This window comes from Liolophura sinensis, chromosome 7 (genome assembly GCF_032854445.1).
Source record: "Liolophura sinensis isolate JHLJ2023 chromosome 7, CUHK_Ljap_v2, whole genome shotgun sequence".
NCBI lineage: Eukaryota > Metazoa > Mollusca > Polyplacophora > Chitonida > Chitonidae > Liolophura > Liolophura sinensis.
Window position 1 is genome coordinate 6,876,776 of NC_088301.1, and position 271,358 is coordinate 7,148,133.

At 40.6% G+C, this 271,358-nt stretch overlaps 12 protein-coding genes across 16 annotated transcripts; 6 read left to right on the forward strand and 6 right to left on the reverse strand.

The window, feature by feature from the left end:
* Positions 1-1,869: 1,869 nt before the first annotated feature.
* On the forward strand, positions 1,870-23,400 carry LOC135471104 (choline transporter-like protein 1). The gene is made up of 21 exons (XM_064750164.1): positions 1,870-1,979; positions 4,233-4,326; positions 5,321-5,428; positions 6,185-6,327; positions 6,508-6,729; positions 7,522-7,630; positions 8,678-8,741; positions 11,225-11,333; positions 12,548-12,662; positions 13,140-13,187; positions 13,489-13,560; positions 14,312-14,378; positions 14,935-14,996; positions 16,082-16,188; positions 16,432-16,485; positions 17,106-17,192; positions 18,213-18,328; positions 19,305-19,471; positions 20,743-20,835; positions 21,146-21,238; positions 22,118-23,400. The coding sequence occupies exons 2-21, from the start codon at positions 4,288-4,290 to the stop codon at positions 22,178-22,180; spliced, it is 1,938 nt and encodes a 645-aa protein (XP_064606234.1). The 5' UTR covers positions 1,870-1,979; positions 4,233-4,287; the 3' UTR covers positions 22,181-23,400.
* A 1,021-nt stretch (positions 23,401-24,421) lies between these two features.
* On the forward strand, positions 24,422-39,358 carry LOC135469931 (dnaJ homolog subfamily C member 21-like). The gene is given in 18 exon segments (XM_064748572.1): positions 24,422-24,658; positions 26,493-26,621; positions 29,774-29,830; positions 29,833-29,867; positions 30,212-30,225; positions 30,227-30,332; positions 30,962-31,135; positions 32,460-32,510; positions 33,347-33,426; positions 33,755-33,870; positions 35,403-35,490; positions 35,747-35,908; positions 36,225-36,270; positions 36,706-36,746; positions 36,829-36,915; positions 37,108-37,147; positions 37,988-38,164; positions 39,049-39,358. Coding segments are annotated over 18 exon segments (1,689 nt in total). The 5' UTR covers positions 24,422-24,549; the 3' UTR covers positions 39,226-39,358.
* Positions 39,359-40,000: 642 nt separating this feature from the next.
* Positions 40,001-53,007, reverse strand: LOC135469770 (mitochondrial ribosome-associated GTPase 1-like). Of its 2 annotated transcripts, none has more exons than XM_064748359.1 (10): positions 52,675-53,007; positions 50,586-50,650; positions 48,754-48,948; positions 47,989-48,045; positions 47,268-47,358; positions 45,349-45,410; positions 44,370-44,466; positions 42,732-42,813; positions 41,211-41,326; positions 40,001-40,742 (listed from the first exon to the last, which is right to left on the reverse strand). In XM_064748359.1, the coding sequence occupies exons 2-10, from the start codon at positions 50,646-50,648 to the stop codon at positions 40,621-40,623; spliced, it is 885 nt and encodes a 294-aa protein (XP_064604429.1). In that variant the 5' UTR covers positions 50,649-50,650; positions 52,675-53,007; the 3' UTR covers positions 40,001-40,620. The 2 variants fall into 2 exon arrangements, with proteins under 2 accessions (XP_064604429.1, XP_064604428.1); XM_064748358.1 differs by having other exon boundaries at positions 40,008-40,742; positions 52,682-53,005.
* Positions 53,008-53,081: 74 nt separating this feature from the next.
* Positions 53,082-94,686, forward strand: LOC135469769 (TBC1 domain family member 2B-like). The gene is given in 23 exon segments (XM_064748357.1): positions 53,082-53,834; positions 62,081-62,231; positions 62,909-63,161; positions 64,852-64,897; positions 64,955-65,153; positions 65,664-65,791; positions 66,737-66,868; positions 68,206-68,416; positions 69,065-69,171; positions 70,630-70,715; positions 83,649-83,757; positions 84,977-85,094; positions 86,398-86,549; positions 88,006-88,102; positions 88,695-88,826; positions 89,602-89,682; positions 91,271-91,327; positions 91,958-92,007; positions 92,009-92,063; positions 92,065-92,133; positions 92,955-93,089; positions 93,527-93,604; positions 94,483-94,686. Coding segments are annotated over 23 exon segments (3,204 nt in total). The 5' UTR covers positions 53,082-53,223; the 3' UTR covers positions 94,630-94,686.
* Positions 94,687-102,829: 8,143 nt separating this feature from the next.
* Positions 102,830-135,345, reverse strand: LOC135469866 (TPR repeat-containing protein DDB_G0287407-like). Of its 2 annotated transcripts, none has more exons than XM_064748490.1 (23): positions 135,216-135,345; positions 134,060-134,219; positions 133,330-133,398; positions 132,549-132,658; positions 131,777-131,910; positions 129,728-129,858; positions 129,244-129,339; positions 126,178-126,330; positions 124,472-124,608; positions 124,123-124,234; positions 122,981-123,088; positions 121,920-122,093; positions 121,295-121,482; positions 120,223-120,392; positions 119,064-119,235; positions 116,801-116,927; positions 115,889-116,017; positions 115,096-115,214; positions 114,513-114,645; positions 112,232-112,348; positions 111,061-111,204; positions 109,643-109,723; positions 102,830-109,366 (listed from the first exon to the last, which is right to left on the reverse strand). In XM_064748490.1, exons 2-23 carry the CDS (start codon positions 134,207-134,209, stop codon positions 108,491-108,493), a joined length of 3,630 nt encoding a protein of 1,209 aa, XP_064604560.1. In that variant the 5' UTR covers positions 134,210-134,219; positions 135,216-135,345; the 3' UTR covers positions 102,830-108,490. The 2 variants fall into 2 exon arrangements, with proteins under 2 accessions (XP_064604560.1, XP_064604559.1); XM_064748489.1 differs by having other exon boundaries at positions 109,643-109,726.
* A 1,949-nt stretch (positions 135,346-137,294) lies between these two features.
* On the forward strand, positions 137,295-158,925 carry LOC135469933 (intraflagellar transport protein 74 homolog; the record flags this gene model as incomplete). Its single annotated transcript, XM_064748574.1, has 21 exons — positions 137,295-137,345; positions 138,223-138,274; positions 139,261-139,338; positions 139,603-139,648; positions 140,595-140,693; positions 141,531-141,591; positions 142,672-142,731; positions 143,038-143,099; positions 144,158-144,236; positions 144,734-144,856; positions 145,035-145,068; positions 145,612-145,762; positions 146,406-146,485; positions 147,670-147,723; positions 148,370-148,410; positions 149,744-149,800; positions 150,969-151,089; positions 151,955-152,118; positions 156,185-156,310; positions 156,790-156,850; positions 157,380-158,925. Coding segments are annotated over 21 exons (1,713 nt in total), but the record flags the coding sequence as incomplete, so codon positions are not given.
* A 3,824-nt stretch (positions 158,926-162,749) lies between these two features.
* LOC135469838 (hydroxysteroid dehydrogenase-like protein 2) lies at positions 162,750-171,470 on the forward strand. Its single transcript, XM_064748449.1, is given in 9 exon segments — positions 162,750-163,428; positions 164,576-164,739; positions 166,189-166,402; positions 166,958-167,061; positions 167,625-167,726; positions 168,235-168,435; positions 170,492-170,662; positions 170,935-171,005; positions 171,007-171,470. Coding segments are annotated over 9 exon segments (1,218 nt in total). The 5' UTR covers positions 162,750-163,411; the 3' UTR covers positions 171,181-171,470.
* A 2,255-nt stretch (positions 171,471-173,725) lies between these two features.
* Positions 173,726-184,108, reverse strand: LOC135470166 (transcription factor BTF3 homolog 4-like). Its single transcript, XM_064748950.1, has 7 exons — positions 184,084-184,108; positions 179,001-179,073; positions 176,803-176,916; positions 175,738-175,846; positions 175,252-175,338; positions 174,685-174,750; positions 173,726-174,215 (listed from the first exon to the last, which is right to left on the reverse strand). The coding sequence occupies exons 2-7, from the start codon at positions 179,052-179,054 to the stop codon at positions 174,169-174,171; spliced, it is 477 nt and encodes a 158-aa protein (XP_064605020.1). The 5' UTR covers positions 179,055-179,073; positions 184,084-184,108; the 3' UTR covers positions 173,726-174,168.
* A 269-nt stretch (positions 184,109-184,377) lies between these two features.
* On the forward strand, positions 184,378-198,323 carry LOC135470187 (nuclear autoantigenic sperm protein-like). 2 transcript variants are annotated; one of them, XM_064748989.1, is made up of 17 exons: positions 184,378-184,519; positions 186,837-186,947; positions 187,343-187,461; positions 188,966-189,034; positions 189,385-189,573; positions 190,712-190,848; positions 191,567-191,637; positions 192,726-192,799; positions 193,105-193,195; positions 193,717-193,814; positions 194,269-194,484; positions 194,838-194,926; positions 195,076-195,153; positions 195,462-195,506; positions 195,867-195,917; positions 196,875-196,991; positions 197,712-198,321. In XM_064748989.1, the coding sequence occupies exons 1-17, from the start codon at positions 184,458-184,460 to the stop codon at positions 197,784-197,786; spliced, it is 1,692 nt and encodes a 563-aa protein (XP_064605059.1). In that variant the 5' UTR covers positions 184,378-184,457; the 3' UTR covers positions 197,787-198,321. The 2 variants fall into 2 exon arrangements, with proteins under 2 accessions (XP_064605059.1, XP_064605060.1); XM_064748990.1 differs by lacking the exons at positions 188,966-189,034; positions 189,385-189,573 and having other exon boundaries at positions 197,712-198,323.
* Positions 198,324-200,852: 2,529 nt separating this feature from the next.
* LOC135470572 (mediator of RNA polymerase II transcription subunit 8-like) lies at positions 200,853-211,508 on the reverse strand. 2 transcript variants are annotated; one of them, XM_064749593.1, is made up of 7 exons: positions 211,449-211,508; positions 209,766-209,884; positions 208,664-208,808; positions 207,148-207,288; positions 205,207-205,291; positions 204,194-204,352; positions 200,853-201,982 (listed from the first exon to the last, which is right to left on the reverse strand). In XM_064749593.1, the coding sequence occupies exons 1-7, from the start codon at positions 211,452-211,454 to the stop codon at positions 201,894-201,896; spliced, it is 744 nt and encodes a 247-aa protein (XP_064605663.1). In that variant the 5' UTR covers positions 211,455-211,508; the 3' UTR covers positions 200,853-201,893. The 2 variants fall into 2 exon arrangements, with proteins under 2 accessions (XP_064605663.1, XP_064605662.1); XM_064749592.1 differs by having other exon boundaries at positions 207,109-207,288.
* A 4,930-nt stretch (positions 211,509-216,438) lies between these two features.
* Positions 216,439-232,873, reverse strand: LOC135469938 (uncharacterized). Its single transcript, XM_064748587.1, has 2 exons — positions 231,889-232,873; positions 216,439-216,806 (listed from the first exon to the last, which is right to left on the reverse strand). Exons 1-2 carry the CDS (start codon positions 232,871-232,873, stop codon positions 216,439-216,441), a joined length of 1,353 nt encoding a protein of 450 aa, XP_064604657.1.
* Positions 232,874-238,175: 5,302 nt separating this feature from the next.
* On the reverse strand, positions 238,176-239,571 carry LOC135469943 (uncharacterized protein F54H12.2-like). The gene is made up of 2 exons (XM_064748599.1): positions 239,478-239,571; positions 238,176-239,332 (listed from the first exon to the last, which is right to left on the reverse strand). Exons 1-2 carry the CDS (start codon positions 239,569-239,571, stop codon positions 238,176-238,178), a joined length of 1,251 nt encoding a protein of 416 aa, XP_064604669.1.
* Between the last annotated feature and the right edge of the window lie 31,787 nt (positions 239,572-271,358).

Here is a 271,358-nt window from a genome sequence, read left to right on the forward strand (position 1 = left end):
CAGAATAATTTCTATTGTTCAGAGAATGACAAAACATAAAATGGTTTCAATCAGAAATTTTTTATTCAGACTTAAATTTAGATTATCTGGTGACAGATGACGTTTTAATGGGTTTCTACTTGTGTAAACATGGTGCCCAATTCATTGGCCACGTCGGTTTCGGTTTACAAGAGGCGTCTGTGGTGTCAAAACCTTGGTTGCTTGAAGTTGGAGGTTTTGCATGTCGGTAAATGCTATACATTTACTGGATTAAGAATGCAGATAGTGCTACACCTGTAAGTGACAGGCAGATTCCACAAAGCTATTTTTGACTTTAGTCAAGTTTGAAACATGATTCTAATTAAGAGTTATTTTTGTAGCATTGAAATTTGGACTCCATCATCAATGCTGCCCTAAAAAATTGTATCACAATGTAAACTTCAATTCTAAGAAATTTAGAAAAAAATATACAAAATAATTTATTTTTCCCATAAACCTTATTCCTGGTGAGCGCTAAAATGAACGACAAAAACTGTATTTGTATAATCTGAACAGCGTGTCTAAATTGGCCTAAGGTCTGTTGGGGAGATAAATGCGATTTAGGCCGAGACGTTATGCCGCTGTCTGACATAATGTGATACGGTTGTTGAATATTACACGGCTTGTAAATCAACTAATTTTACATGTTGGTCCCTAAATGATACACACCTATCCCACAACACTGTGTGAAATGGCCCTTCGGCTGCACGTAACTAAATCGTTATAAACGATCTGATGTTTTGTGCAGTTCCGTGTCATCGTATGTCACTTCATGGAGAAAATGGGTAAAGGCTACGTCACAGCTTAGACCGCGCAATCTGATAGTGACGTGTTTGATTGGATAAAATTTTCAAGGTGTCTACCTTGATTCACACCAGTATTGTGCAGTATTGTCATTTTGTTCTACATGTTATTCGGTGAAATCTCATTAAAATAATAAAGCATGATACTTTTTACATAGCTTGAGAATCCTGCTTTCGATTGAAATATGTTTTAGCCAGGTACTGTCTTGTCCTTTAATTAATCAGTGTATATTCTTAGCTATATGCCACTCTGAATCCAAGAGGAAATTCGGGGGCCCCAGCCTTGTATGAAAGGTTGGCGTAAGAAAGACTAACAAACCTCTAATAAAGCTCTTGCGTGCGTGAGTTCGTTGAACGAAATAGGTTAACATACATGTAGTTGAAATCACAAATATCCTTACCTCCAGAGAGTTTTTTCCTCGTGTCAGTTGATTTATTTTAATGTATGATTGGTGTTTTACTCCGTACTCAGGAACATTTCATTTATACGACGGTGGCTTTGTCAGTTGACCATGTGTATTAGTTATGACCTTATTCTATGTAAGAACGATATTTTGTGCGATTTTTAAATTTTAACTGCATTTTGTTTATTTTATCTGGTTTTAAAGTGTCTGATTTATTCTGATCTTGGATGTTATCAATCTCAAGTCGAAAGACAACTAGGCGTTTCCAAGTTTTGAGATGTTTCTCCACGACTGAAATACATGTGTTGCCATTATGGCGTTAAATCTTAATCAAGCATGTATTCATGCCATTCTAATTCGCAGAGAAATATAAGCTTATGTCGAAATGTTCACTATATTTATTAGTGATGAAAATACATTGTCTGCAATATAAAACCTCGCGTCATGGTGTTTCTGGTTAATTGTTCAGGACAATTACAGGTAAATCAATACCTTGTCTGATAAAAGGCCAGCGGCACAGCTAGCCCACCTGGCGTTGTGTTTAATCATGGTGCGTAACGCAATGAGGGTAACCCTGTACGCCATACAGATGTACGTGATTGAACCATGAGACATTATAGTTGGCCACTGCATGGGTCTTCGAACGCCATATTGGTTAGAGGGTTTCTATGTATACAAACGGACCATCACAGTACATAGCCTATGCATCAAACACCTGTGTAGGACGAGACCTCTTTGGTGTCTGGATATAGAGGTAAGCTATTATCGATCATTTCTAAGAGGCTGTTCAGAGGCATAAATTTAGTTTTTTTAAAAAATATTTAAAGAATTAGACCTTCTAAATCGAATGCACATGGAGAATATTGGAATAAGATATCACCCCAACGACGAACTCCTTTCATGCAGCTAAACGTGCAGTTTAACTAATGATGACTTGTGAGAAAGTTGGTCAGTAACTTGCCAAATGTCGATGGTCCACTCCTGGCACTCCGGTTTCTTCCACTTTTAAACAACACTCAAATAAATAAGTAAATAATATCAAATAAATATCTGGATTTTCGCTGTTCGCGTTGCAGCCGAGCTTGGTGACAGCACGGAGGTAGACTATCTATACACGGTCACAGGTTCGAATCCAGCATACCGCACGCTGGGCTGCAGCTGAGGAGGTTTTTTAGGTTACTGGCTATACTAGTGGTTTACTTCGGACACTCCGGTTTCCTCCTACCATAATCCTGACTGCCATTTCTCAAGTATTAGTCGGTTCAAATAAAATATATGACGGATAAAGATTGTATGATCGTATACAGGCACCACAGTATACAAAGAAAGCTAATGGCACGTCCCTATAAGTCAGCTAGTAGCCTAGAGTTGTCCTACGGTATACAAACACAATTAATGATACGTTCCTATTAGTCGGCTTGCGTCATGATCTTGCCTTACAGTATACTGACACAATTAATGACACGTTCCTATTAGTCAGCTTGTAGCCTAGGAATGACACGTTCATAAATCGGCTTGCGTCATGATCTTGCCTTACAGTATACTGACACAATTAATGACACGTTCCTATTAGTCAGCTTGTAGCCTAGGAATGAGACGTTCGTAAGTCGGCTTGCGTCATGATCTTGCCTTACAGTATACTGACACAATTAATGACACGTTCCTATTAGTCAGCTTGTATAGAATAAAGTTGCCCCATACTATACAAACATTATTAATGACAAGTTCCTATAAGTCAGTTTGCAGTCTAGAGTTGCCTTACAGTACACAAACACAACTAATTGGACGTTCCTATAAGTCAGCTTGTCCCACACTATACAAACACAATTAATGACACGTTTCTATAAACCAGCTTGTGTCCAAAAGTTGTCTTACAGTATTCACATTTATACGAGTATGGCACCTTCCTATAAGCCAGCTTGTAACCTAGAGCTATCTCACAATACACATGCCACACGACTTAGAATACAACATTATTGATCTCTCTTCTATGGAAGCCGGATAAGGCTTCATTTTACCACCGTGCTATCGGCGGGCGATGGCACAATGATGTGAACCGATGGCACAATGGCACGAAGCAACGGTACGATGCTAGCATCCGGCTTCCATATTCCCCCTGCATAGGGTATGGCATGTTAGCTCTCGAGAAAGTCGAGCTGCACATATAGTCTGTACCTGCATGAGGCCGTGACATTAGGTGCTTTACTTCCATTTGGATATGTGTGATTACTTTCATTTAAAATGTAGCCTTTATACATATTTCAAGACGTTGTGCCTACTAAATCAAATATTGACGTGGTTAAGACCTTACCGACAAACCTTTCACAATATCGACCTTCTTGAGGAAATCACATACTGGCGAAATGGGGTTCTCCCTTTCTCTACAGAGGAAGCAAAATCTTATGACTTGGATTCCTATATCAGAAATCTGCATATCTGTATTCGCCATATACCATTGTTTACACTAGGCATAGCACAAGAATAAAAATCTCAAAACGAAAATACTCTACACATATGAAACGACGAGTTTAGACACTATCATAGTTTTTACTGCTGTTCAGTAAAGATTCAGTCAGAATGTCAGTAGAGTACAAAAGTTCTACATGTATTAGTCCGTATCGGTACCATTATTGTTTCATATACATTCATTAATACAGATTTAGAAAGAATTTTATTGGTGCATGTCTCGTGTGGTAGCGCGCTGGGCTGCCGCTCTGGGGGGATCTGAGAACAGTTCCTGCTGTGACCCACAACCTAAGCCTCCAAGCATTACACCTGTAATACATTAGAACGTTTGATTAGTCATTTTTACAATCTCCTAAATCAAAAACCATTATGACCGACAACGCACTCAGTGCTTTACCTGTTAGCACAGATCCCTATGTAGAGCCATGTTAGGTCAAAATGACCCCCTATCCTCTACTCGGATTGTACATGTAGGTCTATATACTCTTCCTTTACTGGGTTTAGATTTAACCGTCCATACTTATTGGCTGCCGTGTTTCAGATTTTCTGACCTCTAACTAGCTGCTGGCGGGCTCCCCTTATCCCTGAACAGAGCAATGAGTTGCTGTGGGTATAACACTGTCACTCCCGTGAAGGTGGGTTAAAAAGATCTAAATACCTGATGTACATTTTATTTTACAATAGCGGTGGATTGCTTTTCAGTCGCTAGACACACGAAGAGCGAGTTCAAAACCGCGACCTTGGGCAGTGACTTGGTTCATTCCTCCGCTTTCACTCTTTGCATTGCCTTGTTACCAACAAGCCGCCAATGACGATTTGTGGCCTTTTGCGCAGTCTAAAATTTGTATTCTACCAAACTTGAATAATTGCTGTATATGTCATTGCGTCACACGTATGTAGGAAAGTTCGTTTTTAACTTGCCAAAGGTTTGTAGTTTACCTCGGGCACACCTGTTTCCTACACCCTTAAAACTGAAATCAATCGTATAAGTTAACAATGTTTCAACGTGACGTTAAACCACAATCAGTCAAAATTAATGTGGTAGTTGGCAAGAAACACTGCTTCCCCATATTATATTTATTTTATTATTTTTATGGTATACTTAAGAATATTTCACTTATGCGATATCAGCCAGCGTTATTGTGAGAGGAAAACGGACAGAGCCTGGGGGAAACCCACAATCATCCACAGGTTGCTGACAGATCTTCCTACCTAAGACCGAAGAGGAAGTCCGCACGAATTGAATTCACAACCACAGCATTGGTTAGGAGCTCCTGCGCCAGTGTGCTGCGGAGCCCTCGGCTATGGAGTTCGCACCCATGCAATAATATCATATATGAACATACATGTGTATACAGTATTTACAAGCTGTTAACATCATGTACCCACCCATGTCGCTAGATATACTATATACTAGTAGTAGTGTCAAAACTGGAAGAAGCGTTATAATAGGCATGTTGATTTCTAACATAATGTTTCGAAAATAATGGTTACTAGTATTTAGAGACCAGCTTGAACAGACCGAATTAGCCTGAAAGCACAGTGTAGGAAGCATCATGTGTATATGTGGGGGACTAAAGCTGGTCAGATAATATAACATTTAATCATTGTCTTTGTTTTGTTTCCCAGTCTGATAATTCCAACGAAGAGCACAAAGATTTTGAAGGGCCACTCAAAAACCGCTACTGTCGCGATATTATATTTCTGCTGCTCTTTGTTGCATATCTTGGATTTATGGTAAGTGCCTGGTGGGACCTATAACAGATCGATTTATTTTATTTATTTGATTTGTGTTTCACTTATAAGACGGCGGCCAGCATTATCGTGGAAGGAAACCGAGTAGAGCCCAGGGAAAACCCACGACCATCGGCAGGCTGCTGAAAGACTTTCCCACGTACAGCCGGAAATGAACCCAGCATGAGCTGGGCTTGAACTCACAGCGACCGCATTGGTGGGAAGCTCCTGGGTCATTGTACCGCGCTGGCAGATCAATTTATTATTATGTTCTCGATGAAAGCAGTTATGAGTTCATGAAGGAACAGAAATATTGAAAATATGTATAACCAACAGCCACTTTTGCATTCATGGGCTATTGGCTGTATTGAAAGAAAATAAGAAAAGAAAGAAAAAATGTACATCAGAAACAGCTTTTATATACTGCTTCTGTGAGATGGGTCTTGTTATAGGGGCTGTCAGACAATTTGTCTATACGGTCACACAAGTATTCTGTTACTTACATCGAATGAATGAATATATATGGCTTTACCGTTTCATATATAATATCGCAGCCATATCGTCGCGATACACACATGGAATAGTCCAATGCATTTGTTTAGCCCCAGGCAGTACATGTCAGTGTGACAATTAAGGTCATGGAGTAATATGTACCGTGGATATTTAACCCAGTAATTGAGTGTACTTGTTCAGACACAAATCTCTGTGACTAAAGTCCCTGCCATTTGTGGAAATGAACTGTGCCGTGTTTCTGTTCAGATTTACACCACTGCCGTGGCGCTTCACAAAGGAGACGCCTTCCGGATTGTCTACGGGGTCGACAGCTGGGGAAACACGTGCGACCGACCAAATGCCGTCATAGATGGCGCCAGGTATTCAGGACGAGATATGACTGGTCTGAAGTAAGTGTACCCCAATTCCTCGACCTTCACATACGATTTTGGAGGTAATTGTATCAGTCTACATTATTATTCACTTTAAGACAATTTCAGAAAAAATAATATGAAAATATGACCAAATTTATCAGATATTATTATTTCCTTGATATATTTTTGTCTGTATATACTCTTTACTTGTTTCAGATATTCATTTTACTTCAATCCAGCGATATTCAGTGGAAGTGGCAAGTCAGTCGTGATATGTACTAACGCGTGTCCGGAAGTTAACATCACCAGCGTCGCCGATCTGCAAACGCTCGCCAACCAGGGTACAAAACTCTGCCGATATGACGTGGCCGTCAGTGCTTACCACAACGGACAGTCAGACGGTCTTGGCTCTTGTCCAAAACTACCATTGGAAGAAACGTAAGGTTGTATCAATGGTAGTGGATATTTATGGGAATTCTGAAATTTTGGGAACCATTTGGTACGAGCTACAATACAGATGGCAGGTGTAAGGATCTAGGTTAGACAGATTAAAGATTTCGTGGCTGATTATGCTCGGCCAATGACTGTATTTTGTATAGCATCTTTTCTTTCCTCACCAAACCAAAAGTTTTAAAATCTTTAACACTCCCCATTCATTTAAACTACTGAGAAACAAATATAAAAAACATGATTTTTTGCTTTCCCGACCAAAACCAAACCAAGTGCATTTAAAGTCTTTTTAGCATTCCCAAGTCACTTATCAAAAGCACTTATGACGCTTCGATCACTTCCAAACGAAACAAACTAAACAATGCCAGACCACACCAAAATCATTTAGAATTTTCGTGAAAGGAAACACGATCTGGACCATTGGTACACATAAGTTTTTAAAGATTATGGACGATGATAGACTTACTCATGACGTTTTAAGACAAGCATTTTCTTCTTGTCTGATTTCCTACTGACTATCAGGTTTCTTGCAGATAATGCCAGGTTGTCATGTTCCTTCTAGACAGTGTCTGATGTTTTGCCATGTTTCTTGTACGCATATCTGTTTTTTTTTCTGTTTACTCCCATTTCTTCTAGACACTGCCTGCATTCCTTTTCAGCCTTCGGTCTGATGTTTCCTGTTAACACGAAACATGTTATTTGGTGTGCAAAAGTATTTCACGGCTTAATGGAAATTTAATAATTCATCCGTTTTATGCATATAATGACTTTCTCACTCAGAGGGGAGGTTCTCCGGCGGTGTGTACCCAAGTCAAATGCTGATGCGTTGAACTCTATAAGCCAGTCCCTGACCAGTCTACTCAACACTATTGACACCAACTTCGCTGAGGTAAGCCCATTTCCTTGTCGCCTGTATAAATGGTAGATCTGATACAGTTTACAAATCAAATGAGGATTTTCTGTCTTAATTTGTACACCTCTGAGTTAGTACTGATTAAATTATCAAAGACTTGCCCAAAAAGTATTTTTCCAGTTCCCGGCTGTGTTGTTTGTTACACTCCAACAATGCCAGAATGTATTCTGTTATTATAACACAACATTCTGTCACATTCAACATAATATCCTGTTAATCTAATAGAATCTTTACCTTGAATTAATAGAATATGTGTGTTACATTTAACAGAAAAATCTGCTACAATAGCTGATACATTTTAGCGTCACTCATGCAGGTGTCAACGGACGCAAGGAGCACCGATAGCAATGTGTAGCTCCATGTTTAAATTGCAAGGTGGATTAATGGGCTGTATCTTGGTACAACAAATAGTTTCTAGGTAAACTTCCCCAAAGCTATTTGACTTTCTTTCAGATTTTTAACCGTGTTTGTCTTCGGAACATTTTGAAACCAGATAAATTACATGAAACAATCTCTGACAAACTCCCTTATTACAATTTTAATTGTAATACATTTTCAGGCTTTCACAATTATGTGAAAGTACTTTGGAAAATATGGTCTAATTAGCCCATCTAAGAAATTTACAATTGTGCCATATCTGGGTTTGGAAAAAAGTAATATCCACAATGGAACGTTTTTTTCTTTCACCCCAAACTGCATCTTTGTGAGATCTAAGCATGTAATTATATACTATGTAACTAGACATGTAATACAGAAAATTTGATATCATACACAGACGACCTTATGATATTATGAAATATGACCTGTTAAGCCTACCTAACAGTTTGAACACTTTTTATCTGCACTTTTTCTTTTTCGGAAGGCCTAAGTAAAAACATTCTTAAAAAATTGGTACGGTCTTACATTGTCCTTCTGATGACACTTCTTTTTTTTCCCACCCTTTAATGTGGTGGCGGGTATGGGTTTTTTTGATACACGTAGATTTACTTTGGAAAGTTTTTAAAATTAAATTTGTGTTTTCAGAAATGTGTGAACGACCTGGAAAGAACCTGGAGAGAGATAATCTACTTGTGTTTGATTGCCTTCGGTAAGAGTGCATCTGTATGTAAAGGCAAGCGTGCATCTGTATGTAAAGGCAAATGTGCATCTGTATGTAAGGGTAATTGTGCATCTGTAGGTAAAGGTAAGTGTGCATCTGTATGTAAAAGTAAGTGTGCATCTGTATGTAAAAGTAAGTGTGTATCTGTATGTAAAGGTAAGTGTGCATCTGTATGTTAAGGTAAGTGTGCATCTGTATGTAAAGGTAAGTGTGCATCAGTATGTAAAGGTATGTGTGCATCTGTATGTAAAGGTAAGTGTGCATCTGTATGTAAAGGTAAGCGTGCATCTGTATGTAAAGGTAAGTGTGCATCTGTATGTAAAGGTAAGCGTGCATCTGTATGTAAAGGTAAGTGTTCATCTGTATGTAAAGATAAGTGTGCATCTGTATGTAAAGTTAAGCGTGCACCTGTATGTAAAGGTAAGTGTTCATCTGTATGTAAAGGTAAGTGTGCATCTGTAGGTAAAGGTAAATGTGCATCTGTATGTAAAGGTAAGTGTTCATCTGTATGTAAAGATAAGTGTGCATCTGTATGTTAAGATAAGTGTGCATCTGTATGTAAAGGTAAGTGTGCATCAGTATGTTAAGGTAAGTGTGCATCTGTATGTAAATGTAAGCGTGTATCTGTATGTAAAGGTAAGTGTTCATCTGTATGTAAAGGTAAGTGTGCATCAGTAAGTAAAGGTAAGTGTGCATCAGTAAGTAAAGGTAAGTGTGCATCTGTATGTAAAGGTAAGTGTGCATCTGTATGTAAAGGTAAGTGGGTATCTGTATGTAAAGGTAAATGTGAATCTGTATGTAAAGGTGAGCGTGCATCTGTATGTAAAGGTAAGTGTTCATCTGTATGTAAAGGTAAATGTGCATCTGTATGCTAAGGTAAGTGTATGTACAGAATTCCTCTATAAGATATCTCAGGATACCCTCATTTATCACATAAAATAATGCTTATGTACAGTGTGACCTGTCAGAAATGTTTGGGAACTATTTTGGATGGGGGTCTGCAAAGAGTTGTTCAGTATGAAATTCACAGTAGACAACAATGGAGTAAAATGAGATAAAAAGCTTTATGAGCTTAGAAAGTTCCCGAACGAAAGAGATATAACTTAAACCTCCGGAACACGGCGATACTGGTGCTCGACAAAGTATAATGTCAAGTTGCCTAACATTTTTGAAAAGTCACAAGATAAAACAAGCCAACACTTGGTTTATCTTTAGAGACAAAAATGTTCGATCTCATACCTCCCCTATTTATCGTTTTCTCTTCCTCAATCACTGTAAATAGCATGGCCGATCAAAAATGCTGGCACCTTTCCCGCCATTCAGCCTTACAACAATGATCATCGCTGGCCCATACAGAAGCCTATTTGTGTCACGGTAGAAAAACAATTTGGGAGTAAAAAAGTCGACAATTTCGGGGATTTGAATTCGCGGCTCTTGATTTTAAATCTAGCTTTCTGTCACATGAGCGTGGGCGAATTTTCTTTTTACAACGCTGGATTTAGACTCAAGAGATGCGAGTTCAAATCCCCGATGTTACCAGCATCGTATATCCTCCAACCATTAAATGATGAGACAACATATTTCAGTCGCAAACAATACATGCAAAATGGCTTAGAGTCATCATACTTTATTTTTCAAAGTGATTTCACTGAATTAGATGTGAAATATAATGACCGTATATCGAACAAATAGGTTTTGCGAATCGAGATGGTCTTAAAACATTATGCCATTCACACACGTTACGCTGCGTAGTCTTTACTCTTTGTCTACATGAAAGGGCAGTTGGTGGTATTAATCTAGTACCTCAGATATCATTGTAACATCGTTTAAAACTATTTAGACTACAACTCGTGCTGTTCAAACTTCTGAATCGATAAGTCAAACCTAGATCCGTCATGTTTTATATTTCAACCTCTGGCAACGCAATACGGAAAATATGTCCCACGTTAAAGACCGTGGTTAATAGCTAATATAAGAAGATGCTTTAGTACAAAGACTATCGCCCATATCCCGATATGTCTTGACTTTCGTTGTTTCGTAAATACATGTATCTTTATCAAGCCTGTATATCACGAGAATGCGTCTAGGGTGGAACTATCTATGTCTGAAGGTTCCAACAGACAATGTGATATTCAACATTCTTTGTCATTTGCCTGAGCAAATTATAATAATTCTCAAATGCTCCTCACTTTCTTAAATTAAAAAAAAGTCTTCATTTTTCGTTTTGAAATGCCTTCAAATTTCTTCAAATATATATCGCTATACAAGATATTAAACTGAATCTAATTCGAGTTTATTTTTGGGTTTTTTTTTTGTTTGTTTGTTTGTTTATTTCCTCGCTATTAGTAACTTTGGATTTAAAAAAGCCCGTATTCCTGTACCCAGCTACATGATTTTCTGTTCACTGAGAGGAAAAAACTATGAAAGTAGCAAAAAGATGCCCATAATAACACATCCAAAATTCTCCACAGGCCTGGCCCTGGCTATGTTGATCTTTCTCCGGTTTTTCGCTGGAGTCATCATCTGGATAATGGTTATTGCTTTGGGTCTGGGATGTCTTATTGCCACAATATTTTGTTGGTAAGTATATAGTACAGGAATTTATTTATTTATTTACTTGATAAGTGTTTACGCAGCACTCAAGAATGTTCCTCTTATACGACGGCGGCCAGCGTTATGGGTGGGTGGAAACCGGGCAGAGCCTAGGGGAAACCCACGACCATCCGCAAGTTGCTGGTAGACCTACCAACGTACGCCCGGAGAGTGTACATCATATTTAAGAATATGTCACTGATATGCGACGGCCAGCAAACTTATGAATAAGGGTAACGGATAGAAACGATAGGAAACCACGCTACCCCTAGTCCACAGGAAATTACCCTTCGAGTGGAAACCTCCCCACTCGATTGGAAACCACCTCAGCCGACTGCAAACCACTCCAGTCCTTAACAAACTATCTCAGCCTTGAAAAAAACATCCGAGATATACCTGATGTGACGTAATGTTGCATACAAACCAAAGGGGACTTAGCAGTCCACAAAGGCCAGTAGTGCTCTGTATGAACCCCTGGCATGCATGCTAATACATTTGACAAGTGTTTGTAAAACAGCGTTATTTTACCCTAGGGAAGAGAAGTCCGTATTGCCCCCGGTAAACAGAAACTTGTCAAACAGGTCCACGATAGCCGCCGTCTTTTATTATTGTTAGAAAGTGTAAAGCCCCCTTTACACTTAGACGAATGTTTTGCCGAACCGTTACGAGCTGACGTCATAATGTAATGGTGTTTGCATTCGTGGTCTTTCGTATTGATTCGTGAGCGTTCGTAATGAAGTAGTGTTCCATTTTTCATGTTGGCTACAATTTACAATTACAAGTTTGAAAATTTCGTAACTGAATGTAAGTTCGTAATGATTCGTAAGTATTCGTAAAAGCTTCAGAAATATTTGCAAACCGTTGGTTGCATAAAGGTAACGTCATCATTCAGGGGCCGGTTTCATGAAGCTTACTTACCTACGTTTGCCCTTAAATACCATGACAACGTATGTTATAGAGATATAAAGTGCACTTATCCAAGAGCTACTTATTACAAAGTATGCTTCATGAAAAAGAATTGTGAAGCTTTCATTAGTAACCACATCTGAATAATTCCAAGCTCAACAGGCTATCAGGCATTACTGTATGCAAAAACCAGTCGTCCAGTAGGCTTTCAAACATTATTGTATGGAATAATCAGTTTTTCAGTGGGTTTTTAGACATGACTGCATGCAATAACCAGTCGTTCAATGGGCTTTCAGGTACACCTACGCCGTGCTTAATGCGTCAGTGAATGCCAAAACGTCCCCAACAACCGCGGAACAAGACGAAGTTCGGAACTGGTTGATTGGGGCTATTTGTGCCACAATCATCGCCGTAAGTGTAGTTACTGTATTTATAACCTACTGCGTTTTGTAGAGCTTATTTGCAAATACGCTGTATACCTCTGTAAATAAAACTAATTTAGTCTTAACCATGATGTAACCTACATTGTCACAAGCAAGTATTAAAATGTCAGCTTCTCCGTGGCCTAGCGGTTAGCGTTTTAGTATAGCACAATGACTCACCAGTGCGATCGTTGAGGGTTCAAGATAAGCTCGTCTTGGCTTCCTCTCCGGTCGAACGTGGGAAGGTATGTGAACAATCTGTGGATGGTCGTGGGTTTTCCATGGGCTCTGCCTGGTTTCATCCTGCCATAATGCTGGCTGCCGTCGTGTAAGTGAAATATGTTTGAGTCCATCGTAAAACACCAATGAAATAAATAAATAAATAACCTGCCAGGTAATAAATTGCTCAACTATAGTTATATGGAATAATCCAGGTGAGTGTGATGTCTTGTTTCATCTTTGGCAGGCTATCATACTGTTGGTGTTGCTCGTATTACGGTCCAGAATTGCTCTGGTGAGTACACGTAACATGTGTGTGAAGACAGGTGTTGGCAGTTAGCGGTTAACTATTCGCAGTTCCAGAAGAGGAGCAGTTCTTAATTTTCTCACAAGCATTTTGATTTATCAAATATTTTGACATTTATCAAATATTCCACACACACTCTATAATTCCCGACGCCCAAGGAAACAAAGTTATAAGCTACTATATAAATGACGACTGTATGGGAACAACATTACACTAATTACCCGTATGGAGTTATTGATATTTGCACCTTGTATTTTTCCGTCTTGATTTCTTGACTGATTTGTTCCAGGTTGTTCAGCTTTTTAAGGAAGCCGGAAAGGCGATCGGTAGTGTGCCCTTCATACTGGCGCAGCCCATCTGGGTAAATATTTATTTATTTTTATTTCACTGGTGTTTAACGCCGTACTCATGGATATTTCACTTATACCACGGCGGCCAGTATTATCGTTGGGGGGAATATCTGTGTACGTCAGTCGCTGATAAAACCAAGTACCCAAGCCACAACATTTTGTATTTGAACTACTCGTTTCAATGTTAAACGCAGACATGCTACGTTTCATAACTTTTGGAGATGTATGAAATTTAGAGTAGCAGCACGTGTAAGCCAGTCCATAAAAAGTAATTCCAAGATTGTTGTGAGCGTACGAACAGGATAAATGCGTTTCAACTCTACTTCATATTAGATTAGTTTAATTTTTTGTTTTGTTTTCGTTTTGAGAATTCGAAATGAACGTGTACCATTTTTCTTTCAATCTAAACTGTTCTAGTTTCAGTTTCAAGAGTTTTCAGTTATATAAATCAGTGTAAGTTTCCAGAAGAGTTCTGAAGCTTAATTAACTATCAGTGGGGTTAAACCAATGGGGAACATGGCCCAGCTAAGGCAGGCAGTGCTGTTTTACATGTATTTTGTTATTTTCTGTAAAAACTGTGTCCTCGACGCAAAAAAACGCCCAGAGACTAAGTATGATACGTTTTACACAGGCTGGAACCGACTAGTTTAGGTCGGAGATGTTCCCCAAAGTTGAAAGCAAATTTTTTCTTTCTTTCTTTTTTACTTTCTTTTCATTTTTTCTTATTTTGCAACATCAGTTATTCATTTGTTTCTCTTTCAGACTCTTATCATCTTATCCGGAACAGTAGCTGGCCTAATCTTCGTCTTCATGTACATTGAAACAGCCAGTAAGTTGATTCCGGCATTTTGCAATGCCAGCTAAGTAATGTCTCAAGGTTAAATTGCATATTTGTCCGTGAACCCCTTTATGGCTTTATATTAAGAATAAGAAATAAATCCCAGTGGCGATAGTTTATTTTCCAGTGATGTCAGTCTGTAATTTACCTTACAGCAAATGCCTGAAGAGTCACCCCACAGACTGACAATCGCTGTCAGAACTGGTGTTTGTGACTGTGATCGCCTGAAATGTTTTTTTTTCTTCACTGTTTGAATACCATATGATGTACGGGCCTGTGATTGCTTGAAACTATGGTGCCTTTTGTCACTGTGTGGATACCACATTGTATGGGTACCTGTAATTGCCTGAAATCATCACGTTTTACCACGTTTTAACGTGGCATACTTGCCTTTAATCGATAGAAATCACGTTTTGTCACAGCTTGGAAACCACATTGTATATACTTGAATGTTGTACCTTGGACTCATGGTGTTCATCTACAACAGATGGCTTTTCTCCATGACTTGTACCAGCCATAATTTGTTTTTTTGTCGCTCTGTTCACAGGTACGCCAACGGTTGATGACACAAATGGCCACGTGACTTTCACGCCAAACACTGACATGCAGGTAGATTGTGCATCTTGTATGTCAACGGATATGGCCGTGCTTTCTCTTACTCTAAATCATTGTCCAAAATAAATTTCAAGTCACCATTGCTTATTTCTGGGATACCACCTGCATGGTCCTGAAGCAAAACACCAATACATAGGAAAATATTGAAAAAATAAATGAAACATCGAAATCAAGAAACAAGAGTGGAGACTATGGAAGCCGGATGAGGACATCTCGCCCCTTGCCTCGCGGGTCGCGGGTTGTGGTATAAGAACGGTACCATTCGCGCGCTATTTGCACCATCCTCGTGCCGCGGCCTGCGGGGCGAGATGTCCTCATTCGGCTTCCATAAGAGCCACAATAGATATGAAAATACAAGAATTGCGGCTCAACAGAAATGGGGATGAAAGCATGGTGTGAAAATAAGACCACAAAAGATGAGGAACAATAGAGATACACTGTAAGGACACAAGCGTGATAATATAAATGCGAACTCACAAGCTGTGGGTCAACCTCTGCATCAGGAGAGCACATGAAACCCTAGTAATTCATTCATTCTCACCGGAACACCATGTCGAAGACACGAAGCTCAGTCACGCTATACCAACAGACATCTGATTATACTGATATCGGACTGATCAGTACTTGACCTATTCCTCGTATGCTAAACGCCAAGCGGTGTAGCACTAAGACTATCAGTTTTAAAGCCCAAGACCGCTTCGATGGCGTAATGCTTAGAGCGTCTGCCTCGAAGTACCAAGACCTGGGATCTAACCCGGCCGGTTCTTACCAAACACTTTACAAATGATACTTGTTGCTGCCATGTTGGGCGCTCAGCACTGAAATGGCTAGAGCAAGGGAAGAGGACTGGTTGGCCCGGTGTCAGTATAATGACGGCAGCATTTTGGCGGCATGGTCTCACTTTGCTATACAAGAAGACATAGCACACGTGCACACACCTAATGACTCGCTCGCGAAGTAGACGCACTCTATCCGTGCAATCCAACCGATGCACATTTTGAGACAATTCACGTACTAATGTATCGAAACATTTTACTTTGTGATCTTAATGAAAAGGCCAGGCTTGCTTTTACTCCTAGGTTTACAGGTGGTTTTTCATCTTGGGCATACTGTGGATTACAGAGTTCATCGTCGCCAGTCAAGAGGTCGTCATCGCCAGCTCGGTAGCCATCTGGTTTTTCACTAGGTAAAAATACAGATCATCCAATACTTTCATCATCCCAGGGAAATTATAGTTAAATTATATTAATTATATTAAACTCTTACATATGCCCACCAATGGATAAAATTTTGAAAGCTTATTCTGCGTTGTTGTAGTGGAATTTCAGATAGGTTTGAGCACCCATCTTCTAATATGTTGTTTTGGGCTTTAGCCACAATAGTTTTGTAGAAAGCTGATTCTATAAGCCAGATTACTCTCTTCCTGCAGAGACAAGTCCACTCTGAGGACGCCGATCTTGACGTCAATTTACCGCCTTATCAGGTAAGTGCCTGTATGTTACATTCAATTAAACCTTAGTGTATATTTAACTTTTGATTAGGACTAATTTGAATAATAAATCATTGTTTACGACGCGACGGCGATGTTTCGTTGTTACAGAACCTATAGGCCCCTATATTCCTTTATATGCCTGTCTATCGCTATGTGACCTGTGACGTGGGCGTATTCTTCTGCCTCCTTTGTTCTGGAAACCTTGATGACAAGAAGTTATCCAGCGGCCATCTTTGGTCACGCGAAGGAAAGTTTGCCACTAACTTGCCAATGGTTTCCTCCACGCATAAAACTGATCACCATTAAATATGTGAAAATCCTTTGCATTTTACACAACAATGAAATAAACAAGTAAATTTTTACGGATTGTCGGTATATCGCCATATATAAGAAAAGTCGCAATGCATATTTTATTTCAGCAATATGTATGGTTTTTGTCAAATGAAACCCACTAAACTGGCCGCCATCGTATAATTGAAGAATCCCTGAATATATGTCTCTAAACAGACCGTCTAGCTCTCTGTCAAAGTAGACGCTGTTGCTCCTGAGGCCACGTTATGAAAAAGAAGGAAAAAGTGGTTGAAACGCGTATATACACCATTTCTCTTCAGATATCACCTTGGCTCCGTGGCGATCGGTTCTCTTATCATTGCTCTCGTCAAGTTCGCCCGCTTGATCCTTTCGTACATCGAGGGGAAGTAAGTACAGTAGTAAATAGTGCATAATGATTCTGTACATGGGTAATTTCCTCGGATTGTTATAAAATAGCACACCTTTAATAATTAGAAAGGAAGAAATCTGCGTAGGTCTGGCCTTTGATTATCTCTACAACTGCTCATCCGACGGACTTCACAACTACCCGATTCATTACTAAGAATGCACGGATGCGCAGTATCAGTTATTTTTAAATAACCGTGCGGATCGCGTGCGCATAAGAGGCAATGATGATGTCAAAAACGAACACTGAACTGGTATAAATAATATTTATATTAGACTCAGTTCTTCAAAAGTTAAATCTGGTATATGAACTTTATAACATAAAAATCACATGTTTAGATGAAAGATTGTGAAAGGTTAGTGGTAAATGTAGTCTTCAATATTTTTTTTTTTCGATTTCTCTTTAAAAAGAAAATGACACGTGAAAATACTCTTGTATGGTGGTGATTTGAGACCACCTCTTAGGACATATTGTCTTTGCCTAATAATGTTATAAATAAGGATTTAGCGCAAGTTTAATAAATATTTTTGCGCTAGAATTTTGTCTTTTCAGCTAACAAATGTGTTTAGACTGGACTTTGATCGTGTTAATATTCTTATTTTTTCCATAAACATTATCATAATTCTGCATGAGTTTAGTCATGCATCACATCATTATTTAGAACATGCGTGCATATGCCATATCTACCAAGAAATGGTCCCAAATACCCACCACACAAAAGTATTTTCAAATACCCTTGTTTCCAAAGAGAAAAAAAATCCAACAAATTCTGTAGTCTATGTTTGCAAATAAGTTTTCATGCTCTTTCGTCTGATTCTGACATCATTTTTATGCTGCCTTAAGCCTGCCTTAACATCTAACACATTTTCAACAAATGGCCCCAGATTACAAAATACTTCAATAAATGCTTACGTCTTGTTAACTTTTAAACGTCAAGTATATTTAAGTGAATCCAGAAAAAAACTTTTTAGTTTTTTATTCACTTATATTTCGTGAACAGGATACGTGGCAAAGTGGGGTGTGTTGCAGTATTCTGTCTGAAATGCTTGCGGTGCTGTCTGTGGTGTTTTGAGAAGGCCCTGAAATTTCTGAACAGAAATGCTTACATTGTTATGGGTGAGTAACCCGTCGCTCATGTACTAAGCTATACCCTGGTGCGGACCGTGGTTATAGAGGCGCTTACCCTGCAATCGCCAGGACACGCGAGTGTCGGATTTCTGGGACAGGGAATGTGTTGATTCCTCTGGTGTCAGTGCTCGTGGGACTTTGCTGATAATCAGCTGTCGACGACGCTCGTGGGGCCGGTTGTACCGTCTAACCTTTGTTTAAGGCCACTTGCCTTCCACTAATACAGTATGCATGTATCTGTACGTTGCTTATGGGAAAGTATGTCAGTAACTTGCCAAGGCTCGGTGGCAAGGCACTTTGATTTATATAGTTCACCCCTGAATCTGACGGCCATGATATAAGTTTCCGTTGATAAAACACTCCCCACACTCAAACAATTAGTCTGTTAATTTTAACAGAGTGTGTTGTCAGAGTCATCCTAGAATGTATTGTGTTAAATATAACACACGTATTCTATTAATTCAACATACTGATTCTGTTAGACTAACACGACATTTTGTTGAATATGACGCAGTAAAATATTACAATAACAGAATGCATTCTAGCATCTCAGAATTTTCTGTTAAAATTAACAGATTAATTTTTTGAGTGCAGAAATATCAGCAAATTTCAGTTCTAGTGTTCAAACGATCAGACATGTAACACCGCATGTTTATACCTGGTCTAGTGGTTAAAACGTTTGCCTTTTGATCACTAGTGCATACGAGGTGTGGGTTCAAACTAGGTTTTGAACAGGGGACTTTTTTTAATTCGCTGCGCTCACTGCTTATGATACCTTCATCGTTTGCATTTGGGTACGTCACACGTGAGAAAGCTTGTCAGTAACTTGCCAAAGGTCATTAGTTTACCATGGGCGCTCCAGTTTTCTTCATAATAAAACTGGCCGCCATAGTATAGGCCTAGATGAAACTTTTTGAGTATGATGTCATCAGATAAATAGACAGGTGTATCTTCTTTCATTCAGCTATCCACGGCTACAGCTTTTGTAAATCCGCAAGGCGGGCGTTTAGCATAATAGTCTCCAACGCTTTACGGATGGTGGCCATAAACTGTGTGGGAGACTTCGTCCTGTTCCTGGGGAAGGTGGGCACAGTGGCAGCCGTGGCCTGTGTCGGTATTGAACTGTTCAAGGTAATCGAGCCGAAGATCTCATTGATCTATCTCATTAATATTATAATATATTATACACATATACAGATTTTGTGTTACTGGGTCTACAATGTACCTTTCATTAAACTGGGGTTATGATTAGATTCCTTTCATATTAAAGCCTGTTTATGAAATTTTGTTAAGTTTTTTGTACATGCCTATACAATGAAATTAAACCAGAACAAAATAGCTGTGAACTTCCACAATTTATTCTCTGTACCTCACTCTTGGAGCCCGATTTCAGATCCAAATGTTTCTCCGCCAAACGGACCCATCTATTTCTCTGTTTTAGTGCTGTACAATGTTGAACATTCTTGTGACTATCTGAATGCTACGGAATATCGAGTGTCGACTTTTGATATTTCTGTACCTAGCTGTGGGAATCTATTCGAAGTTGAATGTCGACTTTTGAAATTTCTGCACCTAACTATTGAAATCTAGTGAAAAGTTTAATGTCGACTTTTAATATTTGTGTACCCAGCTATGGGAATCTATTGAAAGTTGAATGTCGACATCTGATATTTCTGTACCTAACTATTGAAATCTAGTGAAAAGTTGAATGTCGACTTTTGATATTTCTGTTCCTACTGAAATGCTACAAGGTTTGTTAAATGTCATCCTATAACAGTTCATAACTCTCCAAAGCGTCTCTGATGTCAATTCTGATATTACGTGTATCTACATTCTTTTCCCTCAACAATATAATGGAGAAACACAACATGCATGACTCTGTTACATGTACATAACAGTAACACATGTGCATGACAGTAACACATGTACATACCAGTAACATACGTACATAACAGTAACACATGTACATAACAGTAACACACATGTACATAATAGTAACACACATGTACATAATAGTAACACACATGTACATAACAGTAACACACATGTACATGACAGTAACACACATGCACATGACACTAACACATGTACATACCAGTAACATATGTACATACCAGTAACATATGTACATAACAGTAACACACATGTACATAACAGTAACACACATGTACATGACACTAACACATGTACATACCAGTAACATATGTACATACCAGTAACATATGTACATAACAGTAACACACATGTACATAACAGTAACACACATGTACATGACACTAACACATGTACATACCAGTAACATATGTACATACCAGTAACATATGTACATGACAGTAACACATGTACATAACAGTAACACATGTGCATAACAGTAACATTTGGCGTTTCCTTTTATTTGGCAGTCACGAACAGACATCAACTATATCTGGTTGCCGATCACCATGTCTTGTATTTTTGCTTATTTCATCGCTGGATGTTTCCTAGATGTTTATGAGGTATGGTACAACAACTACCTTTATAACAAAGCCCTTAAGATTAAGTTTACCCATAGTGCATGCACAATAACTAGTTTCATAACCAAGCCCTTAAGATTAGTTTAGCCTATAGTGCTTATGCACAATAGCTAGGTGGTTTCCTCCGATGGTTTCTATGTTCATTGTGCTATATAACCAGGTATCTTCACAGGTTCGGTACCAGAGGAAATTAACTGAACTATAAAGGACTGAAAATCTTGGACTCAAAATCCATTTCAACATCTGCTTTGGCTATAAGCTATATAAACTTCACTGATTATTTTGCTTACAGATGGCTATCGACACTGTATTTGTGTGTTTTGCTGAAGATTGCGAAATGAACAACGGCGTGACCAGACCCTACTTTATGAGTGTTGGACTTATGGTACGTTTAGTAGTCGACACACCACGTGTGACTGGTTCTCGCAGACATGCAGTTCAGCTCGTGCTCGAGACGCAAATACCCACGTGTCTAAGATGTTAACATCAGAAACTTGCTGTGATTTTTTAAAAAATTTTCCATGATTTTCCATGATTTCCTCACCATAAAGTCTACATTGCCTGTGTAGACTGCCAGATCATTGCCTGTGTAGATTGCCAGATCATTGCTTGTGTAACTGTCAGATCATTGTCTGTATAAACTGCCAGATCATTGCCTATTTAAACTGCCAGATCATTGCTTGTGTAAACTGCCAGATCATTGCTTATGTAGGTGACCAGATCATTGCTTGTGTAGATTGTCAGATCATTGCCTGTGAAGGTTGCTAAATCATTGCCTGTGTAAATTGCCAGAGCATTGCTTGTGCCAGAGCATTGCATTGCTTCCACATCGTTGAGTTTGTAACAGTTATTCACAACAGTTTACCACGCGAAAATTGCTATATACCGGTACCTTTTTTTTATTTATAATAAGACAAAAGTGAAAATTAGCATTTATGTTCGATTATAGGTTCAGAAATAACACAAGTACATACTAAGTCTGACTTCATAATCTTGGCGACTGATCAGTGTTGCAGGACAGCGAGTTGAAGCCTTCGTAGAATGCTGTTACAGAAGTCTGTGTATATTGGCAAATAGACGTTACACTTATTTATTTATTTTTTTTGTTTTTTTTTTTTAGGCCAGCATTATGGTGGACATCGGACGAAATGTGTCACAGTGCCTGTTATTCAATTGTTATATATCTTTTCTCATGGTAACTTATTTGAAATATTTTTTCGTAATGTTTATATACTCTGACAAAACTTCGTGATTTCTTTTTCAGAGATTTGTGGAAAACAGCCGACAAGCGATTGCGATAGCTGAAAGAAGGGAGCACAAGTCCTAATTATGAGTTCATATTCGTATCATGCATGTATACATGTATAAATGTACAGGACAGCTTTTAGATGAAAGAGAGCTACGTATAATTACATGTAAATGTCTATATTTTTTAAAATATGAAATCATTTTTATGCTGTGCTGACGGTTTTGTAATAATAGAAAAATGAGCATGTGTTGACACTATAGTGACATTATGCAACAACTTAACGTAAAGTTTAACGTACAGTAAAAATATAAGTGTTTGTCTCAAATGAAAGGCAATAGAGAATGATGTCCATGCCGAAAGACTTTTTGGTTACATTTTTTCTTACATTCCACAAACACAGTTGTTTTCTAGGAGATGGGCTAATTCTTCAGGCGTATTTTCCAAAGCTTTTCACATTTTTTCCAGCGCCTAGAAAATCCATTAAAACTAACTAGGGTGATCCCGATACATTAACCAGAGATGGTTTCACAGAAAATAGCTACCTCCAGAATAAATACATGGGAATAGTTTTGAAAACAGTTTTGTCGGCGCCGCACTGACTTTGTTACATGTACAAAACCTTTATATATGCATGCGAACAATCATTGCTGTGACTGCATGTACATAACCTGATAGTCTGCCCTATCTGCAAATCTGACTCTTTCACATTCAAACAGAACATCTCAATGCTTGTAATACTTCACATATAGTGGGCTTATAGCACATATTTAGGTCTGATACTGTAAACTTCACCTAACCTTGTGCGGACTCAATTGACTTAGGCTCTGGTTAAAGTTCACATGCAAGCATGCAGTAGGCCTAATATTTCATTTTATGCGATGATAACATTTATTCATCCATGTATACTATTTTACTATCATACATATTCACTATTTTTATAAGTTTCATATTTACATCTGTGTAGTGTGTGAAAATATCTGTGATATGAAAAAGTATGAGATAACAATGAAATCGTTGCGTTAATACTTGTTTTCTTAAAATATATGATCATTATTTTTATATTTTTATACATTTTTGGACAGTTTAATTTTATTAAAGTTGTCAGACATATATGCTTACAAAGGGTAAGATATGTCCCGGCTATGTTTTAGTTTGTGATGTAAAAAAACCAAGCCAAATCTTTTATGAAAATATAATGTTTTTATTATTTTAAAAATCAAACTGTGAGAGATTTTATACTTATGGATGACTGTGATTAATAAAAATTCAATAACATGTTGTTTTTTCTTTCTTCAATAAATGAGTTAACGCCTGTGTTTATCACATATACCCTCGCATATCGTGGGTGTTGAGAGTTGTGTTTTATAATATCTACTCCATACCAACTCAGGAAACAGACTTCATTTCTCGTCGAAATTGGTCCGTAATCGAGAACGGATATACGAACCGGTACACGAGGCTTGGTCAAACATTATACCCGGATTGCATGTGCATAGCTCAAATCATGGTAAAAGCAGAAACCGGTGCAGGAAATCATGTAGTTAGCATTTGTGAACTAAGTGTATGTCATTTAAAAATCGGAGTTGAGTAGAATTTTAGTGTGATTTATACCGGTACTATTTAGGCCCCTACATCCTGTTATATTTGTCACAAATGGACCAGATCAAAGAGCAGGGCTGTAAGGCGAGTGATTCGGTTCCTAAAAATGACTTTAAGTGACTTCAAAAATTGAAATGACATTGGTAATGATGATTAGCTGCTGCAGAGGACTATATTTCGAAGACGATTTCAATTTGCATGAAATGTTTTCTAATAAAATGCTTTATGAGCCAGCACAGGTAATGCTTGATCAAACCTCGTGGTGCTATATAGGTTTAAGGTGTATAGGCCCAACTAGGCCGGTGGCAGACAAAGCTACATATTATAGTAGTGATTAATCAGTGCCGCATACTCAAGAAGTTTTCGGTGCAGGCAAACCGGTACTGTTTGATTCTTACGACCATAGTATTTACAATAGAAAAGTTCTTGAGTATGCCGATGAGGAGCAAATAAATAAATAAATAAATAAAATTATGATGTTTTACTGTGAGGTGTATATGCTATATATAACAAAAATGAACGAACACAGAGCAATCTTTCTTTCAAAATAAAAGATGTTAAATAAATAGCTAGTTCATCAGTATATCTACGCTGTATTGGTGCTGGTAAGAGGCATGGGAAATTACCAGGCTCGAAACTGCGTTGTAAATGGTCAGTATATTATAGCTGGAGTTGTCTCCCCGTTTATCCTTCTTCTCACAAGAGGCGCTGATTATGTCTTTCAGCTGTTTTCCGAATTTCAACATGAGATGCAAAACTTGCCAGAAGTAGTCTTTTCCTTCTTGTTCAGTCAGTGAGACAGGTAGTGGAGGGACAATTACTAATTTTACCCTGATCAGCAGAGAAAAATGGCAACGAAAATGAAATGTCATTATGAAATCTTAGGAGTGCCACGAGATGCGTCAGCCGACGACTTGAAGAAGTCGTATCGAAAACTGGCCCTTCAGTGGCATCCAGGTATAAACAAAATGTTACTATATATGTTCTCTTTGTGATACCAAGTCAGGTCGGCTTTTTGGCCAGGCCTGAAATCTAGATCCAAATCAGCCAATCATACATTCATATTACTTAATATGATTAGAACATGGGACATCATGGAATAAGGCTTGCTGTGTTTGGATATTGTTACTTTTCTGTGTTTGGATATTGTTACTTTTGTGTGTTTAGATATTGATACTTTTCTGTGTTTCGATATTGTTACTTTTTACTTTTCTGTGTTATGTTCACTTCCATTAAAAAGTTTAGTATTCATAATTCTACAGTGATATCATATCTGCTGTAGGGTATTTTAAACTTCTGACATTCATCGTAACGTTGATTTCATCACCACCTCTAAAAAAAAACATGACTTAGGTTTCTAACTCTTATCTCTTCCCACAAAGATTTCTAACTCTCATCTCTTCCCACAAAGATTTCTAACTCTCATCTCTTCCCACAAAGATTTCTAGCTCTCATCTCTTCCCACTCATGGCAATCTAATTCACTTCCTCCGCTCATTTCTACGTAATATATTTTGAGCCTTGTGGTCACATTGGCTGCTAGAACTTTGGCGAATGAACTACTTGTGGGTTTGAAATGAAATTGATTTTTGGCATTGAAATCCTCCCGAAGACTATTATATTTCCATTGCCGTCAGTAAGCACAATTTAATCTCCATAATTCAACTCAGAATGGCGTAAAAACGAACTTGTATTTTAGTGCAGGTAAGTTTGAGGGCACTCAGTGCGGACTCCAGTGAGATCGGTTTCATACAGTGCTGAGTGGAAAATCTGCGACAAATCTTTTGAGAGGCGGAGATGGACTCAGTGTTATGAAAAATGTGAGAGTATTAAGGTAGCACATTGAGTCCAACTACATGCAGACGGATTAAGGTTTATGTAACCACAACTGCTGCGGTGCTTTTGAGCTGGTCTAAAAGACCGGAATAACAGGCTAGACAGGTACAAAGACTGCATTTTAGAGACCATGACATAGAAACTACTCCTTGGCCATCTATCAAGGTAACAGATTTAAGAGCACATTAGGTGACCCTTCACTATACCTGTTCTGTCTTTAGGCTGGCCTAATGGTTGTTGAACTGACTTATGAAGTACTGTCATAAAATGTTCAAAACTGGAAAGTAAACTTCACACCTTTTTGTTTACCCCTGGTCTCTACAACTGGGTCCCGCATTATGCAGAAACACATGTGGGTTTTAATATTTGTTAGGACTCTGTAAGAAATATCCCCACCACATTTCCTCACCTGAAAAGGCCACCATGGTGTTAGCTTCACAATTGAAAATGTGTGTGTGTGTTTTGTTGTTTTTGCCGTTGGTGCATACGGCAATGTAAGCAGAAGTTGATTGTGGAAATGACAACATGGTGGTGAGTGGTCTGTTCATGTGAGCGAGTGAGAGATATTTTATTCCTAGACATATTAGTGAGCTACATCAGCGATGTGGGAAAACTATTAGTAAGGAGTGTGCCTCGTTCGTAGTTCTACATATTACACGGGGAATCCAGCTGTAGTGATGCATGAGCTAAGTGCATAAGGACAAATCAACTTCAAGCATTGAACCATGTGACATTTGCGATGACAGTACATATGTTAGTTCAGTATAAAAAATTGGAGCTGTTATGTAAGCGTAATATTTCAAAAACCTTCCTATCATGTGACAATTTGTCTGTCATTATTTATAGCTTTGATCCTCTGACATAATTTTGCACTGAAATCAACACATTAAAACTGCATGATATGTCTTCAATGATAATATGTCATAGTGATTATTTCCAATTGTTCAACTTTCCAGACAAGAACCCAGATCGTGTGGATGAGGTCACTAAACATTTCCTATTGATACAGCAAGCATATGATGTTCTAAGTGATCCTCAAGAAAGGGCATGGTATGACAAACACAGGGAAGCCATTTTAAGGGGAGGTAACCACATCAGTTTGGACTTCTATTAGATCTCTTACTTTTGCATTACTGTAATTCTTTAACCTTTTTGCATGTTTTCGTGGTGTTTATTTAAGCATATTGTGAAGACATTAGTCTGTGTAGACTGGGAAACGTATACTTTTTGTGAAGCCCTGAAATTGGCTTATCACACCAGTGTAGTTTAGTTTTCAAAATCATATTAAATCTTATAAAATATCTATAAATTGCACTAAAAGTTGCTCTTTCATATGCAGAAAGGTTGGGGAAATAGTATTATTATATGTAGCAGTACATGGTCTGCCCTAAATGACCTAAAATGTCATCCATCAAGTTAGTCAGGGCAGACTAACTTGCTCATTTTCCAGATTCTGAGAGCTCTGTTCATATTACAAAGGTTTTATTGAAAGGTAGGATTATATCCTACTGGGTAAATATGTTTCAGCACTAAAAGCAATATTCTACATTATATTTGCTTCCAGAAATGCAATTTTTGGTCAGAATTTTAGGTCATATAGGGTATTATCTGTTACAAATTTTTCCTTGTGGCAGCCATAAAATTGACTGCCATCCTGTAAGTAAAAATACTGCAGTTTGGTATTTGACAACAATCAAATGAACATTAGTAAAAAAAACTTCTCCAGTATGATGTCAAACAACAATCAGTCAACCAGTCTAGCTGTGTTGTACTGGCAGATCATCAGTCATTCAATAAGTCATTCAGTGTAACTGTCATGTATTGGCAAATCATAAGTCAGTGGCTCACTCAGTGTAACTGTTATATATTGACAGATCACCAATCAATCACTCACCCATTCAGTGTAACTGTTATATATTGACAGATCACCAATCAATCACCCATTCAGTGTAACTGTTATATATTGACAGATCACCAATCAATCACTCACTCAGTGTAACTGTTATATATTGACAGATCACCAATCAATCACTCACCCATTCAGTGTAACTGTTATATATTGACAGATCACCAATCACTCACCCATTCAGTGTAACTGTTATATATTGACAGATCACCAATCAATCACCCATTCAGTGTAACTGTTATATATTGACAGATCACCAATCAATCACTCACTCAGTGTAACTGTTATATATTGACAGATCACCAATCAATCACTCACTCAGTGTAACTGTTACATATTGACAGATCACCAATCAATCAATCACTCACTCAGTGTATTTTTGTATATTGACAGATCACCATTCACTCACCCATTCAGTGTAACTGTTATATATTGAGTGAGTGAGTGCTTGAGTGCTTGGGGTTTAATGTCGTACTCAACAATTTTTCAGTCATATGACGACGAAGGAATCATTAGGGTGCATGTACGTGTAATGTGCCTCCTTGTTGCAGGACGGATTTCCACCGCTCTTTTATTTAGTGCTGCTTCACTGAGACGACTTACCAAAGGCAAGTAAGCCGCCCGCCCGAGCCATTTTACTGATACGGGTCAACCAGTCGTTGCACTATCCCCTTCATGCTGAACGCCAAGCGAGGAAGTTACAACTTCTTCTTTTAAAGTCTTAGGTGTGACTCGATCAAGGATTGATCCTGGATCTACCGAAATGGACGTTATATATTGACAGATCACCAATCAATCAATCACCCATTCAGTGTAAATGTTATATATTGACAGATCACCAATCAATCAATCACCCATTCATTATACCTGTTATATATTGACAGATCACCAATCAATCAATCACCCATTCAGTGTAACTGTTGTATATTGACAGATCACCAATCACTCACTCATTCAGTGTAACTGTTATATATTGACAGATCACCAATCAATCAATCACTCACTCAGTGTAACTGTTGTACATTGACAGATCACCATTCAATCACCCATTCACTGTAACTGTTATATATTGACAGATCACCAATCAATCAATCACCCATTCACTGTAACTGTTATATATTAACAGATCACCAATCAATCAATCACCCATTCATTGTAACTGTTATGTATTGACAGATCACCAATCAATCACTCATTCAGTGTAACTGTTATATATTGACAGATCACCAGTCAATCACCCATTCAGTGTAACTGTTATATATTGACAGATCACCAATCAATCAATCACCCATTCACTGTAACTGTTATATATTGACAGATCACCAATCAATCACCCATTCACTGTAACTGTTATATATTGACAGATCACCAATTAATCAATCACCCACTCAGTGTAACTGTTGTATATTGACAGATCACCATTCAATCACCCATTCAGTGTAACTGTTGTATATTGACAGATCACCATTCAATCAATCACCCATTCACTGTAACTGTTATATATTGACAGATCACCAATCAGTCACTCATTCAGTGTAACTGTTATGTATTGACAGATCACCAATTAATCAATCACTCACTCAGTGTAACTGTTGTATATTGACAGATCACCATTCAATGACCCATTCAGTGTAACTGTTATATATTGACAGATCACCATTCAATCAATTACCCATTCACTGTAACTGTTATATATTGACAGATCACCAATCAGTCACTCATTCAGTGTAACTGTTATATATTGACAGATCACCAATCAGTCACTCATTCAGTGTAACTGTTATATATTGACAGATCACCAATCAATCAATCACCCATTCATTGTACCTGTTATATATTGACAGATCACCAATCAATCAATCACCCATTCAGTGTAACTGTTATATATTGACAGATCACCAATCAATCAATCACTCATTCAGTGTAACTGTTATATATTGACAGATCACCAATCAATCACCCATTCAGTGTAACTGTTATATATTGACATCACCAATCAATCACTCATTCAGTGTAACTGTTATATATTGACAGATCACCAATCAGTCACTCATTCAGTGTAACTGTTATATATTGACAGATCACCAATCAATCAATCACCCATTCATTGTACCTGTTATATATTGACATCACCAATCAATCAATCACCCATTCAGTGTAACTGTTATATATTGACAGATCACCAATCAATCAATCACTCATTCAGTGTAACTGTTATATATTGACAGATCACCAATCAATCACTCATTCAGTGTAACTGTTATATATTGACAGATCACCAATCAATCAATTGAATCAACCTATTCAGTGTAACTGTGTTTTATTGGGCAGGTCATGGCCGAGGAGATCAGTACACTGATGACAGCCTGGATGTGTTCCAGTATTTCAACACTCCTGCTATACAGGTTATGGGGATAATGAACAGGTACTTCACGGGCATTATTCTGTGCAGACTGATCAACGTATATCTTTGTAAAGCCTTGAAATTGATCAAACCAATCAAAGTAAAGAGGTGCATAAACAGCACTGAAAGTTGCTCTTTCAGATGTGACCGAAGAGGCTGATCTGGAGGATGCCTTTAAGTTTAACAGAAATGACAGTAAAATGAAATTAAAGAAATTTGAGTTGTAATACCTGGAAAGAGATTTTTCTTCACAATATAAAGTGTAAAGAAAGTAATCAAATGAGTTGTCTTGAAGTAGCTATTTCCAGTCTTACACCTGGTTTCTGCTCTGTCTGATCACAATGTTATTTCTTACTGTTTGCCAGGGTTTCTACAGTGTGTAGAAAGGTTTTCCAGCAAATAGCTGAGGAAGATTATGTCTTTATGGAGGATAGAGAAGACTTTGAAATGCCACATTTTGGGGATTCAACAAGTTCATATGAAGAGGTATGAATTGGTTAATCATTTCTAGTTACAGTGAAGATTTGATTTCTTTCTAATTTCATTTGGTAGACTACTTCATTCAGACAGAGCCCTCTGGCTCAGATGGTTAAGGTCCTTGCTCATTTCAGCTGTCAGGCCCTTGAGGTTGTTTGTTCAAACTCATCTCTGGTTTTGTTGTGGCTTTAAATGGGGAAGTAGGTCAGGGACCTGCCAAAGGCTAGTGGTTTAATTTGGGTATTCAGGTTTCCCAAACCCACTAGCCTTACTGCCATCATGTTAGTAAAGCAGTCCTTGGGTAGATCATTAAAAAACAGTTAAGTAAATAAATGATTTATTTCATTTATAAACGAAGGTTAACGTAAAGCTGTGTCAGATTCAGTATATGTTAAGAAAGGTAATACTAGCTTGAACGATTTACTAAATAAATAAATATACATTGTAGCAATGGTCCTAATAATTAGTCTTATATGTGGTAGGTATTCTGATTTATCACTTAAACATTGTGGTGCACAGTTTTGAGATCGTAAACAGTATCAGTAAGTATCAGCTTGAAAACTACAGTGGAGGCCTTTAATGAAAGTTCTTGACAGAAGCAGAGGATATGTTAGATTAGCTGATGTCTGTGTTTACAGGTTGTAGGGCCATTCTATGCATACTGGGAGAGTTTTTACACTGCTAAGTCGTATGTGTGGGTGGAGAAGTATGACACACGGGAAGCACCAGAAAGGCGCGTTCGCAGGCTGATGGAGGCAGAAAACAAGAAGTTAAGAGATGCAGCCAGGAAGGAGAGGAGTGAGGAAGTCAGGGTATGCCTAGTCACCATTGTGATACATTACTGTGATGTTTTGTCACTACGGTGTCTTGTCACTACTATATATGTCTTGTCACTACTACATATTGTAAATATTTATGTTGATTATGTGTCACTGCAATCCTGTATGTTTTATCTGTAAATGTATGGTGATTATTATAGCTGCGTAACGTTCATTGCATGCCTCGCTATGTTTGTAAATATACAAACGCTTGGTGTGTTGTTTGTTGTCAGTTCCGGAAGTGCCACTCGCGCTTGGTCTGCATGCTCAAAGTCAAAAAATGATGTATGCACCCCCAAGTAGTTCACATTAAGAACTGTACTGTTTTTGGTAGATGGCTTGGGCGCAGCAGATTGGGAGTACATGTATCAAAAACATTGTAATTGGTTTTAATGGCTAGAAGGTAAGATTGGCCCCATGGGGAACATTCCAAAATTCCTATCATAGCGTAATGTCTCCTCAATGCTCTGACTTGTCGTGTAATGTCTGGTCAATACTCTGTCTCATCCCTGTAATGTCTCGATACTCTGTCTAGTCATGATAATGTCTTGTCCCTACTGTGTCTCTTCACTGCAGTGTCCTCATTACTCTGTCTAGTTATGATAATGTCTTGTCACTGCTGTGTCTCTTCACTGTAATGTCTCAATACTCTGTCTAGTCTTGATAATGTCTTGTCACTACTGTGTCTCATCCCTGTAATGTCTCAGTACTCTGTCTAATCATGATAATGTCTTGTCACTACTGTGTCTCTTTACTGTAATGTCTCAATACTCTGTCTAGTCTTGATAATGTCTTGTCACTACTGTGTCTCATCCCTGTAATGTCTCAGTACTCTGTCTAGTCATGATAATGTCTTGTCACTACTGTGTCTCTTCACTGTAATGTCTCAATACTCTATCTAGTCATGATAATGTCTTGTCACTACTGTGTCTCTTCACTGTAATGTTTCAGTACTCTCTCTTCTGATGGTAATATTTTGTCACTGTATTTTCTCATGACTACTGTTTATTGAGAGACTAAAAGAGTTGGCATTGACCCATTGCTTGGTTTATCATTTCTCAAGATTACACCATGCAGGTAGTTCCTGGCCCAGTAACCTTGTGTTGACAGGGTAACATTTTGATGATTGTAGACAAAATAAACAAAACGTTTGAACAACTTTAGTAGGTTTACTGTAGTGCTTTGCATACACAGATACAACTTGCTAATACATGTACCTATTAACAAAAAGCTAAGGTAAGAGTTGCTGCACAATTCCAGATCTATCCTTTAAAATCTTAAAAGTTTGTTGACAGTATGACTGCAACATGTGTTTCAGGCCTTGGTAGCATTTGTCAGGAAACGTGACAGAAGAGTTCAGGCATACAGGGTAAGTGACCAGGGATCATACATTCACAAGTGTTTATTCTGAGCTCTGTGGATCCACTTTGTTTTATATAGCAGTTTTCTCTTTTGTAAAGCAAAATTCGTTGGGAAGAAGACACTCAGCTCCCAACCACAAAGCATACAAGTTTGATTAATTTCTTATCAGAAAAAATGCCTCAGAGGTAGAATTTTAAAACCTTTGTGTAAATTGCATTTTACCTACCTAACTTTAGGTGAGATGCAGTATGTTCCTAGGGCCATTGTGGTAATTAGTGGTTGAAGGTTTGCACAGTGTATCGTTATTTGAGATCATTAGCCTGAAAATGACATCATTGATAATGTGTTGCAAGACAATGTTGGTAAAAACCAGGGTTCATGCCTGGTTACTATGTCATATGAGTCACAATCTGGTGCACAGCAGTTTAAAGTGTGGTGTGTGAACAGCAAAATTTAATTAGCTTCTGAACATCAAACATGTTTACCATGGATGTAACTTGGTTGTGCAAATCAGATAACAAACAAAAATGGCACCTTCTCATGCTGCCCAGAAGGAACTCATGTAAATAAGCATGACTTAATTTTGGGATATCGCTATTGTCTGACATGCAGGTCTGCAAGTCACACATGGGAAAGCTTGTCAGTCTTGTGAAAGGTTGGTGGTGTTACCTTGGCACTTTTATCGCCAGTGTAGGAATGTAAAAATATGTATACCATTAGATGACAGTCGGATAAATGAGAAAAATTACATATATACAGTGTATATTAATTAAATTTTTAATGATTTGACTAAAACCAATGAATTATGATAAAACTGGGTTTTGTTTATGATTCATTCCACAGAAAAAACTAGAAGAGCGCGCTGTTGAAATAAGTCGTAAAAATGCTGAAAGACGAGAAAGAGCAGTGAAAGAGAGGTTGAAGTAAGTAAAGCTAACAGTTAAGAGGTTTTGTACAATCTGTTCATAGGCTGTTGATATATAAGGCTTTTCATCTTGTCAAAATTTATAGCCCTACAAATGTTGGGGAGATGTCTGTAAGGTATATAGCAAGAGTTGTTTTTGTCGCTGGGTAGCACTGGACAATGTTGTGTGTAAAGGAAGCCTTTAATAATTGTTTTCTTTTTGGACATTGAGCTAATTTAATACATCGCCACATTATGGCTTAACAAATGTGAACCACAATGGTGAAATGAACAGTAAGATGCTCTCCTTGACTGCTGTACTGTGTAATCCACTCTGTTTGACACAGACTGTTTGAAAACTATGAGGAAGCTGATTGGTCGTCAATGTCCGGCCTGGAGGAAGAGATGCAAAGGTTAGAAGCCAATCTGTCAGAGCAGTTTGGTGACAAACAGAATCAGTCAGGTATCAAGCGTCAAGAAATTATTCCATTGACCAGATACAATTTTATTTACCCTTTAACGTTTTCATCCACTGAAAGATACAAACTTCATGAAACTGTGCAAATTATTTCTCTACACCCCTTAGTACTCTCAGAATGTTTCAAAGTGTTGGCTGCAGAGGTGCCTGAGAAGGTTGAAGAATTAGGGTAGTCCCCATTGATTCGATTTGATTGATTTTTTTTTTTTTTTGATTGGTGTTTTACGCCATACTCAAGAATATTTCACTTATACGACGGCGGCCAGCATTATGGTGGGTGGAAACCGGGCAGAGCCCGGCAGAAACCCACGACCATCCGCAGGTTGCTGGCAGACCTTCCCACGTACGGCCGGAGAGGAAGCCAGCATGAGATTCGATTTGAAGCAGATTTTTTGTTGACACACTGTTTTCCATTGGTGGATTGACGCGGACACACTGGATTCATGTCAATGAAACCTTGTCTTGCCCACAATGTTCACATAGACATGCATCATAACCGAATTGAACTTCTCAAACAGTGAACATGTGTGAATTGAAATCAAGAGCATCTAATTTGTGACTGAATCTGGTGATTCTGTAATTGTATTCAGTGCCAGTGGTTGATTGTTTTGTTTTGGTGTGTCAACAAAATAACTGTCTATATTTAGGACCTCGCTGGCCTTTTGGCCAACAACTCTGATTAAGCTTTAACTCAGGAGGTTTGTCATATGACTGACCAGGTTCCTCCGTCAGATGTCATGACTGCTTTGATATGAGTGAGATGTTCTCAATTAAACAGCATTCAAATAAACATATAAAACTACTACGTACCTCAGGTACTACTTCATACCTGACATGTACTTTTCATGGTGTTGTAATTCACAGTGACTAAGTTAAATACTTTGTGTGATTCTGAGGGCTTTGTTGATCTTAAAACAGTGTTCAGTGGTTTGTTTGGAAGGCACATGTAGGATCATATCCTATTGGAAAAACAGGTTTCAGTACCAAAAGAAATACAATTAGGACAATTATTTGACTTAAAAATGGCTTTAAGTCATTTACTATATATTTTTCTAACTATAACTTGCGTGAGCAATTCAGAGTGTAGAGTGTACACGTAGTGGCATGGTCGAGTCAAGGTCACACTCTTCTAGGGTAAGTTCCATTCGTCGATCTTACCTCCACTGGGTGTCAGATTCAGTGACCACCGGAGGACACAGTGTGACGCTCAATATTTTGGAAGTTGCGTGTCTCTCGATGGAGGCAGTGGTGTCACTGATCTTGGCCACAGGGAAGTGAATGAAACAGACCTCTGGACCAGATGGAACATGTTCTTCCTCATTCATTGGAATGATACACCGTGGGACACCAAATCATGTGTGCCATCATCTACTTCTCTACCTCACCACCTCCCTCCCAAAATGAAAAAACAAAAAACACACAGCATTTCTCACTTTCCATCGTAATTTTGACACTTCTTTCTCCACGGTCAATTTGAGAATTAATATGCCTTTTGGGTAATTATTTTCTCTTACCAGGTAGTGATGAACAAGATCTTGAGGAAGAGGAAATATTTGATGATCTGTTTTGTGTGGCATGCAATAAATCCTTTAAAAGTGACAGAGCGTAAGTTGACACTACTTGTGGATTGTTTTCAGATGGTGTTTAAGAACTTAAGGTCATCTTTCACATTTATTGGATGTACATTATTTAATATCCTTTTAAATCTTGTATAACATGGACTGAGTTGTCCACAAATATAAAAGTAGAGAAATTTCTCAACACATTGTTTTTAATAAAGGACATTACACTTTGATAAATATATTACCCATAGTATACAACAGAACAAGAGATTTGATATTTATATGGATTGATCTTTCAGTTTTGCAAATCATGAGCGATCTAAGAAACACAAAGACAATGTGTTACTGTTAAGATCAGAGATGGAGGAGGAGGAAGAGGAGATAACTGCTGATGACAAGATGAGAGATGATGGAGTTGCCATGGAGATGATGGAGGAAGTACTGACAGAAAACAAGCAAAAGTAAGCTCTTTAATTTCTTTATAAAGAAGTCACATGTGTTCCTTGTTAGCTCATTTGGCTGGTGTTCTACTCCAAACACTCCAGAGTCATTAAACATCAACAAGGTACCGTAAATACAAAAAAAAATAAACAAGAAATAAAAGAACATTTCAGGTCTTGGGCCTTGCCAAAACTACATTGCTTATATAAAATGAAATCCTCTGTACAGAAACGTTTCATGTGGTAAATTTTAATAGTGATCATTAGAAATTCCTCTCAGAAAATCATCCAGGCATTCCCTGTAAATGAATTTCATGACCGCAGGTATTCCTTTCAGATTATCAAAGAGACAGAAGAAGAGAAGAAAAGAGAGGGCACAGCAGGTGAGTAATGGAAAAGATGATCTGCTGTCCCTCTGTCGTACAATACATTATAGTTTAAAGCTTGGGTCACATTACAACATGTTCTAGTTTAATCCAATCTTGTTTCAAGCTTAGGTTACACTGTAAGAAATTTTAGTTTAATCCATTCTAGTTTCAAGCTTACATGTATGTCGCACTACAAAATGTTTTTGTTTAATCCAGTCTAGCTTGTTCAAGCTAAGGTCCAAACTGTGACAAGTTTCAGTTAATCCAAGCTAGTTTTAAACTCAAGTCATACAGCAAAATGTTTATTCCAATCTAAGTTCACATAAGTCACACAACAGCAAACCGAAATGAGCCCGTCTTGTTTTTTCAACTTATTAATTCAGACTTTGGAACATTGTTAGAAAATTAATGTGTTTGATGCAGACTTGACATCGGATTGTGTGTTTGCAGCTCTGGGGGACCATCAGCATGTTAAAGACGAAATTGGGATTGTAAGGGATGAGTCTAATAGTGAAACTCACTGAATTTTTGTTTTCATTGACATGACTTTAAAAATGTGATGCTCTTTGCTAGGCTAATGAAGACTGTGATGGGTCAGAGGTTAAGGATGATGAAGGGGAGGACCAATAATTCATCCAGGACACCCACAATAGAAGTTAGGTAAGGGTTTGTCTAGATGATACCCACGTGACAGTGATTGTAGTTTTATGGTAGAAAAGTTAATGTATTTTATAGGTAGAAACTTTAATGGCTTTTTTAGGTAGAAACCTTAATGGCTTTTTGGGTAGAAAAGTTAATGACTTTTTTTGATAGAATAGTTGATGAAATATCTTTGGCATTTCTGTTTGACAGTGATCAACCAGGTGACCAGGTGACTGCTGCCACTGAACAGGTACGATAATTAATCATCACAAGTGATCTTTGTATTAAAGTTTGTTTACCAAGGATTCATACAAATACGATTGCTTACTAAAATGCCTTTTTTTCTTAACTTGACTTTTTGCCATATTTTATTACCAGTAACCTTTTTACAGATATACAGTGTATTCTGTTTCACATGTTGCATTTCTGTCACAGAGCTGTAGCTGCTTGAACTACTCATAACTGTACTTATTTCACGATATAGTCCATCACTAAATAAAAAGGCAAACAAACCATTGCCCCACATATTGGAGCGTAAACTTACAGCCATTTCAAAATTTCCAATATTGAAAATTTCTGTCTTGAAAGTATACATTAGTGAGTTTACTCTGTTGCATAGTCAGGTTATCAGAAAAAACTTCCCACCTATATATGTATACGGTAGTAAGAATGGATGTCTATGAATCCCTGGCTCACATCGTGCACAAAGTAGAGTGGACCTACATGTACATGTATTTCAATTGCTGATGTTGTCCAACAGCCCTGACCAGTAACATTGTCCCCTATTTTAAGTGAAATTTGTGTTTTAATGACCAATCAAATATAAAACTGTCTAATAAAGCTCTGTGTCTTGGGCATTACTTAGTGAAATTAATTTTAGGGTGTATGAAGCTGGTTAAGCCAGATTAAGTCAAGCATCTGGTGAGACATAGTGGTTTCTGTTACATTCTGCTGGATTGCATCCAAGAAATAAAATTGAAACCTGTGGTCTTATAACCAAAATTTATTATTATGTATTTAAGTCTGTATAAATTATATTCTAACCAAGAAAACTGGTATGAGTGATATCAATCCAGATGTTTTTTTGCAGGTTAAACAGAATGGTGGACCAGCATTGGAAGAAGTGTTCTCAGATCAGAGTGAGTGTACCACTGAGCCAGAGCCCACTCCAGAAATAGCTCCTTCATCTGCTGATGAAAACAGCAGTGTGTATCTGGAAAAACAAGGAGGCAAGAAGAGTAACAAGACCAGCGACACAAGTACAGAGGTGAGTGTTGCAAAACTTGAAGGCGGGAGGCGTGACAAGTCCTGGTTCAATATGAACTACCTACCTCAATCATTTTGCATAAGAAAGAGCAATCTTCAGTGCAATTTATGCACATTTATTATTAGATTTTGGAGACAAAACTCCATTGGTTGGACGGGCCAATTTCAGGGCTTTAGAAAAAAAATAACTTTATCAGTCTGTACAAAATAATGCCTTCAGAATAAACTTGAACAAACACCTTGCCAACATGCGAAACGGTCAAAGAGTTGCAGTAGTGACACAGCATAAAGAACCTTCAGCTAGGGTTGTTTGTTCTCACTTACTCTTAGGTCATCCAATGACTGCTCTTTTCTAGAGGGCCCAAACCCAAGCATGCGTTATCATCATCCAAGTACAAAAATGACGCGAAGAGCAGAAATTCTTTTTAAAAGGGACAAACAGCTGGAAATAGGTTTCACTTCGAATCTTTGATGCAGTAAAAGTAGGGGGAGTGCCTACAGTGTAATTTACATGATCTGATTTGAGTAAGATTGCATTGTAACATTGTGTGAAATCATGCTGCGGCACACCTCGTCCATCTAATGACATTGTGTGAAATCATGCTATGGCACACTTTGTACATCTAATCACATTGTGTGAAATCATGCTATGGCACACCTCGTACATCTAATCACGTTGTGTGAAATCATGCTCCGGCACACCTCGTACATCTAATGACATTGTGTGAAATCATGCTACGGCACACCTCGTACATCTAGTCACATTGTGTGAAATCATGCTACAGCACACCTAGTACATCTAATCACGTTGTGTGAAATCATGCTATGGCACACCTCGTACATCTAATCACATTGTTGTCCTGTTGTTTTTTTTTTCTCTTTCAGAATGTCAAGACACCTCAGATCTGCAATGTCTGCCATAAAGAATTCCCTACAAGGAACAAACTGTTCCAGCATGTGAAGGCAGAAGGCCATGCATTACACGTTCCTCCACAGATGGTTAGTTCAGCAGACAAATCTGGCAGCAAGAAGAAAGGGCGGAGGAAAGGCAAACATATATAGTCATGTGACTTATGTGATTACTAAATTAAACAAATTTTAAGTTTTGAAAGTCTGTGTGTCTTGATCACAATTTATTTACTTATCTGATAGGAGTTTTACACCATAACGAAGAATATGTCACTTATACGATGGCGGCCAGCATTATGGTTGGAGGAAAGCCGACAGAGCCAGGGGAAACACAACCATCCGCAGGTCGCTGGCAGACCTTCTCACATACAGCAACTTCACAAAGCAGTACATTGTTATGTCTATAAATAGTACTGCTACAGTGTTTAGAGAGGTTACACTGGAGGGTTTTGGGCAAAAATCCATATTGGTTCATCAAATCAAATTTTCTGTATTCGAAAATCTCCAACATGGCCTTTTTTTTCAATAGAGATCTGTGCTTGGTGACATAGGCTGTAATAGCTATTGTAAACTTTGGAAAACCGGCAAGAATCGCATCACTGCACTGCACTGGATGACCAACTTGATGCGCCCTCCCTTTGTTTAACTACATGTACTTGTGGTAGTTTTCTTGGTGTTCCTGTTGTTTACTCTACCAGTCACTCAAGTGTCCTCAACACATGAGATAGAAAGGCATATTCTATAATACAGCTATAAAACACCAATTAATCAAATCTGTCAAATTAACAAGCATGCAGTTCACAAGATGACACTATTCATGTATTCTGCTGCACTACTGTTTACTTTGAGGCATCATCATGTAGACGACAAAAACAGATATACATATATATATACACACGCAGTCACCACAGCAAACTTTGTATATACATGTACGCAACAATTGTGGAAATGCTGGAAGCACTTGTTAAGGATATTTTGTCGTTTCGTTTAATGGCTAATTGGTGTTATTAACCAATTAACTTCCATCACCTTTGCACCAGTGGTTCACTCAAAAATAAAATTGCATACATTTCAAAGATTTACTGTGCATGTAGTACCTGGAATTCAGATAGAACTAATCTGAAACTGAATCTGTCACTTAAATGCTGATCACAGGTTAATGATAAATTTGCCATGTTTAGTCCTGGTACAAACTCTCTCCAACCACTATTTGGCCAAGATGCCTGCCAGACTATGGCACAATACAGTCTTCGAGTATAAGCAGCAGCTAGCTAGACCTCTGAGTGCACTGCAACCTTTGTCCTCTGGCTACTATGCAACCTTTGTCCTTTAACTTTTAGCCATGATGCAACCTTTATCTTCTGACCTCTGATTACATACATGCAGCAACCTTTATCCTTTAATCCCTAACTGCACTGCAGTCTTTGCCCTCTGACCTCTGGTAATCATGTAACCTTTGTCTTCTGACTACTCTGTAACTGCTGTCTTCTGACCTTTTGACTACACTACCCTTTGTCCCCTCCAGTCACCTACTCATAGTAATGATTTTCATCTGCCCTGTGAACTATCCAAGATGTCGTCATCCAGCATTACCAGTCCAAGTTTTCCCTCTCGAAAGGCTCTCAGCACAATCCCAGCAGCAGCATCAAAATGAGGGCGATACACATAACCTAAAACAACAGGCGAGATGTTCAAGGTGTAACACTTGGGTGAAACGTTTTAGTCACAGTCAGATGCATCAAACCTTTGTTTACTTGTTAATTTCTTTGATTGAAATTTAATGTCGCTTTCAACATCATTTCGGTGACATCACGACAGTGTCTCCTTTGTAATATTCCAAACCAAATGCCAACATATTTATTATAGTGCTGTTTAATGAAGCAACAGGGCCTAGACACGACACGCCACCCAGACACATTATACAGACACCAGGCTGACCAGTACTTGGTCTATTCCTCTTCTCTTCAGTGCACAAGCCAGTACCAAGATTACCAATGTTCAAGTCTTAGTGGCACCAAGGACTGTCACCATTTCTAATGCACAGTGACATACTCAACACTACAAGTGGCTTATTCACAGCGTCCAGTTAAAAGTTTACAGCACAACATATTAACTGTCCGCATGTGGCAAAATCTTACCTGTTTGACTTCCTGGGGATCGTAATTTGACTGCTTTGTTGTTTTTGAGGGCAACATGGGCCAGCAATTTCAAAACGTCGTCTGTCGGATCTTCCAGTCCAAAATACTTCACGTAGCTGCAAAATATAGTGTTTATGAATCTGGTAGAATCTTGTCTGTATGGCATTGTCTGCTTTATACAAGAGATCAGAAAGATGTTTTAAGTGGAACTCATGCCATGGACAGCCAATGAGAGATCACTGATACCACATGTATATGGTGTTGTTACTTCAAACTTACTTTGTTACACTTTTTTGTCACTCTGGATGCCTGGTTCCATTCCATCCATTCTACATACATATACATGCAGATAATATAATACAAATGTATCATTTTGTCAAGTACACAAATACACATTAACCTTACATAAAAAGTGTATGAAAGATAGCAAATTTCTGCTCATACTTCCTTTTGTACTCTTATATGTACCTACATCTCTCAACAAATGTGTCACCCTTCCCATGAACTGTGTCACTCTCCGTGTCAAACTCCAATCCTATTCACACCAAATTCAAGAAGTCTCAACGCACCCAGGAGCTGTGTCACATAAACTTGCCCTATTAGCTGTTACCCCCTGTGTCACACCACACCCATCAACTGTGTCACACCATACCTGTCCCGTTAATTGTGTCACCCCCAACTGTGTCACGTCATGTTCGACAACTGTCATACCACACCAATCAATTGTTATAACACATCCATCCATTGTCACACCCCATCCATCAACTGTGGCTCACTCTTGGAATGTCACACCACAACAATCAACTGTGTCACACTATACCCATCAAGTGTTGCCCCACACTCTTGGAATGTCACACCACAACAATCAACTATGTCACACTATACCCATCAAGTGTTGCCCCACACTCTTTGAATGTCACACCACCACAATCAATTGTGTCACACTAAACCCATCAAGTGTCACTCACACTCTTGGAATGTCACACCACACCCATCAACTGTGTCACACTATATCCATCAAGTGTGGCTCATACTCTTGGAATGTCACACCACAACAATCAACTGTGTCACACTAAACCCATCAAGTCTGGATCACACTCTTGGAATGTCACACCACAACAATCAACTGAGTCACACTATGCCCATCAGTCTGGCTCACACTCTTGGAATGTCACACCACCCCACAATCAATTGTGTCACACTATACCCATCAAGTGTCACTCACACTCTTGGAATGTCACACCACAACAATCAACTGAGTCACACTATGCCCATCAGTCCGGCTCACACTCTTGGAATGTCACCACAACAATCAACTGTGTCACACTATACCCATCAACTGTGGCCCACACTCTTGGAATGTCACACCACATCCATCAACTTTGTCACACCACACACAAGAAATCTGTTATGCCAACTGTCTAGTAAATGTGCCACAAAACACCAACAGTGCCAAAATCACTGATCATCTGTGCTATATGCCTTTTCCACAGGTGGTATTGACCAGACTCGTACACTTACCTATAGTTTCCCTTTTTGTTCAGAGTGTACAACATGTAGTCAGCGATACTGTCCACTCCAACTAGATGGTCCTGTAAAGCAGCTGGAAGAACAAAGCTTCATGCTATATTACCACACTAGAAATAACTTAAATATCACATTAAGAACCACTTTATAAAAACTATACACAAAAAATATTAAAATTATAAAAAGCTCCACCCTGCTCAAAAAAATGGCCCATACCATAATGTTTGTATGCAAATATCAGAGTGATGTGTACATATACTGTGTCTTCTTGAGGAAGGGTGAGCCCATGCCACAAAGGAAGTATCATGGCAAAGATACCAGACATGACACCCCACTCAGTCACATTATACTGACCCCCGGCAAACCAGTCCTATTTCTTTGCTCTAACCACACAGTGCTGAGCGCCATGTGAGGGAACAACAAGTACCATTTTTAAAGTCTTTGGTATGACCCTATCCTGGCTTTGATCCTTGGCCTCCTGACTTCGAGTGAGTGAGTGCTTAAGGTTTAACGTCGTACTCAACAATTTTTCAGTCATATGACGACGAAGGAATCCTTAGGGTATATGTAATGTGCCTCCTTGTTGCAGAACGGTTTTCCACCACTCTTTTATCTAGTCCTGCTTCACTGAGACGACTTACTGAAGACAAGTAAGCCGCCCCGCCTGAGCTATTATACTGATACAGGTCAATCAGTCGTTGCACTATCCCCTTCATGCTAAACACCAAGCAGGAAAGTTACAACTTCCTCTTTTAAAGTCTTGATTGATCCTGGATCTCCAGACTTCGATTTATTTATTTATTTATTTGATTGGTGTTTTACGCCGTACTAAAGAATATTTCACTTATACGACGGCGGCCAGCATTATGGTGGGAGGAAACTGGGCAGAGCCCGGGGGGGGGGGGGGGGGGGGAAACCCACGACCATCCGTAGGTTGTTGGCAGACCTTCCCACGTACGGCCGGAGAGAAAGCCAGCATGAGCTGGACTTGAACTCACAGCGACCGAATTGGTGAGAGACTCCTGGGTCATTACGCTTTGCTAGCGTGCTTACCAACTGAGCCCCGGAGGACCCCACGTAAAATACCATAAAATTTATTAGTATTTCCAAGAATCATATTGACAGGGGGACCACTTTTGTGGCCCAATGGTTAGAGTATCTGCATCAAAGTCGGGGAGGGGCCTCCGGGGCTCAGTTGGTAAGCGCGCTAGCACAGCGTAATGACCCGTCGTATAAGTGAATTATTCTTGAGTATGGCGTAAAACACCAATCAAATAAATAAATAAATTCTGTATTACAGTATATATATATATATATATATATATATATATATATATATATATACACACTATATCTAACAACAATTTTCGTAACATGGGAAGACCTGCCAGCAACCCTGTGGATGGTCATGGGCTTTTTCTGGGCACTGTCCACTTCCCTCCTATCATAATAATGCTGGGTGCCGTCATATAAGTGAAATATGAAATATTCTTGAATACTGAGTAAAACACCAACCAAATAAAAACAATACTGCAATTTTTTCCAATAAAAGTAAAAATTCAAAATAACATCATACTTATTTTTTGTGAAATTTCCATATAGATTTAATACATAAATAGTTTCATCACTTACCACTGAGTGCTAGCTTCATGCCCACCTCCACATTCTGTACATTTGGGGCCAGGATACCAGGTGTATCATACAGGTACATGGCCGGCTCTTCACACACCTGAAGTCATGTCAATACACATCATTAACCATATGAACTAGAGCATGGCTGTTTTACTGGGTGCTAACTTCATGCCCACCTCCACATTCTGTACATTGGGGGCCAGGATACCAGGTGTATCATACAGGTACATTGCCGGATACTCACATACCTGAAGTCATGTCAATACACATCAATAACCATATGAACTAAAGCATGGGTGTTTTATTGAGTGCTAGCTTCATGCCCACCTCCACATTCTGTACATTGGGGGCCAGGATACCAGGTGTATCATACAGGTACATTGCCGGCTCTTCACACACCTGAAGTCATGTCAATACACATCATTAACCATATGAACTAGAGCATGGCTGTTTTACTGGGTGCTAACTTCATGCCCACCTCCACATTCTGTACATTGGGGGCCAGGATACCAGGTGTATCATACAGGTACATTGCCGGATACTCACATACCTGAAGCCATGTCAATACACATCATTAACCATATGAACTAAAGCATGGGTGTTTTATTGAGTGCTAGCTTCATGCCCACCTCCACATTCTGTACATTAGGGGCCAGAATACCAGGTGTATCATACAGGTATATGGCCAGCTCCTCACATACCTGAAGTCATGTCAATACACATCATTAACCATATGAACTAAAGCATGGGTGTTTTATTGAGTGCTAACTTCATGCCCACCTCCACATTCTGTACATTAGGGGACAGAATACCAGGTGTATCATACAGGTATATGGCCAGCTCCTCACATACCTGAAGTCATGTCAATACAGTTATAGGATGTATGTAGAATGCCTCGTGTGTAATTCTGCTTAATTAAATCTGATAATTTACATCACTATTCTGGAAAAATCCGCCCTTTTACTGATGAAATTCTTACCTTTATTCTTTCCAGAACACTCCTGGTTATCCCTGCTATTCCCCCAACTCTGGTTGCTTTTCCTGTCCATAAATACAACGATATCCAGTGTAATTTATCCAGTATATTAACACAGATATTCCATAAGAGTATAATACACATTTATCCAGTATAGTCCATTGAGTAAAACACAGATATTCAGTATATTCCATCCAATATAACACAGAGATCCCAGTGTATTCCATCCATCATAACACAGAGATACCCAGTATATTCCATCCATCATAACACAGAGATATCCAGTATATTCCATCGAATAAAACATACAGATACCCAGTGTATTCCATACAGTATAACAAACAGATATCCACTATATTTCATCCAATAAAACACAGCGATACCCAGTATATTCCATCCATTATAACACAGTGATACCCAATGTTTTCCATCTAGTATAACACACAGATATCCAGTATATTCCATCCTGTGAAACACAGAGATACCCAGTATATTCCATCCATCATAACACAGAGATACCCAGTGTATTCCATCCATCATAACACAGAGATACCCAGTGTATTCCATCCATCATAACACAGAGATACCCAGTGTATTCCATCCATCATAACACAGAGATACCCAGTGTATTCCATCCATCATAACACAGAGATACCCAGTGTATTCCATCCATCATAACACAGAGATAACCAGTATATTCCATCCATCATAACACAGAGATATCCAGTATATTCCATCGAATAAAACACACAGATACCCAGGGTATTCCATACAGTATAACAAACAGATATCCACTATATTTCATCCAATAAAACACAGAGATACCCAGTATATTCCATCCATTATAACACAGTGATACCCAGTGTTTTCCATCTAGTATAACACAGGGATACCCAGTGTATTCTATCCAGTATAACACAGAGATACCCAGTATATTCCATCCAGTATAACACACACATACCAAGTATATTCCATCCAGTATAACACACAGATACCCAGTATATTCCATCCAGTACAACACACACATACCAAGTATATTCCACCCTGTACAACACAGAGATACCCAGTATATTCCATCCAGTAAAACACAGAGATACCCAGTATATTCCATCCAGTATAACAGAGAGATACCCAGTATATTTCATCCAGTATAACACAGATACCCAGTATATTCCATCCAGTATAACACAGATACCCAGTACATTCCATTCAGTATAACACAAAGATACCCAATATATTCCATCCAGTACAATACAAACATACCCAATATATTCCATCCAGTGCTACACAGAGATACCCAGTATATTCCATCCAATAAAACACTAAGATACATAGTACACTCATTCAATAAAAAAGAGATACCCAGTTTATTCCATCCAGTGCAACATACAGATACCCAGCATACTCCATCCAGTATAACACAGGGATACCCAGTGTATTCTATCCAGTATAACACAGAGATACCCAGTATATTCCATCCAGTATAACACACACATACCAAGTATATTCCATCCAGTATAACACACAGATACCCAGTATATTCCATCCAGTACAACACACAGATACCCAGTATATTCCATCCAGTACAACACAAAGATAGCCAGTATATTCCATCCAGTACAACACAGATATACATTGTATATTCCATCCAGTATAACACAAAGATACCAAGTATATTCCATCCAGTATAACACACAGATACCCAGTATATTCCATCCAGTATAACACCCAGTATATGCCAAGTAAAGGTAACCAATATAATCCATTCTCCAAAGAAGAAACTGTGAACACACATTCCTCCAAAAAGTTCAAGACCGGCTTCAAACAAGCCATACACACATGGTTCTCAAAAACATATGCTACCAGCTCCAAAAAACAGGCATGTAGACACGCAGTCCTGATATTGTACATGGGGTACTTACCCTTCTTGAGGTGAGTCCTCCTGAGGGAATTGATCAGTGATGACTTGCCCACATTTGGTATCCCAATAATCAGCAAGTTATACTCCAGTGACTTGGGAAATATAAAACATACCACTGATTCTTCATATAACATATAATAAGTAACTTCATTTGTGGCAAAAAATGTAGAAAGATTTAAGAGAAACCGAAGTCAACTCGCCAGCTGGAGTTGTCATCATAGTGTACATGACTTAAAAACTAAAACAGGGTTTTGTACCATTCAGTTTACAGGCTGAACAAAAAAACTTTAACACTGACACTACCACCAACACTTCCTTAACATGAAGACTGATAAAAACTTTGCATCACATCATAACTACAAACAGCAGAAAGAAGGCTATGTTTTCATTCCCTGAAAATAATCAACATTTTGCGTCCACAATCTGTGCTGTGTTATCAGTGTGTTTCTCTTAATGATTAGCTTCAGCATTTAGATTACTCACTTAAGTGACTCATTTTACCGGATTCTGAGTGTTCAGCTCATAGTGTTAGTTGTTTGGAGGTTAGCTTGGAAGGTGGGATCAGACTGACAAAACAGTACTCTGATCACTGAGAGGAACAACTGAACACCTTTATTTGTCTCTAAAAGGGCAATTCTTGGGACAATTTTCAAGTCCGTTTTCACAGTAATGATGATGTCAATGCTAAGACCAAAGACGGCATCCAGGTATTATAATCTTACCTCTTCTCTGTGGTAACGGGACCTAGAGCCAATTAGGTCCTTTATCTTTGGTATCAGCTGAACAGAAAGCAGAAATCATGTAAATTCAATTAATTTTAGTTATTTTTTCTTATTTTACTAGTTTTATATATTAAATACATTGAAAGTACATATCTTTATCTTTGAAATAAAATCTTTGAAATCAACTGAAAGCGTAAGTCATGCACACGTATACAGATTTATTTCTTTTTCTAATCTGACACGTTTTAAATAATCACATATTTAATACGCATTTTACAAGTTTTTAAAAATGACTAACCTGTACAGAGGATCGGAGCTATTAATAATGCAAAAGTCTGACTACCACCGCAGAGATGACAGCGTGATCTAACTTAGCACAGAGTTTTCTTCTACCTGACTTTTGTCCTGAATAGAGAAAGTACTGGACACTAACACTGATATCATCCCTGTACAACTTCCATGTATCTGAGAAATGGTTGAACATTACAGGGGAAAAGCATGGGTACATGTATATCATTCAATAACAATGTCTGTTTTCTGGGACTGCCTTTCAAGGTACTGTACAATTACTCATCACTACTATTGTATTCTGCTCATACTTCACTTAAAATACCCTCTCTCCAACTGAAATCTGCCATATTTCCTCGTTTTAGACTTTGACTGCTGCTGGATCCCCCCAATTTTGCAATCACTCATCCTTTAGCTTTTTGTCCATTAGCTTACGAGCAGGACAGCTACAGCACTGTACATATATCTTTGCCATACCTTCTTCTTGACAACGGTGTTAGTTTGCTCCTTGCAGTTTGTGTAGACTACTGAGTTAACTCCTTGTTGCTGGAGCAGCTCTTCTACCTTGTCCTGCCGAGTCATATCTGCCAAATCCACCTTGTTTAGTACCAGCAGGTGCGGGCGCAGCATCAGCGCATTACGGAAGTTGGGATTACGTCCAGAAAATGGTATCTGATATCCCAATAAAGGAAAATTATCTGAAGGTTTTTCATACAGCCCACCCCTCACCATAAAGCTGGCCGCCGTCATATAAGTGAAATTTTCTTGGGTAAGGGGGAAAACACCAATCAAATAAATAAATAAATACATAACTGAATCCTGCCCATATTTAGTAGATTTCCCCATTCTCACTGCTTGTGGACCTTGTGACAATGCTGATGTGGCAGCTAATTCCTCAACCTTTTCACATATGAAAGACTAACTTTCAGTGAGCTTTCTGCTCCTTTTTACTTTGCTTTTGGAGACAAAACTACATTGGCTAGGTTGACCAATTTAAAGACTTTACAAAAAGTGTAATTTTATCAATCTGTGCAGAATAATGTTCTAAGAATATACTTGAATAAACACCAAATGTGCAAAAGGTTGAAGAATTACAATAAGTAAAAAATTCTTGAGTATGGGATTCTGAAAAAAATAAATTACTGCAGACTATATAGGAATCATATACTTGCGTTGACTGGTATTTAAACAGAAACAGCAGTGTGTGGAATAAACCACTGGCCACTGGCAAGTAGCTGTCGAGTATTCACTTATGCATGGAATGATCCCAATCACAGCCACGTGTGTATCATACTTATAAAAGGAAAATGTCACAAACTCCATGTAGCAACACTAATACACAACACTCAAACCACTGATTACTACCACCAAGGTCCCAAGCCATCGGAGAGTAGCACTTTGTGGCAAAAATTTGATGGTGCAACTTCCCAATATGTTATATCTTGACAACATGACCTGTCAACATTTCTTAATATTTACAAGAATAGCTCAAATTCTTGCCTTCTAGTAAACATCAGACTGGTACTTGTACTATTTGTAGTGTTAACATGATTCTAAAGTTAAAAACAAATATGTTGCCACCCTCTACACATTATAAAATCTTTACTACTGATTTTGCAAAACAATAACACATGCACAGATGAGGGTGATATTTTGTGAAAGGCAATTATTTCAGCTACATGTGTAGATGTAAGGGTACTGAAGCATGACTTATATAAGACCGGTCAGCCATGAGTTGTCCCACTTTGACCAGCACCAGTTTACCCTAATAATTCAGGACAGATAATATTAGCAGTGCTGAAAGCAGAATATTATATTTATTTTCCAGCTTTGTGGAAAAGTAAAGTTTTGAGTATGTTGTTCATTGGATGGATGAACCAAATGAAAAAAAAAAAAGAAACTAAATATTCCTGCTTCAATTACATGTATATGGGCTAAAAAGAGCAGATCATGTGTCACAAAAGAAAAAGGGTATTCTAAAGTACCCTAAATGACCATAAATTTCGTCCATGATTAACTGGTTCATTTTTCCTGATTCTGAGAGTTATATCTATCTTAGAAAGGTGTTTTGAGGTTTGCTTGGAACATGGGATGATATTCTACTGGAAAATTGTAAATTTCAGCACTAAAAATAATATATTGTGACATTTACTTGCCTCTAAAAATGTGCTTTTGTGGACGGAATTTTGGGTCATTTAGGGTAACAGCAAAATTTTGATTGGATTTACCCTGACTGATTTTTTTTAGGTAAGGAATTCCAGTATAAATATTTACCTGTATATATGTTTATTAACAATACCAAAGGATACCCGAGCATCATGGACTTCAACAACACAGTCCACATTCTTTAACATCATCTCTATCTGTTTCATACCTGCAATAACAAAACACATATCTACTTGTGACGTATGGACAAGCTATAAAGGAATACAGGAACTCAGAATCCAGATGATGATTAGTACTGACTAACATTACTCCAATGATAATCTTCCGAACAATGTTAATCCAGCATGACTTTAGGTGTCAAAAAACAATGATTTGATTTATTTATTTGATTGGTGTTTTATGCCATACTCAAGAATATTTCACTCATACGACGGCGGCCAGCATGATGGTGGGTGGAAACCAAACCCACAACCATCTGCAGGTTGCTGCAAGACCTTCCCACATACGGCCAGACAGGAAGCCAGCATGAGCAAAAACAATGATTCTCATACTCTGTTTAGTTTTTATCTAAACATGAATACTAACAGCTAAGTCAAAATATGGCTAAGTAGACCTAACAGTGCTGGCATGTCATTCTGTTGTAAAAATGAAATATTTAAAGTGCTGTGCACCAGCCTGGAAATGTTGCTCCAACATGGCTAACAAGCTGTTGTTCTGCTAGTTTGTCAATATCATGCAAAAAGATTCTAACTGGAGGAAGGTAGCATACTATTTGGGTGCATCTGCGCTTGGTTACCATTGTGCTTGGTTACCATGTCATCCTCCTAAGTAGATGCTGCATAGAAACCAATCTTGTGGTCTGGGTGTGCGTGTCCCCAGCAATGGATGCATGTAGGCTGCATCCTGTCCTGCTTGACCATACCTTCGCTTCGATGTGATTTTGAAGCTACAATGCAGTCATGCACCCTTGTATTTACTTTTCTTCGAGTAGTTCCAGAATCCTGCCACCTCACACATCAAGCACAAATAGTGTGTCTCCTGTAAAAGTACAGACCTCCTCAAATATGCGTGCTACAATTTTGGCGGCCTCACATATATTCCTTAGCAGTCTCCTGACCTCTAAGATCATCACCCCATGCGAGGTGCGAGGTGGAAGAACTCTGGCACTAGTAAAAGAAAGTAAATATAAGGATGCATGAATGCACTGTAGTGACCTCAAAATCATATTGGAGGATTAAAGATGTCAGGCAGGTCTACTTCCGTGCCAATTTAGGGCTCTTATGTCAGAACTGAGACTTAATTTAAAGGTGGCAATCTTGCTGAATAATCGATTGGTACTAACAAAATTTAGACAAAGAGCAAGATGAGAGTCTCAGCCATCCATGTTAAAGACATTAGATCAGGATCCAGTTTTCACTCTCCATTGAAATCACATAAATCAATTTTAGTTTTTTCCTATATCTCAAAAAGTTACAAAGACAGGCAAAAAATAAAAGCAAATTTGAAATCAGTGGCCTGAAATACACCAGAATACATAAAAGAAAATTTAAATTTTAAAGTAAGTTGTGATGTCACAACTTCAACCAACGGCGAGCTTTCACAGTTTTTACCCGAAGTCAAAGATTCGTTTAACCTTATTGAAGCTAGGATGAGTCTAATTTCAAACCAATCCGTTCAATTGTGCTTGAGATGATGTTTAAACAATTTAGGCCTACTACAAAATCAAATATTGACGCCAAACCAGATGGCACGGAAAACAGGAGTAGCAGGACTGGGCCCAGTTTCACAATGCACCCTTAACATTGCATTCACTGAACTACAACACCAACCAGTGCTGTAGGCATTAAGTTGTCCTTGTAGTTATGAGCTTGTAACGTTAAGAGAGCTTCGTGAAACTGGGACCTGATAACTTCAGGTATAGGGAAATTTTACTGCAAAGTTTCAAGTCAATCGGACTACCTGTGTGGACCCTAAATTATGAGTTCCTATGCATGGTATAAAACAATGTGCTGGTAGGAGTTGAGAAACAAGGAATTAAGTGTGATCTGCCTCATACAGTGTCACTTTAAAATCCCTTGGTGTAACAAAGGCTAGGCTGTACCGCCGCCTCTAGCTTGCCATTATTCTAATATGTCCATTTCCAAAACGTCTTCCGAAAAGTGACAAGTTGTTACAAACTTACACTACATTTGATTTAGCCTACTTAGCAAGAAATTGAACTATAATTATTACTTCTTGCCTTTGTTCATATGGCCAGGGAACCACTTTGTTACATCTTTGGTACCAAATGTGAATTTTTCTCTGAAAACGGACGACCTCGAAATGACGTGTTTGGCCATGATCTAAAAGGTTTTCAGCGTCCAGTTGACATTTCACTTGTGTTGTTGTAACTTGCAGCGAGTTCGGTGAGGCTTTAAAGTAACCCATCAAACCGACGAAATGTAATGGCCTGGCTACAAACTTCTTTAACATTCACATATTTGAAATAGTTTTGTCACGTGAGTGTCACTCATTTCATTTACACGGGCATTTTGATTTTTCGACGAGTGATGACAAGTCAACGTGTCTATGTCATGGAAGGCGCCATGTTGTTGTTGCCCGGATGTGGAGGTCGCGGAAGTTCACGTTTGTTGTCAACAGGGGGGCGGGAGAGGAAACTTGAGTTCGGAACTTTCGTTTTCCTGATGTAGATACTGAAATGTCACGGATGCGCGGGTTCCTTGTTAAGGCTAAATTGCTGAGGATTTCACCAACTTGTGAAAGGCTGGTATAGTCACAAAGATGTCATTCAATCAAAAGCCTAGAAATGTACATGGTGATCAGGGAAAGAGTGAAGAGAATGTACCTTCCGCCTCACTCAATGCGGAGTGGAAAGTTCCGACTGAAGGCGGAGCTTCTACTAACACAGTAAACCATAAACATGACAGGGGTTTACAAAAACACACCGGCCTCACTGTAGCAGACTCACAGTCGGAGGTGAATCAGACTGAGCCACAGCTCTTAAGTTATTCTCCCTTTACAAGCGAAGTAACAAAACAAAGTAACAGTGACGTTCAGGATGCAGAGCAAAGCATAGACTTGGACCAGGACAAAGTTGTGCTTAGAAAAAATACAATGCCTGTCCAAGATCATCTGGATGGAAATGAATGTACAAAAAGTGTCACGGTAACAGACAAATCTGAAAAGCTCTGCGGCTGGTTAAACAAGCTGGGGAATCGTGCAATTGTGAAGACATTTAAGACGCGGTGGTTTGTGTATGGGGATAGCACCTGCAGACTGTACTACTACCGCACACCTCAGGACCTCCTTCCTTTGGGGGAAATCAACATCCATAATGCATCATTTTCCTTTGATGTCACAGACGCAGAAAGGCCAGGTCTTTTTGAAATCAGGTATAATATCTTAGGCTGTATACATATGTCTAACTCTATGCATCTTTTATAAAGCACCATGTTCATTATAACTTTACTGAGTGGCTGTATACTCAGATGCTGTGTATATATGATCAATACTGGACTGTTTCCAAGGCTGCTGAGAAGATGTCCCATATAATGCTACGTACACTAGGCACAAATTAATGCATATAAATAAATAAATATACACAACCACTGAATATAAAATGTGTTTGAGTTACACCCACATCAGCTGCTGGCATGGCTGGATAGATAAGTCATTGTTTCAGCTTATATTCCCAGCTGCTGGGTATATATAGTGGCTGCCTAAAATTAATTCCTAGTTATGAAATGCCTATCCCAGTTTTTTGGCTGTTTAATTATATACATCTTTGTTTTTAGGAGCTATAGTTGATCCTGGATCTCCCTTAATCTGGTCTTTGGTTGTTAAAAAGAGATTCTCTGTAGATTCAGTCCATCTATCTGTCTTGTGAACCTGCAACATTGTGTGTTGGCCCATCTGTTGTTCCATCTGTCCACCTAGCTGTCTGCCATCACCCTTGTGTGTAGGCCCTTCTACTATTCCATCTGTCCACCTAGCTGTCTGCCATCACCCTTTTGTGTAGGCCCATCTGTTGTTCCATCTGTCCACCTAGCTGTCTGCCATCACCCTTGTGTGTAGGCCCTTCTGCTATTCCATCTGTCCACCTAGCTGTCTGCCATCACCCTTGTGTGTAGGCCCATCTGTTGTTCCATCTGTCCACCTAGCTGTCTGCCATCACCCTTGTGTGTAGGCCTGTTACGACCCAAACTGTCTGTATTATAAAGAGATGGCTTGTTCGAAATACACGACAGTTTAGCCGCACAAAAAAAGTAACCAAAACCAGCAGATTTTATTTTACAACAATTTATTAGCTTAACAAGAACAGATAATAAGACTTATACAAATACTAAAGTACTTAAGTTTAACAAGAAAGGATAGCAGTATCTATACAAATACTAAAGTACTTATGGTGTCAAGTCCAAACAGACGCATATATTCCACAATATATATACCACACAGGCATAAATGCTCAGAGGCAAATTCACAAGAGGGAAAATCCACAGTATAACTGAGTGTATGACGAAATATACACAAAATTCCACAGACAGGGTCCGTGTACTAATGAGCACTGTGTATACAAGAGCACAAATTAAACATACAAGTTCAGACTGAACAAGTGCTCGGTGGAGATAGGATATAACAAAGCCAGAGGCTATAGAGACACCACAATTCAGCACAAAAGGCCTACTAAAGTAATACACAGCGAAAGCATCCAAACTCTCAATAATTCTCCTTTCTTCGATCTCTGTTCTCCCCCGTCTTATATAGCCTGGTGGAATTGTCCAGAATAGGAAAATTCCTGAACACTTGATGTAAACAAACAGGGACCGAACTGAGCGCATTCTGGAATATTCTAAGGTAGAGGCAGACAGCACTCCCTGAACTTAGCATATGTAAACAGTGGCAAGCTATATTTAGAAACTGATGGCAGTCGTGCACATAACAAGGCCCTTCTGCTATTCCATCTGTCCACCTAGCTGTCTACCATCACCCTTGTGTGTAGGCCCTTCTGCTATTCCATCTGTCCACCTAGCTGTCTACCATCACCCTTGTGTGTAGGCCCTTCTGCTATTCCATCTGTCCACCTAGCTGTCTGCCATCACCCTTTTGTGTAGGCCCATCTGTTGTTCCATCTGTCCACCTAGCTGTCTACCATCACCCTTGTGTGTAGGCCCTTCTGCTATTCCATCTGTCCATCTAGCTGTCTGCCATCACCCTTTTGTATAGGCCCATCTGTTGTTCCATCTGTCCACCTAGCTGTCTGCCATCACCCTTGTGTGTAGGCCCTTCTACTATTCCATCTGTCCACCTAGCTGTCTGCCATCACCCTTGTGTGTAGGCCCATCTGTTGTTCCATCTGTCCACCTAGCTGTCTGCCATCACCCTTGTGTGTAGGCCCATCTGTTGTTCCATCTGTCCACCTAGCTGTCTACCATCACCCTTGTGTGTAGGTCCATCTGTTGTTCCATCTGTCCACCTAGCTGTCTACCATCGCCCTTGTGTGTAGGCCCATCTGTTGTTCCATCTGTCCCCCTAGCTGTCTACCATCACCCTTGTCTGTAGGCTCATCTGTTGTTACATCTGTCCACCTAACTGTCTACCATCACCCTTTGTGTGTAGGCCCATCTGTTGTTCTATCTGTCCACCTAGCTGTCTACCATCACCTGTGTGTGTAGGCCCATCTGTTGTTCCATCAGTCCACCTAGCTGTCTACCATCACCCTTGTGTGTAGGCCCATCTGTTGTTCCATCTGTCCCCCTAGCTTTCTACCATCACCCTTGTCTGTAGGCCCATCTGTTGTTCCATCTGTCCACCTAGCTCTCTATCATCACCCTTGTGTGTAGGCCCACCTGCTGTTCCATCCGTCCACCTAGCTGTCTACCATCACCCTGTGCTGTGCCATCTATCTGTCTGCCATCTACCCTCACCATCTGTCTCTTTGCCAGTGTGTTTTTCCATATGTACATGTACTCGGCTGTCCATCTTTCTGTTTACTCTCATTGTTGTGTGTATGCCATCTTGCTGTGCCATCTGTTATCTACCTTATTTCCTGTACACGACACATCGTGACACGGATTATTCCACACGCATGTACAGATATGCAGTGCTTGGGACACAGGGTTGAGAGTCTATATTATAACAGTGTTTAATTTTGTCACTGGATGTGTAATCATTATTACGGCTTAACTTTGAAAACACATGATATTAAATGTGGGCTTAATGATTCAACATGACCAACCCATAGTGTATTTAGAGGAATCTTTTTTATTGATGACAAGATCAAAAGATATCATGTATATCATACTGACCTTGGTATCTCATACACATGACAGAAAACATTAAAGTACTTTAACGATGAAGCAGTGTGTAGCATTTGAATCGTATGTGTGAGTTTTGTGTATGTGTCAAGCATTTTTCAGCCAGCTTTACATGAATATTTAAAAAACAAGAAATAATGCACATATATCTACAGGTCATAATCAGTACAAATGAAACTTATCTATATAGGTACATGTTGGTCATCTAGAGAAATTCATCATCGTGATTTGTATTTATCAATATTAGGAATCAATGCAGGTAATGAAAATAACTTTTTGTGGCCTGATTGACAAATTTCAAAAGCTTGTTTAAATAGGTTGTTGAAGTTCTGTACAAGAAAAGTTGGTGAGATTTGATACCGGACAGTGTCCTTGTCAAGCTGCCTACTTTATGAATAGCAGCTGTAACAACAGCTACAATTCATTGCTGTCATCTGTAATAAGATCCATCATAATTGCCACCATTGTGTTAAGAGCAGTGGACGATGAGACGATCACCTCATTAAGGTGATCCGATTTTTTAAGGGTGGGATTTAGACCTTGCGCGGCCTCTAGCTAATGAAAAAAGTACACTAAAAACTGGCAGCCCCCAGCTGATAGCACAAGATACGTCTAAAAGCCCATCGCATAAAAAAATACCTGCATTTGGATTCTGAATAATAAAATGAAAGGGTGTGCATTTTTGACTGAGTTTGTCGAGTTGTAGTAAATGTACACTTACACAACATGTATACAGTAAATATAACCAAAAATTTTCCCAAAAAGTGCATATTTAAATGGAAACAAATGTCATAAAATGTTACTTTCTGGCTGAAAATTTTTCAGTAGGATATTATCCTACCTTCCAGACAAACTTCAAAACATCTTACTGAGATCAAGAGAACTCTCAGAATTAGGAAAAATGAATTAAATGTTTAGTCATTTATTAAAGTAAACAGTGCATTTCATGTAACACAATTCTTTGAATATTTGTATACATGCATGTGTTGATGAAAACAAACACAACCTTATGTGTCATCCACTTTGATACAGTACATGACTACAGAGCCCTCATAGTACTGAGTCATTTTCAAAGTGGGGGGGAGGGCAGCATATCTTTGGCCCCCCAACGTTTCAGGTTCCGGAAAGTATATGTACTTGTAACATAAACAGGCCCCTTCGCCAAATAAAACATCACGCTATTGCAAGTATATTTTCTCGGTAAACTAAACATGGTAAACTGCAATTTTCTCAGAGTACACTACTATTAATATATGGCCTACATGTTTTTTCCATTCTTGGGCCCACATATTTATATATGTTTATGAGTTAGCTCTCTTAGATGAGACTCATCAGTCCATTGAAACGGAGCCGCCTGACAAACTTCGTTGAGTTCAGCTTTAATATAAATCCAACCACCTGGACATTTTTCATCGAGTTTGACATATAGTTCCTTTTGTTGTTTTCCTTTCTTTTTATGAGAGTTAATTAGTGTGGGCGGTTTTGAAGTACAAATGTTCATGCCACATGTACTGAAATACTGGTCTTGTTTTAGTAACAGTTTTTCTGCCACGTCGGTTTTGTATTTTCTGCATCCATGCAACCATGGCTGCAGTTGTAAGGTTGTGAATTTTGATTATTTCTCAAAGATTTTGCTTTTCCAGATCACATGATATAGTGTCACTAAGTTATATATACCTGTTTTTCCAAACTGATAATGTGCCAAAATTAAATAGGTTTATGTTGATTTGCTTGTTTCAACTTTCAGTACACATATAGAAGTAGCATATATTAATATATACAATTCTCCCATGGAAGGGCAAATCATCTACAGTGTAATTTGACAAAAAGTAGACTCATTAGTCTCCAAACACAAAGTTTTTTTTCCAAATTTAGTGACTGTGTTTCAGTGCGATGACATTTCAGTTTTATTCAGCCCAAAAAGCAGAATTATTAATATATTGGTACAAAATATGCACTCATCGGTGTTGAGTTATTGGTTTCATTATGGTTTATCGTCATTCCAAGATCATTTCACTTAGGACGTAAAAGTAACAGTTGTAACCACCGACTTGGGCGCGTTGCTGACAATTCCCCTAAATCAGATGCACGCCTTTTTTTCTGAGCCAATGGCTTGATCAAAAAGTGTATGTGTACATGTGAATGACATTGATTTCAATTGAAAGCAAGCCGACAATAGGCCAGCAAGGCTTCTACCAAGGCCTAGTAAAAACATGGATGTGTCTTTCCACCGATTCTCCTCCATACGAGTTAAATGCTTGTATTAGTCAATCTACACCAGCCTTTCTCCGACATGCATAAATTTAATGTTGAATTCTGGATAAATTGTTACAGTGTTCTTTGCTGACCCGTGGTTCTCCCTGCAAAAGTGTCAACAATTGAGCTAAACATCTATTTCAATTTTTTCAGGCAGTCTTAAACAGTCAATAACATCTCAGTTGGCATATCTAAGATACGGCAAATCGTCTCTAAGGTGATATAGCTCCTTCAGAGCTTCCGGGGCCTTGGTGGCCCCTGGACCCTCGCCTTTTTTGCTGGGACTCTTGGCCCCCCAACTTTGAAATTGCAGAATTCTTATCATTTGTACATGTATACTTGTAGCCTTTAGTGGTATTCCTCAATTGCTCTTTGTTCATTTTCATACATTTCAAAAAAAGGCATGATCACATTTCACACAAAAATACCTGTTTGTGTTATTAATTGTTTTTGACAACATTCAGATGATACACGTATACATGTACCGTTACAACTGATTAGTGTGAAATTGTGAGAAAATAGGTTAAATTGTGAAATCATCAACTGTTAAAACTGTGTCATGTATGGAGGAAAATTACGTTAGTAACATGTCAGTACATTTTTTATTTCAGTTACGACTTAAGTTTGTAATATAAATACTGCAGTATAGTTTTAATGTGGACTGTAGGTGACAAGACACAATGTGAAGACTTCCTGCTTCCCGTTGATATTTTGGAATTGAAGAGTTCAAGCAGAACTTACCGGCGATCATTTCCTCATTTTTACCTTTGTTATGGTGTAGTCGTTGTACTTACATTTTCCCGCACTTCTGGGTACCATGCAGTATTTTAACTGGTAATTTTATCACTTTTCTGGAATTTTGTTATTTCCATTTCCACTGATATTTGCCTTAATGCAGAGTGCTACAGCAACTCCAACGATTGACTTGAAAATTCTCGAAAATGGATTGTTAACTGAAATATTTAGTGATCTAATACCTTCTTTCATTTGTTGGAGCTGCCACAGTTCTGTATAGTTCCTTAATTACTTGGATAGCTTCCTTGAAGCTGAGATTATAGAACAGTCCCAGCTTAAAGGAAAAGAAAACATAAAATGAAGAACTGGTAAGCAAAAAAGACAAAATCTCTATCTGACATTGGCTTCGCTTGGCCTTTGCTACTGTAGATAAATAAGCTCATAGGGTTCTATACTGTTGTTGAATTTTAGTCTTGTTTATAGAATATTAGCATGTTTTTTTTTTAAGTATGTTCAGCTGGGAGATCCATTTTATTAGAAACATTGTACAGTAGCCCTGCATATGTAATCATATAAAGGGCTGCTGTTGCATCAAGTGTAGATTTCATTAGTATACATGCAGAAAACATGTGAACACGTTAATACTGAGATGGGTCAATCAGTATAATCCGCTCCCCTTGCTCTTAACGTCATTCATGTCTTGAGGACGAAGAGTTTCTAGATCGAAAAAGGCTTTATCGACCGTTTACACCTAAAGTGTGTTTTAAGTCTGTGTACATACATATGCATGCTTCATTGAGTAGCGCTAATGTGTACTTACGCTTTATTGTATATCAACATCCTGAAGCATTTCAGTTGGGCTGGTTATAGTACTGACATAAATGACTTCAACTGACTTCTGAGAAATGGTGTAGAACAGGATGTTAAGATATCACTTTCCATGCAATAATTGCTTAAAATATTGTCTGTCGTTTTATTCAAATAAATTATATGCATGATCTGTTTGTTGTAGCCTCAGATGCAGTTCATAAGTATAGGCATGCCTGTGTTTGCATGTTTAACAGTATCTGTAATGGGGCTCTTAGATCTAGTTTCCATGCAGTGAATATATGGCTTCAAGTATTGTTTGATATTGATACAACTTTGTGTGGAGATTCATTTTGTCGCCCCTTGGATCGACTTAAAAAAAAGAACAACTTAATTTCTTTTGCCCAGTTAGTGTGTAATATAAGTTCTCGGTTGTAATTCATCATTTATTAACTACTTGTGTCGTTTCAAAGTTCAGTCTTGCCACTAATTTTGTTGAAAAGTTACAATGCTGTCACATAGACCATGTAAGGATATTTTTGACATGCCTGTGTGATCCAAGTGGTTATTCATTTAGAGTGAGAAATGCGACAGTGAACTGCAGAGGCAATTAAGCCGCAAAATTGTCTAGTTTACATATAAATTGTCTTATATGTATATAATTTCATGTATGACAACAGTAAATTTTAACTCAGGGATAAGAAAGCCTGTATTGGAAGGAAGGAGACATGGTTGTCTCAAGTCTTATTACAATACCATATGGTAGACAATGATAATCATCATCATCGGCATCATAACGAGGTATCCGGGGCTTTCAGGGCCTGGTGGTTAGCATGCTAGTGCAACGCAATCATGCAGGACTCTCTCACCAATGTGCTCAGTTCAAGTCTAGCTCGTGCTGGCCTCTTCTCCCGTAGCACTAATGGGAAGGTCTTCCAGAAACCTGATGATCGTGGTTTTCCTTCGGACTCTGCCTGGTGTCCTCTCACCATAATGCTGGCCACTGTCATTTAAGTGAAACACCAGTCAAACGAACAAATAAATAAATAAATCCTCATTATCACTCACTTTTCCTTTCATAGACTTATTAAGAAATTATAAGAGGTTATTTGGTACATGTATGGTACAGACTTTATGGTATGTATTTTCAGAATAATCTCTATGTTATTAAAACATCCATACAGAAATTTCAACCATTGAAGTTGTCATCCATACAAAACTCAACCTCAGTCACAGTGTTCAAAATTAAGACTTTCATTGTTTTGCACATGTAAACTGAAGACGTTGTTTGCATCCATATGTTTAAACTCATTGTCGGTGTCCTAGTCATACTGAGAACTAAGGAATTCCAAATTTCAAGCTTGAATTTGTGGGGTTGAGAAAACTTTTTCACTCATACTTCTGAGTCTTTGTCAAAGTCCCAGTTTTTGACAAATTTTTGAATTTCAGGTATTCATTAACTTTATGAATTCGTAAATATATCTAAATGTACTATTGTATATATGTTTATAATGTTCTGTCCTCAGGTCAGATGGCCGTAGTTTCATTTTGGATGCCCGGAATCAGCAGACAATGATGTATTGGCTGAAGGAACTACAGAATAAGCGAAGACAGTACAGTGACAAACGAACATCTTTGTCCAAGTCACGAGTTAGTCTGCTTTCAGCCAATCAAAAGGTATGCTTAACTACTTTTTGTACCTGGTCACCATTTCATTTAAGTCACAATTCAGTGCTTGTGACGTGTTGTAACAATCTAATCCAAATTATGAGAAAATGTGAAATTGGACCTGGTATTTATTTTTCTCTCTGTATTAGTTATTACGTTGGAAATCTATTATACATTTATGAGGAGTTGTATTCCTTCATAATATATAAATTATTACTAAATTGCTTGTGATCTGGCCTATCTGGTGTGCCAGTAATTGGTCATCTGATTACATTTGCATACTCATTTGCAGTACATGTAGTTTGATAGACTAATGAAGTCAGCCATTAGGGGCTTTCCGCTTACAACTTAGTCACACTGTTTATGAGGCAAGGTGTTCTTAAAATTAACTGCATATAAATCAATACTTAAGTGCTCACATAACATATAGTTTTTCTAGACTTCGTTGGAGCCGAATGAACAATACGGTTACAGATGTAAGCAAGCTGTAGTACCATGTGACTGAAAATGTTACACAGTAATCTCCCTTGAATCATTAGAATGAAAACAAGAATACATGTTTGGCCTTTATGCGATGTTTGATGACTCTTACTGCCTAGAAAGGAAAGACATTTACAATATTTTGTTATTAATAACACTATATTTCAACAAGTAACTTTTATGTTTTCAATTAAACCTTTTTGCAGTCATTAGAACAAGGCCTCTTAGCAAGACAGAAAAGCCTTAGCAATGGAACCAGCACAGAAGGCAACTTAGATAACAGTTTAGAAGTGACAGCCCATGTGACTTCTCCAGACTTTCTGATCGGTGAGACCTCAGCATCAATGCCCCCCAGCAACACAGCGGTAACCAGTCTCTCACTGACAAACTTCAGAACAGAAATAAGAAATTACTTCGCTGGCCTGAGATCGCCCAATAAGGATTTTTATGCAGTTTATGGTATGTAGGAATCTGGTTGTCAGTGTCAAGTTGTCCTGGATATTATGGTTGTCAGTGTCAAGTTGTCCTGGAGTTTATGGTTGTCGGTGTCAATTTGTCCTGGATTTTATGGTTGTCAGTGCCAATTTGTCCTGGATTTTATGGTTGCCTGTGTCAATTTGTCCTGGATTTTATGGTTGTCAGTGCCAATTTGTCCTGGATTTTATGGTTGTCGGTGTCAATTTGTCCTGGATTTTATGGTTGTCAGTGCCAATTTTTCTTGGATTTTATGGTTGTCTCGTCTGTATTGAAATCTTTAAGAGGCATCTTGCCTCTTTTAGTTGATTTTGAAAGTGATGACCAAGCATAAAAATGCTCAGTGTGTATCTGTCGGTTCATCTGTCACACCTGTCCTTGTGAGCCAGATATCTTGAGCTCAGTAACAACCAGCAACCTGCTGATGGTTGTGGGTTTGCCCCTGAGCCAGGTTTTCTCCCACAATATTTCTCGCTGCCGTTGTATAAGTGAAATATTCTTGAGTACAGCATAAATCAACCAGTCGAGTTCATAGTTACACAGTGGCTTGAGGTCAGTGAGGGTACAGTTAGGATTGATTTTCATCACTTAACATAACCCATTGTTACTGCGGAGAGAAAATTTAAATTTCTTGCTTGCCTCGATCACCTTCCTCTTTAAGAGCTCCATAAACACATGTTCAGAATGGCAATTGTCTCATAATAATATAATGGGGAACTATCAGCTGCTAATCTTGATAGTACCTTATCAGTACAAGAGGGAACTTTTTTTGTCCATTACAGAACAGTTTCCCAGACTTTTTTTTTTCAGGCTTTATTGTATTGAATTAAAACTTGGAACATGACTTCATCATGACTATAACATTAGTTACAGTAATGAACAGGTTTTGGACGGTTTTGTTAACTTTTAACAGAATCATGGCCATCTTTCTCCTGTAGATTATTTTGACATATAACTACACGTATTAGTTTACTAGCTCAAACTGCTCGAGACGTGTTGCAGAAGTAATACTTCTGAAATGCTTGTTAGATCAGAAGACGGGTGCAGTCCAACCTACATGGTCAATTTACAGTTTTCCAGGTGGTTTGTTTGGTCTCAGTCATGTAGCCATAGGTTGGAAGGTCTGCCAGCAACCTGCGGATGATCCTGGGTTCTCCGTGCTCTGCCCAGTTTCCTTCCACCATAATGCTGCCTGCCACCATCGTAGAAGTGAAATATTCTTGAGTATGACGTAAAACACCAATCAGTCACTCAGTCATGTAGGGTTCCCACTGGGCTGTATGCAGCCTTTCCCACCATAATTCTGGTCATCATCATGATTTTATAAGTGAAACATTTTTGAATACATTGTAAAACATCAGTCAAATAAAAAAATAACCATATAAATAATCATTGAAAGCATGCAAACCTGTTCATGGTGTAAAAAAGTTTACCTCCAAAAGGGCATGTTTGGAAGCAAATAGAAGTAATAAGATGTTACTTTTTTTTCACTGAAACTTGCATTTTTCTTGTAGGATTTTATCCCGCCTACCAAATAAACCACTGAATGCCTTTCTAAGAACAACAAAACTCTCAGTCATAAAAAATGTGCCGCTTTATAGACATGGGCAAAATTTTAGTTCACTTTATACCGTAATTGATTTTCTTGACAAAAAGTTTGGTGTATTTGCTGCAGGCAAATCTGAGGATGACGAGTGGTCCATCATAAGCACTCCAGACAGGTATACACCAACTGCTACTAAAACATCACCAGTCACCCCACAGAGCACTCCAGGCAGGCATACACCAACTGCTACTAAAACATCACCAGTCACCCCACAGAGCACTACTCCAGCCGGAGCCACAAGACCTACAGGATTCGACAAAAAATTCTCATTTTCAAATTTCAAAAAGATGTTAAAGAAAGGAAACGGTGAAGAAATGGACATTTCCCCGCCCTGGGGGAATTCTTTAGAGGCTTGTCAACAGTGTTCCAAGGTATATGTAATGAGTAAATGATGTATACTGTAGATGTGCAGTTACCTGTGGGTTTAGTTGATCAGACCCTGATAGCATGGACCAGTCGCAGACTTATTCACATTTAGTTCAGGAATAACATCCCAAAGTTAAGACTTGAGTCTTAAGACAGCTGTGTGATCCTGTGGCCAGATGTGTGAACCTTGCTGCTGTATTATGAATACACTAGATAGGAAGAGGGTGTATTTTGGGAGATTTGTGGGATACCTGCCAAGGTGTAGTGGTTTCCACTGGGCGTAGTTACTGTTTCCTGCTCTGATAAACACCACTATCTTCAGAGGCTCTTTGATTAGCGATTATTATTAACATCCCAGAAACCCCACAACCATCGTATAAGGCGAATATTACGGAGCTTAAAGTAAAAAAAAAAAAACAAATAAATTAATAAATTGATGTGGCGGTTGTTATGTCTTATCACTCTGAATGAATGCAGGCGTTAGGTTTTGTCATATATTGTTGTTGTGGCTTCAGTTGAAGACTTACCTGTGTTCCCTGAAGGAGGAACTCTCGTCTGTAGAAGAGGAACTTCAGGCAAACCGTGAAGTCACCAAGCTGCTACAGAAGGAAATTGACAAATTACAACATGAAGTCTGCTCACGGTGGGTTGTCTTATACATATAATGTATTTCACCTGAAGTTTGGTGATGTAAAAAATGCTCTTTCAGAAGCACATAAAGGCCTTAAAATGACAATTTTGATGCCAACACTTAAGTGTTTCTTATAAAAATAATTTTGGAGTGGCACTGCAATGTGGGTGAATCAATCAGAATCAAGCAAAATGTGTCACTTGAAAAATGATAGACTTAAGGTGAAATGCAGCATTTCTGCCAACCTTTCTACTTATGTTTAGTCACCAAAGTAATCATTATTCAAGATTTTAATCATATCTACAGGTAACAGTTTCCAGTTAAACATTTATTGAGGTGTATCTGCATGATTTTTGGATACTTTGGAATTTGGATCATTTGCATGAATAAGAATATTCACCTCCCACCCATGTTTATGTTCAGTCATTTCTTTTTGGTCAAAATCAGATTGCCGATCCAAAATGCACTGCATTTCAGTTTATGAGAAAATATCGCAGAATGTCTGCCCTCTGTAGGATAATGTATCAAGCTTTTTAATGCAGTGAGCAGTTGGAATGTGCTTAAACACTGCTTAAGTCACATATAACCGTGTTATATGTGGTTCCTGAAACTACTTGAATTTTGTTGAAAGGTTTCCAAGATCTTTAAAGCCCTTCATAAATAGTGTGTTTTGGGATAAGCTATTGAAAGTACTTGATTTTTCAGTGTCAGGTACTATGATCTTGCACTACGTTCAAAACATATTCATAAATAAGCTACCAAAAAGGTTTTTCCGATTACCAACATGAAGGCTTGTTCTTGAAAAGAATGGTCCTTGAAAATGGTGAAAAACATAGCTTATTACATTCGAAAGTCTATAAAAACCAGTTTTTCCATTATGCTTGAACACTAATATTGCGTTACAATACTCTTATTTAATTTATTTAAGTTTACTTATTGACATTTGGCCTTTGGCAGAGATGAAGTCAATTCACTAAATGGAGAATCCCCTGAAGCCCTTCTCAAGCGGAGAGATGACAAGATTGTGGACCTGGAGTATCTGCTAGCTAAAACACAAGAGGAAAAGGAGATGATCAGACAGCAAATCAGGTGAGTTGTTGCCTGTGTAGGTGTCACTTTGATCGCAGTTTGACATCCCCATATCTCGTCAGCTGGTAGGCCTAGTTTGCAAGTATGGATTCACGGTGTGCTGAAAGTCTGCTACAGCTTTATATAGCCTTCAGTTTAAAAACGGATAGTTGACATGACACTCCACGTGCGTAAAGGTACTGGGTAGTCATGCTTAATCTGCGTGAGTTTTCTCAAAAATTTCTATTTATCACAAAATAACGATAATAAAACAATCAACCTGTTGCAAAGTGCATGTGCTAAAATTATTATGATTACAACTGAGGAAAACATGAACTGTTGGTGGTAGGGGCATAGACTAACTAATCAGTGAAGCGTGAGCTTGTTTGTTACATTCATGAACTGTAATTTGACATCTCCCTGATCTTCTCCTGCAGCACTAAGTCAACAACCACATCCAACGCATTGAATCCTGGGATACACTTTCCGAGCCTCGGCAAAACTTGAGGTCATTTACTGTAAATGTACCCTAATTACTCAACCTTTTCGCATATGAAAGAGCAACTTCTAGTGCACTTTATGCACATTTATAGTTATAGTTTGAAGACAAAACTACATTGGTTGGATTGGCCTATCTCAGAACTTCACAAAAGATATAATTGATCGGTGCACACAGACTAATGCCTTCAGAATATGCTTGAATAAACACCATGCAAACATGCGCCAAGGCTGAAGAATTAGAGGACCTAAATTCCTCGACCTTTTCGCATATGAAAAAGCAAATTTTAGTGCAATTTATGCACATTTACAATTAGATTTTTGGGACAAAACCACACTGGTTGGATTGTCCAATTTCTGGGCTTCACAAAAAGAATAATTTATCAGTCTACACAGAATAATGCCTTCAGAATAAGCTTGAATAAACACCTTGCAAACATGCAAAAAAAGTTAAGGAATTATAATGTTTGAGCCCATGTAAAGTCACGTGTGTCAAAATAAAAATGCAGGAAATTGCCAAGATGTGTGTGGCTGCCAAAAGCTGCAAAGCTTTAACATTAGTCACCTCTGTTTGTTTGTCCCCCAGCAAAAAAATCTTGGCTATGTACAATCAAAACTACTTTGCATGAGTTTTGTTGATACCAGACTTTCACTATAATATTTGTATGTTCCTTTGAATTTGTCATTTTGGCAGATATTGTATGTGCATCATCACGTGAAAATGTTAGTAACATGACATACTTAACACAACCATATGATAGACTTTTTTTACTCTTCATAAGTTTATGTTTAATATTGTATGTAAGTCATGTATTTATCTTCTGTTTTAAAGTGTTTTGTTTACTATTGGGGAATTGTAGAGTTCAAGGGGATACAATTGACACTCTCAAAGATCAGGTGAACATGTACCAAGAAATGCTGACAGCCAAAGATGATGTCATCATGAGCCTGACCAATCAGGTGTTTGACCTTGAAAAAGGTCAGGGGTCAAATTCCAACCAATCCTGTCTCCCCACATCGCCACCTATGTTGAGAGTTTTCACAGATGCGACAGAGGTTGAAAGGTTAAAGGTAAACCTGAGTTCTCTTTGTTTTCATGAATATAACAAAGGATATACTGTATTACTGATCGACTCAGTTCACAATTAAAAATCCTTTGCGGGCATATTCCCCAAAGGTGTGGTCTTGGCAGCCTATTGGAATTTGATCATAATGGTTCCAGGTTTGAAATCAACGCCTGCTCAGGTTGGCCAAGGCTAGAGGTCTGGCAGTCTGTCAGGTACCTTAAGGCCTAGGGCTAATGGTTTTCTCAGTGCTTTAACAGGCTTTCACCCCACCCACAATCCTGAGCAACCTCTTCTTCGGTACATTTTTAAAATCCACTCCATAAACAAGTTCATAAAGAGGGTACAGTGTAACTAAAGTTATCATCACAGAATACACAGATTTTGTTTTTGTGATATAAAACTGATATAGTTTATTTCATAAAGTTCATTTTTCTTTCATAACTGAAATAGTTCATCTCATGAATTATCATCAATATTTTCATGGACCCTTATCTAACAAACAAATGAATTAATGTGTTACTAAACTTCAAACTAACAAACAAATCATTATATATGTTAACCCGAACCCGAACCCAAAAAAACAAATCAACATTTTCATGAAAATACACTTCATTTTGTCTTGAAATGGGTTTTTTTTATCTCTGATTTACAGGACTCCTGTCAAGCATACCAGATGCAGAATAAGTTCCTGTCAAAGGAAATCCTGGAACTCACTCAGCTGAGGCAGAATGATGAGCGTAGGGAAAACCTGTTGCAGATGTATGTTCACATTTATGCTCCATTCCTCTGGAACATTTGTTTTTATTTATTTATTTAATTGGTGTTTTTCGCCGTACTCAAGAATATTTCACTTATATGACAGCGGTCAGCATTGTAGTGGTAGGAAACCAGGGAGAGCCCAGGGGAAACCCACGACCATTTGCAGGCTGCTGGAAGACCTTCCCACTTATGGCTAGAGTGGAAGCCAGCATGAGCTGGAATTGAACTCACAGTGACTGCATTGGTTAGAGGCTCCTGGTTCTTTGCACCACACTGACGTGCTACCTCCCTCCCCCCCCCCCCAGCGACGGAGGCCCCCCATTTGTTTTTAGATGTTTCTTCTTTAAAAACTTTTTATAGTAATCTGTAATAATTGTTGAGACAGTTGATTAAAACATGACTCACAACACTCATGGCAGCTTGGTACATCTCTTGTTGGAGTTTTTTATTTGCCATGACTTTAAAAAATTTTTCTTGTGTCAAAAGAGACAAAATCCAGTGCCAATCAAGTTGCTTTCATCATGTTCATGGAAGGCAGTTCTTGATTGTCTCTTATGTAAACTCTTATGAAATAATTTTTTTTTTGATTCCCTGCAAGAAATTGTTACATGATTGCAAAACCATGCAACAGCCAAAGGGTTTGTTAATTAGTACCTGACTGGAGTTGCAGGGGACTGTCTATGTACACCTCGTTTGTCAGGATTCAGTTGTACGGACCATGATGACTTACAGATTTTAGTTTGGGCAGTTTTGTCTATTTTCAATAAAATTATGTCTCCAGACTTAAAATTTGGTGCATGGCTTCTCTTAAACAAGTTATAGACAAAAGTTCAAGTTCTGGGTTATTTCACCTAATTTAACACAACTATGGCTGGTTTTGTTATGTTCTGGATTTTGGCATATAATAATAGCTACACATATTATTCTGGCAACTCAAAGTGGAAGATAACATGTATTTGTTTTTTTTTTCAATACTTCCAGTCTTCCATTGTTAAGTGTATCCTGCTTCGTTCATTGTAAACAAGGAATTTCATTTCTTGGTGATAAGCTTGTATTTAGATACACCAAGTGACATATAGCTTTACCAAGAGGAAGGCAATGATGAGCTTTCTCTCTCTACAAAAGGGCCTCTGGCAAGAGCAGATTGTTCAATTTGACAGAGCTACCTTAAAATAAAAGTTTCATTAAAATTGTTTAAAAATTTGCATCAAAAGTGGCAGAAAGCACCAAACACATAGCCTTTTCTGTATGTATATATATATATATATATATGTTAACTTTGAACTGATTAATGCTTTGTGTAATTTTTTTATTTTATTTTATTATTTTTTTTAATAACCTGTGTGACTGCCAATTGGTTGTGTGAGTGAATGGAGGGCCTCAGGGAAGATCAATACTGTCATATTGACTGAGTTTGTTACCCTCTGAAAATACCTCATTACTTCATTTCGTTAACAGGCAGTATGCAAACCTGGAGGCGACATTCTATCAGACTCGAAGCAAGTACTTGTTCCTGCTGAATGAGTTGAAAACACCTGTCAGAGGTAAGGGGGATAACTCAGGCGTGTCAGGTGCCAGGGCAGCCAATTGTTTGACACTCGTTGTCGTCTATTACACTGTATTTCTTTAGCACATGTGCATACAGGATATTATATATATACTTAGGCACCTCTGGGCTTAATTTTACAAAGATGTCATGCACGTATGATAATCGCACGCATAGGAGAATGGTACAATAAATGTGACGTACAAAATATCGCATGACAAATGTACGATAAGAAAATGGTGTGCGCCTCTGTGTGAAACTTGGCCCAGGCGTGCAACACTGTGTTTAAGAAACAGATAGATTGATAAAGTTACACCGATTGAATCAGTCTGCAGTTGAACAAAAGTTTAGTTGTGGAAACTGACCTAAGTGATCGCACAGGATATGGGTGTTGTAGATAGAAGAAGTTGAGGAAGTGGGTACTTGATACCCATTTTTATCTCGCTTGTACAAAGTTTAGATGGAGCTTATGTCATACCCGGAGCGTCGGTGTTGGTATCAGCATCCAATAACAGGTAATGCAATGTTAAATACAATGTTAGGGGTGGTATCTTAAAAAGTACTGCATGTATCAAGATCAGGTTTCGCACAGATATAGAGCACTGTAATTTACAAAATTCATGACTTAGTGTTCTATGTATTAGAATCAGCTCTAACGTACACAGAGGTGAAAATGTAGGTCAGACACTTGACAAATAAAAAAATATAAAAAAATATTACAATGTTTAAAGACAGGATTGGTAACAGCACACCCATCTTGACTGTATGATCCGCGTGTGATGTGAACATCTTACTCCGATATTACCCCCTTCGTATGCAGATGGTCAGACCCACATCCGTGCCAGATATTTCGTTACGATTGAGCAGTACTGAACAGCTGTGGTAGCTGTGGCAGTTGCCCCTGACAAAGATGGTAGCTGTTTTTGTTTCAGCTGTCATGGCTGTAGCTTTAATTGTGAGGAAGTTTGTCAAGGACCTGCCAAAGGTCAGTGGTTTACTCCAAGCACTTCGGTTTCCTCTTCCTGTAAACCTGATCATTATATAACTGAAAACTTCATCCATCCTAGTGGAGGCTATTTTCATGAAGCTAATAAATACAAGCAGAACCACCAAGTAAATTAGTAGCTGTTTATGACAGATTTGAAGCTTACATTTAGTGATATAGTGGTAAAAGCGAAGGCTTTGGTCTCAAAGGACGTAGGTTCAAATCCCAACGTTTTCGCTCCATCACATGTGTCTTTATTCCTTGCATATGTCTAACCCCAAAACATAGAATTCAGGTATGATTTACCAGCATTGCTCGTTTACTGCGATGTTTAGGCAGGTTTTGTTGTATTTACAGATAAATACATGAATATTCATGAATAATATTTAGTTTGGAAGAAATTTAATTTTTTACTTAGTAAAAGATGTCTTTTACATTGAATTCATTGTTTAAGTAAATCAGCTGAAAACAGCTTATGATTGATGTAAGAAGTAGGCTGTCCTTAAAGAGTAGACTGTCCTTAAAGAGTAGACTGTCCTTAAAGGTTATTCATGTCGGGACAGACATGTGCATCTGTCACATGACCTAAGTTCATTCCCAGTAATACTATGCACATCCTTTATCAACGTACTTAGATCAATATGTGTAGGTGTGGAGTGTATTGATTGGAAGTCCCAGATGGTCAATGTGTGAATGGAGGATCTTATAGACCACTTAGACGCACATTCAGTTTTCAAAAGACATACAGGAGTTCAAAATGTAACAAGTGTCATACTAAGCTGAGTTGACCTTATTTGTGTCAAAGTGTTGACTGTTAAACTGAAATTTGGGTCTCGCTGAATCTGATCATTATTGTATTTGATTGGTGTGTAACATAATCTTTAAGAGTATTTCACTCATGTGATCATGGTCAGTTTAGAAAGCCAGTGTATTAAAGCCACTTTGGCCTTGCCCCCCACCCCCCACCCCCAATTAGCCTCTTAATGAGGCCAAATCTTCAGTGTGACTTAGAGTGGAATTGTATGATACGAAACATGTGGTACATGTTTATAGGTTACTGGTTTAGATGCGGCTTGTCAGCGATAAGAAATGACAACCTACTGTATTTGACCTACATTTGTGTCCCAAAAAGTGCATTTTTTAAAAAGAACTCTCGAAAGTGTAAAATAAAAATTTGAAGGTCATAAAATACTACTTTGGTGCTGAAGCATTTTTTCATTAGGATGTCATCTTGCCTTCAAAACAAATGCCAAAGACCATTTCTGAGGTCAATAGAATTCCCAGTAAAATGAGAATCTTTAATTCATGGATGAAATTTTAGGTCAAGATATTATTCCATGAAACTTTATTAAAATGTCTTAAAAAGCTGATGTTAGCCCTGTTTGATTCTTCCTTAATACAAGATTCACTTTGTTTAACAACCCTCATCCCCCAACCCACACTTTATAATTATATTCATGCATGTATTTTGTAGGTGGTTTTAGTTAGTTCTGGCCTTTTGCAGGGTGATTTATAAAGCAGTTTTGTTTAAGGACAGATCATGTGTTTTGTAGGTGCTTTTAGTCGGTTCTGGCCTTTTGCAGAGTGATTTATAAAGCAGTTTTGTTTAAGGACAGATCATGTGTTTTGTAGGTGCTTTTAGTTAGTTCTGGCCTTTTGCAGGGTGATTTATAAAGCAGTTTTGTTTGGTGGCAGAACATGTAATTTGTAGGTGCTTTTAGTTGGTTCTGGCCTTTTGCAGAGTGATTTATAAAGCAGTTTTGTTTAAGGACAGATCATGTGTTTTGTAGGTGCTTTTAGTCGGTTCTGGCCTTTTGCAGAGTGATTTATAAAGCAGTTTTGTTTAAGGACAGATCATGTGTTTTGTAGGTGCTTTTAGTCAGTTCTGGCCTTTTGCAGAGTGATTTATAAAGCAGTTTTGTTTGGTGGCAGAACATGTAATTTGTAGGTGCTTTTAGTTGGTTCTGGCCTTTTGCAGAGTGATTTATAAAGCAGTTTTGTTTAAGGACAGATCATGTGTTTTGTAGGTGCTTTTAGTCGGTTCTGGCCTTTTGCAGAGTGATTTATAAAGCAGTTTTGTTTAAGGACAGATCATGTGTTTTGTAGGTGCTTTTAGTCGGTTCTGGCCTTTTGCAGAGTGATTTATAAAGCAGTTTTGTTTAAGGACAGATCATGTGTTTTGTAGGTGCTTTTAGTCGGTTCTGGCCTTTTGCAGGGTGATTTATAAAGCAGTTTTGTTTGGTGGCAGAACATGTAATTTGTAGGTGCTTTTAGTTGGTTCTGGCCTTTTGCAGAGTGATTTATAAAGCAGTTTTGTTTGGGGACAGGACATGTATTTCCTTGTGAATTACCCTGCTTTAACTCAATGCAATAAACATTTAATAATGTTGCTAATAGCGTCCAAATCTAGACGATGAAAGGCAGGCATTCCTGAGGGCACTTTTGACGGCTGAATAGACTGCCTTGAGTCATTTTTGGTGTGCTTTGAGGTTAAAATGAGATCAGTGTATCAGGCTGGATTATTGAATCTAGATCACGTTTTCTGTATTGCAGCTGAGTAACTATGGAATGAGTTAGACTCATTGTGTTTGGAGTCCAGCTCTTGATACATCTAGTTTGGCTGCAACTTTAAATCAGAGGTATTGTCCAATGTCAGTTGTCAAGGACAGTGGTTTGGCCAAAATCCTGACCTCCATCATAAGTGTATATGTGAAACATTCTAGAGTGTAACAGTTCATCGATCAGCACCAATCAGATTAGAGGACTTTCTTGGAAAACTCATCACCTGATCTTGAGTTTATTTTGAGACGGATCTCTTTTGATCTCGTAAATATTTTCTGCCAATCAGATTAAAGGACTTTCTTAGAAAGCTGATCACCTGATGTTGAGTTTGAGACTTATCTCAGTTGATCTGGTAAATAATTCCTGGGGGTGGGGGGTGGGGGGGAGATTGGTAAGGTTGCTTGTGAAAACACAGACTTGGATAGAGCTGAGGCCGTATTTAGTTAATTTTGTGTTTCCTAACAGAATATGGGAGCATTTAACATGCAAACGTTGTGTTGTTTTCGTACTCTTGTCATGCTTGTAGTGAATTGTAGTTTTGCATGTACTAACTAGAGGTAGCCGCTGAGCACGCACTGCCTGGGGTCAAGATAAAATAGAAAATGAAATTCAACATACACAATAATAGTTGTTACAATTGGTCCTATTTTTCTGTTTATTATTTATACATCCATGAAATCCCAGTATTTCCTTCACTGATAAAAATGATATCTTCACTAGTTAGATATCACATTTGTTATTACATTTTGCTATTACACTGCTGGAGACCTTGACCCATGGACCATGCCTCATGGACCATATCACAAGACCGAGCAATATATAGTTCGCTAAAAAAAGAGGTAGAAATTCTTCATGTGCTTAATTTACATAAATACCTATATTTCATTAGCATTAAGCACCTTTGTAGAATGTATAATTACTTACAGACAGCGTTTAAAACACTAAACAGGTTTTGTGAGCTCGGACATGAAAATGTCAGGATATAAATAATAAATAGAATATTGCACAGTGAAGGTTGAATACCATAACTATTGTTCTCGTGAAAGGTAAAAATGATAACCCACTCAGACAATATTTATGGTATTCAACCTTCACTGTGCAATATCCTCTATTTCATGAATTTAAAAGGTCGTGTGGTAGAAAAACACCCATGTGAACCTCTGAAGAAGGTGATTAACAAGAAACACAAAATCAGTTGATCACAGCCTTATGCCCTTGTTCCTTAAATGCTATAGCTGATATAAAACTATCCGTATGCATCTAGATGTGTTTATTACATGGTGGATGTTAACAGAAAGGTATACATTTTATAGCACATGATTAGAACATATGGTATAGATTTCTTAAATGATAAAAGGATTCTCTTCCTTCAGTCATTCCTATGTATATGTCTACTAATGTAATATTACTGTGTTGCCATGGTTTCGTAGAAGGATTTACCTGTTGGCAACACTATCGATTCAAAATTGAAATATTTACTTTAGCTTTCATGCAAGAAGTGTTCAAGCTACTGTATATTTTAAAAAAATTGCTCTGTGAGAAGGCATTAATGTGAATATTCAGTATGTTACAAGTTGAACTGGATATGCAGGGACCAATAATCAGATGTATTATCAGTATCATATGTCAAGAACATGCAACTTTGCCATATGTGTCACGGGATATTTTACATGGTATGGTATTGGCATTTTTAACTCTCAGTCGGTCGAGGATGGCTGAGCTCTACCAAGCTATGGTTTAGTGAATTGATCTACAGACTATAATAAGCTAGTCCAGGGAGAGAGCTGAACAGCTGGTCAGGCCCTGACCTGGGAGCAGTGCTGTGACGTACATGGTGATATTTGTCAACAGTTAAAAGGCCCTCTGTTAGAACATATGTCACAGTTGTGAGTAGCATAAAGCCCTAGGTTACAGCCATGTTTGTCTGGAAATTTGATGTGGTTTAAAGTCCAGGATAGCCAGAAAGTTCCTCTGATGTCGATTGGAATTTTGTGATGTATTAATTGGCAGATTTATATTGGGCTGCATGATTGTTTAAGGTGGCCAAAATGTTTGCTAAACTTGCTGAGGGAACAGTGACTGAAAACTTTGACTTGCTGACAAAATTTGTGAGTCTTCAGATCACTGAATTTCAACTTGAATTTCATAGAGAGTTTTTGAATGATGAAGAAATAACGAGTGGACGGACTGCACCCAGCTTGAAGTCCAGCTGGAGTGGACTCTTGACCAAGCTCAAAACCTCAGGATTTTTGAATTCATCAGCAAAAGCTGAAAAGTTTACGCTTAACAAAAATTGCAGTTTAAAAACAGGTAGGTTTTTTTTAAATTGAAATCTTGTTACAGATCAGTTATTTTCTTCTGATATAGCTGGCCATATCTGTTTGTCATTTTAATTGCATAACCATAAATGTACATATACATGTGGGTCTAGTGTAACATAGAAACTTTATTGTGTTGTTTTGTGGGCATGTGAAAACATTTTAGAAGTATATACATATGTTTCTGTTTTCAACATTTTAAATATATACCGATTAAAATTACCCTCTCTCTGCATTTTCCCTGTAAATTGTTCGGTTTTCATTGTCTATTTCTGCTAAGCTCTCTAATTGACTTTACTCAGTGTTCATTATTAATGTACCCCACCCAGTAGAGGTTTATATGTCTTTGCTGATGTCTGCCTGTCTGTCTGTCTGTCTGTCTGTCTGTCAACAGCTAGTTTTGCATAGATTTGGATGAACCTTTGTGTACACCGTGGCCCTCGATCAAGTATTATCCATTGTATTTTGGGTGGGGGTCTGGGACAGGTATTTTTTACATAATTTTTCACTGTTGAGAGATAGGACATAAATCCAGAGTGTAGTCTGTAAATTTATTTGATGTGATTTGCAGGATTTTCATTTTGAGTGCCTTTTTGGAATTTCTGGAATTGTGCATATATGTATACACTTGCTTCGTATGTTCTAATATTTACTTCTGCAGTATTGTAAAATATATATTGAATATATTGAAATTATTATACATTATTGAAAACACCCCAGAGGAGGATTATGAAACTGACAGGCTACATTGAGTAAGCAAACCTTTAGGTCAAGTTTAAATAAAGCCTCAGATTCATACATTTAGCATATTTAATTCAATTCTATGATTCTCATTGGTTATGGCTTTCTGTGCAGTGACCACTCTAAAATTTTTGTGTGCAGGTCATATTACCTGAAATTAAGGATGAATTGTGCATTTAGTCAGATCTCAGCATAAGTTTTGCATATTTTCTGAATTCTGATTGGTCACAGCTTTCTATGTAATGAGTGCTTCAAATACTGTGTGATTTTGATGAAATGTTTTGTTCTTTTTCATTTTTGTGTGCTACATCGGATAGTTGCTTCAAATATTGTCCGAGTTTGTTAAACTTTAAGGAACCTTGGATTAAGATTGAAATCCAACCAGCTATTTTTAGTGCATATTTAACAGTTTTCTTCTTTCTGATTGGTTGCTTTTTTTTCATGATATAACTTCTCAACGTAATTTGTCTGAATTTGAAAACCACCCTAATTCTTCTACCTTGTCAACCAAAACTGCGACCAATATTTTGAAATGTTTTGAGAAAACTAATTTGCACAGTTTTATGAAGCTTTAGACACAAACAAATCATTTTTAACATCATTTTCATAATAATTTTATGCATTAATTCCAATAAAAAAGTGCTTTATATATTTGAAATGTTTAAGATTTACAGTAGCTGGATTCGTGCATATTTTTGAGCATTTTTTTTTATTTTCAGCAATCATTGGTTTTTGTACAATATTGGCCTCAAATATTGTTAGAATTTGATGAAATTTTGTGCGCATGCAGTTTTATTTTGTTGCCCCTCATATCAAGATCAGTGTATTTTTTGGTCTGAACATCTAAATATATCTGAATGATATGATTTATGATTATCGTGAGCACGGTCAAGGTGAGTGATACTCAGAATCTTTGATTCTAACTCATCTCGTTAGTACCGTTTATACTTTTGTATTGTGCTGACATATCCATCCATATCCACCCGTTCTCCAGATGGTTCAAGTAGCATTTGGTTTGGAATTTAGGTTTAGATTTAATTGGGAGTACTTTATCACCAGATTGAGAAGTTGTCCAATCTTCAGGACATAGTAAGAGCCAAAACTGATACAGTATTGATTTTCAGCATTTCTCCAAAAAAAAAAATTTTATGGCATGTGTTGAATAGGTTAACCCTCCTCAATCCATGGGGTAAAGTTAACACCGGGTTAGAGCCAATTTAACCCAGGGTTAACAGATTTAACCCAGGGTCAGTGCCTAACACCCCTTTGAACAACCAGGCCTTGGGTGAAAGTTAACCCAGGGTTAGCGGATTTAACTAAGGGTCAGTGGCTAACACCCCTTTGAACAACCAGGCCTTGGGTGAAAGTTAACCCAGGGCTAGCAGATCTAACCCAGGGTCAGTGGCTAACACCCCTTTGAACAACCAGGCCTTGGGTGAAGGTTAACCCAGGGTTAGCGGATTTAACCCAGGGTCAGTGGCTAACGCCCCTTTGAACAACCAGGCCTTGGGTGAAAGTTAACCCAGGGTTAGCGGATTTAACCCAGGGTCAGTGGCTAACACCCCTTTGAACAACCAGGCCTTGGGTGAAAGTTAACCCAGGGCTAGCAGATCTGACCCAGGGTCAGTGGCTAACACCCCTTTGAACAACCAGGCCTTGGGTGAAAGTTAACCCAGGGCTAGCAGATTTAACTAAGGGTCAGTGGCTAACGCCCCTTTGAACAACCAGGCCTTGGGTGAAAGTTAACCCAGGGCTAGCGGATCTAACCCAGGGTCAGTGGCTAACACCCCTTAGAACAACCAGGCCTTGGGTGAAGGTTAACCCAGGGTTAGCGGATTTAACCCAGGGTCAGTGGCTAACGCCCCTTTGAACAACCAGGCCTTGGGTGAAAGTTAACCCAGGGCTAGCGGATCTAACCCAGGGTCAGTGGCTAACACCCCTTAGAACAACCAGGCCTTGGGTGAAAGTTAACCCAGGGCTAGCAGATCTAACCCAGGGTCAGTGGCTAACACCCCTTTGAACAACCAGGCCTTGGGTGAAGGTTAACCCAGGGTTAGCGGATTTAACCCAGGGTCAGTGGCTAACACCCCTTTGAACAACCAGGCCTTGGGTGAAAGTTAACCCAGGGCTAGGAGATTTAACTAAGGGTCAGTGCCTAACGCCCCTTTGAACAACCAGGCCTTGGGTGAAAGTTAACCCAGGGCTAGCGGATCTAACCCAGGGTCAGTGGCTAACACCCCTTAGAACAACCACGCCTTGGGTGAAGGTTAACCCAGGGTTAGCGGATTTAACCCAGGGTCAGTGGCTAACACCCCTTTGAACAACCAGGCCTTGGGTGAAAGTTAACCCAGGGTTAGCGGATCTAACCCAGGGTCAGTGGCTAACACCCCTTAGAACAACCAGGCCTTGGGTGAAGGTTAACCCAGGGTTAGCGGATTTAACCCAGGGTCAGTGGCTAACGCCCCTTTGAACAACCAGGCCTTGGGTGAAAGTTAACCCAGGGCTAGCGGATCTAACCCAGGGTCAGTGGCTAACACCCCTTAGAACAACCAGGCCTTGGGTGAAGGTTAACCCAGGGTTAGCGGATTTAACCCAGGGTCAGTGGCTAACGCCCCTTTGAACAACCAGGCCTTGGGTGAAAGTTAACCCAGGGCTAGTGGATCTAACCCAGGGTCAGTGGCTAACACCCCTTAGAACAACCAGGCCTTGGGCGAGAGTTAACCCAGGGTTAACATATTTAACCCAGGGTCAGTGGCTAACACCCCTTAGAACAACCAGGCCTTGGGTGAAAGTTAACCCAGGGTTAGTGGATCTAACCAAGGGTCAGTGGCTAACACCCCTTTGAACAACCAGGCCTTGGGTGAAGGTTAACCCAGGGTTAGCGGATTTAACCCAGGGTCAGTGGCTAACGCCCCTTTGAACAACCAGGCCTTGGGTGAAAGTTAACCCAGGGCTAGCGGATCTAACCCAGGGTCAGTGGCTAACACCCCTTAGAACAACCAGGCCTTGGGTGAAGGTTAACCCAGGGTTAGCGGATTTAACCCAGGGTCAGTGGCTAACGCCCCTTTGAACAACCAGGCCTTGGGTGAAAGTTAACCCAGGGCTAGTGGATCTAACCCAGGGTCAGTGGCTAACACCCCTTAGAACAACCAGGCCTTGGGCGAGAGTTAACCCAGGGTTAACATATTTAACCCAGGGTCAGTGGCTAACACCCCTTTGAACAACCAGGCCTTGGGTGAAAGTTAACCCAGGGTTAGTGGATCTAACCAAGGGTCAGTGGCTAACACCCCTTTGAACAACCAGGCCTTGGGTGAAGGTTAACCCAGGGTTAGCGGATTTAACCCAGGGTCAGTGGCTAACGCCCCTTTGAACAACCAGGCCTTGGGTGAAAGTTAACCCAGGGCTAGCGGATCTAACCCAGGGTCAGTGGCTAACACCCCTTAGAACAACCACGCCTTGGGTGAAGGTTAACCCAGGGTTAGCGGATTTAACCCAGGGTCAGTGGCTAACGCCCCTTTGAACAACCAGGCCTTGGGTGAAAGTTAACCCAGGGCTAGTGGATCTAACCCAGGGTCAGTGGCTAACACCCCTTAGAACAACCAGGCCTTGGGCGAGAGTTAACCCAGGGTTAACATATTTAACCCAGGGTCAGTGGCTAACACCCCTTTGAACAACCAGGCCTTGGGTGAAAGTTAACCCAGGGTTAGTGGATCTAACCAAGGGTCAGTGGCTAACACCCCTTAGAACAACCAGGCCTTGGGCGAGAGTTAACCCAGGGTTAACATATTTAACCCAGGGTCAGTGGCTAACACCCCTTTGAACAACCAGGCCTTGGGTGAAAGTTAACCCAGGGTTAGTGGATCTAACCAAGGGTCAGTGGCTAACGCCCCTTTGAACAACCAGGCCTTGGGTGAAAGTTAACCCAGGGCTAGTGGATCTAACCCAGGGTCAGTGGCTAACACCCCTTTGAACAACCAGGCCTTGGGTGAAAGTTAACCCAGGGTTAGTGGATCTAACCAAGGGTCAGTGGCTAACACCCCTTTGAACAACCAGGCCTTGGGTGAAAGTTAACCCAGGGTTAGCGGATTTAACCCAGGGTCAGTGGCTAACACCCCTTTGAACAACCAGGCCTTGGGTGAAAGTTAACCCAGGGTTAGTGGATCTAACCCAGGGTCAGTGGCTAACACCCCTTTGAACAACCAGGCCTTGGGTGAAAGTTAACCCAGGGTTAGTGGATCTAACCCAGGGTCAGTGGCTAACACCCCTTTGAACAACCAGGCCTTGGGTGAAAGTTAACCCAGGGTTAGCGGATTTAACCCAGGGTCAGTGGCTAACACCCCTTTGAACAACCAGGCCTTGGGTGAAAGTTAACCCAGGGCTAGCAGATCTAACCCAGGGTCAGTGGCTAACACCCCTTTGAACAACCAGGCCTTGGGTGAAAGTTAACCCAGGGTTAGTGGATCTAACCCAGGGTCAGTGGCTAACACCCCTTTGAACAACCAGGCCTTGGGTGAAAGTTAACCCAGGGCTAGCGGATTTAACCCAGGGTCAGTGGCTAACACCCCTTTGAACAACCAGGCCTTGGGTGAAAGTTAACCCAGGGTTAGCGGATTTAACTAAGGGCCATTGGCTAATGCCAGTTAGAACAACCAGGCCTTGGGTGAAAGTTACCCCAGGGCTAGTGGATTTAACCCAGGGCCAGTGACTAACACCCCTTAGAACAACCAGGCCTTGGGTAAAAGTTAACCCAGGGTTAGCGGATTTAACCCAGGGTCAGTGGCTAACACCCTTTTGAACAACCAGACCCAGAAGTTGAGGGAATAGCATGCCAACTGAGTGTCTGTAAATAGGCATGGCTTGTGAAATTATTTTCTTTCTTTTTTGTGTGTCATTGGTTTATTTAGATCACACAAAGCATTTACCATCCTGTAACAAAACCTGTATGCAGATTCCAATCTGTTATCTACATGACCTAACTTCCACCAATATTGAGTGTAATATAAAAAATAATATAATTATTTGTTGACATGCAGAGTATACCTGAGTATAATATGTATCTACTATATCAGCTAGTACTATGAGCTTAGCCAACTTTGGATAATCTACTTTATGCTACATGTATTTGCTTTAACTAAACCAGACGTATTATTACACCACTTCGGGAGCGGTAGATTCAGGGTCAATCCTGGTTCGAGTCACACCTACAACCTTAAAAGAGGTTGGCAATCACAGTGAAGTGGATAGTGCAACTACTGGTTGACCCGTATCAGTATAATGGCAGGGGCAGGGCGGATTACTTGCCTTCGGTAAGGTGTCTCAGTGAAGCAGCACTAGATAAAAGACAGTGGAAATCCGTCCTGCAACAAGGAGGCACATTACATGCACTCTAAACTCTCCTGCGTCATCATGTGAATGAAAAATTGTTAAGTACGACATTAAACCCAAACAGTCACTCATACTTTTACGTGTAGCTGTATATTATAAAGTTCAATGCTCTGTTTGTCTATAGGTTGGTTGTCTGACTTTTTGACATTGGCCATTTAGTGAGAGTGCCAGATGACATTGTAACTACTGTAATTCTTCAATAATAGTTTGCATGGTGTTTGATCTGTGAAAAATCTGAGGAAGTATTTGGAAATTGTGATTGTTTTTTTTACTCATTTTTACATGTATATATTTTTATGACATTTTTATCTTTTTGTGATACAGTTGCAGCTTGAAAACTGAGGACATTCTAAAAAACCAGTTTTTACTCAAGTGAAAGCTTGAAAGGTGGTTTACCGTAATTCCTCATCCTATTGGCATATGAAAGATCAAATTTCAGCGTAATTTATGCACAATTAAGTTGATTTTGGAGACAAAAATACATTGGTTGGATTGGCCAATTTCAGGGCTTCACAAAAAGTTTAATTTCATCAGTCTACACAGAATAAAGCCTTCAGAGTATGCTTGAATAAAGACTTTGAAAACATGTGAATAGGTTGAAGAATTACAATAAACACTTTCTTGTACACCACATATGCATGAAAATTGGAACAATGAACAGGTGCCATGTTAGGACACATGTATCAAAAGTTAATAGGATCAAAACTGTGTATTACATCAAGGTTTGACTGTCGGAGATGATTTGTGGAAGTGGTCTCTGATTATGCATGAGAATCGAGATAATGAAGGTGTTTGACATTTGCCCAAGGCATATTAAATTTCTTCAGGGCCAGTGATTGAATTTAGCTTCATGCCAATGGACATGTGGGATGGTTTTCGTGGGATGAGTGATCAAAAAGGTTAATTTCGACCCTTGTTAACTTTAGCTCTTCTGTTTCAGGAGGAGAAGAAGGTCGATCTCAGGATGTAATTAATCAGCTGTTATCTGATGCACTGGACTCAGAAGACGATTCTGTTAAACCAGAGGACTTTCTCTCCTCACAAAACAGGTGGGTAAAAGCTATCTCCCCTTAAAAGGTTCTGTCAATTTCACATGACGAAAACTTTACGGAAGGGCATGCATTTTGGCAAAAACTTAATTCTTGATTTAGGACGTGCGGCAGTTTAACCATGTGCATATATAAAGAAGGTATAATGTTGAGGCAAGATGTTGCTTATTAATTTCTTTAAATAGATTTGAATTGAACATTTATCAAATGCAACTCGGTAGCACAATGATGTCAAGAATGCTCATCAGAATGGAGAATGGTGGGTGGAGGAACTTTTTGGCACTTGGCCAATGTTGTTGTGCGTTTGATTCCAACTCTCGCTGTTCTGGCTGCAACTTTAGGTTGGGAGAATTGTGAGGTATACCTGGTAAAGGCCTGTAGTTAGTGACAACACTAACTATTTATGAATAAATAAATAAACTAACAGAAATGTGTAAAACTGACATGTATTTATTTATTTATGTATTTGATTGGTGCTTTACGCAGTACTCAAGAATATTTCACATATACGACGGCGGCCAGCAGAGCCCGGGGGAAACCCACAACCGTCCGTAGGTTGCTGAGAGAACTGACATGTATCGTACATAGAAGGCACTATGACACTATATAATTGTAGAAAAATTAATATTGGCACAAAAATTAAATTTTTGTGTTCTTAGTTACAGATATGGATTTTCAACCCCTTTGTACTGTATACGCACGTTAGGAGCATCTGCCCCTAATCTGTGGCACTGACAGTCACCTAGTTTGTCAGTTGCCTCACCCCTTCCTGAGCTGAAAGCTCCAGTCACAAAACACAGGTTCAAAATCAACTGTAGAAAGATGTTTGTCATGAATAGTTTTATCCCATGATTTCCTATACTGCCACACCATTTTTAACCGCTGATTTACGGGCAGAATAGTTTTTTTTCAACATTGGTAGAGGGTATAAGAAGAAAAATAATACTTGGAAATCACATAATGTGTAGAGAAGCATCTTGGTAATTTTTACTGATGAACACATATTTACATGATTGTAAAACCTTGAAAAACAGAAAAACATCATAATCAGACAAAATAATCAGGTAGGTTTTCAGTTTTATGTTTATTCCATTTTGGGATTTTTTTTTGCATCCGGTCACTTGTAAAACACCTTAAAATTGTTACCGCGTAATGGAATTTATACTCTTTATAAGACTTGTTTGTACGAAGTGACAAATGAAAATTCTTCTCCTTACAGTACGATAGAATATGATCGGTATGGATTCCTGAGGCAACATGATGCTGATGAAGATGTACTGGTTACCAGGGCAACAGAGTTACAACGACGCTCCAGGGAGTTAGAAATCCAGATCAAAGTGAGTTGATGAGATAGCAGAGGGATGTACAGTGTGAAATATATATACAAGAATTGTGCATGGTGGAAGTTCTGAAAGTTCTGTGTTCACGTTAAGTTAATTTTCTAGCTATTGAAACGGGACCACGTTTGGTACTTTTTGTCCTCGCATAATAATGTTATATAAGGATATGATGCATGTCTGATACATTTATTTCAGTTTATATTTGTTGTTTATATCCAACCATATACTTTTGATCTGAATTATGGTAATATTTATTAATATATTAAAAATATAAATATGATCAAAATCCAGGTTGAACACATTTTTTAGGTGGAAAGACCAAATTCTTGTGTAAATTTATTTATTAAATGTGTGTTAAATTCCCATACATAACATTATTACACAAAGACTATATATACCAAAAGATGGTCCCAAATACCCACCATACAAACATTATTTTCAAGTTTCTTTTTGAAGAAAAATTGAAAAAAAATATTGAAGACCATATTTATGACTAACTTTTCACACCCTTTCATCTGAACTTGAAAGTGCAATTTTTATGTTTTTTCCGCCTTTAACAGTAGCTTTACAAAGGTCAGTGGATTTACAAAGGTCAGTGGATTTACAAAGGTCAGTGGATTACTCCTGACAGTAAGGTTCCTCCAGCCATAAAACCGGCTGCCGTCTTATGAAGAGAAAAATTCTTGAGTAGAACTTTAAACAACAATAAATAAATGAATAAATTCAGACATAATATAAGTCTGTTAAAGTGAAATAGGTCTGTTCCCTATTTTTAGGACGGACCCAGGAGCCTCTCACCAATGCGGTTGCTGTGAGTTCAAGTCCAGCTCATGCTGGCTTCCTCTCCGGCCGTAAGTGGGAAGGTCTGCCAGCAACCTGGGGATGGTCGTGGGTTTCCGCCGGGTCCTGCCCGGTTTCCTCCCACCATAATGCTGGCCGCCGTTGTATAAGTGAAATATTCTGGTGTATGGTGTAAAACACCAATTAAATAAAATAAATAAATAAATATTTTTAGGACGGGGCCTCCGAGGCTCACTTGGTTAGCGTACTAGCGCAGCGTAATGACCTAGGAGCCTCTCACCAATGCGGTCGCTGTGAGCTCAAGTCTAGCTCATGCTGGCTTCCTCTCTGGCCGCAAGCGGGAAGGTCTGACAGCAACTATGAATGGTGTTGGGTTTTCCCCTGGCTGTGCTCGGTTTCCTCCCACCATAATGCTGGCCGCCATCGAATAAGTGAAATATTCTTGAGTACAGTGTAAAACACCAGTCAAATAAATAAATAAATAAATAAATATTTGTAGGAAGTTGACCAGTCTGCAGGTGTATCTCATCAGGTTAAATGGGAGAACTTTATGGTGAGTCTAGGGGAGAGACCTTTGCAGAGAAGCCCAGAGCTGAAGGCACTAGTGAGAGGGGGAATCCCCCACCAGTACAGAGAGCCAATATGGAAAGGGTAAGTGGGCATTAATTAGTACCTCATCAATCTCTAATCCCTTTTGACAGTGCCTGGAATGACTGTGAAATTTTAAGGAAATTCCTTTCTCCTCTGCAGATTAACAAAATACATTAAATATACACTAAATATGAGAAGGGACTTAGAGATAGTATTTTAGCAGATATACATATAACTCTTGAGCTTGTTTTTGGCGCGACTTATTGACCTGTCAAAAACGTGTTATTGGATGTATATGTAGCCTCGTAGAAGGTGCAATGCACACACTTTTTAAGAATGCAAGCAACTCAGTTTTCATATACATGCAATGCTGCATTACAAATTTCAGTTTAATACCTGTCAGGGTGGTCATCTGAATGTTGTTTGGTTGCTTCTATTCTGCTGTCATATTAGGAATTTTGTTCTTTTTTCCTTCAGTACTATCTGATGTTGTATCAAGGACTTCATTTGGTTTTCTCCACTCTACTGCCATGTCAGGGACTTGGTTTGGTTTCCTCCACTCTACAGGCATGTCAGGGATTTGGTTTGGTTTCCTCAACTCTGCTGGCATGTCAGGGATTTGGTTTGGTTTCCTTCACTCTACTGTCATGTCAGGGACTTGGTTTGGTTCCTCCACTCTACTGTCGTGTCAGGGACTTGGTTTAGTTTCCTCCACTCTACGCTGTGTCAGGATTTGGTTTGGTTTCTTCCACTCTACTGCCGTGTCAGGGACTTGGTTTGGTTTCCTTCACTCTACTGCAGTGTCAGGGATTTGGTTTGGTTTCCTCCACTCTACAGCATGTCAGGGATTTGGTTTGGTTTCCTCCACTCTGCTGGCATGTCATGGATTTGGTTTGGTTTCCTTCACTCTACTGGCATGTCAGGGACTTGGTTTGGTTTCCTCCACTCTACTGTCGTGTCAGGGACTTGGTTTGGTTTCCTCCCCTGTACTGCCGTGTCAGGGATTTGGTTTGGTTTCTTCCACTCTACTGCCGTGTCAGGGACTTGGTTTGGTTTCCTTCACTCTACTGCCGTGTCAGGGATTTGGTTTGGTTTCTTCCACTCTACTGCCGTGTCAGGGACTTGGTTTGGTTTCCTTCACTCTACTGTCATGTCAGGGATTTGGTTTGGTTTCCTCCTCTCTACTGCCGTGTCAGGGATTTGGTTTGGTTTCCTTCACTCTGCTGTCATGTCAGAGATTTGGTTTGGTTTCCTTCACTCCATTGTCGTGTCAGGGATTTGGTTTGGTTTCCTTCACTCTACTGCCGTGTCAGGGATTTGGTTTGGTTTCCTCCACTCTACTGCCGTGTCAGGGATTTAGTTTGGTTTCCTCCACTCTACTGTCATGTCAGGGATTCGGTTTGGTTTCTCCACTCTGCTGTTGTAAAATATCGATCAGGTAAATGAATTATGGAAATTTACATGTACTCCTGTATTATTATATGTCTTTATGTGTTCGGGTTTTTTTTCTTTCTAGGTGTATAAATTTACATATCCAGTCCAAGCCAAGCAACCACTATCAAAACCTAGTCAAAAGTTCTGAGAAGAACAAACACAATCCTGCTGCTAAACAGGTACTGGTCGCTTTAGACAAAAGATATGACTTCAACAGGCCACTTGTTGTCCTCAACAAAATATATGACTTAAACAGGTACATGTACTGATCATCTTAAACAAAAGGTATGACTTAGAAATGACAACCTACAGTATTTGACCTATAAGTTTGTCCCAAAAGGTGCATTTTTAAAAGTCATAAAAGTGTGGAAAAAATTTAAAGGTCATAAATTATTACTTTTGATTATTTCTCTATGCTTCACACATCTCTCAGAATGTTCAAAATATTGGCAAAGAGGAGGTTGAAAAGGTTGAAGAGTAAGGGTTAACAGGTGCTGGTCATCTTAGACAAAAGATAGACTATCTAGAATAGGACTTACGGATAATTTTTTGATAATTGTATAAATGAATGTGCTCAAGTTACATGTAAAGTCACATGGCTGAATAAATTAAAAGTCACCTAAAATCTGTTCATAAGAAAGTTCATAAGAAAGATTACTTCAGGTACCTTAGTTTTTAATTAAATAACATTTTGAGTGTAGCGTTAAAAGGCAATAAAGGAATCCAGCAATAGATTGGTTTGTGATGATTAAATCGTTGCTGTTTTGCTAGGTTGAGCTTGATCTACTGCGGACACTCCCCACCAACAAGTATTATGAGGCCATGGACAGTGAAGGGATCACCAAGTTACGCAGAGTGCTGTTAGCCTACAGCTGGCATAACCCTGACATAGGCTACTGTCAGGTAATGTAAACACTTTTGCGGTTAAATTGTGCAGAAAAATGGTAGAAATACTTGTACCCTAACTTTTCTAACATTTGGGACAGATATTGGAAGTGTTGAATGCAGAATATTACATTTCTTTACCAGCCTTTTGGAAAAGTAAAGATAGAGTATGTTGTTCATTAAAAAAGAAACTCAGTATTCCTGCTAATTCCTGCTGGCACACTATTAAACCGCTAGGCCAAGGAGGCTCGCTGTACATGTATTACACAGAGCCAGCGTTGGCCAATGGCTAAAGGATACAGGAAAATTAACTCTAAAACAATGATTATGGTCTTAAGGGAAATGAAGAAACTTTTTGGGGTATTTTTGGGCATAGTAGTATTTTGTATCTCGTAATTACCACCTCTGTTTTATGCATACTCTCCATCCATGGTCAGAAATTTTTGGAAATGTCAACAATGAATTCGGCATAGCAGGACCAGCCTTTGCTCCCCTCAGAGTTGATTGGACAGCTATGACCTTTGTTTCTTCTTAATTTTCGGGCTTACCACTGGGGCATTATGAAAATTTTAAAGCCATTTTTATGGCCCAAGAAGAAAGCTGAGAAGCTTTTCTGTCACCCTGTATGTTATGCACATCATAAACCTTTTTTTTAATATGTTATGTTGCATATTTCTTTCCTTTCGTTATTCCTTTCCTTTTAGTTGTTATGTTGATAATAAGGCTCTCAGAATTAAACTGAACACTGATTGAACGAATTGTCTGATTATAAAACGTGTTATTTCTTGTGCAGGGTTTAAATCGATTGGCTGCCATTGCCCTGTTATTTTTGAGTGAAGAAGATGCTTTCTGGTGTCTGGTGGCCATCGTGGAGGTGATCATGCCACAGAGTATTACACACGGACGCTGATGGCAGCACAGGCTGATCAGGTAGGACAGTAGTTCTGGTGTCTGGTGACCATTGTGGAGGTGATCATGTCACAGGAGTATTACACTCGGACACTGGTGGCAGCACAGGCTGATCAGGTAGGACAGGAGTTCTGGTGTCTGGTGGCCATTGTGGAGGTGATCATGGCACAGGAGTATAACATACAGACACTGGTGGCCCATTATGGAGGTGATCATGCCACAGGAGTATTACACACGGACACTGATGGCAGCACAGGCTGATCAGGTAGGACAGTAGTTTTGGTGTCTGGTGGCCATTGTGGAGTTGATTATGCCACAGGAGTATAACATACAGACACTGATGGAAGCACAGGCTGATCAGGTAGGACAGTAGTTTTGGTGTCTGGTGGCCATTGTGGAGGTGATTATGCCACAGGAGTATAACATACAGACACTGATGGAAGCATAGGCTGATCAGGTAGGACAATAGTTCTGGTGTCTGGTGACCATTGTGGAGGTCATCATGCCACAGGAGTATTTCACAGAGACACTGATGGCAGCACAGGCTGATCAGGTAGGACAGTAGTTTTGGTGTCTGGTGGCCATTGTGGAGGTGATTATGCCACAGGAGTATTACACTCGGACACTGATGGCAGCATAGGCAGATCAGGTTGGACAATAGTTCTGGTGTCTGGTCACCATTGTGGAGGTGATCATGCCACAGGAGTATTTCACATGGACACTGATGGCAGCACAGGCTGATCAGGTAGGGCAGTAGTTCTGGTGTCTGGTGGCCATTGTGGAGGTGATAATGCCACAGGAGTATTACACACGGACACTGATGGCAGCACAGGCTGATCAGGTAGGACAGTAGTTCTGGTGTCTGGTGTGCATTGTGGAGGTGATCATGCCACAGGAGTATTACACACGGACACTGATGGCAGCACAGGCTGATCAGGTAGGACAGGAGTTCTGGTGTCTGGTGACCATTGTGGAGGTGATCATGGCACAGGAGTATAACATACAGACACTGATGGAAGTACAGGCTGATCAGGTAGGGCAGTAGTTCTGGTGTCTGGTGTGCATTGTGGAGGTGATAATGCCACAGGAGTATTACACACGGACACTAATGGCAGCACAGGCTGATCAGGTAGGACAGTAGTTCTGGTGTCTGGTGTGAATTGTGGAGGTGATAATGCCACAGGAGTATTACACACAGACACTGATGGCAGCACAGGCTGATCAGGTAGGACAGGAGTTCTGGTGTCTGGTGGCCATTGTAGAGGTGATCATGGCACAGGAGTATAACATACAGACACTGATGGAAGTACAGGCTGATCAGGTTAGGACAGTAGTTTTGGTGTCTGGTGGCCATTGTGGAGGTGATTATGCCACAGGAGTATTACACACGGACACTGATGGCAGCACAGGCTGATCAGGTAGGACAGGAGTTCTGGTGTCTGGTGACCATTGTGGAGGTAATCATGGCACAGGAGTATAACATACAGACACTGATGGAAGCACAGGCTGATCAGGTAGGACAGTAGTTCTGGTGTCTGGTGGCCATTGTGGAGGTGATCATGCCACAGGAGTATTACACACGGACACTGATGGCAGCACAGGCTGATCAGGTAGGACAGGAGTTCTGGTGTCTGGTGACCATTGTGGAGGTGATCATGGCACAGGAGTATAACATACAGACACTGATGCAGCACAGGCTGATCAGGTAGGACAGTAGTTCTGGTGTCTGGTGGCCATTGTGGAGGTGATCATGCCACAGGAGTATTACACACGGACACTGATGGCAGCACAGGCTGATCAGGTAGGACAGTAGTTCTGGTGTATACGTTCATGTATATATGGAACTGTCATTTAACAAAATAATTATGACTGCATGTAACTGTAACTGTAAATGACATAAAATTTTACCCCCAAGGGCACTTTCAGAGGAGAACAAAGGTCAAAATAAGTTGGATAATGAAACTTACATTTTTGGAGTAAGATAACATATTACCTTCCAAGTAGACCTCAAAAAATCTTTCTAATATCAATTAAACTATCAGAATAAAGCAAAATGAGTGACTTTAACACAGACAAGTTTTTTTTCAGTCAATTTGCTGGAATTCCTGGCTGTTTTACAATCCCCATTTTCAGTATACAGTAAAAAAAAATTTTAAAATGACTTTTGCACAGAAATCTTGGGTTGAGATTGACTTTAGTGATACACTTTGTCAAACAATCCGTGATTTTGTTGGTTTCAGAGGGTTTTGAAGGATCTTCTGCAGGATAAGCTGCCACGTCTCACGCTCACCTGGACAATATGATGTTGACCTGTCGCTTTTCACATTTAACTGGTTCCTCACCATTTTTTGTGGACAACATTCCCCCAGAGGTGTTCTTGAGAGTCTGGGATGTCTTTCTGTATGAAGGGAGTAAGGTATGTCACAGATTTAACCCTAGTCAACATTTAAAAAGTGATTAAAATTTAAATTTAAAATTAAAATTTTGGATTTAAATCTTATGAACTTTTGAAATTGAGGGATTGCAGTGATATTTATAAGATGTCAAAATACTATCAAAAACCTCAAAAGCCATACATACATCTACATAAACTAGCAATGTTGTGTGCTAAAGTTTTAAATTCAACTGTTGACGGTTACTTTGAGGAATCTGTCACATTGATGTGAATGTTGTTGTCAGAATAAATATATACATGGTGCAAGGTTAGGCCATCACCACTGTCATGGTAATGTGACTATAGTGTCACAGTTCTCACCACAACCTGCATTTGCATTTATTTACATGCTCTTTCAATTTTGCCATGGCCATTTTTAACTATGACAACAATCATTCTGGAATGTATAAGTACATGTAGCCGTCAAAATCTGCATTTGCATCTCTTCTGCTGCTCTTTAGGTTTGCCCGGCGTTTTTCATGCAACTTTTACAGCAGTCAGATAAAATAAGGAAATTTAATGTCACAAATCTGCATATGCAACCTTTTCCCATATCAAAGAGCAACTTTGAGGGCAATTTATACATGTTTTTAATTTGATGTTGGATTTTTGGTTTAATTAGACAATTGCATGGCTTTACAAAAAGTACAATTTTATCAGTCAACATAGAATAATGCCTTCAGAATTTGCTTAAGTAAACATCTTTGTTAACATGTGAAAAGGTTGAAGAATTACAGGTATGACAACAACCATTCTAGAATGAATAAATGAAAAGTTGCAATCTGCACTTGCATTTCTTACAGGTACTTTTTCGGTTTGCCCTGGCCATTTTTAAGTACAAAGAGGAGGAGATATTAGAACTGAATTCATCAATTAACATCAACAAGTACCTGCGTGTGATTGGAGGGAAGATGACTGATGTTCGCAAACTGGCTGAGGTGAGTGTTTCTGTATCATTCCTGGTGAATATGGGTAGATGAAGGGGAGACAAATCCTACACTGGATCTCATGCCTGTCTGCACCTGAGACATGCTGGAACACAACATGAAACTGAAATATTGTAGATGGTAGCAATGTCAATTTGAAAATAAAAGTTTATTACATATTCTGGGATAATGATCAAATGCCGATCAAAATTTCTTTATCTAAATTAAAAATACATAATTGCACTAAAATGTCATTTTGAAAGCCTATGTAGATAGTAACTGTTCAAGAGTTAATGTTAGCCCCAAAGCCTGTGTACCTATACCAAGCCATAGGATAGTATGTATGTGCATGTGTGCGTGGATGATTATGTAAACTTAACTAATCCCGCTAATCCCACTCAGATAAATCATTTCAGTGTCATGATACAAATCTTTGTTGTTATTTGTAGATTGCATTCCACGAGTTGAACCCTTTCCCACGCCGGGTTGTCACAGCACGGAGACACTTACAGATGATACAGGTCAAGGTAAGACAAATACAACTTACGTTTTTAAATATACTTTTACAATATTGAACAAAATTTATGGATGCTTGATTTATCAAAATCGACAGAATTAAACTGATGGAGTTATGTGAGCTGTTTCTTTCATAAAAACTTTGTAATGTAAAAAATTTGTTAATTCCTGATGACCAAAAAGCTGAATTCACAAAAAGTAAAACGGATTGCAACACTGCTTTCCTAAGAAAAATGGCCTTGAACAGGGTTCCACAGGTTGGCCATGAACAGGGTTCCACAGGTTGGCCATGAACAGGGTTCCACAGGTTGTTCTGGGTATGGTAGCTGTGTCACATGTATGATCTATTCTCATTGAGATTGGCTCATTTGTTTTGTAGATATAATGTATATAACTGTAGGTAACTAGCCAAATATGAACTCCGATCAAGGGGTGAAAGTAGGTTAAAGGTTATTTATGCCAACTACACATGCTAGGCACCCATCAGAGAATCCATATATGTACATATTTCATTGCATTTGGTTTAGTATTTTTGGAGATATAATGCTAGCAGTCCCAGTATGAATTCTGTCCACAAGGTTAAAGGTCAGTATTCATGTTTAATAAGATTCGTGGACAATTGAAAATGAGATGTAAAATGAGATTAGCTAATTTTTTTATGATCCATAATGACCTCAAAATGTTGCGGTAATTTGCTGGGATGTGTAAAGACAATAAGTATAAACCTACAGCCAAAGTTTACTGCCAGGTAAAAAAACTGGCCTGTCATATGTGTAAATGACGCAAATAAAAATGCTGGGCGAATTGTAATTTGTAGTAAATATTTTGCATTCTCCTTGACAGAATTCTACTTGATATCTTCATCTGCCTTCTGTTGTTTGTTTTGTAGGCACAGCTGCGGGAGCTTGATGCATTACGGCAGGACTTCCGCAGTCACAGCATTCCAGCAGATAGAGTGGAGTACTACAGCGATGATGAGGCAGAGGGGGAAGAGGAGAGTAAACAGGTGCCCCCTGTGTCTGTCACAGTGGCATAAAGCTGACAACAAACTTCAATTCCACACCATGGATGTGACAGAGGGGGAGGAGGAGAGTAAACAGGTGCCCCCTGTGTCTGACATGGTGGCTTAAAGGTGACAACAAACAGGAATGTTACACCGTGGATGTGACAGAGGGGGAGGAGGAGAGTAAACAGGTGCTCCCAGTGTCTGTTATGGTGACATAAAGCTGACAACAAACTGGAATTCCACACCATGGATGTGACAGAGGGGGAAGAGGAGAGTAAACAGGTGCTCCCAGTGTCTGTTATGGTGACATAAAGCTGACAACAAACTGGAATTCCACACCATGGTTGTGACAGAGGGGAAGAAGGTGATTAAACAGGTGCTCCCAGTGTCTGTTATGGTGACATAAAGCTGACAACAAACTGGAATTCCACACCATGGATGTGACAGAGGGGGAGGAGGAGAGTAAACAGGTGCTCCCAGTGTCTGTTATGGTGACATAAAGCTGACAACAAACTGGAATTCCACACCATGGATGTGACAGAGGGGGAAGAGGAGAGTAAACAGGTGCTCCCAGTGTCTGTTATGGTGACATAAAGCTGACAACAAACTGGAATTCCACACCATGGCTGTGACAGAGGGGAAGGAGGTGATTAAACAGGTGCTCCCAGTGTCTGTTATGGTGACATAAAGCTGACAACAAACTGGAATTCCACACCATGGATGTGACAGAGGGGGAGGAGGAAAGTAAACAGGTGCTCCCAGTGTCTGTTATGGTGACATAAAGCTGACAACAAACTGGAATTCCACACCATGGTTGTGACAGAGGGGGAGGAAGAGAGTAAACAGGTGCTCCCAGTGTCTGTTATGGTGACATAAAGCTGACAACATACTGGAATTCCACACCATGGATGTGACAGAGGGGGAGGAGGAGAGTAAACAGGTGCTCCCAGTGTATGTTATGGTGACATAAAGCTGACAACAAACTGGAATTCCACACCATGGATGTGACAGAGGGGGGAGGAGAAGAGTAAAAAGGTGCTCCCAGTGTCTGTTATGGTGACATAAAGCTGACAACAAACTGGAATTCCACACCATGGATATGCCAGAGGGGGAGGAGGAAAGTAAACAGGTGCTACCAGTGTCTGTTATGGTGACATAAAGCTGACAACAAACTGGAATTCCACACCATGGACGTGCCAGAGGGGGAGGAGGAAAGTAAACAGGTGCTCCCAGTGTCTGTTATGGTGACATAAAGCTGACAACAAACTGGAATTCCACACCATGGATGTGCCAGAGGGGGAGGAGGAAAGTAAACAGGTGCTACCAGTGTCTGTTATGGTGACATAAAGCTGACAACAAACTGGAATTCCACACCATGGACGTGCCAGAGGGGGAGGAGGAAAGTAAACAGGTGCTCCCAGTGTCTGTTATGGTGACATAAAGCTGACAACAAACTGGAATTCCACACCATGGATGTGCCAGGGGAGAACAAAGTGAATCCGGTCAAATTTATATCACGAGCAAAAGAATGGAACTTTGTTGTGGGTGTCAGTTTTGTTGTGGGCGTCTATCATGTTGAATATATTGAACAAAAAGTGGTTCATATTTTAATAGGCACTTGCAGCACAATTTTACAGCATTGTTATTTTAGTACCATAATTTTCAAGACTATTAATATGTCACTTTTTGAAGCTGAAACCCTCCAAACATATCCTAAAGAAAAAATCAGTAGAACTCTCTCAGAGTAATGAAAAATTAGCAACTTTCACGTAGTCATAGACAGAAAAATGTGGAGCACACTCTTTGTTCTCATGATCTGAGGTTTTGGGGGTTGGGGAGACAAGGTGGTTATTTTAATGTTGTGAGAACACAAGAGGGGAATTGTACCAGTCTTTATCTTCACAGTGTTATTCATTGTTGACCACATTGTGCCTTCTAGTTTCTGGTTGTTTGCTGACTGACAAAAAAATATCGTCTGTCCAAAATTCTTGTTGGAATGCTGTAAATGCAAACAGTGATTTTTCTTATAAGTAATGCATTTACAAACTAATCATAAATTTACAAATTAAACATTCCTACAAAAGATGAGATTTGTTTTTATACAAGGACATGATGAACCAAAAAGGCAAAGAAAATATCATTTACATGTACATATTCATTGTGTATAATGAACATGTGAAAATATGCTTAGTACTGACAGTGCTGTGAAATTGCATCACAGCAGTTCTTGTGAAGTTTTGACCTGCACATGTGCATCAAATTGAAATTTCAGTTTGAAGATTATGTTTGGGATGTTTTTGTATCCATATTTAGGATGTTGGGAGTAAAGATGTATTCCTGGATGTTGCTAATATTAAACTTAAAATACAGGTTAAAATATTTGACATTCTTTGTAATGTTAAAATCCTTTAAGTCCATGTCCACTCTGAGAATTTCCATTCCTCTCTTGTCAGTGTGCTGAGTTTTCGTTTTTGTATCATAATCCGTTAATATGACTGTGGTTAATTTTACTGACATTTTAAAGCCAGTGGGAGTACATTAGGGATATATATTGGAGGCGTTAACATTGGATGTGACTGTCTGAGAGCTAATGAAGAGTAAAACCATGTTCATTGGCATATATTTATAGAGTATAGGCAGTTCACATTAGTACTATGTGCTTATCCAGCTGCCCATAATAAACTTCTATTTACTACTGAAGGGATTCAAGACTGTTTTCAGGAAATGGAGAGATAGAAAATGAAATTTGGGTACTCTGTTCAAACAAAATGGCCTTTAGCAAAAGCCTGTTTGGACACCCTCGCTCACATTTCTGTCACACCCATGCACAAATAATACATGTATGAATGGAAAATCAAAAGTATACAATTAATAGACGGTATTTTTGGAGTACATTGTAGACATATTTTTGTGGAGAATAGGGAATGTACATGCACGACCACTTTGGCATACAGGAGGACAAGAAGTGTACTTGTGGAGAATGCTCTTTGGTAATTTGACATGTATCTGTGGAGAATGCTCTTTGGTAATTTGACATCTGTCTGTGGAAAATGCTAATGGTAATTTGACGTGTATCTGTGGAGAATGCTAATGGTAATTTGACATGTATCTGTGGAGAATGCTCTTTGGTAATTTGACATGTATCTGTGGAGAATGCTAATGGTAATTTAACGTGTCAGTGGAGAATGCTAATGGTAATTTGACATGTGTCTGTGGAGAATGCTCTTTGGTAATTTGACATGTATCTGTGGAGAATGCTAATGGTAATTTGACATGTATCTGTGGAGAATGCTAATGGTAATTTGACATGTATCTGTGGAGAATGCTCTTTGGTAATTTGACATGTATCTGTGGAGAATGCTCTTTGGTAATTTGACATGTATCTGTGGAGAATGCTAATGGTAATTTGACATGTATCTGTGGAGAATGCTCTTTGGTAATTTGACATGTGTCTGTGGAGAATGCTCTTTGGTAATTTGACATGTATCTGTGGAGAATGCTCTTTGGTAATTTGACATGTATCTGTGGAGAATGCTAATGGTAATTTGACATGTATCTGTGGAGAATGCTCTTTGGTAATTTGACATGTATCTGTGGAGAATGCTCTTTGGTAATTTGACATGTATCTGTGGAGAATGCTCTTTGGTAATTTGACATGTATCTGTGGAGAATGCTAATGGTAATTTGACATGTATCTGTGGAGAATGCTCTTTGGTAATTTGACATGTATCTGTGGAGAATGCTCTTTGGTAATTTGACATGTATCTGTGGAGAATGCTCTTTGGTAATTTGACATGTATCTTTGGAGAATGCTAATGGTAATTTGACATGTATCTGTGGAGAATGCTCTTTGGTAATTTGACATGTATCTGTGGAGAATGCTCTTTGGTAATTTGACATGTATCTGTGGAGAATGCTCTTTGGTAATTTGACATGCATCTGTGGAGAATGCTAATGGTAATTTGACATGTATCTGTGGAGAATGCTAATGGTAATTTGACATGTATCTGTGGAGAATGCTAATGGTAATTTGACATGTATCTGTGGAGAATGCTCTTTGGTAATTTGACATGTGTCTGTGGAGAGGGAGAATGGTAATTTGACATGTATCTGTGGAGAATGCTTTTTGGTAATTTGACATGTATCTGTGGAGAATGCTCTTTGGTAATTTGACATGTATCTGTGGAGAATGCTCTTTGGTAATTTGACATGTATCTGTGCAGAATGCTCTTTGGTAATTTGACATGTATCTGTGGAGAATGCTCTTTGGTAATTTGACATGTATCTGTGGAGAATGCTCTTTGGTAATTTGACATGTATCTGTGGAGAATGCTCTTTGGTAATTTGACATGTATCTGTGGAGAATGCTAATGGTAATTTAACGTGTCAGTGGAGAATGCTAATGGTAATTTGACATGTGTCTGTGGAGAGGGAGAATGGTAATGTGACTTGTGTCTGTGGAGAGGGAGAATGGTAATGTGACTTGTGTCTATCAAGAATCAGAAGTGTACATACGCATTGGGACATGATGTGGAGAATTAGAAGAGTACTTATGCACTGGAATTTATCTGTTGAGGATGAGAAGTGTATACATTGGCAGTGCATTCTAGACCTATCTTTGGAGAATAGAAATGTATGTACATGTATGTCTCTGGAGAAAAGGACATCTACATAGATATGTATCTCAAGAAAATGAGAAGTGTATGTAGATGTGTATCTCAGGAGAATGAGAAGTGGACAGCGACATGTGTTTCTGGAGGATGAGGAGTGTACATAGATAATAGATATGTATCTGTGGAGAATGAGAAGTGTACATAGATATGTGTCCATGGAGAATGAGAAGTGGACATTGGTATGCAGCGGTGGAGAATGAGAAGTGTACATAGATATGTGTCCATGGAGAATGAGAAGTGGATATTGATATGTGTCTGTGGAGAATGAGAAGTGGACATTGGTAAGTATCGATGGAGAATGAGAAGTGGACATTGATATGTATCTGTGGAGAATGAGAAGTAGACATTGGTATGTAGCGGTGGAGAATGAGAAGTGGACATTGGTATGCAGCGGTGGAGAATGAGAAGTAGACATTGGTATGTAGCGGTGGAGAATGAGAAGTGTACATAGATATGTATCCATGGAGAATGAGAAGTGTACGTAGATATGTATCCATGGAGAATGAGAAGTGGACATTGGTATGTAGCGGTGGAGAATGAGAAGTGTACATTGGTATGTAGCGGTGGAGAATGAGAAGTGTACATTGGTATGTAGCGGTGGAGAATGAGAAGTAGACATTGGTATGTAGCGGTGGAGAATGAGAAGTGTACATAGATATGTACGTCTGGAGAATGAAAAGAACACATTGACATGTATCTGGTGAGAATGAGATGTGTACATAGGTATGCATCTGGAGAATGAGATGTGTACATAGGTATGTATCTGTGGAGAATGAGAAGTGTACATAGATATGTATCTGTGGAGAATGAGAAATGTACAGTGGTACGCATCTGTGGAGAAAGAAATCCACATTGGTATGTATCTTTGGAGAATGAGAAGTGTGCATTGACGTATCTCTGGAAAATGAGAAGTGTGCATTGACATGTATCTCTGGAGAATGAGAAGTGTACATTGACCTGTATCTCTGGAGAATGAGAAGTGCACATTGACATGTATCTCTGGAGAATGAGAAGTGCACATTGACCTGTATCTCTGGAGAATGAGAAGTGTACATTGACCTGCATCTCTGGAGAATGAGAAGTGCACATTGACATGTATCTCTGGAAAATCAGAAGTGTACATTGACCTGTATCTCTGGAGAATGAGAAGTGCACATTGACCTGTATCTCTGGAGAATGAGAAGTGCACATTGACCTGTATCTCTGGAGAATGAGAAGTGCACATTGACATGTATCTCTGGAGAATGAGAAGTGCACATTGACATGTATCTCTGGAAAATCAGAAGCGTACATTGGCACATTATAATGTATCCGTGAAGACTGAAAAGTGTACATTGGTACTGTATGTATCATTGGAAAATAAGAAGAGTAGACCTGTGTATATCTGTGGAGAGATGTAACTGTACTTTGCAGAGTCACAGATAAAATAATAGATATGGATTGCATGACATGTACTTCTATTATACTATTATTAATTCCATGTTTTGCAGAATCAAGAGTAGAGTTTGTACAGATTTCTAGTGAAACACTGTTTACTGAAATGATTAAAGGTTGGTTGATTAACTTTATGTATGAATTTCATGTTTTGCAATATTTACATGAGCAAGACTAAGATTTGTTGATTTTGCAATTTTTTGTGGAATATGTGATCAAGTAGTGATGAACTTTGTGTTTTTTTGCATGTGTTTTAATACATTACAAGAAGTTTGTTCATGACATTTCACACTTACCGTAACTGTAACGGTATATGGATTTATACATTATCCGTGTTCACATACAATACTGTAAAAAATACTGCAGGTTTACATTGATATGAGGTTGGTGCTCACTTTGTTGTGTGTGTCTGAGTACAATACATAGGTATATAGATAGACACAGAACAAATATAGTTATATTAATACAGCATTTTAGCAGATGTGTTCCTAAAAATGTGATAAGAGACTTCTAATGCATGCAGTTACATGACATTTTCACAGTCTGGTGATAAAACTTTTCTTTCCATAACATGGTCAGAACTATTTTGTGATGCTCTTTTTACACATCCATAGAAATATTCTTGGGAACGGCGGAGAACAACAGTCAAATAAATAAAGAAATTTTACACATTCTCAACTCTTGTTCAAGTTAAAGAATAAAAGTGGATGTATTCTTTTTGAATGTACGTAGATTTCAGTGGTCTTGATTAATGTGCTAATTTAACTGCTAATACTCTTCAACTTTTTATATATGTGTATATGAAAAAGCTAGTTAAAATTGCATTTTACTATAATTTTTTTGTAATGTGTTGAAATATAAGGATACAAATTTTTGATTTTGTTGAATATAAAAAGTTACATTCCCAATGCCAGCATGAGTCATTTGTTGTTCTGGAAATGAGATTTTCTCATAATATTCTCATGTATAAAAACACTATGAAAAAAAATTTAGAAAGTATTTTTATAGACAATATAATATTACAATACATAAGTGAATCGAATCGTCCTGTTTGAAGTTATATTTTTCTTTATACACTTGACTCTAGTTTGTTTTGATTACAAAATTTCTCTTTTTCAATGTAAATGTTGTGAAGAATCATGATGGTGTATTCCTGTAGCTATGACGGCAAACTCAAAAAGCCCCCCCCGAGACCTGATTACATCACCGATTCTTTGTCATAAGATGTTGTCCGCAAAAGGCATGTTCATATGATACTGCTACATGTGTGTTAAGGGTTGTTTTTGATTTGTCTGTATACAATCTGGCACACAACAGTTAACATGTGGCATATTAAAGTTAAGCAGCTCCTCAAAACTGCAGTCCTACTTATACAAACCTGATCATGAAAATGGCACTTTCACACCCAGGTTTTTACCCAGAATGCACTGACGCAAATAAAGTGAAGAATGGCTGCATGTGTCATAAATCATATAAACACATCTTTTCTCAAATTCAGGCAAAATTATAAATGTAAAGATGCTTTCCTCCAGAAAATGTCACATTTATATCATGGATATGTATGAATGATCACTGTAAACAAAGCAAACACGTACTGATCTGGTGCATCAACTCAAATCAGAAAGTAATCTTATAAACATTTGGTTTTTAAATTGAAAGACATGTTTGTTTCTTGTTTTTGTGTGCTTATGATTTAATTGTTCAATAACTTAATAGCTTCTGGCATTGAATGCCATGTTACGTGTAAGATATGCTCGAGTGATCCTGAAATAGTTTTGAAAACACCACTACAAAGATGAGACAAGTAACAATCAATTTGATCACGTACATCCTGTTAGCCAGCTATCTCCATTAAAGATTCTTTCCAGTAACTCACTTTGACTTGATTGTTACGCCGAACTCAAGCTTATACGATGACGGCCAGCATGGTGGGAGGAAATTGTGGTGGCAGAGCGTGAGGGGAGACCTCCGACAATCTGCAAGTTGCTGGCACATTGTACATGTATGATTGGAGAGGATGCCAGCATGACCTGGGCTTGAACTCACACTGATCACGTTAGTGAAAGGCCCTGGGGTCACTGTCATGTGCTCGCACATTAAGCATGTGGGCCACAGAGGCTGAATTTCTCTAGTCAATAATTTGACATCATCACATACAGAAGTCTAAGCCCAGGTAAGCTAATATGATTTAAGGAGTCAATTTGCTTGAGTAAGAAGGAAACACAGTACAAAAAGTACTCCTTGTTAAGCAACTTCACATAATAAACTGCAGGATAGAAAACTACATGTCAATATTTGTCAATCAAAATGCTATAAAGTGCCTTGCACTAAGAACAGAATTCAGAAAACAATACTAATTTCTCAAATGTGTGTATTTCATACTTCTCAAGACCTTCAATTGCCACTTTCTCTGACTACTATATATATTAATATATTTAAGAACGGTGAATTCAATATTTATTCATTCACTCAAATAAACATACTGGTATCTGACTTCCTGACTATCTTATTCACCAGGCTCGCTTGGGAGACATAAAATAGTTATTCATTTTACACAGCGCTTGGATTTCTGGATCATTCACGTTTTTTACCCTCGTGTACAGAAGAGTTCATGAAGCTGAGAGGTAGGCAGCACGCACCACGCACGCATCATGTACAGTGTTGAGATAGAACACACCAAAGCTAGATGGGCCTTACATTTCTACACATACAGCGTGCAATAATTACATACAAGTTATCAATATATGTCATTATATCTTAGTAGAAGCAGCAAAATGACATCCATGTAATAATAATTATAGTTCCCCCTACACCCCCAGCCCCACCCTCACCGTACTAAACTGACAAAGCATATATGATCTGTAGGCCTACATATATACATAACGGTATAGAGAGATCTATATTTTGACAGTTGTGTTTACTTATAGAAGTCTCTAGTTGGAACTAATAGGAGTTATATCATGCAGCCATCCATTTACAATGTACATAGATATACATTAGCATACTTGAATAGATCAATAAGTTTCTTTTAATATAAACTTCAAATCCAAAGGCATATTGTTAAAAACAGGCCATATCACAGGGTGTGTTTACTGTTAACTGGTACAGTTAACCAATGTTTCATGTCCAGTAACAGTAGATACTAGTATATGGATCTATTATTTCACTGATGTTCAGGCTTAATTAAATCACATTTTGTGCATTATCAAGCTGTGTCTGGAACATTACTGTTCTGTTCAAATACATTAATTTTTTTTCTATTCTGAGGCATTTTCATTGGCCTGTAAGTATACTTACTGTAATTCTTCAACCTTTTCACAGTGTTTATTCAAGCATATTCTGAAGGCTTTATTCTGTGTTGACTGGAAAATACTTGTTGTGAAGTTCAGAGAATGGCTAATCCATCCACTGTAGTTTTGTCTCCAAATCAAATTAAAAATATGCATAAATTGCACTGAAAGTTGCTCTTTCATACACAAGAAGGTTGAGGTTTTGGCATACTAAGAAAATTTAGCTTTCATATATCTTTGTGCCTTGTGTAGCAATTGTTAAACAATAAGTTTCAATAGGATGTGCCCTGTTCTCAGAGAGATGTTTAGAGGATTTCTGTGTTTGATGTTGTAATCCAACATGGACATCAAACTGCATGTCCCAAACGAATTTGTGTTAGCTTCAGTTTAGTCTTTAAATGGCATATTTGGGCAAATTCTGGATTTTTGATCCAATGTAGCCAATTTTATTGGTCTAATGGTACAATTTTACCTAGATACTATTATACATGTATCATAATTTCAGATTCCCGGCTACAGCAGTCATAATGGATTCTAGGAATACAGAATAATAATGAGAAACAACAAGGTTTCCAGCATAGCTGCTTGAACCTTATTTCGTAACTTATAGTATACATGTATTTGCAGTTACAACTAGGATTATATTAACTGTATGAATTATCTTCTTATATGGACTTAGGGATCAAAATATTGCAAAAATAGTGATATTCTGTTGGTAGCTTTGTCTTAAGACGAACACTGCCATGATAAAATATGGGCAAATTACCCTACTGTGTTGAAAAGCAGTCATGTCATTTTAAACGGCCACATCATTCTGATACAGGTCAAAACTGCACATTTAGATATGTCCTGGACATGTTAGAGTTATCTTTCAAGCCAATAAAAGACTCTCTAAAACACCAGATCATGAATTGTGTAGACAAACAAAAAATAAAGCTCTAGACAGAAGTCGTGGGCATTATGCATGTATGTTTTTTAAAAAATACACAATTATACAAACTAGGGCCCCATCAAAAGGCTGGCAAATCTAGTTTTTTTCCATCTGCATCTAGTGACATAATGAAACAATATCATCACCATTATTATCAATGAAAGGGAAAAAAAAAGTACATTAGACTAAGCACTTATAAGCACTGATGGAAGTTTATGTAAATTAGATCAAGAAAACTTAATACTGAAAGTCCACTGATTCATGATCACGTGCTGGTTGGAAAGCCAGTCATTAAGCCTGCAAAATCATGCCGTGTCACCTTCTGCAAGCCCCTCCCTCAATCCCCATGTCCCAAGGTATGAAGTTGGCTTATTCATAGATGCCATTACAAATAGACCCATACATAAAGTGTAATACGTAAGTGTGTAGTTCAGCCAATAATAAATAAATATCTCCCAGAAGAAAATGGACGTACAGTGTAGGCTATACATGTACAGCTATGATGGATTACAAGATCTACACGTACACTGGTAATATATACATAATGTATGCATACACAAATACTGGCTATGTACATGCATTAACTACCCATCATTTAATACATAGTTTTTGAATAGTGGCTATGTACACAGATACACGAGTCACAAAATCGTCATCAGCTACAATAAAGGGCCTCTGGTCATCCAACGAGCTCCTAAAAACAGAAAATAACTTATTCTTTGAAAGCTCTTCACCAATGGTGTTTCTCACCAAAACTTTGGTTGTCAGAAATGACTGAATGCCCATTGCTATTCATTTGTTTATTAATCTGATTGGTGTTTTATGCTGTACTCAAAAATATTTCACCTATATGACGGCAGCCAGCATTATGGTGGGAGGAAACTGAGCAGAGCCCTTAAACTCAAACTCACAGCGGCCGCATTGGTGATAGGCTCCTGGGTCATTACACTGCCCTTGCGCATTAACCAACTGAGCCACAGAGGCACCCAATGCCTATTGCTATGTTGCGTGCAAAAAATACATACAGGAGAGCAATACTAATCAGACACATTGTGATAATTAAGAGCTACTTCAGTTTCAAAGACTTTACATTTTAAATGATTAGGATTGAGGACCTCAGCCAATTTGAAGAGCACCAATATATTTCTTGAGTGAAATCTTGGAGTATTGTTTGTATATCCAAACTGTACTGTGTGCGTTTCCAATGATGTCTGATGACTTCACTTAACGCAGGAACAAGCCGTACGTCTTAGCTGATTTACATAGCCACTCTACCCAATGCTATGATATGATTTTGGCGTCATGACAACTGAATAACAAGAAAGCTGTGTCTGCCTCATTCAAAGTCACATCAGCCAAGTTATGGGAAAACAATCAATAATTAACTTTTGGATCCACCTTTCTTAAACCACTGTTTCTCTCTGAAAAACTGAACCCTGTCTATTCCAGAAGGCACCCTGTATAAACATTCAGGCCCATTTTGCCCAGATTAGTAGCTCTTTAATTAAGATGTGTGGGTTATACTACTCATGGTAGACATCATGCTCAATTTTAGCCAATGGTAACTTCAGCTTTAGCCAAGTCTGGATGACAAGCTTAATAATCGACGATGTGAGAAAAAACTAGTGAGTAAAAATTTGAGATCGAAAAAAATTAGATAACATCATTAGTTTTTGCTGGAAAAACAATAATACGGTAATTGGGGAACTAGCCTCAGAATATCCAGACAGGATCAGAGATAAAGAAATTAGCAAACATGAAAATAATGGTGGGCTTTATACACCGATTAGGCTAAAGGGTACAAAAACAAAACATCTCCTAAGACGAAGGGATGTAAGGTGCTGACAAACATTGACTCTCTAATGGAAGCAATTTCAGGGATGTACGGATGGGATCAAGCCAGATTGCTGGTGAAATTCAACTGGCTTTTGGCTCTTTTGATACATGTACCATTGGTGAAACATTCATCACAAGTCTGGGTGTACTCAATCAGTACAAAATATAACAACATCTTCCACACCTGGTGGGTCAAAAAACATATAACTGTCAAAATCATCAAGTGAAATAATACATACATAATTCAAATGTATTTAACTTTGTTAATATCCTACCATGAACTTACTACAAAATTTTATATAACCAGGGAACATCAACAAATTTCCAGGATCCTATTCCAGCAAACAATCAAATGTGTTTACAGTTGGTTGTAACAATCCGGGCAACACAGGAGACAAAAGCTTGGCATATGTGTTCACTTGCAATCCTATTAAAGCATTTGACTTCAACAGTTTTGAGCAATCGTTAGCATTTGGCGGTCACTAACCAGATTCAGTTGCATTGCGTGTAGGTTAACTGCGAATAGTGGCATCTGTCCACATAGCTGGATTTAATGTAGCTTACCACTACTTGTGGAACAGCGGCCCATACTTATCAAATATCTTAGTACATAAGTCAAAAACTCAAACACTGCGACAATTAAAATGTTTTCCTCTAAAACAATTTAAAATTTGTAAACTGATTCTTTACTGCAGAACAATGTACTATCCACAATTTGAGTTATTTCCTGTTGGCTTTTTGACATGAATACAGGGCACAGGCCTCTAAAAGCTACAAAATGTTACAACGTAGTTGTTGCGATAATGTAGCTGTAATGTCATGCCGATGCTCATCTAGATAACATTACAACTAAAGTAACCCAGTGTGATATTGCCATAAAACAGCCTGCAGTGACATGCAGTGTACATGTGTTAAAGTTTGCCACCAAAATGTCACCAGCAAACAACCTTAATTTCTCTGAGAAGATGGGTGGGGCTGGTTTCTTTGAGATTGCTTTGAAGACTACCAAATACTAAAGAAACACTTAAATTTATATTCACACAGCATACACTGTGGCACAACTTTGAACATCTCTTTTGTCAATTTGTTTTCTGGAAATGATGTAAGAAGTGAAATAGAAAAAAGTGAAAGTGGGCCAGAAATTTGTGTACATGAAAATCAATCAGCATTCACCACAGGGTCCCGAAAAAACACAAACCCAGAAACAATCTCTTAGCGACAGCAAAATATTGTGCACAAGTTAGTTTACTATGCAGTATTGACGACTGCTGCAACAGCAAACCTAGGGCCCTTAAACCCCCGTCCCTTCCTTCTGCCTCCCTTCTTCACTTGTAAAGCAGGTCTGCATCATGAGACCAGGGGAAAGACGAGAAAAACTGTTACCGTTTTTCTTCTCTATTCCTGTATTCTGTATAAAGTCTCATATAATACTAGTATGATAATCAAATGCTAGTTTGCAGATGCCTCCAGATGTATAAGTGTTTGTCTGGCAGTTTGTACATGGCTTTGATTAATATCATACTTACACTATTACGGCAAAAACTTGAAAACTGAAACTCCTTGTCTTGGGAAATATGTACAAATTCTTCACTTATCCAAGAAATGTGTCAATAATGCAAGCTTAACGAGGTATCTCCTAACTATCTACACCTAACAATAATTAAATGTCGACATGTTTTAGACATACATATGTATACACAAACCAGTCTTAGCACAGAAACAGAGTGTTAGTTTGTGTCTGACCGGTCACTGGCATACCGGTTGTCATGGTAATTGTAAATGACGTCGCGTTCAGCCATTTCTACAATCTCACAGTCTTCATCACCATAGTCCAAACCCTGCACATTAAACTCGTCAATGACAGGCTCATTGTCCAGGTGAAGTATGTATTGTTCATCATAATCTTCAAAGTTATCATCATAAGACAAATCATTGTCCTCAAATTCATTATCATCATTATTGCCTTCGTCAACATTATCACGGTCCTCATCGTAGTAGCCGTTCATCAACGCTCCGTGGTCATTTATGTCACTGTCGTCACTGCTGCTATCATCCTGATCATTGTTTGCCACATTACTGTCCACCACATTGTTGGCATTGCTGCCATTTAATGCGATCTCCACATTGTTCTCGTTGCTGGCATTCATGGCGACCTCTCTTACTGGAGGATTGGGGAAGTTCTCGTTGTTATCTTGGTTGTTCAGCTCAGCCTGTAGATTATTATCCCCATGGAGGTGAATGTCGTTCCAGGCCTGAACAATATCGTCATAATAATCAATTATCTCTCCATTGTCCACATCTTCGTCGTCATCATCGTTTGCACTACTCTGATGCCCGTGCTCCTCATAATCCCACTCCCCTAGCTGCTGCGCGATCTGCCGGTATCTTAGCTCCTTCAGGACGCCCTTAGCCCGCAGGGTCTTAGGGTGCTCAGGCCCTAGTATCTCCTCACTCACACGAGCCCACTTCTTGAAGTACTCATAAGCTTTTTTGTAGTCCCCATTGTCCTCGTACACAATGCCAATGTTGATGTAGAGTCGGGAAGTCAGGATGTGGTACTCACCGTAGATCTGCATACATAGGTCCATAGCCTGGTTGTAGTACTGTAATACACAACAGCGAGACTCTCACTAAACAGACACGTTCCCTGTATGAGCAGTTCCTCTGACAAGATCACATTTTCTACGCAGTTAATCACTTTAAAAATGAGGAAATTCAACATTACAAAATCTTCATGAGTTTGAAGTGTTCAACTTAAGCTCTTTACAGATTGCACATAGGTTAAGTACACATTGGAGAAAACAAAAGAACAAACAAAAATGCCAAAATGTACAACTGCTTAACACATTTACATGTATAGTCATGTTAACTAAAGTCACCTTTAGCTGCTCCATGCTGCCCCTAGGTGCAAGGACACCCTTTGTCATCAGAGCCTCTGCATAATGACCCATGTCATTCAGCTGCTGTAAACACAAACACAACTTCTTGTTACTTTTTTGAACGAGTGAGTGATTAGGGTTTAACATCGCATGTGTAATGTGCCTCCTTGTTGAAGGATGGATTTCCACTGCTCTTTTATCTAGTACTGCTTCAGTGAGATGGCCTACCGAAGGCAAGTAAGCAGCCCACCATTATACTGATACGGGTCAACCAGTCCTTGCATTATCCCCTTAATGCTGAACACCAATTGAGGAATCTACAACTTCCTCTTTTAAGGTTTTAGGTGTGACCCAACACAGGATTGACTCTGGATCTACTGCCCCAGAAGCGACAAACTACCAACTGAGCCATCACGGCTGGTCTGTTAGTTTATTGGGCAACGACCACAAGTCTATCATAAGTGTACCACAGTCGTACTACCATATACCTTTAGGGCCACCCCTGGCCTAATGGTTAGTGTGCTATCTCAGGGCAATGACCCAGGAGCCTCTCACTAACATGGTCACAGTGACTCCGGCTCATGCTGGCTTCCTCTCCAGTCATAAGAAGGAAGATCCATCAGCAACCTGTGGATGGTCGTGAGTTACTCTACCCGGTTTCCTCTCATCATCATGCTACTTGTTGTTGCACATATGAAATATTCTTGAGTACGGCACGAAACACCAATGAAATAAATACATATACCTTTGAAAACACGAATGAAATAAATAAATATACCTTTGAAAACACTATCAAACAAATAAATAAATACATGTATACCTTTGATCACTGATCCCCATCCAGATAAATGATCTAAAATTTCAGCAATAACTAACGAACAAGTTCTATTGACCTTAGAATGGTGTTTCGAAGAGAGGAGTGAATGACCATGGCTTACTGCCACATTGGCAATATTTCAGCCATATTATGGTGAATGAAGATGGGAACATACATACATATAACCTAATGGAAAAACGTTTCACCACCAGAGGTAACACTGTACGACATTTACATGAACTTACTTTTAAATATGCATTTTTTGGGTGAAATTTTACGTCATTTATCGTAGCAACTCCAGCCAGTGTTCAACAGAAGACAGAAATATATATGACAGAATACCACGGAAATCTCTAGCATGACAACACTACCAACATCCCTTAGCTCTGGTCCCCCAGTCACACAGCTTGGTTGTTTCAGCCACTATCACAGTTGACGCAATCATAGCATGCTGCTTAATTTCCACCTGACCCCTGTGGCCAAAGGTGAATTGTAGTTTAAAGCCATTTTTATGCCCAAGGAAGAAAGCATTTTTTTTACTTTTATATATCACGCCACATCCTATATTTTATCCTTTAAATGGTTATAATTATGGACTGACCTCCTGGAATATCTTGAGGGCCATGTCAATGTACTTGTTACCCTCTGCTAGTGCCTCCTCCCCTGTCATCTCTGGTGCTCCTCCACAGGCTTCCCAGCTCTCCAGGCTGAAGGCCAGCCTCATCAGCGACATGGCCAGCTTAAACTGTCAGCAGAAAACATACCAGGTTTATAATGTCATGGCCAGCTTAAACTGTCAGCAGAAAACATACCAGGTTTATAATGTCATAGCCAACTTAAACTGTCAGCAGAAAACACACCAGGTTTATAATGTCGTGGCCAACTTAAACTGTCAGCAGAAAACACACCAGGTTTATAATGTCATAGCCAACTTAAACTGTCAGCAGAAAACACACCAGGTTTATAATGTCGTGGCCAACTTAAACTGTCAGCAGAAAACACACCAGGTTTATAATGTCATGGCCAGCTTAAACTGTCAGCAGAAAACATACCAGGTTTATAATGTCATGGCCAACTTAAACTGTCAGCAGAAAACACACCAGGTTTATAATGTCATAGCCAACTTAAACTGTCAGCAGAAAACACACCAGGTTTATAATGTCGTGGCCAACTTAAACTGTCAGCAGAAAACACACCAGGTTTATAATGTCATGGCCAGCTTAAACTGTCAGCAGAAAACATACCAGGTTTATAATGTCATGGCCAACATAAACTATCAGCAGAAAACACACCAGGTTTATAATGTTATGGCCAACTTAAACTGTCAGCAGAAAACATACCAGGTGAACACCATGGCAAGCTTATGCTGGCTTCCTCTCCAGTTATAAGTGGAAAGGTTGTCAGCAACCTGCAGATGGTGGTGTGTTTCTCCGAGGCTCTGCTCGGTTTTGTCCCATAATAATGTTGGCCGTCGTCATATGTGAAATATTCTTGGGTAAGGCACAAAAAACCAATCAATAAAAATAAGATCAGTAAAATAAACTGTCAGGTGAAAACACACAAGTGCAATTACAAGGCCAGCTTGAATTATCATCATAAACACAAGAGCCATTCACAGTAAGTTTTTATGGCATTGTAGGTTATAAGAACTGGCCATTAATAATTTTTTTACAGAGAAATCAAACAAGATAAATCAGTTTTTGCCTAATACAGAAACTATCTGTTGCTGTATGCAGTGATGGCTGACTGAGGTACATGTAGATCTCACTAACCCTGTGGTAGTTTCCAGAGAACTGCTTCCTCAAACTTATGGACTTCCTGCCGTAGGTGATGGTTTTCCTCAAGTCTGGCAGCTGACTTGGTGACACAAAGTCGCTCAGCTTCAGTTTCTGAAGGAACAATGTAATAATAGTTATAATACTTTATATTCTCAGGGAGGTCACTTAGTTACAGAACCAATCTTCCTTGAGTCACTCAAGCACTCACACAGAAAGTTATATAGCCTACATGTACATACACAGTAAATGCTGTACAGATGAACATGATAAAAGATGAACAGAGGCTATATACAACATATTTATTTATTTATTTACTTGATTGGTGTTTTACACCGTACTCAAGCATATTTCCATTATATGACACCGGCCAGCATTATGGTGGGAGGAAACGAGGCAGAGGCTGGGGGAAACGTACTGCTGGAGAAGAAGCCAGCATGAGCTGAGCTTGAACTCAGCAGGACCGCATTGGGGAGAGGCTCCTGGGTCTTTGCACCTTGCTGGCATGGTCACCCCATCTGCCACAGAGGCCCGAACAAACACGGATATACCAACAATTTAACTCTTAATGGGGCATATTTTGACATGATGAATATTTCCATTTGTATATGGAGTATTTGTATACCGTGTCACCCCTGAATACAGAAAGACTTTAAGAGCGTTAGTTCCTGATTTAGGAGGGAAAACACCTGTATTTATTTATTTCACACTTCTTATTGTTGTCAAACAAGTTAAATCCTTGATCACAGTTCTTTGTATGCAGAGCTTCATGATATAATTTACAATACCCCAAAAAGTAGCATGGTATAATTTACAACACCCTAAAAAGGTAGCATGATATAATTTACAATATCCCAAAAAGTATCATGATATAATATACAATACCCCCAAAAAGTATCATGATATAATTTACAATACCCCAAAAAGTATCATGATATAATTTACAATACTCCAAAAAGTATCATGATATAATTTACAACACCCTAAAAAGGTTGCATGATATAATTTACAACACCCTAAAAAGGTTGCATGATATAATTTACAATACCCCAAAAAGTATCATGATATAATTTACAATACCCCAAAAAGTATCATGATATAATTTACAATACCCCAAAAAGGTAGCACGATAGAATTTGCAATACCAAAAAAAGTATAATGATATAATTTACAATACTAAAAAAAAGTAGCATAGTATAGTTTACCATACCCAAAAAAAGTAGCATGATATAATTTACAATACCAAAAAATGTTACTGTATGATAGTTACCAAGCCTTGTTATGTTTTTAAGCCACCCCATGTTAAGTTATATGACACCACTTGAGACTATGTAATAGATACTTGAAATAGAGTTAGACAGAATTTGAAATCAGACCGTCACCATTTCCAAGTTTCTCCCTCTTTCCCTAGCTCTCCCACTTTAATTTTGTCAGAATAGGGTGTCTCAACATGCTTTTGCACAAATTTTCTACATGTTCCTACTCTTTTGCAAGTGGTCTTTTGCTGTAATGTCTACAGTGTCTTGTCACCCAGGGTTAGTGTACTCTAAATCTATGTTTGACAAGTTATCCCTCATCAGACAAAAATACTTCGCTTTTCAGTGGACAACAACGGTCACGTGGGGTACAGATATATTCTTGAATCCTGCAGACAATGTCAAATGTGTCTTCTGATTAGGTTATCTACCTATGTTGGGTTGTAAATACAATGGTCACACCACTGAAGCGATTCACCTACACACTAGTCTTCTGCCCTGAATTGATGTGTCTTTGCTTGATAAATTTGTTACATGGTTACTCAGTGATAGGATATGGAAATATATGGTGTCAGTAAACTTCACAATGGGCTCCGCTAACGCCTCGCCCAATATGAGGATTACTGATACCATATATTTCCGTATCCTATCACTGAGTAGCGTTGTAACTAATATTATGAATCAATGTTTAATAATACTTACCAGACTATAAATATGCTGTAGTGCTAGCGCTATATTTTCCAACAATGTCTCATCATTTGGGAAGATTTTATGTAAAGCTATCTTTAGATTCAGGGAGAAGATCTTTACGAGCAATGATAATTTATTGATGGTCATCCTGGCATCTGGTGTTATGCTTGTCTCACCAATGCCTTCCAAATGAAATGAACTGTTACAGTGCTTGTAATGAAAATATAAATGCAGCAATGTGTACATGTTTATGTAATGCTGGCCAACCAATCTGTATTGACAGAGCACCACTGGTGTTACCACACACAATATGAACAGCTGGTTCCCCTTACCTCATCATAAATCTCTGCCATAAGGGCGTAGAGCTCCACCATCCTGTATGGGCGTGCCCCCAGTTCCCGCTCCTCAATCTTCATGGCCGTCTTCAGCAATTCTAGGGCCTCAAGGTATTTGCCTGCTTGTATTCTATATACAAAGAGAAAACATAAGCTGTAAACACAGACAAACACACAGCACTTTCCTGCTTGTATACTATGTACACAGACAAAACACAAGCTGTGAACAGGGACAAAACAGCAGGTACTTTCCTGTTTGTATCATACATACACAAATAAAACACAGGCTGTGAACGAAGAAAAAAGACAAGGTATTTTCTTGCTTGTATACCATGTACACAGAAAAAATACAAGCTGTGAACAGGGACAAAAGACAAGGTATTTTCTTGCTTGTATCCTACATACACAGACAAAACAAGTTATAAACACTGACAAAACACCAAGTACTTTCCTGCTTGTATCCTACATAGACAAAACACAATTAAAATAACATCACACAGAAGTAACATTTGGAGTAACATGATGATGTCTATGACATCATATTGTGTGTCTTAGAATTGGCTGGTCAGTTGCTACTCACACAACTCGGCAAACTTTCTCGTATCTGATGGATAGCAGCTCCTCATTGATGGCAACATCCTCCTCCAGGGCCGACAAAGCCACTTTGTAATGATCCACCATTTCGGAGGACGACCCAACCTGACAACAACAACAACACTGCCACCATAACCATTTATCTATTTCTTTGGGGTTACCATGGCAAATATATACCATATACAACAGCGTGGAAGGAATCACTTCCACTATATGAGTTACTGACAAATCTCCTAGGCTCACTTGTTCAAAAGTGTCTTAGTAGTTAAATAAGTAAATGCCTCATACAATTGAGTTGACTTTTAGTGGTGAATTTCGTAATTACACGAACAATAATGTACTCTACAGTTTGCATTGGAATTTAATGCCCTTGGCAAACTTTGTTGCTCTGTATAAAATGCTGTAACAACATACCAAATCTGAGCATCATCTGTCCAGATATTGCTGTAATATTGATGATGTGGCATTAAGCCATATTTATTCATTAAACCTAAATCAGGTGACACATTAGGCAAATTCTTCCCTTTCGTAAAGGTGTATTCTGCAAACTTCCAAACACCTGTTTAATGTGTCTGTGCTGGCAATGGGGTATTTCTCAGGTGATCTGGTCCGCTACAAAATTTGCTTCTATCATTCGTCAGGTACAAGTGACATGTGAGCTCCCACTTAAAGTAATACTCTATCTCTTGAAGAAACAAGATCATAATCATATGTTTTGGACTGTTTTATTGCAGGACATTAGTAATCCCAATTTCTGAAGCTTCTACCTTCTTCCTCACCTTTCTCCAGTAGACAAGAAGCTGTGAACTGAACTCCTCATGGTAAAGTTTGTCAAAGACACTCCAGTCACATAAACATTTGGCCAGTCGATACTTGTCCTCTAGACACACTAGGTGGTAAGGGTACTCCTACAACAACACCACCTCAAAATAGAGCCTGAACACAATTTTGTACATTTAATGATTTATTAATTTATTTATCTGATTGTTGTTTAACACAATACTCAAGACCTTTCCACATGTATGATGGCAGTCAGTTTTATTCATGTGGGAAACCAGGGTGTTTGGCACAAATCACCATCTTTTGAGCCTCATGGACAGTTTTATCAGCAAGGCCCAATGAACAGCGAGAGCAGGGGAAGATAAAAATTCCCTGTCCAAGGTCGACTTTTAACCCGTACTTTATGTGTAGAAGCAACTGAAAAATTTGTCAATTGTAATCACCAGAAAAAGACAAACTGAATTTTAGACATTTTTTCTGACTTCCACATACTCCAGTTAAAAGTCTAAGAGAAATTCTCCACAAGACTGAGACTCTAACAATGTATGTATATCAACATCCACTCAAAACAACTGAGCTGCAAAGTATAAAAGACTGACCTCACAAATTGCAAGCGCTTAAAAAGCCAAACTCTGAACAGGAACATACCCTATTTATGGCTGGTACATTGTTCTGAAGTACAGAATCTGTTTTACAATTCCTAGAGCAAAACATTTTAACTGTAGCTTTGCTTGAGTTTCTGACTTACGTCTTAAGACATTAGATAAATATGTCCCCTATATATTTATTCAGGCTTGACCAATTTTTTAGGTAACTACGAAAATCCTTTGTCAACTGTCAGCCGATCAGCATTCTAATAATGTAAATCTACATGTACCTAACTCCAGCACTGTCTTAATCATTACACATACCTCCACCAGCCTGTCAACATTATCCACACCCTCAAAGAAATCTGCCAGTTTTTTGTGCCACCAGTAGAAGGCATCAGCACAACCATCCACATCCGCATCACCAGCATCCTCGGGCTTCTGGAAGTACCTGCAATATGTCAAACAAGATACAGAATGTGACACAAAACAGACAATGTGACACAGCAGAGACAGGTATGTTAACTCATTAGCACCCTGGGCCATCTGGAAGTACCTGTAATATGTCATACAAGATACAGAATGTGACACAAAACACACCATCTGATACTGCAGATACAGGTGAGATGACTCATTAGCACCCTGGGCCATCTGGAAGTAGCTGCAATATGTCAAACAAGATACAGAATGTCACACAAAACAACATCTGACACAGCAGATACAGGTATGATGACTCATTAGCACCCTGGGCCATCTGGAAGTACCTGTAATATGTCATACAAGATACAGAATGTCACACAAAACACACCATCTGATACTGCAGATACAGGTATGTTAACTCATGAGCACCCTGGGCCATCTGGAATTACCTGCAATATGCCATACAAGATACAGAATGTCACACAAAACAACATCTGACACAGCAGATACAGGTATGATGACTCATTAGCACCCTGGGCCATCTGAAAGTACCTGCAATATGTCATACAAGATACAGAATGTCACACAAAACACACCATCTGATACTGCAGATACAGGTATGTTAACTCATTAGCGCCCTGGGCCATCTGGAAGTACCTGTAATATGTCATACAAGATACAGAATGTGATACAAAAAACATCTGATACTGCAGATACAGGTGAGATGACTCATTAGCACCCTTCGCCATCTGGAAGTACCTGCAATATGTCATACAAGACATAGAATGTGATACAAAACAGACAATGTGACACAGTAGATACAGGTATGATGACTCATGAGCACCCTGGGCCATCTGGAAGTACCTGCAATATGTCAAACAGGATACAGAATGTCACACAAAACAACATCTGACACAGCAGATACAGGTACCTGGGCCATCTGGAATTACCTGCAATATGTCATACAAGATAAAGAATGTGATACAAAACACACCATCTGATACTGCAGATACAGGTGAGATGACTCATTAACACCCTGGGCCATCTGGAAGTACCTGCAATATGTCAAACAAGATACAGAATGCCACACAAAACAACATCTGACACAGCAGATACAGGTATGATGACTCATTAGCACCCTGGGCCATCTGGAAGTACCTGCAATATGTCATACAAGATAAAGAATGTGATACAAAACACACCATCTGACACAGCAGATACAGGTATGATGACTCATTAGCACCCTGGGCCATCTGGAAGTAGCTGCAATATGTCAAACAAGATACAGAATGTCACACAAAACAACATCTGACACAGCAGATACAGGTACCTGGCCATCTGGAATTACCTGCAATATGTCATACAAGATAGAGGATGTGACACAAAACACACCATCTAATACAGCAGATACAGATGAGATGACTCATTAGCACCCTGGGCCATCTGGAAGCAAATGCAATATGTCATACAAGATACAGAATGTGACACAAAACACACCACCTGACACAGCAGATACAGGTATGATGACTCATTGGCACCCTGGGCCATCTGGAAGCAAATGCAATATGTCATACAAGATAGAGGATGCAGTAGATACAGATATGATTCGTAGGTTGGCATGTCATATGACATGTAGCTGAAACACTGCTGATGAGAAATGAAACCGTAACAATCCTTTCATTGTCATAGAGAGAACATAAACACTATCTGATCTTCACTTGAATTTTACTAACAGTTGTTTATAATCAACCTTTAAAAAATGCTATCAAAAATGTAAAGAACAGGCACTTTAAGTGTATTCATAATTTAATTCTTCAATCTGTTTGCACGTTTCTTAAAGCATATTTTGAGAGCATTACTCTGTGTAGATTGATAACATTTTACCATTTTGAAGCCGTAAACTTGGCAAACCCAACTGTGTAGTTTGTCTCCAAAATCAAATTTAAAAATGAATAAATCACACCGAAAATTGCTCTTTAATAGGTGAAAAGTCGAGAATTAGGGCAATAAGTGCCTCATTTTGATACGTCAAAAATTTTATCAACCAACCAATTGACAGAGTGATTATTAAAACTGGATGCTGGCGGCAGCTCAAAGCTTTATCACTGCAAATTAACTCAGATATTTCCGTCTGCACAAGGTCTTGGATTAACAGTGATATACTGACTTTTTCCTGACAGCCTTGCTCAGGGCTCTGTGATAGAAGTCAAGCCGACCCTCCGTGCTCTCCCCAAACGGCCTCAAGAAGGGTTTCAGTGTGGAGAACACTCGGTTCCACTTGCACTCTGTCAGCAGTCCGCTCTGCTTGACGCTCTCCTTCTCAGATGTCTCTTTCTCCTCTGCCAAAGTGAACGCATGAGTGTCAACTCTGGCAAACACGTGTACATTACCAGAAAACAACAAGGGTCCACTTTTACAGAACTTCATAAACCAATGTCCTGTAATTTTTCTCGTAAATCACATTGCTTTGTAGTGTTAAAACCTAAATGATGTCTGCTACCAAACTAAGTGTAAGGAAATATGACGAAGTTTTGTGAGCCCCCTTGGCCAAGTATATACTGTACATGTACGTTTCCCTCATCATAACGTGTTACAACATTACAACACATGCTTGAATACCATGTAGTCCCAAATTGGTCTCCCCAAATTTACACAATTCTTTTTTTTTTTTTCATATATACGCATACATGCACTTAACAGGATTTCAAATACCTGACATTACACATGATTTGGCCTCATCTTTTGCTACACTGTTTGAATAAGCACCTTGATGACCTCTCCTTTGCTTGTATCATCATAGCTTTACAGCAAAGTGGGGAAAATCAGCACATTTTAACATAGGTGGGTTAACAGAATAATTAATATTATCCATACTAAACTGATGACTTATATCCTCCAATATGTATTTTAGAGGATTTGCAAAGTATTTATTTATTTATTAGATTTATATTTTACGCCATACTCAAGAAACCCACAACCATCCACAGGTTGGTGAAGGCCTTCCCAAGTATGGCATTTGCGAAGAAAATCAGGAAATTAAAGTCATGTTTTGTTAATCATTTTCATTATTGTACAAACTTGCCCATGTCCATATACAATAATTTACCACACCGTAGAGCGATGATGTCAGATTACCAAGGTATCTTTCCATTGTTATTAGAGTCAGTACTGTCTTGAAAATTTGCCATGTTTAATTTTAATTTTACAAATTCTGATTAAAATAAATTTAATCCATCTTTGTACAAGATAGTATATGTGGCTGAACAAGTGTTACTGTGACAGCGAGGGCAGTCAAAAGCATGCTGACTGTCAAACAGATCACTTACCTTTCTCATCAAAAGGTGAGGGAGGCATGAGGGTGGCCTCATTGCCCAATATGTGTCTCAACTCTGACTCTAGCAGACCCGCATTAGACGATTCCAGTAAACATAGCGTTGCCACAATTAAGTGACCTCCCCTCTCTCCTTCAAACCGAGTCAACAGTTGCTCTAATAAACTAAAACAAAAAGTTAATATAATGTATTAATCAAGCAACTGCAGTAGACATTTCTCCATAACAGTTTATATATGCAGGAGGTCATCATGACAAATATGTTTGTTGGGTAACACTTCAAAGGTTTTATTGGCCTCTTGATGGCATTTTTTTTTTTAATTTCTCTAAATGTTAATTTCTTTAATATCTCTTTCATTAGCCTGAAGGAAAAAAATCACTATCAACCGATCCTACCTTTTCTGATTAGGACGCCTTACCACCAACAAAGAATTTTTTTAATAATGATCACGCACACATTGTTTTCAGCAATCTTGCACATAAATTCAATTAAATTAAACCTTCAGGACTATTTGTCAACAATTTCTGACAATTACTAAATACAACTGGATTGGGCAAGTCATATATGGGCTGAAAAATAAGTTTTACTTCAAATATAGTTGGCATTTTAAAGCCTATACAATGTACAGAGAAGAGAAATTGATCAGACTTTTATAGTGGGAATGGTTGTTTGCTTAAACTGAACTTTTTGTGGCTGTAATAAATATCAGTAACTGTTATAAATAATAATTATAAATTAATTTACTTTTAATTTAACTACCAATCTTATTGACAGGAGAGCTGCTAGCCTCTCACTGCATTTATTCGTTGCTACATGTGTCTTTAATGAGATTTAAAGGCAAACCTATTCCTCACAATTCTGCTGTGTAGCACATTTTCAGGATATATTCAGTCGTTGCTTTATTTCTTCACATTCACATCCAAACTGTGGACTGCACCCAAAGTGATGAAAATCAATCTCAACCAGTCTGAACTATATGAATCTGATTTGTTGAAAATTGTTCGCAAGCATGGAAGGATGGAGAAACACGGAGGGCATTATCACAAACAAGGCTTTGATGACTTACTTAAGTAGTCCATCAGCGAGGTTATCTATGGTGGAATCTATCACACTAGAGTCATCAATTAAACGAATCTCCTCACAGGCCACGGACAACCACAGTGGGTTCTCGGAAGACTCCTTAGCCAGCAGTTTCTCCACTTGACTCTCTGAGAGTGATCTGCGGTAACGGCCCAGCATCTCCTCAATTATACCCTGCAGAAAACAATGATTACTTCAGCATTTCCTGAATTATACCTCCAGGGCCAAAACAATAATTTAATATGATATCAATTACACAATGAAGACAACAACAAAAATTACAGCAATCTTCAAGGACAAAAAACAATACCTTACATTGTAACATCCCCTCAATTATACCAGAAGGGCAAAAGAAATAACTTAGAATGTTTTCAATTACACCTTGAGAACAAATATAATAAAAAAGAGGTCATCCTTCATGAAAAACAAAAGGGTTCCTCTTCATGAATAGCTGCACATGTGGTACAAGTTTAATGAACAGAAGGACAGACTAATGCCGCCCACAATGACAATAAACCCTGGACCATTTTGGCTGTGGGGTAAAAGGTACATTTTGGGAACATAGACTTTCTCCCCGATATCTATTGTCAGAGGCTACATGTGACTCTTACCTTTCTAGACTGCATATCAAGAGGGGTAATCTGTAACTCAAGAGGCTTGGTTTCTCGGCTCATCAGTGTTAAATGTTGTGGTGTGTCATTTATGAGAGAGAAGACACATCGCACTTGAGGGACCAGTTTCCGTGGCAACCAACTCATCACTAATGCTGCTTGATCTTCGGCAACCTACACATACAGGGACAACACCATTATTATTCAATTTTTTTGATTATTTGCTTTGCATTTAAAGTGGCAATCAAGAGTTTTTCGCTTTTATATAAGATAGCATTCAGGGTTATCAGTGGAGGAAAGGGGAGTAATTCATCATTCCTGACAAACCACATGACTTTTAATAGGCAAACTATCAACAGCTGGATTTAAGCCTCTGACCTTTGGGGCTGATCACGAGTGCCAAGGAGCAATCCATTGCTCCTGACAAACCTCATGACTCTTAATAGCTAAACAATCAACAGCTGGATTTGAACCCATGATCTGACTGGTCAGGGGTCGATCGACAGCAAAAAGGTCAACGTTTCATCCAAATGAACCGCAGAGGGCCTTAACAGCATGATTATACTTGTAAGCAATAACACAACATTTTACCTGCAAAATGCACAAGGCTAATGTGGAGGAAACATGTTAACAAGGTATATGAATTAAGAAGGACACAGACATTTGTGTGCTGTAATTTGGGCACACACATGACAACTTTATAGTAACAGATCTGGTTATTGGACATTAAAGCCACAGGATCACAAAGCTGTCTTTCACTAACATCAGACTTAGTCTTAACTTGGGACACCATTCTCGAACTTCTATTTAAGCTTAAACATAAACTTTCATTTTTAATTTGAAAGCCTAGGATAGGTTATTGTATTCTTAAGTCACAATTTTAGCTCAGCAAGCTGTTCTGAAGTTGTCCAAGACACACTTGTCATCCTGGGCCAGATATAAATGTATGAAGGCCTATAGCCAAAAAAAGTACTGTCAATAAATATTACCATTCGTACAGTAGTGAAAGACAAATTCTAAAGATGTGATATTATGCGCCTAAGAGCATAACATATACGCACCTGATTTAGGGCATCAACAAAGATAATGAGGGGTTTAGTGTTGGGGTTTGATAGTAGACTGCAGACCATCTGTGCTGCCGCCTCTAAGTTCTTGGGCATACTGGACTCCTGCACACAAAACAGAGCAGACAAACACATGTACACTGGATTCCTGTGTCCAAAACGCAACAGACAAATACATGTACACTGGACACTGTACCCAAAATAGAGCAGATCAACACACATACATGTATGTTAAACTCCTGTACCCAAAACAGAACAGATTATGTGTACTGGAACACAAAAACAAAGCCAAAAAACACATGCATACTCGACCCCTGTGCCCAATTAATTTTAGTTTTTTGATTGGTGTTTTACAGATTTAAACACTGGACTAATGTGCCCAAAACAGAGTAGATAAACAGATGTAAACACCGGACCACTATGCCCAAAACAGAACAGACAAACAGCTGTAAACACTGGACTACTGTGCCGAAAACAGAGCAGATAAACACATGTAAACACTGTACTACTGTGCCCAAAACTGAGCAGATAAAAAAATGTAAACACTGGAATACTGGACTACTGTACCGAAAACAGAGCAGATAAACACATGTAAACACTGGAACACTGGACTACTGCGTCCAAAACAGACCAGACAAACAGATGTAAATACTGGACTACTGTGCCCAAAACAGAGCAGATAAACACATGTAAACACTGGACTACTGTGCCCAAAACAGAGCAGATAAACACATGTAAACACTGGACTACTGTGCCCAAAACAGAGCAGATAAACACATGTAAACACTGGACTACTGTGCCCAAAACAGAGTAGATAAAGAGATGTAAACACTGAAACACTGGACCACTGTGCTCAAAACAGAGCAGATAAACACATGTAAACAGTGGACTACTGTGCCCAAAACACAGCAGATAAACACATACATAAAACAGATGAGATAAAGACATAGATGAACTTGACTTTGGTCCTACGCTGTATTAAATTTGTCTTCATTTTACAGTTTAGAAGCCACTTAAAAATGACAGAGCATTTGGTGATCCCTCAAAACCATTTTAATTTATCAGAATTTAGAACAGACAGCACATTAATCTATCACTTACAGTGAGAATACAGAAAGGTAAAATCAGTTGTTACTTACACTGGTGACTTCCATCTCAGACAATAGACGCTTTAACATGGGCTCCAGTGTGGTTGAGCCTGGCACGGCTCCAACAAAGTGATAGAACACGTGCCACTGACCACCTGCACACCTAACAAGTACAAAAACAGGCTACTTCAGTGTGCTTTAGTAAGGCCAGTACCACATAGTCTTATTAAATCGAGTTATATTTAATGTATTTCATCTAAAGTTAGGCACAGTATTTCAAAACGCACTTTGAAAAGAATATAAAGGCCTTAAAATGATTCTTCGGATGCCAAGACGTGAATATTTCTAATAAGAAATTAATCACAAATTGGAGTGGCGAACACCACTATTAAAGGCTTACCCTGCAAGCTGTCGCTTCTGAGCTTTACTGGAGATAAGCTCCGCAGCTTTACAGAGAATGGAGGACTTTCCACTACCTGGTCCCCCTAATAACAACAGTGGAACATCTTTTTCTTCGTGGGTTATGTATGCTTCAATCTGAAATGAACAAAACAACTGATTTATAGATAATCACACTATAATGCATGTCATCTAGCATGGTTATGTTAATACACACCTACTGTTATTCCAAGACAAATCTGTGACAGTTTGAATTTTTGAGATCATTCTTCAATTTCCATTATAGAGCTACTCCAGTGTCAAGACCTGTATGTCTTAAAAGGAGGGTAAAATGATAAGCATCAAGACTGAATTGCTTTCCTACAATGCCAAAAAAAAAATAACTGCATTATTAAAACCACTGTTGTTAGTCTCGGAGGATAATGCAGAAACAAAATTCTGTCGTTTCCAATTTTGCCTGGTGTGACTTCTTGCAAAAACACTTGACATCATCCATCACTGACGTATAGCCACAAATGGTGTTGCACTTTCAAACTCACATGATGTCACTCCAGCACAAATGACATACTTGATGTCACATCTGCCTGATCTGTCATCACAGAAAGAATATTATCACATCACAGAAAGTGACGATTTTCTTTTTGAGGACTTTTCACATCCAGTGATTCAACAGTGTTATTCATCATAAATTTCCATGGGTTGCGCAGTAAGCTCTATTCAGTACATCTATTCAGTTTATGTCATGTTAATATTTCTGCCTGGTTTCTCTCAGGACTGAAGTAGCACTTAAAGGTCAAAAAGCCCTGTAACACTGTAAGTATGCCAAAACCAAAATGGGGCCCATCCTGACAGGTAAACCATCGCATGGACCCTGACCAATGAGATTGCCCATATCCAGCCCTTCCATCAGCTTTGAGCCAAACGGATTGTCAGGTTGCAAGCTGTATTTATTTATTTGATTGATTTTTTATGCCCTACTCAAGAATATTTCACTTATATGATGTCGACCAGCATTATGGTGGGAGGAAACCGAGCAGAGAACGGAGGAAATCCACGACCATCCGCAGGTTGCTGACAGACTTTCTCACGTACAGCTGGATGCAAGCTGTAGTCCAACTCTTGATGCAGCTTTAAGCTAGGAGAATCGTGCTGGTTTACTTCTCAGCATCATCAGTTTGACAGGGTAAACAAATTATGACAACATTTTTTTATCCAAATTTTCATGTTTGGGGCATATTTTATGTCTAAAAAAATACTCCAATATTTTGTGCATATTTTCGATCAGTGGTCAGAAGTGTTCTAAGTGGCATCAACAGTGAACTTACCAGCTCAGCAGAACCAGCTTAACAACCCGCTTCTGGTCCACTCAATTCAGAATACTTCCCCCACAGAGAGGTTTTGAAAGCTCTCATCATTGTTGTCATGACTGCAGACTATATAATTTCTGGACAGAGCAGGGCCTGGCTTCACAAAGCACTCTTAACATTATGATCACTTTACGTTGTTATGGTAGTTATAAGCTCGTAATGTTAATAGAGCTTCGTGAAACTGGGCCCTGACTGCTTAAACCACTCCCAATAAGGCTAAGAACATTTATGGTACTTTTATATGTTATAACAAATCCCAAGCTACATGTTAAGAAAAACCAAACATTCTATGTATCCTTTACAAGTTGTGTACATGTCACATAAGATTCCTCCGGCTTACTTTGTCTAGGATATCCTCTCTGCCAATCACCATGGCACTCTTTCGCTTCAGGAAAGTATTCTGAGATTGTTTACTCAGGGTGTAAGGATTGTTGGAGGTGGGGAATTCCCCACAGTAATCTATGGATATCCGTTCCTTACAAAAGTCAAGTATCTGCAACAGAGAAAACTGTCATTGTGTAAAAATTCTGAGAGAGATACGGAGTGCAGAGAATTAAGCTGTAGTTTTATGAAGCTTGCATCTTCAGTGACACAAACAAACCTTTTAACGAACATGTTTGTAATAATAATTGTATGCTTAAATTCCAGTGAATAAAAGATTTACAGCACTGTGTATGGTGCCAGACTAAAATTACTTCAGCATTTTTCTCCACCTGTACCACTTTATTTATTTATTTGATTGGTGTTCTACGCCGTACACAAGAATATTTCACTTATACAACGGCGGCCAGCATTATGGTGGGTGGAAACCGGGCAGAGCCCGGGGGAAACCCACGACCATCTGCAGGTTGCTGGCAGACCTTCCCACATAAGGCCGGAGAGGAAGCCAGCATGAGCTGGACTTGAACTCACTGGGTCATTACGCTGCGCTAGCGTGCTAACGAACTGAGCCACGGAGGCCCCCCTTGTGAATATACCAGGTGCAGTAAATGATCTAAACTTTCACCCATGACAAACTTTCACATGATGCATGATTTAAGACAGCTCTGTTGATATTACAAAGGTGTTTTCAGGTCTGTTTGGAGATAGAAGGATACCCTACTGGGAAAATAAGCATTTCAGCACTAAAAGAAATATTTTACGACATTTACTTGCCTCCAAAAAGTACCAAATTAGGCCGCATGTTTATGCATGTATATGTCTGTAGATGATTCTCTGGGAAAAAACCTTTCAAGTGGTTTTACATTTCTCATTGTGCAGAAAAAACAGACCTTCTCAGACAAAACATGTAGTACTGTGACGAAAACATATGGATAGTCTCTTATTCATATCAGACTGACTCATGTTACCTGGAAGTAATGATGCTATATTGGAAGTGTATTTGTGATTACTTGACTGTACTGCGAATTTCACATCAAATACATGACCTGTATAAGAGCAACAACGAAACACGAAAATGGCGCAAAACATTCATAAATAACTGTCGTCTGCAGCTTACCTACACCTGGTGTTAAGTTCTAAAAGAATAATACAATACTGCATGAATATTCAGAGGAACTCTCGTATTGGCTGATTGAGCCGGAGATAAACAATCACCACAATTGAACATTAAACCTAGAAATTTATTTGGACATTGAACTGTGAGTCTTCCTACATGTCTGATGCATGTCTAATATTTTATTGTTTACGAAATTAAAATATAAGAAGAGTTTCATGGGGTTATTTTTGATAAAGGTATACGTTGTTGACAACTGATTACAACAACAGTCAAATTTCAATCACTGATTGTCACAGAATTCTGGTGTAAAAATGTACTCAATGTTTGCTTAGAAATTACAGTTTATGAAACAGGTATATATTGCTGGAGTTTCTATGGTCTTACCTTAATTAGAAGCTATTTAAATGTTTATTTCCGACCGAAATGATTCACATCACTTCGTCGTGGTTTGTAAAGCCCGCCAAGATGCTTAGCATTTCGGATTGGAGGCTTTAGAATCTACGATTTTGAAAATTACGAACACGGCTCATGTGTTATATTGGTATCGTTAGAAAGAGCAGATTTTATAGTATCTGTGTTCTTCAAATTAATATTGAACATAGCACTATTTGATAAAAAAATTACGGGGTTTTTCTTTATGTTGGCATGGGGAAAATTATGCTATTTCAGCCTTATTGCCTTCACCATCGTAGTAAATTATAGGCAGGGTGTAGTAAGAGGTGAACGCTGCTCAATGCACGTCAGCCAATCAAAATGTATTTTTTGGCGATTAGCACCACCTACTCTGTCTGCACGCTATAAAAGGACGCTCATGGCGTCTGGCAGATGGTCATGGAGGTCTACGACAGTCAAGACAAGGGCAAAGACAAAGGCAAAGACAAAGGCAAAGGCAAGGCAAGGCAAGATCAAGGCATAGGCAAGATCAAGGCAAAGGCACAGCGAGTTTGAAGAATACCACAAATGAAGATTCACAGTTACTGAAGTATACAGATGCAAGACACCTATACAACACGACAAGGAATCAGCACATCATCAGGGATCGCCGCTCTTCCCAAGAGGAGCCACTCTTGATTGACAGCGGGTGGAGCTTGTGTATATGATCTGGTGGGAGATTTGCTCAATCCAATGGGAGATTTGCTATCTTCAGTGTATTATGCAGGAAAGATTTAGTGTTATACTGAAGGAACTGTGACTATATGAGTTAAAGAGTTACTTCTCTTATATTAAAATATACCTAAGGGATTATGGTTAGGTAGAAATTCCAGCACATATACCTGTTGTAATATTTTTAAATTGCTAAAGACTGTTCACTGTCTATAGCCGTGTCAACAAGCCGCCCAGAGTTATTCCCCATGAAACTCTCTCTTACAAATGGTATTGCCAATTCTGAAGGAATATTTGATGATTTGACTGTATATATGTGAATAAATGGATTTCACTGTTTAGTGTTCGAACTGAAAAACAAATCTTCGGATCTTCTATTAATGAAATAAGTCATTGGAGTTTTCCTCCAAGAGTTATACTGGAACAATACATACTGGGAATGTATTTGCTGTATTAAATAGAGTAACAACATTGAATTAACTATTGGAGTATTGAGAGTAAATCCATATTTCTGTAGTGATGTCTCCAATTACTTGAGGTAAATATCGGTCTCCTACGCTACCAAAAATATAAGGCTTTTTACCTCAGAGTCGACAGAGATTAACTGGTGATAAACAGAGAGCAGAGCAAAACCTGTATTGTTAATCTCTGAAGGTTGCAAGACTGGGTTATTAAAGTGAAATCCGCTACAGTACTTTACTGCATACAATCTCAATTTGACCTGGTTTAACTGAATTCATTGCTATTAGAGGAATCAGAATCATTTTTATGTCACTGTACATGAAATGTATTGTAGAGTCTCACTCTCTTTCTGAAACAATCATCCACTTCAACCTTCGGCTTCCTCTTCTTACTGTCCAATCCTTTATATCTACAGGAATACTGTAAGAAGCGATTTAGCTGTAATGTAAAAAAGGGTCACACTTCATGTATACAGCATTTATACTGTCAATATTTAGACACTTCATATGTTGATGTGTTTTTTTTTCTGAAGGGAGCCCTTGCTTTAGTAATTTCAACACAAATTTTGCACTCACTTAAGTTAATTATTATAAAGGTTCAGGTGGTGTATGATCCAAAGTTATATGATCCAACTGATGTTGACAGAAACTCTAAATCACTAGCTAACATAATACACCAAAAAGATGAAAACAAGCTTTCCAAGGAAACTTATTTTCCCCATAAATGCAATGCAGAATTGTCCTAAATGCTAGCAAAATTTCTCTATTATTGTCGCGTACATGTATATGTCCATCACAATCAGTATTTACATGAAAACGTAGCTTACTGGGAACTTCTTTGTTATTTTGTAGCCCATCTCCTGTAGTCTGTCAGAAGCTCTTGCACGGTAAGCAAAGTTACATTTTTCCTCCTCTGGAACTGACTCCAGAAAAGTATCACTACGGATCACAAATAATGCTGAAACATAACAAATCGACAAAATTTATTATTCAAAATCTGACTCTATCACACTCTACCAAACCAAATGAATCTACATAGGTTTTCTCATTTGATCCAAACTAGATTATGACTGTACATAGTAATAATTATGATTATTCCTCTTGTGGCTCAGACATTGCTGGCATCTCACAGTTATGGTAGTCCCTCTCTGCAACTACTAGTTATGCTTGTGCTGCCTGTCACATTATACAGTCATGATTGTCCTCTCTGTCGCTTTATACAGTCTTGATTTTATGTCCTGTCACTTTATACAGCTACGATTGTCCTCTCTGTCTCTTAATCATGATTGTCCACCCTGTCACTTTATACAGTCATGACTGAATGCCCTGTCAATGTAAACAGTTATGATTGTCCACACTGTCACTTTATACAGTCATGGCTGTCCTTTGTTACTTTATATACTTATGAGTTACTTTTTACTGGGTGTGCCCAGTTACTTTATAGTCACGATTGTTCTGTGTCACTTTATAGTCATGATTGTCCTCTCTGTAATATTATACAGTCATGATTGTCCTTTCTATCACATTATAGTCATGATTATTCTCTGTCACTTTATAGAGCTACGATTGTCCTCTCTGTCTTAATCATGATTGTCCACCCTGTCACATTAAACAGTCATGACTGCCTGCCCTGTCACTTTATACAGTTATGAATGTCCACACCGTCACTTTATACAGTCATGACTGTCCTTTGTTACTTTATATACTTATGACTGTGTGCCCAGTTACTTTATAGTCACGATTGTTCTTTGTGTCACTTTATAGTCATGATTATCCTCTCTGTCATATTATACAGTCGTGATTGTCCTTTCTATCACTTTATCCAGTCATGACTGCCCTCTGTCACTTTATACAGCTACGATTGTCCGCTTTGTCTCTTAATCATGGTTGTCCACCCTGTCACATTAAACAGTCATGACTGCCTGCCCTGTCACTTTATACAGTTATGATTGTGCTCTCTGTCACTTTATAAATTGTTAAAAACCAAGCACTCATTCACTCTGCCACTGTATACAGTTCTGATTGTCCTCTCTATCACTTTATAGTTATGATTATCCTCTCTGTCACTTTATACAGCCACGATTGCCCACTGTCACTTTATGGTCATGACTGTCCCCTCTGTAACATTATACAGTCATGATTGTCCCCTCTGTAGCATTATACAGTCATGACTGTATGCCCTGTGACTTTAGAGTCATGATTTTTCTCTCTGTCATTTTATGTAGTCATGATTGTTCTCTCTGTCACATTATACAGTCATGATTGTCCTGTCTGTCATTTTAAAGTCACGATTGCCCTGTCACTTTAGACGGTCATGATTGCCCTCTCTGTCACTTTATACAGTCATGATTGTCCTCTCTGTCATTTTATATAGTCACGATTGTCTTCTGTCACATTATAGTCATGATTATTCTCTGTCACTTTATAGTCATGATTGCTCTCTGTGAATTTACAATCACGACTGCCCTCTCTGTCACCTTACACAGTCATGATTGTCCTCTGTCACTTTATACAGTCACAATTGTCCTCTCTGTAACTTTATACAGTCATTCAATCATGACTGTCCTCCCTGTGACTTTATACAATTATAATTGTCCTCCGAGTGACTCACAGATAATATGATCAGTGACTTACAGTCATGATAGTCCTCTCTGTCACTTTATACAGTCACGATTGTCCTGTCTGTCATTTTATATAGTTATTCAATCATGACTGTCCTCCCTGTGACTCACTGATAATATGATCAGTGACTTACAGTCATGATAGTCCTCTCTGTCACTTTATACAGTCACGATTGTCCTGTCTGTCATTTCATACAGTCATTCAATCATGACTGTCCTCCCTGTGACTCACTGATAATATGATCAGTAACTTACAGTTATGATTGTCCTCCCTATAAGCGCCGTACATGACCTCCAAGTCTTCGACCAGCAGACCGTATGCTTCCAGGAAATCCTCCACCATTTCGTCGTCATATTCTCCCCACATGGGTATCCAGCCCAGGGATTCACTGCATGGAGAAGGCAAGGAATGCACATTACCAGACTAGTCTAGGATACAGAAAACACTACTATACATGTATGTATATATGACTCTCCAATAATAGTTTGTAGTTTATTGGCACAGGATACTTCACATGCCATGATGTTGAGAAAGAAACAATTTGTTTCAAGACAACTGGAGCTCAGCTGGATGATGTCATAATACATGTACACAAGTAAACTTTGGCTTTCCTACGTTACACAACAATAAGACGCGATGTGACACAAATCACTGGGTCCAATGTCACATTCTATATATGTCGGTGCCGGGCCACAGCTATAAAAATCAATCCTTAATTTGTTCAGATACACAAAATCATATGATATCGTCAAATTATAAATATCAAATAGAATATTGAACAGTGAATGTGAAATACCGTAAATGTTGCTCTTGTGAAAGCTGGAAATGATAACGCACTCAACACTTGTCATTTATGCTTCTCAATAGCAAAAATAATACCTTTAATCAGCAATATCCTTGTAATAAGTCAAAAGCTTAACAGCTCCATTTAAACTTAATGGCTCATGTCACTTATGCAATCTTATATCCAATTTGCACTACTTACTGATGAGTATTGTGTGGCTCCTTCTATCTGGCAGTACATACCTGGTTAAGTTAATAAATAGTGGCATAACGTTGTTGTAATAGCAGTTTTCTATAGCAGTCTGTATTTTCTCCAAATCAGTCATGTCACGTTTGTCTGGATGACGACCTCCCTGTAACATAAGGGTAAAGACTGCAGGACTTACGTAAGTACACATACAATATACTTTGGCTTCACTCACCTAACGGCCATTTCAATGTAGAAATTCAATTCTTATTTGTTTCTCCTGGACTGATGCATGTAAGCCTATATGTAATTCACAGGCTTTTTATGCAAGTGTAAAAACAAAATAAAATTTAACAGCCTTTTTAATTTCAAATGCTTTTTATTTACTTTGGCAACTACTAAGTCTGGCCTACTTTCCCACACATGACATACACACCACACAAATAATGGAAGACAAATGGTCTTTAACCATGAGAAGACTTCACCAACAGCCACATGAGCTTTGTTAATCATTTATGGTGACCAAAGCCCCACAAGCAGATCTACAGGTAAATCTAGACTAGTACTGTGTTGAATGTAATGTGTACATTTTGAGCTTCAACATTGTGACATCATAGTCCCTTAGTGGCATAAGGTATACATAAGTGCTTTATAACACATTGAGGTGAATCAGAATATTTTAACATAGTCCAGTACATATAATAGTTAACAGTATTCATAATCAAAGACTTTTATTTCCTAAAATATTTACTTGTATTCAGTGTCAACCATTGGGTATCTGTGATCATATCTTAGACTGAAAGCAGAAGCATGAAAATCGTCAACACTCAAACTCACCCATTTCACAGAGCATTCCTGCAGTCTGACCTTCTTTGTTTCACACCAAGCCTTGAGATCTGGTAGAACCTACAAGCCATGATAGCAGAATTACCTTTTTAATTTGCATGATTATCTCAACACAATTCCCTCGTTTTAACAAATCATTAGCATGGGATTTGAAAAGACTGAAATAATTTGAAAACAATGTCAAAGGCCAAGAAATTACATGTTCATACCCCAGTCAATACCAAAACACTGATGAAGACTTACGCATGGGCAGAATACTATTGATCTATCAACTACAAAATGTTAACTGATATATGAGCTTTACATGGAGAGGAGCATGTAAAGGGTAATCTATATGTACACAAGAGCACTCTTTAATAATTGCTGATCTATTTACTTGCTGATTGTTGTCTAACGCCCTGCAAAGCAGCATACTCAAGAAACTTTCACTCCATATATGACAGCATTCTGTTTTCTGGCTAGATGAAAACAGTATGCCCAGGTTGATTTGATTCCTGGTGAAAGCTATTCAGATGTCATGACGTCATAGATAGATTTAACATCTGTACCCAGTGAGTGGGACATCTGGCTGGCCTACTTGTAACAATACTAATTATGACTTACCAAATGCGTGTTCTTGATTGACAGTTCGGAAAGGTCTATTGTCACTAGACTCCACAAAAATTGAAACGGGGGAGATTTAAACATTCATGTGCACTTGGGGAAAGTCCTCAGAACTCACCTGCTTACGTAACACCTCCCTCTCACTAAAGAAGTCATCATTATACGAGGTGATGAACAGCTTTACAGTCCGCCAATTCTCCTTCGATGGCCGATGTCTGTTTTTAGGACTGTTTTTGGACAAACTTTGTTCAGGGAGAGCACAGGCCATATTGCAAATGCTGAAAAATACAGAAATGTGACAAATAAAATCTGATTATTATTCAGCCTGCTAACACCTTAATACAAACATCTAAAACAGTTACAAAATTGGACTAGTGGATGGCAACTATAACTGTCTTCTGACTATCTTCAGCACTGCAATCCTTACTTAATGTATCCATATATGATATGTTATAGGACACCTAATGATAAAAACATTTTATATATATATACATATGTACATTTCAAAAGTATAAAAAAAACCTCCAGTTCTAAAGCCCTGTATACAGCAAGTACACATACGTGTAATTTTATATTGACTGAACAAATATTATTAATATTTCATGCATAAAAGTATACACCTTTCACTAAGGCTCACACACTTTATGATTATGTTATACATTATAAAATAATCATAAATATCATAAAGCCTTTTTAATGAAAAGAGTTGTCTGACTACAGATCAACATATAGATACAATGCTTAATGCCAATGTAGTTAAGAGGCAAAAAAAATAAAATCGATACAGTTATTATGATTTATGATACGGCTATATGGCCATAAATCTTTTCTATAGAGTAGGGGCACATGGTGGCAGTGCAGCGAGTGCGGAAAGCAGGTCTTTAGGTTGATGTAGAAAGGTGGTTTATTTACACTAGACTTCTTCCATAACAGAGACAGTTAGTGTGGATCTTCGTTGAGTACGAATGTAACACTCTTAGACTTAAGACTCCAACGATCCGAGGGCAGTATAAGAAAAGGAGATGGAGTCTTTCGGGGCTAATGGTCTAGATGACTAGTAAACTTAAATCTAGTCCCATATATTTTACACCTCCACAGGGTTCCAAACTCTACAGCAATCAACTTGGAAGCTTAGTCTTTTCGCACTTCGGAAAGGAACTTGGACAACTGTCAAATATGAAATGAAATGAAGCATACCCAAGTCAAAGAACCACAAGTCAGTTTATGACAGTCAAATTATTACTCAAAATAAACCTTCTTACTACCAATTTTACCTTATTTTAAGCACCAAATACCGGTCATCCAAGTTAAATATTGTAGACGACGGCTATGTTCTGACAAAAATGTTTGTGTATATTTCCTTCTCAGCATTACACTGCAATGACATTTTGCAGCCATTTATCTCCGCAGTGTGATACGGAAGACGCCTTCTTTGCAGAAGAGCTACAATTTTCTGGTTATATTAAATACAAAAAATGACAAGGAATGTCAAACATCTGTGAAAGAATAGTAAAAAACAAATAACCCTGAGTGTATTCAATTTTAAATACAGTTAGATTATGTAAATAATTGTAAAATCGACAGGTTTGTTGGCTCTCCTCGCTGTTTCCAGGGAGGTAATCTATGTTTGACTATCCCAGAATGCAGCGGTGGCATTCCTCTTCACAACCGCTTGCAGACGAACTACTGGACAGAGGGAGTTTGTCACAAAACTAAGAGGATTTGAAAAACCTGTAAAATGTGGGTATTGGATCTGTTAAAATTTAGTGTGTGTGGAACTCGTCTGTTTGCGTATTTTTTATTCTGTTTTTCATTTGAAACCACTGTCATGTTCTGGTGACACTGAATGTGAGGTTTGTGAGAGAGCTCGATGGGGCTATGTTTCTACATAAACATAGACCAAAAGAGCAATATGTTCACCAGACTAGCCAGTATAGGTTTTACACTATATTACATGTATACTCATACTGATATCAAGTCATTTCTCACCCAAGTCATTGATTTTGTTCCTAAGTCATTTCATACCATGTAAATTCATGTTGTACCCAAACCACTTTGCACCTACAGGTACATGTAGTCAGTTCGCACCAAACTACCCGATTTCGTTCCCAGGTCATGCAAGCTACCAAGCCGTAGTCGTATGCAATATGACTCGTTGTTTTATAGTTCTGATTTGACAGAGTCATAATTGTATAGTATTGCCAAACCATCCACTTCAAAACATATTTATTTGGGAGTCAGGTGCTCAGTCATAGTACATGTGTGGATTGTGTAGACCATTCTGACTTTTTCAATGGATAAGAATAAAAGGAGACTTGGAGGTATACAACTATATGGCTCTATGGTATGTGGAAATAATACTTAGTACTAAAATATGTTACTTTCTTGGTTTGCATCAGCTTGTCATTTACTACATCTACTTGTATGTTGGGCTTCATTTGTTTACATGTGCTAGATTTTGTTGCTGTGATGATTGTGATGGAATCGAAGTGTATTGTAAGTGACATCAGTCAAATGTATCAAAGGTCATCAATGGTCAGACAAAAAATATGCGAGGAGGATATATCGAAAACCAATTTTTAGCTCTATTTATTTACAGACTTCATTTGCCAGGTTGATAGCAGGATTATTAGATTATGTATCCATTGTTGTGTGAATGTTAGCATTCTGGTCATAAAGGTAATGAAGCAATCAGTCACAAAAATTGTGTTGATAACTCCATTTGAAACTGCATGTGCACCTGATATAAGTGAAATATCATTCACTAATACTATTATGACAACACTAGTTTAAGGTGATTCCCTTTCAATGGCTGGAACACACTAGGTGCAAATTCAAAACTGGCCATGGACAGGACATTTGTAGATTTCCTGCTGTCAGTGTTCTTGGGGTGTTAATGAGAGCTGTCTAATATTAATGGAAGATAACTACCAGGATTTGCTGAAAAAGTATGACTTCACGTCTCATAGGTGTCTACCTCATTTATCAAATACTATTTATGGTATTCAACCTTCATTATAGGTGCAGTATCCTATATTTATCCTGTCCTGGACATGTTGAGCTATTTGTGACTTACCACTCTTTCATTTCATTATGGCTTTTATGCTTGCTTCAGGAGTGTCCCTCCCAGTGCAGCAGGAAACCGTCCAATGACCAACAGGAGACAGCTGGGTTCAGGTATCTCTTTTGTATATTTTACAGTTGTGCATAGATTTCTGTGAACTATGTTTATGTGGGACAATTAGGCTTTGATATCCAATCCCAAAATCATCATTGAAATAATTGATTGTATTTGTGTTGTTGAAACTAAATAAGACATGCAGTTTACTGAAGTGTAGATCATTATTGTGATTTCAGCTGCTGGGCGACCACCAGGAACTGCCACAAGGCTGACCACAGCAATGGTAAGGCTTCATGTTCAGTGACTAGTTATTACAAAGTTTATACTGAATTTTCTCTACAAAATTGTTTTACATCTTGAACATAAATCACTAAAAAACTTAGAAGCATGGTTTGTTCATTTGTTTAAAGCATTCATCTTGCTGCAGAGAGTCAGACCAAGGCCAACGAGGTTGCAGGTTTGAGTCCAACTTGCACTATTCTAAATCTTAATTCTTTTAAACTGCCTCGGTGACCAGTATTGAAAACAGTGCTTTAGAGGTCAAGAACATTGAAGAATTACAGTAAGTCAAGAGGTTTGTCAGTTATTAGATCTGAGATTCTTGCCATTCTATTAAGCAAATCTTCCGAAGTACAGACCTGTTCTCTTCCATTCACTAACCTGGAACTCAGTCTTTTTAAGAGTGCGGCTCTCAACTTGTCATAGCTCCGCACTACAAAAAAAGGTTTCCTTTACTCTTGAAGTATTTCTGACATCATATTGTTTAGTTATTCATGAATATTAATGATAAGGGAATTAGCCCAGCGAAACCAAGCCCACCGAAACCAAGCCCACCCAAGAGTCATGTGATTAAAAAATAATTGCGACTGTATGGTTTTTATTTTTCACTGATAATGAAGTGATATGAATTCTGAATATACTTCAAAATTATTGGAAGCCTAGATGTTTGTGGCATACAGCTTTTACACTTTGAGGACAGCACAGCTTAGTAATTGTAACGATTCATAGTCGATAATATGTTGGGAAGCCAAGCTGGGAACATGGCAAACTTATCTCAAAGCTGACCTCTGTCCTAAAAGTGAAAATGTCTTTAATATCATGTATACACAGTAAATAAGTAAACTTAAATAATATACTATAATATGTTTTTAAATTGACAGAACCCTGGCACAGCCAGACCTGGTACCAGAGGTGGTCAGGGGGGTGGAGTGGGTAAGTCTGACATCTGATTGATTATATACTTATACCAGGTTGCTTAGTATGGGGCCATGAAAATGTGGAAAAGGTTAAAATTGAAAGTTTTGAAAAGCTGGGAAATTCAAGCGTTTTTGTAGCTAGGCCTGGGAAAGATTAGAAATGAGGCACCATTTTGGCACATGCATGCATTACAGAAGGGGAGTAACTTTATAGTTTATGTGTACATACAGTGAAATTTTCTTGGGAGAAATTTGTTTTTCAGCATCTTTGAAATTGCTGACTTGCTGGGTTCAACTGGGTTCAATTTTAATTATATTGATTCTGCTTCCTTGCACTTGGTGTAGTTTGAATATGCATACCATAACTCGTACCATAAATATAAAGGATGTTTAAAGAGCTACTTCAGTGCCAAGACCTATATGTCTTAAAAGCAGGGTGAAGTAATAAGAGGGGAGATAATCTGAATTGCTTTCACAAATTGTTAAAAAAAGTTACATTGTATGAAAACCGCTGTTGTTTTACTTTATAGTTTTGAAGGATAATACGGAAACAAAAGTTTTCTGTCGTTTCCAATTTGGCATGGTATGACATCATGCCTGAACACTTGATGTCATACTTTCAAACGCACATGACGCCATTCCAGCATAAATGACTTACTCAACGTCTCATCTGCCTGATTCATTGTCACACAAGGAATATTATCACGTCAAATTTTATGGAAACTGCAGAAGATTTTGTTTTTGAGAACTCTTCACATTTTGAGGTTAGTGGTAATTATTGTAAATATTTTTGAACCTTGGTGGTAGCTCTATTCCATAGGGTACCCTTTGTGTCATTTTACTAATTCTGTCTGGTTTCTCTTAAGACTGAAGTAGCACTTTAAGGCAAAAACAGTTTCATCATGAAGCTAAATTATAAGATTGGTCAAGAAAATGGAAAGAGTGCTTGTTCAGATTGCTAACTGCATGAATACCTGTAAATGTATGTTATGTTTGTGTCAGCCCTGAACACAACAGTGAATGTAGTGGACCGACCGATGACACAGCAAGGTCTGGGCGGCATGAAGACGGCTGCTAAAGGTAAGCAACTTCTCTGACATACATGTATCTGCCATTATCCTGGAAGGGTTAATAGATGTCCAGGTCCCTATCCACTTTGATCCAAGGCTAAGTGACAGGCAAAAGGAAAACATCATCCTGTGTGCTCAGAATATAACAGAAATAACAACATGAAACAGGCTCATTGTTCCCATGCTTTAAACAGATAATGTTATATTTGTAAGTGATGATGTCAATGAAATTTTAATCAGCTGCTACTTATGTGTGTGTCATTATTTTTTGAAGGTCAGCGACAGGTGCAGGACAGGTCATACTTCCTTGGTCTTATCAGGTACATGTATGCTTGTTGACTAGCCTAAATGACCTAAAATTTCGCCCACAAAAGTGCCTTTTTAAAGGCAAATAAATGTCACAAAATGTTGTTTTTGGTGCTGAACTTACAATTTTCCAGTAGAATATCATCCCATTTTCTGAGCAAACCTTATGAAATCAGTAGAGCTTTCAAAATCAGGAAATATTGGCAAGTTAGTCATGGACGAAATTTATGGTCATTTAGGATAATCTACAAGGTGCTATGCTCGGAACGTTGGGGGAAGTGATTTTAGACAAAGTAGAAAACTTTAGACAGTTATTAACTTTGAGGATGGACAGTGATGGTGACATCACTCTGTACATCCTCACTGAAGAAGGTCACCAAATTTTAATCCAACTTTGTCTTACATGAATCCATGGTAATCCAATTTCAGATTCCCTGTTCCCTGGGGAAGTAAGTGATAAAATGTATTCTGTATTAGAGATGTAAGTTGTGCCATCTGGCCAATCTTGTGGTCTGCTTGCTGTGCCAAAGACTGGCCTAGTATTGAATTACTCCATGTAACTCTGAGGTGAGTTACTCCATGTAACTCTGAGGTGAGTTACTCCATGTAACTCTGAGGTGAGTTACTCCATGTAACTCTGAGGTGAGTTACTACATGTAACTCAGAGGTTTCTTCATGGTGTGGCATTTGAAAATGATCACACCTACTCCTTCAATCGCAGTTTTCCTGTTGCGACTTTCATGCGCCAGCATGTGAAAATGCATGTACCTCTTGACTAAACTGTAATTCAGCCCCACTTTTGTTAGCTTCCCAAAACTATCAAAGAGGTCTGTAAAATAAATTCAGAAGCTTGAACAGCAGAACAGCTGAAACAGAAATACAATTATCCGTAGTCTAATTTTTGTGTTAGGAGTAATTAATATGCTGTCATTTTACATGGGGTATTATTTTTCTTGAAAGGGCCAAAATAACTGAGCTGAACACAGAAGTGGCTAAACTCGCCAAGGAAGTGGAAACTGCCAATGAAGAGAACTCCAGCTATCTCTCTTATGAGAAAAGGTATAGTAGTTCAATTATGCATGGCTGTAGTAAATCTTTGGTGATATACGTATATCAGTGTCCCGGCTGCAGTGGCATAGTGGCTAGAGTGTCTGTCATGTAAATGGTAGATCCAGGGTTAAATTGAGTCTTACGTAAGACTTTTGGATCGTTTATCTTCGTACTACATGTACCTTACTTGGTGCTTAGTTTGAGAAAAATGAACCATGTACTGCTCAGCCTGGTGTCAGTAGAGTGTGACTGGGTGGGGTGTCATGTCTGGTGTCTCCAGTCTAGTGTTCCAGAAAGGCAGCATTATAAGTATGTCAGCATTGGGTCTGGCCTGCTAGAAGGAGACGTAATCGTGTTATGACCGAAATGGTGTTGAATGTGACTTTAAACCTGAGTGAAATAAACAGACAAACATCTTTATATATACACGTAGTCTCAGACAGATCTTGTTATTGTGTGGGTTGAGACAAAATAGTACAACCAATGAACCACGGGGGACCTTTGTGTCTGATGGGGTTAGCACGCCATCGCGGCTGACAAACCTCCCACCATTGCCGTTGCTTTGAGTTCAAGTCCAGTTCTTGCTGGCTTCCTCTCCGGCCGTATTTGGGAAGGTCTTCCAGCAAGCTGCGGATGGTCGTGAGTTTCCTCCTACCATAATACTATCCGCTGTCGTATCAGTGAAATATTTTTGAGTATGGTGTAAACACGATTCGATAAATAAATCAGATAAGCATTGCACCACACTGATTAGAGGCTCCAATGGATGCAAACAGTGTTGCCTCTTGGTACAAGGCATTGAAGATCAATAGTCAATTATTGATTAATAATCGATGTTGGTAACAGGGCGGAGAAGTTGGCTGCTGAGATCAGAGATTACCAGGGAGAATTAGGGGACTATAACACGGTAAGTACATCTCCTTTTGAAAGATATTTCTGTCAATTTCAGGCTGAAGTGTCAAGACATGTAGTAATAGGCTCCATGAACAGGCCACCTTTCAGAAAAAAAAAAAATATTGTTGAACCCAAAGGTTACCTTGTTGTTGTTTTTTTTTGTCGTTTTGTTCTGACTAATGAAATAAGATAGGGGCTTTGAAGAAAGTAAGATTAAAAGAGAGAAATGTGTATGCTGTCAATTATCATGATTATGTGAGTGACAGTGAGGGAGATGGTTTAGACATAATCACTAATGTGGTGTTAACAGCACTTAACTGATCTTCACTAATTTTAAAGCATGTGTGTGTGTGTGATGTATTAAAGGAGTGAAATCTCGGAAATCAATGAAAAAAAAAAGAAGACATGTTAAAACTGAGAGGCTGAGAATTTTAGGTATCTTAAAGTTTACAGTCTCAGAATGTGCAAGTCTGCAGAAATTAGCCATTTACAATGTAAATATGGTTATCCCTCTTGGTATTGAAGGGCCAGAAGTGATTTTTTTGACAGTGGCATAATTTTAACTTCTTGGATCCAAATTCAGACTTCATTTGTTTCTCTCTAGTCTTTTTTAACATGTGAAATTCACAAGGTTTTCCTGTTTGTGCAAGGGCCCTTCACAAATTTGTTCACATGTTTAAATTGCCTTCTTGCTGGTTTTACGCAGCCTCAAGTCAGGAGGTTTGTCAGGCATCTGGTAAAAGTGGGTGTTACTCCAGGCATTCTAATTTCTTCCACCCATAAACCTGACTGGGAAGGTCTGCCAGCAACCTGCGGATGGTCGTGGGTTTCCCCCCGGGCTCTACTCGGTTTCCACCCACCATAATGCTGGCCGCCGTCGTATAAGTGAAATATTCTTGAGTACTGCGTAAAACACCAATCAAATCAAATCAAATAAACCTGACCACCATCATATACTAGTAAATGACAAAGTATGATGTTGCCAGTCAATATAAACACCAGTCGAAATAAATAAATAAGGTAATAAACTTTCTATAGTTAACCACCAACCAGAAAAATGAAAGAAGTTGATGTATTTACTGATTCATTACAGCTGGTGGATAAACTGAACACAGATGAGGATATACAAGATGTGGAGTTTGACTACAATGAGGTATGGGTGAGGCCTGAGTAATGAGAATTGTGACTGTACCTTTATAGTGCTATGTTCCTAATTACTGTTCTGTGTATTATCTTTTTGACATATTTAGGAAAGAAAAAAGAAAATAATTGAATTGTTTAATAGATCATGATGGTTTCAAATCTGTATAGATCTCATTCAACATTGTGATCGACATTGTTCTACATTGTAATAGAATATGAAACTTTGTGGTTTTAGAATATAATTTTTCAGTCTATGACTCAGTGGTGAAATTTCTTTGAGGATGATAACGATAAAATAGATGTTGTGTACTTTCAGCTGAAGTCTCAAAATGACAGAGAAAGTCAAAAGATTGAGGAACTCTTTGATATAAAACAAAGGTATGTGAGAAAGTAATGAATACATACATATGTAAGATTTTTATTTTTTAAGAGATTTTGACTTTAAGTAGCTTTTCTTCTGAAAACCATTTACATGTACATGTGCACGTCTTTCAAAAACTTTTAATGATTACTAATTTTTTGTCTTATTTGGATAGCGTAGGATAAATGTTATCTTCTTTTTTCGTCCATTTGGAGGTAATTTAAATATCTTTGCGCTAATTAAATATAATAGAGAGCTTCGAGGAACTATGTCAAACAAGCACGTGGTCTTAATATATTCTACATATTAAGCTGAAAAGGATGGAATTGTCGATATCCCAAAGGCCAATAACATGTTTTTCTTACATTTTGTTGGCTAGAAAATATTGGTCCTTGTCGTGACATAACCTACATACAACATGCTTTAATGGCCGAGCTCCCACTTCTCATAGTTTCATGCCTCAAAAACTAATCCTGCTTTATGTCATAGCTTTTTCATGCCATTTGTGATCAAAGATGGCTACCATTGGCCATCTTAACTTTCATTCATCTGCCTGTGACTTGTCCATATTGTGAACGTGATATATTAAAATCAAATCTAGGAACTGCATTCATACTTGGGTAGCCCCTTGCCATTGTTGAGAAAATGGGTGAAATTTCCTCTGTGATATGGTCAGACTTTCATTCGTCTCTCTGTGACCTAGATCGTATCATTGTTGCAAGTTTGGTTGGCATGGACCTTCTCCAGTGCCAGTGAGGTTGTTTGTTCAAGTCCAGCTCTTTCTGCCTCAGCCGCTGCTTGTCGTCAGGAGGGTTGTCAGGTACATGTATGTAGCCATGGTGGATGGTTTTACTGAGGGTACTGTGGTTTCCTCCACCCAAAAATCAACCGCCATTGTGTAAGTGAAGCATCCTATGAGTGAAGTGTTAAATTTGATTTTGATTGATGGTTTACACCAAACTCAAGAATATTTCACTGTTATGATCAGATGGCTTGGAAGAAACAGTGTTAAAAACCAATCAAATAAATAAAAAAAATAAAAATCCAATGCTAACTATTCAGCTTGTTATTACAGCAAAGACGTCCAAATAAAACAACTGGAGACTGAGCTAGATCAGGAAAAGAGAATGGCTGACAACTTGGTGAATGACATGGTAATGTTGAAACATGTTGTAAAACTGATGAGCCTAAAATCCTGGTTTTATTAATTTATCAAGTACATGATCGTCAGCTTGCAATCAGAGGAATAGAGAATGTGATAGGCAAAACCTGATATGACAATTTCAAAGTAATTATTATGATTAGGTTTACGTGGTAGGTTTCAGTGGTAGGTCTAGGGTCTTACACATCTGTCAGAAGGACACAGGTATAGAATGTCGAAAAATTTTCAAAGACTTTCAAGAAAAATCAGATGATAAAAGGTGAAAGCTAAAATTCCCTGGAACTTCATGGTTTTTACTATTCTTGGGTCTAACCCTGGTTTTTGTCCCATTATTTTTGAAATATGACTATTCTTTAATAATTCTTTTAATTACAAATTATGGAAACATATTAAATGTTGTGTATGAATTAAACACTAATTTTGATTATGAAGTCAGTCATAGGTGAAATAGGGAAGCCTGAAATAAATCTAAATTTTGTTAATTACCAGGAACCTGAAATGAGGCAGAAGTACTTCCATCTGAAGGACACAAATGAGCACCTGTTAAAACAGCTGGAATCTGGTCAGCAGGAACTGGACACACTCAACACAAAACTGGACAATTTGCAAGAGGTGAGCTGTTCAGGGAATGTTTATTATGCTGCCTTGAGGAGATGCAGTATTAAAGAGAATAATGTGTAAACAAAAACAAAATTATTGTCACTGTAAAAGACTTTCAGAAATAAGTTTTAAAATTTATTACTTGAGGCATATACCTGTATTCATTTTGTTAATTTTAATTTCTGTTTAGGAATTATCCATGTCTCAAGTGAAGCAAGAAGCAGGTAAGCTACAGTATGTGTATGAACTTGATACTTTTAATTGATCATAAATAAATTGAAGAGAGTAGAACAACTTTGAAAATCATGGGCTAATGAATTTGGAATTAAGAAAAAAAACAACCTGGGATACACGATGTTAGAGGAACTGGAAGCTAAAAGAAAAGGAAGAACCCAAATATAAAGGTATGCTATGTAAACACAGGACAACTATGGACTAACAGGTGAACTCAGGAAAACCTGATTTTGTTTTCAGTTAAATCAGTGATTTGCAGAAAAGGTACACCAAGCATTTTTAGCATTGCATTTTTAAACATGTTACTTTTTGTGCTGAAACTTCCATATTTCTAGTAGGATGTCATCCTTCCAAACAAACCTTATAGCACTTTTGTAAAATCAGTAGAAATCTCAGAATCAAACAGGGTGTGCAACTTTGTTATGGGCTAATGGGTACGTCATTTACCGTAATACATGAGGTACCCTAAATGATCCAAAATGGGTATGTATTGGTTATATAACTACATGTATAAATGCTGTTCTTGTTGTTAGTGCGGTTGTACGAGCAGGTCCATGAGTTGGAGGTGAAGAGAGACAGCTTGCTGGAGGAGGCGCAGTCTCGTGGAGACCCGGCGCAAGAGCGTGAAAAGCTGCTCAAACAGGTGAAAGAAGATAACCAGGAAATTGCCAGCATGGACAGACAGTACGTACACTGTGCTCAAATCTTTCCATGACTTTCATACAATCTTTAATTCAGTAACTTAATTGGGATCCTTCAGTGCTGTAAATTTCATAATTTAGCTCAACATAAAATTTGACAGTCGATGTCTGATAGTAGGAACACTACTGCTGTTGGGGTTTGTTATTCAGGAAGTGGCCACGTTTAAATAAAGTACTGTTCATCTCAAAGGCCACTTCATTCTGATTCAGATTCCAGATATGGTTTTCGTGATATTTCAAGGCATGATTGATGTGGACTAATCAATAGATAGGTAGTTCCACATGTATGTTCATGTTGAACGCAGGAGTAAAGCAGAGGATGCTTAACAGCTATTTGAAAGAAAGTATTTTTATGCATAGTTTCTAGTTGTTGATCTGATGAACCTTAATTACTTTACTTTTTATTTATTTATTTGATTGGTATTTTACGCCGTACTCAAGAATATTTCACTTAGACGACGGCGGCCAACATTATGGTGGGAGGAAACCATGCAGAGGGGGAAACCAGGGGAAAACTACAACCATCGGCAGGTTGCTGGGAGACCTTCCCACATTCCACTTTTTTTTTTTAGCTTTCTTTCACTTTAAATGAAGACTGTCTGTAAGACCTTTTTTTTTATCTACAGGGCAAATGAGTTTAGAGAGAAAACCTCCCAAGTTCAGGAAGATATTCGTCAACTTGATATGGACATTGAAGAAAATCAAGGTGTTTATATTCACATAGTGTCAGGTTATCCTTGGAGTAGTCTTCTCTGTACAGTGTGGTGATAGATAGCTGCCAACACATGATCATGTCCTAAATGATGAAGTTACGAGATACTGTTATCCTTGGAGTAGTCTTCTCTGTACAGAGTGGTGATGGATAGCTGCCAACACATGATCATGTCCTAAATGATGAAGTTACGAGATACTGTTATCCTTGTAGTAGTCCTCTCTGTACAGTATGGGGATAGATAGCTGCCAACACAAGATCATGTCCTAAATGATGACGTTACGAGATACTGTTATCCTTGTAGTAGTCCTCTCTGTACAGTATGGGGATAGATAGCTGCCATCATATGATCATGTCCTAGAAAATGAAGTTACAAGATACTGTTATCCTTGGAGTAGTCCTCTCTGTACGGTGTGGTGATAGATAGCTGCCAGCGCATGATCATGTCCTAAATGATGAAGTTACAAGATACAGTTATCCTTGGAGTAGTCTTCTCTGTACAGAGTGGTGATAGATAGCTGCCAACACATGATCATGTTCTAAAAAATGAAGTTACGAGATACTGGATTTACAAACAAGCCTCTAAATAATTTTCTGATAAAGTTGGTGCCTGATATGATTGGCTATTATTTTCGAGCTAGCCATGTGCATTATTATTTTGTGTGAATTACTCATCATGTCAGTCCCCTCTAACAGTCCATTGACAAAGGATGCTCTGTGGCTAGAGGTAATATCTTACTATGGCGAATTTATCCCTTTCATATAGGCTAGTCTTTGTACCTTTGTTTATTTCTCTGTTTCTCTGGACTGTTCAGTCTGAAATAAAAAATTACTATTACTATTATTATTGAAACAGGAACAAAGTTATTTCCAGAATTTTTGTCTTGTACCAAACAGTTGGCCTCTGTCAATATAATATTTAGGCAGAACATTTCTCGGTTTTTCTCAGTTTTCTTGCACAAAGTTGGTCCCAGAGGCCCGTTCTGCAAAGCTATTGAAATGCTGCATATTTACCATGGTGACATAGAAATTGCGCCACGCTTTATGGTTTACGACTGCTTAGTAGAAAGGGCCAATGATGTACATTGTTATCAATGTGTATAATCTTTTCACATGCCATACCACCTCCCACCCAATCCCATTGTTCCTTATTCAACAAGTACTGTTTTCTGTTGTAGGAGAGAGAAACCTTAAGTACAAAGAGCTGAAGAAAAGGGAAGAAACTATGAATGGTAAGATCATTAAGCTGTTAATTGTGCATCTACGTTAACATCGTCATACAGAGTGTTGATTCTTACTTCCTCATGTATATGTAGTTGCCAAACATTTCTCATTTATTTGCAAAACAAAATGTCAACAACTACATCTATGAATCTAAAAGTGCACAGACTGTTATAAAATACTTCCTTATACGGCTGGGGTAATCTTACAACGGGAAAAAGTCAGAAGTTATGTTCACTTGTACCTGTGACCTTGATGGTTTTACAGAGTTGGTTAAATTAACGGATTCATGAAAAGGAAGGAAAGTTATTATTTATATCTCTTTATTTTATGCATATTTTCTGTCCGTGGTCAACAATGATCTTACTGTGACAGACTGCTGTTGCGTGTAAAAAAAAAAGGCCAAAGCCATTTTACTGCCACACCTCACCTCCCTCTTGTCCCTCGCAATCCCATCCCAAGGAGAAATGGTTTTGTACTTTCATATGTAAGGACTCCTCCTGAACTGTATATTAAGAAATAAAAACCATACATTTCATGTATACTTTAAATAGCTTTGTTGCTACAATAAAAATACTTCTGGAGGAGTGTTGTATTGCTTTGCATGTTCTTAATACCTTTTTTTTTGTATTTGTATATTGCCTCTAATTTTGACAGAATTCCTGAACACATTTGAGGAGACCAAGGTTCAAGAACTGGTAATATCACTATATATTTAAAGAGGCATCTTTTATACTTTAGACACGGCACCCAGGGGGCGGTTACGATTATTCAGAAACACAGGTGTCGCCAGCTCAACCTAGCCAATCATGTCACGTTATTCACCGTTATTGTTACATGATTGGTCCACATAAGCTGACGACATTGATGTTTCTGCGTAATCGTAAGTGCCGTAGGTTACAAAAAACATAACTTAAGTACCATTCTCGGTCAGGGAATTCTCTTGCTTCACTTGCTCTCAGGATCTTGGTGGCAGAATTTACATGTCTTACAAGAATTTCACTGGAGGCCACTTAACTTCCTCCAGTATGATACACATGAAAAAGTGCAGGCCTACAAGAAAAGGGGAAGGGAAGTAACCAGTACAACTTGCCTAAGGTTAATTTATTTGATTAGTGTTTTACCCAGTACAAACAAGTATTCACATATAAGACGGCAGCCAGCATTATGGTGGGAAAAAACCGGGCAGAGCCTGGAGGAAACCCATGACCATCTGCAGGTTGCTGGAAGACCTTCCCACGCATGACCTGAGAGGAAGCCAGCATGAGACTGGCCTAAGGTGAATGGTTAACTGATGGCTTTCCGGTTTCCTGTAACTATAATACACTGACCATGATATAAGTGAAAAATTCATCAGTGTGCTGTTTCACAACAATTAAAAAATTGATATATTCATGTGGACACATTTTGATTACTTGTCAAACAGTTGAGCACTGTATAGGTATGCTAACCAGTTCTATGCTTGGTTTGTGACAGCTACAAGGTTTATACTCACCATTTATGATGTGGCACTTGATGAAGGATAGGAAGATCTTTATTAAAGAGTCTATACCAGAGAAAAATAAAGGATCGCCTCAAATCCAGTTGACTTTTTCCTATTCCCTTTGACAAATATCTGCCTTGTCTGATGTGTTCAGAATTGCTATTGAAGTTCTTAAACTTTATGATGTGGGATGCATTATGACTTTTTCAAATTTTAGAATCATTTTAACACTGTAATAGCACAGATTTACTGAAAGGCAGTAATTCAAGCTATTCTTGGTAAATAAAAAAAAGTTTGATTAGCAAATGTGCATTTATTGACAAAACAGCCTCTGTAAAGTGCAGCCTGTGGAGTCTTTGTGTCTTACATCATACATGCACATGTTATGTTACACTGCAGCTTATGGTGGAAAATACCTTATCTTTTAGGTTACTCACAGATAATTTGTTTGTTACTGATATATCTTACTTGGAACTGAGTTTTAACTGTAGTAAGGAACCCTTATTAAAGGTTTGTTTCAGTAAAATGTTTTGAATTGCATTGTACAGGAAAAGAAGGAGCATTTGGAGCAAAATATTGTGGCCTTGTTGGAACACATTAGCAGAGTAAGTAACTTGGTCTCAGCTCTGGAACCCTGGCGTGGCGTGCAATTCTTCATGGCGAGTTGTTAACCTTGATTCCTCAACCTTTTCGCGTGTGAAAGAGCATCTTTCATTGCAATTTATGCACATTTGTATTGATTTGATTTTCAAGGCAAAACTAATATTCTTGAGTACGGCGTAGAACACCAATCAAAAAAAAAAAAAAAAAAAATCAAGGCAAAACTCTATTGGTTGGGCTGGCCAATTCCAGGGCGTCAAAAAAAGTATAATTTTTATCAGTATACACAAAATAATGGCTTCAGAATATGCTTGAATAAACACCTTGCAAATATGCAAAATGGTTGAAGAGTTACAGTACATTTAGTAATAAAAGGCCCTATTGAGGGTCCTCCTCCCAGTACGCTTTGCCATGCTGATTCCTGGTCCTTGTCATCACAAATGCTCCGATGGTGATGCTCTGCAACCAGGATGGCCCATTGGTGTTGGTGTAATCTATATATCAAAACTGTTGTTTTTTTTTTACATTTTGTTAATTGTGAATTAAGGGTTCTGTGCTGAACTTTCGGATACTTAAGCTCATTTTAAACCTGCAGTGAATGATACATTTCTACATTAAATACACATATAGATGTAACAATACATATACTTTCATTTTGAAGGTAGAATGATACATTGTAGCAATGTGATGTCATTGTGCTAATAGCCAATTTAAAAAGACCCCAAATAACCCACCAGAGGTCTTCAATGTTTTTTTGTATTTTTAAATTATTCGCTGAAAAAAAAATGTACAGCCGGAAATGGCCTTTCAGATGATGTATACATACTTAAGCTGGCCTGTTATTTATAAACAGAGGGCACTGTGTATAAATTTTAAGCTGTGTGCACAGCCAAATCAGTGACACAGAGGATAGTCTGATCTCTACTGTTTTATCGGCTACAGCAGATCCGACAATAGACTATGGCTGCTCTGGGAGACGTACAGCCTTTGGTTGGTGGGTTTTTCTTTTAGCTGTTTAACTCCTTAACATCAAACATGGCAAAAAACTAAAACATGTTTCCCTTGGAACAGAGAGTATTGGACTATACATTCAAACAATGTTTCAGACATTTCTATCATTGTTAACTTGAAAAAGTAAACCTAAACAAAATTTGACCTTTTTTCTGTCCTCAGAACATGGGTCGCTTTTCCCATCTGCCCTCCCCCAAGGAACTGGCTAGAATGAAGGAGGATCTCTCATTTAAGGCTGGGGAGATGAAGAAATCTGAGGCCACAGCATCAGGACTGGCTTCAGGTATGTGTTAGTGCTTGCCCTACACACTTCTGTTGTGTAAATGAAGATCGCCATCAGCTGAAATGGCCTTTGGTTTGTATCCGTAAATCCAGTTTCCTTTATTAAGAACCAGCTTTAAAAAATTGATCTTGGGCATATCCTGTGTTTGTCAGAAAAAAAGGAAATTCTAGCAGAAAATGTTTAGGACTTTATTTATTTATTTATTTATTTGTTTGGTGTTTTATGCCGTACTCATGAATATTTCACTTATACGATGGCGGCCAGCATCATGGTGGGAGGAAACCGGGCAGAGCCCGGGGGAAACCCACAACGATCCGCAGGTTGCTGCAGACCTTCCCACATACGACCGGAGAGGAAGTCCGCATTAGCTGGACTTGAACTCACAGCGACCGCATTGGTGAGAGACTCCTGGGTCATTGGTGTTCAGGTCCATATGAGGACAATTTACTTCCTATTCCTAGGTCTGAGCTGATTGGATTTCTGGTTTCTAAAGGGCCCAACTGAACTTAGCAGGTTAATCTGTCTTGGCTATTAAATCCACTGTTGGGATTGTGTATGTCACACTCACTTCGTGTTAATTATAGCCTTAACTGCAGTGAACGTGGGGGCTTCTGGGGCTCAGTTGGTTAGCGCGCTAGCGCATCGTAATGACCCAGGAATCTCTCAACAATGCCGAGTTCAAGTGCTGCTTATGCTGGCTCCCTCTCCGGCCGTATGTGGGAAGGTCTGCTAGCAGGTTTTGTGTTCAAGATGACATTTGAGCTACTTACATGTGTCTTGAACAAGGAAATCACACAAATTCAGTTCTATAATATAATGCAAACAGCCTTGTCAGGACTGTGATGGATTTTGTGGCTGTCTTCAGAGAACGACAAGTTACAGCAGGACTTGCATAAGGTGGAACAGCTGGAAAATAAGATGACCTCAGAGATGGCTATCATCAAAGAGAAGATAGAGGCTATGGAGAAAGAGCTGGTCGTCTTCTCCAACATTGATGCCCTGAAGGAAAGTGCTGAGCAAAAGCGTAAGGTAAGGCAAACAGCCTGCGCTTAAGCGGGCATACCCTGTGCTTCTTATTTGTCTGACACTGTAATTATTCTGACGCTTTCCAGTAGGTGACTGATTTGTGTTGACACAAGGTAAGGCAAACAGCCTGCGCTTAAGTGGGCATACCCTGTGCTTCCTATTTGTCTGACACTGTAATTGTTCTGACGCTTTCCAGTAGGTGACTGATTTGTGTTGACGCAAGGTAAGGCAAACAGCCTGCGCTTAAGTGGGCATACCCTGTACTTCTTATTTGTCTGACACTGTAATTGTTCTGACGCTTTCCAGTAGGGGACTGATCTGTGTTGACTCAAGGTAAGACAAACAGCCTGCGCTTAAGTGGGCATACCCTGTGCTTCCTATTTGTCTGACACTGTAATTGTTCTGACGCTTTCCAGTAGGGGACTGATCTGTGTTGACTCAAGGTAAGGCAAACAGCCTGCGCTTAAGTGGGCATACCCTGTGCTTCCTATTTGTCTGACACTGTAATTGTTCAGACGCTTTCCAGTAGGTGACTGATCTGTGTTGACGCAAGGAAAGGCAAACAGCCTGCGCTTAAGTGGGCATACCCTGTACTTCTTATTTGTCTGACACTGTAATTGTTCTGACGCTTTCCAGTAGGGGACTGATCTGTGTTGACTCAAGGTAAGGCAAACAGCCTGCGCTTAAGTGGGCATACCCTGTGCTTCCTATTTGTCTGACACTGTAATTGTTCTGACGCTTTCCAGTAGGTGACTGATTTGTGTTGACGCAAGGTAAGGCAAACAGCCTGCGCTTAAGTGGGCATACCCTGTTCTTCTTATTTGTCTGACACTGTAATTGTTCTGACGCTTTCCAGTAGGGGACTGATCTGTGTTGACTCAAGGTAAGGCAAACAGCCTGCGCTTAAGTGAGCATACCCTGTGCTTCTTATTTGTCTGACACTGTAATTGTTCTGACGCTTTCCAGTAGGTGATTTGTGTTGACACAAGGTAAGGCAAACAGCCTGCGCTTAAGTGGGCATATCCTATGCTTCTTATTTGTCTGACACTGTAATTGTTCTGACGCTTTCCAGTAGGTGACTGATTTGTGTTGACAAAAGGTAAGGCAAACAGCCTGCGCTTAAGTGGGCATACCCTGTGCTTCCTATTTGTCTGACACTGTAATTATTCTGACGCTTTCCAGTAGGTGACTGATTTGTGTTGACAGAAACCATTGTTAAGTGGTTATAGCTACCTTACACAACTATTTTTCAGGTGGATCAATTTATGTTTTTACACTTCATCTCTCATTGATCATATTTATTTAATCTCAAAATTAAATTATTATGGCTAAAATTAGCCATATTTTCAAGACCTTTTTCTCAAATGTAGCCCAACATTTGATGGGTAGTAGTAATATAAACGAGGACAGTTTTGTCCAGCGTCTTGAAAAACTCAGGGAACAAGTCTGGGAAAAAGTTCTTCATGATACGTTTTACTTCATACCAAATATCTCGTGTGTTTCTGTATTACAATACCTCTCAAACCTTGATAAGAATAAGGCCAGTGGTCTAGACAATGTCAGTGCTAGATTGCTTTCATCCGCTTCCCTCATTATTGCGTACGACGTTAAACCCCAAGCACTCCCCCATTATGGCAAATCTTTGACCATGCTAATAAACAGATGTCTTATGACCAGTTCTTTTCCAGATATGTGGAAAATTGCTAAAGTTATCCCTTTTACGAAGGTGGTCCAAAGGATAAAGTTGAAAACCATCGTTCAGTATCTGTCCTACCCATTGAATGACATGTACATATCAGTTTATATGAGTATCTCTCAAAATTAAAATTATTGCATGAAAATCATTTGTTTTTCTCTCTTTATTCTCTTGTGAAACTGAGAATTGCCGATAATGGTTGAGCACTGGCAGAGGGCGAAAGATAATGGGGAAGTTATTGGAACCGTACTTGTAGACTCCAAAAAAACATTTGATACTGCATTCGTCATTATATACTACTTAAAAAACTTAAAGTATACAAATTTCACTCAACTTCTCTTACTTTTTTCCAGTTGTACCTATCTAACAGACAACAGAAGGTTGTTGTTGGAGTAGAAATGTCAAATGCTATGGATAATAAGGCCAGAGCCACGCAAGGCTCCATATTAGGACCTTTACTATTTATTCTATACATAAATGATCTTCCATTATTTCTGAAAGACAGTGGCAATTCTGTTGGGAACTATTTCACACATTGATATACTGTTGGTCAAGCAATGTTTTCTGACATTGAGTGTCATATAAACAGCAGTTTGGACTACATTAAAGACTGGTGCGACATAAACCTCATGCTCATGAATCACCAAAAATCTAAATACATGATACTGGGCTCCAGGTAAAGGCTGCAGTTAATCAAACATGTGCCTTTCTCTGTTGTGCTTGATGGAAGTACGAGTCAGTAATGCTAAACTGCTTGGTATTTATATTGATGAACATCTTTCCTGGAACACACAAATCAGAAATGTGTGTAAAAAGGTTTGTAAATTTTTAGGGATTCTACGAAGGAAGAGAGATCTTCTAACACGTCACTGGTGATATTTTCTGTAAGTCTTATGTTCTTCCTCACTGTGATTATTGCTCTTCAGTATTGGAAAACTGTTCAATTAAAAACAGAGAAAGGATAGTCAAGTTAAAGAAAAGAGCTGCTTGTTTAGTTTTGCAAGAAAGCATAAACATATCTGAAAGAACTTTACTTTCAGGAATAAAAACGATGCATTTTAATAAACGGGTAAACTACAAAATTCTTTGTATCATCTACAAAGCATTACATAATCACTGTCCAAACTATATTAAACAGCTTTTCCCTCCAAACAAACAGCTGCACAATATTGTTTTCAGATCAACACAACATAATATCTATCTTCCTAAAACAAGGACAAATTACACGACGGAGGTAAAACAAGGACAAATTACATGACGGAGGTAAAACAAGGACAAATTACATGACAGAGGTTTTACGTATATAGGCATCGAGCTATGGAACTGACTAAAAGAAGCCCCTTCTCTGTTAGCTTTCAATCACGCTTCTTAAAATCACAGTTATAGTCAGGTAACAAATGAAATGTGCATGTATGTATGCTTTGACTGTATCAGTTATACTTAAATGTATTATTATGATAGAAAATCTTTTCATAAGGCTATGTTCCTTTAACACGCTTGCACACATGTGCGTTGTTCAAACCAAACAGGGGATGGGAAAGAGGCCATCTTCCACTCACTGGGATTGTTTCTTTGTACATGTGTGTAGGGGGTTCCAGCCAGCAGGTGGAGGAGGGGGTCGGTAATGGGCCGTCTCCCACTACCTTACTTCTCCTGCTGGTGGGGACAGTTGCAGGAACAGTACTATTGCTTGTTGTTGATTTTTTGTATGTATGACTGTATATAGCTTCTCTTTTCAAACTACATGGTGCTTTAGCTGGTTTCACATGTATTGATGTATTGTTTGATTGAACGCTGAAGTACAGGTTTCCTGTATATTGTTTTCTCTGTGATGGCCGTGGGGAAGAACAGTTTCATTGTAAATTGACCAAGCTACCTTCACTAAATAAAGATATTATTATTATACAATTAAAAAAAGTTGGGGGGGGGGGGAGTTATTTTATATCGAGAAGTGATTCAAGTTGAAATAAAATGATCACAGCTTTTTTCAGTGGCACGAGCGAAGACATAAAAGCATCAGCGCTTTGCTAAAAAATGCGCTGGATTTACATTTTATGTGTTTTTATTGAAATGGGTTGCAAGTTATCTGACAGACATGTATTGGCATGCTTCTGCCAAGGTTGGAGGTATGTATCTAAGGCATTTCTTGATGCCTCCAGCCACATCAGTGTTATCATGGGTCACCGTGATTACTCTTTATGGTTGCTATGCCATTTCTTTGCGAATTTAAGTTCAAATAAACATCAACGTTTCTACTGCATATTTCTTAACCGATAAAAAGTCTTCTAATCGATGGAATGGGAAGTATTGCCTACAAAGAGTTAAAGTGAGCCATTGAATATTGAACAAAATATGAATGTTGGGTTTGTACAGAAACTTATGGAGGACAAGGTGGTTTTACAGAAGAGGCGAGAAACTTTCAAGAAAACCATGCAGTACCTGACATCGAAGTATGAAGGCCTTAAAGCTCAGCTGAATGAAAATGAAACTTTTGCTCAGGTAAGATATTTGCTGTAGACTTTTAGCTACAAATTGATGTTGGTCAATTAATTGAATTTAAGAGATAATCACAGTCAATTACTGATTGGATGTGAAATTAAGATTTGTGTATGTCTTTTCTGAGGTTCACAACTGCTTATGTATGACTTGACCTCTAAAAGTCAAGTGATTACAAGATCAAAAATGCCAATAAAACGTTTCAGGAAAGTGGGTGGATGAAACAAAACTTGTCAGGGACTTGTCACATGTACACATGTGACGCCTAGTGGTTTCCTTCAAGCTCGTCAGTTCCCACCTTTGGTTTTCCCAACAGCAGTGAAAAATTCCTGAATTAAGCGTTGAACATAAATCTAATGAATGAAGCATTCTTGTATGGCTGAATCTGTTGGTTTTGTTGTTGGCTTCAGGTCTATAGTCCACGCAGATGTGGCAGTATATTGTACACTTTTCTTCACTGGTTTCAATGTGATCTGTTTCAGCTTGGAAATTTGGAGAGAAAATGGCAGCACCATGAACAGAACAACTTTGTTATGAAAGAATGTATCCTTTTGTATATGCAATTGTTTAAGCTAGATTGCAATTTGTCAGAAGTGCAATTTCCTTTTGATCTGTGTATATTTATACATCATTGTGGTGATAGAACCATTCATGTTGAATGTTTTGTTGCCTCGCTAAAACATGTTCCTTATGGATATACAACTTCTTGGTTTATTAGCCCCACATTTCAACGTTTTAGATATTAACATCGTCATCAGTAGAATTCCATCATTGCAGAGTTGTTATAATAGCAAATTAATGCAGTGATGTCATTCACTTTGAAATAATGTTAGTATCTACATTGAAACGTCATGTTAACAAACTTAGAAATGGTATGTCCTTAAAGAATATTTATGGATCCATAATCAAAGAAGGCATTGTTGACTGTTAAAAATTATAATCCTAAACTGGAACAATCAAAATGTCATTCTTTTATAGCTTTGATGTCATCATTACTTAATGATGTAATCTCTGACTGCCTGTCTTTGTCATCCTGTATCTGCACATGTAAGTTTTCCTTGACCCACATTAGTCATTTCCACAAAGACAATGGAGTGTGACTACCGCCCTATTGCTCAGCATGTCCAGACCATGGTCACTGACTACCACAGCCTGTTACAGGACCAACTGTCAGGAAAACACTGATTACACTAACTATTCAGCTGTAGCAGTGTAACTATACATGTATATAGCCACAGATTCACTAGCATCATAAATGGCAGTGACCAGGTACAGCAGGCCACCAGGAATGTACATGTACATAAGTTTGTATGTGAGCTCTCATCGCATTGGCTGAAAGTATTATCTGACTGTACTGTTGATAGGCTACATACGCATTTCAGGCTGTGCACTACTGCACAGGCCACAACAGAGCAGATGTGGTCAAATTAACAATCGTCAGTGGTCAGTGAAGTTTGAGGTTGAAGGTTCTTTCTACAGTTGGCAAAACAGCAGCATTTCAAAGTAACAAATAGCGTATATGGAAGTACATGTACATGTTTTCATGTAACAGAGGAATGGTGGCTGTACAATTTATCATTGCCAAACATTGCTCCACGAGTACATGCAGAAAAGCCCAAACAATGGGTTTCATTTTAGAGGTACATCTGTAGGTGTTCGCTGGCATGTACAGATTTTTTTCTGATGTGATTTTTTTGACTGTGCAGCATGGCATTTTGTGTTCATTTATTTAAACAGTATTCTGTGTTGGCCAATAAATTACTTTCCATAAATACGTCCTGAACCATAAAGAGTCGGTGGTTTTAGTACATCCCATGTGTAGATTTCTTTGTGGCATGTTTGATAACTTTTGTAAGTAAATTTTGAATCTAGAATTATAAAGTAGGCATGGCATATGCTAAATGAGAGAATACAGAAACATGATGTGGCGTGACTCAGTGCTCTAAGCTCATCCAGTTTAAATGGAAAAAGGTCAAACTGGGATTGCATGACATCACAACAGAAACTGATGCATTCTGGGCTTATAGAAAAAACTCCTTCCAGATTAGGTAAAATTTATAACATGGCAGTGCTTTTGATTTTCTTTGTGTTGCACGATTTTGCTTACTTTGAACTGTTATACAACATTGCAAAAATAATAAGATGTGCATCTTAAAATTTGCTTGGGATGCTAGCTCTTCTGATACATATACAAGTGGTCTAGTGTCTTTTAAGCAGACACGATAGCGGATGTACCTCATTTTTGCCATTTAACAAGTAGCCAAGCATTGATACAGTTTATCCTCAGTTAACAAATGTGATATGAGTATGGTAAAGTTTTATCATATTTAATGAGTTTAGAGAATGTACTTTTGTTCTCTTCATTTGAATATGTGTTCCACCATTTTAAGAGGACACAGATGTTATATTGGATTCTGTAACATGTTCTCTATGTTTTTGTTTTACAATCAACCCTTCTGTAGTTGTTCTCTTCATCTTGTTTCAAAGTGCAAAGATTATTTAAAAAACGCATTCCGTCCAAACAGGTAATCTATTCCAGTTTGCCTTTAGTTAGTTAGTTTTTGAAACTCAGGCCTGTACAATAAATTTGGGTTTCCCAACCAGAGTGTTGGGAACATTTCGAGTTCAATCTGTTTGTATTTGCCTGTTGTTATTTATTTATCTATTTTTGTTTTTGTTTTTGTTTTTTTCATAAGTTTGGTACAATGCCTCACTTTGTGAACGTGTATGCGCTTAAGCTATTTTCTTTGCATTTACAACAGTGAAGAATATTTCATTTGTGTGGTGACAGGATCTATGAAAATTCACTCTTTCCTATCTGGAAATTTCCCTCTCCTCTGTACATAACCTGGTTATTTGATAACATGTAGAACATATCTGTATGTATATTAATTGCTTGATGTATAGAGTAGATTTACTTGTTTCTCCACCACATTAATTGGCCTTGCATCACATTTTCCCTATTTTCATGTATCTGTGACATCTTGAGATAATTGATATGTTAGGGGCAAAATATTTGCCTGGGGGGCTTGTCCATTGAGAACAGTGTTCATGGGCGGGTGGGGCGGAATGCTCACAGCCCGCTGTTCCCAGATGACAACGACTAGTGGAAGAGACCACTATTGAGCCCAGATACTGTGCCTTTTTTAGGACTTACACTCTTATATGTGCATGTTCTTCCCCGACACTGCAAGATCACCAGCCAAGTCAGTTTCCTCCCTAAATGCTTACTCCTGATAAGTCTGGTGTGCTGACATTGCTCAGTATACCTGCTTGGCCCTATCAGGAGTACATGCCATAACTTGTCACTCAAGTATTTAGTAATATGAAAATTGCACCACATTGATTTAACTGGACGTCATTTTTATCATGGCCACTTTAATTTTTTTATTGGCGCCCAGGTTTTTTAGCCTAAATGTGCTAGGTAATAATATCTGAGCACAGGGCTATTTAGGCAACCAGGGTATTTGGCCCTTAGGTCCCAAATTGGGTGTACCTTGAACATTGTATGTACCAGTCAGAAAAACTTCTATACTAATGCATATACAAGATTAAACTGAGGCCAAACATTCACCAGACCCCAGACACCCCAACAGAGGTCCATAATATGGATTAGTTTAATCAATGGAGACACAAGGTACTAAGGATCTTTGCTCACCAAGGTCTGAGTGTGTTACAACTGAGGTGTCTGTGCTCACCCAGGTCTGAGTGTGTTAGGACTGAGGTGTCTGTGCTCACGCAGGTCTGAGTGTGTTACAACTGAGGTGTCTGTGCTCACACAGGTCTGAGTGTGTTACAACTGAGGTGTCTGTGCTCATGCAGGTCTGAGTGTGTTACAACTGAGGTGTCTGTGCACACCCAGGTGTAAGCGTGTTAGGACTGAAGTGTCTGTTCTCACCAAGGTCTGAGTGTGTTAGGACTGAAGGGTCTATGCTCACTCAGGTCTGAGTGTGTTAGGACAAGTGTCTGTGCTCACCCAGGTCTGCGTGTGTTAGGACAAGGGTCTATGCTCACCCAGGTCTGAGTGTGTTAAGACAAGTGTTTGTGCTCACCCAGGTCTGAGTGTGTTCGGCCCGAAGTGTCTGTGCTCATCCAGGTCTGAGTGTGTTAGGACTGAGGTGTCTGTGCTCACCCAGGTCTGAGTGTGTTGGGACTGAAGTGTCTGTGCTCACCAAGGTCTAAGTGTGGTACAACTGAAGTGTCCGTGCTCACGAAGGTCTGAGTGTGTTAGGACTGAAGTGTCTGTTCTCACCAAGGTCTGAATAGATGGCGCCTCTTGTAGCATGAGATCTTTACAAATTAACGGGAAAGACGTAATCGTCCGTTACTTTTGAATCACAATCTGATCAGTTAAGGTCTGTAACGCTCGTCATTTTCAAACTGTATCTAATACCGCTTAACCTGGGGCTGGGTGCCGTAAAGGTAGCCATGCTAATTACATCAGCATGATGCCTTTATGAACAGTTGCAATGAAAGCGCGACTGAGATACTTGTTTAGCTGTTATTTGACATGGAACTCATTCACGGACTACGAATTTGAACTTTGATATGGAATTCATGCCTGGAATATTCATTGTCTGCCCGGCATCATTGAAAACTGATGACTGCTTCTCTCTTTTGTGTTACCGGCTTTATTTCTTATTTGTATAATTTCTTACATACCTTTGTCTTCGGGAGTTAGTGTTAAACGTTGTTGTGGAAATGGATCTTGCGATTATCGACTTGGAATGCCCTTTACAGACTACGAATGGTATAGGAATGTCGGACTTGACGCTTATATTTAGGACTGAGGTGTCTGTGCTCACCCAGGTCTGAGTGTGTTACAACTGAAGTGTCTGTGCTCACCCAGGTCTGAGTGTGTTACATCTGAGGTGTCTGTGCTCACCCAGGCCTGAGTGTGTTACAACTGAGGTGTCTGTGCTCACCCAGGTGTGTGTGTTAGGACTGAGGTGTCTGTGCTCACCCAGGTGTGTGTGGGTTACAACTGAGGTGTCTGTGCTCACCCAGGTCTGAGTGTGTTAGGACTGAAGTGTCTGTTCTCACCATGGTCTGAGTGTGTTACAACTGAGGTGTCTGTGTACACCCAGGTCTGAGTGTGTTAGGACAAGGGTCTATGCTCACCCAGGTCTGAGTGTGTTAGGACAAGTGTCTGTGCTCACCCAGGTCTGAGTGTGTTACAACTGAGGTGTCTATGCTCACCCAGGTCTGAGTGTGTTAAGACAAGTGTCTGTGCTCACCCAGGTCTGAGTGTGTTAGGACTGAAGTGTTTGTGCTCATCGAGGACTGAAGTGTCTGTGCTCATCCAGGTCTGAGTGTGTTAGGACTGAGGCGTCTGCGCTCACGCAGGTCTGAGTGTGTTACAACTGAGGTGTCTGTGCTCACCCAGATCTGAGTGCATTAGGACTGAGGTGTCTGCACACCCAGGTCTGAGTGTGTTATGACTGAACAGCCTATGCTCACCCAGGTCTGACAGAGATAAGACTGAAGTGTCTGTGCCCTTCAAATAAATCAAAATCAATGAAATAAATAAACAAATCAAAGACTACAGCATGGAGAGTAAAACCAAAGCAGCAACAAGAATGTGATAGTTGGCAAATGGTTACACGTAACTGGAGACACCCGGCCTCTTACATATAAGAGTACGTATCAGATGAAAGACCATTAAATCCTGTCCTGGAAAATAATCTGATGTATTTTTTTTAGAATTTTGCCAACTGAGTAAAATGTGGTTTTATAAAGTGACATCAGAAATTATAGTGGTCTGAAGTGACCTGGAGGGTATCAGTGATGTCACATCCATATTTTTCGGCTTAAAATCCTTCATCCCAAGACCTATTTTTAGATCTGTGTATGCATTTAGCTGCCTATTTGTGTTAAGAGGCAATTTCCTGATGTGACATCGTCAGCTGCTCTCAATGTGGTCAGAAAAGGCCACAGTAGGATATGAAATTTCAAATGAATTTAAAAAGGGTGAAAAAAATTCTAAAAAAATATATCGTTCCATCGTTTAATGGACAGTGTTTAGTAATCTTTCATCTGACATACTTCACGTTAGTGTTTTCTTTGCCTGAAGGTTTTATTCTAACAACTACTGTAAATGCTAATGAATACAACAGCTTGTATGCCTCCAGAAGCACAGCCTGTGACAGAAGTGAGGCGTGGGACAATGCTTGGTTCAATACATCTGGGCATTTTCCCCCATGACATTCTGTAATTAACATGAATTAACCTGTCCAAACCGGAAAATACCGAAGTTGAGGTGTTTGCAAAAAAAAACCCCCACAACGCGGCCATGACTCGCCACAACAACCACGCTGCTCAAGCGCATTCTGAAAAAGTAATGTACCTACTGCCTCCATTGAGATTTCATCTCTAATACACTTTGGCGCCGTATTTTTTTTTTTCACAACAGCGACATCGAAAGCGAGGCTCGTGCATTACGTCACTAACCTGAGATGACTACTTTCGCCTGATGTAATTATTGAGCAGTGCGCGTTTTACTGGTTGTGTGGGTATTATTATCATCTCCGTCCGTGCTCAAGCTGAATCATGGCAATTTAAATATAGTTACACACATCACAGGGGATACAACAATAAATATCCCGAGTTCTTCACTGTGTTCTCGACCATGGATGACCCAAGGCATAAGACTTTTACCATAGCCAGTCGATTACACTGCAACGACATCTCTTTCCTCACATGCCGCGCGAAAAGCGGTGACCTTCTTTTCCTTTAACTGTACAGAAATGCCACCGCTTGCCTTGGCATACGCGATTACTTCTTCTAACTCGCTTTTTATGTCGTCTTTAGTGGGCGCCGCCATGTTGAATAACTTAATATTCATTAGCTAATAAGGTGAGTAAATAGTTTATTTTTAATTTGGAAGTTTTGATTAATTCAGATGCAGGTAGTTGCTTGATATTATACCACGGAAAATACTTATTTAATATCTGATGCTTCTTTATCTACAGTTTTCCACAAAATTGTGGGGGAAATCACTGCGCTGATGGCGCCCATCGATACCGATGCCTTGCCTCAGTGCCGTGGGATCACGTAGAAAGGCGCGTGATCTCGAATGGATCCAAAGTTCACATCTCTGACAGGATGGCTGCAAACACCGGGTGAGAAAACGGGACATGGTTTACTTCAGTACTACGCTCAGAAAGTGCATACTGGATGAAGCTTTGTTTCAAAGAATCAGAGTTTGTTGATATTTAAACTCAGTTTTAACGCGCAATAGAATGTTTCACAAAAAAGTTCAATTCTGAAAGTTGCTCATCTACAATCAGTAACTGATAGAACATGCACACAGCAGCCAGTTCTGCATTGTTCTGTAACAAAAATGAAATATGTTCGAGCAACATGTGATGACTTGCAAAATATGCATTGAATAAAGAACACAAAATAGTATGCAAACGTGTCAAACTCTTATACCACAAACATGAAATAAAAGAGGAAGGGAATGGTAAAGAATTTGGTATGGTATTTCTTCAATTATCGACCTGCTTCGCATGCAGATGTTCATTGTGAAAAGCAGGCTCTTCATTCTACAACATAACAGGCCATTATTCTTTACAACTCCCGAAAATGAATTTATCTGCTAGCTCTGATTCTCCAAACAGAAGTAGCCAGTATTCTGATCATTAGTGGTACGTAAGACCACAGAAATTTAAATGTTGTTCCACGAGTGGAAGGAATATGTTCAGTTCTCATTTTCGGAGGAGGGACTGAAGAAAAAGGTGGATTTTCACTTTTGTTTTTTCCTTTTTTTGGATTTTTTAATGTTGGCTCCCCAGTAAAACAGAAATTAAAATTGTTGTGTCTGTATCTTTCTCAGAGCATGTAATGCAGGCTGTGAGTGCATCAGAGAGGAACCTTTTGAAATGGCAGCTTTGTTCACAATACAAGTGTGAAACATTCACTACTGATCACACACTGTAACATGCAGGGCCTGTTTGATCTAATGATCATCAAAATGGATCTGTTTACCGAACATTTAACATAGTTGACTGTGTTAGATGCAAGAGAACATGTAATAAAGGACGACATTTCATCAACTAATAAAACCTGGAGATCCAGTGCCACTATATATTCACGTTCACCATAATGCGTGCTGCTGTCGTATAAGTGAAATATTCTTGACTTCGGCATAAACACAAATCAAATGAATATATATGTCATTGTATTGTAGTGCAAGGATGTGACCGTTACTGACAAAAAGATTCATGTACGGTATGTGGAACCAAAGTGTGAGTTTGTATGTTTCAGATCCCTAGCTGGCAAGACTTTGTTCATTACGGGGGCAAGTCGGGGAATTGGGAAAGCCATTGCGCTGAAGGCTGCCAAAGACGGGGCTAACATAGTGATAGCAGCCAAAACTGCAGAGCCACACCCCAAACTACCGGGCACCATCTACACAGCTGCCAAAGAAAGTATGACTCACCTTGAATATAGTAACCTTCTGCAGCTCTACTATCCACAGAGTATACATTCTCTGCTCAGGATTGGCATACAGGGCCAGTTTCACACATAGCGCTACATTCATGTAATTACCATGGTGGCTTATTGCCTGCTATACTGGTAGCCATGGAAGTGATGTATTGTAATTTAAAGTGCATTCATGAAACAGTCTGCAAATGCAGTTGATCTGGAGATGGTCTGCAGAGGATCCACAGATGGATACGTAGATGCTCGATAGTGGCATGTTTATTAATGGTCACGATTCCGCATATTTTAGATCACTAATTACCTGATATTAATTCTGTTTATTTAATTTGTGTTGAACTACACATCCCAGTACAACAACAGTCCGTGGCCTCCATGACCGAGTGGTTAGTGTGCTAGTGCAACACAGTGACTTAGTAGCCTCTCACCAGTGTAATCAGTGTGAGTTCAAGCCAAGCTTATGCTGGCTTCCTCTTTGGTTGATTGTGGTAAGGTCTGTTAGCAACCTACTGATGGTCTGCCTGGCTTCCTCTCACCATAATGCTGGCCACCATTGTATAGGTGAAATATTATATGTATATCAATGAAATAAAGCCAGATTCTCCTAGGACCGATGATAACATGGCAATTGGCGATGATTGATCAGTGGCAGTGCACTGCAGTCGTATACCGAGTGTGCTAGAACATGGCCAATGGCGATAATTCATCACTGGCGGTGCACTGCAACCATCAGCTGGATATGTGAGAATATGCTCATCGGTAATAATTGATCACTGGCAGTGTACTGCACACGCCAGCCAGGTGTGTAAGAACATGGCCATATGCAGTCATTCATTGCTGGCAGTGCACTGCAGACGCCAGCCAGGTGTGTAAGAACATGGCCATATGCAGTCATTCATTGCTGGCAGTGTACTGCACACGCCAGCCAGGTGTGTAAGAACATGGCCATATGCAGTCATTCATCGCTGGCAGTGCACTGCAGTAGTCAACCAGGTGTGTGAGAACATGGTCACGGCTATAATTACTCCCTGGCCGTGCGCTGCAGTCATCGGCGGGGTGTGTGAGAACATGGCCATTGGTATTTAATCAGGTTTCTTCATGCAGGATTTCAGCTGTGTACATATAGGTTTGTTGTGCCAGCAGCCTGCGGAGGGTCATGGATTTTCCCCAGGCTCCATCCAGCTTCCTCCCACTATAATACTCTCTGCTGTTGTATAAGTGGAATATATTCTTGAGTATGGTGTAAACACCAGTAAAAATTTAATAAGAAGGCTATAATAAAGAAGACCTTTACCTGACTCACACGAATAGTACATGGGAACTGACCGTTTTCATCCTGCTATTATGCAGGGTGCCTTATGAGTGAAATATTCTTGTGTACAGCATCAAACACCAGTCAAATAAACAAAAATAAATTTACCTGACTACTATTACAGTTGAGGATGCTGGAGGAAAAGCCTACCCATGTGTGGTGGACATCAGATATGAAGATCAGGTGAGAAAGGCCGTTGATGAGGCGGTGCAGAAGTTTGGAGGGATCGACATCCTGGTAAACAATGCCAGCGCCATCAGTCTGACAGGGACCGCAGAGACACCGATGAAGAGATACGACCTCATGATGGGAATTAATGGAAGAGGGACATACCTGTGGTAATTAAAGGCAAAGAAAACACTAGCATGAAATAAATGTCGCATTAAAGGCCATTAAATACTGTCCAGGAAAATATTAAAATGCATTTGAAACGTTGGATTCAGTGGGGGTGTTTTCTGACCATGCTTGGACCAATGACATCACATCAGCTTGTTACCACTTGATACATGCAGGTTGCTACATTTTGTCGTTCAAAATGCATCTACATATAGAACTATTAAAGTAATCATCAAATGCACCTTGAAACAAACTATTTTTAGCCAGACATACAACTGTGACATCATTGATACCCTCTCAGTCCTAACAGACCACTGTGGAATCCTGTGTTTTAAATGCATTTTACTCAATTAGAAAATGAAAAAAAAAAATCATACCATATTTGTGGACAGTCTTTCATTTTAATGTTTTCTTGCCTTTGAGTTTGTCATTTGAGCTTTTACATTCATTTATTTGATTGGTGATGAATGCCACTGAATGCTTTTCTCTTGTGCGATGGTGGACAAGTTTGTGAGTTGAAGAAAAGGGATATTTGTATGTCGTGTTTGTTTTGCCAGTTCCCAGGCGTGTTTACCTTACCTGAAAAAGGGAAGTAACCCACACATCCTCAACCTTAGTCCTCCGTTAAACATGAAGGCCAAGTGGTTCCAGAACCACGTGGGTGAGTCTCTATTAAACAAAGTTACGAGTAAAGTGTACAGGAAGTCAGAAGTAAAGCGATCAAGAATGATAATGTAAAGTGTACATGCAGTCAGAAGTAAAGTGATCAAGAATGATAATGTAAAGTGTACAGGAAGTCAAGGAAAACAAATAAGAATTATAATGTAAACTCTACAGGAGTCAGAAGTAAAGTGATCAAGAAAAATAATGTAAAGTGTGCATGCAGTCAGAAGTAAAGTGATCAAGAATGATAATGTAAAGTGTACAGGAAGTCGAGGAAAACGAATAAGAATTATAGTGTAAACTCTACAGGAGTCAGAAGTAAAGTGATCAAGAATGATAATGTAAAGTGTGCATGCAGTCAGAGGTAAAGTGATCAAGAATGATAATGTAAAGTGTGCATGCAGTCAGAAGTAAAATGATCAAGAATGATAATGTAAAGTGTACAGGAAGTCAAGGAAAACAAATAAGAATTATAATTGTACAGGAAGTGAGGAGTCAGAAATAAAGTGTACATAAAGTAGAAAAGTAAAATGCACAAAATCACCATGTTGTTTGTTTTAGCCTACACTATGGCCAAATACGGGATGTCTATGTGTGTTTTGGGAATGTCAGAAGAGTTCAGACCATACAAGATAGGCGTCAACGCTTTGTGGCCTCGAACAAGTCAGTTGTACATGTAGCAGTAATCTTACATGTGGGATTTTCCTGACAGTGATATGGTTAATGATTAGTTGATTCCTGAATTGTAATATCGCCACAATTACATATGAGTAGCCTCCCTTTTGAATGAGCCATCAGTATTGCAGAATTTATTGGGATTCATGAAACTTACTTAGTGTTTAAGTAACCCCTGACCAGTTGCACTTCATATCTCAGCTTGCATTGGCACAGTGCTTGAGGGCTAACTTGCGTAAGTGCATTTCATGGAACCAATCTCACTTTATGCAACTTATAAAATCCAGTTTCACTAAGATAAAGATTTCAGACAGTTAATGTGATTTTTTTAGGATGCTTTCCTTATATGAACCAACTTGTAGAAATTTGCCATAAATTACTGTCGTCATATTATGGCTGGATAACCTCATATTGTTTGGTTAAAATTCTTGTGGTTGGTTATATTTGTAATTTAGGGTCATGGTTTATGAAATGTGTCTTCCATGTTTTCACACAGCTATATTTACGGCTGCCATGGAGATGCTGGCTGGCGGGAAAGGTATCAAGAATCAGTGTAGAACTGTTGACATCATCAGTGATGCGGCCTACATTATGTTGTCGAAAGAAAGCTCCACCTACACGGGAAATTTTGCCATTGATGATGAAGTTCTAAAATCTGCAGGAATCACAGACTTAGAGCAATATTCGTGTGTCCCAGGTATTGGCATTAGGTCTTGTCATATTGTTGAAGTGGTAAAGGTTACCGCTGACCAAATGGTCAACAGCAAACATTTTGACACAGTGTCTGTTTAAACTTCCTGAGACTATACCAAGACAAACTTCTGGGGAATCAATGAATTCTGAAGTCTTGGTTTGTTTAGTTAAGCATTCAGAATAATTTCAGTGGTGCATGAAGGTGTAGCAATCTAAGCCTCAAAACAGACATTTGTTCTTTAAGGGACATATAGTAGTTGACACAGTAACATCCCAAAGTTTCTTTATAGATAACAACTTCTGATTTATGTTTCATGCTTGATAACAATGTTGAAAGGTACATCAAATCATCTGTAAAAATAAATCTGAAGTTGTTATCCATAAAGAAATTGTGATGATAAAACAGACATTTGTATACCAGGTGTCTACCAAAATGGATGGGTCAATAATTGCAAGGTAAATTCCCGAAACAAGGATGAATGCAAACTACCAAAAAATATGAAAGTATATAAATAGAAAATTAGGATGGGTTAATGCCAGGAGAAGCAGTCAGCTGTTTTCAGAGATATGGTAAAAGCGCAAGAAATGTTCTTTGGTGAATGAGGGAAATAAGTACTGAATATTGCTCTGTGTGGTTTTGTGTGGCAAGATTAGTCCAGGTGCTGGTGTATTTATTGTTGTGCCTCACTGGAAAACAATGTCGAAGAAACTGCATGTGCTTTCCCCTTGTGCTGAGTGTAAGGTGAGAAAGTAGTTAGACCAATTTAAAGGATGTATTTGACTTGACTTGGGTTTGAATGCTGGGTCTCTCACTTACATGTAGCCAAAGGGTTACAGGATGTTTGTATTAGAAACAATTCACAGTTTAGAAGTGATGTCATCAGGGCCTGTTGCAGGGGATTTTTGAGCCAGTCTAAAATGGGTTTTGGGCTTCTGAAGTTATCACAGTTCCGTTTTATTTGCATATATTTGTGCACCCAAACTATTTAGTTAGATCAGCCTCAGACCATAGCTATTCTCAGCCAATGATCAACACTCTGGTCATTTGAGGATACTACTTAACCCAGGTGAGATTGGCTTTGAATAAGATTTTACTGTAAAAACTAATAATATAAGGTTTTAGGCCAGAAACTTTTTTCCCAGAAAAGTAATCAGAATATAATTGACTTGTAAATATGATAGGTTATTTATCGCGTTGTGCTCCTTGGAAGAACACAGATGTGTGAAAGTTTAAATACTGTTTTCACACTCCTTCTCCAGCCCACATTGCCACCACCACCACACAAGCTTGATCATTCGAGCCTGTGCGACACACAGACTTGTTGAGGCTTAGCTTCACAACTGATGTCCATACACGGGCATATTATCAACATTCAGTCAGTACAACTGTGTCAAGTGTCCATTGAATCATGTTTTGCATTCTTTAAATAAGAAGAATGGGTATCAGGTTCATCTATAAATAGAAATAAAGATTGACTGAGCCACTGTGATTCTGTTTTATGGCACCACTGCTTCATTACTGTGACCCTAGTGACATTGGCATTGTTCAAGATTTCTGTACAAAAGTGATGTAAAGTGAAAGTAGGGAGCAGCGTATTGCCTGTAACAAGTACTGTACTTACTGTGTTCTGACCCAAGGACTGGGATTGGCGTAGGACTACCTTGATTTCCTCAAAGGAGAGATAAGGAGTGCAAACTAATCAAGTGTTATCTCCCCTTAGACAACGTCCCGGTGCCTGCTTCACAAAGTCATTTGGGCTAGAAGTCCAAAGCTATAATCCTCTTTGCAAAACAAATTAACGAATTACCAAATATTTGAAGCTGGATAATCAAACTTAGAAATTGAAATTGTACAGCCACAGCACAAAATTTGTTTGTAAGTGATGTATATATTGAAGAGTTTATTGTGGATTTCAATTTTAAGCCAAAACCCAAAATATTTTGCGAGAAGGGGGCCCCTAGATGGCACTATTCCTATTTTGGTCCTTGGGTTATAACTCAGAAGTTTTCTCATAACTGATAACCCTGGCATATATCTCCATTTCTGCTATGGTTTTCAGGCTCCACGTTGATGCTGGACTTTTTCCTGGATGAAGACCCAAATGCAGTACATCTGCCTGGATCTCAGGGCTCTGGGGAAGGGGTCAGCAAGACGCTGGACATGATGAAAGCCCTGCTTAACGAGGAACTGGTCAAATCTGTGGATGGTGTCTTCGTGTTTGATTTGAAAGGTAGGTGTGGGTATTCGTGAATCCTGAGGCTCCATTTCACATGGTTAAAGTTAACTAGAAGCCGTAGTCCCCACTGTGAGGAGTGTGCAAAATGTTTTTCCACCATGAGGAGTATAACTGTGCCAAGTGTTACATTGTTTGATTTTGATAAATATTTACCCATTTCCTTGATTCTGATTGGTCATTGGGTTCTGTGCAGTAACTTTCAAAATGTTAGCATTTCACTAAAAGGTCGAATTCAAAAAACAAGTTATCTGAATTGTTTTGAACAGGTTCAGAGCCTGGAACGTGGTATTTGGATCTGAAGAATGGTTCTGGTAATCTGGGAGATGGGGGCGCCCCCTAGTGGCGATGCTGGTTGTACCATGATCATGAACAGTGAAGACTTTGTCAGGATGTTCAAAGGAGATCTCAAGCCAACTAACGCATTCATGTCAGGCAAATTGAAAATCAAAGGTGATATGGGGCTGGCAATGCGACTAGAAAAGCTTATGGGAAAGATGCGACCCAAGTTGTGACATTTCTCGGACTGATTTTGACTTGTAGACTTCACAGAAGATATAAAAAAAAATGGTTCAATACCATATAATACCCTTGTAAGGATTACGTCAGGAATAGAATAAAAAATGTCTTAATTTGTCTTCTGAACAAAAATGAGCCAGTTTGCAGTGGTGAGGACTCATTATTTGTGTATCATGATGAATTAAAAAAAAAAATTGTCATATTTACACATGGATAGTCCAGGTATTAATGTGCTAATTATTTTACAACTTAAGTAATGGGATATATATAAAGGTATCATTTCAACGATGAATTCATAAATTTTTGATCAAGTTTTATGTCTGTCTCTTTTTTTTTTTTTTGTTCTTGTGAGAAATACCCTCCACATCAGAACCGATGAAAACAGCTTTGCATATACACATGTAGTCAGCAACATGTAGCTCCTACCCCAATCTCTGACTCTGTAGTCAGCAGTAGCAACTGGATCTCTGACCCTGTGGTCAGCAGTTTACAGCAACTGGGAATATTAAGTTGTCTGCTACTAGTTGTTAAGGCAGTGCAGTGCTGCAGTTTTACAGAACTAGAAAATTGCACAACCTCCATGACCTTTTAATTTCTCATTTTGAAGCACTGCAGCTGACGAAGTTAGATAAAACAAACAGTGGCATGCTGAGTGTATGGGCTTTTCTGGACTCTATATTGAAATTAAGTGAAATTGATCATTAGGTGCGTGTTTTTTTTTTTTTCAAGTACCATTGATATAACTGATGTAACATAATGTCAAGAGGATAATCAATCAAATGAAGGTTATATTTCTTTTGCTATATGATTGGTTAGGGATGCCAAGGTGAGAAATTCACATCTGTCAACAAAACCTCACATACATGGCGTACACGTGGGGTGTTACATGACCAATGGAAGATTTACATAACTGAGTATTGTTTAATGCCATCCTCAAGACCGTTCCTCCAAGTGACGTACAGATATGCTCACTGTACTGCGGGAAGACATGATCTTTGATTTATTTATTTATTTGATTGGTGCTTTTACAACGTACTCGAGAATATTTCACTTATACCACGGCGGCAAGCATTATGGTAGGAGGAAACTGGGCAGAGCCCAAGGGAACATAATCTTTGTAGAGCATTTGACTGTGCCATGGTCAGGAGTGTCACCTGCTGCTTGTTGTCACCAAGGGCCCCCACTGAGAGAATTGAAATGCACCAATTTCCTGTCCAATGCTGCACATGGAAAACAGTTTAAAACACTAGTCAAGAACTACCCTCGGAATTCCTTAACTCGCACTGCAATTTATGGGCCTTTTGAATTTGATTTTTGTGATGAACACTATTTGTTGGGTTTGCCAATTTCAGGCCTCACAAAAAGTATTGTCATACACAAAACAATGCCTTCTGAGTTTGCTCGAGTCAACATCTTGTAAACAACTCAAAAGGTGGAGGAATCAAGGGAGAAATATATACTGACAGGCTGTCAGCTTAGTCTTTTGATTTGGGTAAAGCAGTTTTAGGTTTCACTTTGTTCACCTTAACCTGGGATCAAACCTGGGTCAGGTCACACCGAAGACTTTAAAAGTGACTGATGTTGCTGCCTTGCTTAGCACTCAGCACTGAGAGGTAAGTGCAAGAAAACAGGACTGGTTAGCCTGATGTTGGTATAATGTGGTTGGCTGGAGTGTCAGGTTGTGTCCTAGACTCGCCCTCACACAGTGTATATACACACACACCTATCGACTCCGTTGTCAGATGAAGTACAGTGTAAACACCAAAGCAGACCTGCATTCGCATTGAACTGCAAATCGCACACTTTGACATCATATATGAGGTATATAGCTTTGAATATCCTTAACAATTTCGCCCACAAAAGTGCATTTTTTGAGGCAAACAAATGTCCCAAAATATTATTGGTGCTGAAACTTACACTTTTCCAGTAGAATATCATCCCATGCTCAAAGCAAACCTGGGGCCTCCGTGGCTCAATCGGTTAGCGCGCTAGCGCAGCGTAATGACCCAGGAGCCTCTCACCAATGCGGTCGCTGTGAGTTTAAGTCCAGCTCATGCTGGCTTCCTCTCCGGCCGTAAGTGGGAATGTCTGCCAGCAACCTGCAGATGGTCGTGGGTTTCCGCCGGTCTCTGCCCGGTTTCCACCCACCATAATGCTGGCCGCCGTCGTATAAGTGAAATATTCTTGAGTACGGCGTAAAACACCAATCAAATAAATAAATAAATAAATCAAAGCAAACCTCAAAACACCTTTCTAAAATCAAAAGAACTGTCAGAATCAGTAAAAATGGGCAAAATTTACAGTCAGGTAGGGCATACCGAGACCTGGAGAAGACACCAAATCACATATTCTAAGGCTAAAGTGGAGGGCCATAACCATGTGCCCAGAATTCATTGGTTTTTCCATGAAACACTGATTGTACACCAAGGGGAAAACAAATAGTCATGTGTAAATTAACAGAATTATTGTGCAAGTAAATGTATCATACATTTATGGCTCCAGAGCAAATACATAACATGATCACAAAGACACTGGCATAAAAACTTTCAAGATTTCAATCATATTTATTTGTGGGTATTCAAACAACCTCCTTAGGCTGTCTCAAAATGCTTATAAGATATATGAACAAATGCAGAAATATTATCAACTGTAAAAATGTGCTCAAATGTTTTTTGTTATTGTCTGTTTTTTTGTTTTTTTCTCGTGTCCCCACAAAATTGACCCTCTTCAAACACAAGGAGGTTTCCTCCATGACAAGGAAATCTTGTGCTGGACCAGGTTCTCCTGAAGCTGGTCCGCCACGTTGTCGCACACATACAGTACAGGATGAGTTGATGGCACACGATATGCCTAGAGAATTTCAATTTAGCATTATTTGACAGTCATGTAGATGTGTAGACCAGGACAGCTGACAATAGGTCAGAGAAGATATGAACTAGCACTATCCTCAGGTAAACCTTTCACCCTCACGCGCGTGACTTCTCTCACACGCCCTCTCCTTTAGACGCCTCGTCAAAGTTCTCCACCAGATCTGTGAAAAACAGGTTAGCAAGAATTAAGATTCACAGTGATGATAGACAGGAAAAATTAGAACTTGTTCAAAATACATCCAACCTTAGTACATGTGTACCTCTATTCATGCATTTCTGGTGTACTGGGGGAAAAAAAATGATAATTTCCTTATCTTCACTAATCAGACTTAACTGTAAAATTTCACCAAACCAGTTTGAAAATATGCATACAGTTACTCCTTCTGTCCCTGTTTCTGCCTAGTTGTGTGTGTAAATCAAAAACCTAGTTCACCAGCACTATCTCAGAGAATGGTGTTTTCTTTACACTGCTTAGAACCTCCTCCAGTAGGCAATCACACCCATTAATATCCTAGCATTTGCCAGCTATTTTAAATGTCAAATTTCCTTGCCCTGAGACATTGGGCAGCCATGAAGCCTTAATACCTGCGAAGTTTTAAGTTTTTAGGTTTTGTAACTGTATGATATTACCTGGCACATCTTCATCATCTGCGTCAATTTCGTCTGTAGCCTGTTGACTACTGTCTCCTCCTGATGCTGGTGGAGAAAACAAAAAAATGCAAGAATGAGTTCTTACATGCATACTCATTACACCAAAACCATCTACTTACACTTCATTAGTTTCAGTGGAGTTATTCGCTTTCACAATGAGGTTTATGTGTGCAGAAACCACAGAATTGAACCAGGTAAATGATAAATGTCCAGACGAAGATGCTGCCCATCAAGAAAATATGGATGGGAGCCTGTGATCTTATGGATCATGGGTCAGTGGACAAACTTATCCCTATTATAAATTTACGACAAATGTGTTCTTGTTTTTTCAACTAAATTTGGCTATACAACAAAATAAGTACATACAATTTATTCGCTTTTAGCAAGATGTAATCATCTTTTAACTTGACGATTTTTTTGTTGAATTTGAACCTTAAGACAGATATGAACAGGAGTAAAATAAACGAGGTCATTTTGAAGGAGATAACATGATCCTGCAAACAGAACACTGTCATTTCACACTTGGATCAGAACATTTTCACTTACTTGGCAGTTTTGATGCTAAATTCTTCAGGCTGCTTAAACTCTCAGCTCCAAGCTGGTTGAGGATGCCTGGAAGCATCTCTGCAATTTCTATTTGAAAAAAAAAACACACATATATTCAAGTAAAAAGAAAGAAAAAATAAATTTCAATCATATAAGCCTCTCACTGGTTTAGACCAGTTTTTATCTTGGCAATAAATACTTTTTAGTTTTCTGTGGTCCAAAAATCTTTAGAAGTTTTCTCTCTGAAAGCCTCATATATGTGAAGTTTTTGTAGAAAAATAATGACCTGCACAGGTAAAAAACATCAATACCAGTATTCCCAGAGTTTCACAGAATTTGTGCCCAAAACCACAAGACTTTTACACTTGTTGCTGTTCACACATCTGAATCACCATGGCTATGTTGTCATAATCTGAAAAACCAAATCGAATCGGCTCAAACCCAATTTCAGTTTCAATTTCCCAATTTTTGACTAACATAACTTACGTTTCGTCTCCGGGTGGCCAGTGATGGCAAATGTGTTAGCTGTGAGGGAGGCCTGCACCTTGGGGTTGTTGAAATGGATGACTGTGCCATCATCTCTGATCATGTTTACCTGGGCAAGGAAAGTTAGGTAAAATTTCGCATTTACTTGTTGAGGTCACTGATAAGAGCATCTATTAAGCACGCCACATTTATTTCTCAGATTGCTTCCATTTCTTCATCTGGTATTCACGTCACTGATACAAAGGACAAAAGCCGACATCAGCATGCATCATATGGCACTGGTTCATGCCTTTTATTTGATTGGTGTTTTATGCCATACTCAAGAATATTTCACTTGCATGATGGCGGCTAGCATTATGATGGTAGGAAACTCCACGACCGTCAGCTGGCAGACATTCCCATGTACAGCCGGATACGAAGACAGCATGAGCTGGACTTGAACTTACAACAACCAAATTGGTGAGAGGCTCCCAGGTCATTGCTCTAATGCTAGAAAGGTTCTCAGATTGGTACTCATCGACTCCACTGTGTTCATGTTGGCCAGCAATGCTATATCAAAGTCATTACTTTTTTGGTACTTTACATAATAAATGTAGTAGTTGTTACAATGGTTTACAAATGGGCATACAAAAAAGAATTTAGTGTACTTCAGCAAGCATCTGCAATAATGCAACAAAAGGTTTTTTCCAGGTTATTCACTGTTTCCCTTATGTTTATGTGGGCAAAACCATTCGTTTGCAAGTCTTTACTTGTTTACCACTTAAAGTCATTGATATAATGGTATACATGGGGTCCCACACAAAAGACAAGAGCCAATTTCAACATGTGATCGGCTTCTAGTTAATACCTAATATGCTGAAGCTGAGCATCTTTATGAAGGAAACATTTATCCGTCTTACATAAAGAGCTCCACAGTGTAAACAAACTGTCTGGCTGAAGCCTGGCCAGTGGAAGCTAGAAGTGAAGAGCTGAACACAACGGTCAAAAGCGACCAGTCAAGAGTATGGCATCTTAGACCATTCAATCAGTGGTTTGATGAAGCACAGCCCTACAGTAACCACTCACCTCTTCGATTCCTGGGATATTACTAACACCTAATTTTTTGAGTGAGCTTTGTAATTTTTTGTCATCTATTGTGGCAGTTCTGTGGACAACTTTCTTCTTTCTTCTTTGTGTACCCTGTGAATAAAACATCATATTGAAGGAAAAAAAATAAAGGATAAAAATACATAAAAGATGGACAAACGTTGAAATCCTGGTCTCAGTAACCTTTTAGAAAACTAAATTTGTAATGTTTGAAGAATGCTTTCAAGTAACACTCCATCATCACATAATAAATAATAAATAAATCATAATAAAGGGGGTTAACAGCACAAGTTCCCTGGCAGGACTCGTCACTTTTCTGAAGATTATGCTGACAAATCTTGTGAATATTGTCCTACTAAAACAGGTCAACCGGACTATTCATTGTGAAGTAACGGAACCATTCCTTCCTAAACTAACCAGGGCATAATTTGTGTTGTCTATCATTTATTCCTGCCTTTGCGAAGACGATTTGTTCGGAAACTGGTAACGCAGTACTCGGGTAAACTGGCAATGCAGTACTCGGGTAAACTGGCAACACAGTACTCGGGTAAACTGGCAACACAGTACTCAGGTGAACTGGCAACACAGTGCTCGGGTAACTGGCAACGCAGTATTCGGGTAAACTAGCATTGCATTAATGGGGTAAACTGGCAAAGCAATACTTGGGTGAAATGGCAACGCAGTACTCGGGTGAACTGGCAACACAGTGCTCGGGTGAGCTGGCAACAGCATTTGGGTAAACTGGTAACACATTACTCGGGTAAACTGGCAACGCAGTACTCTAGTGAACTGGCAACACAACAGTCAAGTGAACTGGCAACACAATAGTCAAGTGAACTGGCAACATAGTACTTGGGTAAACTGGCAACGCTGTACTCAGGTAAACTGGCAACACTGTACTCAGGTAAACTGACAACGCTGTGCTCTGGTAAACTGGCAAAGCAGTACTTGGGCGAACTGGCAAAGCAGTACACAGGTGAACTGGCAAAGCAGTACCCTAGTGAACTGGCCGCACAGAACTCGGGTGAAACGGCAACCCAGTACTCGGGTGAAACGGCAACACAGTACTCAGGTGAAATGGCAATGCAGTACTAGAGTAGACTGGCAATGCAGCCCTCGGGTAAACTTTCAACGCAGTACATAGGTGAACTGGCAACACAGTACTCAGGTAAAATGGCAACGCAGTACTCCGGTGAAACGGCAACACAGTACTCCGATGAACTGGCAATGCAGTACTCGGGTAAACTGGCAACGCAGTATTCGGGTGAACTGGCAACGCAGTACTCAAGTAAAATGGCAACGCAGTACTCACGTAAACTGGCAAAACAATACTCGTGTAAACTGGCAACGTAGTCCTCAGATAAACTGGTAACGCAGTACTCACGTATTATAAGAGAACAGTGGTTCACCTGGCTTGAGCCCCCACGTCACCAGTGCACAAAAAATTCCTTGCACATGGCATTAAACAAGATGTGGAGATTTGCATATTGCCCTCATGTATGGACCATATAATTACATAAAGTAACTGACTTTACTACAATTAACAAAGAGTGAGTGAGTGCCTCCTTGTTGCAGGACACATTTCCACCCCTCTTTTATCTAGTGCTACTTCACTGAGACGTCTTACCGAGGACAAGTAAGCCGCCCTGCCCGAGCCATTATACTAATACGGGTCAATCAGTCGTTGCACTATCCCCTTCATGCTGAATGCCAAGCGAGGAAGTTGTTAAGGTCTTAGGGGTGGCTCGACCCAGGATTGACCCTGGATCTACTGCTCCCGAAGCGGATACTCACACGTACATATGAATAATCATTTATTAAATAATACGCATGTTTTTCCAACGAAGGCAAGCCTGAAAATATGTGCCCAATATGGAGAAAAAAGGTAAATCTAATACTGTCCACGTTTTATAACAGAGTAAACTTAAGGAAAGTCAACCCATCAACTGCACGTTGCTGGAAGACCTCCCCATATACGAGAAACTGTGGTCTAATACAACGTAACATGGACAATATATACAGGAGCATTACCTCTTTCTTCTAAGGGGTGTTTTCCACATTGTTTAGTACTTATTTCCAGGCAAGTAAGTCAAAACTTTCATGAATAGCGCTGCATTGTCTGTTTGCTTCAGGATGACATTTTCAGAAAGGGTAGATAAATGTTATGGAACTCTTACCTTGCCCCCAATACGCACTTGAGAGGACAGTTTATTGAGCTTGTCTGCATTCATGCTGGCACGTGTAATTTACCTGTAAACACAAGAAGCAGGGGGGATGAATAATTGCGGTCTGAAAGAGCCTGCATAATTCCTCTCTTAAGTTGGGACATCTGGTTTTGCACAACCATTACTATGGGCTGCCCAGATGGAACCCAACTACAATACCAGCCCTAAGACTCTGTGATGTCACTTAGAACAAAATTTTGCCAAACCTAAAGTCAGAGCAATGAATCTCACACTGACATTCACAGAGACATTGAGTTGACAGATAACATGGAAAGGTACATGTATAAGGAAATAAACGACACTGGACAATATCAGGACAGGTTTGGCCAAATTTTGTTCGGCCACGGATGACCCCAAACCAACGTCAGAGAAAACTGATGTGCTTACTCGCCTGTGTAAAATATGTCCACGCTGTCCTTATAGCCCTTTGTTTCGTGTTTCACCAAGGAAACACGGGCCCACACGCCCTAGGAAATAACCAGCTCACATCGTACTTGCAATTTTTGTCTCAAATGCTTTGACAAACTGCCTCACTAAATGCATCAGGTTATTAAACGGAGCATGCTGTGACACTGGTGTGGGGCCATCCTTGGATTTCCTGGATGTGCTTGGTATCGAATAGGATTTTTCAGTGCACGATACAACATAGAGGAAGGCTGATGTCAAAAGTTTTTTAATGTAATCCTTAACTTTTAATTTAACCGAAATACACTAATGGTTGGTGTATGGTTACTTAGGGATATTTCTCAATTCATTGCCCTACAATATGATATATAATACACAATATGCCAAGTACAGAAGCATTTAGAGTGGCACCACCCTGATATCACCGTAGATACAGCCCACAAGGGTAATATCAAATATCATAGTTGCACAGGTTTGCGTTTTATTAGAGGTCTACTCAGGTAGTCCTACAGCACACCTGTTGTTTTCGTTCAGATTATTATCACTCTGCTGATTTTGTGAGCGTGCTACTGCCTAGATCGTTTGACCAACTGACTTTGCAGTAAAATTGCCTTATACCTGAAGTTATCAGTCCTGCTATTCCTTTTTTTCTATGTCACATAGTTTGGCAGCCTTGCTGATTGTTGTAGCAAATCTTCTCAAAACCCACTGAACAGATTGTTCTGAAATTTGATATGCAGGTAGACTCATCCTAGCTTCAATAGGTTTGAGAAAAATGTTGACTTCTGGTAAAAACTTTGGAAGCTCACTATTGGTCGATTTGTGACGTCAAACCCAGTTTCGAAATTCAATTTTTTAAATGTATTCTAGTGTATTTTCGGCTGTTAATTTCTAACCTGCTTTTAGTTTTGGTAGCTTTTTGAGATATAGCCAAAAATCCAATTTAGTTACTTTATTTCATTGGCCTACACCTGGAGAACTATGGGAACTAGAATTGTGAAACTTGCACCAAATTGTTTTTTTCCAAGCCTTGCTTGGGAGACTATTGTTATTGCTACAGATTATTTTTCTTCTTCTCTGACAACGGTTTTTTTCATTTTGCGAGAAAACCGCGTGTCACAGCCATTGACTTTCTACACATGTTCATTACCAAATCACTTCTCCAGAACTGCTGATCTGATTGCACTGAAAATTGAAACGTGTGTACAAGACTACTGGTGGTATCAGCTTGCCATTGGTTGTTTTAGTCACGTGATGAGTGGTGGATGAATTCTGAGAAAATCAGGTAGTAATTAGATGAAGCTTGGACTGCTAAAGACAACCGTGGTTATAGTTTTTTTCCTATGTTGTATAGTTTGTCAATTATTGCCCATTTTAGCGTCTTTTTTTCATATGTCACGTGACTGGACACCATAATAGCTATGAAGCTGAAAACTGCTCAGTTGATAAACTACAGATCTTCATTTCTGACTGGTAGAACCACAGAGCTACAACTGATAGTTTTGCCATTAAAATGCATTTGAAAACTTGTTATTTTTATTCATAGTCAGCTTGTAAAATTGCAACATCTCCAAAACCGCTGAAGGTAGAAAAAAACAGACCTTGCATTTTTAATAGCAAACATAAAAAGCAGGTTTTGATGTTTTGTGCTGTTTGGTGAGTCATGTGATTTACCAGCCATTTTTAATTTTATTGATAAGCTAAAACCATTTTTCTCCGTAATTCGGCTAATGATATTTGGATGAAATTTCACTTGCAAGTTTTAAGTCGATTGCCGTACCTACATGTATATTGTACATAGACTTTTTGCTTGGTGTGCAAGTTGTGTGTAACTGACCAATGAAATTAGCTTAAGAGTAGGTCAAGTCCAAAAACTGTTTAAAATGATTAAATAAACACACTGTCCAGTACTGCATGACGTCAGGGTAACAAATCTGAAAGAATTTTTTTTGTACTTTGTGTAGTTTTCAGGTTATGACCAAAAAACCATCAAAAAGATAAGGTATAACATAAAACTCCATTACAAGATTTCCCATTCAAATAATATAGGAGCTTCGTGCTACACTACATGAAACCTGTTCACTGTGGAGTGTAGGCTACTGGGCATGTATTCCAATTCTGTCTGGCGACAGGTGCGGTAGATCAAAACAACAATATTTCCCTATCATATTGCTCAGCACTGCTATATAAGAGCAATGTGTTTTTTTTTTTGTTTTCACTGTGTTTCACTATAGCCACCATAAACATTTCTCATGGTTTCAACAAGGTACATGCAATTTAACCTTATTGTCTAATATGGATTGCACCTATTTTTTTACTTGTATTAGACAAACCTGTGGTCTTTCCAGAAGAGCATAGAACTGACAGATTTAAACGATCTGTAGTGCAGAAAGTGGGAAGTTTTACAAAGCGGACACTAAAAGCAGTCTATACAGGCCGCTTGGAAGCCGTATAACTGATGGCAGCTGTAGTTATTATCATTCTTAATCGACCTGTAAAGTTGCAATATCTCGAAAACTGGTAACGGCAGAAAAACCAAATTTTGGAGTCTTCATGAGGGACATATGAAGTAAATTTTGATGTTTTGTGCGAATTTACCATTCACATGATTTATTGGCCATTTTGAACTTTACTGATAAGCTAAAAAATTTTCTAAAATCTTCTCCAAAATGGCTCAACCTATCGAGATAAACTTACATTTACAGTTTATAACGGACTCACCTACCCATATTGTAAAAAACTTTTAAACTAACATGCAAATAAGGCCAAAACTGACCAATGAACTTGGCTCAAAAGTAGGTCAATTTCTAAAACTGCTTAAAACAATTAAACAAACACACTATCTGGTGGCCCTTGACATCACCATGACAAGACTGCAAGAATTATTTTTGTAATTTGTGTTGTTTTTATGTTATTACCAAAAAAAAATTGACAAAACCGTCCTATATAAATAACCCAGGCGCTTCGTGCTTGACTGTGTGAAACCATTGACTGCAGTTTACCCTTGGAATGGGCATCAGCTTGCAACAATGTATTCTTTCTGTCTTTCCTCATCTGCTATCAACAGAAGATCAAAGCCAACTAATCTATATGCTAGTCTTCAGTACTTGGCCAATTGTAAATGATGCCTGGCAGTCTAGCAATCAAATCAAGTAAATTCCTTTCCATTTTTTGTCATGTTTTTTCCCATGATCATGAACTTTAGAAACACCAGGCTACCAGAGGTGGTAAAAGACTAGTGGCATGGACCCCAGCAACACTGTTGGATAACAGCTTTAATTTCTTTTTATTTTCTTGACATGACCAATCTGTACCAAGGCTTCATGCTGCTTTGTAGACCAGTCTGTACCAAGACCTATTGTCTTCATCGTCCCATGAGCTTGTGTCCCCCATAGGCCCTATACTTATTATAAAATTAATTTACATAACGAAAGGATTTATCAGATATATAACAGGCCTTTTTTTTTTCACCTGTCTGAATTTGGATGGAACTCGTGCAGTTTACGGATTTCTGCTCATAAATGTTAAACGAAACCAGGTTTTTGATGCACCCTAATTGTGGTGCGGTTCAACATGGCTGTCACCTTCAGTTGCAGGATGCCTATTGAGGCTCTGGCGGTTAATATGTTTAGAAAAACTGATATATTTGATGAACTGGTGGGGAGAGGGAGTTAAGAAGTTAGTCTACAAGATTAAACCCACAACCTACTGGGGAATGACATTTGAAGACAAGCTGGAATGCCACCGGTGCCCATCGAGTTTGAGTGCACAGGTGTCTGGCATTTACTTGAGAGGTCGTGATGGACTCGGTGTAAGGATAAATATCAGAATATTAAGATACCATCTAGACGGGCTACACTCCAAGTAACAGCAACGTCAGCTTCAAAACTTTTGAAGTTTTGAGGAATATGGTATGTTTTTTGGCGCGTGGTGACTCAGATGTGAGGCTAGCAGCAGTAGAATCAATCGGGTCCGCGTTATTTTTGAAGGGTTGGGCTAGTTAAAAATTAACTCAAACAGGCAACGGGGCCTCCGTGGCTCAGTTGGTTAGTGCGCTAGCGCAGCGTAATGACCCAGGAGTCTCTCATCAATGCGGTTGCTGTGAGTTCAAGTCCAGCTCATGCTGGCTTCCTCTCCGGCTGTAAGTGGGAAGGTCTGGCAGCAACCTGCGGATGGTCGTGGGTTTCCCCCGGGCTCTGCACGGCTGCCGTCGTATAAGTGAAATATTCTTGAGTACGGCGTAAAACACCAATCAAATAAATCAAATAAATCAAACAGGTAACAACCCCTCTCTGTCTACTGGACTGGCCTCTTGAAAGCTAACTTAAACAGGGCCCACATGTTCAACATAACCAGCAGGGCCATCAGACAAAGGAATATCACGTTACCATGACAGGGAAGTGTGTATCTACATGCCCAAACATTCCTTTTGACTAGTAACTACTATATTTAGAGAGACTGTTATCGAAGTAGACGAGTGTGTGTTTGTATTAAATCCCCAGTCATTTCACACTAAATCGTCCAACAAAATCATAAGAAAACATGTACTGAGTTGTTGTCCGCAGACAGCTGCTGATTACCTGAGGGAAACATTCTAAATCAAGTTATAAAAGACACAGATTTTACTCACAACCCACGAGGTTCGTAAGATGGCCGAACGGAAAGAACGGTGACGTCAGAGAAATTGGGGTATCTTGTGAATGGCGGAAACTGCGTACTCTCAAGCAAAACGTTTAATTACAGTTCTTGTCATTATGGGTTAATCTTTAATTAAATTAGTTAAAACCAATCGAACTAGCATACAGGAAATGTTTTGTTCAATCGACAGTCTAACAGAGGAATAAAAGACTACTATGGACGGATGACTTTTTGATCCACTGTCTCATTTTTCCGTGACGTCATCTTCCTGGTCTGTCTAAAGGGCGGGAAATATCCAAGCTTTTGTCACAGTCTCCCTCGAACTTTCGTTCTGGTTGGTGCCTAAGGCTTCTCCTCTGTTAAATTATGTCTACCGAAGCTGCAACAAAGCCTGTTGAGGTCACTAAGTCTGTCGAACAAGAGGAAAGGTATATGAGAAGTGGAAATCCTATGTTTTTATTTCTCGCGAAAACATTTCTGATTTAAGTTGTTGATGTTGTTTCCAAACTGAACTCTGAAGTTAACTGCGGGGATGAAAGTGTGATCTTCCACCAGGCTAGTTTCATTAATTACGGCTCAAGTGTACTAATCTACTCAGAATTTAGTGGATAAATAAATCAGTAAACATAGTTAACTCTCCAAAGCCGTGAAAATGTACCAGATGGTCTTTAGAAGTAAAATTGTTAGTCGGGCAGTTTGAACACCATGTGTTCGCTATACTATAAGTTGCTCTCCTCTAGTAAAGTGTCGTCAATTCATAGAATTGACGACACTTTAGCAGGAAATGAGCATCAGAGAAGTAGTTCATGAGCATCAAGGAAGTAGTTCATTGATCTAGACTTTACAACTCCAGCGGTTTTTTTTTTTTGTTTTTTGTTATTGCCCAACCCATGTAGTTGGACGTACCTGGTGTGATGTTTTAATATTAAGACATTCAGCGTGTTACAGAGCCTATCGATAGATCAACAGTCAAGGAGTCTTCCAGGTTAAAATTTTGGAATTAACAACAGTCTAGCGTCGAGAAACTCTGCACAATGTAAATCCGTGTAAAATTAACCAATACATACATTAACTGGGTAAAACTCAAATTATGTTCAAAAAGACAGTTTCTGTTCCTCTACCAATTTTTTCCCACATTTTGCATCCTATGATTAGTCAATCCGAGATAATTTACAGTTGTGTTGATATCGTGACCTAATAAATCAGGTTGTTGCTCCCCATGCATGCTTGATTGACCTTTCACGACGTCGCTTTGTTTTGATCAGCTGGCTGTTAGTTTTGGCAGACAGAAAGCCATGTTACGGCAGAGACATGAATTTGCAATTGACTGAAGGTTGTGGAGCAGAGTGACGGACCCCATAGTTTGTGCGAATTGTCAAATTAAGTTTGCATTGAAAATGGAGGGTCATCTTGGGCATCCGTTCGATTCTAAGTTTCACAGAAAGATTAGCGGCTTGGGTCCATGCGAGCCTCGCTGACCCAGTTTTTAAAAACATGGCAGTGAGTGGCGACCTGCTCAATATGAGCCTATTTTCAACTTCGGCTAAGAGTTACAGGAGAATGGTGGTATGAAGGAATGTAGCGATTGTGGCAAAATATGCATAAATATTTTAACTTTCAAAATTGCCTTGCTTTATGACTATTCAGAAAGAATCTAAGGCACATGCATTGGAATTGAACATGCTAAGGGGGTAGCTCTTTGAAAGCAATGTCCCTGAATCGGGTCCAAAGCTCTTGGGCTAAGGGTAGCCAGAGGTCCCCGCGTATCAGTATATATAAGCCACTCTTTGACCGAGGTCTCGGGCTATTCAGAGCCCAGCCCTGCCATTCAAAAACAAAAAAACATGGCACATATGTTGAAATGCCTGTCTCCTTTATTTGGGTAGTGTGGTAACACTTATTTCAGTTAAATGTCGAGATCTATTTTCAACAATTTCTGATATAAGCCCAATCGGCAGGGCTGGGATCTCGCAAGTTCACACAGATATTGGCCAGACAGGTGGGAGATTTTGCAGACTAGTAGTTGCTAGATTGAATACATATGTCTGTTGACTGGATATTGGCATCTGCATCAACGTAACATCACGTCTTACGGTTTGCGAGAGACCCACCCGTCTCGCCTATATCTGCGTGATATATTTAATCATTGAATTGCCTCAATATTTAATCAGTGAATTAAATCCAGCTGGCCCATACCACAAAGCACTTTGCTGTAATTGGACACGGTAAGGCTATTGTAAAGACTCGGGTGTCAAAAGGCATGTGGAAATCAACATATAAATTACACCTTAGTCTTTTCAATTCCCCTAGGTAACTCTCACTGTATGGTTGCAAGAGTTATCGTGTGATCAAGCCCCATATGTGTCTTAATGACGGCAAGGAAAATTAATCGCCCGTCACATATGAATGATAAAACTTACCCAGCATGAGGTGATGTCAGTGGAATGTTCTCACAAATTAAGTAACTTGTTGTGAGACTCGCTCAAGTGGGTAGCATGCCAGTGCAGCACAATAATTCAGGAGCCTCTCACCAATGCAGTCGCTGTGAGTTCCAGTCCAGTTCATGGTTGCTTGTCTTTCTGGTTTTATGTTGGAAGGTCTACCAGTAATCAGTGAATATTGTGCATATCCCCCAGCCTCTGGTTTTCTTCCATAGTAATGTACATGGATTTGTGCACATGAGCATTCAGAAGTTTGCACCCAGTTGTGATCTACATACTGTTACTGGTGTTATTAACGTTGTAGTAAAGAAGCTCCAGTTGAGGCCACAAAGCTTTTGGCTCAAGGCAAACGTAACCTGGTGTGTGGTGAAATCCCCACTGCTGTCAACGAACTACAAGAAGCATGTGGTTTACTGTAAGTATTGTCTTCAACTTTTTTTGTACTTAGCTGCAATTAGTGGGAAATTCTCAGCATCAAGCTTATTCTTGTAATATACTTTAAGTGGCGCCAGATGCAAGTACTAAATCTGTTATTGATAAAAATGGTAAAAATATGTAAGCATATTTTTACCAAATTGTTAAAAGCTGCCAAATTCATTTTTGAAGTGTTCACAATTTGTCATTGTCTGAGGTTGACCACCCTTCTGTGTTCAGACTTAAATTAAATTTGTTTTCTGTGCAAAAGCTTGTTGAAAACATCTTTTGTTTTTTTCACAGATTTGAGGGCTTTGTCTGCCTTGAATAATGAAGAGATTGTCCTTTCTTTTTCTTTTTTCCCCCTATACATATACAATGTTTTCATACCCACAGAGCTGCTACATTTGGAGAGACAGCCAAGGAATGCGGGGAGTGCTACTTTTACTACGGTCAGGCACTTTTGGAGCTCGCCAGGATGGAGACAGGTGTCTTGGGAAATGCCCTTCAGGGTGGTGAGTAAACAAGCATGTCCACGAGTGCATCTTCACGTCAGCGGCTCTCTCTTTGCTTTTTTACAGGCACAGTAGCCAGGTCAGGGAAGGTGAAGGAATGGCATAAGGTTGAAGGAGAATGGTTTGCATTGTCTTGTAATCCTGTATAATGCAGCAGCACTTACGGGTTTTGTGTAAATGAACAGAACTTCTCATTGCCATTCAAATTAGTCCTGAGCAAGAGGGGAGTAGTGTAGCATGTACAGAGCCATTCTAACCTCGACAAAGAAAGCTGCTCAAAAGGGCGTCAAAATAGCAATACATATACACAAGATGCTGTTCATAAAAAAAACAAAAGAGATTTAACCTGATACGGTAAACTGCGTGAAACACAAGTGCATTTTCATGGGTTGGTTTGCCAGTAGGCGTGTGCAGCACAGAAACACTGATATGCACTCCATATAAACTTTCAGGTTGTTCAGAATTGTGTGACCCTGGTGGTGTTTTCACTGCAGCTGATTGGTTGCATTCTAGAGTCAAAATCCTGCTGGTACTGTTTCAGCTTTAGTTTGGAGGTTTGTCAACTTTTTGGTAAACATTGGTTCTTACTGGCTTTTTCGACCCGTAAAGGTGCCATCATGAATGTGAAATAACCATTAGTTGAAGTGGGTAGCTGTGTAATGTGGTGCTTAGTGAAATAACTTGTGGCTGTGGTGTGATTGTGCTCATTAAAGCGGTCTTCTGCTATCCAAGACTTGCAACATTCTGCATAATGAATGAAGCAGTTTGCTCTCTTTCAGCAATTTATTAGTTACATTGTCATTGCGAGGTCCAGTCTCTCTTCACTTTTCCTTGCCACTTTTACCTTTCTCCCATTCCCGCCATGGTGTGTCTCATCATACCGATAATGATTGCGACCAGAGTTGTGGTGTGTGATATTCATTGAGGGTGCTATCAGTGTGACATAGCCTTCTCTACAGGTTTTGTGACCTTTAGATTTAACCAATAAGTGATCAACTACAGCAAAATGTTTGATCCAAATGACTTTCAGACAGAAGGAATGGGATCTATGACCGAACACCTGTATGTTTTTTGAAGTTGATCTTTGATTACATAGAGTATAGTTCTAAAGTACCCTAATTCCTCAACCTTTCTCTCATGATAGTCACTTTTAGTGAGATTTATGTAGCTTTTTAACTTGCTTTCAGAGACATTAGTTGGGTTGACAAATTTCAGGACTTATACAAAGTATAATTTTATCAGTCGATACAGAATAATGTTCCCAGAACATTCTTGAATAAGCCCCTTGCAAACATGCCAAAATGTTAATGAATTACAGTACATGTATTTTCAAGGTCAGTATGGTGGATTGGTGGAACAGTCTGGTAACACCAATATCAGCTTAACCACAACCTGATGATACATGTTGTCCTCCTTTACCAGACATAACTTGCGCTATACTATGCAGTGTAAATTGAGATGTCAAGGGGGAAACCAATGCACGCATACCTTTGCTTGTTGTCAGTGCCTGAAGAAGACACTGAGGATGATGCAGAACCCAGTGAGCAGTTTGAAACAGCAGAGAAAGTGACAGGTGGGTTGGTTGGGCCTACACCGTCATTATTGAGGGATTTTGTTGCTTATTCAGTTAGGTGAAATGTACTACTGCTGTCCTGGAAAATATTTGCTCTAATTTTGAATGGTATGATAAAAATCAGTTTATTGCCTACTGTTGGGTAAACTGGCATCTTGTAGAGTACAAGGTACATATGTGTATCAAATTTAGAAAACTGCTGAGAAGAGTAAAACCAGTGGAAATTGAAGGCTGTTTTTAAAATCCATAACAGGGAGTGTTGCAGGTAATTCTTGTAACATTGTTGGATTACTCTGATTGCCTGTATTCTGGAGTAGTGTTAGAGCCATGTTTTTCTGTGCCACCCCTAGGGGAAGAACGCGAGAAGATAAGGGATGAAGTGTATGATGCAATGTCTGAACCCGACCCCCCTAAAGCCAATGGTAAAGAAGCCGTTAATGATGATGCTAAGGTTGAAAAGAAAGAGGAAAGTTCAATGGAAACTGAAGAAAACAAGGAGAATGTGAAGAGTAAAAGTGAAGAAATAAAGGAAACAGTAGGTAAGAAACCCTTGGAAAACAAAACTGAGGAAGAAATCAAAAATGAGAAAAACAAATCTCTAACGGACAAAACAGGAGAACTAAACAAAAAGGATGAAAATTCATCTGAAATGGAAACCGAGGAGAATGAATCGGATAAGTCTGAGAAAAAGGCTGTTAATGGGGAAATAAATGGGTCAAATAAGGATGAGGTTTTAAAAGAGGTTAATGGTGAAAATGGGGATAAAGCGGAAGACAAACCTAAGGATGTTGCACAGGAGAAGTCTGCACCAGAAACCAAGGATGATGCTAAACCAACTGATGATGCTAAACCAACTGATGATGCTAAACCAACTGATGCTAAACCAACTGATGATGCTAAACCAACTGATGAAGCTAAAAGAACTGATAAAGATTTAAAAACAGAAACGTCTGAGAAAGGAGACACTGAAGCGATGGAGGTTACAGATTCCAGTAAGATGTGGTTCAGTTAGTTTCACCCCTCCTAGCAGCTATTTTATTCCGCCAGTTCAATATTTACATCCTTTCCAACACTTCATAACCGTCTTTCTGCCATGTTGGTTCTTATTTCACAGGTTGATTTCTATGTGGGATTGAAGCTAAATTCTAATAGTTTTGGTATTCCTATAAAATGTTTTGTCCTAATCCTAGCCTAACCTAACAATTCTGGTTGTGGGAATCCTAACACCAAGTCTCTCATTTTTGTGTGCTTGGTTCCTTACTACTGTGAGAAACAAAAGTTTGACATGGTATTTTAAAAGCTGTCTTTGATGGTGCTGGCACACATGGTTAATTGTAATGAAAATGCTGGTTTCACTTTCACAGACATCAGATCGATCATTCCTAAATCAAATATTCATGGTAAGATTTTAGTGAATTTTCCAGCTTTTAAGATGAAAATACTGTTCCAAACCTCCAACATTATTAGAACCAGTAGTCTTGAACGAGGACTCAAAGAAAACAGGTTGAATTTTTGGGCGATTTGTTTCTCTAATTTGAGACGTCAACAGCCCTCTACTTCAGGGGCTGACAATTGGTCTCAAAACATGCTGTGTCTCTGGCAATGGACATTTCAGTCTTAGCATTATGTAGCTGTTAATAATCCGAATACTAATCTGTGGACTGCTCTTTTTAATAGAAGAGAAAGAGGATGGAGAGGAAGACGGTGAAGAGGAGGAAGAAGGGACAGCTGATGAGGAGGAAGGGGAGGCCACTGCAGAAGAGGGAGAGGCGGATCCAGGAGAGGGAACCAGCTCAGGCAAGACAGGTGAAGAGGTGAGTGGTGCAGAGAGAAGGGTAACATTGTTAGCAATTTTTTTGGCAAATCATTTGCTATTAAAGACTGTTTGCTTGAAATCTGTAAATCTGTTCAGCATCATTTGTGTTTTACACATATAAGCATATTTATAGAGGCTGTGCTGCAAGTTTTGGAATAAAATGGATCAGTGCAAATCCAATCTAATGTTTGCTGTTTTAGAATATCCTATATAATTACCTTTTGCAAAATATCAGCCTTTCCTGTGTTTCCATTAAAAATCAGTTATACGTTGGGTAACTTTTTCGAACTGTAAAATTATTATGCCTCTGTTAAAAGTACAGTCGCGATTCTGATATTTACTGCAGACAATAATTTAAGGTATTTGTAACAAAACTGAAAATTTCATTTCATTAGCAAATGGGTTTTTTTTTGTTTTACCAAAAATCTTTTTTCCCACTTGTACTTGAAATTTTTGAATTTTGTTGATTGGTTTTCTAGACATTGTAAAATATCGTGTGGCACATTTGGAATGGACTTGCACTAGAGCTGATTTGTCCTTGACAGTGTTGGCAAAACAATGGATATGAGGTCTTGGAAAGTCCTCACATTTTCTTTGATGGTTGGGAATTTTTAAATTCGAATTTTCTGTCTGAAAATCTGGATGAGAGAAGGAGCTGTGATGGTACATGCACTTGTCTTTAGCAGCTCAGTTAGTTGAGAGTTTTTATTTTTCAGGACCCAGATGACATTTCTAACTTGCAGTTGTCGTGGGAAATGCTGGAGCTTGCCAAGGTCATCTACCTCAAGTGAGTCATTTTACCATATCGCATCATCACCAATTCCATTAGATGCATGCATTTTCATTCATTCTGTGCGTATGTAAGTGCATTTTTTTTGTGATTTTATACTGTGTACATTTAAATATTTCACCCAGTACTGTTTTGAGCATTTTGTTTAAAACGTGTGCTTTACATGTCTCCTCTGCTTAGTGACCTCTTGCTTGGAAAGTATCTTTTTAAACAAATCTGTCTAATTTTTGGTAGTTTTGTCTTTTATGCTAACCTGCCATGTTCTAAACAAAGAAGTGTGCTTCCATTTGCTAACTGTTTTTTTTGCATCCGTGTGTTTCATTTTTTTCTAGTGTAGTAGTTAAAGAAGAAAACGTAAATATCAGACAAATGTTATTGAAAAGAGCATGCTTATCCTTGCAGGTGTATGACATAAAAAAAAATTTTAATATGTACCTCAAGTTTAATAAATTATAAAGTCAGCACCAAAATCCGCTGTGGGCGACTCCATTTTGCCTAAAAACTAGTCCTGAAGTCTTCTGTGTTAGGAGGAGAATTGCCTTTGGAAACGGCCTAAGTGCAGTGTGTACATTTCTGGTAGAACTCTTCTTCCCAGAAGGTAGCGAACACTACAGTTCGTTTTCAGCTTGACGATCGGGAAACCAGAATGTAGGACGTAGGTTCCGAGTTTTCACGATCAAGCCGGCAGTTTTAACAACTCTCATTGACTGAGAGGCAACACACCCCCAACATAAATTACAGGGTGTTAAAGATGGAGGACGCGATAAACTCAGCGAATTATGCGAGCTTTGCCATTTTCAGACTTAAAGTGTATGGCAAGGAAAAATCGCAGGCACCACCAGATAGAAAAAATTGTGCTTTTTACAGCCTACTGTAATGTCATTGTTTTAACTTTTCTTCACCTGTAAGTATTCACAGCATCTTGCAAATCTCGCACAATACCATGGTAATCCGCAACCGAAAGCTTCGAATGGTAATGATGTAGTAGACTAAAATAGACAAGATACTATGGATGCCTCAGTAACTCTTGCAATTGAATATTAAAGGTGCCATGAATATTAATGTGGATCAAATGACTCTTTCAGACAAGAAGACAAAGAAATGAAGTTAAAAGCAGCACAAGCCTATCTGAAACTAGGGGAAGTCAGCATTGAAACAGGTTGGTTAAAATTAAATCAGTAAATTTTCTCAGTTCGCTGTTACTGGTTCCAACCATTCAGTGGAGTGTAGTACAGGATTTTCAATGCCAGTTTGTTTAGGTCTAAGTCTGGCAGTAATGTTGTATTCCATAGTGTATTTGCATGGGAATAATGCTAGCTATTATAGGCAAGGCTACTATTTTTGATCACGTTTTTTGCCATCAACAGACATTTCTAGTGAAATAGCCTTCTAATGTTTAGACACTATTCATTCACATTTTTCCATAACATTTTACTTATGTTACTGTTGTTACTTTTTTCACAGAGCAGTATGAACAAGCCATCAGTGATATTGGAGAGTGTTTCAAGATTCAGAAGGAGTTGCTAGAGCAAGATGATCGCTTGTTAGCAGAGACGTATCCTTGCATCTTAATTTATTTTAACAAAAACATTTTGCATCGCGTCATATGGAAGTAAAGATACCTGGATAGCTACCTGTACAAAGTTCTGGTTGATGTTGGTTTATTGCTGTATAGTGTGTAATTTTTAAAATTTAAATAACCATACAAATGAACATGGTGTGTGTTCTGTTGACTCTACAGGGCCCATTATATTTTAAATAAAAAGCTTACCTAGAAAAGAACAGAGAGCAGCCAAGCATCAGAACTATTTAATGAAATAAAATTGGAATATTGGTTTATACAATAGTACTATGCTGCTGGGTGACCATGTAGCTGCCTTCCAATGAATTCCCTGCTATGTGATGAACAGAAGTCACCCCATCTTGATTATCTCAGTCAGCATGTGCATGTAGCAAAGTAAATGTTCACAGCACTGTTACTTACAGTGATAACCCCTCCTCTCCAGGATTTTTCATGTGAACCAATCAAGCTATATTGTATGTATGTATGTATGTATTATCCTTAACCGTTTGAAGACAATACCAGCTTGGGCTGGCCTTGTCCTTCAACAAGAATTTTGAGGAGGCCATTGACAGTTTCCGTGGGGCAGTCAAGGCTATTGAAGAAAGAATAGGTAAGGAAATAATCTTTAAGGACATTGTACAATTCAGTGCAAAGTGGACAGGTATTGGCATCCACAATATTGGTTACCCAGGTGTTGTTCCAGGTGTAATGTTGTATGCACAATGTACAGGTGTAGATTTAATGTATTCACTAAAACTACCAATTATCACTTTTTCATACATTTGAAACTTTGGTCTTAAGATGTTTTGTTCAAAAGTAGATTGAAATATTTTGGTATAGCGTGAAATGACAGTTCACCAGCCAAGGGGAATTTCTGAATAAAAGTGCAGCCTATTATAAGGCCTGTTCTGTTGTGTGATATATTATTTTTTTTTCAACAACCTTTTGTTCAGTATTAATGCAGTATGCTTTGCTTGAATTATTGTTTCAATGTCTTGGTTAAATTCCTTGTAAATAACTGGCATTTTCACACATCTTATGGCTGTTTTTGCTCTGTGAAATAGGTAACTTACAGAAGGTTGTAGAAGAGGGGAAGAAGACTGAAAAGTCTGAAGAGAAACCTGCTGAAAAGTCTGAAGAGAAACCTGCTGAAAAGTCTGAAGAAAAACCTGCTGAAAAGTCCGAAGACAAGCCTGCGGAAAAGTCCGAAGAGAAACTTGCCAAGGCTCAAGAAGGGGAGGAGAAAATGGAAGAGACAAAGTCTGAGGAAGAGATTAAAGGTGTGTAGTTTTGTAGAACCACTCCTTTTCAGTGCATCCAATGAAAGAAATGTTGACCAGTTTTATATTGATGTGTTATGGGCCAGGCTATTAGCTTTGGCCTAAAGTTTAGCCCTTGACCATGTTGTACGTTTTGCTCGAGTTCTGCCAACCTTAAAAAGGTTTGTTTGGAAGCTAGGATGATATCCGGTGGGAAAAATGAGCTTCGGGAGTGATATTTTATGACATTTGTTTGTCTCAATAAATGACCTTTTGGACAGAATATTGGGTCATTTATCGTAGCTTGTGTTGAAAATAAGTAGTTGAGATTCCATCATAGTGGTCGGTTTTTATTTGTAATCTAATTTTTTCAGAGAGCTGCAAAGATACAGATGACCCAGTAAAAGCTGCTGAGAAAGAGATTCAAGACTTGAAAGAGATATTACCCGATATCCGTGCTAAGGTGGGCTTTAAAGCATTTTGTAGAATAAAACTTGTTGTGAAGGTGATAAATTGTAAAAAAAAAAATTGAATATTTACATCAGTGATAGCAATGTAAAAAAAACTAACACAAACTGTGATTGTACCATACATTTTACTCTGCATTGTTAGATTGAAGATGTTGTGGAAGAAAGGAAGAACATGGATGTTGTGAAGGAAATGGCCAAGGATGTTTTCACTTCACAGATGGTAAGCCTACTGCCTGTTTGGTCAGTGCAGCTTTAGTCAAGAAATAGATAATAGATTACAGTTTTACTAAGTACTTGTACTTTCATATTTGAGTATATTTGTTGAAGTAGCTCTAGGTTATCTTATAGGATATCATGAAGGATTTTGTCATAAGCGCAGTTTTATTTGTGAAGAGGTAAATTTTAATGGACTAAAGATGCTCTTTAGTTAATTCGTGTTTTACCAGTGTACTGAAGATGATTATACTGAATCCATGTGTAAAAAATAGTCAAGATACATTTTGTTGCAAGTAAAGAAATCTGTTTCAGAAACCTGAAGGGGAAGCCGGAACAATAGGAACACAGGCTTCTTCGGTAAGTGTACAAACCTGATTTTATGTATGGATATATTTACAGTTCATCCTCAGAATTAACCAGTAAGGTGTTACTGAAACGAATGTTACAATTCATTTTCATGCCTCTGTGTTTGATAACGAATGTATCCTTGCAACTCAACAACTATGTTGCCATAACAGCAGTGGTCTAGTGTCCCAGGATTCAACAGCAGTGTGGCAAAAGCATATTCAAAGTTGAACAATTTCTCCACAGATACCCTCAATTGAAATGTTTTCCAGTGTAACAAAATTCAGAATATGTGAAGGATGGTCGATATTCATTATAGTTTTTGATATCCTGTATAGTTGTGACAAAATCTATTTATATTTGTTCTTTTAGAGTGACAGTGGTGTGAAACCAACAGACATCAGTCATTTGATAAGGAAAAAGGTAATGTATCAACCTTTTTTGGATATTTCTGACTTTGGATAGTACCTGGGTGTTTTTCCTGCTCCAAAAGGGAAAAAAAATATTAGACTGACACATCTTCATAGGAATTACAAGTTCATGAAGAGAATTTACTGGTTGTCATGGCAAAAAGAAAGACGTCACCCCACTAGGCAAGCTTGGTGTAAATAATGGATTAACCTAGAGTTTTCTGGCATGAACAGGCTGTTCAGCATTACAGGTTGTGTTGTAAATAAATATTGAAAAGCTCCTTACAATAACCTTTGATTTTAAATTCAAAATCTGTTTAATGTCTAGTTTTGTTGTGAATTTAGGTATCAAGTAGTTGTCCTGTCATGTCAAAGACCATGACTTTGCTGGTATTAACATGTTGTTGCAACAATATGGCTGAAATGTTGTCAGTGTGATGTAAAACTGCATAAATCATTCATTCAGCTCCATACATGTGTTCCAGGGACAAGTATGAAACCAGGGTTTGTATTGAGCGTGGAAAAAGGGGGCTCTTGTACTGGAATTTTTCAACCTTTTCGCATGTTTGCAAGATATTTATTAAGCATATTGTGAAGGCATTATATTGTAGACAGATAAAATTATATTTTGCAAAGGCTTGAAATTGGCCAGTCCCTCCTATGTAGTTTGTCTCCACAATAAAATCTTGAAAAGTGCGTTAATTGCACTGAACGTTGCCCTTTCGCATACGAAAACATTGAGGAATTCAGATAATTTGGCCAGGAAATGCGGAACTACTGTGTTCTAGTATGCTGACATTCTCTTCAGCAACAAATTGCTTAATGGACTGCTGTGCACTTGTTAGAAAAATGAGTGAGAACATAAACGTTTGTGTAAGTTTAGAATATTCATTCAAAGTAGCCTGGAAATCTCTAAGATGTATAAAGCATGTGACACAATTACGCCTCCAAATCTGTTTTTCATGATCAGAGAAAGCAGTCTGATGTAGAGGAGGAAGCTGAGACGAAGAAATCTCGTCAGGAAGATGGCAGTGGAGATGCACCTGTGCTCACCAATGGAAACCATGAGACAACAGATAAGGCAAAGGTTAGTGTAATCCCTAACCCTCACTGAAAAACTGAAGATTAAAACAATTCAAGGCTTGGTTTAACTTAATAAGAAAAGAAATATGTGTAAACTTCATACAAGTGGGAAGTCAATACTTTTCCTTCTGGATGCTGTTTTTCTGAATTTGTATTTACGAAAAACTAAAACATGGTTCTTATTATTTCTTCATGAAACTGTCCAAATGGGGGGCACTGATCTAGTCAAGAGTAAATTCATTGTTGATGTAATTTTGGGCCATTGATGAAAAAAAAATGTATAAAATGGAATATAGATCAGAAGGTCTTGTTTGTCTCAAAAAGGATTTTTTTTCTCGACTTGTGGCATGACTTCGTCGTATTTTAAATAACTTTAATCAGTTCATGCTTCTCACGAATCCTAAGGCGCTTACCTCCTATTCTCTTGTGAGAACTGTACTATTATTTTGCATTGGTAAAAGTGGCTCCTGTAAGTTTGCTGGTAGATCAGTCTATCACATTTTTTTTTATGTTCTATATGCTATATGATAGTAAATGTATATGTACACATACTACAAATGAAGGTCATCCAGCGTTCTGGTGTGCACATTGTAGGTATATCAGATGTCTTAAACTTGACTTTTTCACATACTCAAAACCTAAACAATACTGATGACATGGCGTTGTCATAATCATTCCTTCAAAAGCTAGACTTCTGCATTTGTCTTGGTTGTGAATTTTCCAGGAAGCTGTGAAGGAGGTTGAGTCAAAGGATGTTCCCATGGTAACAGACGACAAGGCTGAAGCTGTATCGACATAAAGTTCTCACAAAGACTTGTAAATCTTAGTCTTCTGAAGTTCTACCAGCGACAATAATGAGAGGGTGCGCCATAAAGAGAAATATGCTGTTTTGCACCCAGTCTGGTCAACCATGTTACAAAGCAGTGTTCTGTCTTTTTTTTTATGATACAATCTTTAACATTTTCTCATCGATTTTTGAGATTTTGATTCCATATGGTACAGGTTCATTTTCATCCATTTGTAGTATTATAAAATGTCTGTACCTCTCTTGAGTGAATGTGAGTGACTGGATTTTCGCCCTTGGGGTAGTATTTATGGAATAGAACGGAAGTGAAGGATTTTTCTGTGTTGGAATATAAAGTGCTAATGTTCAGTGGTTGATATGTTGTACATCTTCTTGTTCATGTTCTGTGTTACATATAGAGATTGACATTATCTGTGGACTCATTGTGTGGTCATAAATATTGTGTTAGCATGTTAATTGGTCCACATTGTTCAGATCTGCACGTCATTATTCATAATAATCTTAATCTCAGTCTTCATTGTCAAATACAAAACATATCAATCTCTCCTCTGTGTTTTCTCGTTAATTTATGTGAGCTCTGCGGACTTATTGGCCCTAACCGGTGTAAAGGCAGACTAAAATCCGGCTCTTGCTAAGGCATTTATCTGGGTTTTGTCTGTTTTTTTCTGGGTTTTATTCACGTCTCCAATCTGTTCATGGTGATTTAAGGCCGGCAGTCCAGTTTCCTCCACCTTATAAGAAACATGACCTCCATTCTTCCGTTCACATGTTTAAAGACCATGACTCATTTGCATGAAGAGCTCTGTGTTGCATGCCTGACAATAGTTACCGTGGTAAACTGGCAATATCGGACATATGAGTTTTCCTCTACTTGCTAATTTGACTGCTTTCATCAGAAAATGTGATTGCAAATGTTATTTGTAGGTAGATTATGCTATTTCCGGATTTTGTTAAAAATTCACTTTTTTCTGATCATCACGCTTGAGCAAGAGACATTTCATTAGCGTGACTGTTCGATAGTTCTTGCAAGTGGACAGGAGCTTTGCATAGGTGGGGTTATGCTGTCCTTTCAGCCTGCTGTGTTTCAGGATTCATATTTTACAAATCTAACTTGACATTTAATTGGCCTAATAGTCATTGGATTTATCCTCCCATTGGCATGCTATGCCAAAGTGATTTTTGTCACAATGTCCGTACAAACATGAACGCAGTAGAAGTCCCATTGCTTTACACTAAGTTGGGGAACAACAAGGAAGTTCAGAAGTACATAGGGCCAAATGTAGAACTGACAAATCCTTAACCACTCTTCGTGCAGGAATTTGACAACGCACTGTTCTTTACAGAACCGAACGACCAAAAACCAATCCCCCTCAACACAACCCTGAGAAAACCTGGGACACAACATATCTACACACTAATCCTTATTAAAAATATTAAAGATAATGGCACGTGCTAGAACATATGCAGAACTTTACACCTACAAAGACAAATGGTGCCTTAATCGCTCCAAGGTACGAAAACAATATTCTTGTAAAAGTACGACCATTGCAATGTTTGATCAATTATTTAAAAGTCTAACTTTAAGTAATGTATGGTCCTAGTTCGGTCACTTTAAATAGCTGTTTGCTTGGTATACGCAGTGTGCATGCACTGACGGGACTAATTTGTGCTGTGTTGATACAAACCAAGATCTGGTTGAATGCAAATTTACAGAACACGAAAGGTTTGGTTGTGAAAGACAAGAACACTGAAATGGAGTATTTATCAGAATTGCCCAAGAAAAGTTAAATTTTTTCTAAGCGTAAGATGCATTTAAAACATTGGATTTTGTGGTGTCTTTTGGGGCGCAGAGTGTATCAACGACGTCTCGGCCATATTTTTGGTTTAAAATTCAAGGTTCATTTGGTGACTACATTCATAGCTTGAAATGTACATGCTATTTGAATGATGGAAGCTAGAAGTCTGTCAAGTGGCAGAAAGCTGATGTGGCATCACTGATCTCAATATGATCAGAAAAGACCACCATAAAATCCTAGTTCAACTGCATTTTACAAGGTCAAAGTATTACCAAAAAAAAAAAAACCCCAGAACAAATCAAACAATATTACTAGGCAGTATTTAATGGTGTTTTATTTGGCGTATTTAGTTTGCTAGTGTTTTCTATCCCTTTAAATGACTTGCAAACAGCAATCCCACAGGTGCCCCTGCCATTTGGGGCCACGGTGACTCCACTAGTAGTGCATTTAGGGTTTAACAGATCTCTAGACTTGTATCACTGACTAGCATATCACGCTTGCTCTGTAATTAACAGATGTCACAAGTGGTGGAAGTGTGAAATTTGTGCAAGGTGAGCAAGTTCTGTATGTTTTCAGACTTTTGCTTAAGTCTGTCCTATCACACTGCGGAAAATTTTAAGTCCAGAAAGTTGGACTACTTATTACATGAACTGTCTATTACTTGGACAGAGTTGATTTAACCATGAGCTGACCACATTTGTAGACATATCACAGTACCTGAAGTACTGTGTCAAGAATCAGCAGTGCATTGTTCTACACATAGCTTTTGACATGTTGTTTTTGTCACTTACACCATTTCCGGTGCTGTCATTCCACATTGCAATACCCTGTCAAAGTAACCAGCCATCGTAATTATAGTGATGCACCATGCACTGTAATGCCATGCCGATGACCGACTTAAAGCGGATATACCAGAGATTTTTAGCAAAAAAATCCATATTCCGTTATCAAATGTTCTGTATTCACCAAGAATAGCTTAAATTGTTGCCTTTCAGTAAATATCAGACTCGCAGCTGTACTGTTTTGTGTTAAAATGATTCTGAAGTTTTATTACTCCACCTGCTTTATAAATTTTAGAAATGTTATTACTGATTTTTTAAACGTACACAGGAGACAATACTAGATTAGATTATAAGATTAGATTATTTGGCTTTTCAAAATGATGGAAAAAAGTCTGGCATAGTCTCCTTTGATGTCCCACCCAGTAACGGACATTTTGTGCCAATCAAGAAACCAATAAAAGCAAAACGAAGTAATAAATCCAACACTTGTTTGTTCTGAAGCGTTTTTGCAGCTGAGCCTAGACTGGTATAGTTCCAGTAGATTTCACTTTTAATACACTTGAAGGACTGGTATTTCTGAACGCTTTAATCTTAACATAACAAAACACATTGCAAGCCAATACCATGAAAATGTGTGAAAATCTCATTTACATGGTAATAATTTATTCATGTGAATATTTACACATTCATCCTGCAAATACTTTCATCATTTGCCGCAGGACGTATACATCTTTCCAGTGGTGTCTGCATATGATGTATTGCACATTTACATGCAAAAATACCACGCATGTGTCGAGTTACCTTGTATTTTGTAGGCTTCAAACAGTTCATACTACAACGCCACATTCTGATTGGTTTTGGAATAGCTCTACACGTGTTGTGAAGGAAGGTCTCTTGACACAGTTATCATGGCATTGGCCAATCTGCATACCCACGACGTCACTGCTTTGAAGTACTACATATTCATGTTTATTAAGCAAGAGCACTCTTTCTAGTGTGACATACCTGGATTTCTTTACTGCCCAAGAGAAAAACACTCATGATTGGTCTTTATCCATATTTATAAAGCATTGTTCATTTCCTTTGGCAAATCACGCACAATCTGGCAAATTTAGTGCATTTTAAGCTTATTTGTGGGACACTCACTGGCCCCTGGCATAGATGTATATTCAATCTACCTACTCCTGTAAAATGGTGTTCTGGCCCTGTTAGTTTGTCTTGCTGAAGAGTGAACCTGCAATACAGCCTATTCTGCTTACTAGCTCAAGACAGCATGAGATTCTGAAAAAATGCAGTGAAATGGGCCCTATTGCCAGCCATGCAGAGATGATTACATTCAAGTTGTGTCAACTTCGAAGCATTGTGTCCCGGACTTGAATGTCAAAAACAAACTTCTATCAGGCAAACAACCATCAGCTGCCTTATCTTCTACTTCATTATTCATGTTGGAGGTCAGCTTTACTTTTAGGTTACCACCTTTGGGTGCACTACCATTTCTATAACTAATCCTCCACATTTTTGAATCAAGGCCTTTGGTAAGGATGGTTGGAGGATGCTGATTTGATGTTTGTTTTGATTGTACTGGGCGCCTTCAAGGCATTTCCGTGTTGGCCTGAAAAAAAGAAAAACCAATTTAGACAAAGTATACATAAACTAAATCAGATTTAAAAAATTTTACTAGAGTTTTAATTCAATAACTCTTAAAAAATGAAACCAAAAAAGCTGTAATTTCCAATTTTTATAACCGCAGTATGATGCTTAGTTTGTGGTTCCCCAAGTCCTCGATTTTCCTTGACATAACATGTAATAGCCGTTTCAATTTCAAACCCCTATACACAAACCAAAGATACAAATAAACACATGGTTGTGAAAAATACAAGACAGATGTGTTGGGTGCGCATTATGTTTCCTTCACTGCCCTAATTCCTCAAATGTTTCCTTCACTGCCCTAATTCCTCAAATGTTTCTTTCACTGCCCTAATTCCTTAAATGTTTCCTTCACTGCCCTAATTCCTTAAATGTTTCCTTCACTGCCCTAATTCCTCAAAAGTTTCCTTCACTGCCCTAATTCCTTAAATGTTTCCTTCACTGCCCTAATTCCTTAAATGTTTCCTTCACTGCCCTAATTCCTCAACCTTTTTCCATATGAAAGAGCAACTTTCCCTGCAATTCATGCACATTTTTACTTTCATTTTGGGGACAAACAACATGGGTTGTATTGGCCAGTTCCAGGGCTTCACAAAGTATAATTTTTTCAGTCAACACAGAATAAAGCTGTCAGAATATGCTTGAATAAACACCTTGCAAACATGCGAAAAGGTTGAAGAATTAAAGTAATAGACCAACAAACCCATATGGCTAACCTAGAAAGATTTGTTACCCTCAACAATCCCACGCAATTCAGTAAATGTTGTCGTTTTATGTGAATCATCATGGCCACTGTGACACCTGAAGCTTTACATGGACATGAGCATTGTTTTAAGTCTGAAATTTAGTCAAAATCCACATGAAAACTCTCGAACTGAGCTGAATCCTGGACAGTCGTTAAAGTTGGTAATGTTGTTGCACAGGTATAAATGGCCAGGGTTGTCCTGCATAGGACCTGTTCTACTATATCCAAACTTATGCACACACAAAATGGCTCAGTTTAATTCATACAGCAGTTTGTGCACATCCTAATAAAGTTATTCAGTTATTTATTTGATTGGTGTTACAGGCTGTACTCAAGAATACTCTGTTATCCAGCTATCATTCACTTTATACCAACCTATTTATGCCTAACTATTCAAATACAGTAGGTAAGCATTTGAATTGTATTTAAAATGGTCACGTTCGTCAGAATGGACATAGCTGAGGGAATCAGCCATTGATGACTCATATTTATGCTGCATGGCATATTAACCAGTTTTCATTCACTTCACAACGTTGTTAAAACAGGCCTATTTAAAGCCTAACCATTCAAACACAACAGTTGAGCATTTGAATACCGTGTATGACATAGAAATTGCGTGAGTTATTTCGTTATAATCGAAACTCTCCTCCCATTTCAGAAGAATTCTATTTTCTCGCCTAATCAAATTGGGTACCTTCAGATAAACACAGAAAAAGCATTTCGGCAAAGTTTCCAAAACTGGATATACAATGTGTTCTAAGCTTATTCTCGCATTATAATGATAGCTGATTACCTTGCAGAAAACAACTGCCAAAATATCAGATAGTGGGATCAGGTCTCTGCTGTGATTGACAAGTCTCCTAAACTATGCCGAAACTTCAAAGACTACCCAGAACTGTGTGAAAGGTTGGGATTAGCCATGATATCAATACAAATCAGCTGTTTATATCTGAATACTGAATAGGTTATAGTTCTTCCCCCCAAATTTCCATATAATGAATGCTATTGTTAGATTATCAAGGCCTACACTGGTAAAGTGTGATAATGTCGTAAGGGCAAAGTTGTGGAACACATGCAGGCTTATTAACGTAGGCCTACTTATTACCAGTCCGCCGTCATGCAAACTTCAATCCGCATGTTTTGGCACGATTTACCCGGCACACCACACGTGAGACGTACATTCTGGCAGTAGCTGTGTAGCGATTCTACTAGAGCTAACAGTTGCATGTTCAGTGAAGCATGATCATGTTTACTGGTGTTGTCACAGGCATGTACAATCTTGTGAACACACTCCTCAGACCCCTTGGGGTCTGAGAATCACAACCAGACACAAGGAATCATGGGATACACTTTTTAAAATCATCAGCTTAAACTGTTCAGATCAGTCAGAACGAGCACAGTGGAGGGAACCAGCCATTGATGATGACTCACTTTTCTGCTGCATGGCCTGTTGCTGAGCCACAGTGATCTGCTGCTGCGTGTTGATGTCTGGCCGGCGTAGCTGCTTCAGTCCTTTCCCGAAACATGTGGCAGCTATGAGGACATTGGTGTCACTCATATTTGCCGTGGGGGAGGGGTTACTCTTCTTACCTGTGGAAATATAATGGGATATCGCCACTGTAGGAGAACAAGACCTTATCATCCATGCTCGAGGAGTATTATTATGGGCTTGGGTGGCATATTTCCTGCAATATGGCTGCAATAAAACTACCAGTGGGCCATTAGACACATTGGGTGATTGGCACATGAAATATAACCAATATGGAAACATTTATTTGATTTCAGTTCAATGTCGTTTTCAAGAATATTTCACTTACTATATTTGAAGTAAACCTTTGTCAATCACTAAATGTAAGTTTATTTACGAATCATCTGGCCTGATCCAGACAGTTCTGTTGCTTTTGAAACAGTGTTTTGAGGCCGTGTGGATGGTAGGATGATATTCTGTAAGAAAATGTATGTTTCAGGACCAAAAGTAATAATTTAGAGCAATTATATAATATTTATAGAATTAAAGACAATTTTTGGTGGCGAATTGTTACGTTGATTAGTGTTTAACCATGGTCAGTTTTCAGAGGCAAGTGAGAGTGCAACATGTAAAACCACCTGACCTTTGGCATTATTGTTATTGAAATCACTGGTATTGTAGATTAAGTAGGTGGATTTACTTTCCTTTGTACACGGCTGATAAGCTCCATTCCGAACAATGTTTTGGACCTACTTAGAATCTGTATAGCCATTAGACACATTTAGAAGCTGGTAATTTGTCAGTGTTCATTACTGAACCTCTATAAGATGATGTATTATATTGAGGGCCTCTGGGAAGAACAGTTTTGAGAACTGACAGAGGTATGCATACATTTGTATCATAATAACCCTCTGAAAATAAAGTTATACATACATTTATACATACATACTGAAAGGGAGGTAACTCCTGTACTCACTTGTCTCGTTCTCCCAGTCTTCCCTTGCCGAGTTGATGATGTCTAAGATATTGCTAGTGATTTTTGTCAATGCATTTAGTTGTCTCTGCAAAAAAAAGAAAGAAAAGAACATGGCGTATACATGTAGGTAACAAAAAAAAAAAACAAAAAAAAACAGAACAGCACATGATTTGCAGATCTACATTTACGTGTACTGTATTTTCCCTAATTTCCAGCACTTCTTAAGTGACTCGATTTACTTTTTTTTTACTTGATGTTAAATTTTTGGTAAAATCCATGAACTATAAACATTATAAGACTGTATTTTATCCCTCATTCAGAAGAATAAAACTGCATGAATAGTGGTATTATTTAATACAAAATAAGACATTTCACTCCACATCACATTTCATGCTCATAGTAATTTCACTCTATTCACTACAGTGCAAACATATACAACATTAAAAACTAAACAAGCAAGCAATCTGCAGATGGTCGTGGGTTCCCCCATCCCCTGGTCACAATTCCTTCCCCCCCGTTTCCTCCCACTATAATGCTGGCCACCATCGTATAAGTGAAATATTCTTGACATAAAATACCAAGCAAATAAATAAATGACAAATCCAACAACAATACTGTTCCCAGCTTCATCAGGGGGATAGGCTGTCTTGATGATACATGGTCACCTCATAAAATGACATCTTCTCTTACGTTAAAATATCCTGTGATATAGTCATCATATTATATCACCTAAATAATTAAACCAATAAAACACAGAATAGGGGAGTTTCCAGTTGGGTGTCCGAAAAAAGTTTCCCAGACAAACTTATTTAGAGTAGACAAACTATGAAAAAACTTGAGGAGCTGAACATTTGTGATCTTGATAAGTTTCCTAAGGGAAGAAGTGTCTATTGTGCCCCTGCAACACGGTCAGACAGGTGATCAGTAGATTAATGTCAACAAAGGTTGCCTTACATTTTTCACAAGTAACATGACGCAGTAGGACTGTTTTTACATTTAAACAACGAACGTGTTTGAACTCCAAACTCTAGTATTAGCCAGATCTAGTAGCCAATCACTATACTGACTTTTCTGAAGACACTCACTGTGTGGAGAGGACTAACAATTATAATGCCAATGAAGATCACCGTTTTAACAGAGAAATGTTTTCTTCTTTTTTGATGATTGTTTATCGCCATACACGAAAACTTGCCACTTTAATACAGAGTGGTGGCCAGTGTATTATGGGAGAAACCCCTGAACTCAAACCCTAATTCCTTAACCTTTTCGCATATAAAGAGCAAATTTAAGTGCAATGTATACACCTTCTGCATTTGATTCAGAAGACAAAACTACACTGGCTGGATTAGCCAAATTCAGGGCTTCACAAGAAGAATATGTTAAAATAAACTCCTTGCAAACATCTGAAAAAGGCTGAAGAATTATTCTACTGGAAATTGTTTCCACGTTTGATGTCATATTGATGGAATGCTGATGTCATAATGATGCCATGCTGATGTCATACTGATGCCATGCTGATGTCATACTGATGCCATGCTGATGTCATACTGATGGAATGCTGATGTCATACTGATGGAATGCTGATGTCATATTGATGTCACACTGATGGAATGCTGATGTCATGCTGATGTCACACTGATCGAATGCTGATGTCATGCTGATGTGATATTAATGTCATGCTGATGTCACAGTAATTCACAGTAATGTCATACTGATTGAATGCTGATGGAATGCTGATGTCATACTAATGGAATGCAAGTGGTCTTTACAGAACTTCATGTATGACAACAGGAGAGAGCACCCTTGCCAGCTTATTGTCACCACAGCCCCCAAGAAAAATGGCAGCAGGGGAAATGTTTCCACTCCCAGAACTATTAGGAACTGATTCGAAATGATAATCACCTTGTTCTGTGGCACAAATGAACGGTCAGGGTTTAATACCTGTGTGTTATCCTGGGCCACTGTGCCAGCTTTGGTAAATAGCTGCTGCACCTTCTCTTCCACTTCTGGCTCAGGTTTGGTTCTCAGATAGTCTGGCACAACTTCATGGTTGAATGCCAAGACTCGTCCTTCCGTTTGTTTCTGAAATAAAAGAATGCGGATAAAGCGATTATTAAATACAAGTACAATGCACCCTAGAAAGATGTGATGTCTACCGAATCCAGGTCTGATTTATTTATTTCTGCATTTGTTTCATTGCATGGGGTACATGCGCACATTTGCAATCTCATTATACTTGTCACATTAAAGGTAAATGACTTCCTCAAAGCACACATGAAATGCTCAGTTTATATTTCTTAATTAACAGTTAAGGATAAGTTATAACATTTAAAAGTACAAAAAAGGTTCTCAGCTTTCTTCTTGGGGCGTAAAAATGGCTTTAAACTACAGTTTTTCTAAGGTCCAGTGGCCATTCCGGATATTAAGTAGCCTGCAGTTGTGATGTGAACAGTGATAGCTGTCAGAATAACTCTGTGAAGAGAAGAGCTTGTCTGGGGGACAACTAAGTGGGTCCTATGTTCCACGTAAGTTCAGAAATGCTGTCATTTCTGTACATTTCTGACCATCAACACATGACAGGCATAAAATAAAGAAAGTCATTTTTATTATATTTGCACAAATTTCTTCATGTACCGAAAAACCATGATCTTTGCTCAAGCCCTACGATTGCCTTTCTTCACTAATGACCACCAAGGTATTATCGAGGCGGGGGTGGATGGAACAGGGGAATATCAAAAAACACTGTCTGATGCTGACATAACTTAGTGAATCACAGCCACTAAAAACCCTATCCCAAATCACTGGTATCTCACTCCATATAAACATCCCAACATTCTCATCAGCACCTCAAGATACAATCTCAGAGCTATTAATACTGAATCCTATGAACAGACTGGAGTCAGGTTGATTTAGACTATCATTGCCGATGTGGCACTAAGCCGTAATCATCCATGCACTTGGACTATTTATTACCAATGCGATCACTGTGAGCTCATACTCAGGCCAGCTCATGCTGGCTTCCTCTCCGGCCGTAAGAGAGAAGGTCTGCCAACAACCTACAGATAGTTGTGGGCTCCCCACACGCTCTGCCCAGTTTCCGCTCACAATAATACTTGTGTCCGTTATAGAAGTGAAATACCTTTATTCTCCTTATATTGGGGAAACCTGGTCTGCTCTTTTTAGCCAGTAAACATGTAATTGTAACACGAATATTTAGTTTCATTTTTTTTTTCACATTGTCCATCTAATGAACAACATATAGGTATTCATATTTTATAAATACTTTTCCAAAAAACTGGGAGAGAAATGTAATTCTTTGCTTTCAGTACTACTAATATCTGTTCTAAAAATTAGGAGTATCATGATACATGTACTCTTCAGCATGGCATAAAAACTCCAATCAAACAAATAATATCTTATCAACCCATCAACCAGGTTTCCTCTACATTTGTCCTACCTCTAGCTCAACATCTCTCTCAGGGTTCAATTCCAAGGGTAAGAAAACATAATTCCTTAATGCTGGCATCCGTTCACTCTTCAACAGCCTGCCCAGGGAGTTCAGCTGACCAGACAACAGGGCAAAGTTATCCAGGACTGATGGCCTACATAAATAAATATCACATAATGGAATGATCAAAGACAGAATTCCAAAAATATGTACATTTATATGACATCTTGTTGAACTAAGTGTCTCAAATTTAAATTAGCAGACATCAGGTTTATAGAAGAGTCATTGGTTGTATCTGTAGAATCTGTAGTGTCTGTAGACATGTAGGCTTTGCCCAACGCTTTCCTAGTGAGTAATATCTGGAAACACAAGAGGAAATCCCATAAAATTAGAATTAATAGGCAACATCAATTTTATTTTGTGTTTTGTGGGCGAGCTGAATCTTACATATCCAAAAATGGAATAAAACTACAAATTAAACCTTTTCAGTTGGTTTGATCTGCACATTTTGTTCTTCCTCCTGTTTTTCTAGCCTTTCTGATTATATAAATGTGTCTTCAGCAGGGGAAAATGCCTGGATAGTCCACATTTTTCACAAATTATGATGCTTTTTAAGTCTATTTTATTTATATACCATCCTTCGATACTGAAAAAAGGTTTTTTCTGCCCGTAAAACAGCAATTAAAACTGGTGTGTTAATACTTTGGATAAATAAGGGACTGAAAAAGAACAAGAATCACCACGAGAAATTTTTAACTTGACCATGCCTTTAATCTATATGCGTACTGTAGCATGGTGAATATCTGCACCCATAGTTTTCACGCAATGGTTCAAATTCTGTTACCTCTCCCAGAAAGTTTTCATGTTGAAATGCCAGGTTATCTTCACAAGAGTTTATGTACAATGTAGGTATACCCTAAATGAACAAGGCCAGAGATCGCTTAAAAAATAATTCTATACCAGATTTTATGGTGTCAACTTGTGCACGTTTCTGATTTCATCAGTGAGATACAAACTTTATTACATATCCCCCCAACCAAGTCACTTGGTAAATACGTGTCTGTAAAGTAATGTGCAACACAGTGTTCACATATATAGCTTTAACTGTTACCATGTCATGGTGGTATATTCATTTTCTAGTTTCATAAGGAACGTCCCAATGGAATTTTTAATGTCTTGGACTTTGGGAATTAAGTTGTCCAAGGACGCCTCCAGTTGTTTTCCGTCTCTCTGAAAGTGGAAATAAACACAATGGAAACAAAAACAATGTCACTGGTGTAGCAAACAGATGAAGGAACTGAACAACAACACATTGTTTTCTTTCTTATCCCATGCAAATGAACTACAAGTATTCCGTGAAACAATCAGGCCTGCACTCATGAAAATCACATTTGCATGTCATCAAAAGTGCACAGATTGTCTATGTACAGGTCAACTGTAGTCAGACAAAATGAGAAGTGATTTAAATAACTGGAGACAAGGACAGCCTTTTCAATGTGACTGTCACATGATGTCAAATAATTTCACACAGCCCCCTACACCTTACTTGTCCCTAGTCCAAATTTTCTGACTAGAACTACAACATGCAGACAGGCTTATCACAATAATTTGTACATTCTGTAGAAAGTTCAAGTAAGAAAAAATTTACTTTAACAAGTCCCAACATACTTAGTTTGATATCACAATTTTAGGATTTGTTAAACCGAGTGCCAACGACGAACAATTCACAACAATGAAAATTCCTGCCCATCAAGGATTTTCGATCACAATTGCACATGTAGCTTTGCCCACTTTTATCTTTGTGCAAATTTTGCTGGGGAGGGGACAATTGGTCTTATTAACATATGTTGGCCCTGGGTGACCTTATTTGTCACATTATGTTTGGACTGTTAGGTAGTTGCAGACCGGGATAACTCTTACATTTACCAACACAGCTTATAGTTACAGTGTGAAATTCCCCCAAATTTTTTGAATTTACGGCAAGGAATATTTACCGCATCTTCACACGTGCTTTAGAACGTTTTTAGCTTAAATCGATGTCAGCCAAGTGGTCCCCATAATTAACTAGCCCATTATGAGCCTCGCCGAAACCAAAAATGATCCATGACAACCACATAAATTCACAAAATAAGTGCACGAACGAGATGGTGACCCCAGTGGGATAGTGTCTGAAATTGTACTTGTTTTGTGAATGTGTGCGGTTGTCAGGGATCAACACTCAGATCAGGTTAGCTGTTTACGGGGAACACTCTGTTCACATCCATTTATTATAGCCAAGTTTCAAAACGCTCGCGCAGATATGGTAAATGTTTCTTACCGTCAATCCAACAAATTTGGCTCTTGCAAGCTGTGTTGCTTGATTTGAGTTACCTCACTCCACAACTAGACTGGCAGGTTTTCGGCCAGCCATTCGCCAAGTTAGTTTTGGCAAAGAGAAGTACAGCGTGAGGAAAAGAAACTGTCGTCTCTTCCCTACAGTGGCTATCTTTCAATAATATACAATGTGGCTGTAAATCTTTCATTTAGCCAGTGTTAGTAGCTGCCCAAAAAACAACAAAGACGATATAGTCATTCACGGCTAGTCTTATGCCTTTTTATCCTTCTCGGCTTAATTCTTAGACTATGACAATGTTTCGTTTGGCCGCATATCCCTTGAACAGCTGAAATGAGCAAATAATTGGGCAGATGCAGTTGAAGGAAACAGCCAAATAGATGCTTTCAGACAGTATTTACATAACTCCATAAAAAGAATAATCATAAGACAACAGACGATCGAGCTAAAATCGTTCCCTACCTGCATATTTACAAACGTTTTCTATAAACGTTCCATTTTTTCCACCGGAAATATAGATGTGTTACTGCGAGTATGTTTCCGGGATTTACTAAAAGGCCAACTTGTGTAAAAAAAAATATTGACCGGTCCCGAACACGGACTTATTTAATGTAACCGTTTTGGTGGGGTCGGTGATGAGGACGTTTTATTCGTTGTACACCATCTGTCTCGAACCGACAAATCTTTATTCTTCTTTTATATTTTTGGCCACTCTTTGCTGTGGTTTTCGGTTAGAATTCAATGCTCCTCACAGTGCAGATTTCGTATCCATACTCCTCGCAGTGTGGCCTCTGCCTGTAGGCCCTACTACTGACGAATGTGTCGACGCCGTCCTGTCTGCTTTTCCCAACTTGATTTTGTCACAACTAAACGTTTTACAGACATTTCATTCTTATTCTTGTAATAACTGTTCTAATAATTAAGTTATTCGACTGTCACAAGCCGTGTTCTATTGGAACATCTGAAACATTTATCCGCCATGTATGCTACACATGTATAGGCCTTATCTAGGTTTATTTACAGGCTACCGTACTAACAGAATATTTTTTCTTATACTCAAGTATATTGAACTGTCCCGAGTATTGCCGACGAGTTTTATGTTGCCAAATCGAGTAATTCGCTCTTTGAACGTCCCAGTAAGTATGTAGGCCCATTTGGCTCTATGTAAGGTCTAAGTACCTGTAGTATAGGCTTACCGGTACGCAGGTCATTCCGAGAAAGAACTTAAAATCCATCCTTGGCAAATATCACTATTAAACACAGAAGATCGAATGGCCCACACAAGTGGCAGGTCATGTAGACTGATGTGCCGTTACATGTAGTGCACGGACAACAAATGTAACAAAGTAACTCCACGGAAACGTTAGCAAACTACCCTTGGTTTGGGCCATGCAATAACGTGAACTGTTATACATATGCGGTGCGCCGAAAGCAAACGGTAATCTTTCAACATAACTCCACGGAAACGTTTGTAAACAAATTACCCATGCCATGGTGAACCCAAGTTCATGCAATGTGACAACATTATTTGCCATTGCCGAAATATACATTTCGTATATTAATACAATCACGTGGTTTACATTTAAGCCAGTTATCACGAATATTGTTCGTTTTGAAGATCAGTGAAAACCGGGTTACTAATAAAAAGTAACTGAATTACTCACGCGGAAAAATAATAAGGTCGTACAACGAAAAAAATATCATGTCATTTTTTTTTCATTATTTATTCAGCGTAATAATTTTCAAGCTCGTTATTCTTGCAATAGGCTCACTAAGGCCTACATGGCATGTGCAACTGTATACTAGCCTGATGCTTTCTGAAACACTATGTGCTTCCATGTCAAATCGATGACTTCTATACATGAATAGTTAAACCGTAGTACCAGTCAGACCCATGGTTTCAAAATGCGCGAAGTGAAGTGAAATACGGAAGGGTAAGAGCAGTATAGAATGTTGCAAACGTGTCCGATTGGGAAGGTGGAGTGGGAGGTGGAAATGTGTCGTTGAGTCCACGCTCATGCATGCACATGACGTCAGTGCATGAGCCTGACGTCACACGTCACGCAAGGCGCACCAAGGGGCCAATGAGTGCAACTCCTTCAGCTCCATGTCGCGCCAAAACGGACCCATGGCTTCGCGCCAAAACTGACCAATGGGTCAGCTCCGATTCGTTTGCTCCAAAACTGACCAATGGGTGAACTCCATTCACATCACGCGCAAGAGCAGCTCCTTGAGCGCAGCTCCTTGGGGCAAGACCTGACCCATGGGTGATCACATGATCGGTCTTGGCTCCTGATTTTTGTTGATAAATGCATGTTCACTGGATAATATATATATCCGCTATCTGAGATAGGTTCAATTACTATACACGGACACAGGGACGACACCGGACTATGCCTTGCACCGGCGGCCAGCCACCTCGCCAGCAGCAGCAGCAAAAGCAGCCGCCGCCGCGGCGACGGCGGAGACAGAAGCGGGCTCAGAGAACGCTCGCGGGCAGACACTCACACCCGGTCGACACCGCTCTCCATGCATTCTACTACGACCCCGACAGTCCAGCGGCTTACAGCGGCGTTCAGCCCTTGCTCAAGGCAGCCCGGTAACATGGACTCGAAGTGAGTCGGCCCGCGTGACGGCTTGCCTGGCTTAGCAGGACACGTACACGCTGCACCGTCCCGCTCGACGGCGCTACCCTCGCAACCGAGTTGTGGTTAGGGGTATAGACAGTCAGTGGCAGGCGGACCTAGTCGACATAGCAGCGTTTTCCAAAGAGAACGACGATAACCGTTACCTACTTACCTGCATCGATGTCCACTCCAAATACGCTTGGGTGGTTCTACTGCGCATCAAAACCGGTGTTCGTCTGATCGAGGCGTTTCAACGCATTTTCAAGACGGGACATCGACCGTTGTACCTGCACACGGACGAGTGCAAAGAGCTTGTGAACAGACCGTTCCAGGCATTTCTAAGGGACAGCGTCTGTGGTAGAACGGTTTAACCGGTTTAATACGCATGTACAGATATTTCACCGCTCACAACACTCGGCGGTACCTGGACGCCCTACCGGCGCTGGTCGGCTACAATCGAGCGTATCACCGGACTATACAGCGGGCCCCCAGGGAAGTCACCACCCAGAACCAGAAAGAAGTGCGACAAGCCTTGTACGGTTCATCCACATCCAAACGAGCGGTTTACCGTTATCGAGGCAGCGATCTCGTGCGTATAAGTAAAGTGAAAGGAAAATTCGAAAAATCGTAGCTCCCTATTTGGAGCACGGAAATGTTCCGCATCGTCCGCACCCATCCTCGTCAGCCTGTTATGTGCACACTGGAGAGCTTGAACGGGGAACGGTTGCTCGGGACGTTTTACGAGAGTACGGAGAGGCACTCCCCGAGCGCTAACGCCTTTGCAGGAGACCTTGTTTTTACTGTTCAAGCGTATCCCTGCCGTGGTAATAGTATGCCTTCGAACACAAACTGACGATAGCGTCACCAGTCCACTGGACTTTGAAGAGCCCCAGCCTACGTTTATCAAAGTCGTAGTGGTCGCGTCGAGGCAATCATTTGTCCCGCTCCTCCACGTATACCTCCCGCAGCTCAGGTTTAACCTAGGATTCCCAGTCCGGGTCAGACCAAGCCATTGATGCGGAGTCCGTGTCCATCTCGCAGCACTGCCAGACCGACTTCTTAAAAAAAAACGAGTCATGAAATCATAGTAAAACTCCAACATACGGAGTTTGGCGTACTCTTACACCATACATCCTATTTGCAGTGGTAGGTTGTAACGAATGGTCCTCTTGCTGCTCACCACTTCGAAGGTGTCATCATCGATTGGGTCAACGGTACGGCACCGTACACTCTCCAGTTAACTTGCGCGTCTTCGTCAGGCCACAGATTTTCACATCCACATGCCGGTCTTGGTTTGCCACAGTTTTGCCATAGCCGGAATTTCCTAACAACTTCCTTGTTTCCCTGATAAGAGCCTTGGAAGGATCGGGGTCAGGGTCTTGTACTTGGCCTCCGTGCACGGCTGGTGGGTCAGATCGTTATCGAAAGCGTGGCGGGATGGAAGCGCCGTTCCCTCCTGCCAGGAGAGGGTGTCTATATACGTGTAATAAAATTTCCCTCTCGTGAGGCGGCAGTCGTAAGCTTTCACCCACTTGTCCTAACTAATTAGGGGCCATGCTATTTCGAATGTCCAGAAATTTCAGCTGCTGGCATGCTGAGGGTCATGGGGTTATTGTTACGCTTGATAACACACTCCAAATCACTGGCCTTGACCAGGTGGGGGTAAAGCTGTTGCTTGATCAAGTTCAGGGCATAGTTGCCGAGTTGAAGCCTAGGACGGGGAGCTGGTTGATACAGGCGATAAATTTATCCCGCACCCGCCAAGTAAGACGGCTTGGTGTCGTTGGGATCGATGTGTTCGTCTAACTCGTCCAGGATGTAGGCATAGCGCCCGGTGAGATAGGCGCAAATGGTCTCGCTGATGGTATTGAGGTAAGCCATCATCCGCTCGAAGAGCGCGTGGGGATCGCCGGTAGAGATGAAGCACACGGCTGGTAGTAGTCGGGCAAGTTGAAGTTTTCGCTTACACTCATGGGGATGCTTTCGGACATTCATTCCGTTGAATCGGTCATCGCTTCGTCCACAGAGGCAAGGAAAGATTCAAAGTCGTAAGAAGCTCGGTAAGGGAATATTCCATCGTCACCTTCCCGGAGGTAAATACTCATGTCTGCCAACACTTCGAAAATAGTGGGGTTGATTGTGGAATACACCCCCGGGTACTTTCGGCGAAGGGCGTCGGTGCACGTTTAACCGTGTGTCCTAATTCCCATAGCTTTTTAAAGCTCTTAGAACACACTTGACAGGTGAAAGACTGGGCGTACCCGCCCCATGTCCTTGATGTAGCTGAAATGCTGATTGTGACGGTTCGCCGCATAGTGGAAGCATAGCGCTGTGCACTGCGATGGACGAGTTGAGCCGAGTAAAAGTTGTCCATAGGACGAGCCGGTACACTTGAATGTTTACGTTAAATAGGGCCCCTCCAGCGTGTCCAGCGCTCTGAGGGTACACCGCGGAAATGCCTCGGCTCCATCTGTACCGCCCCCATATACATGCGGTGGTAACCCCGAGCCTGCATTTTGCACTTTTAGGGGCTGGCTTTGTCCAGATGGACAGTCAGTTCCTGCCACTAGCTTGTGCAGCCCCTTTTTCGCCGTTAACGGTACCCCACCCTCGCCGATGGGGTTGATGGAGTAGTTTGTGCACAAAGACAATACGTTCGTCAAGAGATCCACGATCCATTTTGTGTTGGGACGTTGTCTTCGTGCCCAGGTGAGTGGATTTTGGCAGGGGAGATGATCGGTGAGGAGTTCACGCAGGTCAGCCCACTTCGCCACGTGGTATGGTGCGTCGAGTACCCGGCATTGTTGGTGCTGAGGTCAAAGTACTTAACTGTCCCGTCTCCTTGTGCCGAAGAATATAACCAAAGCTGTAGTTGACGGTGAAGGCGGTGGTTTGGTCCTCATACAGCGCGATCTGATAGGAGGGGATGGGCTCCGAGATCGCTGAACCGGTAATTGTAGCGGTCCTGCACCGGCTTGCCGCGGTAAAAATGACTCCGAATCGAGCGCCCAATGCTCCCCGATACAGTTCCCGTAGATCACTCTCACTGCTAGGTCGGGTCGGGTTGGAACTGACTCGCGGAGATCTTCCAATTTCCCTTGATCGACTCCTCCGTCTCTAGACTTGCTGCATTCGACGAGCTGGCTTAGTTCTCGTTTGCAGTGTTTGCGGTTTTGTGGTGGGAAAAGCGGGTCTGTAAACACAGAAGCGTGTCGAATAGTATAAACTATAATATCGCAGAGTATCGTAGACTATAACTATAACATTGTATAGCTGTACTATAGTAATTTTTTTTTTTTTTTGATTGGTGTTTTACGCCGTACTCAAGAATATTTCACTTATACGACGGCGGACCAGCATTATGGTGGGTGGAAATCGGGCAGAGCCCGGGGGAAACCCACGAACCATCCACAGGTTGCTTGGCAGACCTTCCCACTTACGGCCGGAGAGGAAGCCAGCATGAGCTGGACTTGAACTCACAGCGACCGCATTGGTGAGAGGCTCCTGGGTCATTACCGCTGCGCTAGCGCGCTAACCGACTGGAGCCACGGAGGCCCCGTACTATAGTAAAAACTACAGTAGGGTAATAGTACGGTCGCATAGCACGGTGAATGTGTGTAACAGGTCTGAGGCGTGTAATGACGCGACACCCCCCTCGCAGTGTGTCAGTCGGCGTCCGGGGGGGGGGGGGGGTAGCTTGCCGAATATTTATAGTCCAGTATAGCTATAGTATCGCCGAGTATAAGCTATAGTATCATAAAATATAGCTATAGTATCGCATAGTATAGCTATAGTATCGAAATGTATCGTATAAGTAGAATAAGTAATAACTATAGTATAGTATATTTATTTATTTGATTGTTGTTTTACGCCGTACTGAAGAATATTTCACATAGTATAGTATAGTATAGTATAATATAGTATGGTAGAGAATAGTAGAGTAAAGTATAGTACAGTATAGCAATAGTAGAGTATAATTATAGTACCGTATATTTATTTATTTATTTGATTGTTGTATGTATAACTATAGTAAAGTAGAATATAACTGTAGTAGAGTCACACTCCGGTTAAACATGTGGGCTTAGATGAACCTTACAGCGGAAAAGGATGGTCCCCGTCTATAGCCGTGTCAATAAGCGGATCAGAGTTATTCCCCCTGGAATACCAATACCAATTGGTATTGCTGATTCTGATGTACGAATACGGCATGGCTTTATACTATATCGTATAATAAATACGTCATTTTTAGTCGACGGTCTTCAGGTTGTAGCGTTATATTGTACAAAAAAACATCAATTGAGTTCTGCAAAAACATCTAGGTTATCTTTAAACATGTGAGCTTAGAGGAGCCTCACAGCGCCATCTATGATGCCTAATAATTATTATTTTATTCAGTTTTACATAAAAAGGCGCCAAATCCAGAGAATATGACCCCAGAAACGTGTTAGGCAACATATAGGTAAAAAAAAGCTTATAACTTGGAAGCACACGGTTACGTAACATTCGCTGTGCCACTGTGCAAGCAGTTCACAAGTAAATCTCAAGTATCGAAAATTGAACCATTCATTGTACGAAACTGGACAGCTGAAAATGACACAAATCCAACGAATACACTATCGCTGACATCGATTTGACAACAGACATTGTCCCTGTGTAATTTTTTTTTGCGAGACGAATTTCTTCATCCAGCCTGTTTGCAAACCAGGAAATCACGCGGTCTCTAGCTTCTGGATTGTCTAATAGTATAGCTTATCACATCACACAATTATCTGTTGGTATTGTCAATCATACCTTTTGATGCATGTGCAGAAGCGAATATCGGCGCGTGATAACCTAGCGAGCATTATGCAAGGGGGCTTATATTAGCCCTAAAGCGCTACCAGTGATGTCCCAATAATTATATTCGATTCAATTTTACATTAAATCCGTTTAAAAAGGTGGGCTTCCATTAGCCGTACGGCGTAAAAGGCTGTTCCCCGTCTATGGCCGTGTCAACAGAGTTATTCCCCCTGAAATTCTCTGTACAGAATACGGCATGTATTTATACTGCATGATTGTATGATAAATATGTCAGTTTCAGTCGACGGCCTTCATGTCTAGCGTTATGATGTACAAAATAATCACGAGTTCTACAAAACACACTTAGGCTATCTGGAAAGCTGAAAATGACACAAATCCAACGAATACACTGCCGCTGACATCGATTTGACAACAGGCATTGTCCTGTGTGATATTTGGGGGGGGGGGGACAATTTATTTTCTCACGTGGTTTCTAGCTTCACGATTGTCTTATAAAATAGATAATCATGTCACACAGTTTTCTGTTGGTATCGGTAGTCACACCTTTTCATGTATGTGCAGAAGTGAATAGCGTCGGGTGATTACCAAGCGAAGATTATGGCAAGTGGGCTTACATGAGCCCTACAGCGCCATCTATGATGTCCAATAATTATTGTTTTATTCAATTTTACAAACAAAAGGCACCAAATCCATAGATAATGACCATAGAAACGTGTTCGGCAACATACAGTTAAAAAAATAAGCTTATAACTTGGAGGCACACGGTTATGTAACACTAATTCTGGATTGTCTTATATAACAGCTTATCACGTCACACAATTATCTGTTGGTATCGGCAGTTATACCTTTTCATGTATGTACAGAAGCGAATAGCGGCCTGCGATAACCTAGCAAGCATTATGGTAAGTGGGTTTAGATTCGCCCTACAGCGCCATCTATGATGTCCAATAATTATTGTTTTAGTCACTAAATCCAGAGAATATGACCACAGTAACGTGTTAGGCAACATACAGGTAAAAAAATCAGCTTATAACTTGGAAGCATACGGTTATATATTATTTCCCGATTGTCTTATAAAAAAGCTTATCACATCACACAATTATCTGTTGGTATTGGCAGTCATACCTTGCATGTTCAGAAGCGAATAGCGACCGGCGATGACCTAACGAGCATTATGGCAAGTGGGCTTAGATTAGCCATACAGCGCTATCAGTGATGTCCCAATAATTATTATTTTATTTATTTTTACATAAATCCGTTTAAACGGGTGGGCTTCCATTAGCCATACAGCGTCAAAGGCTGTTCCCCGTCTATAGCCGTGTCAACAAGCGGCCCAGAGTTATTCCCAATGAATTCTCTGTACGAAATACGGCATGTGTTTATACTGCATGACTCGTATGATAAATATGTCAGTTTCAGTCGACGGCCTTCATGTCTAGCGTTATGTTGTACAAAAAACATCACATGAGTTCTGCAAAACACCTAGGCTATCTAGGTGTTAATATTATTAAGAATCATGATTTAAGGAATCTCTTTGTGAGTGCATGTTCGCATTGGTAAGCCGTTATGTAACAACTCCACTGGTAGGCTATCAAGATCGAAAACTGAAGATCCAGACTGGAGTTCTTTTAAGCATTCATTAAGTAAAGTTTCGGAAACTGATGCAGTTAGTGAAAATTTGAATGAGTTTAATGATGCAGTTTTCGGTTATATCTCCAAAGCAGCCGAAAGCAGTATGCCGAATTCATCAGGAAGATCTTGTCCAAAACCTCCTGTACCCTGGTGGAATGAAGAATGTGAGGAAGCCATCAACGCTCGCAAGAAAGCTAAAAACAGAGCAAAACGTACGCTACTCCATCTTGATATAATAGACTACAAGAACAAGAAGGCGCAAGCTCAAAAAATAATCAAGAGAACCCAGAAGTCATATTGGCGTACGTTTTGCTCTACCATAAATTCTAAGACATCTATTAAATCGGTTTGGCAAAAGGTTAACGCAGTTACGGGAAACCACTCTAACTCATCTGTACCCACTCTAAGTGAAGAACATGTAATGTATGTAAGTGATATAGATAAGGCTAATATTTTGTGTAAACGTTTTGCTTTTGTCAATAGCTCTGACAATTATGACCCTGAATTTAAACGTTACAAAGATGACGCAGAGAAGGAGTGTGATTTTCCTAATATTATGTTTGACGATATGGTAATAAACAATGATTTTTCTTTGGCAAAAGTCAAGCAGGCTATATGTAGAAGGGAAAACAGTACGCCAGGAGAAGATGGTGTCCATAATTGTATGTTGCGTAATATGCCAGATTCGTTCTTAAATATATTGTTACTTCTTTTTAACTGTGTTTGGAATTCCATGACGATGCCTTTGGCATGCGGTAAAGCGATTGTGGTGCCTGTTCCCAAGCCCGGAAAGTCTCCTTCTAATCCGTTATCGTATAGGCCCATCTCACTCACCAGTAATTTATGTAAATTGATGGAGGGAATAGTCAACGCTCGCCTAACGTGGCATCTTGAAAGTAAAGGTCTTCTTTCCCCATTACAGAGTGGGTTTTAGACGTAACCGACGGACAACAGAACATGTTGTTAGGCTAGAATCTGATATTACGAATGGTTTGTTAAATAAGGAATATGTTTTAGCAGTTTTCTTAGATGTCGAGAAGGCGTACGATATGGTGTGGAGAAGAGGGGTGCTGAGGAAAATGGCAGAGATGGGTTTGGGGGGGGGGGGAAAGATATTGGCATGGGTGAGAAACTTTTTGTCTAATAGACAAATATCTGTTCGTGTAGGTAAAGAATTTTCAGACCCTATTAGTACGAAGAATGGTACCCCTCAGCGGACAAGGCTGCAAAGCAAGCGCTATTGCTGAATATTATATCTGTCCCTTACAAGTTATCATGTCGAGAGATGTTCAACGAAGTTAATTCACACTTCTACTCGCTTTGGCAGAATGAGTAGGATATAACGAATAATGGTCGTTTTTATTTTCAGTTTCAGCCTTCTATTTCCAGTAGTTATGTAAACCTATCTCCAAGACAACACGATGTCTTATTTTTCAGATTAATGTCTGGTGTCTTACCGCTTAACCTACGCCTTTTCAAGATAAACTGTCACCCAACTGGCTGGTGTGATTTTTGTGATGTGGATGGGTCCGAAGTATATTTTCTTTTAAGATATACCAGATATAATGTAATCAGAACTCAAATGTTTGCAAAGCTATCACATTATGGTATTTTTCAGCACACATTACAGGCAGTTCTATGCCCTCCACGAAACAGAGTTAAAGTTTTCAATGAAGTGGCGAAGTTCATTGTTAATTCAAGGCGATTTTGGGTCGCCCCAACCCTCATCCCGTTTATTTGAGTGCTACCTCTAGTAACGTAGTATAGATTTACTCTTGCTGTTAAGTGTGGCGTGCATCATCCCTTTTCAGGGCTTGGAAAACGCCAAATTTATAATTTCACTCACTGAATCTCTTTGTGACAGATTTTAAGTATAGGGAAAAGAGAAACGTCAACATTCGATCAAACATAAAAAATATCATCTTGGGGCTTGAGGAGCATGTTAAAAAAAAGGTCAAAACGGGAGAAAGTGGATTCTTTGGTACTTAACAATTGGCTTGAGATTGTCAAAAAGAAGGTTAGTTTAGCTATTCACCGTATAGACATTGATACTCTACCTAAAGTTAAACAGGTTTTGAAGGATCCCACTGTACAAGAAACACTCGCTGACCTTCATAGTAAATTTGTCATCAATGTAGCAGATAAGGCTCCCAATAAGGTAATCTTCATTTATAAGAATTATTATTATCAAATTCTTGTTCAAGAGCTATGTACATCTACAACAACATCCATGTACTCTGCTACTACATGTACTCTGGAGGAACTATTCAATAAACACAAAACCTTTCTTAAAGAAAGGCGCATAAATATACCTACCCGTTGTATAGAAATAGCACAACTTTACTAGATTCCTAAAATGCATAAATCCCCATACAAAGCTCGATTTATTGCGGGTTCAAGAAGTTGCACCACCAAACTCTGGTCAACCCTACTTACGAGAGCGTTACAAGATGTAAAGTCATTTTGGAATAAGTATTGATGTGCCATAAAAAATTCAGGTGTCAGCTGCATGCAGATTCTTAACTTCAAAGGTCTTACAGAAGAACTTGATGCTCATATGCATATACCGTACAAAGACGTATCCACATGGGACTTCTCTACTCTCTATACTACAATTCCCCACAAAGATCTTATTCAAAGAATATTGTAGCGGTTCAGTTGTTGTATTTGTCTTATGTGCTTTTGTTTCTTATGGGGTCCTCTCAAGTATGCAGGTACCTATGAGTGCGACTCCATTCAATCACTTTAATCCTGTTTGATATTTAACGTGCCGAGCGAAGGTTGTTAAATGAATAAACCAATCAGGATTCTTTCCCCTGAACTGGGAGACGCCGCTACTATTTGGATCCGATTTCATAACATTTCCTTAACTCGGGCTGTTATCCAGTATGACTTGTGTATGAGATTTGAAATTCTTATACAAAACTAAAGTTCTCCAACAACAGATTTTCAGTGAATCAGATGATGAATATTTATTATGACAAGGGAGGAACTAGTAGTTGACACTAGTACCAAACAGTTGAGTGTCATATGGGACAGTCTCAGTTGAGTGTCATATGGGACAGAAAGTCTCATGAGACTCTTGTCCCAAATTATGGTACCAAAGTTCAGTTGATATATTCTGGTATATAGGCCACTGTGGTCCACTTTTGATATCTCAGACAATTTCTACTTGCATAACACTGGAGCTGGATTCTCCGGTTTCGTGAGACTGGAGAGCCCCAGAATTTTGGGACTGGGAAAAGTCTCATGAGACTCGTCTCAAATGATAGTACTAAAGTTCAGGTGATTTATTCTGGTATATAGTCTCTGTGGCCCATTTTTTGATATCTCAGACAAGTTCCACTTGTTTGAGACTGGAGCTGGATTCCCAGGTATCGTGAGACTGAAGAGTCCCAGAATTTTGGGACTGGGAAAATTCCTAGATTTTTGACACTGTATTCCCGGCTTCCTGGGACTGATTTCCACCAAGTGTCAACTGTCTCTGAATTCTTAAACTGGGTCACAAATCATTTTTCCGATACTGGGACTGTTTTCCAATTCACGGTACAAGAATTTTCCCACTCTTAATAATGTATCGGGATTTAAGGAAGTAGGATTTAAAAAATAAATTTAACCTAGAGAAGTTTCATATATTCACGTTTTAATGAATTTTCACGGAAGTTTTGTTACGATCGTTATCTGAGGCCATACTAGTTAATTTACGACGTCAGTATTTGCCAATATTATTTATTCTCGTAGGAAATCTTATGTTTATCTGTTTCATGAACGAGTGATGTTGTTGTTGTTGTATCGGCGTTCCTTCTTGTTTCACACATAAATTACGACATGCATTGTCAAAATCCTGGTCCGATTTCTAAAAGCCTTCAAGTGCGGGTTCCATGAACACCCTAATGACAATAAATGTACAAAAATGACGGCAACACAAACTTTTGCTTTCGAGGTTAAACTGAGGAAAATAAATGTCATATTTTCTGTGTGAAAGAAGAACGAAAATAGAAGGTAAATACTTTCCAGATAAGACAGTGACATAGAATTTCGTAATTTCTACATTATCATCACTACATTGCTGAAAAATACTTATAATTATCCCAAATATGTCGGAACGCCGACACAACAACAACAAATCACTCGTCCATGAAACAGATAAACGTATGTTTAAAACTTCCTATGAGAATAAATAAACGTTATACTGGCAAATATTGACTTGGTAAATTAACAAGTATGGCCTCAGATAACGATCTTAACAAAACTTCCGTAAAAATTCATTAAAACATGAATATATGAAACTTCCCTACGTTAAATTTATTTCTTAAATCCTACCTCCTTAAATCCTGCTACAACATCGTCGTTAATTGTCTCGGTATTTACTACAACAGGTCACCGGTACAGTAACGTCAGAAGCAATACGGTTTCTTTTAGTTCTACTCTTTATAAAGGTTACCACTCACGGGCTGTTACATTATTTATTGAACTATTGAATTTCTCATTAATAACATCTGTGTAAAATTCGGGGATACCATTTACCAACAGTGCATAGGTATTCTAATGGGTACCAATTGTGCGCCTCTTTTGGCAGATCTATACCTGTTTTCATATGAATACGACTATTTGCAGAAATTACTTAAATGTAATATCTTTAAAGCTCGATCCTTTTCATTTACCAAGCGGTATATTGATGATCTACTGGCGTTAAATAATCCCCATATTGCTGAAGCGGTGAAGGAAATCTATCCGCCTTCATTGGATTTAAAGGAGACAACAAATAGTCGTGATGGTACATCTTATTTGGATCTATATCTGTACAAAGACGAACAAGGTCTCCTTTCACGCCGCCTTTACGACAAAAGGAATAATTTCAACTTTGATATTATAAATTATCCTTATTTAGATAGCAATAAACCAAAGGGTCCTGCATATGGCGTATACATATCTCGCCTTGTAGCATTTGTCAGATCTTGCGTTAATTGTGATGACTTTAATCTGCATCACAAGTTGCTAGTTCAAAGACTAGTGTGTCAAGGATACTCCATCAAACGCCTTCATTCTAAGTTTCTCAAATTTTACAATGAGTATAACACTCTCGTTGGCAGGTATGGACAGAGCGTTCAGAATCTCTGGCTATCTGCATTGTGATCAACCACATAGACGGCGCTGTTATCCCTATGTACATATTTATCACGTACATGGTATTTAACAACATAGATGGCGCTGTTTGCCCAGTGTAACCGTCTATCTTGCATGTCATGTGTAACATCATAGATGGCGCCTCTTGTAGCATGAGATCTTTACATGTTAACGGGAAATACGTAATCGTCCGTTACTTTTGAATCACAATCTGATCAGTTAAGGCCTCTAACGCTCGTCATTTTCAAACTGTATCTAATACCGCTTAACTTGGGGCTAGGGGCCGGAAAGACAGCCATGTTCATTACATCTGCATGATGCATATATGAACAGTTGCAATTAAAACGCGACTGAGATACCTTGTTTAATCGTTATTTGACCTGGAACTCATTCATGGACTACGAATTTGAACTTTGAATTCATGCACGGAATATCGAGGCAGAGATACTGTCTGCCCGGCATCATTGAAAACTGAAGACCACTTCTCTCTTGTATGCTACCGGCTTTATTTCCTATTTTGTATAATTTCTTACATAGTGTTAAACGTTGTTTTGGAAATGGATCTTGTGATTATCGGCTTGGAACGCCTTTTGCGGACTACGAATGGTATACGAATGTCGGATATGACGCTTAGGCCCTATATCTAGAAAGCTGAAAATGACACAAATCCAACGAATACACTATCGCTGACATCGATTTGACAGCATTCATATTCCAGTGTGATATTTGTGCGTGACGAATTTCTTCATGAGGTATCTGCTTCTGGATTGTCTTTTATAGAATAGCTCATCATTTCACATAATTATCTATTGGTATCGGCAGTCATACCCTTTCATGTATGTGCAGAAGCGAATAGCGTCGGGTGATTAGCGAAGATTATGGCAAGTGGGCTTACATGAGCCGTACAGTGACATCTGTGATGTCCAATAATTATTATTTTATTCAATTTTACATAGAAAAGGTACCAAATTCATAGAAAATGACCACAGAAACGTGTTAGGAAACATACAGGTAATAAAAAAAACTTAAAACTTGGAAGCACACGGTTATGTAACACTAATTCTGGTTTGTCTTATATAATAGCTTATCACGTCACACAATTATCTGTTGGTATCGGCAGTTATAAATTTTCATGTATGTACAGAAGCGAATAGCGGCCTGCGATAACCTAGCAAGCATTATGGCAAGTGGGCATGGATTCGCCCTACAGCGCCATCTATGATGTCCAGTGATTATTGTTTTATTGAATTTTACATAGAAGTCATCAAATCCAGAGAATATGACCACAGAAACGTGTTAGGCAACATGCAGTTAAAAAAATAAGCTTATAACTTGGAAGCATACGGTTATGTAACACTAATTCCGGATTGTCTTATAGAAAAGCTTATCACATCACACAATTATCTGTTGGTATTGGCAGTCATACCTTTTCATGCTTGTGCAGAAGCGAATAGCGACCGGCGATGACCTATCAAGCATTATGGCAAGTGGGCTTAGATTAGCCATACAGTGTTATCAGTGATGTCCCAATAATTATTATTTTATTTATTTTTACATAAATCCGTTTAAACAGGTGGGCCTCCATTAGCCATACAGCGTCAAAGGCTGTTCCCCGTCTATGGTCGTGTCAACAAGCGGCCCAGAGTTATTCCCACTGAAATTCTTTGTACGAAATACGGCATGTGTTTATACTGCATGACTCGTATGATAAATATATCAGTTTCAGTCACCGGCTTTTCATGTTATGTTGTACAAAAACACCTGGGCTATCTGGAAAGCTGAAAATGACACAAATCCAACGAACACACTACCGCTGACATCGATTTGACAACAGGCATTGTCCTGTGTAATATTTTGGGGGGACAATTTATTTTTTCACGTGGTTTCTAGCTTCACGATTGTCTTAAACAATAGCTAATCATGTCTCACAATTATCTGTTGGTATCGGTAGTCATACCTTTTATGTATGTCCAGAAGCGAATAGCGTCGGATGATGACCTAGCGAAGATTATGGCAAGTGGGTTTACATGAGACCTACAGCGCCATCTATGATGTCCAATAATTATTGTTTTATTCGATTTTACATAGAAAAGGCAACAGATACAGAGAACATGACCACAGAAACGTGTTCGGCAACATATAGGTAAAAAAATAAGCTCATAACTTGGAAGCATAGGTTATGTAACACTCGTTGTGCCACTTCGAAAGCAGTTCACCAGTAAATCTCAAGTATCGAAAATCGAACCATTCATAGTACGAAATACGGCATGTGTTTATACTACGGCGAGTGTTCGGCTATACCAACTGAGAAATAAAAGTCCTTTTTAGAGATGATGTGTCCGCACTAGACGGGGGCATCGCCGCGTAGGCGAGTTGTACAAACCGTTCGGCTTTTAACACAGTGTGTGGTACGGCTTTGCCGTAATGTGTTTTGGTAATTTTCCTGAATAAGCCACGCCTTCCTGGAGAAAGGCTTGGAATCTTACCACTACTAAGATGGACATGCACGCTCAACGTTTTTAAAACTGTTTGCCCATCTCAGACTTATCGCTGTCAGGAAACACGGCTTTACCTTAATGTTTAAATTATGCAAAATGAGTTTTTATCAGGAAATCAAAGCCCAGACCAGTCAAAGCTTTGAAGAATACTTGATTGACAAATGTGCCGGTCACACAGTTGATTCCGTGTGTCTAACTTTAGCCACATTCAGCACCGTGTTTTCACTCTCTCTACGGCATACCCCTATAGCCTCATGATTTCAGGTTTTGTAGAATGTAAGGTTACGGCCTCATCGTAAGGAGAGTGCGTGTTTTTAAACACTCTCTTCTCGGCGTGTTTGGAATGAATACGTCAATATTATAGTCAAAAATGTCAACTCTTGACGTACCAATATTTCCAAGAAATTCCCGCTCAAATCTGTTCCACATTGTTTCTTTATCAGATGTAGTTTGTAATGATGTCTCTTGATGTTTGTCAGGGCATTATCAATCTGTAATATTTCAGTTCGGAAACAGACACCAGCCATGTCACCGGACGACTCAATGGCAACCACTGAGAGGGGTGGTGAGGTCGTTGAAAAAAGATGATTCACGATACTTTTTTAGTCTGTCTTGAGATTAAAGCCCAGTAAACGATACATGGGGTTTCTGGTGAAAAAGTGATCGTAGAGAAACTGGGGGATTACGGGTTTGCCTTCCTCTGTCACTTGCAGGTATAACATTTCGCTACAATGGCGTTTAGTGCAAAAACGTTCTTTATTAAATAAATGAAACGTATTCATAACCTGTGTGAGGAGACTCAATGAGAAATTTTAGTCATCTTTTCCGATCAATTATCGCATGAAAAATGTCGGTCACAAAAGTCACCTTTCTTACTCGCTATACATAGTCGAGGTTGGAATTTGGAATATCGTTACTTTACCAGTCAGGCCAAAAACTTTCATTGACTACATGACTCGCCCGGATAAGATATTATGTTGCCTGAATGAAGGATGTATCATAACTCGTGCGGACGAGATAACTAGTATATACCATTAAGATCCTTTAAAAAAAACAACAGGTCTTTGGTAAAACGCTAAACAGTTAAGCAAACGGTGAATTAAGTTTGGCCTATGTAACTCGCCATACTCTGAAGAAAACTAGACCAGCATAGTTATATATGCACTGTATAGTTCCTTTAAAGGTCGTACCTGCTATGATTGTGTAAAGTTAGGATTCGCCTGTCCGTCACACACTACATCCTACAAGCCCTGAATCATTCGTCTGGATGCCGTCAAGATCATTGACATTACATACCGGTATTATGACACAGTGTCCTATACTGTGTTGAACCATATTACTGTTCTTACATACATAATACCGCGAAAGGTAGGGCGATGCGCTCGATACGATAGTAGTATAGAATGTGGGTTATGTTCATTATTGAGGAGGAGGTTTTGAGGAGGAGGTGATGTGGTGGTGACGTCACACCTGCCAGCCCGCGGGGCGTATGTGTGTATAGACTAGTGTGATATAGTGTACAGTATAACCGTATAACAGTATACGGCAAAAAGAGAGAAAAAAAAGAGGCAAAACGTCGGCTTGTAAAGTCGAGTGGGACAGCTCGAAAAGAGCTCCCGGGCGCCAAAACGGACCAATGGGTGAGCCGGATTTGCCCCAAAACTGCCCAATGGGGGGCCCGCAAAACGGACCAATCAGTGTGCGAGAAGAGGCTACGTAAGAAAAAACGAACCAATCAGCGTGTGGTGAATTTCCGCGTAGGTAGGTACAAAAAGACAGGTGCAGCAGTAGCAGATCACTTCACCTGAAGACACCAACCGAGCGAGCGAGCGAGCGACCGAGTAAACAAGCGACGATGGATCAAGAGGATTTCGAGGTTAATATGGAGAAGAAGACGTTGGAGGAGACGAAGACGGCGAAGCTATTTACCTGTGAGGTGTGCGATCGAGGATTCACCCGACGTGATAACTGGCGACGGCATGCTAAAACACAACACGGCGATAAGGAAAAGAAGACGACGGAGAAGTATTTTTGCCGGGTGTGTGCCAAGCATTTTACCCGGGAGGATAACTGGCTCCGACACCAGCGGACGCATCACCAGCCCCAGACAAACAAAAGATTCACCTGTCCGACCTGTGACCGGGCGTTTTTTCGCCGGGCGAATTTGATCCGCCATCAACAGCGACATGACAACAAAAAAGAACGTGTGTGGCATTGCGAAGACTGCGAGGAGTCTTTCTACCGGTTGTGGGATTGGCGGACCCATCAACGTGGGAAACACGGCTCGGTAAGTTCTTTTTTTTATTATTTTATTTTATTTTTCTCAGCCCCAAGCAGCAGGTTGAGTGACCTACTAACCCACGAGCCACCACAAACCTCCCACGCATTCCTCACCCTTTTCCCCTTTTTCCCCTTTCACCCATTCTCCCTGCCTTGGCTGGTGACAATGTATTACGCTGTATGTTATGACGTCATCATATGTAAACAAACACGTACAAACATGTACGGCGACCGAGTCATTGTGTCCTGCTCGGGTTGAGTGAGCTACTAACCCACGAGCCTCCCTCACAGGCCTCCCACTTTCTCCCTTTCCCCTGCCTTGACTGGTGACAATGCATTATAATGTATTATGATGTCTGTTATGACGTCGTCATATGTAAACAAACATGTACGGCGATCGAGTCATTGTGTCCTGCTCGGGCTGAGTGACCTACTAACGGGCCGGTTATATACCTTTTGATTCTCATCAAGAATGTTATTTATTTTCTGGGTCATTTACGCGCGTACCTCTAGGCCGGAATATTCGACCTTATAGACGGGTCGATTGTATGAAAGAACCCACAAAGTACTAACAAAACCAGGAGAGCATTATAATCCTGGTTTGTTGTCCGTGTAGACAAGGCGAGTGTATACATCAGACTGATACGGAGTTTGCTCGACTTCAGTTTTGGATCCACTGTCTATACATCAAAACCTGAGTCTTAGAAAAGATATAGCGCTGTAGAGTGACGTGCCACCGAGGTGATCGGCCTTTTATAAGACAACCCCGGCTTGTAAAGTTGGAGGGAAACGCGGGGCGCGGGCCTAAGTGAGAGCACTAAAAGTGATGTATCATTGGCGGGCGTGTTTTCATATATCCATCTCGGCTACATTTTCCCGCGCGTTTCATCCAGAATCCCCCGCCTGGCAGTGCCTGGCAGTCCCTGGCAGAGTTGTGCGCGTGACGCTACATTGTTGTCAGCCGGGGTTGTGTTCACCTCGCCTGCTATGTATATATGTAATATATGTATATATGTCTAATACTGACAAGCCTACCCCGCACCGGCTGCACCGACTGACCTGCCTGCCTACTTCCCAACCAGCCTGCATTGAAAATACATAAGTAACACCAATACATTATACATACACACAAGAAAATTTGGTGGGTTTTTTCCACACCGCGGGGTGTATGTGTATAGACTAGCGTGATATAGCGTGTAGTAGACTAGAGTGCAGTATAACAGTATATGGGATGTAGATATAGATAGAAAAATAGAGAAAACAGTGGTTTGTTTGTTTCAGGCTGGGTATAAATTAGGCAAAGTTTTAAGTAACTCTAAGTTTTAATAAGTAACTCTAAGTTTTAGGTATGCATTAGGTGGAGTAGAAGGTTAGGAAGACTTTGAGGATTTGGGATAAAAAAAAATATCAGAACAAGTACAATTGTACAATTAAAAAAAAAAAATGGGAAGACTGTGTCTGGTGTGGGGTTTCTTTTCTTTCTTTTTTTTAGTGCTTAGATTGAGAAAGTACTCTTTCGGGAAGAGTTGGGTGGCCCTGAAAAGGGCCGTTGGAAAAGTGCTGTTTCTTTTTTTTCTTTTTTTCTTTTTTTAAACAGCCATGTTTCTTTTTTTCTTTTTTTAAACAGTCATTTTTTTTTTTTAAACAGCCAGCTGTTTTTTTTTTGTTTTTTTTTTCAAATTTTTTCAAACAAATTCACACGAAAACGATTAAAAAACGAGATATACAATTAATAACATAAACGAACAACACGTAAAATATACAAATTACAGAACGGACACCGCTGTGGGTCCAGTCTGCGGGCACAGGTGAGACAGATCGCCGCATGCCCGCAGGGTAGGAGGCATGCACTCGACGGTCTATCATAACAAATCCGACAAGTCGGAAAACCGTCGGATACCTGTCCCCTACCCTGTGGGGATGCCGCAAACCCCTCACCTGCGCCCGGCCCAGGTGAGACAGGTGGTGCTGCTGGTGGTGCTGCTGGTGGTGCTGGTGTTGACTCCGGTGGAGTGGTTGTTAATGGTAACCCTCCAACCGCCGCGGAGATGAGAAACCATTGTAGGGGCGGTTGAGCTCTTAACCGCTCTTCTACATCTCTAACTAGGGTGTTGCGTTCCTCGCTAGTTAGGTAATTGTCATTCCCGAGTTCGGCTGTGTGAAGCGGCATGTTGGGGTGAGCTATAACCGCCCCTACTTCCCTAGCCGGGGTGGAAGGCAAAGACTGAGCTAGGGGTGATGGTAACTGGTTCTCATCCTCACGGCGGTCACGGCGGGTGTCCCGTGGTTGGGGTGGAACCCGGGCTGTAGGGCGGGTCGAACTCCTCTCCGAATCCAGACGTGCTCGGGCCCGACCCCGGCGTGCTGTCAACCACCCAGGTGATCGTGGTGGGGGTGTTGGTACAGGTGATGGGGGTGATGGGGGTGATGGTGATCTAACCCGACCCGGGTTCGAACTCCCCTCCGAATCCAGATTCAGTTGCCGGGGGAGTCCCCGGCCAATACCCCGCCCCACGGGAGCCCTCCGTGTTGTAAAACGCTCCATGAGCGTTTGGGTGAGGCGGGGCGTTTCCGGAGTGTTGTTGTTGTTGTTGGCCGGGGAGGTGGTGGTGGTGGTGGCGATGATCTCCCGGAGTCTATTGACGTAATTCCCCCGCCCCATCCCCACTCGCCTACCGGCTCTCCTAGCCACACACCGTGGGCAGGGGCAGGGACGGAGGTTTCTTCCCTCTCCGTTGGGTACGGTGTTACTCTCCTGGGGTGGTGGTGATGGCGTATTCGGGATGAGGATTGGGGAGGCCGGGGGTGACGGTGTCCATGGTTCTTCGTCATCCTGGTTAGAAGAAGAAGACTGCTCTTCATCCCATTCGTTCCATCGCTCCTCCCCGGCACTCCCCAAAAAATTGCGGGACTGATGATTCATAGCGTAGTGATGCAACGGTAAAACTGAAGTCGAGCAAATGTCGTAACAGTCTGATCAACTCAAACCCGCGGTTATGTTATATATACTAACAACCCTGGCCTGGGCAAAAGCACGACAAAAGGAATTATCAGCCCACTGATTGGATGATGAGTGTAAAAAAAAACGAGCGGGCTTTTATGTTTTTCTCCCGCCCGTTTCATACAGAATCCTCAGCCTGGCAGAGCTGCGCGCGTGACGCTACATTGTTGTCAGCCGGGGTTGTGTTCAGCTCGCCTGCTATGTATACCGACATCGGCTGGTGGTCGTGATTTCTACGTGTATAAGTGTCAAATGAATAAGTGGTCATTGTAGGCTTAGATGTCTTCTTTCTCCCCGAACCCGCTTTGCTTCTTGAAAGTTAATTGAAGACAGTAAGAGCTATCGCATGTTACATGTTTGAAACAGTATATGAAAAGTATAAAAAAACTTCTTTACTGGATATAATACGCAATAAGACAAGCTGCATTTCATTGCTGAAAATGACTATTCACAGCTGAGATCGCTAGATTTCTTATGGAAATAACAGTAGTTTTAGTTCAATATATTTAAGGATAGTTGTGTCTTTTAATAGTTTGTAACTCCAGTAAAGCTAGATAGAAAGCTTAAGTAGCTTAGAGGATATTTCCTTATGTATTTCGTAGTAGAAATCCACGAATGTGCGCGATGTCAAATGTATGTAAACAAGGGGGATAACTCCTGATGGAATACGCTTAGCAGGGGCGACTACTTTTGTTGGAATAATGGAAATAAGGGGCATAACTCTAAAGGTCAAACGACAATACGTGTCTGGAAAGAGTAATATATAGTCATTTTCTTTATTTTTTTGTTCCAAAACTGTATAGGGGTTTTGCGGAGTTATCATTTAGTTCATATTTGTGTAAAGCAAACTCATGTCACAATTCATTTAAACACATTGTATGACTTTATTTCACTTAATTTACAATATCCCATGAAAATTAATTATGATTTGTTGTTATTTAAATCGGGCGCTCATTTACCATCCTTGAGACGATCGCCAATAGTATGTATATAGAGTATGTCTAGGGTTTGGTTATAACGTCTACACCCTTCTATGTTACAGAGACCTGTTTGATCTACCACCACCCCAATGAGTAAAGCTCAAGTGAGTTTAGCGGGGGATCCCTCGCTGGAAGAAGAAAAGAAAAAACAAAAGAAAAAAAGTCCAACGAGTCAGTTCGAGCCCGACCCAGTACACCCTCACGAGGCTGTCTTGCCGAGCCGCGACAGTGACGTGCGGGAGTTGTACCAGCGGCATTGGCGATCGATCAGGACGCATTTCCATCGCCACAAACCAATTCAAGACTGCTATAATTACCGACTGAGTGATCTCGGTGCTATCCCAGCCTATGTAGACGAGATTTACGAAGACCAGCCGACCGCTTTCACTATCAATTACAGTTCTGGATATATCCTCCGCCACAAAGAGACGGAGCAGGTGCGGTATTATTACCCGAGCACCAACAACACCCGAGTACTCGACGCACCGTACCGCGTGGCGAGTCGGGCTGACCTGCGAGGATTCCACACCCAGCATCTCCTCACCCAAGACCCGCTTACCTGGGCCCAAAAACAACGCCCCAATACGAAATGGACCGTCGACCTCATCACCAACGTGTTGTTTTTCGTCCACAAACTCCCGCATCAGCCTATCGGTAAAGGTGGGGTAACGTTACCTTCTTACCTGAAAGGAAACAAGAGGCTACACACGTTGGTGGGTGGAAATAACGGTCCGTACAGGGACTATTTGTGTTTGTTTCGGTGTCTGGCCGTCCATCTAGACCAGGCCAACCCCAATAACTGCGAACACCAGGCTGAGGTGTATTACCGCAGGTATCTGGAGGAAATGGAGATGGAGCCGAGGTATTTCCGCGGAGTACCGCTCAGTGCGCTGGACACGGTGGAAAGCCTGTTTCAAGTGAATATTCAAGTCTACCAGCTCATCCCCATGGACAAGTCGTACTCAGCACAACTCATTCACCGCAGTGCCGAGCGCTATTCTCCCCCTACCCTGCGGTTAAACCTGTACCAGCGACATTTCATCTATATCAAAGACATGGGGCGTTATGCTCGATCTTTCCGAGCATCATTTTTCACCGCTACCACGAACGAGGCGTGACCAGTATACGGGGAGGAAAGCTGTGTCAGCGCATCGTGGGGTTCGATGCCAACGCGCTATACCCGTACTGCCTGGCCTCACCTATGCCGGCAGGTCACTGCGTCCGTTGGCGCCGTCGGGACGAGGGAGAGAAGTTCGTTCCCTCCGGCACCACCACCCGTCTGGCTGAAAAATGGCTGGACTGGAAGTCACAGCAGCTGGGGGTATCGATCCGTCACCGACTCAATCACACCGAGAAGCGGATCGGTGACCGACAACTCCCCGTAGACGGGTTCGCCTATATCGACGGAGAGCCTACTGTGTTTCAATTCCACGGGTGTTATTTCCACTATCACGGCTGTCGCCTGAATCACCCTCGCCCGGGAAAGGTGTGTTACAACGAGCGGCGGGGATTAAGCCCCAGGACTTACGGCGGGAGGTGGATGCGAACGACGCATACATTCGCTCCCAGGGCTATCCATTGGTAACGATATGGGAGTGCGAGTTCCACCGCCAACGTGCGACAAACCCAGTCTTACGGGACTTCCTTCAACAGTACGGTTTACCCCCGTCACAGCGACAACCCAAGACACAAGCTCAGCTCATGGAGGCTGTCATTCAAGGCCAGTTGTTTGGATTTGTGGAATGTGACATCCACGTGCCGGACCACGTCAAAGCGGACTTTTCTGAATGCCCACCCATCTTTAAAAACACCGAGGTGAGTCGGGCTGATATAGGCCCCACCATGGCAGAGTTCGCGGGTGTGAATGACATCATGCCCACACCCAGGCGTATGCTGATCGGGAGCATGTTTGGTAAGCAAATTCCTCTAGCCACACCTCTGCTCCAGTGGTATCTCGGTTGGGGATTGGTCGTCACGCACGTCTACGAAGCGATGGAATACACACCGGAGCGAGCGTTCGAATCCTTCCCAGACGCCGTCACCCAAGCTCGACGGGAGGGAGATGTCGACCCCACCAAAGCCCTGATCGCGGAGACGATGAAGCTGTTGGAGAATTCAGGTGATGGAAAAACCGTCACCAATCAAGACCGACACGTGGATGTCAAAATCTGCGATCTGGCAAAAACACGAAAATTACTGGAGAGTGTTCGGTGTCGAACCGTCGACCCCATCGACGAGACCACCTTTGAAGTGACGAGTAGCAAGAAGACCATTCGCTACAGTCTCCCCTTGCAAATAGGGTGTATGGTCTATCAGTATGCCAAACTCCGCATGCTGGAATTTTATTACGATTTCATGGCTCGTTTTTTCGACAATGCGGATTGGCAGTACTGTGAGATGGACACAGACTCTGCTTACATGGCTTGGTCTGACCCAGACTGGGAATCCCTCGTCAATCCCGAGCTGCGAGTCGTGTACGAGACCGAGCGGGATGCGTGGTTACCCCGTCGCGACCATTACGACCACGATAAGCGCAAACCGGGGCTTTTCAAAGTCGAGTGGACCGGTGATGCCATCGTCAGTTTATGTCCCAAGACTTATTATTGTTACGGCGGGGAATCCAACACCAAAGACAAACTCTCCTGCAAAGGTGTGAGCGCACGATGTGTGGACAAGGCCGTGGACCTCTCTGTGTTGTGCAATCACCAAAGCGCGAGTGGTGTGAATCGGGGGATGCGGATGCGGGGCAATACGATATACTCGTATATCCAACACAAAGACGCATTCACATACTTTTACGGGAAGCGGAAAGTGCTCCCCGACGGGGTGAGCACCACCTATTTAGATCTGTAGAACGGTGCTATGGATACTCTACACACCCTGCTCCCGTGCTCTTGTGCTCTTGTGACTCTTCCGACGGCCCTTTTCAGGGCCAACCAACTCTTCCCAAAAGAGTACTTTCTCAATCTAAGCACTAAAAAAAAAAGAAAGGAAAGAAGCCCCACACCAGACACAGTCTTCCCATTTTTTTTTTTTTTTAATTGTACAATTTTTTTTCATGTGTTTTATCATTCGCAGTGGTACATACGTTAAAAAGTTCAAAAAGCCTAGCGGGGGCGACGGGCCGGCAGCCGTAATAGCATGACACACTGACCCGACTTGCCGTGCCTGCTACATCGTCATACATTGTTGCCGAGCGGCGCCTTGCCGGTATACCGCAGACGGCCTGGTAACAATGTATGACGCAACAATGTATGACGATGTAACAGGCGGTGAGTGGGTCAGTGTGTCAGTGTGCTATAGCTGGCCTGCATGCTGTTGTGGTAGTCCTCATAATAAAAAAATGAAAGAAGTCAAACCACCACGGTATGTGAGTCTCATAGTCTCTTGTTTTAATTTTATTCCACACTGTATGGCGTAACAGGTCAAACAGGGAAAACAAGGACGTGGAATGCATAACACATCGAACTGGGAAGAAAGAATGTTATTTGATGTATGTTTTACAGTCCATGCGTGTGGAAAAAAAACGAGGGATGAATCCCAAACTGGCGATCCACCCAATCGAACACCCGTAAGTCATTATCGTAGGTCGTGCACGCTGTGTCCAACGTGTGTACAATAGCATCCATGGGACGACCTCGAGCTCACTGGGTTAAGTAATACACACAATATTGACCGCACACGGTCGTGTCCAGACTCTGCAGCCGCCGATCGTTCCACGTCCAGTGATGTGTTCCCCGGTTAAGCCAAGCGGTGATATCGGGGTAGAGGGGTGGGAGTCCGTAGGAATCAAAGTATTCGCCCCGGAGATGGAGTGGGTTGGACCACCGGTCTATGAAGACGGCGACCCAATGTCGTCCTGGGCGAAGGCACGTGTCTGTGTTAATGATGCAGGCCCAGGGGTGTCCAAGGCATCCTAGGGGCGGGACGTGAGGGGAGTGAGGGGAGATGATCCCGAGGGTAGACACCATCCCCTGCTTCCACCACAGCCCGCGTAAACACGTCTGTTTGTAGCACACGTCGCAATTGTACCGTGTCCATGTTGTTGTTTGTTTGTTTTTTTGGCTGTTCAACTGGCGAAGTCACAGAGCACGTTTCGGCTTTGGTCTATTTCTATGATATTGCTGAATTCAGCGTAGCACACCACGTTAATGTTTCCGGCAGTGGTTTGGCAAACCGCATCTCCAGGCGCAAATCCCCTTTTTGTACCAGGTTCAGTTGGTGGTCATCGTGGAGACTAGGGGTCAAGTCGAAACAAAACAGCGTGTGGCCTTCGGCGAATGTGGTGCGCTTGATATTATTTTCCTCGTCGTGAAACGCTTTCCCCGTGTGGGTAAAGAGGTCATGTACGTGCGGATGAAATTCTCGTTCTCAAAGTCGGGTGTCAGGGGCTTGGTTGGAATCTGACGACCGCCGACGTACAAGGCGACGAAGTTTGTGTAGTAGTGTCGGAAACGAAACGGGTTTTTAGTGTAGTCCCCGTCAAAAGCCGTGCTGCTCACACACCCCACCACTAAACGTGTCGGTAAGTTGCCCAGAAATAGGTTTTGTTCATTGATGAGGGTGTGACCTCTGGGTACAGAGAAATACTTGGTCAGCACGCGGCGGATCGGGTACTTGGCAGGAGCTTTGGTCAAGGCTTTCAAATGCCCCAGTTGCACACCGCTGGTGATTTTCACTTTACGCGAAAAGATCAATACCTCCTCCAAGCTGGTCTTGTAGCCGGGAGAGGCTTCATCGGACATCAAAGCAAACGAATCCTTAGCTGGGGTGAGACGGATGCGGACAGTGACGTTGTTGAGCAGGTGTCGGTGTTGCAGGAACATGTCACAATGCAGGCGACCCAGCATGTCAACCGACCGACTTTCAGCCGTGCAGGTCAGCCGATCGACAAACCCGGCGTTGGTGTCGGTCATCGTGTCAAACTTTCCTAGGGTATCCGCATACCACAAGGCAGCAGACAGCTGGCTCTTTTTAGCCTCTTTACCGTAAGACAACAATGTCTCCAAGTAAGCCCGGTATGGGTACATGTTGGTGGACGGCGTGATGAGTTTATCGTTCAGGGAGACGTCGACCTGTCGCCACATGGATTGTATCCACAGGTTAGTCGGAGCCACCTTCTTGTCAGCCGCCACAGCCGTCCCGTCCCCGTTGAGGATTTTTGCCTTCACGTACAGCACGGTGTTGGCCAAGTCCAGGTAAGTGTCTGCGTCAGCGTTGGTGATGACAAATTCTACAGGTCCCACATCACTCAGGCTGGCGATGGGGCTGTAAGCATCCCAGCGGCCTTCTCGAACGCTAGTGTCGGTCGGGGGTAAGGTCCACAAATCAAACTCACTGCTGACGGACGGGCAGCACTCGGGGTGGGGAAGAGTGTGTATGTGCGCGTGTGCGTGTTTAGCTGAAAATATCCGGTGGATTCAGGGCATTCGATGTGGCTCGAGCTTTGATGTGTCTTCTTCTGGGCTTGACGGCACGTCTTTTAAGTCCCACGTGTCGGTGACGAGTGGGCGTGACGCGTGGTGTCTTCCGTTTTATAGGCTCACCCAGTAACCGCTGTCGGGCGTAGCGACTAGCTTTGACCAGCAGCGGTTTTCCAGTCGCCAAACCGCGTCGTTTCAAAGCCTGTTGTGGTGACATGCCCCCACTCAGCACGTCCCCCACGACTTGCAGTCCGGTTCGTAACGACGTTTTGCCCAGTGCTTTCACAGCCGGCGAGGTTAACAAGGGTTGTGGTAGCAGTTTGCTGAGACCGCCCAGCAAACCATGACCGCGCTGGACAGCCACACCCCGAAACACAGGTAACCCACCTCCGCCGGCTTGTTTTGGTGTAATAGTCGATGTAAGCCTGCTGTGATGTCATTATTGCAAGGGTAAAGCACGCCGCTGTCGAAAGTGAAGTGTCAGCACCACTTTACCGCGTTCAAATGCGACGGATTGACCCGTGTCGTCCCTAATATCAATGTCCACCGTCGAGAAATGTTTGGACTGCACGGGGATGTATTCCACGTGTTGGAAAGTCTTGGAGACGTGCTCCCCATACTGCCCTTCCGTGGTAACCGTCCGCAACAGCGGGGCCAACGTGTCTCCCACCACACGCGGTTCGATAATGTCTGTGTACACGTACAGGGTGGGTGTGCTGATCGTTAAATCCTCGGCACCGACATACATGAGGTCTGCCGGTCCCATGAGCCATCCGTACGGTAAATTCATGAGCTGCATTAGCCGTGCGCTAAAACCAAGCCCCAGTGGTTTCTTAACCGCACGCTATATTTCCGCTGCATATCGTCGAACTGAAACGTTAAGTCCCCGGCGTGCTCCTGGAGATCACGGATCTCTGTCTCGCTTAACAATTTGGTCAGCCCCCAGGCCAGGTCTTCGGGTGTCGGGTAGTAGCCGGCTGGTAATATGAGCTTATGCGTAGCGTGGTGTGAGTCCTTTGGGGAGTCTATGGTATATCACACTTCACCCGCCCGCACGTTAAACCAGGTCCGGGGATACTGTATTTCGACCACCCCACATTCCCAGTCACCTGTCAAATGGATGGGGCAGGGTAATTGGGGTGGTGAAACGCGTCAAGGTATTGTTGGGGAAGTAGTCCAGCGAGCTGTTACTGGGTAGCGTCACGTAAACATGGTGTTGGTGAGATGATCTCCCTCAGGTGGACTGATCGTTTTGTCCTCTGGCGCCTGTATTTAATTAATAGGGACTCCACCTTAGCGGGCGTATGATAGATGAAGCGGGCCGAAGTTCGGGTCGCTGGCCTCGTCGGGTCTTCTTGGGTCGCTTTGGTTTGGTGTGTGTGGTGTGTGTGGAACTAGAGGTGGCAGTGGTGGAGGGCCTGGTTTTTTTTTTTGCTCTGTGGCTGGTTGGGTTTCTGGCGATCGGGGGATTCCCCAGCTCGGTGGGTGTGTTCATTTTTTCCCGCACCCAAGCCCGGTAGTGATCCCGGGGTGATGAGCGCTCGTGTGAGGGGACAGGGGTGGTAGGGGTGGTAGGGGATGGTAGACTGGAGGGTCTGGGTCGGGGTGTCTAGCATCGCCTTGTTCCCCTCGCTCAAAAAACGACTGGCCGTGGGTTTGGCATGAGGTGGGATCGAACTCGGTCGCTGCCCGATTTGGTATTGATCTTGAAACGTTCGGTACCGTTGAAGGGTGTGGTGATATCGCGGCCATCTCTTGATCGAGCGTGTTGAGGGCTTTCACCGTATTGGGGACGGGGTATGGGGAGCTGGGGTAGACTGGGGGTGGTTGGACTGGAGGTGAAGGTCGTGTGAGCGTCTCTAAGAGCCGTGGCTCGACCAAGGCCATTTTCTTGGCGTGCTGCATTACCTGCCACCAGCTATAGCCTGACTAGTGACACCCTTAACGACACCGCCGACAACACCCCCGAGAACGACTGGTACAATGGCTTTGGCGAGGAGGGGGGCGAGTAGCAGTGGAAGGAATCCACCACGTTGAACAATCCGGCCTTTCTTATGCAGGGGAACACTTGTCTTCACCAAAGTGCGAAGACCCGTCTTGTGTCGCTGTAACTTCACCTTCTGAGCCGGCGAGAGTGGAACGTTTCCATTTAACACATTCTTAGCACATTCACACAAGCACCGGAGTAATCCTGGATCGTTACCCCGCAGCACAGCCTGACGAATAGAGGGGCTGGCTCGTGCGAGCAGGGTTAATAAGGGGACCGTAACGTTGGAGACGGCGTGACCTCATCACGGGTAGTCGTCGTGAGAGCAACTGAGGTGATAGACTGTGTGTTCAAAGTTTTATGATGACACACTGACCTAGTGACCACTTGACGCAATAATACACTGTTTTACCAGTCCGTCAGCTGACACGTCAGCCAGCCCACCCACCAACCAGCCCACCAACCAGCCAGCCAGCCAGCCAACCAAAAACAAACTGATGTGATAGATTATAGGTTCAAAGTTGGTATTATGACTTGGGGAGATAGGCGTGTTATGTTTATGATAACACACACACTGACACACTGATCTAGTCCCCGCTCACCACAATAATACACTGTTTTACCAGTCCGTCAGCTGACACGTCAGCCAGCCCACTCACCAGCCAGCCCACCAGCCAGCCAGCCAAAACAAACTGATGTGACAGATTGTAGGTTCAAAGTTGGTGTTATGACTTGGGGAGATAGGCGTGTTGAATCTCCCCGGGGAAAATGTGGATGCGAAGTCGCAGGTGATCGGGTGTGGTTTGCTTGAAATCCACCAGCAAATACCCGTGAGGTTCAGCCGTGGCATCTTCAAAGGCCTCGCGCACGTACTGTGTCCGCCCTGGAGCCATTTGTTTAGCGATCGTGGTAATTTGGGATATATCTCGCAGGTTTTTAAACAGCACAATTGGAAATGATGCTAGGTATTGGTGTGGTGGGGTGAAGGGGGTGAGGAGTTTGAGGAGAGTGGGTGTCGTCGGTGTAGTGTGGTTGTGGTGGGTGTGGTGGGTTGTGACGTGGGAGTTCGATCCCAGCTCGGGGTAATGGCGCTAGTGGCAGTGACGGCGTTCTCGGTATTGTCAGACCGACGGGCAATTGACGGTGGTTGGGGTGGTGATACAGGTGTCCCAATCCAGCGGAAACGCGTCTTGTTCAATTGTCCTCGTAGATATTGCAGGGTTGACTGGTCTTGGAGCAGTTGTAGGCTGAGTTCCGTCGCCAATCCACCCACTAAAGCACCGATGTACAAGAGAACGCCCAGTACGGCTGCTACGGTCCCTTTATTCTCGCGCAAGCCTTGTATACACCGATCCATCCCTTAAGGCAGGTCAGTCGGAAGTGGTAGCGACCCCGTTAGCCTCGGGTTTAAATACGTTTCACGCCCGTGGCCGGCACCCAAGAATTAAAGCTGGGTGGATAACCGACCCACTTCACCCAATAGTACAGTTTCCCTCGCCGCCGCTCCCTTTTTAAGATGTTCTCCACCTGATAAAACTTATCCACCGCGGCTGTCACCGGTTGGAGTTCGGTTTCGTAAAACGTCCCTAGCAATTGGTCCCCGTTCAAATCCTCCAATGTGTACACAGCAGGCTGTCGAGCTTGGGATCGGACCGTGCGGAACATTTCCGTGCTCCACGTCGGCAGGTATGATTTTTCAAATTTCCCTTTCACTTTTCTGATACGCACGAGATCACCGGCCCGATACCAGTGGAACGAACGTTTGGCTGTGGGTGGACCGTACAAGACTTGCCGGACTTCCTTCTGGTTCTGGGGGGTGACGTCGATAGGGGCTCGTCGTATGCTTCGGTGGTAGGCTTGATTGTAACCCGCGAAACAGCGCCGGTAAGGCGTCCAGGTATCGCCGAGTGTTGTGAGCGGTGAAATATTTGTACATGCGACCTTTCAAAGTGCGGTTGAACCGTTCTACCACGGAGGCTTTGGTTTCGTTAAACGTGTGAAAGAAAAACACCCCTTTGTCCTTTAAAAAGGGTTGAAACGGTCTGTTCAGAAACTCTTTCCCCTCGTCCGTTTGCAGGTACAACGGTCGGCGACCCATCTTGAAAATCTGTTGAAACGCCTCGATCAAACGAGCCCCGGTTTTGGCCCGGAGTGGCATCACCCAGGCATACTTGGAGAGCACATCGATGCAGGTCAGTAGGTAACGGTTGTTGTCATTCTCTTTGGCGAACGCTGTCATGTCGACCAGGTTCGCCTGTCACTGACTGTCCATACCCCCAACCACCACTCGGTTACGCGGGTAATGGCGGCGTGCAGGCCGGTGGAGTGTGTACGTGTCCTGCTGAGCCAGCCAAGCCGACACGTGGGTTCGACTCACTTTGAGTCCCTGTTGTCGAGCTGCCTTGAGCAGGGTTTGAACCCCGCTGTAAGCCGCTGGACTGTCCGAGTTATAATACAAGGCATGGAGAGCGGTATAGATCGGGTTTGAACCACGACCTGGCGTGACTGGTTTTTTTTTTCCGCCGTGGGTTGGTACGAGTGAGGCGAGGCATAGTCCACCACGTCGTCCTTGCTGCTTGGTGTCTGTTGTGTGTAATGAGTGAACCTACCTCAGACCGCCTATATATAGTATAGAGTGTGCCTTGTATACATTGTATACATTGTTGCCAGCCAGCCAGCTGGTGCGTCCATACATAATACATAGGAGCTATCGGGATAGATACCAGCCCTAGCATGACACACTGACACACTGACCCAGTCCATATAAAAAAAAAGAAAACACAAAAACCGGGGATTGATTCCATAGTAAGGTAACAGTATTATTATTATTATTTACAGCAATGTACAGGTATGTAACACGGAGCGTTGATGGACCTCTGTGTGGTTGGGAGGGAGTCGCACTTCGTACATTAACATGGGACGAACAATCTCTACGTAATACGCTTGAATAGGTCGGGAATCCTCGACATGCTGACAGACGTCTTCAGTGTACGCTCGCAGCACCTGCAGTCGGCTCTCGTTCACCCTACCATCCGCAAACATACTACGAAGTACCCTTGTGTAGCTCTGCAGGTCGGTGACGACAGCTACCCAGTCTTTCCATTGCGGCGTTGTACGGAGCTTCGCCAGGCTAGAAAAGACATAAAGAAGACACCGTCGTCATTCTAATGCCGTCACCGACCGAACCCTAGCCACATCAATCAAAACGATAGATAGATAGATAGATAGATAGACTATCCCTGAACAAACAGGTAAAGACAATATCCAACACAAAAGACCAGGGTCGTCAACCTGAAAACTTTTTTTTATTTATATTTTGGAACTCGAACAGTGAACACATCAACGAATGAACAAATAAATACATGCTGTAAGTGTCCGTTATTTTGTTGTCACGGTGAGATATGTCTCGTTATGACGATTGTATCGCCAATATGAAAGTCCCGACACTGGTCAATGTTTATAACGCGCACCACCCTAGTCATCTTCCTGTAAAAAACACACATAGGTAAAAACAAAACGAGAATGCACGAAGGGAAAAAAAAAGCGGGTAAGGGTGGTGCGGTTAAAACAAAAACACAATCACTCAGTCATCGTCTGGGTGGCCTGGTTGGGCTGAGTGGCTTGGTTGTTAGGTCGGATTGTCGGCTGCTCGTCAGGTGTGGAGAGGTTGTTGGCTGTCATCAAATACTCCACGTACATCTGGGCAATTGCTGGGTTCGATTTGTTGATCGGCGTCTCATTTAAAAACTGCCGCAGTTGGTCTTTCACACTCTTCTCCACAGCCCACGGGAGGGAGGCTGCCTTACGGGCCTGGCGCATGAACTTGACCAACACAGATCCCTCTCTCAGGTAATGCATACGGGCCTCGTCCACGATACTCAGGGCCAGCTCTCGGTTCTCCAGCAAGGGAGGTCGGGGAGGAGATGGTGTTGGTGGATTGTTGACCGTACACATCGCGCTGTAACTTGAGGAGGTGAGGTTGAAGACCTACATTGTAAGCTTGCCACAGCAAGGCTGTTAGCGCCGTCTCAAGTTCAGGGTTTAACGGGTCCGCCTTTTCTACCTTTTCCACCTTTTCCACTGGGATGTCGGGGATGCTGGGGGATGCTGAGGGTTGCAGTAGCAGCGGTAGTCGCATTATCGGCAGTCTCCTCATCAGCAGCCGTCACAGCAGCGGTCAAAGCAGCACTCATAGCAGCATTCACCTCACATCCAGTCCCTCCAGTCTCTCCAGTCCCTCCAGTCTCTTCAGTCCTCCCCTCCTCCGTCTCCATCATCATCTCCATCTCCATCCCCGGCTCTTGGGGTTCTTGGGGCTCTTGGATGTCGTCGTTATCGCCAGCCTCGATCACCACCAGCACCAAGGCGTCGATGTCGGGGATGGCCTGGACTAGTTTTTGCCAGTAAGTCCAGTACTTGAGCGTGATACCCTCACTCGTCGGGTAGAGTCGACCGTTCAACTGGTAGGTTCGCCATTTCTTGACATGAACGTACAGGACACCCTCCGAGTTCGTCAGCGTGGACAGAAAGTACCCGTTGGATAGTGGCTCCCGCACTGGTAAACCCGCCTCAGGTAGATCAGCAGCCAGGGTCTTGAGCCGAGTCCACCCCACCCCGTCAAGCCTGACGCGTTTGGGTGGAGCGTTCGGGTCTGTAGACGATTGGCAAATCTCAATCGTCTCGTCTCTACACACCCCCACCCACAGCCAGGAGGCAAGCTGTAATTTGGCAAGGACCTCGCTGGGTAAGGGCAGGCACACCTTCCTCGTCTTCTCGGGAGGCTGTTGTTGTTGTTGTTCGGCTATGGTGGATAGCTGGGCAGGTACAGACGCTGAGCGTTTCATCCTGATGGCAGCATGCAGGGGGTTCACGGTTGTGGAGCGTTTCATCTCGGCAGGGAAGTAGGTAGGTAGGTACAGGTACAGGTAGGTAGGTAGTGCAGTAGTCTCTTCTCTTCTCTTCTCTTCTCTCGACAGGTCAGTAGGTCGGGTCGTCAGCAGGCTGGCAGGCAGGCAGGCAGGCGGGCAATTTATCCTATCCACGCGGAAATTAACCACACGCTGATTGGGCCGGCGGCAGGTGTGACGTCACCCACAAAAAAAACGAATCCTCAAACCGCAAAAAAAATGAATCCTCAAAACGACACCAAAGCCACATTCTCAACTACTTCCATAATTTCATCAACCTCTTCTTTCACAACCATGGATGTTGTAGTGGCTGATGGGCGTGAAGGTTCCAAATCAGGGTTCATGGGTGCAGGGCTGGTTGCTTCTTTGGACACTACTCCTCTGGTTTCCCAGGGACCCACAACTGTGATGCGCAAACATTCCCCACTTCCAGTCTGACAGCATAGGCAGGCACAGCTTAAGCCTCTGGTCCGTATAGTTTTTGTGTTGTACAGACTGAACACAATGTATTTGTCTTGTCCCTTTAACTGTCATTGCTCCTGCTCTATCAGGTCTGTCATGTATAATGTCCTTCTTTTAAACAAAGTGAAAGAACCGATTGAAGTCTTCAGTATCCCTTGCCAGGTGTTGACTGCAGTGAGAGAAAACTCTTCAGCATCACGCACAACTGTTTGTCCAGTCTTGACTGCTCTTGTCACTGCTGATTTGATGACCCCACTGCAACCATCTTTAGGTCCTTTGCCATGTCCCGAGCCTCACATGCCAGTGACCCCAGCCATCTCTCTTGTTGTTTTATAATCCGGGGAACCTAACACTTTTAAGCAGGTGCAGCTTCCCCGAGTTTTTTTGTTTTCCATCTCCATGTAGTTCACCATACGCTACCACCATCACCACCAACAACACCATACATGTCAGAGATCCCAGCCATCTCTCTTGTTTTTTTTCCCCGGGGAACATAACACTTTTAGGCAGGTGCAGCTTCCCCGAGTTTTTTCACGACATTCACCGATCATAGGTTGGGAGTTTACCGTCTCCAGGCATATGCGCCAATCACCACGCCATACTCCCATCTCTCACTAGCGTGAGAGTCTACCGAACTCAATGCCTGGCCCGTGAAGGCGCCAACTCAAGCCTCGGGCTGTAATATATCCTTGCAACACTGACCTGGGCGAAAGCACTGAAAAGGAATTATCAGCTCAGTGATTGGGTGACTAGTGTGAGCGGGCTTTGTGCTTTCTCGCTTGTTTCATACATGATCGTCTGCCTGGCTGATCCGCGGTAAGCCACGTGACGCTACCCTGTTGCCAGGCGTGGTTATTTTCAGCTAGCGTGCTATGTATAATACTGACATGCCTGCCCGTACCGACTGACCTCCCAACCTGCCTGCCTGCCTGACAGCCGACCTACTTGCCTGCCGACCTGCCTGCATGTATACCATCACACTAGCATACACCCTTCTCACTCTAGAATCCAACGAAATGTAAATGACTCCTCGGTGATGCCTCCGTCTTGTGCGGACACATCACCTGAAAAGGTCTGGGGAGAGCCATTTTTTTTTGGCTTTCTTTTTTTTCTTTTGGGTGTTGTTTTTTCAACCAATACACGAATACATGAATACAAGAATACATTATAAATGAACACAGGAAAAAGTTATAAATATATATACAGGAAAAAGGTATAAATATATATACACAAGAAATAGAACAATAATTGGTAAAAACTATTAATAATACAATCGAACGACACGAGAATAGAAGTCGTTACAAAACGGGCACTTGCGTCGGGTCAATCGTTCAACGCAGTCCATACAAACGGCCGTGTGCCCGCAGGGGAGGAGACAGGCATCCGACGGAATGCCTGGAATATTCATTGTCTGCCCGGCATCATTGAAAACTGATGACCGCTTCTCTCTTGTGTGTTACCGGCTTTATTTTTCTTATTTGTATAATTCCTTACATACCTTTGTCTTTGGGAGTTAGTGTTAAACGTTGTTTTGGAAATGGATCTTGCGATTATCGACTTGGAACGCCCTTTACGGACTACGAATGGTATAGGAATGTCGGACTTGACGCTTATATTTACGTAACAGATACGACACTCACGTGTGGGTAGACCGCCGGCGTTAACTCCCCAGGGGGACGCGGAGTTCACATTCTCGGTTGGTGCTAGTGCTGGCACTGGTGCTGCTGGTCCTCGATCCTCCGTGATGGGGATGGGTGTCACCACAGCCGGGATTAAAAACCACTGGAGAGTGGTTGGGAGGTCGAGCCCGAATCTCCTTCTCCACATGCTGGACCAGCCGCTGTCTGATCTCATGGGGGACCAACTGGTCCAGTGTCGCCTGGCGGCGTGCCGCGTCAGCGACGGCGATCTCATTCGCCGCCGGCTGTCGGGCTCGAACCTCCCACTCCCGACCTTCTACATCACTCAGCTCCCCCCGAGGCTGGGGTGACACCTGGGCAAGGGGTTGCCCCCGCCCCACCACGGTCCGCCGTTGTGGTGTTGTGACTTGGCTGTTTGGGCCAGCTGGTTCCGGCCCTGCACCTGTCGCCGCTTGTGATGTTGTACTGGGGCTTCCACCAGACGTCGGGGGTTTAATTCCCCAACGCCTCTCCCCACCCCGCGGCCTACACCTCGTCCCCGCCGCTCCCTCCTCGCTGTCATCCACTCCCCCGGAATTACCTCCCTCAGGTGTAGTGTATTCCTTGGGGTGGTGCCGACTCCGCACCTGCCACATACACACCTCCTCCTTATGCCCCCACCTTGGATCGGTCTTGCGGTGGTTTCACTCCGGTGGGGGGCTAAAAGGAGGGGAGACGTCTCGCTCGCACTGTTCTCTGGGTTTCGGGGACAACCCCCGGGGTAGCCAGCCTCTCACTACTCTCTCTGTGTAGCACCTGGGTGCTGATGTTACTAACACCCGGGGAAGGAGTCCAGGCCAACTCCAAATCATCGCTGGTGGTCCGACCCTCTCTCCTCCTCCTCCCCGGCACTCCCAGGCCCTCGTCTGATTTGGTTAAGTAATACGCACAATAAGTTATCCCTGACAAGGGCTGTTGGGAAAATAGATATTTTTTTTGGACAGACACACTTGTGATCGAGCTTGCAACAATCAACAGTAGGGAATATATCGAGTTTGCAACAGGCACGTTGTATATCTGTTAGGGGTCTAATATGCAATCAGCCTACCATTTTCGAAACGTTGGCAGACGTGGGGATTGAACTCCAGGACAGTGACGCCGGGATCTTTCCGTACCGAGCGTGTTACGACTTCCAGCTTACTTAGCCCCGGTGAACGCGGTGAACGAAGCGGCGACTGGCTCGACGGAATGGGCGGCCCAACACATCCCCATGAGTGTCAGCGTGAACTCTAATATACCGGACTACGACCAGCCCGTGTGTTTCATCTCTACCGGCGATCCCCAGGCACTCGTCGAGCGGATGATGGCTTACCTCAACGAAATCAGCTAAATCAGTAACGCCTATCTCCACGAGCGTTATGCTTACATCCTGGACACATTAAACGAGCGGATGATGGTTTACCTCAACGAAATCAGCGAGATCAGTAATGCCTATCTCCATGAGCGTTATGCTTACATCCTGGACACATTAAACGAGCGGATCGATCCCAACGAGACGAAACCGTCTTATACTCCGCGGGTACGGGACAGATCCGTCAAATATATGAACCAGCTCCCCGTCCTCGGCTTTAACTCGGGCAACTACGACCTGAACATGATCAAACAACAGCTTTACCCCAACCTGGTCCAGAGTGGTGATTTGGAGTATGTGATTAAGCGGAACAATAATCACATGGCCCTCACCACACCGCAGCTGAAATTTCTGGACATTCCGAATTACCTGGGCCCGAATTACAGTTACGACAAGTGGGTGAAAGCTTACGACTGCCGCTTGACCAAAGGGAAATTTTGTTACAGCTACATAGACTCCCTCACCCGGCTAGAGGAAACGGTACTGCCACCTCAGCACGCTTTCAATAACGATCTCACTCACCAGCCGTGCACGGACGCAGAGTACAAGACCCTGCAGGCGGTGTGGCGAGAGCTCGGCATGCGGACCGTCAAAGACTTGCTGGGGTGGTATAATAACCTAGACGTCATTCCCTTCCTGCAGGCTGCGGAGAAGATGTCGGTGTTCTACCAAACCATGCATGTCGATGTCTTCAAAGACTGTATTACAATACCAGGGCTTACCCTCCGCTACTTGTTTCACGATTTACGATCGATGTTAACCCTTGTGAGAAAGACATGCACGACTGCCTCAAGAAAAACATCGTGGGTGGGCCGAGCATCATTTTTCATCGCTACCACGAACGAGGCGTGACCGGTATACGGGGAGTAAAGCTTTGTCAGCGGATCGTGGGGTTCGATGCCAACGCGTTGTACCTGTACTGCCTTGCCTCATCTATGCCGGCGGGTCACTGTATCCGATGGCGACGACAGGACGGGGGGAAGTTCGTCCCCTCCGGCACAAAATCACCCAGCCAGCCCCAGCTAAATGTCCACCCATCTTTAAAAACACCGAGGTGAGTCGGGATGATATAGGACCCACCATGGCAGAGTTCGCGGGTGTGAATGACATCATGCCCACACCCAGGCGTATGCTAATTGGAAGCATGTTCGGTAAGCAAATTCTGCTAGCCACACCTTTGCTCAAGTTGTATATCGGTCGGGGATTGGTCGTGACGCACGTCTAACAAGCGATGGAATACACACCCGAGCAAGCGTTCGAATCGTTCGCAGACGCCGTCACCCAAGCCCGGCGCGAGGGAGATGTCGACCCGACCAAAGCGCTGATCGGGCTGAACTGTCACCAACCAAGACCGGCATGTGGCTGTCGAAATCTGCGGTCTGACAAAAACACGGAAGTTATTTGAGAGTGTCCGGTGTCGACCCCATGGATGAGGAAACGTTTGAAGTGACGAGTAGCAAGAAGACCATTCGGTACAATCTCCCCTTGCAAATAGGGTGTAAGGTCTATCAGTATGCCAAACTCCGTATGTTGGAATTTTACTATAATTTCATGACTGGTTTTTTTGACAAGGCGGATTGACAGTACTGCGAGATGGACACAGACTCCGCGTACATGGCTTGGTCTGACCCGAACTGGGAATCCCTCGTCAAACCCGAGCTGCGAGCCGTGTACAAGGCAGAGCGGGATACGTGGTTACCCCGTCGCGACCATTACGACCACGACAAGCGTACACCGGGGTTCTTCAAAGTCGAATGGATCGGTGACGCAATCGTGAGTTTATGCTCAAAGACCTATTACTGTTACGGCGGGGAATCCAACACCAAAGATAAACTCTCCTGCAAAGGTGTGAGTGCTCGGGGTGTGGACAAGGACGTGTACCTCTCTGTGCTGCGTGATCACCAAAGCGCGAGTGGGGGTGAATCGTGGGATGCGGATGCGGAGAAATACGATGTACTCGTATACCCAACATAAAGATGCTTTCACGTACTTTTACGGGAAGCGGAAAGTGCTCCCAGACGGGGTGGGCACCACCTACTAAGATCTGTAGAAGCATGCTATGTATACCATACACACCGTGCCCCTGTTTTTTTATGTGTTTGTCGTTAACAGTGATTCAAACGTTAAAAAATTAAAGCCACCTAGCAGGGGGAGGCAGGCAAGCAGCCGTAATAGCCTGACACACTAACCTACTCGCCGTGTCTACTACATCGTAAAACATTGTTGCCGAGCCGCGCCTTGCGGTTTACCGCAGACGGACTGGCAACAATGTATTATGATGTATGACAGGCGACTGGGTCAATGTGTCAGTGTGCTATAGCCGGCCTGGCTGGCTGGGTGAATTTGTTTATTCTTGTTATGTTATCTTGTTGTGTTAGCGTCAAAAAAGTTCATACTCATAATAAAAAAAAGAAAACGAAAAAAAATGTCAAACCAAGGTTTGTGAGTGTCATGGTCTCTTTTTTTTATTCCATAATGTATGTCATAACAAGTCGAACAGGGAAACAAGAACGTGGAATGCATAACAGATCGAAGTGGGAAAAAAAGAACGTTATTTTATTTATTTTTTACAGTCCACGGGTGTTGAAAAAAACGGGGGACGGATCCCAAGCTGGCGATCCACCCAATCGAACACCCGTAAGTCGTTATCGTAGGTCGTGCACGATGTGCCCAACGTATGTACAATAGCATCCATGGGACAACCTCGAGCTCGTTGGGTTAAGTAATACACAAGATATTGACCGCACACGGCCGTGTCCAGACTCTGCAGCCGGCGATCGTTCCACGTCCAGTGGTGTGTTCCCCGGTTAAGCCAAGCGGTGATACCCGGGTAGAGGGGTGGGAGTCCGTAGGATTAGAAGTATTCACCCTGGAGATGGGGCGGGTTGGACCACCGGTCTATGAAGACGGCGACCCAATGAGGCTGGGGGTCGAAAGAAAACAGCGTGTGGCCTTCGTCTAACGTGGTGCGCTTGATATTGTTTCCCTCGTCGTGAAACGCTTTCCCCATGTGAGTAAAGAGGTTCATGTACGCTCGGATGAAATTCTCGTTCTCAAGGTCGGGTGTCAGGATCTTGGTCGGAATCTGAGGTCCAACGATATGCAAGGTGACGAAGCTTGTGTAGTAGTGTAGTAGAAACGGAACGGGTTTTTAGTGTAGTCCCCGTCGAAAGCCGTGTTGCTCACACATCCCACCACTAAACGTGTCGGTAAGTTGCCCAGAAATAGGTTTTGTTCGTTGATGAGGGTGTGACCTCTGGGGACGGAGAAATACTTGTTCAGCATGCGGTGGATCGGGTACTTGGCAGGGACTTTGGCCAACGCTTTCAAATGCCCCAGTTGCACACCGCTGGTGATTTTCACTTTACGCACAAAGATCAATACCTCCTCTCAGCGGGTCTTGTAGTCGGGAGCTGCCTCACCGGACATCAAAGCAAACGAATCCTTAGCCGGGGTGAGACGGATTCAGGAACATGTCACAATGCAGGCGACCCAGCATGTCAACCGACCGACTTTCAGCCGCGCAGTTCATCCCATCGTCAAACCCGGCGTTGGTGTCATCCGTCGTGTCAAACCTCCCTGGGGTGTCTGCGTACCACAAGGCAACGGACAGCTGGCTCTTTTTAGCCTCTTTACCGTAAGACAACAATGTCTCCCAGTAAGCGCGGTATGGGTACATGTTGGTGGACGGAGTGATGAGTTTATCGTTCAGGGAGACGTCGACTTGCCGCTACATGGATTGCATCCACAGGTTAGTCGGAGCCACTTTCTTGTCAGCCACTACATTCGTACCGTCCCCGTTTAGGATTTTTGCCTTCACGTACAACATGGTGTTGTCCAAGTAAGTGTCACCGTCTGCGTTAGTGATGACAAATTCCACGGGACACGCATCACTCAGGCTGGCGATGGGGCTGTAAGCATCCCAGCGGCCTTCTCGAACGCTGGTTTCGGTCGGGGGTAGGTCCACAAATCAAACTCACTGCTGACGGACGGACAGCACTGTGTGTGGTTTAGCTGAAAATATCCGATGCGGCTCGAACTTTGGTGTGTCTTCTTCTGGGCTTGACGGTACGTCTTTTAAGTCCCACGTGTCGTTGACGAGTGGGAGCGGTGCGTCGAACCTTCCATTTTATAGGCGACGGCTCACTCAGCAACCTCCGCCGGGCGTACCGACTAGCTTTGACCAGCAGCTGTTTTCCGGTCGCCAGAGCGCGTCGTTTTAAAGCCTGGTCCGGCTGCATGCCCCCGCTCAGCACGTCCCCCACGACTTGCAGTCCGGTTCGTAACGACGTTTTACCCAGTGCTTTCACAGCCGGCGACGTTAACAAGGGTTGTGGCAGCAGTTTGCTAAGAGCGCCCAGCAAACCATGACCGCGCTGGACAGCCACACCCCGAAACACAGGTAACCCACCTCCGCCGGCTTGTTTGGTGTAATAGTCGATGTAAGCCTGCTGTGATGCCATTATTGCAAGGGTAAAGCACGACGATGGCAAAAGTGAAGTGTCAGCACCACTTTACCGCGTTCAAATGCGACGGATTGACCCGTGTCGTCCCTAATATCAATGTCCACCGTCGAGAAATGTTTGGACTGCACGGGGATGTATTCCACGTGTTGGAAAGTCTTGGAGACGTGCTTCCCATACTTCCCTTCCGTGGTGACCGTCCGCAACAGCGGGGCCAACGTGTTTCCCACCACACGCGGTTCGATAATGTCCGCGTACACGTACAGCGTGGGTGTGCTGATCTTTAAATCCTCGGCACCGACATACATTAGATCTGCCGGTCCCATGATCTACTCGTACGGTAAATTCATGAGCTGCTGCAGACGCGGGTTGAAACCAAGCCCCAGTTGTTTCCTAAACCGCACGCTGTATTTCCGCTGAATGTCATCGAACTCGAACGTTAAGTCACCGGCGTGCTCTTTGAGATCACGGATCTCTGTCTTGCTTAAGAATTTGGTCAGCCCCCAGGCCAGGTCTTCGGGTGTCAGGTAGTAGCCGGCTGGTAATATTAGCTTATGCGTACCGTGGTGCGAGTCCTTTGGGGAGTCTATGGTATACCACACTTCACCTGCCCGCACGTTAAACCAGGTCCGGGAATACGGTATTTCGACCAGTCCACATTCCCAGTCACCTATCAAATGGATGGGGCGGGGTAATTGGGTGGTGAAACGCGTCAAGGTATTGCTGGGGAAGTAGTCCAGCGAGCTGTTACTGGGTAGCGTCACGTAAAACATGGTGTTGGTGAGGTGATCTCCCTCAGGTGGACTGATCGTTTTTCCATCTGGCGCCTGTATTTAATTAATACGGACTCCACTTTAGCGGGCGTATGATAGATGAAGCGGGCCGAAGTTCAGGTCGCCGTCCTCGTCGTGTCTTCTTGGGTCCCTGTGGTGATGGTGGGGCGCGTGCTTTTTTGTCTGTTTGCTGGCTGGGGTTCTGTCATCTCGGACGGGTAGAGAGCATGGTCAGGGGATTCCCCGTCTCGGCTGGTGTGCTCATTTTTTCCCGCACCCAATCCCAGTAGCGATCACGGGGTGAGCGCTCGTGTGAGGGGACAGGGGTGATGGGGTGGGTGGGGCTGTCTATAATCGTCTGCTCCGCCTCACTCAAACGACGACTGGGAGTCGGTTTGGGACTAGGTGGGATCGAACTCGGCTGCTGCCCGATTTGGTATTGATCTTGAAACGTTCGGTACCGTTGAAGGGTGTGGTGATATCGCTGTATTTTCTCCTTGTCCGAGAAAGTCCTGTCGTGGAGGATCGAGGCTGTCTCTTGATCGAGCGTGTTGAGGGCTTTCACCGTACTGGGCACGGGATACGGGGAGATGGGTGTGAAGGTCGTGTGGGCGTCTCCAAGAGCCGTGGCTCGACCAAGGCCATTTTCTTAGCGTGCTGCATTACCTACCACCAGCTATAGCCTTACTAGTGACACCCTTAACGACACCACCGACAACACCCCCGAGAACGGCTGTTGCAATGGCTTTGGCGATAAGGGGGCGAGCAGCAGTGGGAGGAATCCACCAAGTTGAACAATCCGTCCTTTCTTATGCAGGGGAACACTTTTCTTCACCAAGGTACGAACACCCGTGTCGCTGTAACTTCACCTTCTGAGCCGGCGAGAGTGGAACGTTTCCATTTAACACATTCTTAGCACATTTACACAAACACCGAAGTAACCCTGGATCGTTACCCCGTAGAACAGCCTGACGAATAGTGGGGGTGGCTGGAGCTAGCAAGGCTAATAAGGGACCGTAACGTTGAAGACGGCGTGACATCGCGGGTAGTCGTCGTAGGAACAACTGATGCCACAGATTGTGTGTACAAAGTTTTATTATGACACACTGACCTAGTCACATTTCATAATAATACATTGTTACCAGTCAGTCAGCTGGCACGTCAGCCAGCCCACCAGCCAGCCACCCACCCAGCCAGCTAAAACAAACTGATGTAACAGATTGTAAGTTGTATTATGACTTGGGGAGATAGGTGTGTTGAATCTCCCGGGAGAAAATGTGGGTGCGAAGTCGCAGGTGATCAGGCGTGGTTTGATTGAAATCCACCAGCAAATACCCGTGAGTTTCGGCAGTGGCACCTTCAAAGGCCTCGCGCACGTACTGTGTCCGCCCTGAAGCCATTTGTTTAGCGATCGTGGTAATTTGAGATACATCTCGCGGGTTTTTGAACAATACCAAGTAGTGTGCGTTCAGACTGATAGTTCGATGGTCTTTGGTGTTGTTAAACAAATTCTGCCCGATGTACACCACGCTGATATTGCGGTGGTGACTGCCTTTGGTAAAGAGTTTTGTTACGCGATCGTCGGCTTTAGCCATCAAATCATCCACGACGACTAACGTCCGCTCTCCCGCGTCGAAAGTGGACGGGCTGGGCACACCTTCTTCAAACTGAACGTGAGGTAACGTGGTGTACAACGGCTGCCATTCCACGTAACACCAGACGATGCGTTGTGGGGGTGGGTGAATGAGAGCTTGAGGGTGCTCCATAACCGTTTCACAAACACGGACTTTCCATACCCCGTCGATCCGCTGACAATGCAGGTTAAGGGATGCTCCCATCGCGTATCCATGGGTAGAACTAGGTCAATCAGCGGTTTGGGTCGTCGTACGGGTGGGGGTGAGGGTTAGTGGGTGCAGTTACGGCTGGTGTCGCTGTAGGGGGACTACTGTTGTGACTGCTGCTGTGACTGTTGTTATCCCGTGTTATCCGTGTAGTCCGTGTTGTCCGTAGTTGCCTGTGTTGCCTCTGCTGTGTTATGGGCTGGATAGACAGGTGTGGAAACGGTGTTCGGTATTGACGTGGTGGTGTGAGTAGGGGGTGAGGGGTTTGAGGAGGGTGAGTGCCGTCGATAAAGTATGTCTGTGGTGGATGTGGTGGGTGTGGTCGGTCGCGGAGTGGGAGTTCGATCCCAGCTCGGGTAGTGATGATAGTGGTGGTGGTGGTGTTCTCGGTGTTGTCAAACCGACGTGCGATTGACGATGGCTGGGGTGGGGATAAAGGCCTCCCGATCCAACGCAGACGCGTCTTGTTCGATTGTCCTCGTAGATATTGAAGGGTTGACTGGTTTTGGAGAGTTCCGTGGCCAATCCACCCACTAAAGCACCGATGTACAAGAGATCGCCCAGTACGGCTGCTACGGTCCCTTTATTCTCGCGCAAGCCTTGTATACACCGATCCATCCCTTGAGGCAGGTCAGTCGGAAGTGGTAGCGACCCCGTTATCCTCGGGGTTAAATACGTTTCACGTCCGTGGCCGGCACCCAAGAATTAAAGCTGGGTGGATAACCGACCCACTTCACCCAATAGTACAGTTTCCCTCGCCGCCGCTCCCTTTTTAAGATGTTCTCCACCTGATAAAACTTATCCACCGCGGCTGTCACCGGTTGGAGTTCGGTTTCGTAAAACGTCCCTAGCAATTGGTCCCCGTTCAAATCCTCCAGTGTGTACACAGCAGGCGGTCGAGGTTGGGACCGGACCGTGCGGAACATTTCCGTGCTCCACGTCGGCAGGTATGATTTTTCGAATTTAACTTTCACTTTTCTGATACGCACGAGATCACCGGCCCGATACCAGTGGAACGAACGTTTGGCTGTGGGTGGACCGTACAAGACTTGCCGGACTTCCTTCTGGTTCTGGGGGGTGACGTCGACAGGGGCTCGTCGTATGCTTCGGTGGTAGGCTTGATTGTAACCGCGGACAAGCGCCGGTAAGGTGTCCAGGTATCGCCGAGTGTTGTGAGCGGTGAAATATTTGTACATGCGACCTTTCAAAGTGCGGTTGAACCGTTCTACCACGGAGGCTTTGGTTTCGTTAAACGTGTGAAAGAAAAACACCTCTTTGTCCTTTAAAAAGGCTTGAAACTGTCTGTTCAGAAACTCTTTCCCCTCGTCCGTTTGCAGGTACAACGGTCGGCGACCCATCTTGAAAATCTGTTGAAACGGCTCGATCAAACGAGCCCCGGTTTTAGCCCGGAGTGGCATCACCCAAGCGTACTTGGAGAGGACATCGATGCCGGTGGGTAGGTAACGGTTGTTGTCATTCTCTTTGGCGAACGCTGTCATGTCGACCAGGTCCGCCTGCCACTGACTGTCAATACCCCCAACCATCACTCGGTTACGCGGGTAATGGTGGCGTGCAGGCCGGTGGAGTGTGTACGTGTCCTGCTGAGCCAGCCAAGCCGACACGTGGGTTCGACTCACTTTGAGTCCCCGTTGTCGAGCTGCCTTGAGAAAGGGTTGGACCCCGCTGTAAGCCGCTGGACTGTCCGGGTTATAATACAAAGCATGGAGAGCGGTATCGATCGGGTTTGAACCATGGCCCGGGGTGACTGATTTTTTTTTTCACCATCGGTTGAAGCGAATGAGGCGAGTGAGGCAAGGCATAGTCCGACACGTCGTCCTTGCTGCTTGGTGTCTGTTGTGAGTAATGAGTGAACCTGCCTCAGACCGCCTATATATAGTATAGAGTAGAGTAGAGTAGAGTGTACTAGAGTATAGTATAGTCTCCAGTGTGCATGCATGTTTGGGTGTGGTGTCGATCCATCCATCCCTACCACAACCAGCAGGTAGACAGACAGGCAGATCACCCAAAAAAAATCCCACCGACAGGCTCTATGGTTCATAACACCGACCCTCTGCCTGCAGCAGTGAGCCTTCCTGGGCAAACAGTGTTGCAAAGACACGCTGAGCGATCCTACCCGCCAGCCGGCCCGCAGTCAGGCCAACAATGTTGTCAGCTGTGCTTTGTTTTGACACGTGGTTTTTGTTTGGACACGTGGTTTTTGCTCGGCTGCGCATTGTATACATTGTATACATTGTTGCCAGCCAGCCAGCTGGTGCGTCCATACATAATACATAGGAGCTATCGGGATAGATATCAACCCTAGCATGACACACTGACACACTGACCCAGTCCATATAAAAAAAAAAGAAAACACAAAAACCGGGGATTGATTCCATAGTAAGGTAACAGTATTATTATTATTATTTACAGCAATGTACAGGTATGTAACACGGAGCGTTGATAGACCTCTGTGTGGTTGGGAGGGAGTCGCACTTCGTACATTAACGTGGGACGAACAATCTCTACGTAATACGCTTGAATAGGTCGGGAATCCTCGACATGCTGACAGACGTCCTCAGTGTACGCTCGCAGCAACTGCAGTCGGCCCTCGTTCACCCTACCATCCGCAAACATACTACGAAGTACCCTTGTGTAGCTTTGCAGGTCGGTGACGACAGCTACCCAGTCTTTCCATTGCGGCGTTGTACGGAGCTTCGCCAGGCTAGAAAAGACATAAAGAAGACACCGTCGTCATTCTAATGCCGTCACCGACCGAACCCTATCCACAACAATCAAAACGATAGATAGATAGATAGATAGATAGACTATCCCTTAACAAACAGGTAAAGACAATAACAAACACAAAAGATCATGGTAGTTAACCTGAAACCTTTTTTATTTTTATTTTTTCGAACTCGAACAGTGAACACATCAACGAATGAACGAATAAATACATGCTGTAAGTGTCCGTTATTTTGTTGTCACGGTGAGATATGTCTCGTTATGACGATTGTATCGCCAATATGAAAGTCCCGACACTGGTCAATGTTTATAACGCGCACCACACTAGTCATCTCCCTGTAGAAAACACACATAGGTAAAAAAAAAAAACGAGAATGAATGAAGGGAAAAACAAAAAAAAAAAAAACAAAAAAAAAAGCGGGTAAGGGTGGTGCGGTTAAAACAAAAACACAATCACTCGGTCATCGTCTGGGTGGCCTGGGTAGCCTGGTTGGTCTGGGTGGCTTGGTTGTTAGGTAGGATTGTAGGCTGCTCGTCAGGTGCGGAGAGGTTGTTGGCTGTCATCAAATACTCCACGTACATCTGGGCGAATGCCGGGTTCGATTTGTTGATCGGCGTCTCATTTAAAAACTGCCGCAGTTGGTCTTTCACACTCTTCTCCACAGCCCACAGGAGGGAGGCTGCCTTACGGGCCTGGCGCATGAACTTGACCAACACAGTTCCCTCTTTCAGGTAACGCATACGGGCCTCGTCCACGATACTCAGGGCCAGCTCTCGGTTCTCCAGCAAGGCGTCGATGTCGGGGATGGCCTGGACTAGTTTTTGCCAGTAAGTCCAGTACTTGAGCGTGATACCCTCACTCGTCGGGTAGAGTCGACCGTTCAACTGGTTGGTTCGCCATTTCTTCACATGAACGTACAGGACACCCTCCGAGTTCGACAGCGTGGACAGAAAGTACCCGTTGGATAGTGGCTCCCGCACAGGTAAACCCGCCTCAGGTAGATCAGCAGCCAGGGTCTTGAGCCGTCCATCCCACCCCGTCAAGCCTGACGCGTTTGGGTGGAGCGTTAGGTGGAGCGTCTCGTGTAGAGACGAGAAAAATGGCAAATCTCAATCGTCTCGTCTCTACACACCCCCACCCACAGCCAGGAGGCGAGTTGTAATTTGGCAAGAGCCAAAGGGTAAGGGGAGGCACACCTTCCTCTTCTTCTCGGGAGGCTGTTGTTGTTGTTCGGCTATGGTGGATAGCCGGGCAGGTACAGACGCTGAGCGTTTCATCCTGATGGCAGCATGCAGGGGGTTCACGGTTGTGGAGCGTTTCATCTCGGCAGGCAGGTAGGCAGGCAGGTACAGGTACAGGTAGGTAGGTAGTGTAGCAGTCTCTTCTCTTCTCTTCTCTTCTCTCGGCAGGTCAGTAGGTCGGGTCGTCAGCAGGCTGGCAGGCAGGCAGGCAGGCCGGTAGAGCGTCAGGTGAGTCTGAGGCTGCCGGTCTGTTTATTTACAGGTTTTAGGGCCACTTTCCTGGCGGATATCGTGGCCCATCAAATCAGTGTTTTATTTATTTTTTTTTTTTAACACATGAATATTTTGGTTACATAACAGCACTGCGTTGGTATACTATTTACATATGTACATGAGTCAATTGGTGGGATTAACCTCTTTGTGGTAGCATATTACAGCTTATTGTATAGGTTCAAATGCTGCCATGGTCATTTAACAGAAAGGGGATAAATAGTAAGCTATTTACAGAGATTAACGTTATCTTTACATTAGAAATACATAGATCTGCATTAAAGAATTACAATGAGTTGCCTATACAGAAATTTACACAGAGAGAAAACAACAGTAGTGCCTTTATTTATTGGTTAACAGTTTTGTTCTCTTGCTTCCTCCTCAGTGGCGTGGAGTTAAGGAGCTCCCGCCACTTATACCGGTTAAGGGCTGCCGGTCGCTGTCTTCACCGGCTTTTATCCTATCCGCGCGGAAATTAACCACACGCTGATTGGTTCGTTTTTTCTTACGTAACCCCTTTTCGCACGCCGATTGGTCCGTTTTGCGGGCTCCCCATTGGGGCGTTTTGGGGCAAATCCGGCTCACCCATTGGTCCGTTTTGGCGCCAGGGAGCTCTTTTCGAGCTGTCCCTGTCTTTTTTTTTTGCCCTATACTGTTATACTATACACTAGTCTACTACACACATCACTACTTATCACATATGCCCCGCGGCGTGGAAAAAAACCACCAAACTGCGGGCTGGCAGGTGTGACGCACCACCAACCTGCCCAGCCTGCCCCAGCCGGGGCATCACGACAAAAAACGCCGCCTCAAAACCACAAAAATCGCCGCCTCAAAACGACACCAAACGTACATTCCCAACTACTGTCGGCAATAGCAATTGTGACGTCATGACGTCAAGAGACAGGCTAAACATTTGTAAATAATGGATGGATCCTAGTTGTGAGATCGGTTAGCCATGTTCAAATCTTAGCTTCCACGTTAACCGCTCTAAATCGCCACATTCAACAACCTGGAACTCGGTCCTATCATCGGCGCTGTCTCCGAAGTGCAAAAGCTATACGCCAGGAAAAGAAGCGCAATTCTGAGTTGATATCACCTTATTATGTGGGAATAATAAAGGTCATAAAATCGAAAATAGCACAAATGTATGTGCATAAGCGAATAGCGGTGGGTGATTAACTAGCGAAGATTATGGCAAGTGGGCTTACATGAGCCCTACATCGCCATCTATGATGTCCAGTGATTATTATTTTATTCAGTTTTGCATAGAAAAGGTACCAAAACCATAGAATATGACCACAGAAACGTGTTAGCCAACATTCAGGTAAAAAAAATAAGCTGATAACTTGGAAGCACACGGTTATGTAACACTAATTCTGGATTGTCCTATAGAATAGCTTATCACGTCACACAATTATCTGTTGCTATCGGCAGTTATATCTTTTCACGTATGTACAGAAGCCTGCGATGACCTAGCACGCATTATGGCAAGTGGGCATGGATTAGCCCTACAGCGCCATCTATGATGTCCAATGTGGAATCGTAACAACTCCAAACGTCTTACAGAAGAACTTGATGCTCATATGCATATACCGTACAAAGACGTATCCATATGGGATTTCTCTACTCTCTATACTACAATTCCTTACAAAGATCTTACTGAAAGAATATCGTCGTTAATTGTCTTTGTATTTACTAAAACAGGTCACCGTTACATTGTCAGAAGCAATAAGGCTTTCTTTAGTTCTACTCTTACCACTCATGGGATGTTACATTATTTATTGAATTACTTGAATTTCTCATTAATAACCTCTATATAAAATTCGGAGATACCATTTACCAACAGTGCATAGGTATTCCAATGGGTACCAATTGTGCGCCTCTTTTGGCAGACCTATACCTGTTTTTATATGAATACGACTATTTGCAGAAATTACTTAAAAGTAATATCTTTAAAGCTCGATTCTTTTCATTTACCCAGTGGCATGTTGATGATCTACTGGCGTTAAATAATCCCCATATTGCTGAAGCGGTGAAGAAAATCTATCCGCCTTCATTGGATTTTAAGGAGACAACAGATAGTCGTGATGGTACATCTCATTTGGATCTATATCTGTACAAAGACGAACAAGGTCTCCTTTCACGCCACCTTTACGACAAAAGGGATAATTTCAATTTTGATATTGTGAATTATCCTTATTTAGATAGCAATATACCAAAGGGTCCACATATGGCGTATACATATCTCGCCTTGTAGCATTTGTCAGATCTTGCGTTAATTGTGATGACTTTAATCTGCGTCACAAGATGCTAATTCAAAAGCTAGTTTGTTAAGGATACTCCATCAAACGCCTTCATTCTTAGTTTCTCAAATTTTACAATGAGTATAACACTCTCGTTGGGAGGTATTGGCAGAGCGTTCAGAATCTCTGGCTATCTGCATTTTGATCAACCATATAGACGGCGCTGTTATCCCTATGTACATATCTATCACGTACAGGGTATTTAACAACATAGATGGCGCTGGTTGCGCAGTGTATCTGTCTGTCTTGTATGTCATGTGTAACATCATAGATGGCGCCTCTTGTAGCATGAGATCTTAACATATTAACGGGAAAGACGTAATCGTCCGTTACTTTTGAATCACAATCTGATCAGAGAAGGTCTGTAACGCTCGTCATTTTCGAACTGTATCTAATACCGCTTAACCTGGGGCTAGTGGTCGTAAACGTAGCCATGCTCATTACGTCAGTATGATGTCTTTATGAACAGTTGCAATTAAAGCGCGACTGAGATACTTGTTTAATTGTTATTTGACATGGAACTCATTCACGGACAACAAATTTGAACTTTGATATGGAATTCATGCCTGCAATATTCATTGTCTGCCCGGCATCATTGAAAACTGATGGCCACCTCTCTCTTGTGTGTTACCGGCTTTATTTCTTATTTGTATAATTTCTTACATACCTTTGTCTTTGGGAGTTAGTGTTAAACGTTGTTTTGGAAATGGATCTTGCGATTATCGACTTGGAACGCCTTTCACGGACTACGAATGGTATATGAATGTCGGACTTGACGCTTGTATTTAGCCCTACATCGCCATCTATGATGTCCAATGATTATTATTTTATTCAATTTTACATAGAAAAGTCACCAAATCCAGAGAATATGACCGCAGAAACGTGTTAGGCAACGTGCAGGTAAAAAAATAAGCTTATAACTTGGAAGCATACGGTTATGTAACACTAATTCTGGATTGTCTTATAGAATAACTTATCACGTCACACAATTACCTGTTGGTATCGGCAGTCATACCTTTTCATGTATGTGCAGAAGCGAATAGCGACCGGCGATGACCTATCAAGCATTATGGCAAGTGGGCTTAGATTAGCCATACAGTGCTATCAGTGACGTCCCAATAATTATTATTTTATTTATTTTTACATAAATCCGTTTAAACAGGTGGGCTTTGATTAGCCATACAGCGTCAAAGGCTGTTCCCCGTCTATAGCCGTGTCAGCAAGTGGCCCAGAGTTCTTCCCAATGAAATTCTCTGTACGAAATACGGCATGTGTTTATACTGATGGACATGCACGCTCTACGTTTTTTAAACTTTTTGTCCATCTCAGACTCATCGCTGTCTGGAAACACGGCTTTGCCTTAATGTTTAAATTATGCAAAAAGAGTTTTTATCAGGAAATCAAAGCCCAGACCAGTCAAAGCTTTGAAGAACACTTGATCACAAATGTGCCGGTCACACAGTTGATTCCGTGTTTCTAACTTTAGCCACATTCAGCACCGTGTTTTCACTCTCTCTACGGCATACCCCTATAGCCTCATGATTTCAGGTTTTGTGGAATGTAAGGTTATGGCCTCATTGTAAGGAGAGTGCGCGTTTTTAAACACTCTCTTCTCGGCGTGTTTGGAATGAATACGTCAATATTATAGTCAAAAATGTCAACTCTTGACGTACCAATATTTCCAAGAAATTCCCGCTCAAATCTGTTCCACATTGTTTCTTTATCAGATGTAGTTTGTAATGATGTCTCTTGATGTTTGTAAGGGCATTATCAATCTGTAATATTTTAGTTCGGAAACAGACACCAGCCATGTCACCGGACGACTCAATGGCAACCACTGAGAGGGGTGGTGAGGTCGTTGAGAAAAGATGATTCACGATACTTTTTTAGTCTGTCTTGAGATTAAAGCCCAGTAAACGATACATGGGGTTTCTGGTGAAAAAGTGATCGTAGAGAAACTGGGGGATTACGGGTTTGCCTTCCTCTGTCACTTGCAGGTATAACATTTCGCTACAATGGCGTTTAGTGCAAAAACGTTCTTTATTAAATAAATGAAACGTATTCATAACCTGTGTGAGGAGACTCAATGAGAAATTTTAGTCATCTTTTCCGATCAATTATCGCATGAAAAATGTCGGTCACAAAAGTCACCTTTCTTACTCGCTATACATAGTCGAGGTTGGAATTTGGAATATCGTTACTTTACCAGTCAGGCCAAAAACTTTCATTGACTACATGACTCGCCCGGATAAGATATTATGTTGCCTGAATGAAGGATAGTAGTATAGAATGTGACTTAGGTGTCGCATTGAGGATTCATTTTTTGTGGTTTTGAGGATTTGTTTTTTGTGGTGATGTGGTGGTGACGTCACACCTGCCAGCCCGAAGGGCTGGGAGGTGTGACGTCACCCCTCAGTTGTGGGTTTTTTCCACGCCGCGGGGTGTATGTGTGTATAGACGAGTGTGATATAGTATAACCGTATAACAGTATAGGGAAAAAAGAGAGAAAAAAAAAGAGGCAAAACGTCGGCTTGTAAAGTCGAGTGGGACAGCTCGAAAAGAGCTCCCGGGCGCCAAAACGGACCAATGGGTGAGCCGGATTTGCCCCCAAACTGCCCAATGGGAGGCCCGCAAAACGGACCAATCAGCGTGCGAGAAGAGGTTACGTAAGAAAAAACGAACCAATCAGCGTGTGGTGAATTTCCGCGTGGATAGGTAGTATAACCGTATAACAGTATAGGGAAAAAAGAGAGAAAAAAAGAGGCAAAACGTCGGCTTGTAAAGTCGAGTGAGACAGCTCGAAAAGAGCTCCCTGGCGCCAAAACGGACCAATGGGTGAGCCGGATTTGCCCCAAAACGGCCCAATGGGAGGCCCGCAAAACGGACCAATCAGCGTGCGAGAAGAGGTTACGTAAGAAAAAACGAACCAATCAGCGCGTGGTGAATTTCCGCGTGGATAGGATAAAAGCCGGTGAAGACAGCGACCGACAGCCTCAGACGCACCTGACGCTCTACCGGCCTGACTGCCTGCCGACCTGCTTGCTGACGACCCGACCTACTGACCTGCCGAGAGACGAGAAGAGAAGAGAAGAGACTGCTACACGACCTACCTACCTGTACCTACCGGCCTACCTACCTACCTACCTGCCTACCTACCTACCTACCTGGCGAGATGAAACGCTCCACCACCGTGAACCCCCTCCATGCTGCCATCAGGATGAAACGCTCAGCGTCTGTACCTGCCCGGCTATCCACCATAGCCGAACAACAACAACCTCCCGAGAAGAAGAGGAAGGTGTGCCTGCCCTTACCCAGCGAGGTTCTTGCCAAATTACAGCTGGCCTCCTGGCTGTGGGTGGGGGTGTGTAGAGACGAGACGATTGAGATTTGCCAATCACCGACAGACCCGAACGCTCCACCCAAACGCGTCAGGCTTGACGGGGTGGGGTGGACTCGGCTCAAGACCCTAGCTGCTGATCTACCTGAGGTCGGGTTACCTGTGCGGGAGCCACTCTCCAACGGGTACTTTCTGTCCACGCTGACGAACTCGGAGGGTGTCCTGTACGTTCATGTGAAGAAATGGCGAGCCTACCAGCCGAACGGTCGACTCTACCCGACGAGTGAGGGTATCACGCTCAAGTACTGGACTTACTGGCAAAAACTAGTCCAGGCCATCCCCGACATCGACGCCTTGGTGCTGGTGGTGATCGAGGCTGGCGATAACGACGACATCCAAGAGCCCCAAGACCCCCAAGACTCCCAAAAGCCGGGGATGGAGATGGAGATGATGGAAACGGAGGAGGGGAAGACTGAAGAGACTGGAGAGACTGGAGAAACTGGAGGGACTGGAGGTGGGGTGAATGCTGCTATGAGTGCTGTTTTGACCGCTGCTGTGACGGCTGCTGTGACGGTTGCTGATGAGGAGACTGCTACTGCAACCCCCAGCATCCCCGACATCCCAGTGGAAAAGGTGGAAAAGGCGGACCCGTTAAACCCTGAGCTTGAGACGGCGCTAACAGCCTTGCTGTGGCAAGCTTACGATGTAGCTCTCCAACCCCACCTCCTCAAGTTACAGCGCGATGTGTACGGTCGACAATCCACCAACACCGCGAGTGATTCATCTCCTCCCCGGCCTCCCTTGCTGGAGAACCGAGAGCTGGCCCTGAGTATCGTGGACGAGGCCCGTATGCGTTACCTGAAAGAGGGACCTGTGTTGGTCAAGTTCATGCGCCAGGCCCGTAAGGCAGCCTCCCTCCCGTGGGCTGTGGAGAAGAGTGTGAAAGACCAACTGCGGCAGTTTTTAAATGAGACGCCGATCAACAAATCGAACCCAGCATTCGCCCAGATGTACGTGGAGTATTTGATGACAGCCAACAACCTCTCCGCACCTGACGAGCAGCCTACAATCCGGCCTAACAACCAAACCAACCAGCCTACCCAGGCTACCCAGACCACCCAGGCTACGATGACCGAGTGAGTGTGTTTTTGTTTTAACTGCACCACCCTTACCCAGCTTTTTTTTTGTTTGTTTTTTTTTTCCCTTCATACATTCTCGTTTTGTGTTTACCTATGTGTGTTTTTTACAGGGAGATGACTAGGGTGGTGCACGTTATAAACATTGACCAGTGTCAGGACTTTCATATTGGCGATACAATCGTCATCACGAGACATTTCTCACCGTGACACCAAAATAATGGACACTTACAGCATGTATTTATTCGTTCATTCGTTTGTTCACTGTTCGAGTTCGAAAAAATAAATAAAAAAAAGTTTTCAGGTTGACGACCCTGGTCTTTGGTGTTGGTTATTGTCTTTACCTGTTGGTGAAGGGATAGTCTATCTATCTATCTATCTATCTATCGTTTTGATTGATGTGGCTAGGGTTCGGTCGGTGACGGCATTAGAATGACGACGGTGTCTTCTTTATGTCTTTTCTAGCCTGGCGAAGCTCCGTACAACACCGCAATGGAAAGACTGGGTAGCTGTCGTCACCGACCTGCAAAGTTACACAAGGCTACTTCGTAGTATGTTTGCGGATGGTAGGGTGAACGAGGGACGACTGCAGGTGCTGCAAGCGTACACTGAAGACGTCTGTCAGCATGTCGAGGATTCCCGACCTATTCAAGCGTATTACGTAGAGATTGTTCGTCCCACGTTAATGTACGAAGTGCGACTCCCTCCCAACCACACAGAGGTCTATCAACGCTCCGTGTTACAGACCTGTACATTGCTGTAAAGAATAATACTAATACTGTTACCTTACTATGGAATCCATCCCCGGTGTTTTTGTGTTTTCTTTTAATCATGGTTATAAGGAATTGCCTGATTACAAGGATTGTAACCGCCGCCAAGAAGATCTGCGTCATCATGCGGGTTATAACCATGATCAGGAAGATTTATGTGATGACAAGGATTAAAACTGCGGGTATAACGAACTGCCTGATCGCAATGGTTATGATCACCGCCAAGAATGGTTATGATACCAGGCAAAAAGAATTGCCTGACCACAAGGTTTATAACCACCGCCAAGAAGAGTTGTCTGATCAGAAGGGTTATGAAAGCAGGCAGAAAGAATTACCTGACCACAAGGGTTATAACCCCACGCCAAGAAGAATTGTCTAATCACATGAGTTATGAAAGCAGGCAGAAAGAATTGCCTGACCACAAGGGTTATAACTCCCGTCAAGAAAAGTTGTCTGATCAGAAGGGTTATGACCGTGACAATAAGGAAGTAACTGGAAACAAGGGTTATAGCCGTGACAATGAAGAAGTGACTGACAACCGTGGCAATGAAGAAGTGACTGACAACAAGTTTGGGCGTAATTCAACTTTTCACATGTATCTCAATTCGGTTTTATTAGAGTAGATACCTTATTTTGTTCAGGGTCATTTTCTGCCATGAAAATGTTTAACAACAGGACAAAAAGGCACAGTTTATCCCACATTTCCACTCTTTTCAGTCACACAAAGAGTGTTAACGGTTATTAGACTCTTAAGTCTTTAAACTGGCTTTTGAATGATGCATGCAGATAAGTCGCATTAGTAAAATTCTTCATATGAATTCCATTTGTTTTAATATCAGGTTATGAGTGTGCAGATTTTACTGTAGTAGTATATTATTAAAGTGAATTTATTATTTCGAAACTTATTTTATAATGATATGTCTTGTATAGCTAACTGCAACCAGGTGAAGGGGCATATTTACACGTAAAATTTCGAATAGTTTTCTACTTATGACTTGTGTTCTTCAAATGATGTATGACCGTATGGATCACTAGCCTTTTACCAATATCCGCCGGTCGTGTGCGGGAAAGCCTGTGGGTGACTTAACGAACGCCGGTGGTTTACTTCCAACCCAACATCGTACATATGTACAGTATTGTTGCGTTCGGCATTAAATCTGAAACAAAAAAAAAAGCAAATGGACTATCTAACACAATTGTCACGTGAAAATAAAACAATACAGAAAACATTTGTTAAATAGATATCGAATGCAATCACTGAGAGTTCAAGTCCAGCTCATGCTTCCTTCCTGTCCGGGCCGCGGTCGAAATCTAAACAAGTTTTGTGTTATATCAGCACACTGTCAGACATCATATGTTTGGCTCGCACACTAAATAGGCTTGTAAAGTTGAGTGGGCCAGCTCTTGGTCGCCAAAAACGGACCAATGGGTGAACGGGATTTACCCCAAAACGAACCAATGGAGAGCCCGCAAAACAGACCAATCGGCGCGAGAAGGGGGTTACGTAAGAAAAAATGGACCAATCGGTTATGTAAGGGGACTATTTTCGCTTTTGTAAGGGGACTATGTCGCGTGCGCGGATGGAGATGGGCGTGGTGAGGTCACGTATCACTACGCGTGTCTCAGGTACAAAAAAAAAATGGCGCGTCGTATTTTTTGAGAACCATATAGGTTGGTGCATTTTTTTTTTTTATTAGCCATAGACGACAAGCTGCTCCAAACTTCACCACAGACATTCACACCACATTCCCAGGCCCCCGCCTACTCCGATACATGGTGGTAAATGATAGGTAAATGATTAGCCCTGACAAGAGCTGTTGGGTTTTAGCCTTGATAAGGGTTGCTGGGAAATAGATATTTTTTTTGACAGATATACTTACACTTTTGCTTGCAACAAGCCACAGTAGGAGTATATCCTATATCAAAGCAGTGATATGGATTTTAATGGATAAGGATTCAGTGTAACGCACACGTTGTAGTGTATCTGTTAGGGGTCTCCCCCGACCAGAGAATCCGGCAAACGTGCCACCTGGCCTGTGGCGGAGCGCGGACGTCAACGAAATCGGTCCGGCGAGCCGCACGGTTGTTGAGCGACGACCAGCCTGCCAGCCTGCCTAAACATTGTTGGCAGCCAGGCAGGCATAGCATCCAACCGACCGTGCTGTTCACCGTAGACGGTCTTGTATACAGTGTTACCAACCAGTCGGGCTGTGATTAACCACGCATGATCAACCACAGCTGACAAGCCACGGCTACCTACCTATCTGGATGGTTCCTATGTATTATGTATAAAAAATGTTTAGGTTATAGACGACTCGTTGAAGTGATATGGTCTACTGCGTGTAATTATGTAGGTGACATGTGGATGTGTTTTTTTTCTACTCCATGTAGATAAGTGCGCGAGAACGAGTTATGTAAGGGGGACTATTTAGCGTGGGCGGATGGTGATGGGAGTGGTTAGGTCATGTATCACTACGCGTGTCTCAGGTAAAAAAGACAACGTAATGATGCTTGTTTTATTTTTGCATATGTATACTTTTTAATTCAAGCATTAAGTCATTTGAAAACCTGTAGCTGGAAGGTGGGTTATTTCACATTCTTGTTAACATTTGGCAGTGAAGTGGAAGTACAGATTTATTGTTGTTGTCCCCTATATCACATATGGTCCAATCGCTACATGTACGACTCAACATTATTCAAGAATTTATGAGACATGCGCATAAATGGTTATTCATTCT

Coding starts and splice junctions, on each gene's coding strand:
- LOC135471104 (XM_064750164.1), top strand. CDS start 4,288: ATGAGTTGCTGTGGGTATAACACTGTCACTCCCGTGAAG. Junction 5,429..6,184: donor TTGCATATCTTGGATTTATG/GTAAGTGCCTGG, acceptor GTTTCTGTTCAG/ATTTACACCACTGCCGTGGC. Junction 14,379..14,934: donor CATGTACATTGAAACAGCCA/GTAAGTTGATTC, acceptor CTCTGTTCACAG/GTACGCCAACGGTTGATGAC.
- LOC135469770 (XM_064748358.1), bottom strand. CDS start 52,781: ATGGCCAAACACGTCATTTCGAGGTCGTCCGTTTTCAGAGAAAAATTC. Junction 47,359..47,988: donor CCCGTTACCACAGAGAAGAG/GTAAGATTATAA, acceptor ATATTTCCCAAG/TCACTGGAGTATAACTTGCT. Junction 42,814..44,369: donor CATGAAGCTAGCACTCAGTG/GTAAGTGATGAA, acceptor TTGTTCTTCCAG/CTGCTTTACAGGACCATCTA.
- LOC135469943 (XM_064748599.1), bottom strand. CDS start 239,571: ATGTCACCACAACAGGCTTTGAAACGACGCGGTTTGGCGACTGGAAAA. Junction 239,333..239,477: donor CGCCCGACAGCGGTTACTGG/GTGAGCCTATAA, acceptor GGATATTTTCAG/CTAAACACGCACACGCGCAC.
- LOC135470572 (XM_064749592.1), bottom strand. Junction 208,809..209,765: donor GAATATACCACCATGACATG/GTAACAGTTAAA, acceptor TTATTTATGTAG/GCCATCAGTCCTGGATAACT. Junction 204,353..205,206: donor AGACTGGGAGAACGAGACAA/GTGAGTACAGGA, acceptor ATATTTCCACAG/GTAAGAAGAGTAACCCCTCC.
- LOC135470166 (XM_064748950.1), bottom strand. CDS start 179,054: ATGAATGCAGACAAGCTCAATAAACTGTCCTCTCAAGTGCGTATTGGG. Junction 175,847..176,802: donor ATATCCCAGGAATCGAAGAG/GTGAGTGGTTAC, acceptor TTCCTTGCCCAG/GTAAACATGATCAGAGATGA. Junction 174,751..175,251: donor TTTAGCATCAAAACTGCCAA/GTAAGTGAAAAT, acceptor TTTCTCCACCAG/CATCAGGAGGAGACAGTAGT.
- LOC135469938 (XM_064748587.1), bottom strand. CDS start 232,873: ATGAATCATCAGTCCCGCAATTTTTTGGGGAGTGCCGGGGAGGAGCGA. Junction 216,807..231,888: donor CTCACCTGGGCCGGGCGCAG/GTGAGGGGTTTG, acceptor CTGTGTTTACAG/ACCCGCTTTTCCCACCACAA.
- LOC135469866 (XM_064748489.1), bottom strand. CDS start 134,209: ATGGCCTGTGCTCTCCCTGAACAAAGTTTGTCCAAAAACAGTCCTAAA. Junction 129,340..129,727: donor AAATAACAAAGAAGTTCCCA/GTAAGCTACGTT, acceptor TTTACATTACAG/CTAAATCGCTTCTTACAGTA. Junction 111,205..112,231: donor TCTCTGGAAACTACCACAGG/GTTAGTGAGATC, acceptor TTCTGCTGACAG/TTTAAGCTGGCCATGTCGCT.
- LOC135470187 (XM_064748989.1), top strand. CDS start 184,458: ATGTCTACCGAAGCTGCAACAAAGCCTGTTGAGGTCACTAAGTCTGTC. Junction 189,035..189,384: donor AACAGCAGAGAAAGTGACAG/GTGGGTTGGTTG, acceptor TGCCACCCCTAG/GGGAAGAACGCGAGAAGATA. Junction 196,992..197,711: donor AGACAACAGATAAGGCAAAG/GTTAGTGTAATC, acceptor TGAATTTTCCAG/GAAGCTGTGAAGGAGGTTGA.